The following is a 243793-nucleotide window of genomic DNA, read 5'->3' as shown; positions in this document are numbered from 1 at the left end:
ATTATTAATATCCGATTTAAAAAAATTTTTTTTTTTAATCCAAAAAATAAGCCTTTACGTTAATTAAGCAGATCAATACGAGCCAATTTGGTCCCTATGAATATATTCAAATTTTTAAAATTGTAGAAGATAATTTGGAAGTACTTTCTCGACGCGCAATGGATCCCCTTAATTCTTCTTCCAAGCATGACTGGCAGGACTAAGTCAGACCACACCCATTTGCTTGCAGCGCAGCCAATCAGTGTGTCTGATCATATTCTCCCACTATTTTCCACATGCGCGAGCACTAGCCATTCTCTATGTCCAAGGGGTTCATGGTCGAAGGGGTAACGAGTCCAAGCCAGTCCAAGGTGACCTTCACTATAGTAGCGTTGCTATTAACCCTGGCCTCACAACGCCCCTCGGTACAAACCACTGCACGCCGTTTGATTGAAATTGTGATTAAGTCTGAAAAAGCTGAAAATTCAAGTTTAGATCTTGTTCGAAAATCAAAAGCAAAAATGGACCGTCGATCTATTATCAATCCAGAGTGGGACTTTCAGAACATAGGAATTGGTGGCTTAGATAAGGAATTGAACATTATATTCAGAAGAGCAATTGCTTCCCGATTTCTCCCCTTCGAAGTCCTAACGCAGCTTGGTATGAAACACACGAGAGGAATATTATTATATGGTCCACCTGGTACTGGTAAAACTTTAATCGCCCGAAAAATCTGTTCTATTTTAAATACTGTCAGAAAACCGATCATTGTTGATAGTCATGAAATGTTATATGAAAATATTGAAAAGACCCTGGCTCACATTAGAAGATTATTCGCCGATGCAGAGGAAGAGGAGAAAAGAGTAAGCAATTTTTAAAAAAAATTTTTGTTTATTTAATACTCTGAAAACGAAGTTAATTTTTCGTATAATAGATCTGTGTTAAGAGTAAAAATACTTTCAGATGGGCCCTAAGAGTGGATTGTATATTATCATTCTCGAAAATATTGACGCATTATGTAAACCGAGAGGTAGTGTTGTTGGAAACACTGAAATACATGATGCAGTTATTAATCAGCTACTTTGTAAACTTGATGGTGTAGAACAGCTGAATAATATTCTTGTCATTGGTACGACTAATAGAAGAGATATGATTGATGAAGCTTTACTCAGGCCGGGAATATTGGAGGTAATTAATACAATTTACACAATCCTATTTATTTGTATCATTTATTAATAATTAACAATGTTTTTAAAAGGTTCAAATGGAAATTAATTTGCCCGACGAAAATGGAAGACTCCAAATATTACAAATACATACAGCCACCATGAGAGAAAATGATAATCTCTCATCTGATGTTGATTTAAGGGAGTTGGCAGAAAAGACGAAAAATTTTACTGGCGCCGAATTGGAAGATTTGGTTAGAGCGGCACAAAGTACTACAATATTTCGTCTTATGAAAATTTCCAATACAGTTGCAGAATTGGATTCAGCTGCAACGGAAACATCGATGGTTTCAAGAAATGACTTCTTAGATGCCTTAAGCAATGATATTAATCCAGTGCGTACTCTTTTTCACTTTTTACATACATATCTATATAATTATAGAAAAAAATTAACATTGTCTTATATTAGTAAAGATTCTTGTAGTAGAATATGCATTTATTGAAAATGATTTACACAGGCATTCGGCTGTAGCTCAAAAAAGTTAGACCAGTTATTGACAGATGGGATCATTATTTGGGGTCCACCTATTAAGAATATCCTGTCAAGCGTCAATCCGATTGTTGAAATGATTCGTTCCTCGAGTGATTCACGTTGTGCAGTCGTACTTCTGGAAGGTACACCTAAAACTGGAAAAACTGCACTTGCTGCTCATATAGCCAAAACTTCAAACTTTCCCTTCATTAAAGTTTGCACACCTGAGGACATGGTTGGCTTTACCGAATCTGCAAAATGCGAAGCGATAAAAAAAGTGAGCTCCTCTTAATTTTATATATCCTTGACTATCAATGTATTATAATATTAATCTGTCGAAGAACATTATTAACGAATAATTAAATATTCTAGATATTCAATGATGCATATTACTTTGAGCTCAGCTGCATTTTGTTTGACGATATAGAGAATTTGTTAGATTATAATCCGATTGGTCCTAGTAACTCGAATTTAATCTTACAAGCATTTAAATTTTTATTGAGAAAACAGCCACCATGTGGCCGTAAATTATTAATACTCTGTACAACCAGCAACAGGTAAAACATATTTTTCTGCTTCTTTTTCTTGGCCCGATTTTCGAAGATTCTCTTTAAACTTTTCATGAATTTTATTTTACAGAAAAGTGTTGGACGAGATGGACATGTTATCAGCATTTACAATTGAAATTTATGTGCCAGAGATTTTCCAGGCTGATTACATCATACGCGTGTGCGAAGAAGTTAATTTACTCCGAAACAGCGAGTTACCGTTACTGCAGGCGAAACTAAATGAATGGCAACGGTGAGTTGAATTTGATATTTTTCATGAAATCATGTATATAATTTATTTTATGAATTCTCCACTTGTTTCAGAACTTATAGTATTGGCATAAAAACATTGTTGCACTTGACGCATTTAGTCAAGTCAGTAGAGCATAATGAACGACTACAGATGTTCCTTTCCAAATTATAGGAACATAAACCAGAAATGCTTAATTTGTTACAACTAAACGGAGCAACCTTTATTCTCAAATTGAAAAGCCAGCTGCTGGCCCACAGTGAATGCTTGACCAGAAAATTTTTGTTGAAACACTTTGGCCATTTGATCTGTGTGTGTTTCACAAGGCTCCAATGTCGATCTGTATTTCGAATAACCATAAGTCCTAATATCCTATTGAAAAAACATTTATTTGTTTACCTTACCATCTTTTTTGCAGAAAGTCAGTTTCTACAACGATGATACATAAAGCCTATTTACGTAGATACAGAGTAAATCCCACCATTCCACATGGTACCTTATTGGTACCGACATCCGAGTGGCCCAAGTGTCCGACTGTCCGGTCTGGCCGTCACACTCAGACCTCAGTCAGTGAAGCCATGTTGATTCTCGAAACTTTCTGTGTCTCTTAAATGCTGCTTTTACCCAAAAACTCGAAGCAAATCAAAATATTTTTCCTAAATTAGTTTTTAATTATTGTAAAATGCTGACATTTATTCATTAATTTATTTGATTTGGTAATAAATACAAAAAATGCGTTCTTATAATAACAAATAATGAATCGAGGTATAATAAACTCAATGTTTTTGTATTAATCTGCTAACAAATGTATTTTTTTATTTTTTATTGAGTCCAATAAGATAATGGTTATCAAAAAAAAGATCCTTGTAATGAAAAAAAATGAAATAATTTTAAACTCCGCCAAGACTCGAACCCGAGCCCGCCGCATGAGAAATGGCAACCTTGTCGCCTGCGCTACAGCGTTGACTTCATATGACAAAAGCAAAACAGCCTTTTAAACATTGACTACAATTCTTTCATTAACTCGTCATAAACGATCAAGAATTAGCTGCAATAATAAATAAATTTACCTACACAGCATCATTGCACTAAATTTATTATGATTTTAATTTGAAGCCTACATTTTGCATGAAGATACGATAATTTAATGGTATTCATAGAGTACTTTAAATACAAAGCTTCAATCATATGCTCTATTGTCAAAAATTAATTATATAATATTGTCTCCAGGGTCTCGACCAGTCTCGACGACATAGTCGAGAAAGCGAACAAGCGTGACTCGCGGCTTAAGTACCTCACACTCCTCACAGGCAAAATTTTACCAGCGAGAAAGTCGCTACGCGAGCCAGCCACCTGACGGCGAAGTACCGAACTATGAGGTGGAAGAGAGACAGAGCTAGAGTGAGTCGACCCGAGAGTGACTGGCTGCGGGCGCTGCGGCTGCGGCGGGCGGCCTGCGCCTGCACCGCCACCGCCTGCACCGGCTCACCAGCTGCAGGAACTGCACTCTGCAGTCCGCACTGCCCACGGTGAAAGTTTATTAAATTTGATTTGTTTAAGGGGGAAATGGAAAGGCAATTGCAAATGTTGAACCAGTTTTGCAATAAAGAAAAATAAGAAGTAACGGAAAGCAGTTAGTTATGGTTCCAAAAGATACAACCGGTGGCAACATAGGCCATAATGTTCATAGCCTCGAACAAATTGATATCTGTTGAATACTCTACACGTACTGTTTATATCAGTTTAACGATAACAGTTTCGTATTACGAAGACGGTAGAGAAAACAAAAATTGCACAAGTCGTCAACCAGTTTAGTATTATAACGTAAAAAGCAGTACACGTGCGGTCAAATCTATTTACTGTTTCATCACAGCTCGACAGAGGAAGAATAAGAACTAAGATGCTCTCCTTGAAAAATATTTTTTCCACCAATACTTCTTATTTCAAAAAACTGCATACTTCTCAAATCTTGTAAGTTTAAATCTAGGTTTTCTTTATAAGTTTTATACCAATTAGCTTAATAAGAATTGTTACTTTTGAATTGAAACAAGTAGAACCTTTGAATTTTCTCAGGAACAGTGCAATTTTGATCGATGGTAAGAAAATAGCAGAAGAAATAAAAAAAGAGCTCAAACAAAATGTTGATACTTGGATTAACAATGGGTATAAAAAGCCTAAATTGGTGGCAATACTTGTTGGGAATGATCCTTCAAGTAAAGTTTATGTTAAAAATAAAATGAATGCTGCTAAATTTATAGGTAAAGTATTGTTTTGAAGCTATATTAATATTTATAATTTGATTTTGTCATTTTATCTGTTTCATTTTACTACACTTATTAGGGATTGAAAGTAATACTATCTCTATGGATGACGAAATAACTCAAGCACAGTTAATTCAGCAAATAGTTCAGCTGAACGAAGATCCTTCAGTAGATGGAATTTTGGTTCAGTTGCCTTTACCTAAGGGAATTGAGCAAAGAGAAATCTGTGAAGCTATAATACCAGAAAAGGATGTTGATGGTTTTCATTCAACAAACATTGGAAATCTTACTCTAAACAATTCTAGTATTATTCCAGCTACTGCACTGGCTGTGGTAGAATTAATAAAAAGAATACATTTTGATACTATTGGGAAAAACGCAGTGATCATTGGACGGTCAAAACATGTTGGTCTACCAATAGCTTTGTTGCTTCATGCTGACAGCAAAGGTAAAAAATTTTAATTTTTAATTGACCATTGCATACTTACTAAAGATAATTTTTAATTTTCTGTTATTATAGGAGAAAGTGGAGCTTTAGATATGACCACAACAATTTGTCATAGGTACACACCTAAGTCAGAGTTAGTTAGATTTACAAAATCAGCTGACTTGATAGTGTCGGCAGCAGGAAGAGAACATTTGATTACACAAGAAATGGTTAAACCAGGAGCTTGCATCATTGATGTAGCAATTATTCAAAAAGATTTACAAAATAGTAAGAAGAAATTAGTGGGTGATGTTGATTTTGAAAGTGTTAAAGAAGTTGCTGGATTTATTACACCAGTTCCAGGTGGAGTTGGCCCAATGACTGTTGCTATGTTAATGAAAAATACTGTGAATGCTGCAAAACGGCGAGCAGCTAATGTCAGAGCCAAAGTATTCATGAGCAATTGATAGGAGTGTAGCTATATAAAATCTTTATCTTGCAAAATATATTTTGCACCAGCTTTTTTAATAAAAACTGTTCTTTTACAGCCGTAATCATAGTTGCGAATCGAATTCGACTGGAGAAACTACACTTTGTGGTCATTATAAAGCCTACACTATTCGAACCAACTCAAATAAAGCCGAGCTTGAGTTGAGTTCAATTCACACGTTTTTGAGTATCAAAATTAGGTTGTTTTACGCTATCATTATAGTATTATTTAGTAATGTTAACAGTTTAATTAAGTGTAAGTAAAGAATGTAATGTTTTAACAAACATGTATTTTTATTTTTGAAATTATAAAAAAAAATCACAATCCTTAAGTTTTCACTGCTAACATAAATATATTTTTTTATAAAAATAATTATATTAAAAATAAATAAAATTTCAAATTAATAAGGATGTTAGCCAGTCGTCGCTTATATCATCAGGTACGGTTGGTACAGTACTTAAAAAGTCATTCAATAATGAATCAATATTTAAATTAGTACTACAATTATTAGTATCTATAGAGTTTATGGAATTTGAAACACTACTAATTGTTAAATGAATATCAGATTGAATAGGCTCCAATGACTCTTCCGTTTTAACCGTAGACTCTTCCTTTTTAACCACAGGTTCTTCCTTTTTAACCATAGACTCTTCTTTTATAACCACAGGCTCTTCTTTTTTGATCACAAGCTCTTCTTTTTTAACCAAATGCTCTGTATTATCTACTACTAATTTAACTGGAGACTCAGTTGGTTCAAATTTCTCTTCCTTCTTAATTTTTATGTGAGGAGCAAAGTAATCAGTAGAATTTGTTGCAGGTGATTCAACATTTTTAGTTTTAATTACATCTTTCTTAGATAACATCATTTGTTGCTTAATAGCACTGAAACTAAATTTTTCATACTTCATACATTCCATACTTCTATGTAATGTGGTTTTATCAGAAAGTTTTCGTTTTTTCTTTCTTACTACTGATGTATTTTCTAGTTGTGAAGGTTTAGAAACTATATTTACATCTTGTGCCTGATAAGCTACGGTAATTGGAGGTAAACCATCTATTTGAATTGTTTCCTTTTTTATATCAGGAGTACTAAATGGAAAGGTGACTGCATTTTGTGATAATTCAAGACATTGATTATCCAAAACTTTAACAAAATTATTTTCATTAATTGATTTATCTTCCTTTTTTTCATCAGAACTGACAAAAACAGGATAATTTGTGCAGCTTACTGTACTTAAAAGACCAGACTCAAAAGTCCCATTACTGCTTACTACATCTGTATCTAAGATTGTTACTGAGTTGTTTAATTGCTCAGAGATTGGATTTTCCTCAAAAATACTATTAAAAATACTATCCTCACTTAAAGATGTTAAATTGTCAATATTTTCTTGAACTTGAATATCTATATTTTCACATTCTTTCAACTTTTCTTGAGGTAGAGTCAAATGACTGATTCTGCTGCTTTCAATATTGATGTCTTGTAATTCATCATGTTTTTTTGTCTGGACATCTTGTGCTTTATAATTATTCCAATAGCAAGACCAGGTTTCACCAACGACTCTTGGTATAAATGTACAGTCTCTATATCCAAATGGCCACAGACACTAATTACAGAAATAATAGAAAAAATGCAAACAAATACAATATAAATAAAATGGTTATTTCAATACAAAAATAATAACTTACAGTTGCTGATTCACACGCCCATACAGCTTCTTGAAAATTTATTTGTATTGCTTTTATTTTGCACTTTAAGCCATTGTTTAAACAAATTGGGCAATGAGTTGGTATTCTCCCATACATGCTGTACACAAAAGGAAAATTGCGGTTATGTACCTCGTGGTATACGGCAAGCCGGGTGCCCGGAATTTAAAATACATATATATTAGAATATTATTTATATTATTTATTGGCAGCAAATACCTTATGTTTGATGTAGTCGTTTAGGAGACATTTATACAATATCAGTATTATAATATTTTACGCTTTACATTTTATATTTACAACAAACCAGTATACTCGTAACTTATTATAATCGTTTAAACCCCTGCATAAAAAAAGACAAAAAATAAATGTGCCAACTGCCAGTAGGTAGCAATAAAATAATTATTTACAGACTACCAGCAGATAAATTTTACCAATGGATGGTAAACTGGCCCTTCCATTATTTATTATAGTCTAGTTATGATAATATAGAGTATGGGCAAAGGTTATATTTTTACCCATGGAGGTACATACGAAGTGGTATGTTCGAACTCTACAGACGCGTTCCACTTAAGGCCCAAAACGATCATATTACAATAGTTCATGTGACAGGTATTATACATTGTGAGCGTTTTTGGCCTTAAGTGGAAAATGTCCTAAAATTGGGCACTCAACTCAGTGAGTGTTCATTGAACACTACACACTTACATTTGATTGACGAAATTCAATTTACGGAGCGGTTGTGAATTTGAATGCAACCTAATGACGGCTAATGAGCCTGACTTTAACTTAAAGCTACAATTGTTTGCAAAAGTCTCTGCTTCCCAATAATCCCAGTTTTATATGCTGCGGGAAAATTGATTCGGTTATCTTTCAGCTAACTTCACTCCGCCCGCGTACTACATACATTTTCTCTACTACTCATATCACACTGTAGTACATACTACCACAAAAACGACGATTTCAATTCATTCCCTCAATTTCCTACAGTGTATATAATGTACAAATTTGGTGCAAATAAGAAAGCGGCTAAATCAAACTCACGCTTTGCGTCATTTATATGTCTTTAATAATTTCGAGTTTTTTATAATGCTATGAGTTAATTTAACATATTACCAATATAAATTTAGCAAGCTTTTTAATTATTAATCAGAGATAAGGGTACACCGAGTTGCACTCATGCTTTTTTAAATAATTAAAAACTATACAGTTTTGACGTCATATCCGGATCATGGGAGCATATGTGCCCGTGTGTGGAGACTAGAGAGTAGAGAGAAAATTTACTTCGGTCAATTTTTTGTCTGTTACCCCTTGCCCTGCACCCCCTTTCAAATCATTATCAAAAAAACGTTCGAATACAATTTTTGCGACCATCACAACACATAAATTGTGAAAGCGAGCGTATCTTCCTTTCTATTGTTAGCCATTGACCGTATTCGCATTTCACAAGCAGTATCTCAAATAACCGGTCTTCGACTTCCTTTTTCCGTAGCAGGATACAATGGCGTCTGGTGTAAGTGAATTTAATTGAAATTTTCAGCATTAAACATCGACACGATAGCTTGAAACTATTGAAATATGAAACGTTAAATACGAATTTTGAGTAACAATATATCTAATAAAATGCACATTTTTTTCAGACACTTTACACGTATCCGGGAAATTTCAGAGCCTACAAGGCGCTGATAGCAGCCCAATATTCTGGCGCTCAGATAAAAGTAGCCGAAGATTTTGTCTTTGGTGAAACTAACAAAACCGAGGCTTTTCTCAAAAAGTTTCCACTGGGAAAAGTGAGTAAATTTGTCATAGTAATAATTATTTTACACTCCTTTATGTACCATTTATAAATTAAAGTTAGTGCCAGCTGGCATGAGTTTTGTACGGTAAAATATTAGTTTTGCCATAAATGATTTATTTCTATAAATTTTAATAGAAATGTTTGTTGAATTTCTGATAGTTGATTAAAGAAGTATTGACTTTTATAGGTTCCAAGCTTTGAGACGATAGATGGAAAATGTATCACAGAAAGCAATGCTATCGCATATTATGGTACTATTTTGGTTTAAATTAATATAAAGAGAATTTCAGTGATTAAATAGGGTAACAATAATTTTTGCAGTTGCCAATGAACAGCTTAGAGGAAAAACTGACTTAGAACGTGCAGAAATTATCCAATGGCTAGGATTTGCAGACTCTGAGATATTACCAGCAAGCTGTGCTTGGGTTTTTCCTCTATTCGGAATTATGCCATACAAGAAGCAAGTAAGGAAATTATCATTTTGTTCAAGCTGCATGTTCTCCTTCAAAGGCAATGAAGGTGTTCTAAAAACCTTTTTTTGTAACAATAGGAGATACAGAAATGTTACAGCTATGTTGATCCTATATGCATACGTGTATATAGAGTCATATAGTTGTAATACATATTTCAGTTAAAACAATAAAAAACTTGCATTTGACAGTTACAGTACATCATACTGAAAAAAAATAAATTATATTTTCTAGACTCTTGAACATGCCAAGGATGATGTCGATAAGGCATTAGCTGCTCTTAATACTCATTTACTTACAAAAACCTACTTGGTAGGGGAAAGAATAACCTTGGCTGACATCAGTGTAGCTATGACTTTACTACATTTGTATCAATATGTTTTGGAGCCTAGCCTACGCAAACCATACCAGAATGTTAACCGCTGGTTCCAAACTGTTATTCATCAGCCTGAATCTATTGCTGTACTAGGGGCTTTCAAATTAGCTGATAAGACCCTCGAATACGACCCTAAGAAATTTGTAGAGACTCAGGGCAAAGTGAGTTTCTCTTGTTCTACTTATAAGAATCCATATATTCACAAAAGAATAACACTTTTTTGTACAGTCTTCAAAGAAAGAGAAGAAGGAAAAAGAGCAGAAAAAAGAAGCAAAAGAATCAAAGAAAGAGCCAAAAGAACCAAAAGAAGAGGAGCTTGATCCAGCAGAAGCTGCACTAGCAGCAGAGCCTAAAACATCAAATCCATTTGACAGTCTACCAAAAGGTACTTTCGACCTTGACGATTTTAAACGATGCTACTCCAATGAAGATGAGTCAAAGTCTATCCCATATTTCTGGCAAAAATTCGACCCTAAACATTACAGCATTTGGTTTGGGGAATACAAATATAATAATGAATTAACAAAGGTGTTAAGATATATATTTATGAAAAAATACAATTATAATAGAAGGATCAATAATCTTATGATTTGTTTAAACTTATTTTAGGTATTTATGTCTTGTAATCTTATTAGTGGGATGTATCAACGGTTAGATAAAATGAGAAAGCAAGCATTTGCTAGCGCTTGTTTATTTGGAACCGACAATGACAGTACCATTAGCGGTATTTGGGTCTGGCGTGGTCAAGAACTTGCCTTCACAGTGAGTATGCCATTATTTAGAAAAATACAACAAGAATGACTTTGATACATGTCATTAATTGCAATTTGCAGTTATCCCCTGACTGGCAAGTGGACTACGAATCCTACAATTGGACAAAGCTGGATCCTGAGAAAGAGGAAACTAAGAAATTGGTTCAACAATATCTTAGTTGGACTGGTACTGATAAAGAGGGACGGAAATTCAATCAAGGAAAAATCTTCAAATAAGATCGTGGATTAAAATAAAATTTTATTATAAAAGGAAAAATAAAGACAAAGTCATGTAATGTCAAACATCAATGAAAAAGTCTTAATACACCTTGAATCAATGAAGATACTTATAGGTTCCAATTTTATTTTTGCTTTTACTGGTACAATTTCACCATTAATATTAAATGTCACACAGTCTCATGTTATTGTAATGCTTTTTTTTTTAACTTAATTTAGTAAACATAATTAAAATAATGCAAGAATTTATTTAGGAGAGTTATTGATAAAAACTTTGCAGTATTTTTTTAAAACATAAAAGTTACTTTTCCAAACCTAAAATCCCTTTTCTAATAGCCAATTTTTCACAAGATTAACATGATCTCCTCTAAATTTAATTGTGGATGCAGGTTCATTAATTTGACTGCCAATTACTCTTTGCCTATTCTGTTCGATATGAACTTTTAATTCTGCTTCTAAAGCCCAAATATCTCCCTCTATTCTACTAATTCTGGTAACTCTTTTATATCCTCTAAAACCTATATATAAATGAACAGGAAGCATGTGATTTTTAGTCCGTCTGATGAAATACGGATAATCATTTGGAGAAGCTGAAAAAAATATAAACATACTGAAAACACTGTCCTTTCCAATAATCAAGTTGCAACAGCTATACGACAAACATTAGAAATTATAGTACCTGTAGGCGGTACCCATCCTGATGGTAAATTTAACTTATCCATCGGTGGCTCAGCTATAATCTTTGGTCTCAACGTCCATTCGACATATTTCCATTCATTTGGATCTTTTGATATTTCGCATTCTGGATATTTAAGTGTATTCGAATATTGTGGTGAAGCATTAAATCTGGCATTTCTCTTTTGGACCTAATTAAATGTAAGTATTATTAAAATAATTCAAACAGTTTAGTCCTCTTAAATGATATTTGATTAAAATAGGAAAGATAACCATAATAGGTGGGTATAGAGAAAAATGTATGTAATGCCCTTTAATGCTGAGTTTTCATAGGAAGAGTGAAAGAGGGGGGAAAGAAAAAGTACAGAGAGGTAAAAGGGATTAAAAAAGCTAAAAGAAAATTCCGAAATAAATTATATGAAAGAAATTAGAAGAATAAAAGAAATAAGGAGACAAAAAATAATAAGATTCGAAAGTAAAGAAAAGAATTTGCAGGCGACACGTGTGGCAAGCCCTTTAATGTTAATATTTTATGAGAGAGAGAACGAAAGAGATAGACAGATAGATAAATAGATAGGTAGAGGAAGAAAAAGAGAATAAGAGGGGGAGAGAGAGAGAGGGAGAGAGAGTAAAGAAGGTAGTCAGCCGAGAGCAGAAGGGATTATTCAAAGGTAGGAAGAACGAAAGTAATAAAGCTAAAAGGGTGCTACCTGGCAAGCTATTGTCAGAGCGCTGCTTGCAGGATCGGTCTTTGTAAAACCGTGAAGAATCCCTGTCGAAAGTGCGGAGCGTGCGAAAATTGGACGAAGGGCGGCCATTTTGCGTTCGGTAAATAAGGGTCGGTGTCCGCCATTGGTGCGCACGGGCGCGTCTTCCTTCGCGTACTCGCGCGTCCGATCGAGTTCTCTCGACGAGCAACACGGCTCCTCGGTGATTTTTTCCTCGAGTAGAAAGAGTTTGCTTGTAAGCCTTTGCAAATAAGTCAAAGAGTACGTTGGGCGTAGTTCAAGGGGACTCCGTGGCAAAATATAAGGAGCAACGCGAGGGGTCAGTTATCGCGAACAGTTTATAGGATTAGGAAAAGTGCCGCGTTGTTGAATGGTATTAGCGAGGAGTTTTCCGCCTGAAGAAAGAGTCACGGAAGGGTGGTTTCCGGTCGGTTAGAGAGCCGGGGCATCATACTTTCTGGTCAATCATAAAATCGAGCCTGAGACTGGCCGGGGGTGGGTTAAAAATCGGGGTGAATACGATCGGGGTAATCTCGCGCATATCAGTCATAATGGTATATTAGCCTGAACGGACTATGGACCTGGGAGAGGTCGCGTGCTCTACCGTCAGGTGGCGGTAGTCGGAAAACAGTAGGACAGCGTATAGACACCCTACAACGGGACTGTGTTTTTCACGAGACTGTTTTTCGCGTTTTCCCATCGAAATCGCGGTTCTTGGAGGGAATTTTTTGGCTCAGAGGTAAGTACATCAAGCCTGCAAAGTTTTAGATGCATAATTTTCGGCCTTATCCCTACCGCTGGACCGAACTAAACCACCAAAGTTTCCAATCGACTGCAACCTTTTGTTTATTCGTGGCTACTTTTTCGCGATGATTTCTAGCGTGATTTTCGATACTTGCTCATGGCCAACCGGCCGATTTTCCTGCTCCAGAGTTACAATGCTGTCTCTACTTGCTGGTGGGACAGAAATTTCTGGCCTCATTTTGGTCATTTGGCCGTTATCGGCCAAAATATTCCGGAGACGTTCTTTTTACCGAAAAGAGGCGCTCGATCCGTGTTCGTGTAAATGCAAAGTTTGTCACGTAATTTTTCTGACCGCCAGGGCCGCATCTATCAACCCCACTACTCGACCTGCCGTTCACCTACTTGTGGATACCATGAATTCTGCAGTTTTTCCCATTCGGTGCCCAGGAAATTTGCTTCTTGAAACGCTGCTTTCTTTCCAAAACTCATATTACTTGCCTTTTTACGTTAAGCGTGCTAGTGTAGCTTCTATTGGCCAACACTTGTATTCACAATTCACACTCTACTTACTTATATGTATACATACATGCATATATATGTCTTCATTTGCAAATATTCATTAGGTATACATGTTTTACATGGGAAGGGATAATTTTTGGCAGACTTCTCTTTTGCTGTTACAATTTACACATTTTTTTTCTTGAAGTAAATTTCTTCTCACGTACCTTACAAATTTTTTTATTCCTCATGGGTAGTAATATTGAAATATTTTAGGAATAACTTTCCTATTGCTTTTATTGCATGCTTTTTATTGCTATTATAAGATTATCAAGCTAATTTGCTTTTCCTCGAAAGAATTGTAGTTTTATGTCAAATTTTAGGAGCCCAATGTGGGTGGAAGTGAGATGGCATCCAGGGAAAAGAAACCCTTAGTGCCTTCAAAATCCAAGCAAAAGGCGAATAATGACTCTGGCTTGCCATCTAACGAAACTAAGACTAAAAAAGGCAAGGCACTGACATTTTTAAAGAATCAACAAGTCGCACATGAAATATTGGAAGCAGTAGCTACAGGCAGTCAGCTTCCTCCAAAGTTAGAAGCTAGTTTGCCACGTAAAAGAGCTCTTAAAAACCTTAAGCACAAACAGAAGATAAAAACTAAAAGAGGGAATATTATTGCATCTAAGATTAAAATTAAGAAGGAAGTACCAAATAAGAATATACGAAGATACAATTCTGAGCTTAAGAAAAGTGTTCAGACAAGAAAAATAAAGCAGTCTATCGAAACAGGCGAAAAAGGTGCCGATATTAATGTAAAGCTTTTGGAAAATCAGAGTAACAGTACAGAAAGCGAAATAAAGGAAGCTGACATTAACAAAGGAGCTAAGAATAGCCTAAGGACCAAGAAGACCAAGACTGCATCCAAAAATTTAGGGGATTCAGGAAGCGACGATATTCAGGACTTGGAGACTACAACCGACAGTACTACTAAAGTTAGTCCTGCTAAAGTCAGTCCAAAACTTGGAAAGAAGGGGAAGCCTACTTTGTCGATCATTGATACAGCTTCCAAGTGTGCCAAATCACCCAAAGTCTCGACAGATAGGAAGATCAACATCAGTGCCTTTCGATACAAGCTGGTACCAAAAGGTAGAAGAACCAGTGGCAAAGAAGGAGACTGTATCGAAGGCTCAACCGAACATAACGATTCCATTGACAAAACAATCGATGAAGTTATAGCATCGATGTTGACTCAAAACTTAGAGGGGAAACTAACAAGAAGCAGGAAAATGCTAATCGGTGATAATCTGATAAGTGATGTGGAGATAAAGAAGGAGGTAGAAACAGAGGAACCAGAAGCTACCTCCGACGGGGAATCATCTATGGATGCAGAACAAAAATCCAGAAGTAAAGTGAATAAAGTCAGAAAGAAAGGCATTGTCCCTTTCATCGACAAGATTCTACGCAATGGTAAGCAAAGAAAGTGTGATCAAAATCCTGATAGTTTACGCTTAGATTCTGCAGGATTGGCCATGGATGTGGAATCCTCCTCATCGGAATCCAATGGCAATGAAACCCAAGTGCCTGTGGTTAAAAGTCCTGATGAAGCATGTTCAGTGAAAACAGAGATGCCAAAGATTAGTGAAGATGACAACGAGGGTGTAGCAGTAGTAGAGTACAATAATAACAGTGGCCAGGACGAAATGGTAGTGGGAAAAGTGGGTCCAACTTTGAGGTCAAAGACAAAAGCTCGTAGCACCGAGAATGACTCAAAAAATTTTACATACGAGATTGGTCATATCGGTGAGGTGTGGCTATCTAAGAAAAACGTGGACGAGGACGAGAAGAAATTGAACAAGACCAACAGCTCGGAGCAGATTAGGAAGGACGTTATCATATCAAAATTGGTCGACAGACCAAAAGGAAGGAGAAGCAGTCTAAACATAGACATGAAGAAGACCGTTAGCTCGTTCTACTCATCCGACAAATCAGACTCTAATCCCAAGTCTCAAATCGATCAAATGATAGAGAATATTAAGTTAACCATTGCCAAATCCATCGAGAGTAAGATTTTTGGGCCGGAGAAGGCTTTGGGAATTGGGAAGAGCTTCGAGGTGCCCAAAATCGAGGAGGTAATCGCCCCGTTGAGCACGGATTCACAGAAGCTCGGCCTGGAGGAGACGGGGGAGGAGGATAAGCCCAACGTATCTAAAATCGAGATTAAATCAGATAGCACGGACAATTCAGTACCCAAGGTAGCCGATACTGCCAAAGAAATTGAGAAACTAGTCATGGGCGACATTGAATTAGCTGATACACAATCGCAGAATATCCAGGAGAGCGAGATGGAAGGCATAGAGGAGGAGGAGAACGAGGAGGAGGTGGAGGAAGAGGACGAAAAGAGACTCGGCGAGTCCCAGGAGAACGTGGCCGAGGAGTGCGCGAAGAACACCGACGTCGGTGTCGAGGAGGAGGAGGAAGAGTCACCGATGGACGTGGTGGTCGAATCTGGAACGACCAGCAGCAATTCCGAAACCTGTAGCAACAATAATAACAGCAGTAACACCCTGGACCGCTTTAACTCTTCGGGTTCCTGCGCCGGCGACGAGGAGACTCCTCCCCGTAGGCCCTCGGATGCTCGAGGACCGTCCAAGAGTCCCGTGGAGGAAGTCAACGAGAACGATGACGGTATCTTCCAGGACTCACCAGGATCCGAAGGAAAGCCCCAGAGGAAGTCCTCCTCCCCTGCGGAAGGAAAGGAGAATCATCATGGTCATCATCGGGTGGAGTCAGGCGAGCAGAGTAGCGTGATCGAAGAGACCGAGGATTCCGAAACGTTGGAAAGTATATCACGCGAGGTAGAGAGATTGGTGGCCGAGAATAACAGGGAGAATCCGTCTGCTGCTGGCGACTCGACTAAGAAGAAACACGAAGGTCACGAGGACTCGGATGTCTCGATGAAGGATGAAACGGAGGATCCGAACGCCGATACTGAAATGTCCCTAGTCAACGACCGTCCCAGCAAGAGGATGGCCGAGGGGGGCGTTAACGAGAAATTAGCAAACTCGCGAAACTCTGAGACCCTTGGTAACAGCGAAACCAAGGATTGTGCCAAGAAAGAGGGAACCAGTTGTAAGTTGGGTGTTGAAGGCTGTGATGCGGGTCCCGATGATTCTAGCCAGTTTTTAGTTTCCGAAGATTCGAATAAATCTGTACCGCTGGAGAAGGAGAGCAGAGACAGAGCGAACCTCGAGCGAGATTCCAATGTTAAGAAGATGGACGACGAGGCGATGGAAGATGACTGCGAGGCTGACAAGTCCATAGTTTCTAGGGAAACGTCGAGCGATGGGAATGTTAAAGCTAGTATGGCTGGTGATAACGTTAACGAGGTTTATTTGGAGAGCAAAGCCAGTGAGGATCTACGTATCGATGGTAAGAACAAGCCGAACGACGAGGAGGACTCCAGTGAGTCGTCCAACAGTAGTACCATTGGTACTAAAATATTGGAGACTCCCGAGGATAAAGAGCGAAAGGAGTCTATTTTACGGTTGCTGGGATTGGAGTCTTTGGAGAAAGCTGCGGAGAGATTGAATCATCAAAAAGCAAGAAAGGAACAGCAAGGCTCCGCGGTTTCCAGCGGGACCTTGAAGACCGTTATCAGGGTGCAGAAGGAGAAGGACAAGAAACGATCACGGTCCCCGCTGAAAATGGTCCTGAAACAAGGCAAGGGAGACGGTGAAGGCGACGCGCCAGAGTTTTACACCATACAGAAGGAGGTAAGAGAACGTTAATCTTTGGTAGGATAATTAAACTCAGCTTAATTATGTTTTTTTATCTTATATTTTTAACGATTCCCCCCAAGGGACTATTCTTAATTTCTTTTCTTTTTTTCAGTTTGGAACCAGTGGTTTGGGAGATAGCAGCTCTGGTGCGAACCGAAAGTTCACTACTAACCACAGACACTCTTGCGGTAATCCCCTGGTTGTGGGAATAACTACTTTAATCACTCCTTCTCCCTCGATGCTTTATTAAAACCAATAATACACACACTTCACACGAAAAGTTATTCTCTTACTCATGTATAGAAAGCATCGCTGATCAATTCTACCTGATCAAAAGATCTGACTTTTGCATTTCTTTTTGAGCAAATTAGCAAATTTTATTCTAATCATCTTTATTGCCCAGAAAAAGCCACCTGTTGCACAGCGATCTTTTCGTAAAGTTTATTTGAACGAACGTAATTTTTTAACACAGCATGCGCCTTTATTTATATGGTTCTTTGAATAATTCATTATTCAAATTATCCTGATAACATTGAAACATATAGTTATATGATGAGCTTAAGATGATAAAAAAAAAAAATCCCTTTCTTTTTTCCATCACGAAACAGAGGAGGACAATGAAGAAGCATCGTCGAAAGATCGTCAATCACTCGTTATACCAGAAAAATCATCGTCTTTTTCCATCCATCCGGAACGGCTGTGCGCTGATGTATGTTGCTACTGTTTTGGTAAATTTGGTTGCTTGGACACTCCCATGCACTTGGCACAAATGAAATCTGATGAGAGGCGCAAAAAGATTTTGGCAATCGAGAGACACTTGACGAAAGATTCGTGTCTTTGCGACGCCTGTTATCGTCATGTGTATAGAAAGGTGCGAACATTTTGTATTAAACTTTTGGAGAACTGTGGGGGACAATGTTGGACAAGATGCAATTGCAATTACAATTAAGACAACTTTTTTTCAATTAACATAAATTCAAATTGTAAAAACTTAATTTCAAACACTTGTAAACTCTGTATATGTTAATTGTAAAATTACATAAAAATAGTATTGTAGCTTTAAATTTATTTAAATATCAAACTACAATAACCGAAATTTTCTTGCACGTTGAATTACATTTTGTCCAACACTGGTACTGGGTAAATAAATTTCTCTTAGTAGAAAATTGTATCATATATAATCGATAAATTCACAAACTATTACGTATCCTTGGAATGTTGAGTTTGATGATATTAAATCTTACGGATTTATTTTTAGAATCAGAGAATAAAAATTGCAAACTCCTTTGGGAGTACAGTACGATTACAGTTTTATAATATAATCTTGTTGAACTGTTAAATATCATTGAATTATTGTTCCTAGGCCAATTTAAGTCCTACAAATATGCAACCTAAACCACAAAAACAGCATCGGCAACTAATGGTTTCCAAGTGTTCGGTTCGAGAGTGTAGGGATGCGGCTAGGCATCATGTTAAGCGAAGGTGGTTGCTTAAGATTAAGCAGGGCCTCCAAATTCACGTGAGTAGTGTATGTAACGCTTTCTGTGACTTCTCATTTCGACTCTACAATTGTCCCTATATTCAATCATAACCGAAATTTACAGATTGACATAGATTGGGAGTCGAGTCAACACACGTCCATGTCGTTCTGCGTTAGTCATTACTCACAAATTGAAAGATTTCTCACTTGTGCACTGTGCACAAGGAGATTGGCAAGGAATCATACTCATCAGCTGGCTAGTACGGAAACGGACGAGTTGAATGATCGATTGAACCAACAGGGTATCCCAGTTTTGTTGGCCGCTGGAACTTTTGTTTGCAAACTTTGTCGTTACTTTACTCAGCTACAACTCAAGTACAAGGACGTCGAAAATATGAGCGTGAATCACAAGAGCTTCTTCAAAAGCTATCGTAAACGGTAAATCGAACGAATAAATTTTCTGCGATATGGGAAATGTGCTTAATGTTTTTTATCGTGTTTTATCCTGAATTTCGTAGGATCCTTCACTATCACGACATTGAAGTGGAAGAGAACGAGGAGGACGATTGTCAGAGCCAATTGTCGAGGGACAAGGATAAGCGGAAAAAGACAAAGGTTCCCTCGACAAAAACCAGCAATCCGAAATCTCCAGAGACGACAAATTCAAATTCGGAAAAGTCAACGCCAGAGCCGACAAGTAAGAACGAAATCAGCGAGACGGAGATTGAACGTAGCTCTAAAGCCACTACAGACATGAGTGCGTCAACGGAGGTCCAATTCGTGGGCCTTGAAAGCACAGTGGAAAAGCTGAAGAAGAGAAGACTGCTCGACATTCAGGATTACATGACAAATAACTCGGGCAGCGACGCTTCTAACGAGGTGGTTGAAATACTTGCAATGGACAAAGAAGTGACCTTAACTAGACTGCCAAAGAGGCCCAGAACGAATAACGATATAACGCCGGTAGTTCAGCGATTGGGTGCTAATCCTTCGATCAGTGTTCGCACACTTTTCCCAGGCGAGGAAGAAATGAATCTACACGCTAATGTAGAATTTACCAATGTTCGAGAGATCACTCCGCAGGGCTGGGAGAAGTGTGCGACGATGATCCAGTACGATCGCGATACTAAAATGTTGTGGCAAGAACTGCAGAGGCCTTACGGAAACCAGAGTTCATTTCTTAGGCATTTAATACTGTTGGAAAAATACTACAGATCGGGCGATTTGATTTTGGCTCCCAACGCTTCGAGGAACGCCATCAATTATTCGACATCGGTTCAAAACAGATTGATCTCCTACGAAGGTCCCGAGAAGATGGATGAGCCGATCATAGAACCGATCAGCGAATATAATAATTCTAGACGATTGAGCGGAGGTTACGTTATGGAACGTGACAGATTGTCGCTGCCAAGCACGAGTTCAATGAAGGGTACGTCACAGCCAAAATCGAATCCTCCGAAGGTATTGAAATTAAATTCTGGAGTATCGATCATTAAGAAACCACCACCTAGCCTGCAAAGACTGAATTTACCGTCGACCAGCTCGGCAAACGCTGCCGCGAAACGTAAAGATGGCCAGAAATTTAGTTCCACTGTTGGAAGCGGTGGTGGCAGCAGTAGTGGCGGTAGTGGTGGTGGTAAAGTATTTCAACTCAGCGAGCCTGAATTTAAGCGATTGCAGAATTTGAAGAAGCAGAAACAAATGCTGAACGACAAGTCTTCCGCGGGTAGTCCCGGAAGTAATATGTCATCCATTGTTGCGAACTCAATGTCAGCCTCGTCACAACAGAGTTTGAAAAACTCCACGCAATACCAGAAAGCTCAGCTAGCCGCGCAAACCCAATTTCAAAAGCATCTGAGGATGCAACAGGAAATGTTGAATCGACAGTCGAGAGGCGATTTCGAACCTCTGATTTGCGATATTAGAGCACTGGCTAACGAGAATAGCCCCACGCAAAACCTGTTGCACAATTTAAATTTGCCAAAGTCCATACAAGTGACGACCAAGCCATCATCGAATCCCGTTCCGATTCTGCCAAAAATTCCAAAATCCCTCACGGTGATCCCACAGACGGTGACGAGACCAGAAAAATGAATTTTCGGGGACAACCTAGTTTGAATAATACTTCTCAAATGTTGGAATGAACTACTGCGAATGCAGAAAGAAAAGGGGATAAACGAAGAAAACGAAGGAGCCGTTTGGGAAAGAGCACTTGTTAAGCCTGGTAAATGATCCGTAAAAACATAATCTTCCTTGATGAAACAAGAGTTATGTAGATAAAAGGAAAGAGAGTAGTAAGCCCAGCCTGCCTTAATCTCGTGTGAAGAAGGTACACGCGTCGAATTGCGACTCTTCGATAAAAGTGTACGATCATCTTTTGTTCTTGATTTAAGGTGATACAAAGACTAAAATCTTATATATAAAGTATATATATATATATACATACATATATATATATATATATATATATATATATATTTGCATTATTAATGCAAACTATAGATAGAAAAGAATAATCATGCGAACCGGAGATACTTGAACTCTACCTTATTAGGCATTAGCAACCAAAGCTTCGAGAAGTCGCACGCGTTTTTGCATAGCGTGAAATCCCAAGAAATGTGCCTTAAGTGACACGAACAGAGTTAGTTTTTATTAACGTAGTATATATATATACTTATATACCTATACATACTCATGTATATCTATATGTATATGCAAACACAAGCATAAAGCTGACTCGTGATCACTTAAACGGATTCACTTTCTTTTTTACAAGAATTCATTAAATCTCACGAATGAAAGCATGGAGGATGAGTGCATAAAACGGTTTGACTCGAATTATGTTAATTGGTCATCTCACTTATCGTTTCGTTTCCGATCTTGGAAGTAGTAGAAGCCTATCTATATTTTCGATGAGAGTAAATGGTGTTCCTCAGGCTCCGAAGGACAAAATCTTACTGCGGTATAGCTGAAGGCACGCGCGTGCTCGCAGTGGAATTACCAGGGGAGTTTATAAGCTGAAAGTTCTCTTTTTGTCGAGAAAAAGCTACTTTCTTTATCCACTGTACGCCCTCTTCAGAGTGGAAAATTGTATATTATATTGTATTGTTGGCCCGGCCCTCTTTTATCGAAGTGCGCAACGAACACATTGTAATTGTCGCGCCTCGAACAAAAAGATAAGGTTTGAGACGTGATGAGTATATTAAGTAGCCGTAGGTACATTTATGCGTTGAGCTTATTTATTACGTTACTACACTATTGCATTGTACATAACGGATATTAATTCTAGTTAGTAATTTGATTTATCTGGTAACGGACGATGACTACCGTCACGATTCGATAACTACGTAAATGCGGGATCTTTTTAAACAAAAAAAAACTAAAAAAAATAACAAGGAAAAACGTAATGGACTATGGCTGCTCCTTTTTTTCTTAAAAAAAAAAGAACATGCAGGAAAACACTTTCTTCTCCTGCACCTTGCTATACTACCACTATCTTTCTCCGCTTCGTTAGTTCATAGTCGTTTTTTTTTTGCTCTATTTGAAACATACACGCGTGCGCCAGGATGCGTTGATTTATGGGAATTTTTTGGTGTCCTTTCCTTAAAGGCCTCGATTTTACGAGCACAAGCGATGGGAAGCTCAAGAGTACATATTTTTCTACGATTTACCTTCTTGTCGGACGTTAATTTCCATTGGATTAAAATCGAGATACTATTGTACAGGAAGCGGTTATAGCGAAATGTTAAGTGATAAATGATGCCTTAAAGAAGACACGATTAATGATGTTGCGATTATTCAATGTAAATAATGTGGAAAACGTAAAAGAGAAACACAGGGAGAAATTAAGCTTGTCAGAACCGATAAAATGTAAGTAAACCGTAGGTGTAATCGGGAAATGTATTTTTTTATCAGGATTGTTGAAATTTGTTGTTTCTCTCAGAATCGATTGACAAAATCGAAAGGAACGTATGTTAAAAATTGATCTTGTTTCATAATGTGGAATGGCGTGTTTTTTGTTGCAACATGAGACAAAATTTATAACGATGTAAGGAAAGGAAGAGAGATGTTTAAGGCGTAATGGCGAGGGAGAGCAATTTATCAGAGAATGTTAAAAAGTGACTCGAACAAGACAAGTGCCAGGCTTGTCGTGAAATTCTATTACAAGTTGAACTGTCCGAGTACGCGTGTATTATATTTTTGGCTGACTGTATACGGACTGATTCCACTGAACACACTTATTCCGTCTTCGAGAATCACTATCTAGACGGGTCTTTTATTATTTATTACTGACCGTACTCGCGTGTTACTATCTATCAGGCACATTCATACATTTTTTTGTTTAATTTTTTTTTTGTATATTACTCAGTGTTTAACGATATTTTATTTTGTAACTTTATATAATAATTAATTAAGCAGCAGCGATGTGAGTGAGCTATAAATGTGAGTTCAATCGTGAGAACTTCTCATATTCGATTCGACTGTGCATTTAATATATTTATATATATTATATATATCAAGTTAAAAGATTTATTTTGCAATAATCTTATACAAGGCCTGTTTTAGTTGCTTCTATATTTTGCACTTAAAAAAATGGTATATTATTTAATCTCGAATTATATACACTTTTAATGAAAAGTACACAAAGTTTAGGTATCGAAAACAGACCTGTGGTTAGTACGCATAGGAGATTTAAAAAGCAAAAAGTGAAAAAACATTTAATCTATATATTAATTTAAATTTTGTATAAATTGTGGATGTAACGAAAGTTTCAAAATGACAAATCGAGGCCTTTGGATGCTAGTGTTTTTCGCAACAATTCGCAATGGGGAGCAATGTAAAATCGATTGTAAAAAAGAAGGAAACGGAGAAGGGGAGACGAATGAATGGTTTAAAACTCCTACTCACAAGTCGGCGCCGAGAGTTGGAAACGAATGAAATGTGTCAGCACTGGTGTGTATATGGATAAATATATGCGCGTTTCGATGATGTTCTGATTATTGTACGTATGCATATATAAATGTATATATATATATATATATACATTATATGGAAAAAGGACGAATCAATCACGCTGAGCATTGCGCACATATAAATATACGTATACATGTGTGTGTGTGTGCATAAATAGCGAGTCAGGTTTGGAACACATAAAATCACTTAACGCCTTATACCGCACGGCACGTAAAGAGTGCGCCGTACGACAAGGCACACACAGCTCTATGGCACTCTTTACGCGTCGCGTTGTGCGGACGTAAGACGTTACGCGATTTAATGTGCGGCAAGCCTAAAAAATCTTTGGTACTGGCAAGGTACTCGACGGTATGTTATTAATATAAATGCTCTATTTTAATAAGGATATTTTTGATATATCTATATAAATATAAAGCAGAAAGTATATATATATATATGTCGAATTTGAGCGAAATACGAGCAATGGTTTCTCGTTTACGAATCATCAGGATTGTTGATGATGAGCGAAAAAAGCTGTGCGAGGTGTAAAATCGCCAACCGAGATTCGACCGTTGCTGCTGGAGATAGCGCGCACCGTTCGATTCGAAACAGAGCAAGAAATGTAAAATTGGAGAAATTTTAGATTGCGAAACGAAAGCTTCTCCCAACGATCGCTGCGCGTTTGCTCCGTGATAAGTGCAAAAAGTGATAACGAGATAAGGAGAGCGAGAGAGAGAGAGAGAGAAATATGTGTGAAGTGGTGCGAGACGATACAACAAAAAACACTGCGTTTAAGTTTTAAGAATTCTATTTTTCTGCGAATAAACAAAAGAATGTAAAGTATATTCTGAATAACGCGCGATACCGATAGACGACGATTGACGCGCTCAATAGGAATTATCAGGGGAGACCCGGTTGAAGGAAGGGAAGAATGAGATGAGACGAAGAAGGAAAATTGTAGTGGCACTCGCGCGCGCATACGACGACTAATGTTAATTTCGCAACATTGTAACGCGACGTGCCACGTGCACTCGCAAACTCCATCAACAGTAAAATTGAGCAAAATTTTGCTCCACACATTTTAATTCAACTCTGAATTTTAGTTCGATCAAACGTCCTTGGAGTTTACGAGCAACCACGAATGTAGAGTGGGAAAAGAACTTGTGATTGTAACATCGCGACTTCGTTTTTTGGCATGATTTCATTTTATCCTTTTTGGACGCGATAGTTTTTAGAAGCATGCTCAAACGTCCCTTCCTGAATCGACGCAGGTTGGCTATTTCGTAGCGAGCCTGTCGAACAATGTGGAAAAGATTGTCCGCGAAATTAACGAAAGTTTATGGAGGTTGAGCTTGTTGAAGGACGCAGAATCGTTAAGCGAAATTATGCAGACAAAGCAATAATTAGGGCAAAAACAAAGTTGCGCGAAAACGCTGTGTATTCAGAGCATGTGACAAAGGTTTTTCGTTGTATGATGATCCAAACTGCAAGACCCGAGGCACCGTTTGTAGTACTAGAGTTTTATAATGTTTCTAGAGTTTTACCAGATAAAGGAGGATACTTAATTGTTAATCGATCAGCACTGCCGTAGCTTTCAACTTTTGACATGTTTACTCTAAATTTTCATTACCGAGTTTAAGACATACGATTGTGTCGTTATTGATCATTTTATTTCCATAATCTTTAACCATTGAAGACTTTGTAATTAACTATATACTTTGAATCAAATATTTATTTCGTGCGATAGATATATTATAGCTTGCATGTTCGGTAATGAAAATTGTCCATAAAATTATTGTTTCGAATAATAATAATATGATATACGAGACAGGAAGAACATTTTCAATAATAACTTTTTTCGATAAACTAATGTGATTCTCTGAAGCAAGATTTTTAAAATTAAGAAATATTCGAAGCGATTGCAATACATAGTTAACGCATTAATACACGATTTGCTACGTATAGATGAAATAATAAATTATACAAATTGTTACCTGGTGACTGTACAAGCGCCGCTTACGTTTGGAATGTTGCACTTTGTTCACTCTTACTTAAAAATTATTCACTAACGTTATATACTTAATAATTATGCTACGATATAGCTAAATCAAAAATATTGAGAAAAAAAATCAAATTCTTTTTTAGTAATAAGAAATCGCGTAATGATTATAACAAAGCTAATAATTTGTAGCTGCAACTTTATGCAAGTCAAAATTAGATTAAATTGAATGAAGTATCAAAAATACGTTACTTAATAACAGCAAAAAGACCGCGTAGATTTAACTAGTTAAACGAATGATAACAATAAACATCTATCGTTGACTCAGTGAAGCCAGTCTGTGTCTAAACGGAGATCCCCACTTTGCCTCCAAGCTCGTACAACTGTACGGGCTTGGGGGTCAGAGTGGGGGTTCTGCCAAGACACAGTCTGGCTTCACCGATTCGGTGTTTTTCGTAATACGCGCGAGTTCATAAACAAACCTCTCTTAAAGGACGATTCTGGGCCCTGTCGTAACAATCGTTAGACCCAGTGTTACTTGAAATTCTTTTTTATTTTCAAACAGATAAAGATAATGAAATTGTAACCTAAATTTTTATTTTCTCTTGAAACTGAATTGGGGGAATCAAGTCTAACGTATACGCGATAAAAAGGTGGAATTTAGCTAAAATTTCTATGTAAAGATTTATTTAACAAAATGTTCTCGATTATATAGAGAGCTAACGGTATGCACGGGTCATGCAAATGGAGATGTTTAACAATTACGTCATTGAAATGACTGCAACATTTCGCATGTCTTTTTATTTGAGAAAAAGAAAAAGAATTTTAGCGTCAGCAACATTATCGTTTTCTACATACAGCATTATGATTGCTTGCGTTTGGGCTCATACATGTTTACGAATATTATGTTATTTAAATTAATATTAACACACGTTAATACTATTATGATAACCTTTTGTTTATTTAGTTTTAAACTCTACTAGTTACTATTATTAGTTCTTCATCCTCTGTATATATTCGCAACATTATAATATTAAAAAAAAAATAAAAGACTTAAAAAAACAATAAATAGGAAGATCGATGTTATTTCACCGAAATCCTTTGGTTTACCATTAAATACCGTTGGAAGTATTTGGAAGGTAAGACTGGAGAGGAGAAGGAAATAATGTTATACTTGATATTTGTATATATTTTTTTTGTTTATTTGCAATTTGTTCAATATAATTGGTAACTGATGTTGTATAACTAATTCTAAAAACCTAAACAACGTACGAAACTTTATACATAGCTAGTTGCCTTAATGAAGCTAAGACGGATATTTACAAAAACGGCTTTGGGCCACTCATTACAATTTTTCGTTTCATTTCAATTCGATGCTAATTATTGAAAATTGGCGTGATTCTTGCCATCTAACCAACGAGTGCCTCTCTCCCTTATTGAATTGCGATTCGACACTCGAAGTAGGATTGTTATTTTCATATAGCCTTATGATTCGCACGATACCTAATGCAATTTTTATTACAAACCGCTGATTTCTTTTCGACAAGCAATAGCGCGCGTGTCATCCTCTCCCTTGAGAGTTGTGCGATTGTTTTATTACCAAGAGAAATTACCATTTAAGTACAATATACAATTTCATTATATTTTATTTTCAATTTTTGTCAACGAACATATAAAAATCTCTGAATGTATAATATTTGCCCCCTAACTCGATAATATAAGGCTTTCAACGAACGAATTGCAATGAGAATGCAAAGGCTATACGAAAGAGTAGAATGATAACGCTTGCGAAAGGACCAATATTTTATCAAGTAGTACGTCTTATCAGCCGCTCGAATACGTGCATATGCAGCAAATATCAAACGTATGTGAACTGTTTCGCATGATTGATAAAAAAACAATACAACAAAAAATAAAAAGACTTGGCGTGGCGGTGCAGAGAAAAGCAATTGTTTTTCCGTGGATCGATTTTCTCTTTTGCACACGGTTTCCTTATCGTTCGTTACAATTTTGAATTCGCAAACACGCTTCAAGTCGCAGCATAACAGTCGACGAAAAACAAATTGAATGAGAATATAATGTTCATTGGTCACATTATTTATTTGTCAAAAAGAAAACGAGTGATAACAAGAAAGAAAAACTATTGCACCGAACATAATAAAAACGGAGTTACCGAAGTATCGCAGAGCTATCGGTAAATGCATCGCTTAAAAAAACAGATCGGAACGAAAAACATAATTCAATCTCTCTTCTTTCATAAAGTTTCGACGAACGAAATTGAACTAAAACTGTCGTATTAACAAAGCACAAATCAATCTCGTCAAATTGTAATAACAATGTAAAAATAAATTGAGTGTTTCCTTTTAACAAATAATCGTATACGTAATAAATACGCCAACTCATCTCCACTCCGTATTGCTAATTTAAAGTTGATGAACGCTGTGATGAAATACCTTTCGCAAGATACACATTGCAATACAAACCGCGTATAAAAAAGAAATGGAGCTTTCACGATTAGACGCGAATAAATAGAAGCCCGTGAAATACAGTATATGCATATACTATTTATGTATGTATATATATTTTGGTATTTATAGAAAATTATCGAAGATTCATAAATAAAAGAAAAGTCTAGGAGAGAATGAAACTTTGTTATCGATTTTGTTCACTCGAGATTAGATTTACCCTTTAAATATATTATAATCAAAATCAGAGCCGAGTTATAATTTCATTAAGTTTCATGAATAACAATGTGGTGTAGCGGTACTTTTCCAAGGAAGCCACCCCGTGCATTAGTATATATATATACATATATACACAAGTATGTACATACATACACCGATTACGGTAATATTACCAGCTAGTTAAATATTTTGTCGAATTAATAAAGATCAACCAAAGAGAATTCAAAAGAGAAAGAAGAAAAAAGAAAACTGAAGAACATAAAAGAGCTAAGGCCTATCGTGGCGTAGTAATATTTCTATTGCTTATATAGAGTTTACCGCTTTATTATTATGAATATTCGTGTGGCTAGCCTACCTATTCGAACAGGCGCCAAAACTTGCAACAGAATTTATCATTTTAAATTCCGTTTCTTTGTTTTTTTTCCTCATTCTATATAAACCCCTCGGTCCCATACTGGCGCTACCGTCGCATTTACCTTTTACAATTCACATTATGCCCTAATTATATTTACACAATATATGTACAATCGTGTTTATCTGTGTGCGCGCGTGTCAATCCATGTTAGCATAGCTTTATATTCTTTAATAGTGTATACACATATACATTTAGGGGCTTATGAAACTATTCTACGCGGAGAATAGTTGTTTCTTTCGCAAATAACTTATAGAGTGTAAAAGCTATGTAAGAATTTAGATTCTTCAGTCCTTGATGGTTCTTGTTTGTATATCTCTTTTTAATGTCAATTGATCTAGCTTTCTCAAAAGGAACGATGAAACATGCTCTGCGACAGCTGCTCATGCTTTAATGTAATTTCACGAGTGGAAAACCTCATTGGCCAGCATCTATTTTTGTGTTTAGAGGAAAGGTCGCTCAGTAATAATCGAGTTAATTTATAGTCTATAGTCTCCGGTCACACATAGCTAAACGCGCGTTCGTTCTTCTATTTCCTGGAGAATCTTCTATCGCTCCTCTTCTTGCAAAAAGATCATTTGGGTTACCAGCGATCTAACGCACGTCGTCAGACTTTTCATCATGATTTTTATTGCCACTGCACTCTTTACGTAAATCCACTTGTAGAATATCTCTATGGTACCGTTGGAAAGTCGGATTACTAAAAATGAAGAATCTCTCCCTCATCAACATTTCTTGGCTCTAGTCTCTTTTTCTACATTCTCTAATAAGAGCCAATTTTTGGTCCAATCAACATTTGGAGGATCCAGAACGATGACGATGATGATATTGGCTTAAGAGTTTGTTTATTATCTAGCATTTTTGGTCCTTCGTTAAACGTCCAACAATAGTGTGGACCCGACAGATTCTCTCATATTCTGTTCGCAGAAGCCCCTCGAACCTACTTTAGCGATAGAAGCACGATGCAGTTGAATCAATTGTAAAAGAATTAAGAAGAAGGTTACAATCGAATGCCCCAATGGGGTAACGCAACACGATATCCGAGGAACTAACAGTTGTATATTGGTCAACGACTTTTCCACTTGTTGAGAAGGCATGGTGTGCTGGTGTGGCATTGAAAGCTTCTCGATATATATATATATATATATATATATATATATATATATATATATATATATATATATATATGGGGCACGCAAAGCACGGAGCTAGTTGACCGTGAAATATCAAAGCGCTTTCCGTCACACGTCTGTGACCCGTTGAAAGACAACCCTGAAGAGTGGTACCAAGAGCAATAAGAAAGACTTCTATCGGCTCTCGTGCTTTGCGACCCTCATGAAACAGAAAAATTCGCTAAAGTTTGAGTCAGCGACCGAGAGCATCTTCGAGACAAGCATTGGCTCGACGTTGACGCTGGTCCCCTACTCTAGGTCTCCAGTCCTGGTACCAGGCTGTGAAAGGTTTGAATATCGTGGAAGGCTCTCCCACAGCTCTGGTTGTTGTTCCTTTCGAATTTGGCTAGATCAAAGTGGTCCTCGAAGTTTTGCAGCTCCACCAATCGTTCCTCGAGGGTCTTCGCGGAGTCCGCGAACCTTGCAAAGTCGCAGATCCTGTCGGCGTCGCAGCCGACCGCATCGGCCACTTCCATCATGTCCGTCGTCGATCTCGAGATCTCGTCGAGGTCGGAGACGAAGAAACTGCTGGTCGATGCCACGCCGTTGACGGTGCTGCCCGACGTCGTGCTCGAGGACGTCCTCTCGCTGGCGATCGAGATGCTTCCGGAACTCAAGCGGTCCTCGAAGTACATCCTCTCCGTTTCTGTGTCTTGCGCTTCGTCGATTTGCGACAACAATCTCGGGGTTGGTGGAAGAATGTAGAAGTTGCTGAAGACGTCGTCCTGCAGGTCTAGGTCGTCGTGCCTCTGTCGTTTCGGGGACACTCCGTCGTTCCTCGAGTCCTTGCTGAGTCTACGAAAAATAATTTCATTAATTTCTCGAGTTTATTTCAATTATTATCAATAAATAATTTAATCCTATATATATAATCAGACTTATACAGAGTGTTTCTTTAACGATATTATAAACTACATTATCAAGAATTTTAATACAATTTTAAAACAGATTGTTCATCAATTCTTCAATTTAACAATTTATTCTCTTTCGACTTATCGTGAATTCGGAGACCTGCATTGGTTGCATACTGAGTGTATCTCTATCTTGTTATTATTAATATGAAAGCAGAGGATAGAGATATTCTCAGTGCTCACTAGTGCAGGTACTCGAATTCGCGATTAGTATTTTTTTCACTTTAACCAATCTCCTTCGTTAAATTTAACATAAAATTAATTAAAACTCAGTAATATAATCACTCGTTAATTCTTTTTGTCTTAAAAACATATCTATATACGCTATCCTTAAAAATTCATTCTTTATATAAAATTATAGCTTTTTTCAGGTACTTGAGATTATTTTTCAAATAATTTATCATTTACAAGTGGACAATTTTAAAACACAGATTCTTTAGAAATTCTTCAATTTAGCATTTTTCTCTATTCGATTTAGTATTTTTTCACTTTAACCAATCTCCTTCGTTAAATTTAACATAAAATTAAGTAAGACTCAGTAATACGATCACTCGTTAATTTTTTTGTTCTAACAACATATATATGCTATTCTTATATAAAAAATAAATACTTTATACAAAATCGTAGTTTTTTTTACAGCCACTTGAGACTATCTCCCAGATGCTTTATCATCCACAACTAGCTCCAAAATTGGCTCTTCTTTCGTATTTGCGTGTCAACGACCTCAACGTACCTCTTTCTCGAAGCATCGTCGTCACCGGTTACGATAAGGTTGCTGACGTCGTTTTCCTTCACATCATCGTCGAGGTAATTGATTATCGGTAGGCTGTAGCTCTTCGTCTTCTCATCTCGATTCTCCTTCTGCAGCCTCTTCACTGCATTGTTGATGAGTACCGATCTGCAGAGACTGGATTCCGGATCTTCGATCCTGCGGAGTTTGCGAGCCGAGATTTTCAGAAATCGTCGGCGCTCCTCGCCAGCGCGATACTTGGGGGAAAACATCGTTGGTCTGCGTGCCACCTCCAATCTCATCTTAGTAGCGTCTGCAAGAAGAGGAATTTATTAAAATCTTGTTTTAACCTCGAGCAAAAAATTCAATTTGCTGAAGCAAACTTTTTTTTTATAAAATATATATATACAAAGTGTGATATATATGATATAATTATAAAAAATATTAAATTTTCCTGCAGGAATTTTCTCAAACTTTTTACTATATAAATTTAGGATGAATCTTACAAAAATTGCCAATTTTTTGAAAATACTTATGGTGATTGGTTAATTCACTGCAAATTGGCAATCTTATATAATAAAATTTAATTTTACAGATTTTTGTAGGATTCAACTTAGAGGAAAATATCTTTGCAAATTTTTCCTAAATATTAGTTATAGTGCGTTTTGAAAATAGTGAATAACAAAAAAATAAATTTTGAAAAAATTAGACATATATATACAGTACAATTCACGAGTCTCTCGTAACAAATATTGACATATATACGTAGGAAGAAGAAGTGGAAGAGGGTGGGGGATGGAATCTTCGTGGTTTGCATAATTAAATCAAAAATTCACATCGTTAAAAGCGCGAGGGTGAGTTATCTCCCCTGCGAAGGTATTAAAAACAGCTGTAAAGCAGAAAGGATGAGCTGGCGAGAGAGAGTGATAAATCGAGTAGAGCGCATCGAGAGGATTCATTGATTTTTATTCGCGTCACTCGCATAGAGACTCTCCTCTCTATTTAGCCATTGTGCAACGCGATTAAAAAGCGAGAATTCCAACAACGAATTATCCATTTCCACCCTTGGAGCGAATAATTCACCTATGAATATTTTTCAAGACCTCAGCATCGAGGAGTTGAGTTTCGGAGGGGGGGGGGCTGAGAGAGAGAGAGAGAGAGAGAGAGAGAGAGAGAGATTTAATAAAAACTTTTAATTATGCATAATGAATGAAAATGAAAGATTTCCATGGGATTAACTCTTGCTAAGATTGACTGTGCGTTGCGACATCCGGTTAATATTAGCGCGCATGCCCATCCCCCCCCCTCTAACCAGAGTTTCTCAATAATCTCAGCCGCGATTGGTAAATAAGGATTGGTCGCAGAGACTCGATTATAAAAAAAAACTTTTCTCTTTACTCATTTATCGACAAAAATTAAAAATGGAGACTTTTATTTATTAATACCGCGAAAAATCACGCGGAAAGATTTTCGAATTCCTGAGAACGATCTAGTAACACAAAAGAGGGGGGGGGGGAAGTAGGTCAGTCGGAGAGTCATTCGTAAATTTTCATCGGAGCGTGGGGCATCGAAGAATCGAGGATCGATTGGGAAAGTAAGAGTGAACGAGCGGCGTGGAATTAGCAGGGATTTATTTTGACCGGGGGGGGGGGGGGGCACGGAAGTAGGGGAAGGGAGGTCGGAAACGGGTCCACCGGTTAAGGTTTACAATTAGCTCGTTAGTTAGCTGACCGTATTAAAGTGGCTCGTTCTCGCACACACGAAAATAGATGCGCGGCCCTCGACCCTCCGGCGCACGGGCAATTCTCTTTCCTTTTCCTTTTCATAAACGAGCCGTCGTGTCGTGCCCCCCCCCCCCCCCCTCCATTGCCAAAGTGTGCTTCCACTTTTACTTCCGCCTCTCGACTTTTACTTTTCCTTCGACACTCGAAAAAACTGGTCCAAGCCAATAATTATTCGAAATGATTGCGATTTTTGGAAATTGATCCTTGAATTTGGGGGGGGGGGGGGGTCCTTTGGGGAATTTTTGAGAAAATACTTTATTGTTCTAGGGGAATCGCAGGACTTTCGGAATTTCCGACAGGATTAATTGAACTTGAGCGATCGATGGAACGGGATAGGAGTTTTAGACGTGGTTATAGAAAGGGGGGGGGTATATATAAACCGTGTAATATCGAAAGTTGTCGAGTTAAGAGCACGCGCTGGGCTGGGCCCCAAGGCCCCGAGTAGTCTGCAGTCTATAGACTCGCTCGAGTAATTACCAAGGTACGCGGCTAAGCGCATTAGTATTGGTTAGGGGGGGTGGGAAGAGAGAGAAAGAGCAAAAGAGGAGCCCGCTCGCTAGCTGCACAGCAGTAGCGTCGGTGAATGCAAGGTACACGAGACTCGCGGCAGGTTAGGTAACTCTTGCCGTTTTTTCCTTAACGGAGAAAGTTAGTCTAGGCCACCTATAACCTATAAAACCGTGGCTCGTGCACCGACTGAGACCAAGAACGATCTACCTGTCCCTGATTGGTCCAAAATTTCGCTGTTGGATCGACGAATTAAAATTTAGCCTGCGATGGACAATTGTTTCCCACTCACGAAATAAAAAATCATTGCGGAATAACGAGAAAAGAGAGAAATTTGGAAGGAACCAAAATGGCGGAGCAGAGTGTCTTCGGGCAATTAACGGGACGGCGCGGCCTCGAGAGAAAATTAGATCCTGGAAGGATAAAGTTCCGTGGTTCTGGAGGAAGTAAAACACGAGAGAATTTTACGCCGATGATGAGGATCGGGAGGGGGGGGGGGGGGTTATTTTTTTTAAGGGGATGATGAAAAAGAAGCGGGACCATGGCACGTGGTTCGTTGTTTATGCGGGAAACAAAGGCGAGGAACGAGTTGATTGTGATGGTGGAAAATGGAAAATGTTGGGGGTGGGGGTGTAGGGGGGGGGGGGGTAGTGGTGGAGAGCGTAAAAAGCGAGTCGTACGACCGCTCTCCGCGGGGGCCTTGAAAGGAATGCGCGCGCGCGGCCACAAAAAGAAATCGTCTTTTGCGCTTATAAATAACCCTCGGACGCTGAACTGGCGCCCCTTGCCCCGCGCGGCTATTTTTTTCCATCCCTCTCTACCCCCCCCCCCCCCCTCTACCCTGATGCATCATCACGAATTTTATCTCGATCCGCGAATTCACGTTGCAAGGAATTATATAGTTGACTCATTACGAGCCTTATCTCGTCCAGTTGCCGCTTGTTTGATAAACACTGCGCGAAAGCTATCGCAGTTCGATTCCAAAGAGTTTCGAGAGATCGCGAGAATCGAAACTGGACTCTCGCCTGTTGATTTCCCGACAATGCAACGAATTGTTCGGAAATCGCCAGTTATCGCATTCCGAAGGATCGATGAACGTTCGCGGGAGTCGAAAGAGAACGTTTAGCGAGAGTGCGACAGGACTAACTAGTGATATACTATATATAGAACAATGCACAAAAATTGTTTGGGTGGTTCAGATTTTTCGCTTTGAATTTTTTGTTTAGCAAACACTTGTTTCTTGAGTCCGGTAAATGAGCATTTACTACAAGTACATTGGCAAGGACACGGGATACAAGATTTTGGAAGGACTAAGTAGACGCCATTTTATTCACGTGTCGTAAAATGCACAAAAATTGTTTATTTGGCATCGATTGAATTAGTCGATTTAGTTTTCTTGCTTTGGATTCTTTCCTTATCGAACGTTTGTCTCTCTCGTCCTGTAAACGATCATTTACCACAAAGTGCGTCAGCAAGGACACGATTCTGGAAGGACAAAGTATACGACATTTTATTCGCGAGCCTCCGAAGCAAGGTTCTTTCCAGTAAAATGTACGCGTCGCTATATATATATATGCAACTATAGTTTTCCACTCGTTGGCTTTTATTACGCGACTTTATGGCGTTTACCGACGAATCGCGCCTCTCCTTCTTGTCACCAAGGAGAGGCTGGGATATAAAAAAAATGAGGAAACTCTTTGGGTCAACAATGAGATTATAGAAAAATTTCTGCTTCAACGAATGTAAAACGGTGATTGGGAGTTGACTAATCGAGCTGCTAACGGTGGGGAGAAAGAGAAATCGTTGATTGTCTTGCATCTCCATCTACCGGAGGATCGCGGTAACCTCGCGCCGCGATCAGTCTCTTGCCCACTGTTCTGTCTCGCTGCTACTACCAACTACCACACTACTACTTTTCCTGCAATCTACATGTGGGACGCGGTACCGTTCCGTATCGCAAGGCCCGTTATGCATCAATTTCACCGGCTAATTTAGCTCGATTCTTCAACCCTTGCTTAATACGCGCAGCTATGGAAGATGTTTTGAAAGATTTCTCGGAAAGCTATAAGAAAATCCTGCGTAAACGAACTGTGTTTACTGTTGACACTGCTACTTGGAACTCTGCATTGTGTCGAATGTAGCGAGGAATGAAGGGGGGGGGGGGGGCGAGAGAGTATTCTCGGCCAGTTTAGAGAGTGTACTGAGATTTCTCTCTCTCTCTCTCTCTCTTTCTGTCTCTCTTAACTGGTGTACACTTGCACGACTCTCGTTAAATAGGCCGTGACCATTCGGACGGCTTTCTCCCGCAGCGAGGACTCTGAAAAGATCCTTCCTATTTCGCTAATCCACTCGTGGATCATCCGCGAGAAAACTTCTCTCACCGTTCGAAATTTCCCGATAAGCTTTTTAACGTACTATCAGCGAGCGAAAAAAGTGACGGTAAATGTTGGGACGGTCGAGATAAAAGTTCTCGCTTAGCAGGGTATAAAAGCTCCTAGCGCTTTTTTGTCGAGCAGAGGAGAGGAGACTGACAGAGATTCGAGTAAATTTGAACGTTTAAGCGGGAAAAGTTTAGTCTTTCGCGATTGTTTTCGAGCCTTGATAAAGGACGAGCGAAGAGTAGTCGAATGATTCTGGAGACGATCGGTCGATGAAGACTCGTGCTTCGCGAAGGGGAGGAGGGGGGAAAAACTGACGGACGCGAGCGAATGCGACATAAAGCCGCATCAATACACGGCAATCACGCTAAGAGCAGATGTTACTCCCTTTCTTTCGCCCCCCCCCTCCCTACTCTTCCCCACTTCGCCATTCCCACTCCGCTCACCGCTGACGGCATCAAATCCATTCCCACTACTTTGCGAGCGCACGCTCTGCGACTCGGTGACTCCCGTCGGCGCTCGTGCGACTTCGGCCGTCCCCGGTCGCCCCACTCCCTGCTCCGTCAAACTTGTGTATACACACTCTACGCTCTCCCCACTATCTCGCGCTCCTCCTTCGCATGAAAACCGATTCGCTTCCAACTGGGAGCTCGCGCGTCCTCTTCATCAAAATCACTTGTACCGATAATACTGATTATATCCCCGCGTGTTTTCCGGATCCCCCGTACTGTCCCCGCATAACTCGCAGCCCGTCGAATCGTTTCGAGGCGCGAGGACGCACGAACCTATAAACATAACCTTACTTCGATATCGAAAACAAACGACGCAGTGAGACTTTTTCACAACGCGCATGCGCAGAAGCGTGCAAATACCAAAAGGAGCAGTTGAGAGAAGCACGGTTGGGGAAATTCATTCGTGTACGCGTTAGCCGAGTTCGCTTTGTACGATATTCTACGGTTGTATATAGCACAGGGCAGGGCAAACGTGCACTCGAATCAATTTCCTACAGTGTATAAGGAGCGAGCGAGGATATCCGTGAGAGTAGCGCGTGCGTGAGTGCGTTCGTGTTTGAGTACGGCTTGGTGGGAAGGAAGTAACAGAGGGAATCACGAGTATTCACGAGACAAAAACCGGTTGAGAGGAGAGTCTTGTATTTATGTATATACGTTCGGTAGGAGAGAGGAGGAGAGTGGGGGGCGATGGAGCGATGCGTGACGTCACGCGTTCCACCAGCTGGTCGAACGCCGGATCTCGGCACGCGCCCCCCTCGATACGTCCTCGCTCTCCCTCCCTCTCTCTCACTCTCTTGCTCTCTGAATCTCAGCTGCTTCCACCACACACACACACACACACACAGAAACACACGAGCAGAGATACGCTCTTGCAAAAGGAATTCATTGGCTTCCATCAGTTTACGGAGAAATGCATATTGATCCGCATTGCACTGTGTTTGTAAGCTAGTTGTCGAGGAACGGATAGACGGAGAGAGGGAGAGAGAGAGTAATCGATTAATCAAGCAAATTTTTCCCTGAAAAACGATTAGTGCTCGTGGAAAATCCGTGCCGAGTAGCGAGCAACACTCGTAAAGGCATAACAGACATTGTATCCCTGATCAATAAGATTTGTTTACTTTAGGTAATGTTTTTTTTCCCCCAAGAGCCGTACGTTCAGCGTCGCAATATTTTTATCTCGCTCTTTGTGTTTATATTGATAAACGCGAAATGGTATTATCGTGCATTGAGCTTGGGACAGTTTTATTCGTCCCGGAATGCCGCTCTATCCTCCTTCTTCGTACTTCAATTATTAACGCCAACGAACGAGCGTTTCGCGGAGTCTTACTCATAGAACGATTCTCCGTAATTCCGATACTTCTTCGAACACAATTTCGCCCGAGATCCTCCGGTATCCGCGAATCCTAAATTTAACGCGGCTTGGAATGAAACTGATGCGGGGGGGGGGGGGGGTACCTTGCGGATCCGTTGAATACCAACTAATGCGAGAGAAAGAGAGTGATGCACGTGTGACAAAAGAGGAGAGGGGAGGAATTTACGAAGGGTTGCACGGAAAACGTTGCATTTGCGTTATAATTTCCGGGACGAATTTTATCAGTGTTCGTACGCAGACTAGTGTAAATTCCGAAGGTTTGAAAACAAATAAACGGAATATCGATTGGTTGGAGGGAGGGGGCGTGGTAAGGGAGGGGTAAAAGTCGAGAGTCAAAGAAGAGAGAGAGAGAGAGAGAGAGAGAGAGAGAGGGAGAGTATATAAGTGATGCCCCTTGTTTCTAAGCGATATAATCGGCGCGCAATTTAAGCGACGTCAAGTACAAACTTCTTAGCCAAGTTCTCGATAAAATCGTCCAAGCGAGATAATGAGCGATTGCACCGAGCACGACTTTTTCAGGCATAACAAACAGCGTATGTTTATGTGCTCACCGTCGACGGGGAGGAGCCAATGGGAGAAAAGTTCGTTGGGCTAATATCGAGTCTAAATTTCATACCCGGAATATATATACAATATCCGACCTCGGACTAAAATTGACCCTCGCGCAAAGTCGCGATTCACCGTTGTACAAACATCGCTCCTATTCAAAACATTGTCAACGTAGCCTAAAAACGAGTGGCTGGATCGGGCGCTGCTTCCACTTAAAAAAGGTAAACAAATACAGTTCGCTCGAAGATGGAACGAAACTCTTGACGATCACCGGAATTTCTCCGCGCGGATTTACCGAGAACTCTCATCCGGCGAATAACAGAGGAATCTACGGTCCACGAATGCGGTTTCCGCGAAACAAACGCATTAGGGATTTTTATACCTGGACGATGTACACATAGTACACATTATATATATATATATATATATACGTACTAGTAACGCGGGAACGTAAATATATCGATACAGAGCGAGATCTCGTTCCTCCTAGATCAGAACCGCAGATATCCGTAATCGTTTCTGATTCGACGCTGGGAAAACAACTCCTCGCCGGTTCCGATCGAAATTGGCCTATCAGCGGGGACGAAAAAAGCGGAAGGTTGGAGATGGAGGAAAAAACGAGCAACAACGTCCAGTTCCCGATGGATATCCAGTAAACCGTAAATTATTAAACTACGATTGAGTAATAATCTCCATTGCAGGTACGTAAGCTATGAGCGCAGGGAGGGGGGGGGGGGGGGGTGATAAGACTGCTGGAATCTTGTGACGTCAACGTTAGCGGAATTGCACCAAGAGGCAATGTGCAATCGCAATGCGCGTAAAGCCCTCATGTAGTATACCGACAGCGACCGTAATTATTATGATCTAACTACGATGGTGATGTATGTTTCTACGGTCCCTACATTCCCCACGTTCATCGTGAAATTGTACCGCATACGACAATTGCCTGCATGACTCGGTACATACCGGATATACACACACATACATATACACACGGTATAAAATATAAGAAAACAAAAAAAGCGCAAAATAATACAAGTTGAAATTGCGCAATGACGTCGTTCGAGTGTTTTTTTGGTAGATTTTGGGGTGAAGTAGAAGAGTGGAGAGAGATGAAGGGGGGGGGGGGGATGCAAAGTAACGCGTATCGTGCATTCACCGACTTTCTCCTTAGAGCACGTAAGGCCAGCTCTTCTGGGTAGGTGCGCTATTTCCATCGGCGGATTCACCATGAAATGAGATCAGTGCGCTAAATTTACGACTCCCCCCCCCCCCCCCTCTCCTCTTGCCCACTGGATTCTGGAGGAACGCGTAAAGCAGCAACCCTGGAGACAAGCGTGTACCACGAACACTCAAAAATAGCTTTCTTAGTCGTCACACTTCGATCCAAAACTATTTTTTTTTTCTATTTACCCCTGGCCCATTCGAGTACGTCTCGCGAGCGAGGCGTTCGTAATCAAAGATAATATTTCAGCGCGACATTTTCAGCTGTGGTCGTGGGGAAGGGTCATGGATTGGGTCGATTTGTAGAGGGGAGGCGGACGAGACTACAAGCGACGCTACGACAAGTTTAAGTTCAGCAACGAGGGTATATTACGTAATCAAGTGTAAGATTGTTTGGTGACATTGACGAATCGTCGATTCGACCGCGTCTCCATCCGTCATAGAAACACTCGACGCTGTTCCGCGTAAAACGCGCGCGCCGAATAACTAAATCTATTCAATCGTGTCCAATGTTTTCTTCCACCTCGTATACTCCTAGAGTTCTCTTTCCAGGAATATCAACAGAGTCGAGGGATCTTTAGCACGATTAGCCGTACATACCGATGGGAATTCCTGGTAAACTTTGAACCCCGAGATTCTCCTCGACGTCATTTTTCCAACTTTGGCCACTCTAAGACGACTCGCGCGATGACGAGGAGGAAGCGGAGCTTGGGTAAATATCAACGCGCGTTTTGCCAGTGTTTGCCAAGAAATGACGCACGTATCGATAATCTCTATTGATAAACACACACGTACGGCACATTGTAGCGTTTTGCAAGTCGTCATACGCTTATTTCTATAAGAGAATCTTTCACCGCGTAGCGCGAGCATTTTATTTCGTCAAGCTTTCACGATGCTCGACTTCGATCACTTTTTTTAGCGTAAACAAGCTGGAACTTGTTTTGTTTTGTACCAGAGAGTTTTCGTCCTCCAACGACAATAAACAAGACATAAAAATACCTGAAAAAAATCCAGTGGAAGCTAACGTAATTCCGAAAAAGGAAGCTTAAGGCGGGCTGTTATTAACAGTATCTTTAAGAACGATTACCTCTCAATCGCGATTTTAGCAGCGTTAAATACACACACGTGCGTGTTATTGTATGTTTTTTTAACACGAACATAAAAATGAGCCACGTATTTCTACCTTCAACCTACAAACGTATATATATATATACTAATTAAACTATTTTACCTCTATAGTACAATACATATAAACTAAAAAAAAGTAAAAAATTAAATTAAAAATTCTTCAGTGTTTAATTAATGAATAAAAAAGATTTTGTTAAAGTTTGATGGAATTAAGGCGATAAGAGGAAGCGTTGATAATGATGATAAAGCAAATGAATGTATATTTCGCATGGCGAGGTAAGCTCGTGTGGCATGTGATTTTATTTAGCGGGAGGGAACTGGCGCTGCCCTCGAGAAGCTTCATAACGTAAAATAGGCAGGCTCGATGACTCGCATGGCAGTGAGCCAACTAATTCATTTGCCGACGATCTTATTTAGCGGAGTGAAAAACACGAGTGATCCCGGAACGTTTCGCGCGCAGCATCCTCTCTTCGCAGAACCGACGCGAGTAATATATTAATCGTCGGAGTTCAATTATGAACGAGGGAAAACCGCTCGATTGTTCATAATTAAGAGAGATTCCCCGTTTAACGCTATGCGTACGCATGAATATTTTGCAGGAATCGGATAACGATCCTATTAATGTTTCCTGATAGCGTTAAACCGTAAGTCGAACTTTTCCTGGAACTTTAGAAATTTTCCAGGAATTATCCATAAAATCGACAAGCGAGCTTTCTTGGAAACGAATACCGATATTTTTAAGCGGGTTTTTGTGTAAGGTAGTCCTCCGGTCACTGGCGTCGGACCCTGCGAGAACGCGTCACGATTTAAGATTGTCGCGCTAATTTGTTTATTTTCCTCTGGGTGCCTTTTAACGATATACTATTAGCTATATATATATATGTGTGTGTGTGTGTGTGTGTGTGTGTGTGTAACGATACTGTTTAAAAGCTCCCACTCCTCAGAGTTATTCCCATAAAACAGGACGCAATCTTTTAATATCCACGCGAAGGTTATTGAAAGCGCATAATCCGTAAAATTTTCCAAAGCTCCATTGAACAAGTTTAATCCAGCTTGCCGCGGCTTGAGATTTCGTCGCGCGGCTTCCTTTCAAGAGAGCATCGACGAGGATTTTCGTCGTTTTACAGGGGAATATCGATCGGCGACCGTGACATTTATGAAAATCCTGTGGTAAACGTTATCGTCGAGTACGACGGCTATCTAGAGCCTCTGCGCTAGAGCTAAGCTTTGCGTGTTTAGAGACTGCGAAAATATTTTTCTATCAACGAGCAAAGTGTGTTCTGCCGTGCCACGAATAATGCGCTGCTAATAAACAGAAACAGCGGATCGCTGCTGAGTCTTTCGAAGAAAGACTAAACCTTCTGAGAATAAGGGAAAAATAACAACAAACGCGGAGTGTTTACTTTTTGAATCTCTTTCGAGCGAAGTACTAGGAATCGATGTAAGAAAAAGTCCCCCCTCCACCCTATACAGCTTTGTTATGATTTTTCTTGCTACCTTTAATATTAGAGAGAGAAAAAACTTGAGCAATTGGAGATGCGTATGCTTGTAGCCAAAACAATGAGCTTGGAGCTTCCAGGTACCATACAGCAATTTGTAAACACGAGGGAAATAAATATAAGAGATGAGCGTTAAAAATGGTCATTCGAAAGACTTTACACGTTCTAAGAAGGAGAAGAGAAACATAACAACAAACAAGCGTTTGCTTTTTGAATCCCTTTCGATATTACTATTAAAGTAATACTAATCGATGTAAGAAAAAAGTGCCTCCTCCTTCTACAACTGTTACATTTTTCCTTCCACTTTCAATACAACAGAGAAAAAAATCCGAATTAATTGGAGATGCGTATACTTGTAGCCAAAATAATGAGCTTGAAGCTTCCAGGTACCGCGGAACGATTAGTAAACACGAGGGAGATTAGCGTTAAAAATAGTGATTCGAAAGACTTTACACGTTCTAAGAAGAAAGAGAAAAACAACAAACAAGAAGCGTTTACACTCTTTGAGTCTCTTTCGATATTCCTAATAAAGTAGTACGAATCGATGTAAGAAAAAGTGCCCCCCCCCCCCCCCCCCTGTATAGTTGTTACATTTTTTCTCACCACTTTCAATATAACAGAGAAAAAACCTAAAAAGTAATCCAAGATGCGTATACTTGTATCCAAAACAATGAGATTGAGCTTCCATGTGCCACTATACTACATCGATTCGTAAACGCGAGAGAGACAAATGCGAGAGATAAGCGTTAAAAATGGCGATTATTTCGAGATTATTATTATCTAGCTGAATCGATCGTTGCTTTAATTCGCTAGTTAGCTCGCTTTCGGTGACGGCAGCTACGACGCCGTTCGCGTTGGCCAGACTCCAAGCAACTCCTAACAATCACCTTGACGACAAGACTTTCTAGAACTTGTGATGATGACGAAGCAGCGTTATTTTTTTTTCTCCCAACCGTGAGTCGATTAGAAGCTTTAGCTTTGCCACTCGTATTCTCGTTTATCACTCACGTAGAGATACAAAATTCTGTGTATCGAGAACAAAAAAAAATCATCAGAATCAAAGTGAATTTGAGGACAGCAAAAAATGATCCACGGTGATCGCGATTCTTCGATAAATTTTCCTACGTGTATACAAGAATACACTATCGCGTGCTACGGTAAAGGGGGGGGGGGAGGGGGAGTGGGATGGCGTTGGTAGAGGGGAGACGTCGCAGACTGGCGCAGAGCGTACGCTCGCTGTCTCTTCTAGGTTGAAGACTACTTCGAACGGCCCACTTTCTTTACTTTCACGCTCCTCCTGCGCGCGCTCCTACCTCCTGCGACTCGATTCCCAAGAAACTCTATTAATTTCTAATACAGCCCACCTTATTCCTTCTCCGTCGTCGTCTAATTTCTCAGATTAAAAAAAACACAGTATCACGTCGTAATTAATTTTATAATTGAGAACGGGACGAGCTTTGATCCGTGCGTAAAATCGCCGGGAGTTATCTACCGTACACGGTCGCTGCTGCACAAAGTAGCTGAGCCAACGAACGAGGGAGAAACCGCTGTGTACGATTTACCATGGCGGGGGGGGGGGGGGGGGGTGACGAAGCAAAGCAAACCAACGGAAAGTTATCCGTAGCGATAAACTTGTTGAAATTATTCCTCGGGGCCAGTGCTGCGCCACAGCCTATCTCAATCGTATTAATTATGCGCTCAGCGCCAAATACACTTCCGAAAACACGATTAAGAGCCTGGACTGCTAATCTCGCCACGACTGATAATCACATTTTTTCCTTTCCAACTTTTTATCGCTTATCGAGGCAAACACCTTTCGCGGTTCACGAGTGGTTGGAACGGAAAGAGTATAGTGTTTCTGTCAGTTTTTCAAAAGAGTTTCTCACATGGATCTTCTTAAGCATTCTAATATATATATATGAGGTGCCCTATCGTCGATAGGAAAATTTTCCGCGATAATTGAGAGGAAATTTTGAGACAAAGAGAAATTTATCGCAAGAGAATTTACGCGTTATAAGAGATCGCTGCTGGTGAAACGATGCTCGTGGAGGAAAAGGAAGGAGAGTGGCTCTACCGAGAGACGTACGCGTGGCATTTGGATCGCCCGTAGGCGTTAATTGAACGCCCACAAGACTTTGCGCGCGACATTTAAATGGCCCCGGGCTTTATCGAGCGGCTATTCGAGAAATAACCGACCTCTTGCTCTATTATTCTTCCCTATCGATAATGTATCGAGCACGTGTAACGCAGGCTCCTATGTATGCTCAAAATTCATTATTTTAATCGCGAAAACCGTAAAATTGTTCGAGGTAATCCAAGACGGTCTCTATCGATCCCTAATTCGCTCATCCTTAAACCACGTAGTAGATTTATCGCGTCGATATCTATCCGTAATTTTAGGGTAATTTTGCATCGTGTAAAGAGTGCACTGAGTCGACGAGACTAAATCTTATATTTCCTTTGAGAACTTGGAAAAAATTACGTTTTGAGAATTTTTTGATAAAACGTCTGTTTATAAATAAATAAGAATTAAAGGTAAAGGTGTATGCGTTAAAAGTTTGATGAAAAATAGACAATATTTGTATAAATATGCAATGTTTGCGTAAATAAACAATTTTGTGAGTAGTCTTTGTGGCTCTATCGATTCATAATTCTCTCATCCTTAAACCACGTTGCAGATTTATCGCGTCGATATCTATCCGTAAATTTAGGGTAATTTTATATCGGGTAAAGAGTCTACTGAGTCTGCAAGACTGCCTTAAATTTCTTTACAAGATTTGTTAACTCTTGCAAAAAATTACGTTTTAAGAAATTTTTGATAAGGCTTTTTTTATAAATATATAAGAATTAAAGAAAAAAAGGTGTATGTGTTAAAACTATGATAAAAATATGCAATGTTTGCGTAAATAAGCAATTTCGTAATTCTAGTAGTCTTTGTGGGTACAAGGAAGATAAACTACAAATAAAATAGTGAAATTATTATATTGCAAGATTCGAGGGGAATTATGAATTTATATCGTCATCTAAAACCTCGCGTTATCTTATCTGACTTCTCCATATGACATATATAGTGATACACTTATGACTTCCGAGAGGTAAAACTAAATAATTTTTGTATCCGCATAATTTTAAGAGATATCAATTTAATGGATAGAAACCCTTTAAATTAGTATGTATTTTTACACGAAAATACTTTCTACGACAAAAAATTGTTTTTATTTAAAAAAAACGTATACTAGTGAATTTTTAAGCTAAATTTGGGAATAATTTGAGAAATGTATCTCTTCATGTATTATAATATTAATTATGAATAAAATTGTTTGAATTCCTGAGACACGTGACTTCTGAGAGGTAAAACTTAAGAATTTGTGTATCTGCATAATTTTAAGAGATATCGATTTAATGGATAGGACCCATTTGAAACTATTATCTATTTACACGAAAATACTTTCTACGAAAAAAAATTATTTGCATTTAAAAAAATCTATACAAGCAAATTTTTGTAGATAAACTTGTAAAAAATTTTAGAATCATCTCTTTTAACATACTATAATATTAATTATGAGAAGAAAAGGTTTGAATTCCACGTTAAAGAGGACAGGTAGATAAACAGAGAGCTGTGGAGAGATGAAGGGAGGTGATTTTGAAAGGAAATTGATATCTATCGGTGAAACGCAACGATAGAATATCCCAGGACACGCGGATATCCGGCTTAGCTCGTCGAGGAGTATCTTAGCACGTGTTGGTAGAGCGAGAAATGCTCGTCGATGAAACGAACGGTCGTTGTCAGCAGCGTGAAAGAGAATACTCGTTGTAATGACTATCCGAGCGTTTCGTACGAGCACACACTAGCTCACCAATACAGGCCAATCTACGAGAGAAGAAGGAAAACTGTTATATAAATATATATATATATATATGATAGGACAAGACAATTTTTAGCTTCGAGTGATTTTTATTAAAAAGCTGATGCGAGATTTGCTCTACTTGGGAAAAACGGTGCGATCCCTGCTAAAGTGTGGATTTTTAATACACGCACATGTTTACATTTAAAAAGGATTATTTGACCGCCAAATGGTAGCTTTAGTGTTAATTGTGACGAGACTTAATTGGAATAATCAAAAGCAACGTGTAATGACATCCAACCGCTTTTGTGGAAATACTTTGCTCACCAACATAGGCCAATTTACAGGAAAATAAGAAAAGTTGTTATAATGTGGTTAAAATTAAAAACATCATTGCTGTTACAACCTCTATATTGTAATTTGTATTAAAACGCCGATGTAAGATTTGCTCCACTATTAAGAAAAACGGAGCAAACCTTTCTAAAGTTATCAATTGTGACGCAATTTATCTGCGATAATCAAAAGCAAGTCGTAATGACAATTCGAATGCTTTGTGCAAACACTTTGCACACCAATATAGACCAATCTATAGTAAAATAAGAAAAGTTATTATAATGTGGTTAAAATTAAAAACATCATTGCTGTTACACCCTGTATATTGTAATTTGTATTAAAACGCCGATGTAAGATTTGCTCCACTATTAAGAAAAACGGAGCAAACCTTCCTAAAGTTATTACTTGTGACAAAATTTATATGTGACAGTCAAAAGCAAGTCGTAATGACAATTCGAACGCTTTGAGCACAAACCTACTTTGCACACCAACGCAGGCCAATTTACAGGAAAATAAGAAAAGTTGTTATAATGTGGTTAAAATTAAAAACATCATTGCTGTTACACCTTGTATATTGTGATTTGTATATTAAAAGTCTGACGTGAGATTTGCTGCACTATTAAAAAAAAAAACGGTGCAAAAACCTTCCTAAAGTTATCAATTGTGACGAAATTTATCTGCGATAATCAAAAGCAACTCGTAATGACGATCCAACCGCTCCGTACAAGCACACACTGATCCAGAGCCACGTGTAACATATCAATGAAAAAAACTCGCGACAAAAGAACAAGAATTCTATTTTTTATACCAATTTTATTGCTGCAAATCTTTTACAAGATTCAATTAACTCCAGAAGAATGCTTTGATCATTGCTAAAATTAGTCGGCGAGTCGCATCTGCGATAATTAATGATAATGAGTTATAGTTAGTGTATATATATATAAGAGCAAGGGGGGGGGGGAGGGACGGAGTAGAAGAGAGGATAGTGGCAAAAACTATAAAGTGCGAGGAGCAGTAATCGTAATAAGAAGCAAGCGAGCTCGCGCGATATCCGGCTTACTTTCGTTGCGCCGTAAGATAATTGATGGAGGTGGTGGAGGAATGAGAGAGGAAGAGGGGAGGGGGTGGGGAGTAAGCTTAGCGCGAGACATCCCCACAATATCCGGCTTGGCTTACTTTCGTCACGCGGCTACGGTCTCTCCGACTCCGCCGCGAGTAATACGCCAGGCCTCAGCCCCGGTGGTGAAACGGACTGTCAGCGCGAAACAGAATATTCGACTCTGGTTCTTCTACCGACGCTTATCCGAGCGAATGTTGGAAGCTTATCGGGGAAAAGACGAGGTTTCCCCGAAAAACAAGTCTTTTGTGCAAAAGAGTCACTACGTAGAAATTATTGGATAAATATTATTCCGGTTAAAAGAGTTTCTTAGAAAAACGAAATAATTCTTTGAATTATTTGTAAACAAAGGCTAGAAGGCTCGACGCTGATTCTCCTATCGACGCTTGTCCGAGAAAAGACGAGGTTTCCCCGAAACACAAGCCTTGTGTGTAAAAAAGCAACTACATAGAGATTACAGCACAAATATTATTCTGGTTAAAATTGTATTGTTAAGATAGTTTCTTAGAAAAACAAAATAATCTTTCGAGTTATTTATAAAAAAAGGTTATGAGAGAAGATATTGAACTATACAATGTTTTGAAACGATCAACAACTAAGTATAATGCAAAGTTTTTAAGTAGAAAAAATCAGAAACGTCAGACTTTCTATTTAAACTACTAATAAATTTAATACCCCAAGTTTTTCATTAAATAAAGCTGCATAATAATTACATTGTTTCTCAATCATAGAATCGCGAGACAAAAGAGTATTATAAACTCCGTGTGCAAACTTGAATTAATAAACACTGATACACAGAGAGAGAGAGAGAGAGAGAGAAGAGAAAAACAAAACTAGAGAAATGAAAGAAAAAAAAAATAAAACACGTAGGAATGACTAACAGTGATGGCAAATGTTATTGGATTGCGTCGTGGCTGAAAACGCGACGGAATATTAAGTCGAGACTGCTGCGATGATGGCAACAACGTCCAACGGCCAATGGCGTAACGCAAAGCGTAAAATAATGTCGATTGAATCGGGCGAGCAAAGAGGGAGACGAGAGATAACGTCGAATCTCTTTCCGAGTAAAAAGCTGAAAGGCCCCTAACCATTTCTGCGAACGTACGAAAAACAAAAACATCGAGTCGAACCGTGTCAGAGGGATACTCGACGAATCTCCGAGCATTTGAAATTTTCACGCTGAAAAATATTATCTCGCAAGGTCGCTTCGATAGCGACAGGTGTAAAAAAAACTCCAATTAACGCGTGGGATAATTAAACGACTGATTTCTCGAATATTTTTGCGTGGGTATCGATGTTGAATTGTGCAATCGATTTAGGAGAAGGGGTAAAGAAAGAAGCGGTAGGAAAGAATATATATATATATACTCTATCAATCTTATATTATCTACAAAATGCTTATCGAGCGTCGAGCTAATATGTAGAGATACGAGTCTGAGTTGTTGGGTATAGAGAGTTGGGGAGGGGGTAAAAATGGGGGGGGGGGGGGGGAGACTGTACTCTTTGGCGGTGGATCGCAACTTGTTACGCGCGAGACAGAATTAACGCGGTGCTCGGTGTGCACGGTCAAAAGTGGGGCATAAATGTTTACGGGTCAGGGAATATGGGGTTTACCGATCGACGATCAATGGCGGTTCGCGTAACGCGAAAATACACTGTTGGCCACCCCGACACGGCTTCACCCCTCGTATTAGCGCGGCAGCTTCACGGGGATCAATTTCGTGAGGAGCGAGAGCACAATAATAGCGTATGATACAGGGAGTACAGTGGTAGGAAGAGACGACGGTAGAGGGAGAGCGGGAGTGGTGGTGGGGGTAGCACCGCAGCGCGCATGCGCCGATGCGCCACGGACGGAGATAACTCGCTAAAAATACAATCGCGCGCACCACTCCCCTCCCCGCCCAAACGGTCCTACTCATTCACGTAAAAAGTAGCGCATTTACACGATTCGAGTGGAATCGCGAAGCACCGAAAATGTACTTAGGCTCCAGCGATCAAATTGGCTTAAGGCGTCCAAGTGGCGAATTTCTTTATCCGCGAGATCACGGTGGATGGGAACTTATTTTGCCGAGGAACTTTCGGGAGGTGAAAGGTCATAGGGAAAACAGTGACGACGATTTCGGTTAGCGAGACGAACGGGTTCCAAGATGCTTTAAGGGGATGTCGGAGCTGCAACCTGTGTATGTAACACAGCGAATCGCACGATTAAGAAAGAAAGAGAGCAAGGAAAGCTCGCGTATCGGAGAAGGCGGTTGTGTGCACGACCGAGTGCGTCATCACTCGCGGGAAAAAGAAATGTGGAAGGAACAAAAGTGCACTTTGTACCTACCGCGAAATGGAATCGCTGCGGGGAATCTCGTTAATGCTCTCCGAGCGTAAAGCGAGTGACTCGTCGAGGCTACCTCAAACTTTACCATCGCGAATCCCCCCCCCCCCCCTCCCTTCGTTGCGCATCATTTTTATCGCGATAACATCGAGAAAGCACGATGCTACGTAACGCAGGAGGGTCAAAAGTTGATGGAAAAAATGAGATAAATGGGTATGCGAAGGAATGTTGGTGCAGGAGTGTACCGAAAGAAAGGCAAAAATTTATTGGAGGGGGGGGGGGGGGGTGGAGTAGTAATATCAAGAGAGAGAGAGAGAGAGAGAGACTAGAAAATCGATATCGGCAACGAGCAATCCGCTTAATGGCACTCGACGAAGCGACATAAGCGACTGGACGCGATAAATCCGAGTCGCTGTTTAGATATGCTAGCGCCAGCTATATATCGAACTGCGGAATCTATACTAATCTGTGTCGAGAAACTATTGAACGCGCGCGAGAGTTCGGCTGGAGGACGACTGTGTGTGCGTGTGTACGGTATACGCTATAAACTATAAGCAGTGCAGCGATGGACGCACAAAGTTCTCTCGTTTCTCGTTGAGAGAAAGCAAGCAGTTTGTTTCGACTCGCTACAAACACGAGGAGTGAGTGACTTAACGGTGCGAGCCCCCCTCCATCCCCCTCCCCCCCACCACACCACGTTTAACGCTGCGTCGATCGATCGATCGATAACTTCATTGCCACGTAACTTTGATTTCTAGCGATCCGCCTAACCCACGCGTTACCCTATCCGCGACTTCATTAAGGGATTTATAGGGCGCGATGCTGCGTCGTTGGTGTGGTGGAGCCCTTAATAAAGTCACGCGTTGCCCATAATAATAAAGCTGCGAGCTCTGCTCCGGTATTCTAATGGAATAACGATATCGCGGTCATTACGAGGCATAAACTGTACGAGTGATGCTTCGATGACGTATTTCAATGGGAAGACGAGGATCGTGTGTATTTTATATACAAACGCACACACTCGCGTAGGCGTCGGGGAGCAACAGTGGTAGGCAATATATATATATATATATATACACACAATTTACCAATCCGCTTTCGTCCTTTCCCTTCGCGTCAACCAGAGTCGCGCGTGTGCCGTGTGTATAGCGTAGAATCGTCCCGATTACGCTATCCCCTTAATGCGCTGCGTGTCGTATATACATCTATACCGCACTATATATATATATATGTACATCGTTGTTCTTGGCCGTCGGATCGTCGGTCGAGTAGAGCGATCGTAGGAGGGAGGCTGATGTATAAGAGAAGATGGAAGAAAAAGGTGGCACAGAGTGCTTATGTTTATATATATATATATTTATAGAGGGTCTTTGTATGCGTGGAAGGAGAGAGAAGCGCGCGCGAAGAGATGGGGGGGGGGGGGGGGAAGGTGGAGAGAGATGGGAGAGGCGGTCGGTAGCGTACGTGGTCGGAGGTTGCTCAACTTGACATCGGTCCGCAGTGACGTCACCAAAAAATCGACTCGACTTACCACGAATCGAGCCGCCTCTGCCTGCCCCGCTGATCCGCGATCGTCTCTTTTTCTGCTTCTCACTGCTCCTTTGCGACAGATCGGTATCTGGATCCCCAATGTCCGAGAGAACGACGCTGAAAACTTGTGCTATCACTCGGTACTGTCCAACACTATCGAGCGATCGATTTATCCCGAAGGCGACGGTAGCAACAATATCGTGTATTAACCGATGTAGCAGCAGCACATTTCTTTGTTCCTCCTCCTCCTCCTTCCTGCTCGCTCGGCAAACTTGTATATTATACACACCGCGGACGTACGCTACATTCGCGAGGATACCTTTTATAACGGAACGTCAGTTAATCGGTTCACGTTAGACGTCCGTCCGAGCTACTCACACGCGCACAGATATCGCTACCGTAGCGTGGTAGAAACGGATGTGTGCGGCACGGAGGAGCAAAAAAGCACCGAGTACACAACAACACCTTTTCAAATTGCACAGTGAAATAAAACCAACAAAAAAGAAAACAGAGTCGTAGAAAGCACCGATCTCTTCCACGAAGAGATTGTAAACACTATCTATTAATCCACAGTTGCGTATATCGATGTTTGCGAGAGTCGAACCAGAAATAGTGCAATCGAACGTTGGTCGTTTTAGCACCAGAGAGACACGGCAGGTTCGGTGAACGATCGGGCTCGACTCGCTTCTGTCCGATGATGAGAGTTCGAAGACTGTAGTTGGCGCGTTCAAGGGGGGGGGGGGGAGTAAGAGAGTGGGGCAAAGGTTTACAAGGCAGGATAGCTCGAGGGAGAGATAAAGAGAAGCACGGTTGGGGGTGTGGGAGAAAAAGAGTAAGGACGAGTCGGGAAGGACGGACGGAAGGAAGAAGGAGAGAGAGATAGAGTTATTATAACAAGGTGGATGGAGAAAACACTAAATCCAATTGGAAGCTACGAAGTATCTCGAGTACGATACGCACGCGAGTAAGTCTCGAGCACGACTGACGATCGGAACTGGAGTCGGGCTCGAGCGAGCGCTGGCGCGTATACGGCGATGCCGAAAGCCGACGTCGGCCGAGCGTCTGGCGCGAAGATAGCCGAGTCAATCCCTCGGTACCGCTACGACACGAGTTCGGAGTTCGGACCCGTTTCGGCTCCCCCCCACTCCTTCGCGATGTACCGGTTCGCTCTTACCAATTGTCGCTGTCCTTCTCCTCCCTTCCCCCCCTCCCCAACTCACTCTCCTTTACTCTAGCTACGTATACACCACTATATATATATATACACACATTATATCTCCCTCTCTAGTCGTCCCACTCCACCTGCCTACCACGCGCGACCCTCCACCCCGCGCTCACCGATCCTCGTCCATCGACACGTAGCCTCCCTCCCCCCTCCACCTTCTCCCTCGACGTTCACCACCACCTCATCCTCCTCTCCGCAACTACCATCAGCCTCTTCCTCTATTCGCACTCCAACCTCCACTGTACTATATATACAATATTACTCGTGCAAGCGCGAGCGCAACCTCATAGCTTATGCATATATATACACACACGCCCTTTCGTCCTTACAGTCTCCATTTTTCCCAATATTCTCCCTATTTCCTATTTTAATTAACTCGTTAATTATGACGAAGCGTTCTCCGCTCGTGTTTCGATACGCTCGCGGCTCCGACGGCCTTTCGTAACCTCGATTCTTCTTCACGCACACTCGTCGCTTTACGGAGATGTAAACGTGTTGTTACCGTGGATCTCTCTTTCTATATATATATATATATATATATATATATATATATATCGCAGTACAGACTTTAATATTTGATTTACTCTGGACTCGCTACTGATGGGGCTTTCAAAGTTTCAAGAAGCACTGGAATATGCTTATCCGTCGGTTTGTTCATTATCTAAAACCTTGCTGGTTAGATAAAGAAACTGGTTTCCAAGCTTTGGCCACGCACGAAAATTCTATACGTGTGTGGAGTTGTGTGTGTATAAAGTGTAAATATGAATGAACTTGATTTTCAATATCGACTAGATAACATTGATGTTCTCTTTTGCTTAATATAAATATATATATATATATATGTATGGTGTATCTGTATATCGCATTGGCGCGGTAAATAAAGCACTTTCTTGCCGCTCAGCGAAAACCGAACCATTCGTCATTGGAATTTAAAGTGACGCGACGCGCGACAAAATATTTATTACGATCCGACAGCGAGTTCCTGCCACTCTTTTGTTGCAAATCGTTTTTTATACTTAATCGAGCTTTATAATAATAATAATAACCTTGTTTCGATGACACTGGTCTCTTAATATCGTTCTTAACAACATTTTTATAAGTGATAAAAATAGTGTTTTTAATAATAAAAAAAATCATTGGAGGGGGGGGGGGGGATTCAAAGTGACGCGACGCGTGACGAAATATTTATTACGATTCAACAGCTAGTTCCTGGCACTCCTTTTTTGCAAATCGTTTTTTATACTTAATCGAGCTTTATAATAATAATAACAAACTTTCCTCGATAACACTGGTCTCTCCCCCCCCTCTCACTCTTTTAATATGGTTCTTAACAAAAAACATTAAAATTGATAAAAATAATTGAATTTTTAATAATAAAAAAAATCTGCAATCGTATCACCATAACTTATCCTTAAACTGTACTTTATAACTCGTAAAGCGAGGTTTAATCCAGTTAATAGTAGGGCTAACCAGAGTCGTGCGAAAATAAACAGTGCTAGTGATAACTCGTATTTGTACTTGATAGCGTGAATCTATAAATTGTGCAAATGAAAATTCAGTAGATAATGCGAACAGTGCGTTTGTTCGAGTGACATAAAAAAAAGCTTCGATTACACATTTGATGATTTTTTACTGGAGCACCAATGAGGAGGGGGGGAATAACCCAAACACGTTACATAGTCTCGTGTCCATCCAAATACACACACACATATACTCCCGACGAATCAAGATTGGAAAAACTGAGACAAGCCTAAGTTTGGATTCAGCGAGCAACAGCAAAGATTCCTCGATCAACTTAATAATACTTTCTTATAACCGTATCAGACTCTGGCTTCGTGCGTATAATACTATTCGACTACTCGTCCAACTTTACTGCAACGTGGGGGGGGGGGGGGGGGGCTAACGAGATAGTTCCTCGTAACTTTACAAACGACGCCGGGTAAAGCGTAATTTTATTATCGAAAGGATATCGCTGGGCCAACTTTTGTAAAATTTCGTGTCTCGAAAAAATACTTTGAAAATGATTTTATTTTTTTTACAAACTTTTTCTTCGTTTTAGGGTGAAATTATACCTTCACTGAAATTTTATTTCCAAGTCGTTTGGAACAGGATGTATTTTCGTGTTGTACTTAAAAAATGCGAGATTGAGAAGCGGCTATTTATAATAAAGGGGGGGGGGGTATGACGAAAATGGTTACAGGTTTAAAGAGACGAGGGAGGGGGGCTGAGATTGAGAGTGTGCGTGAGAGAGAGAGAGAGAGCTCTCGGCGCAACAGGCGTTTAGCCATTCGACGATGCGTGCGACTCGTCGTGCGTTCCGCAATCGTTGGTCGCGCGCGACCTTAAAATTCATTGGTCGACTTTCGTGCGACCCGCCCCCGCATCCACGTTCCACTCGAGAAGCCTCGATGCGATTAATTCGATGCAATCGCCGGTCTCTTTCCACGAGCGAAGACAAAGATCTAGGGACGCTGATGAATTTTTCTCACGGACTGTACTTCTATTAGGATAATAATAATAACAATATAGACCGAGTCTCAGTGTGACACTAGCGTTGCTGAAGAGGAAATAAACGCGATGCTGAAGAGTGTGCTGTGCGTGTAACGAGAGGGGGATCGGTGTTTGCTTGTGTTGAGGATGGATGCTGTATATATATATATATATATATATATATATATATAGGTAGAAGCGTGGAGAAACAGGTATACAAAGAGGGGAATTGCGGAAAGCCAAAGGAAAGGTGCACCAGAGTGTACAGGAAGGGTCTCTGTGTATATCGACATTCTTCTGTTCACTGGTGCTGCATAAAATGCAACTAATAATTTACCATGTAATAAATATCCAATTAAAATAATCCATTCGTGCTTCTAATATATGTTACGTAAATTGTATTTATCGACAAGTTCCGGCTAGACGCGCGGATTTAGCGGCGAAAGGAGATTGAGTGGATTTTGGAGTCACTTCCGGTTGTCGAGCATAGGCTGAAAGAGAGTTTTAAAAAATAGCGAGCGGAGCGTGGTGTAGAAAAAAACCTTAAGGGGGGGGGGGGGGTGAGCTGGCACGCGCGTGGATTCTGGAGAAGCGTCCCTTTAAAAGAGTGGCAAGATGGCTGACACGGTGACTAGGATAACGTGGTTGTTCAATTTTGAGGCGAGGAGATACGCAGGTTCCGTTTCGAAGAATACGAGTACAGTTACGACGCTAGTTCCGAGTGATTTCCCCCTTTCCCCCCTCCAAATAATTTTTGAAGCCACTTCCGGTTGTCGAGCATAGGCTGAAAGTGAGTTTTGAAAAATAGCGAGCGGAAAGCGTCGTAAAAGAGGCTAAAAATTGGTAGAGAAAAAGCCTTAAGGGGGGGGGCTGAGCTGGCACGCGTGCGAACTCTAGCGGAGCGTCCCTTTAAAAGAGTGGCAAGATGGCTACGAGAATATGCGTAGGATAACGTAGTTGTTTAAATTTGTGGCCAGAATATACCCTTGTTTCGCTGCGACACGAGTTCCTTGTGATTTTCCCTTTACCCCCCCCCCCCCCTTCTGTGAACAGCTTTTGGGGTCACTTCCGGTGGTCGTGTATACACTAAACAAGAGTTCAGAAAAATGGCAGCGATCGTAGAGCGTCGTAGAGGCTAAAAATTGGTAGAAAAAAAACCTTAAGGGGGGGGGCTAAGCTGGCACGCGTGCGAACTCTAGCGGAGCGTCCCTTTAAAAGAGTGCAAGATGGCTACACGAGACGGTGCCTAGGATAACGTGGTTATTCAATTTTGTGGCGAGGAGATACGCGCGTTCCGCTGCGAAGAAAACGAGTACCGCTACGACACGAGTTCCGAGTGATCCCCCCCCCTTCTCCCTCCCCCTCCGAGCAGCTTATCCGTCTCCTTCCTCGCAACTCCCCCCCCCCCCCTCAAACACCAGCCGTCGTTGTCACTTCCCACTGCCAGCTGTTTATCCGTCCATCCACCGTTTTCCAACTCCCCCCCACCACCACCACACTCACACAGACGCTCGTACACGCGCCGAGTCAAAGCGAAGCCTAACCTCTCCGTCACCGTGCACCACAACGTCCTTCGCCAGCTCCGCACTTTTTTCCACCTCGCTCGAGGCTGCGTCCAAACTTGCCAGTAATTCCATTTTTTTTGCACGCTCCATCGCTTCGAGATCGCCTTAATTCTCTCGTTACGATTCGGACGGAGCTCCACTCGATTCCGTATCGGCACCGAAGAGCGGACGCTTCTTCGGACAAACGTGCAGCGTGATCCGCTTTACCCATGTTGGTGCGTGTACATATTTGCGCGGTGGAACGCGGCACGCGTACACACCGTACCGGGAGCGTAACATCGTAACGGGTGTCATAATCTCGTTGGCGGTGCAATCGAGAATTATACGATGTGCGAACTCATAATTGCCGGAAAGCTCTTGGCAAATAACGATTTAATCGCCGAATCATTTTCTTTGTCCATCCAAATCGCTTTCCCATTAGCTCGTTTAGATTCGAGAGATATCGTCTTTGATGTTGGATGTATATATATATGTATATGTATGTGGGAAGGTGTATGATACATCTAGGTATACTGGGTATTTTTACAGTTCCTTTGTTACCCGTTGTTTAATTGCGCAAGGAAAATGGATTTTAGTCCGGCAGAACGGCGATCCACGGCTGGTACTGACAAACCAACGCTGATTTTACAGCGGTTCTCTGTGCAACGAGTCTCTCCTTTCTCCATAACAGTTTCGTACAATCTTCGGTGCAGCGGATATTTTAACTTAGGCTATCTATAAGTTTGCTATATATATATATATAGGTGTTTGTTTATGCAAATACAAATATACAATTAATTTACGATGAATCCAAGTGGAAAATTGTACAGATTTAGTGGTTTATCGATGCTCGATGATTAAAAAGGGTAAAGAGCAACGTGAATTTTTCTCGAGTCACAAGATACAGCGATTTTCTGTAACGAGTTTCCTTTCTCCATAAGAGTTTTCCACTGTCTTAGGTACAGTAAATATTTTAACGTAGGCTTCCTATAATTTTGCTATATATATACAGGTGCTTATTAACACAAATATAAATATATAATTAGTTTACGACGAACCCAAGTGGAAAATCGTACAGATTTAGTGGCTTGTCTGTGTTCGATGGTTAAAACGGGTAAAGGGTAGCGTGAATTTTTCTCGAGTCACAAAAGGAGGACCCTCCGAATTTCAAAGGTCCCGCCCCGCCTGCTTAACCCCTTTAACCCTCCGGTAATCTCGCCCGATCCCACGGAGACGTAGTCAAAGGCCAATGTTCCGGCACGGACACCGATGCACAACCATAACACGAACTACACGCACATATATATATATATATATATATATATATATAGTGCATCCGAGATGGGAAAGGAGCCTCCTGCCACTTTGCGCGCGCTGCGTCTACACTTGTAACTAACTCGTTTAACCAGCGTTTTTCAAGCAATCCGCTTCAACTCGTGGAATATTGCGATAGTAGAAAAAGTTCTATTGAAATTTATGAAAAAACGGGAATTATCGTTAATCCGTGATAAAGGTCATAGGGTTAGGATTTAAAAGGTGGATGATGAAGGGGTGGGGGTAAATGGTAGAGAGAAATTTATAAGGGTGGGGGGGGGGGGGGTATTCACAGAGGCTTCATGGAAGAGAGGATGAGTGGAGAAACGCTAAAGAGCGTTATCATGCTCGTTGACGGTGGGCACGCTCCACACGCATAGAGGTGAATGGTGGGGGTCAGGGAAGGTGCTAGGCGAGTCGAGCGCAAGAGGGAGAGAGTGGCTTGCCGCGTGCTTGGCCTCGTTTGGATAGTTGAAAAAGAACTGACGCGTTTTCCTGCTTCTCTCTGGTGCATAAGAAAAAGGGCAAAGGGTGCGAGGAGTAGGACCAGGGTGTTTTGGTACCGAAAGTGTACTAATAGTGCACCTTGTAGTAGATAAATATTGATATATATGTGAGAAATGTGCAATTGTCTTCTATATATATATATATAGTATAATGAAAGAAGACAAATGGAACTCGGTCGTTTGGATAGTTGAAAAAGAATTGACTCGTTTTTCTGCTTCGTTTTGGTGCATAAGAAAAGGACAGGGGATGTGAGGAGTAGGACCAGTATGCTTAGTTACCAAAAGTGTACTAACAGTGCATCCCACAAAAAATACTGATGTACATATGACATTAGAAATGCAATCATTACGATAGAAACAGAACTCGGTCGAAACTCCGAGAACAATTTTTCCACAAAATATAAAGGCTAGATCAAGTCTGGATACTCGTATGTTAAAAATGTGAATGTGCGATGCTCAAAATAAACTTCTAATCTATGATAAAATTACATCAACAGCATCCTATACCAAAACACCAATGTGTTTTACGTACAAACAGGGTTGGTTTTGTCTTCTGCTTACTCGAATCATATATATATATATATATACATACAGTAAAAAGGAAGGAGAGAAAAGGACAGGGCGATTTACAGAGTTTCGTTCCTCTCCTTTTCGTGCCTCGTGTCCGTTCAATTACGAGACAGGCCGGAGTCGGAGTACAACGCTCTCGGGGAAGCGTGCAAAACATCATGGCTACGAAACGAGTCCTGCCTCTCTCTCTTCTCTTCGCGATACAAAACTGCGTCTCTCATCCTCCCCCTCCCCCCTCCTCTTTATCTCCAGCGAAGAGAAGCAGCAGCGGCAAGTTTACTCGTTTGCTCCTCCAGAGACAGAGAGAGAGAGAGAGAGAGAGAGAGAGAGAGAGAACAGCGTACATTTACGCTCTGCCATCGGAAAGCGCGCGGAGTCCCAGGCTACACCGGGTACTACCATCAGCCCGGAGCGAGAGAGTGTGCGAGAAAATTCTGTTTCTCAAGGACGTTGCCGGAGGAGACCGAGGAGAGCCGTGTTATCCGTCCCGGCGTAATATCGCGCACCGCCACCGCTTTTACCATGAAGAGACTCGCAGAGGCCGAAGACCCATCCGCGAGCCTCTTCTTGCAGATACCTCGGAAGTCGGTGACGATACTGTGTGTGCCCCCTAGCTACTTTGTGTGCAGGCTTCCTCGTCCGCGTGTTTGCCTACCTGAACCCAACGAGCCTCCTGCTCGCAACTTGCCTCGAAGAGCTACCGGATCATCCTTTCAATTTCTTTTGTAACTCACGGGCCTTTCGGCTGTAGTCTTCCGATTGCTGCACCATGCTAAAGTTAGACTTTGTTGTATAGTCATTTTTTGCTCGTTTTGAGGTAGTGGTTGATATTCGATGATTCTCAGGGTTTTGTGTATGTCATTTTTAGTTCATTTTGAGGTAGTGGTTGATATTCGATGATTTTCAGGGTTTTATGTATTCCTATTTATACTTCAGGGTCTTCTTTTGAACCTCTTAATGGAGCGTTGCTGATGTTGGATCGGTTGTTAACGTTGAATTTTTTGAATAGATACCGAGGATGTTCTGTGGATATTCTGTGAATATCTCTGCATATTTAAGGGATTTTTAATATGTATTCAGATCTTTTTTCCACGACCTTCAGTGTTTTATTCAGTTTAACAATTGCAGCTTCTTCGTCTCTTCAACATCTGACGCATATCTTGTTATTTACTCAGGATCATCCGTATAATTGTTCATCGTTGATTTATTGATTTAATCTTATAATTGACGTTACTCCGACTCTTAGGACGTAGATTTGGATTTGAAGAATTTTAAAACTGGTACTCGAATTTGTCGGATGATTGAACGTGGTATTTTGCGAGTCTCTTCTTGCAGATAGTTTCTCATTGGTGACCATACTGCATAGCTACTTTGCGCTTCCTTGTCTGCGTGTTTGCCTACCTGCCTACCTGCATCCTTCTCCTCCCAGCCAACTAGCCTCAACGAGCTACCGGATCATCCTTTCAACATCCTCTGTACCTTCCTTGCCTTTTGGCTGTAATCTCCCGATGGCTACACTGTGCAGTCCCTTCAACTTTATGCCAAACTCATTTCTAATATACCTTGAAGAAGCAGTTGATATGTAACGATCATTAGGTTTTCATGTGTTCCTGTTTTCAGAAAATTGTTTTTGAATTTTCAACGAGCTTCCGGATCATCCTTTCAACATCCTCTGTACCTTCCTTGCCTTTTGGCTGTAATCTCCCGATGGCTACACTGTGCACTCCCTTCAACTTTATGCCAAACTCATTTCTAATATACCTTGAAGAAGTAGTTGATATATAACGATTATTAGGTTTTTATACGTTCCCGTTTGCAGAAACTTGTTTCTGAACTTATTTTTGAGCTTCTTAATGAAACGTTGCTGACGTTAGTGAGTTTCAACGTTGAGTTTTTTAAGTAGATACTGAGGATGTTCCGTGGATATTCCGAGGATATTCTGTGAATATCTCTGCATATTTAAGAGATTTTTAATATTTAATCAGATATTTTTTTCACGTTTTTCAGTATTTTATTCAGTTTTGACAATAGTCGCCTCTTCGTCTCTTCAACATCTGGTGCAAATCTTCTTATTTAGTCAAGATCATCAATATAATTGTTCATCGTTGATTCGTTGACGTTACTCTGATTCTTGGGACGTAGATTTAGATTTGAAGAATGGTAAAACTGGTATCCTGAATTTGTAGGATGACGGAGCGTGGTATTTTGCGAGGCTCGCCATTGGAAATCGTTGAAGCGGCCAAAAGCTGGCTGGCTGGCTTGGCGCGTGCGTGCGTTCGGTTCTTTGCTTGTATTGTACGTGTAGGTGTTTTGGCGCGGATTGTAGTCCTCGGACAGAGAAAGTGATGTAGAAATAGTATTATTGTTATTATACAAAGGTTTGCACTTTGAAATTTTTTAAATAAATATACTATAAAATATAGAATTTAAGGAATGTTTTTTTTTATAAATTGCAATAAATGGATTTTAGTGGTTAAATAAATCTAATAATTATTATACAATTGAAATGATAAAAAATCCATAATTTCTGAATCACTCCAATTTTATAATTACTTACAAATATGTAACATTTTTCCTGTTTCTATCACATCTTTCTCCTTTTTAACAATTTATTTTTCTATACGCGTACTTCTCTCTCATATTACCTTCACACATGTACAAATTACACTAAAGTTAAATTTTATTTTGCATGGAAGATATAGCTCACATAAGCTGATAAGTTTAGATTTTTTAAATTGTAATACTTAAATATTTGATTTAGCTAACTACTTCCAGGGAAGTTTCTTTTAGAGAGGTCATTCGTCTATGTATATATGTGTGTGTGTGTGTGTATAGTGGAGGTAAGTTGGTTCGGTTTAAAGGCCGATCTGCCATGATGCGGGAGAGGGAAAATATCGAGCCAGCTGGAGAGTAATGGGGTAGCAACAAGAGGGATGGGAGGGGGTGAGCTAAAAGAGAGAGAGAGAGAGAGAGAGAGAGTAGGAGAGCGAGCAACAGGAACGAGAGGAAAATGGGTGAAGACGGCTAGTGGTGCAGTATGGTAACCTCAAAGCAAATTCCTGGCAAAAGCCGAACTGACCCGAGCCAGCCCGACTGGACTTGGCTCCCCCCCCCCCCCCCCCCCGGCTTCTGGCAACAGAGGCATTCGCCTCCGGACCATTCACAATTCTTCCTTTCCTCTACCTGACAGTCTTTTGTCTCCTCAACATTGTAAAAACACTCTCTAACCTCTCTAAGAATCCTGTAAACACTTTTAATAGCTCCATGATACTCTCGCTCATTCTCTTATAAACAGAGAGTAACAGAGAATAAATGCTGTAGATTCCAGATAATTACGAGTCATAAATAAATCTTCAAAGGAATCACTAACACATGCGAATCACGATTAATCGAATTATAATTTATCATTTTAGGAATTGTAGGAGTTTGGTTTGTTAAATTTTAATGGGGTATTCTGTGTAATAATCATGATTCAGTTGTATATATGCACGTAAATTTTTGGATAATTAGAGGAAAAAATAAACAGTCGAGTGTTTATAAAATTAAGATGAAATATTCAGGAATAGTCAGGATTTTGTGACTTTTTCTGTAAATTTTGTAATTCTTTGCTCGTACTTTAATTAATTCAATTATCAAATTGTACAATAAATCCCAAGTTCACTCGACTCAAGAATGACGAAAAAAGCAAAGAAAGCAGTGCCATCATTGCAACAAGATTCGTGAATTCCAAAATAAGCCACAAAGTGAAAACAAAATTATTTAACGTTCTATAAATTTTGCAAATCTTCATCATCCTATTTCTAATAAACTCCACTCAACATTACCAAACTGCAACAATAAATCTCAACTTCGCTCTACTCAAGAATCACGAAGAAAGCAAAGAAAGCAGTGCCATCATTGCAACAAAATTCGTAAATTCCAAAATAAGCCACAAAGTGAAAGAAAAATTTTTCAATAATAACAACTAAAAAAAAAAAAAAAAAAAAAAGACGAACATCTCTACAGAAGCATATATCTACTCCACTGTACTAAATAATCTTCCCCGAAGAGATTCTCTCGTCTAGAAGGCGAAAGGCTATGATGCTACATGTAGGCTCTATAGCTATATATATATATATTGTTATAAGTACGGTGTCCCGTAGTTTGTCCTGCTTCCGCAAGCTCGTGCCTTTCAGCTCCCGTCTTCGTTCATCTGCCAGGCTGAGAGAACTGGTTTGAAGGTGGGGGTTGCGGCAGGAGAGGCTTTTGTTCTGCTTCGTCTACCGCTACGCTGCGTTCTGCTCTCTCTTACACACACACACACACACAAACTCCTTTCCCAGTTCAAAGTTGCGTTGCGTCGTGTTGCGCTCTTTTACGTACGCACTGATCGTCACGTAGCCCACTACTCTCCTCCACTATACTCGTTTGCACTCACACTAACCAATAAGGACAGAGCGAGCCCTTCACCCTTGCAGTAGCAACGCGTTCCTCGTTCCTCGCCGTAAGATCGCCAATCCATACACGTCCAGGTTTCGTTCTCCCCTCTAGCCAACTATACGATCGATTCTCATCGAATCTCCAAATTCTCACCGCCCTTCGTCCTTCGCCCTTCGCCCTTCACCCTTTTTTGTCAAACGCATTATTTACCCTCCCATATACAAGGCTCCTCCCGTTCTCTCATCGACCGGACACCACCATCCGAATCCTACCGACATCCTTATTGCCCGCCTAAAAGACTCACCCCCCCCCCCTTTCCCTTTGCCCTTCTCGCCCCCCCCCCCGATCTTCTTTCCAGCACCAACTTTCATCCTACTCGAAACAACTTTACTCCCCCGCGACAATTTTCGGTCGGGACGCACGCTTCGTTGCGTTGATCCGGTATTTCTGCATCGGTGATTATTAATACTTGTTGGGGGAAGATTAATGTTTGTTAAAGGCGAAGAGAAAGATTGAGACAATTTTTTGATTGAATTTAATAATTCGAGTGGTTAATTGTGTATATGAAGAGATTTTTTACAAGGTTGTGGGTCTGGAGATTCTTCGGTGATCCTCGATGATCTCTCTTTCTCTTTTGCGATTTATCGTAGTACTAGAAGTACCGTTATTAGAGAGAGAGAGAGAGAGAGAGAGAGAGAGAGAGAGAATATTTACTTATTAAAGATAAGAAAATTTGTAAATTAAACAAAACAATTCGAGTGATCAATTATATACAAAGAGGTTTTTTAGAAAGAGAAAGTATAACTCTGGAGATTCTTGACCGATCCTCGAAGATCTTGTGCATTTTACTCTAGCCTTAGAAGTACCGTTATTAGAGAGAGAGAGAAAGAAAAAGAAGATTAATACTTATCAAAGGCAAAAATAAAGATTACAAAATTTGTAAATTAAACAAAACAATTCAAGTGATTAATTATAAACACAGACATTTTTTAGAAAGAGAAAGTATAATTTTGGAGATTCTTGAACGATCCTCGATAGATCTTATGCATGCAATTTACCCTAGTCCTAGAAGTACCGTTATTAGAGAGAGAAAGAACGAGCGAGAGAGAGAGGAGAAACGAAAGGGGATGGTGGATTCTCGTTGCAATCGATTCTTTCTCATTTCCAGGGAGAATTTTTTTTTACTATCCACCAGAGCAGCGAACTAGACCAATGCCCATATAATCCAAGGATCGCGATGCGCATGCACACGATTATACACGAGGATCGATCCCAAAATCAGTTCGATCTTCCTCGATCCATCGATACCCACCACACCAACAATTTTCATTAAAAAAAAAAAAAAAATAGATCTCGACGCAACTTTATTCCGAGAACCGCTTGTTTCATTAAACACATTATTCCCACTGAAGAATATTATGTTATCGATTCTTCAAGGGAGACTAGTCTCTCTCTCTATTTTCCACACAATAAAACCATATTCCTTTTTCTCGAACGGGTCACGTGAATCTCTAATGGCTCTCGCCAAGCTAAATACGATTTTTCACCGATACGATGCAGCAGGTTATAATTGCAGCTACTCGAAACGAAATAAAGTCAATCGGAGAGTTATATCGATGAGAGACTTTCAAAGTATCGCGTATATGTATATATCGAGCGAAAGCTGTGGGACCAGAGTGGGGGAAAAAAAAGGGAAAAAAAGAGGCTCGATTGGAGTTTGCACATAAGGGTTTCAACGTTCCCCCTTTCCTTCGCCACTGTCTCCAACTAAAGAGACAAAGAACGAGTCCTTTTTCGCTGCGTTCACTTTGATAATAATTACGACTCTATATATATATATATAGAGAGAGAGAGAGAGAGCGAGAGTTTTGCGTCTGGCAGGAGAAAAATAAAGACAGAATTACACGTTAAAAATTCGAGAAGTGATGTGGTGATGGAAAAAGTGTATTTTAGAGTCTAGGATACGAGTATATGTGTGTATAGTTATGGGAGTATTGGTGTTGCTAGATTTATTCTTGTTTAAATGGACACGCGAAGGATGCTTATTTCCTCGTCACTGATCAAATTTATTATTTTATAGGAATGTGCGAGGATTCATTTTTTTAATTGGAATATTTTGTTTTATTATATTATTTATGCTAGACGATTTATGTACTTGCTGCCTTTTTTTACAGGCGAAGCTTGCTTTTTGTGAGATATATATAGTTGTGGGAGTATTGATGTTACTATATATATATAGCTCTATTCTTATTTAAATGGACAGGCGAAGGATGCTTCGTTCCACGTCACTGACAAAATTCATCATTTTACAGGATCATGCGAGGAATCATTTTTCTAATTGCAATATTTTATTTTACTATATTATTTACGCTAGACGATTTATGTACTTGCCGCCTTTTTTTACAGGCGAAACTTGCTTTTTGTGGGAGTAATGATGTTACTATATATATAGAGCTCTATTCTTATTTAAATGGACACGCGAAGGATGCTTCGTTCCACGTCACTGACAAAATTCATCATTTTACAGGATCATGCGAGGAATCATTTTTCTAATTGCAATATTTTATTTTACTATATTATTTACGCTAGACGATGTAATGCACTTGCCGCCTTTTTTTACAAGCGAAGCTTATTTTTTGTGGTATTCATCATTTTTCTAATTGCAATATTTTATTTTACTATATTATTTACGCTAGACGATGTAATGCACTTGCCGCCTTTTTTCACAGTCGAAGCTTGTTTTCTGCTGGATCCATCATGCATGATTTTACAGGATCGTTGGAGGAATAATTGAATTCCTCGTGATTAGCGTCGAGCTGCAGGCCTATTCCTAGTAGCGAGTCAATTCGACGCGAGGAAAATCGCGAGTTTCTACTTATTGGCACGGGCAGGTGTTTGCTATATGTTTGCGTGTATTGTGTAAGTGTAAAAAAGCTCGATTGGTATATGGCAGCAGAGCGAAACGCCTCTTTATCGATTCACCCCGATACATGCCACAATGCTAGGAAGATCGGGTTTCCGAGGATCGAACCCTCCGACTTCGTGCTACGAGCACCCAAGTCCTATGCAAATAAACTCCTAAACTCCTATATATATATATATATATATATATGTATGTATATTCTCACGCTTCCTAACGTGCGCAAACAAAGGACAGATTTTTGAGAAAATTGTATCATTCCTCGAGACATATTCTTCTTCAGGGTAATGATGATGTTGCGAGGTGAGTAAGCAAAAAATTTGATGATTTTTACAGGATTTTTGCGAAAATTTTGTCATTTTTTTAGATATCCTTCTTCAGGGTAATGATGATGTTGCGAGTAGAATAAACAAAAAATTTAATGACTTTTACAGGAGTTTACGAAAATCGTATAATTGTTTGAGACATTCTTTTTCATGGCAATGATGATGTTACATTTAAGGTGAATAAGTAAAAGTTTTGATGATTCTTACAACATTTTTGCGAAAATTTTATAATTTTTTTATACATTCTTCTTCAGGGTAATGATGATGTTGCGAGGTGAATAAACAAAAGCTTTGATAATTCTTACAGGAATTTTACAAAAATTGTATAATTTTTTGGGACATTATTTTCAGGATAATGATGTTGTAAGTTGAATAACCAAAAGATTTGATGATTTTTGGGAAAATTGCATCACATCTTACAACATTCATTATCAAGGTAACGATGCTCCACGTTGCAACTCGAATAAGCAAAAGCATCGATCATTTTTCCAAAATGATATTAATATATATATACTAACTGCTGCTCGAATCACCAAATGAACAAACAGGTGCGTAACGATCACAGCAAATGAACGGATTAGCTAAGTAACGCTACTGTTTGCCAGGATCCGATCATACATCAGGATAAAATTAGTTAAACTCAAGGAAAATCGATATCTAATTTCTGTCTTTTATTTCGCTACGCTACTCCGTTATGTTTCCCTTCATTTCGGCTAATTGAAATTTTATGATTAACGAAGAAACGGTGGATATTCTATTTTTTCCAACGAGAAGAATGCTTTTTTATTTTAATCAAATTACTGGCGATTCTTTTTCAGTATCCCCCCCCCCCCCTCCTCTCTCTCTCTCTCTCTCTCTCTCTCTCTCTCTCTTTCTTTATTACAGGGTTGTTATTGGATTAAACCAGGAACGACGAAGACACCACCGTTACACCGGTGCTGAGATCTGTGACGTCACTGGTACCATTTAGAAAAGTGGTAAAAATGGTTAAATGATTGATCCGGCGAGTAGGTCGAAGGACACGGAAGACTAAAAGTCCACAGGTAATTACTTCGCAGACTTTGGCCTCTCTCTTCGTCAACGACCTACCCTTCCAAGGTTGGATGGTTTTGGACAAGCTTCGCGAAGGGTTAAGGGGGGAGGAGGTTGAGGGGCTGCAGGTTAGCATCGCGTAGGGGAGCAGGAAAAGGCATAAAAGAAAATGGTTCTCCTCCTTCTGCACTCTATATACATATATATGATATACAAAACCCCAAGTTTACAATTATATTGAAAAAACTCATCGAAAGAATTTTCCACTCGGATGAGAAAGTTGCGAGAGCTGGATGACGTTGGGACAGCGAGCGATCATGGAGTCATGAAGACGGGAACGGGGTAAACGATGATGGTGCGAAGGGTCTGGGAATTAGAGAAGTAAAAAGGGAGGGGGGGGGGGGGGGGAGAAGTCGGTGGTGGTGGTGGCCAATGAATGGCAAAGTGACTGCGCCAGACCAAGGGCCAATAAAGCGCGCGAGGAAGCTACAACGCACGGCCATTTCGTTCTACTTTTACCACCTACGCTTTCTCTCTCTCTCTCTCTCCTTCGTTCCCGTACTCCAGCATGAATTTCAGAATTGTTTTCCCCCTGCGAACCACATTCGCCCCCTCCCCCCCTTTCTTTCTTCCATCAACGAAACTCGCGCGTCTCTCGCAACGCGAAAAAAAGCCACAATACCATGCAGTCCCGTGATACTCCTCGACAAACGTATTACGCACCGTTTAAAGTCCAAAGCCAGGAGAAAACAGCGGCGGAAAGGTAAACGAAATTAGATTTACCATCTCGCGCTGGAATCATTTTCCTGAACTATTGTTTCATTGGTAAAGAGACCCAGCTTTCTCTCTCTGTCTCTGTTTGTTATAAAACAATTTTTTGTGAAATAATCTTCAACCGATTCAAAATATGAAATTTCACGAACGTCGATCGTTATCGAGCACTTTCAAGATTGAAAGCTGAAGTGATTCTGTATACTGACCGTCTCATTGGAAAAAAGTTCCAACCTTCTTTCTCTCTCTTTCTCTGTTTATTATAAAACAATTCTTTTTGTGGAATAATTTCAAACGGATGGCAGAATTTGGAATGTCACGAGTGTCGATCATCATTGAGCACACTTTCGAGATTGAAACCTGAAGAGATCCTATACCAATGGTCGATCCAACGATGCAATTGTTTATGGTGGTACGTGGGTGGGGTAAAACGTGATTTTCTAGGAAATTTCAACACGAGCGTTTCGATAGAATGGGATGTGAGCGTAGAAAGTCTCGACGAGACGCCGAGACACTTTAACGTCAGTTTCTCGAACGGTGAAAACAGGCCGAGCAGGAATATCGAAATGGCGTTAACAGTCCAGCTAGGTGGAATCGGAATTCTTCTGGATTTAGAGGTTTTAAAGGAAGGTACTCACGGTGGAGCAAAGAAATCGTTTTAAAAATATTGTTGTATTTTCTTAATAATGAAAATGGAGAATTCAAGCAGTCTTTGATTAATATTGGCTAATAATAATTAGGACTCGAGTGGCATTAATTGTCCACTTTGGTGTCTAGAATCAGAATTTTGCTGATTTCAGAGGTTTTATGGGAAGATACTGACAGTAGACCAAAGAAATCGTTTAAAAAAAATTGTTGTATTTTGTTAATAATGAAGATGAAGAATTTAAGCAGTCCCTTGATAAATATCAATTATAATAATTAGCAATGGAGTAGTGTTAACAGTCCAGTTTAGTAAAATTGGAATTCTGTTATTTTCTTATGTCCTAAGGGACTATGCACGTGGTGAAGCAAATAAATCGTTTAAAAAATTGTCCCACATATGCAATAACGATGCTAAAGAATTAAAATAGCCCATTTTGATACACAAACTCAGAATTCAGCTGATTTAAAAAATATTAAGAGACGAAACTCGCGTGATTGAATAAATAATGTCATAAATCACATTCTCCATAACCAATAAAACAATGCTGACGAACAAACACACTCTCACGATGACCACCAAAAAACAATAATTATAAAAACACCGTTAATCCTAATTTTCGAAAAATACCAAAAAATAAAAGTCAAAAAAAAAAAGAAAATCGTCAGTTTTCTTTGGTAAAAGAACAGGGACACACGGACGGACGGAGGCTTATGAATAATTCGAAAGATTATCAGCGAGGCATTGGTGTCTATTTTGCTGAAATGAAGAGTATGCAAATTGGATGGGGGTTTGCTGGCGTGGCTAACAAGAAGTGCTGCCGCCGGAAGTAAACGTATTACCAATATCGAAAGTGTCTGGAAAAGGGGGATGAATGGGGTAAGGAGGGGGGGGGGGGGGGATCATTGTAGAGAGGAGAGTTTAGAATAAATCTCGGGGCTGCGAGCGGTGTGTAATAGACTGCAAGATTTATTCGGCGCTGTTACCCCCTCCCACTACCCCCCCCCCCCCCACTTCCCCGTCCTAGAGGGATCCCAAACTCCCAATGAGCCTGCGTCGCGCGGCACGTAGTCGAGAGAGAGTCCCGCGGGACGCGCGGGACGAAAATCGATCGGGACGTCCCATTAGCCGGTCAACAGGATGTTCCCTAAAACCGATTAATACGATAACAAAACGGCCCGTGAGCACTCGAAATTAATCGCGTCGAGTTCTCTCTCTCTCTCTCTCGAGCTCTCGAGCTGTAGAAATTTACTTGGAGCTCTAATAGAGAATTTAAAAGATTAAATATACTATAACTCTCTCTCTCTCTCAAAAAAAAAAAAACAAAAACAAAAATTAACTCGAAGCTCTAATAAAATTCAAAAAACAAACATTTCGCGAGAATCTTTTCCTTGGAATACAAAATATATAATTAAAAATTGCATATATATATATAGCACACAGAATAAATATATTTTTATATTTAGCGCAGTCCTTCACAAAAAATACTATACAATCCCACTAAATCCCCCGATGACTCTTCGTCCCGTAACATCGGGACTGATCATTGGACATCGACCTTGAGAAAGGAGAAAAGTGGAAGAACGCTGGATTATTTCGGTGGCTGACGAGGACGAGGGGGGGGGGGGGGGGGGGGGGGCGAGGAAGGGTACACGCGCGAGTTAAGGAAAGGCTTCCTCGTTGCAACGTTATTCGGCCAATGCGATTATTCGGGAGCGTGGTGTAAAACAGGCTCGTTATCGGCGTCCAGGACGACAATGGTGGCGCGACAGCCGACAGCTTTTCGCAGTTTAGCCGCGCTTCCCCACACACACACACACGCGCGCGCCGGGCCGGCCGGCGGTCGCCACGGACCCCCCCCCCCCCCCAACCATCCACCCGACACTACCACCCACCCCCCCACTCATCCACCTTCACCGACGACGCCACCGGAAAGATCGATCCGCGCAGCAAGCAACCAACCAAGCAACCAAGCCAGTCGCCGACTTACCAAATTTTCCACTTTTTTCCAATGGAACCCATCATCGAGGCTGTTCCTACATTTTTATTCTGCAATTTCTGCAGTTTTTGTGCGAATTTTCTTAGCGATACGCGGTTTGAATTAGAATTTGTTGATCGAGGATTCTTAAGGTGATAATAAGAAATGAATTGAGAGAAAGAGAAAGAGAAAGAGAAAGATTTCAGCTTTTTGGAAAAACAAGAAAACTAATTTGATTTAAAGGGTCCGCGCAGAAAGCAACCAAGCCAGTCACCGACTTACCAAATTTTTCACTTTTTTCCAATGGAACCCATCATCGAGGCTGTTCCTACATTTTATTCTGCAATTCTTGTACTGTTTTGTGCGAATTTTCTTAGCGATACGCGGTTTGAATTAGAATTTGTTGATCGAGGATTCTTGAGGTGATAATAAGAAATGAATTGAGAGAGAGAGAGAGAGAAAACTAATTTGATTTGAAGGGTCCGGCAGCAAGCAACTAAGCCAGTCACCGACTTACCAAATTTTCCACTTTTTTCCAATGGAACCCATCATCGAGGCCTTCCTACATTTTATTCTGCAATTTCTGCAGTTTTGTGCGAATTTTCTTAGCGATGCGTGGTTAGAATTAGAATTTGTTGATCGAGGATTCAAGGTGATAATAAGAGGCAAATAGAGAAAAAGAGGATATTTAAAGAGAAAGATTTCAGCTTTTTGGAAAAACAAGAAAACTAATTTGATTTGAAGGGTCCGGCAGCAAGCAACCAAGCCAGTCACTGATTTACCAAATTCTCCACTTTTTCACAATAAAACTCAACATTCAGGACCTTTCTACCTTTTACTCTCCAAAACTTTCACTATTACTCATACTTCTACAGAAATAAAAATAAAATTTCTGACTTAAAAATTCTTTACCATTAATAAATAATATAAGAATCAATTAGAAAGAGAGAGAAAATATTTTCAAAGAGAGATTAGAGTCTTTTGAAAGAGTAAGAAAACTCTGATTTGTGGAAGGTGGAAAAAGACAAGTGTTAAAATTCAGTACAACAATCAACCAAACCAGTTACTGATTTACCAAATTCTCCACTTTTTCACAATAAAACTCAACATTCAGGACCTTCCTACCTTTTACTCTCCAAAACTTTCACTACTACTCATACTTCTACAGAATTAAAAATAAAATCTCTGACCTAAAAATTCTTTACCATTAATAAATAATTTAAGAACCAATTAGAAAGAGAGAGAGAGAGAGAGAATATTCTGAAAGAGAGATTAGAGTTTTTTGAAAGAGCAAGAAAACTCTAATTTGATTTGTGGAAGATGGAAAAAGACTGAGCGTGGTCGGAGGGTCCGCGCGTAGGCGTTCCGCGCGTAATTCGGAAGGTTACGCGCGCTCACCCTGACCTAACCCAAGCTGGCCTATCGGCTGAGAGGCCACGAGAGAGCCAGTACGATTCGAGATCCGAGCCGAGCGCTACAGCGGGGAAACCCCTTCGCAGGCCCGACGACCGATACGCAGCACAGAGACCTCTCTCTCTCTCTCTCTCTCTCTCTTAGTCCTCTCCTCCGGTCGGGAGCCACCACCAAACGGCCAGGTCATTTCGCCAACGGAGAAAACCTAACGGTTCCCGAGATTATTAGAGCGCACCACGAAACTACTCCATACAGGTCCTTTAAAAGACAAATCAATTTCTTTATGCTTGCTCTTTCCTACGAGTTTATTTAAATGGATAGAAAAATTGTTATTGAAATAAGAATGATACATTTAATAAACTGCTCCATAGAGGTTTTTTAAGAGACAAATCAATTTCTTTCTGCTTCCTCTTTCTTACGAGCTTATTTAAATGGGTAGAGAAATTATTATTGAAGTAAAAATTATAGAATTAATAAACTGTTCCATGGAGGTCTTTCAAGAAACCAATCAATTTCTTTCTGTTTCCTCTTTCTTACGGGTTTATTTAAATGGATAGAAAGATTATTATCGAAGTAAAAATTGTGAATTTAATAAATTACTCCATAGAGGTCCTTTAATAAACAAGTCAATTTCTTTCTGCTTCATCCTTTTAAAAGTATTTAAATGGATAAACAAATTATTGATGCTATACGAGCAAAAATGGTGTATTTAATATTGATGTTTATTGGCATTATGATATGTTTCTTTATTCCAGTGTGTATGTGTTTTGTGTAGGTCGCACACATACACACACGTATTTTAATTTTATCAAGTACGTGATTTATCAAAATATTTTACATAGAAACAAAAATCAAGAAAAATTCTGTATTTTTTTTTTGTATTTAATATTGACGCTCATTGAAGTTAAACTATGTTTTTTCATCGAAGTGTACATATATATATTGTTCAGGTAACGCAGGTCAGTTTTATCACGTACGTGCTTTCTTGAAATAAATATAAACAAAAAAATTAATAGAAATTCTATAATTAATTTTGTTGTACTTTTTATCCTCATTGGAGTTACCACATTGTTTTTTCATCGATGTATATATATATATATATATATATATATATATATATATATATATATATACATTATTCAGGAAGCATAGATCAATTTAATTAAATACGTATTTTACTGAAATAATTAAAATATAAACAAAATATTCAAGAGAAATTCTATAAATAATTTTTGTGTACTCTTGATACTGATTCGAGTTACAACTATATTTTTCCATCCACATATACATACATATACATATAACTCAGGTAATACAGATCAAGTTTGAAATATCAGTTCAGTCTGCCACATAAACTTGTCTTTTTCTCTTGATAAACACTCTGCAGTCTTTCCTTGGAACTGTACAGTTTTTGTTTACGATTACTGCTAATAGGGCATTTGACCTTTGTGCCGGGGTAGATTGAGAAAAATAGGAATGGGATAGGTTGCTTGTAAATCGCAAAGTATATTGTTCAACAATGAAATCTAGTGCAATAGTTGCGATTGGTCGAGCGGTTTACGCCTTATTGTTACGAGCTTACGTAACGATTCCGTATTAGCCTTAGCTGGGAACAGTGACAGTGGCAGTTACACACCATCGACACAGAATCGAATACCGTAAACTCTTACAATTTTCACGTGCTGACTGAGCCAAGCCTCGTTCTCTGTTATTCGACGATATAGGAGGGAAAAATTTTTGAATTGTTTTTAATGTAAAAATTACACGAAAAATTACTCTTTTATATCGACGTGGCTCCACTGAAAAAATACGTTTAATTTTACAAAGTTGGTATGCGTGTAATGGTAATAAAAGTCGTTACGTGTTGTAATTGTATTTTTGTAGTCATTTTGAGCAAAAAAAATTTAATTTATACAGCTTCAGCATTTATGTGATTCGAACTTGGCACTTGATGACTATCCACTCGATTAATTGTTAATTCTTTGCAGCAGATTTGAGTTTATTTTTGTTTTCTAATTGATATTTTTTGTATTTCATAATCACGCCATAATGCATAGCAGGTTTATATATGTATATATAATTGCTATTTTTTTTAATCTTGCATTAGAAATTTTGGTTACAAATTTTAAAGTACTCTACTGTGCTATTCAGTAAAATTATAATAATAATAACACATTTATTAATATCCACATTGTGCTGTATATAAAAAATTATTACTGAAATGTGAAAAAGTCACAAAAACGCAACAAAAAGTTTCCTAAAATATTTTCTCTTTTTACACAATACAAATATTGTTTTGACCTCACTGACTTGCTATTATACCAAAATGTTATTTAAATAAAAAAAAAACACTATACCTAGTCCTCTTATTGAGAACTTTCGAAAACTCGTCTTTTGACAGTTTCGTTATTCAAAATTGCGTTGCAAGACTGTCTGTCTTATCAATTACTTTAAAAGGCTGAGATAGCGCGGTTAATTGTTTATGAGCAATTAAAAAGATTATCATCGGTTGCTAAATAAATTATACAGTAAAACTTATATGTGTGTGTGGTTGCTGGATGTGAAACGATTGTAATTAACAGAAATTAAGAGAGTTAGGTTTTGTGTGGAAACAATAAATGTTTGTAGTAAGGTAATATTGATGCACATATTCACATATATGTGTATATACATATACAGTAGAACCATTGGACTCACCAAGTGTATATACAGAGCATGGATATGGACCTTGCAGGATTTTACGATTGGTCGACGATTTACTACTCGCAACGTTGAGATGTTTGCTTTTAGAGGGATTGATTACCTCTTCAAGGTCGATCGATAGTTATTAAAATGGTCAATTATTTCGCATTAGTGTCGGATAGCCACACACACATACACTAGCCGGCATTTCAGGAGCCTTCCATTTATCGATCAAAGCTAAAAGAACGTGTAAGGAGTAGCTAAAGTTGCGTTTCTATTGTCGCTGAGGTAAAAAAGGTAACAAAGAAGAGATACGAGGAAGAAGTAGCCAAATTTGCGTTTTTGTTGTTGCTGAGGCAAAAAAAGCAACAAAGTTAAAAAGACACGTAGAAGGAATAACCAAAGCTGCATTTCTGTTATTGCTCAAGAAAAAGAAGTGTCAAAGCTGCGTTTCTGCTGTTGCCAAGGTAAAAGAATTAACAAAGTTGCGTTTTTCTTGTTGCTGCGGCAAAACGAGCAACAAAGTTACAAAAAAACACGTAAAAGGAGAGTAGCCAAAGTTGCGTTTCTGTTGTTGCCGAGGCAAAAGAAGTGAAAGTCAATCTTGGACGCGTTGTTGTTACAAAAGCATAATGGCAGCGTTGGCCCATCCGACGATCAATTGTTTCTAACAAAATGATAGATTCCATCTATCCACTGTTCTATCATTAGAAGGCTGCTTACGCAATCCGTTCGAATTACGCTCTGATCGAGCGTGCTGCGCTACACTCTTGCCGGTTAAGCTAATGTTCAATTACGTATTCCTCTCCGTAAAATAGTAAAATTCGTTGGGTAAACCGTTCTGTGTACACAATTGCCCTGCTGTTCGATTAAACAGTACATATTTCCCTGGAAAAGAAACTTTGCCAGAGCTTATGCTATATATATATAATATTGCGAGGTATTAGAAAATATAGAATTAAAAAACAAATAAACGAGTGTAATTTTATGAAAAATTTATTTTCAAATGTAGGGGAGACCGGGAACAATTGTAACATTCAAATTTGTGGCTCCGTCCATTAATGAAATTTAAAATCGTTCAGTACCTTTCTTGAAAACTACAAGACGCTGTAGTTGAAATAGTTTAGGACCGCCAATGCTAAGCTACTGTTCGTGGAAATGAGAAAATCAGTTTTAGGCACTCTTGTGTAATTATTTCACTTGCTCTTTAACTCTGAATTGCTGAAATACTATTATGTAAATATTAAAATTCAATACATGACTGAAATCGTCATTTCTTTGAGTAAATGTTTCAACGTCGAACGATTTTTAAATATGAAATTATCTTGGCTAAATTTTACTATGTAGTAATTTGGAGCGTGTGGGGTCAATTGTAACAAGTAAACCGATGTCGATTGTACCATGCTAATTGAATAGGAAAATCATAGATGTTTCTATCGCGTCTTCAATAACTCATTACATATTGCAATAAACATCGTTCCGATCAAGTAAATGTTCAAATGTTACAAGAAATAAAAATAATTTTCATAAAAAAAATTTTATTTTTATAAAACAGTCAATAGTGGTTATTTTGATTTTTTACAAGTAAATTTCATTGTATCGTGCATGTTAACCTTTAGATAACATACTCAGTTTATTGAAGTATCTTCAACTACTTTTTTATCCATGCACTATGGGAATTACGCACATTTTACAATTGAAAATCGGTGTGTTACAATTGACCCCTGTGTGGTGTCGATTGTAACAAATTGCACGTGGTACTATATTCATTGTTTGCGCATGGATTAATTAAAATATCACTTCAATAAAAATATATATTTGCATTCTAGACATACGTAGTAAGTATTACAATTTTTTTGAGATTTTTAACACTACTGGGATCTTTGGAAAAAAATGAGATTCACTTTTTGTTACAATTGTCCCCGGTCTCCCCTATATTATATTAAAAAGAGTTTTTGTAATATTTGCATATCATTGTTATTCATGATTATTTGCAGTTATTTTAAAAGATATATTTAAAAAATATTATATTGTGATAAAAATTGCGTGCTGTTCGATATTTCCCAGGAAAAAAAACATTGCCAGAGCTTATACTATATACAATATTGCGATGTATTTGAAATATTAGAAAATACAACATTGAAAAATAAAGAAATAATTGTAATTCTACCAACAATTTAGTTCGAAATTTATATTATATCAAAGAAAGTTTTTGTAATATCTATTTATTATTACCATTTATGATCAATTTTTGAACCATTGTGAAAAGTATATTTAAAAAATGTTAGACTGATAAAAATTGCTTTTTAAATTTTATTTTATTATTTGCATATGGCTGTTGACTAAATTATTAGTTAATCAGCAGTATTTAATTATTGCTTTGCCAAATTGGAATAAGAGATATAGGATCAATACAAAATGGCAGGAAATCTTAAAATTTTATTTTATAATTTGCAAATGACTGTTCCGTAAATGATCAATTAACCAACAGTATTTAATTACTTCTTTGCCAAGTCGGAATAAAAGATATAAAATTAATCAAAAATGGCAGAAAATCTCAAAATTAGATTTTACAATTTAAAAATAGTTGTTCGCTAAATTAATAGTTAATTAGAAGTATTTGATAGTTGCTTCGAAAAATCATTATAAGAGACACGCGATTAATAAAAATTAGCATAAAATCTGAAAATTTGATTTCACAATTTATAAATGGCTACTCACTGAATTATTAGTTAATTAGAAGTATTTAATAGCTGCTTTGAAAAATCATAATAAAAGACACGCGATCAATGGAAGATGGCAGAAAGAAGAAGCGTTAGAACTTTTGAGACACTTGGTTACAAAGGGTAATCTTGCGTCGACGAGTGCCACTCGTACTATTTATTTTCAGTGGCAGCATGGTTATTTTTAAACAGCTTCGGTCACCCTCGAATTCACGTTTCTTCGAACACCATTCGACGTATCGAATCCTTTCTAATCGCGTTGTACTTTTGTCTCGATGGTTCCCAAAAATTTTTACAAAAATTACCATTATTTATTACTTTATACAAATTTTCCAACTCTTGGGACACCGACCAAAAAACTTATTAATAAACACGTGAGAAAGAAACCTTTGTAACCTGGTCTCGACAAAGCTCGTGCAAAAATATCATAATCATGTAATGGAGAAATTGTTGCAATTATTAATTGCTACTTTTCTTGATTACGAACGATAATGAATTAGAGTTGCGTGGCGTGACCGAAATAATGGCACGACGAGTAGCCCGGCCGTCTCACGGATTCAGATCAATATTAGAGTGAACGGAGAAAAGGTGGATGTTAAAGTGGATGTAGTGGAATTTTCTCGGATAATAGAACAATTTTTCTTTCTTACTACACTGGGTATATTTTCGAATAAAGAAAAAGGGAAGAGGAGGAAGAGCCTAGAGTTAAGTATGGTTTTTATCGAGCATTTTTTTGGAAAATAAATCAAATTGTTGTTATGAAATTGTGTTAATTGTACGTTTCGTCAGCTGCTGAAGAGTTCATTTGGAATCATGAATATTCATTTGTAAAATGTTTAAATTTTTTATGATAAAATTGTACATTTTTTATGCTTGTAGTGTAATTTGGAAAGTAGTCATAGTCATTTGAGAACACTAAGATAGAATATAGGAAGCAACGAAGAAAAAATAGAAGAGCAACTATAGGTGTTTACACAGAATCTACTCTGACCTTATCCATAAACGTTAACTTCCAGAACATCCAGGATGTCCCCGAAGCTCAACAACGATTTGTCAAACGGTTTCTTCGACTAACCTCCTTCCCATCAGCACGAGCCACCTCAGTCTCGATTTACAGCTCGACAAAAATCTTCGACTGGATGAAAAGTTTGATAAAAATGCATCTATACACTATATTAATTTGTTAATGAAGAAATAGAATATAGAGAAGAGTGAAGACAAAATAGAGAGGAGGAACTATATATATATATATATATATATATATATAGGTTTTTACATACAATCTACTTTGACCTTCTCCATAAACGTTAACTTTGAGAACATCAAGAATACTTCCAGGATGTCCCCCAAGTTCATTCTCGATTGACAGGTTTACCAAATTCTTCGAACTGGATGAAAAGTTTGGTGAAAACGCATGTATACACTATATTAATCTGTTAATGAAAAAATAGAATATAGAGAAGTGCAATGAAAAAATGGAGGAACTACTGTAGGTGTTTACACACAATCTACTCTCACTTTCTCCATAAACGTCAACTTTCAGAACATCCAAGATGTCCCTCAACCTCAACAACGATTTACCAAACAATTCAATCAACAAACCCCCTCCCAAACCTTCGATTCCACCTTCCCATCAACACAAACCACCTTAGTCTCGATTTACAGCTCGACAAAAATTTTCGAACTGGATAAAAATGATCTGTTAATAAAGAAATAAAGTTTTACACACAATTTACCCTGACCTTCTCCATAAACGTCAACTTCCAGAACATCCAAGATGTCCTTCAACCTCAACAACGATTCACCAAACAATTCAATCAACAAACCCCCTCCCAAACCTTCTACTCCACCTCCCCATCAACACGAACCACCTTAGTCCCAATTTACAACTCGACAAAAACCTTCAAACTGAACGAAAAGTTTGATGAAAAAGCACGTATGCTATATCGGTCCGTTAATAAAAAAATAAAGTATATATAGAGAGGAGTCAAGAAAAAATAGAGGAACAGCTATAGATGTTTACACACACACATACACACAATCAACTCTGACCTTCACCGTAAACGTCAACTTTTAGAACATCCAAGATGTCCCTCAACAACGATTCACCAAACAATTCAATCAACAAACCCCCTCCCAAACCTTCTACTCCACCTCCCCATCAACACGAACCACCTTAGTCCCAATTTACAACTCGACAAAAACCTTCAAACTGAACGAAAAGTTTGATGAAAACGCACGTATGCTATATCGGTCCGTTAATGAAAAAACTTTTTCAAAGCTGCAAACGTTCGCTTCAGCTGGAAACATTAGATCCAGTCAAGTTCCAACGAGTGCACCCTGCAACGAGCACTAAAAACATGTAATTCTCACAACGGAATTGTTCGTCCTTGAAAGACTCGATTCTTCGAGATAGGAGAGTTTCATCGAAAAAAAAAATAGCTCGTTTGTAAGTATGTAGGTGAAAAAAGGAGGGAATCCGCGAGGAGCAGCTGTCCAAATAAGCGTGGTGGAGCGTTGGTAGCAGCATGGCCACCTGACACGAATCAACAACACGATTATTGCGATGATTTCGTCCTGCAGGACTCTGTCCGTTTTTTGCCAATCTCCATGTGGTATTCGTGCAAAGGATCCTCTCTTATATATGTTTATATGTACATGTATGTGTGTGCTACACTATCGAATACCGAGAAGGCGAGCACCTGCATCGAGACTGTAGAAAAACACAGACGACTAAATTGTAGCAAGGCGACCCATTGAAAAGTTTGCAGCATAATGGAAGATGAAGAGACTCGACGATGATGAAAATCGAAGGAGAATCGACCAACGGTTCCTACGTTTGGATATATATGTGTGTGTGTGTGTACTCCTGTGTGGCTGGAGAATCCTGGGAAATATATATTCGAAGAAACGTATGGTTATACGCGTGTTTCTTTGTTGACTAAAATCGAGCAGAAAATTGGCAGAAAAGCAGATGGTGTCGCAGAAGGGTTCCTGCACACTTGATGTAATAAGTTCCTGCTTCTTTAAAATGATAGAAATTCGACCCTTTCCCTTTTCTAACGTCTATTTATTTTTATTCATTTTTTATCATTCCCGTTAACTTGATATAATAAGTTCCTTCTTCTTCAAAATAATAGAAATTCAACCCTTTCCTCTTTTTAACTTCTTGTCTTTATTCATTTTTTGTAATTCCTGTACACACTTAATGTAAAAATGATAGAAATTCGACCCTTTCCCTTTTTTAACGTCTTTTTGTTTTTATTCGTAATTTATCATTTCTGGTTTTTGGTAGAAATTTCTTGTACTTGATGCGATTAGTTCCTTCTTTTTCAAAATGATAGAAATTCAACCCTTTCCTTATTTTAACTCGTTTTTACTCACTTTTCTAATTCCTATACACTTAATGTAGTAAGTTCCTCCTTCTTTCAAATAAAAAAAACTCAATCCTTTCCCTTTTTCCACCTCTCCTTGTTTCCATTAATTCTTTACAACTCCTGTTTTTAAACAGAAAATTATTAACTTCTTAAAAGAGTTTCCAATGTTCGTAAATTGCAAGTTTGTTTTCTTCTAATAACTATTTTTTATCGTATATCTCATATCTCTTATTAGTTTTCCTATATCCTTGTGTGTGTCTGCCTACCTCGTCATAGTTGAGTTTTTCTGCGTCACTCAATATGGTCGTCACTACAATTAGTAAGTTGCTTGTTTCTCAACTGATAGCAGCTATATCAATTCCCTTTCTAACTGTATATATATATATATATATATATATATATCTTTGTCCCTTTCTCTCTCTCTTCTACCCACTTCCTCCGATTCGTCATAATTTGCTTTTCAGCGAACGTCACTCGATGGTCTCTCGGTGGCCTCACTAGGTCTCAAGACAATGAAAACAATGCACCAGCTGATGAGTAATCCTTATAACGCGTGAACCCACCTCGGGTAACTCACAACCGTGACCGAGATCCTTCATAGCTCTTCGTATACAAATATTTACTTCAGCGACATTTCAATTTCAAGTTTCTCCAATGCCCATGCTCAGCAACATAATTTTTAACACGTGTAATCACAAAAAAAACATTAAAATGAAAAAGCCACTTTGTGCATCAATTTATTCCACAAAATTTCAACAAATTAATTTTACAGCCATTCCACGATAAACAATCCTTATCAGTAAATTTGTATTAAATTTCTAGTAAACAAAATTGCATAAATATAAAAAAATTCAACCAAATTCAATTTTTAAAATAATATATATATATATATCAATTTTCTTAGTACTCAACAAAATTAAGTTGCAATTTTAATAAATCAAATCGAAGACACTCTTCGATTCCAACAACGAGATAAGATAATCCAGTGGAAAGAATGCGGGAGATCAACGATTAAGAAATATTTTATTAACGAAGAAGAGTTTTCAAGGCCACGAGTGATCAGTTTATCATTGACAAAAATGGTTTTTCCTCCAAAGCATAAAATAATCTTGCAAGACTCGAGAAGGAAAGTGCAGTGGCGAGCCCCACGGTCAAACGTAACGTAAAGATATTTTCCATCTCTCTCGCTCTTTAGTTCCCTTGCTCGTGTTGTCTCTCTCTCTCTCTCTCTCTCTCTCTCTCTCTTCTTAGTCATACACGAGCCTACTTGCCTCAGCTGAAAGAATTCGAGCCCAAGTACGGTAAACTATGCTATATGGACACAGACCTCGAAGCCGAAGAAAAATCACCTCCGAGCCAATCGACGACGAATCTTAACGATTTTTCCAAGATCAGCGAGCTTCGAGTAATAACATTCGTTCTACCGGAACACGCGCGATAATAAAAAACATAAATCTTGGCGTAAACATTCGTTCCTGCTCAACCCTCGATGCTTTTTCTGCATTTTAGAATTTTTTTATCAAACGACTAGAATTAATTTAGTATTTTTTTTTTGGAGTTTGTACGTTAAATGTGAAAAAAAGTTAAATATTTTGAGTATATAAAGGTTTTTTGAAAAGAGTCAATAATTGTAAAACTTTGAAATTTTAGGAATACAATAAAATATTCTAATCTAACCTCTCTTTTTCTTCCTATTTTTTTATTAAATGTAAATAAAAAAGTGAAAAAGCTTCAAGTACAGAGATTTAAAAGAAAGAAATTGCAAAATTGAAAAAATTTGAAATTCTATAAATAGAACAAGCTACTCTAACTTAGTATTTCTTTTTCTTTCTATTTTTTTCTTATTTACACACAAACCAAAAAAAAAGTGAAAATGCTCCAAGTACAGATTCCTTCCAATCAATCCTAAAAAATTGAAAAAAATTGAAATTCTACAAACACATTAAGTTACTCTGATCAACTATTCTGATTTTGTCTATTAAAATCCATTCTGAGTGAACTATGACCGTTAGATAGCTTTTTAATAAACATTACACAAAAATCATATTTATAACTATGACTTATAAATTAATAAACTTAAACGAAAACAGAGTGATCCATCTGATAAACAGAAGAGCTCCAAAGCTTATCTCTTATCAGCAAAGTTACGTATTATTATAAATATAATTTACAACGACTAAAAATATAGTAAAATTCTGGACCTCGGTTTATTAATATACCAAACTCCACCTTGTATCCATTCGTCGTACGATTGCTGTAAACCGTCCTTATCTCGAGAAATAAAAAAGCCAATCTGTTTTGTTAAAGCAGCCGTTATAGAAGAGTCAGCTGATAATAATTGAAAAGCAGACGGATTCTTTCTTCCCCCATTACGTAACTCTCGTTCACATATATTACAGCACATTGGTGTAGATCCCAATGGGAAAGGAATCATTCAATTTTACGGATTTATCAGGCTCGATTAAAGCGTTTTAGCAGCTGTTGAATAAACTTATCGACTCTTCAGCAAAATTACAACAAAGAAAATCAATCGGAGCGTTACAAATGTGGATGATTATAAGATTCAATTTCTGCAATTTGTGTGTGATACTGTTGATCAGGTACTGAAGGATTGCAAAAAAAAATGATCCAAAGACAATGAAGCAACATTTTCCCATTTTTAATTCAATTTTATGAATTTTTAAAGCGTTTTAGTAGCTTTTGGATAAATCTTTCGACTCTTCAGCAAAATTACAACAAAGAAAATGAATCGAAGCAATAATGTGGACGACTATAATCAAACCTCGATTCCTCCACTCTTCGTGTAATATTGTTGATCAGGTAATGAAAAATTGCAAACGAAAAAAATGATCGAAAGACGATGGAGCAAGAATTTCCCATTTTTTCGAATAGCAAAAATGGTTGATAAAAGAGGCAGCGAGGAGTAGAAGGGGAACCTTGCACAATCCGATGATAGGAGCATTCAACTCTCGATAAGATAAGGTTCACGATTATCGTGACCTTCTTGGAAAACTAATAACGTATAACCAAATTCAATGAAGCGAGTCGATAAGGTGGAAACAAGGCTAAATAGAAGTTAGTGCGTGTGTGTGTGCGTGTGTTTAGCACACTTAAAATATACTTTGTACTGGCTCGAGAGAGAATCGAATCTGGCTTCGCTATTCTTATCTGTTTGCCAATGGAAAATCTGGCTATGCCAACTAACCTCTGACAGCAGATTCGTCATAAACGCATCGTTAATTATGCGATAAGCTACCTCTCACTGGTGTTTCTGTGTGGTTGTACATTAGGAGAGAGCATTGGTTAAATCTATGGAGAATTATAATTTTGTCGTGCGAGGGACTAAGAATGATCCTTCTGTGTTTCTATTGGACAGAATTTTGTTTGTTTAAAGTTTGTTGAGCTTTTTAAGTGGGAGAATATTTTTCTCAAAATTAAAATAAAAGTGATTAGTTGCATTATTAATTATGCGTAAGCTACCTCACACTGGTATTTCTATCTGGTTGTACATTAGGAGAGAGCAATGGTTAAATCTATGGGGAATTATAATTTTGTCGTGCGAGGGATTAAGAATGATCCTTCTCTGCGTCTTTTAAGAGGGATTGTTTCTATTGGACAGAATTTTGTTTGCTTAAAGTTTGTTGATCCTTTTAAGTGGCTGAATATTTTTTTCAAGATTGAAATAAAAGTGATTAGTCGCATTGTTAATTGTGGGATAAGCTATCTCTCACTGTTATTTCTATGTGATTGTATAATAGGAGAGAATATTGGTTGAATCTATGGGAAATAATAATTGTGTCGTAAAGGTCCCAAGAATGATCCTTCTATATACATCCCTCGAAAGAGTCCATCTCTCTTGGCCAGAAATTCTTTTGCTCAAAATTTATTGATCCTTCTACGTGGCAAAACGAATATCATTGGTTAAATCAACGAAAAAACAACATTAATATCCTGCAGGGTCCCAAGAATGATCCTTCCACGTCTCTCGAAAGAATCAGTCCCTCTGAACACAAAATTTGTCTGCTCAAAGTCTCTTGATCCTTCTATGTGGCAAAACGAATATCATTGGTTAAATCAACGAAAAAACAACATTAATATCCTGTAGAGTCCCAAGAATGATCCTTCCACGTCTCTCGAAAGAATCAGTCCCTCTGAACACAAAATTTGTCTGCTCAAAGTCTGTTGATCCTTCTACGTGGCTAAACGAATATTTTCCTCCGGATCGAGATAAAAGCGATTAGTCGGATCGTTAAATAACTTTTACGCGAAAAAAGCACGCGCAGGAGAGTGTAATCGGTTTAAATAATCAAAAGCGTACGGCTGGTAACGAGTCATTGTAACTGGTGTGCTGAAAAATAAATGAAAAACCGAACAATCAGGTTGAACAATCCTCGAGCCACGAGTGGTTCGTTGGGGGTATGAGGGAGGGTGGGGGGTGGACCAGAGGATAGCGTCAACGCCAGATCATCGTAACACACACACACAGTTCCATACGTGTATCAGTGCGCATGTTTGTTTGCACGCTCCACAGACAAAACTTTTTAATAATACGTGTCACGAAATTTTGTCGAAGCTTCGCGCGACCAACGCGCCTTCGAATAACGCTAGACCGTGTCCGCTGTGTTATTTAACGTCACAGCCACGAATAATCCACGTTTTTATGGCATGAATTAATTACGCGATAAGAGTTTTATGATGTACGGTTTCGATATTTTTGGCCAAGCTGGATTCATTGAGAGGTGAAGGAAGAGGTTGGAAATGGTGGAATTTTGCTTCTTTGGGTGATCCTTAAGGGGGTTGAGAAGCATATAAAGATATAGAAATAAATGAAGAAAATGAGGGAAAAAAGATAAATGAAGGAAGCGAAGATACGAGGAACGAGAGAGTGACGTGGGGGCTGAAGAATATACGTGGCATGTAACATATATATATATAAAAGAAACAAATGAAGAAATCCTTAAGGGGGTTGAGAAGCATATATATAGAAATAAATGAAGAGAAAGATGGAAAAGAGGTGAATGAAGGAAACGAAGATACGAGGAACGAGAGAGTGACGTGGGGGCTGAAGAATATACGTAATGTGTAACATATATATAGAGAGAGAAATAAATGAAGAAAGGAAGAAGAGAAAAGGGAAGATAAATGAAGGGTGGAAGGGAGGAAGCTAGGGATAGGGACGAGTAATGCGAGGGCGACGAGGAGTCGGTGCTCGATATTCGGAATGCTCTCCAAAAGGATCCAAAAGCCGACAGCCTCGGGCTTGCCAATGGGATGGGATGGGAGACGTTGGATAACGTGGCGTGGCGTGGTATGCTTCGGTCGATTCTCCAGTCTCTTTCGCAGTGTTGGAATATATAGGTTGTGCCGCTAGCTTGCGCGCGGCACGCGCGTCCCTTTTCACGCATGCGCGTCTCTATCTTCAACCCCCCCCCCCCCTACTACCCCCAATATTGCCCTAGCGAAGCCTCTTCTCCCTTTCGAGGATTAAGAGTTACTCATACTACGTCTAATCTGACCTACAACCTTCTCGTCGTCGATATAATCGACGCACACTCACCTACCCCCCACTCCATTTCTACCATTCGGTTAACGATCCTCTTAAATTTTTTTATTTGTGGTTTTTGTAAAGATAATTTCTATTATCGTCGATATTGTTTTTGTGTACCGTACGTGGATTCTTGTTAAATATTTTGTGAATATTGTGGATATTCGGTGGAATTGTTTTGTTTTTTTTTATTTTTGTGCTAATAATTTCATAATGGACTTAATAGGATAATGGGAACGATAGGAATGTCTAGGACGTTTCGACAACATCTTTCTAGATCACTTTCATTTTATTTGACTTATGACCTTCGTTATAATCGATAAACATACACTTACCCCCTCCTCGTTTCTCTCATTAGCACAACGATCCTCTTAAATTTCATTATTCGTGTTTTTTAAAGATAATTTCTACTATTCTCGATATTATTTTTATATATATCGTACGTTGATTTTTGTTAAATATTTTATAAATATTGTAGATATTTAGTGGAATTGTTTTTATATTATATTTTATTAATTTTTGTGCCAACACAATCTCATAATGAACTTAATAGGACAATGGGAACGACAGGAATGTCTAGGACGTTCCAACAACATCTTTCTAGATCACTTTCATTTCATTCGACCTACAACCTTCGTTACAATCGATAAAAACACTTACCCCCTCCCCTTTTCTCTAATTCGCACAACGATCCCCTTAAGGCCAAAGCTATTCAACGGTATCAAATCCACACGTTTAACATAAATACACCTGTAAAAAAATTGTCTGGCTACACTCTGTATCTAAATCTCTCCATTCATCACTTTTAAAAACAATTTCAACCATTCCCTATCCCAAATATTATCCCAGCGTGGTGCCACGCCGGTGATAATGAAATATTTTAAAATCATCGCGGATCCCTCACCGAATTCAATTCACTTATTTCCCAATTTACTCATCAGCAGTATCATAAAGGACCACGGGTAAGATAACGGGAACGATGGGAATCTCTCGGACGTTCCAACACCATATTCCCAGACCACTTTCGTTCAATCTGACCCACAATCTCTCCAGTGCGTATGATCGATACACAAACACAGCTCGAGGACTCCCTTAACGAAGACCCCTCGTCACGATTTTCCTCTTCTCGATCACGCGACGAAAAAAATGTCTGCTTCAGGTCGTTGAGTAATCGGACCTCCAAAAATTGATAGCCACGTTTCTTCTCGATAGATACGACATCGCCTTAAGCTTACACGTTCCCGAGCCTGATACACACATATACACACACACACACTACATACTTCCCTCTTTCTTCTCGTACCACGACGAAATTCCAGCCAACATTTTTCTCCCAGACCTCGGCGAACTAGAATACATTCCTCGCTTTCAAAATTATCCTCCCATGGATTTGACACTCGTTCTCGTCCCAACCTTGAGCCACATTCGAACCTTCGGAAATTTTCCGGATAAAAAATGATTCCGACCACTCTTCAGCGTTGATCCTCTCATTATTCTCTCTCTTAATTTCGCGAGGAAAGCTCCTCGAGGTTTCTTCCCAAGCAAAACTTTTTCCATCTCTTTTTCTTTATTGGATAATTCGAGGAGTCTCGGTATCGATTAAAGGCGAACCGACTAATGGTTGGCTCCTCGACGTAATGAATGAATTAGTTTCATGGCTCTCCTTGTAAAATGTAGAGTCAACATTCTTCGCTCGCCAGCCTGGATCGCATTAATTGCTCGAGTTAAATAACTGCTATCTTTTCATGGGTAAATAAATCAAATGGAACGATCGGAGCTGGCCCCGCGTGCCACCCACGTATATATGCTAGGCAATTCAAATAACTCCATGTGTGTGTGTGTGTGTGTGTGTGTGTTTGACCAAAACTCTATTGGTTCAGGCATTAGAAATACTGACAAAAAATTGAGACCTTTACGAAAATAGAGAAGAGGGTCGGGACACCAACGGTTTTCTCAGTCTTTCAGTGTCTTCATCCAGTCAGAAATAATTATGTAAGAGTAACTATATATGCTACTTTCTAGATACTTTCGTTAAAAATGTTGAACTTGGAGACTTGGGTTTTATCGAATGAGAATTTGTTTCAAAAAATTACAAAGAAAAACAGTGCTTTTTATTAATTATAAGACTATTATAAAATTGTATTATAAAAAGAATAAATCTAGAGAAAAAAATAGGATCTTATTATTGATTATAGAGCAAAAGTAAAGAGTTGATTTAAGATAGTGAAGAATTTATAAGCTTTGATGTCAACTTTAAAAAAAAATGATAGTAAAACTTAAAAAAGGATCTGAGTATTATCTCAGCCTGTTCCCTGCTCCCCTGTCTGTTGCTGTAGCCAGAAATAATTACGTAAAAGTAACTATATATACTACTTTCTAGGCACTTTCGTCAAAAATTCTGAACTTGGCTACTTGGTTTTATCGAATGAGAATTTGTCTCAAAAAATAACAAAGAAGAATAAGTTCTTCATCAATTCTACAATAATTAAAATTCTACTATAAAAAAGTAAACCCAGAGAAAAAAACATGACCTTATTACACATTATGAAAAAAACAAAGAGTTGATTCAAAATACTGAAGAATTCAAAAACTGTGACACAGATTTAAAAAAATACGCCACCAAACTTAAAACAGAATCAGAACACTCTCAACACGTCTCCTACAGCAACCACAAACAATTACATAACAACAACCATATACACTACTTTCTACACACTTTCCTCAAAAACCCTGAACCTAGAACCTCAATTTACCAACCAAAAATAAATTCCAAAAACTTACAACCAAAACATTCCTCACCAATATTCCTACAAGAATCCTAAAAAATAAATCCAAACAAAAAAAGATCTCCCAATTAAAAACAAAAAAACCAAAATTTGGCTAAAAACACTACAGAATTCCCAAACTCTTCGTATCGACCTAAAAAACCTAATACCAAACCTAAAAACAGGATCACAGCATTGTCAACCTGTCCCAGCTCCCATGACACCTGTGTGACGTCACACGCAAGGAAACAGCTGGTCGCTTCTTTCTTACCTGCCGGTTCCCCCCTGCCCCCTCGTATCCTGTGCCGGGCGTTCTGTCCCTGGCCGTACAGTGTACACTTTGCCATGCCTCGTACCATATTAGTTGCTCTGCTCTGCTGTATACCCCCCCCCCTACTTTCTCTCTCTCTCTCTCGCACAATCTGCCACGTTCTTTCTCCAGCCCCCCCCCCCCCCCCACATTTCAACAAGCGCGCATGTGGAAACACTTCACGGTTTCACGTAAAAGCTGCACGTACCTACGACTCGCAGCATACCACGACAAAACGAGGCACGCCGTGTCACACACTACACAGTGCAGCAGTCGATTCGTTCTTTTCTTTTCTTTCTCCTCTTCCTTCGTCCGGTTCCTGATCCCTCGGATATTTCACGTTTCATCAACCGTTCGTTTAAAAACCTCTCTAATATATATATATATATATTGTAATAGAGGGTGAGCTAGTTAACACGCCTTAAGGTACAGACGTAAGAAAATATCTCGTTAACTATATATATGACGTCAGTTTTTTGCACAGGACCTTTTCCACTCTTTCTATATATATATATATATATTTGCATTCGAGATGGTTTTATGCAACAAATTGATATTCCATGGAGTTTTACGCGGATAAATGAATTTTTATTGCGTTTTAGCCCTGGGGAGTCTTAACTGTATCACTATATATATATATATATATATATAGTATACTTTGCTTGTAATGCACGATAGAAATTATTACCAATACGTAGAGCTATCGATCGTTATTGAATCGATCTTTACTGGCCAGAGACCAGATTATTTTATTTGCTCAGTTTTCTATTTCGATTAATTTATTAATTATGTGTATATATGTATATGTGTGTGTTTAATATGGAGAGAGGGTACACCACATTAACGGACCACCACACAAGGCCCTTTACTGTTCGGCCTCACCTGCTCTTTCTCTATCGGTGTAAAGTATTTTACGCGGCATAAAACACCAGCTTTAATACCGTTGCCATTTTCCAGTAGTCGATAAACAGCTGAATGGGCCACCCCCCCCCCCCCCCCCCCCCGCTCCGCCCTACCAACTGTAGTCGAGCGTCGTAGGGTTTTTGCAAAAATCCAGTTGCTCGTCCTTTTTCGGTGTTCTTCGTTGTAATAGGTGCGTGGATGGTGCTGGAGGATATATTTATTTTGAGAATTATAAATTTTGTAAAATAAAGGGGGGAGGGGAGGGATCGAAGCAAATTTTCCATAACCAGCGATAAACCATTAATAATAATATTGTAGAATATTTTGGCTTAGGAATAAAAATAACGTTTGGATCGTGATAGAAAGTTTTTTTATTATTTTCATGCTCATCCTTTAATTTTTGTTGTTTTTCATTTATATTCATGCGTGGGGGGGGGGGGGGGGGGAAGAGGGGTGCTAATCTATTTATTTCAAGTATTATAATTTTTATAAAACGAGAAGGGGGAAGGGGGGGGGGGTGGAAGAAAATTTTCCATAGACGTTAATAGGTCATCGATAATAAAATTATACTTTTTTTTTGTTTATGACTAAAAATCACTTTTGGCTCATGACAGAACGTTCTCATTTTTTCCATGCCCATCCGGCAGTCTTTGTTGTCCTTCATTCTCATTTCCCATCGCGTTCTCGGTCAGCTCGCTCGGTTTCTCCGCTGTCTTTGTCGGTTCAACACCCCCCCCCCCCTCCCTCTTCATCATCATCCCTCTCACTCCTACAACATTTTAATACAATCAACGCTCTTTCCAGCGGTTCTCCCAGACCCACTCGGTCTCAACCACACTTCTCACCACTCCTCGGCTCATCCAACATCGCCCAGAACGCTTTGTCGCGCTTCATCCACCCCGAAATCTGTGTATAATCCATCGACAGCCTCGTACCTCGTGAAAAAGAGGCCAGCCTACGATACATCTACCAAACAATCGTTTATAAACACGAAATTGCGCAACTCACACACACACACACACACATATATATAGAACACCCATGACGTATCTTCCTTGTCTCCTCTCTTATCGAGGAAATCTATTTTTATACGCGCTCTGTATCTGCGCGTCATTGGTGCGCCCAGAAAAGATCTAGAGAGAGAGAGGCTCGAGGTCGAGCAAAAAAGTGTGGACATTCGTCCAAAACTTAACGCAAACACAAGAAGTCGATTCTACAGGTAAATGAAATTTTGAGAGATTTTTTGGAATCGACAAAGCACGTGATTCATAGTCTTAAGCTCGTCACTGAGCAATGTTGACACAGAGTGGCTAAAGAGGAATAAATAAGCAAGCGTGGGGAGATATGGTCGATGACGTCGTTGTTGTCCAAGTGCGAAAGAGAAATTGAGTGTTTTGGGATGACGGAAAAAGACTATACATAAAAATATATATATCAAAGAGCTAGAAAAATATTTCCAGTAAACGATCCCCAACACGAAATAGTCGATTCTACACATAAATAAAAATTCGAGAAATTTCCAAGTCTCGCCAAAGCACGTGATTCGCAATCTTAAGCCCATCACCGAGCAATGTTGATACAGAATGGCCAAAGAACAACGAGAATATCCAAGCACGGAGTGATACGGTCGATGACGTCGTCGTAGTCCAAGCGCGAGAGAGAAAAATTGAATATTTTTAGGGGGAAGAATAAAGACTACACACACACATATATATATATATACACATTAATCGTGGAGCAGGAAAGAGGGTTTCCAGTAAATGGCCGCCAAAGTGAGCCAGCAGTGAATATCGGAACGCAACCACCGGCTCGATTCTCGACTCTTCCTGCAGTTTCACTCCTACCATCGTTGGCCTTCTCTCTCTCTCCCACACACACACACTCTGGCCAATGCTCCCTCTCCCTCTCTCTCGCACGCGAGCTCTCTCACCTCTCTCCCTCGATCGCTGTCCCTGCACTCCGCTCGCTCACTCCCCCCCCCCCCCCCTCCTCCTCCCTCTCTTCCTTCCACCCCCTCTCGCCAGTTTTGCAGCTTCTTTCACGGCATCCGAGTCATAGCCCCTTTAACCTCTGAGCTTCTCCTCTGCACTACCAACTCCTCCATCTCTCTCCAACTATATATGTATATCTATCCATCTCTCACCCCATTCAACCCCCCCCCCCCCCCTATACTGCTTCTTCTACTTTTCGTTCCATCCACAGCAAGGACCCTATCGCGACCAAATCATTCTGCTCTGAGCACCAATTTTCTACTCTCTCTCTCTCTCTCTCTCTCTCTCTCTATACTACTACTATTACCTTGAACTCCCAAACCACCTCATCATTCCTCACACACTGCGAAATTTTTGTGCACAAATGTGATTTTATTAAATAACTCATAAATTTGTATATGTAGATGTAAATGTGTTTATGTTTGTATTTAGGAAGATGTTTCCTTAATCGTTCCATCCACAGCAAGGATCTTAGCGACCAGATCATTCTGGTCTGAGCACCAATTTTCTACTCTCTCTTTCTTTTTTTCTTTCTCCCTTTACTACTACTACTACTACCACTACCTTGAACTCCCAAACCATCTCATCATTCCTCAAACACTGGACTCATCCAGAAAGACTGCGAAATTTTTGTGCACAAATGTGATTTTATTAAATAACTCATAAATTTGTATATATAGATGTAAATGTGTTTATGTTTGTATTTAGGAAGAAGTTCCCTTAATCGCGTTCAAAACACAGCAAGGACCCTATCGCGACCAAATCATTCTGCTCTGAGCACCAATTTTCTACTCTCTCTCTCTCTCCTACTCCCCCCTTGAACACCAAAACCTTCTAAAAATTCCTCAAACACTCGTCTCATCCACAAAATACTGCAAAATTATCGAACCCAAATTCAATTTTCCCAAATAACTCATAAATTTGTATATATAGATATAAATTTGTTTGTATTTAGGAAGAAATTTTCTTAATCGTTCCCACCACAGAAAGGACCTTATCGCGACCAAATAATTCTGCTCTGAGCACTAATTCTCTCTCTCTCTCTCTCTCCCCTACTTACCCTTGGACACCCAAACCTTCTAAAAATTCCTCAAACACTCGTCTCATCCACAAAATACTGCAAAATTACCGAACCCAAACTCAATTTTCCCAAATAACTCATAAATTTCTATATACATATATTTATGTTTGTATTTAGAAAAAAATTCCCTAAAGAGGAAGTCGTCTGAATCGTCCGCAAAGTAGCAAGTTTTTTCTGGGATGTCCACGAGAGAGACGGAAGGTTTTTTCCGCTGTATTTTGAGTTTCACGCGCATCGTCGCCTCGTCCCGGAGAAGAGAAATGTTGCTCCTCGCTGAAGAGAATTTCCACGGTACTTCGACATGGACGAGCGCATAAAAGTACATTTAGATTTATGACCGCTCTAAGTATTTTTTTTCCCCCTCCCCTCTCCCTCTCGTGTTTCTCTCCTTTTTTCCAGCTACCCTACCAGCCGCGATGATTTATAATATTGCTCGCAGCGCGCTGCTTAAATCGACGAGATGTAAAAATGTCGAAATTCATCCAGTGTTCATTCGAAATGGAGGGTGTTGATATAACCGAATAATTTCATTCAGAATCGACCGCAGTGTTGATTATAATAACCAAAATTTCGAAATTCATCCAGTGTTCGTTCGAAATGGAGGAAGTTGATATATCCGAATAATTTCATCAAAAACCGATCGCAATGTTGATTATAACAACAAAAATTTCGAAATTCATTCAGTGTTCATTAAAAATGGAGGATGTTGATATATTCGAATAATTCCACTCAAAACCAATCGCAGTGTTGATGATTACCGACCAAAATCTCGACAGACCATAGACATACAAATGCTGTTTAATCTCGTAACTATAAAAGATATCAATTTTTACTATAAGACCTTTCCAAATCGTCTTTTAATTAACTTTCAAAAAGATCTAATAGCAAAAATTGCTATCTCTTATAATTACGACGTCAAACAGCATTTTATATCCAAGATCTGATCCGTTTTAACCGTCTAACCCTGTACATATATATATATATCACTAATTCTTAATTCGATTATTATCGCAAGATCAGATTTCTCGCAACCCCCACCCCTATTTCACAGAATCAAGTAGGGCTGGGGGGGGGGGGGGATACATTAGAAGCGATGGAGGAATGCGAGAGATCGTTGAACAATTTCCGTGCGGATCGTTCGCTCCTTCCAACTCCCCCCCCCCCCCCCTAACTCCATTCTCACCCTCGCCAGTCGATCGTCCCTCGTCGTCAGGATTTTAAAGGATGCTCGAGCGTTGCCAGTCGATCTTTATTGCCAAGCAGGCAGACTCCGGCCTGACTCGGACTTGGTCATTCGAAATCACGTAAAGATACGGATAAAGGCGAGCGAGTGTTGTGTATATATATATACACACAAACAAGAGGATCGTTGGTATTCGTGCTCGTAAACGGGACGCCCGCGCCGGGTCAGAATGTGTGCGAGAGAAAGAGAGAGACAGTGCTCTCTCTCTCTCTCTCTCTTGGCTACCACAGAAAAGCCTTTCGAGGAATCATCGGTAGGACACCTTTAAACCTGAGGATCCTTCGTCCTTGAGACGCTAGACGACCGGACAAAGTACGACGAATGAACTCTGACTGGCTTCGGCGCCGGTTCTCTCTCCTCTCTCGATTTCTTCCTTTTATCCCCCCCTCTATATTCCACACACACACTACCTCGAACACAGCACGGTGGCTCCTGGTCGAGCAACGCGTCGATAATCAAAGAGATTTTCTAGATAATCCATCGTGTAAATTCAATATCCCCCCTCCCTCTCTGTGTTTTATTTACACTCGTGTAATCGATACCATCGCACTATGAATTATACATCGTGCTTCGTTTAAAAACTGTCAATGACTGCACGAGTTCCTCAATGTTCTCCAATATATATATATATATATATATAGAATGTTTGTATCGATTCGTTAACGGGATAGGTTATTACTTGCCACACACATACAGGGAACGTTGTAAAATTTGCTAAATGCTGTAAGCCACCACTATATATATATATATATATATATATACATTGTATGTGTGTGTGTGCTCACAGAGTGCACCGATAGAGCGAGTAGTGGCTGTAACACGGGTGCTTCAATTAAGTGTAGCGAACGCAGAGGAGAGAGACGAAGAGACGAGGAAGGAACGCTGTGCATAGGGGTAACTAAACAAAGAGGCTTTCCGAGCTCTTACTCTACCCCCACCACTACATTTTTCGTAGAGAACGTGGTTCGAACGATCTGTATAGACACTGGCAGTGCCTGTGTATCCGGAGTAAGAGTTTTCTGTCTGCCTCTGGCCCCCTGTCACCCCCCCCCCCCCCTCCATGATTTTCTCCAATCAGATTTGTAAGGCCCACTCGAGTGTATTTACGTTTTCGAAATAAATCTGTTTCTTTGAGATCCTCTAGGTCCTTTGCTAGTACAGATTTGTAGAAATAAAATTAGTGCTTTTAATTTTTCAGATTTTTTTAAACAATGTTGCTTCGTTGGTAACAGTTTGAGAATTCGGAAAGAAACGTGAGAAACGTTGATAGACGTATATATAGCACTCTTGCTTTGCTCGCAACACAATTCGGTAATTTAAGAGAGATATACGAGGAGCTGGAAAGAAATATCGAGTGGAACAATGAAATTCAACGATTATCACTGGCAAGTAGGACGAGGTGCGAGCAGGCTAACGCAAGATAGCCGAGGCTCGTTGGTGAACGTGGTTCGTAAGTGTTACGAGGAGCAGAAGTGGGGGGGGGGGGGGGGGGGGGGGGGGGAGAAAGTAATTTACATAAACGTAGTCAGTTGGATATAGTTGCAATTTGCTTGGAATATTAGACGCGTGTTGGCCGAATATCCGACGGGGGAAAACTGGAGAACCAGGAGGGGGAGGTGTAGAAAGGGGGGGGGGGGGGGGGTACGGGAGAGAAAGAAGAGTGTCGGAAAGAGGGAGACGAAAGTACGGTGCGTTTACAAACGTGCACACTGCACGTAAGGATGAAGCCGTTCCAAAACCTCCACATACACACACACACACACACACAGGGATACCCAAAGGGGTTGTCCTGAGACATAGCAAAGAGGCCAAACATCGATAATTTGTTCCATGCGTTTAAACAAAACTATACTCCATATAAAATCACAAGAAAGCCTCCTTATACATATATATATATATATGCTCTAAACATCGACGCAAATAGATGGAACTCTCACGAGAGCAATCACTCGTTAAGGCGATCGTTATTCTCCGCGTTAACGCTCATCGATCGCACGGAGGATCCAACGCGGATCAGAGCGATACCGGATTGAATTAAATGGCTGGGAAGAGGGGAAAAAATATTGATTCTTCCTATGACGAGGGGGAGGGGGGGGGGGGGGTACCAGTGTCTCGAGCGTTTCATTTCTGCGAGTATCCGGGAAACTCGATGAAAGGGGGGGGGGCAAAATATATAAACGAAGAATATAAAAAGTCGTGGCTGGTCGCTTATCTCAGAAATGTGCCACATGTTATTCCCGACGTTGCATCTCGTCCCGTGCACGTGGCTCGATCCTTCTCCCTCCAGCTCGACTCTACTCCCTCGGGCTTTGCCAGTGTACGAGTAAGCAAGCAGGGTCGCGCGAGTGTACGAACGTGTGTTGCGTTCTCCGCGATCTTTTGTCGTTTCCTTCTCTTCTGTTCCGGCCAACTGCCGCAGCTCCCCCCCCCCCCTAGTCCTGTACAGCTCGCAGTGTCTCTCCGTCACTCCTCGACGCTCGCAGTCCTGCTCGCTTTTGCCTGTGTGTGTGTTACGCTTCCACCAGCTTTCCTTGCCTCCCGTATTCGTTCAGTCTTCGACCCGTGCCTCCTTGTTGCACCGATCCACCGAGGTTTCTCTCCCCTCGATAGTGCAACGCGCTCCTGCCGCGCGCACCCCCCCCCCCCCCCCCGCTTCTTTCCTAAACTTGGTTCCCCCCTTCCCCCCCCCCTCCTTACCGAGAGAACTCATTTCCCAGACGACCAAAAATTTTCACAGCTCGGGAGAGAAAATAGTCCTCGTTGGGTCTCTTAACATCGACTTTTCTCAATCACCCTGTACATGGCCACGCCCACCATGCGCAGTAGCCTACCGCGCACGTGACACGTGCGCAAAGGATGGAGAGAGAAAGAGCGTGCGTAAATATGTCGGAAACACAGCTTTTTACCTGTACAGGCGAGTTTGTCGAGCACCTGCGTGTGTTTTGCGCAGGTATACGTGCAGGGTCGGCTTTCCTCGTGATGGTAAGGATTCGTATTTGGATTTTGCGCGCATGGCTGAGCAGTGTGTATAAGATATCTGCGGATACACGCTATCAACTGCAGCGGCGCACACGTGCGTTGCAGTGGGTGGGAAGTGAGCGAGTAAACTTGTGTGTGTGTGTGAAATTGTGCAGACTGTACCGTTGGAGTTTCGTCGACGCACGTCGTTCGCGGGGACAAAGCACTCGTTCCTGAGGCCTGCCCCCCTCCCTCCCCCCCCTCTCTGTCCCCTTATGCGAATCCCCCTTCAACAACCTCCACTGTTGCTGCCGATGCTTGCTTACCGTTCTCGCTCTGCTTGCCTTCGCACTTGCTTCCCTTACCGTTTTCATACCGTATGCTTGATTCATACACTATATATATATATATGTTTATTTATTTCTCCCAACCCCCCCCCTTCCCCCCTCTTACGTCACAATTACAAAATTCTGCATAATTTCAAATAACTCAACGAGTTTATCTTATTATTTCATTACATTAACCACACAAAAAATGCTTGGATTGTTATGGAAATTGTCCAAGGTCATGTAAAATTCAGACGCGTAATAAGTACTTGCGCGATTTGCGGATTACTTATTAAATACCACTCTCGAGATTACGATGCCGGGTTGCCGGCTCAGCTGCTTCCCTCTCCCCCCCCCCCCCCTCTCCCTCTTTGTCTTTCTCTTGGTTCATACGTAAAAGGAGACGCATGCGAAAAGCAAGCTTAAGTTCACCCGGGGGAGGTAAAGAGTGCTCTCGATACTATTCGCGTGCCAACTGAACTCGGGTCTATGTCTCGGTATCCCCCCCCCCCTCTTTTGCTCCCCCTCCACCTTTTTACGCCTGTATCCGTCGCACGGGATACCCAGAAACTGCTACGAGCACCGAATTGTTTCTTTTGCCCCACGAAGCCACTTAAATCCATCCGGTTTAAACAGCTTCGTTTGTCAACAATACAGTCCATCGTTCCAATTATTTTCAGATAACTCAACGTTGTCGTTCATCACGCTAACGCGTTTGTTTCGATCCAGAGGAAAGGTTTTTATGCGTGTTTAAGAATTCTGAGCGTATTTTTCTCGCTGAGAAATTAAAACCTTTGAGAAATGTTGTAAGATAAAGCGTACAACGTTTTCAAGATGTTCAGTGGAACACTCTTCAACAACACTGTATCATCAACCGAAATTGTTGAATTTTGTTATTCGGAAACGCCATTGGATAATTTTTAAAAAATCGATGGAAAGTGGAAACAAATAAATCATCTACTTTCCCCAACACATAATCAACATTTAAAAAAAAAAGAACAATAAAAATACTGCCACAAAATTGTCCTGCAAATACCCCATCATAAAATCGACGAGTCGAGTCAGCATAGCAGAGCAGCTAATGTATACCAACAACATCGATGGAAAGAGCGAGCGAGAAAACATCGTAACGCGTAAAAAACAATAACAGAGAAATTGTAAACAAAGCAGAGGCTGCTGAAGAACGGGACAAAAATCAAAACAAAAGAATATAGTATATAATACAAAAAAAGAAGTTACAGGAATTTAAGAGAATAATGACGTAGTGCCGAAGAAATGCAGCCAAAGAAAGAAGTGGGGGGCGAGAGATTAAGAGGGCGAGAGAGAGAAAGAGAATCGCGCGAGCCGAGCGCGTAACGCGCCAGCACGAGCGCCGAGTTTCCTCGGCACGTGAACAAACTGGTTATATATCTCCTCTTAGCATCTGTCACTCTATACACAGCAGCAGCACCGACCAACCAAACGGATTTAAGATAGTCTATAGCGTTAGCGTAGCCTGCGTAGCTCTCCGCGCATGCGCAGTCGATGCTGAGTCGATCCTCGCTCGGCTACTTACCCCCCCCCCCCCCCTTCCACCTCTCTCACTCTACGCTACAACGGCTCATTCCGCCACTAGGAAATCTATTACCGAGCGTTTCGTTTATACACGTGTCTGCGATCTGTCGTTAACGTGTAAAATCGAGCCATTAGTGTCGGACGTTGAGCTTATCGCTCAAAACATCGGGCTGTTGACTGCGCGAGCGAGTCTATCGATACGAATAAAACAAATTCCTCTTAATTTAGATCCTCGTCCTGCGACGCTCTTAAGGTTCCTAGCGTGGCCAGCACTTTTTATCTATTGTAGCGCGTGCTTCGAGTACCCGAAGGAATGCTCGATTTTTAACGATTCTCACCATTTATGCCCCCTCTTAATTCAGGTATATTGTGATTGAACTAATCGCTCAGTCTCATAATATCAGACTTAACCGTGCAAGCGAGTCTATCGATACGAATAAAGCAAATTCCTCTTAATTTAGCTCATCGTCCTGTGACGCTCTTAAGCTCTCCCCCCCCCCCCCCCCCAAGACTTTATACTCTATCGTAACGCGTGCTTCGAGTACCCGAAGGAATGCTCGATTTTTAACGATTCTCCCTATTTATCCCTCCTCTTAATTCAGGAATACTGTGACTGAGCTCATCGCTCAAAGTCTCAAAACATCAGATTGCTCATCCCCCATCTTAATTCAGTAATACTGAGATTAATTTATTCAACTTGCAGCATTCTAATCACGAGGCAAACTCGACCATCGATATTCGACGAAGAAAATAAACAATATTTTTTTATCGAGGATTTTGTAGTTTAAGGGGGGGGGGGATTTTATTGTTTAGAGGAGGGATTGCTGCATGGGTAAGAGGTTGGATGGGGACCGGATAAAGGAATGAGGAAGAGGAGACTGGTTCGAGTTGTATTTACTATATATATGTGTGTGTGTAAATAACGTGGTAAGGCGAACCGTTAATAAACAAGATCTTTGGTATAAATTGACCAAGTGGCCAGGTTGAGATTTTACACGTTGGGAGCTCGATGGTATTAAATTTGCGATTATTGGTTGATTTGATAGATAATATTTTTAAGAGGGGGGGGGGGGGTAGTAGACCGAGAAAACTCGCGTTTCATCGACGACTCGCCATTCCCCGCCCTTTCCCACGCCAACGGAGGAACAAAGGGCTTTCTCCAATGTTGTTATTAATTTCAAGGTCAACCAAGGTCAAATGTTTTGCCGCCTACAGAACAGCCACTGCTCGATAACGGTTGAGATCAAGAGGAATTATTTTTTTTTTTTTCAAGATCAATCTTAAAGTTGCTCGAGTTATTTTTAACGAGAACGCTTGTAACGTAAATATTCCCCGTTTAGAGCCGAGCGGTAAGCTCGCGTTCATTTGCATATGCATGGTTTTCGCGGCCTCAGCCAACTCGACGAAATTTCACAGAAATTACCAGTCTCTTTTCTCACGATCATTATCCACTGGAGAGTCGCGATACGAATTGTGGTTTTATGTCTCGCAATACACTCGATCGGTTCGACCAGCCCTGAAGAGTTTTCCTCGAGTTTATATATGTATTTCTGTGATAATAACGAATTTTGTTAATTGGTTGATAAAAAATATTAGGAGGACTAAAATTGCTGTGTAAGTTACATGGTAGCGCGTGGCTGTATGTATTTGTGCCACTGAGACTTTACTGTGCTTCTTGATTGCAGCTTGATATCTCGCAACCTGTTAGATCGGTTGGACCAACCCTGAGGAGTGTTCCTCAAGTTTACATATATATTCATCAACAATGCATTTCGTTAATTGGTTAATTATACAAATTGCAACTTGATATCTCATAATCCACAATACATTAATCAGCAGGGTCAACCCTGAGGAGTGTTCACCAAGTATATATAAATACATACATATATATATTTCTATGATAACAAATTTTATTAATCAGTTAATAAAAAATTGCAACTCTTGACATTTCACAATTCACATCCACCAGATCAGTATTATCAACGCTACAGACCGTTCCTCAAGTTTCTACACATATATATATATATATAACAACAACTAATTCCATTTATTGGTTATAAAACGCTGTTTCCAGTACAGAAAAATTTCCATACAGAAACGTCCTTAGGTTCCTGACGTAACAACAACGACACTCGAACAAAGGAATCATTTCGGCAAACCATTCTTCTCACGATCATTAAATAGCTGAAGAGAGGAGAAACATTCAGCTTGACATCGTGGATTAGCGAGAAGCTCCAGTCGGAAGTGCAATCTCGCGAGATTTACCTTCTCTTTCCTAGGAAAATCCCGTTTGGTGCCTAACCACATGGATTCTCGCTAGTCCTCTTATCACCTATATATATATATATATATATATATAAAACAAACCTTTGACAAATGGACCAATAAAAACCATAAATAATTTTCTAAACCAAAAAACACAATAAGCAAAAACAGTTTCTTCAGCATATTTTCAGGACCGAGAAATTGGTGAGTTCCGCTCAATGCCAGGTCGCGCTCGCGCGCACCTTCACAATTCATTTCCCAACCGGTGAGTTGCCCGACATTCTTATCCTATCTCCACGTTGGCCTCCCTGTTCCTCCTCCTCTTGACCGTTTCTTCTCTTCTCTCTCTCTCTCTCTCTCTCTTCATCATACCCCCCCCCCCTCTCAACGCCCTGTGAACTCGCTTTTATGTACAGTTAGACCTCTCGGTTTCTCGCTCTGCTATGATGAGGCTAACGCCACGCAATCCCACACTCCGGAGAAACTCAAAATGTCTCTTGTTTCATCAACTGCAACCACAAACCTGTATATCCAGTACATCCGCGTATACCGATTATTTTCTACATTCTGTGTACAGGGTTATGAAAACCTGAAGTAAGTTATTTGGAGAGATGATTTTTTTTTGTTTAATTAGGATTATGAAGGATTTATTCGAGTAAGGATGTAGGTGTGGTTTTTGGTAGTTTTTGGGTGGCGATTTTTGGGATGTCCGAAACTCTTCAGGATCGAGTAAATGTGGAATTTTAGAGTTTTGTGTGGAAAAGCGCATGGATTTCATTGGAAAAGTTTCTCCAAGGGTTAAAATATATTTATATACCTTTATTCTACTACCTGAAGCAAACTTATTTAGCACAATTCATTTTCCTGCCTAATCAGCAGGTCTAAGAATGATTCATCCAAGTAAGGATCGCTACAATTTTTCCCAGTGTTCACAGGTCGATGTTTCTAACGTACAAAACTCCTCGCAATTAAACAAATACAAAATTGTTAAATTTGCATTTTTAACTACTTGTTCTCTTCAGGTACAAAATTTTGCACTTTGATATACCGAAGCAACTCGAATGTAATTCGAAAAGTTTCTCCAAGGGTTAAGAGATATTTGTGTATATATATATATATATATAGAATGGAAAAAGTGGACTCTGTTGCAGCGATAAGGGCATCCCTGTTACTTAACCGCGCCCAGATTCGTTGCGATAAATGAAAGTTCCACTAGTATAGACGTAGTTATTCCGAACAGGTCGCAGCGTTACGACTCTGCGGAGACTTCCAACTTATTCTTTCGCACAGCCAGTTTTCTAAAAGAGATTACGATTCTCGAGTATCGGGCCGAAATAAACCTCCAGTCTCTTAGGAAGAGCGTCTTATAATTGTTAACTCGACAAATTTCCCTTTAGACAGAAATTTCTCTAAAAACTTGCGATATCAGCAGGGTGCAAGTTTCGTCGAAGAAATCATTTCTTGCGTTGCAGTAATTGGAGTCTTTGAAAGTGGAAGTGGGAAGGATTAAGAGAGAGGGAGGGGGGGGGGGGGAGAGAATATATAAGAATAGAAGAAACTTGTCTATGAATGTTCCATCGAAAGCGTAGGATTCGTGAGATTTCTCGAGAACGAGTCGAAGGAGGAGGAAAAAGGGCAAAAAGAAATGTGCTATTGGATCGTATTAGCATGCGAGCTAGGAAATCCGTGTTTTCGCCTTTTTAAACAGCTTTTATCGTGTTTTATCGTACAGAGTCATTGTTTATAGTATTTATGCAGCTGGGAGCAATCCAGCCGGTTTGGAAATCCAACTTCCTATTCCACAAAGCGAAATCGGATGAAAAGTTTATCCTCCTACGGTGTAACATCCAATCGAAGACATTGGGGGACTGGGTGTTGAATTAATTTTTATCAAATATTAACAGTTTTGATGAATTACAATTTATTTACAATTTTTTAGTAAAAAAAAACTAAATTGATGGAAATTTTGTGTAGGATTCGAAAGGGGGACAGGGGGTAATCGTCGAGCGATTGGATAGAAATTATGAAATGGTAAACAGATAATTTTAAGGAGTAGGTACGTAGTGGAAATGCGAGTGGAGAATCTTTGGATGCACCGTGAGTTTTCCTTTAATACGTTCGAGCAGAACAGAAGAAGATGGCTGCGCGATAAAGGCAATGGCATATCGAGATGTTTTTCTTATGAATGGAAAAAAACATTCGTTGATTAAATTCCACAGAATTTGTATGACAAATGTAAAAGTTTGAGATTTTAGGAGAAAAAAAAAAATTTTTTTTTTTAGGAATACTATAATTTTACAGTGAAATACGAGTGAAGAATCTTTGGATGCACCGTGAGTTTTCCTTTAATACGTTCGAGCAGAACAGAAGAAGATGGCTGCGCGATAAACGCAATGGCATATCGAGTACAGTGGCGTAGGGTTGCATGCAGAGTGGATTAAGCAACGAGAGATGCATCGTCGATTAATCGACCGCGACACGCAAACCTTACCAACTAATACACGTCCATCGCATTAGTCGTATATATACATATATATAAACAAGTGTAGCTACGACCTTTGGCGAAATGCACAAAAACTTGGTGAATCTTTTGACCATTTGATTATTATCTTTTTCGTAGGTTTGGAATCAAGGTGTTTTTTAAACAATGAAAAGTGCGTCGTCGATTAATAGACCGCGACTCGCAACCTTTGCACACTAACACGCGTCCATCAAAAGCTGCGAGCTTTGATGAAATGCACAAACTTATTGTCTTCTTTGTCCATTCAGTTATTCTTGAACTATTCTCTTCTTCGTAGCTTTGAAATTAAGGTGATTTTTAAACAACGAGAGATGCATCGTCGATCAATGATCGCGACACGCAACCTTTACAAACTAATACATGTCCATCGCATTAATCGTATATATATATATATAGAAACATGCGTAACTGCAACCTTTGACGAGAAATGCACAAACTTAGCGAATCCTCTGACAATTTGGTTACTCTCTTTTTCCTACGTTAAGAATTAAGGTGTTTTCATCGTAAACGGTTGATACTCCGACACACACTCGATTTATGACGCAAAGCCTCGGAAGGTCGAGCCGCTCTTTATTGGATCGTCGCGCACGACCCTGAAGAGCTACGCAGCTCGCACTCGGTACACGAAAATTTCCCCTTTACCTCGCTGTGACCTCACTTGGCCTTACTCTTGGACGTTCCTCCAAATTAGACTCTTATAGAGTCAGGTTTTTCCTAACCCCCCCCCCCCCCTCCCCCCACTTTTCATCTTACACAATTCTTATACAAAAATTTGTTAACCCATTATAAAGCGGAAAATCTCTAGGTTTATTCTTTTCATTTAGAAAATCTAACAAAAATTCGTTAATTCGCTTTAACCTAGAAAATTTCTTGGTTTATCCTTTCATTAAAAAGATTTAAAACAAAAATTTATTAATTCACTTTTAACCTACAAAATTTCTTGGTTTATCCTTTCGTTAAGAAAATTTAATACAAATTCATTAATCCATTATAAACAAGAAAGCCCCTTGGTTTATTATTTTCATTTAGAAAATTCAACAAAATTCATTAATTCACTTTAACCTACAAAATTTCTTGATTTATTATTTTCATTAAAAAAAAATTCGACAAAATTCGTTAATTCACTTTAACCTACAAAATTTTTTCGTTTATCCTTTCATTAAGAAAATTCAACAAAAATTGTTAATCCATCATAACCCAGAAAATCTCCAGGTTTATTCATTTCATTTAGAAAACTCAACAGTCTTATCTCCCCTCTTCTTCCTTCCAACATTTCTCCTCTCTCTTCGGTCATTATTTACCTATTATACAGGATAATTACGAGTCGTAAAAATCTTATCTGATCGCCCATAGGAAGGCGAGTAATCTCGAGGTGCTCGTCATCGAGGAAAGAGTGCACCGGTGGAAATATAATCGAATGATTTTCAGCAAGCTCTTCGGGTCGATCGATTTCAGCTTACACGCGTTCCTTGGTATTGTCAGTGTAAAAGTTGACGGTTGCACCATCGAGCTATCTGGCTTTCACTTTCACAAAAACGTCACCGTCCCGTTTGTGCTCATCGAAACACCGATTTGCCTTCTCAGTCCTCGTGGTAAAAGAACGTTGTCAATGATTTCTCTGGAATATCATCATTGTTGAAGTGGAAATAATTGATGATCCTATATAGATGATGTTTTTCCCATTTTTTGGAAAAGTAGAAATAATTGATGATCTATATACATGGATGTTTTTCCCATTTTTTGGAAAAGTGGAAATAATTGGTGATTCTATATACATGGATGTTTTTCCCTTTTTTTGGAAAAGTGGAAATAATTGATGATCTATAACATGGATGTTTTTCCATTTTTTGGAAAAAGTGGAAATTTTTTAAAAATTCTGCAATTAAGTCATTTTTTTTTAATTTTTATCATCAGTGGTCATTAATAATTTAATGAATGAATGTAGGAAGCGAGTAGGAGGAACTTTATTACTTATGATGATTCTTGACCTTGAGAAATTTTATTGAAATTTGTTGTCGAAACGTTGATTCAAATATATAATGAATTTCAATGAGTATTTATTTAAATTAATTAGTTTTAATTAATAAATTAAACTTGATTACTGTTTCAATCATTTATTTATTAAACTAAATAAACATCTCGATAAACGTGCATAATTCTAACAATATTTTTTGGAATTAATTTTCTTCCCAGTGCAAACTTGATTTATTTACTTACTCATAAACGAAAATTAAAAAATTTCAAAAGTACGCTGTAAATCATAAGAGTTTTACGTCAACTCCAATAACTATGTAAATTTGTTAGTCGTGCAATGTACAAATTTTGAGACGCGTTGCTTTCCATATAAATTCCAACGAGTATCACTCTGAAAAGTTATTGTTAGATTAGAATACGTTGGAAAGTGTGTTAAAATGAATGGAATAAAATTTTCAGAGTCCCACTGTTAGAATCTCTCTCTCTCTCTCTCTCTCTCTATATATATATATATATATATATATATATAGCTCACCGACTGCAATAACGACGCAACTCAAAAATATACAAATTTGAGTGAGCCCTGTCCAACGACTATATCTAATATATCGTACTATTATATCGATAACTTTTTACAATAACAGCGCAACGCAATTTTTTACATCTCGTGATATTGAGACATTGGTTCGCCGACAAAATTCTAAAAAAAGATTCCCGAAAGACAAAATTCCGAAAAAACAAATGCCAAAATAATTAATAATAATTTTTTTGACTTTTGTCTTTCGGGATTTTGTCGGCGAACCTAAGACATTACAATGGTAGCTTCTCTATCAGGTAAAATCGTTAGAGAGGGTTTTCTCAAATTGTTGAATTTTTTAGTTGTGTCGTTATTGCAGTCGTTGAGCGATATATATATGTCATATGAGAATATATAAGAAGTTCCAGTGAGATACGTCACGATATAATTACAATTATTGCAGTGCACAGGAAAAGGGTAGCGGGGTGGGGGGGGGGGGGGATGAGTGGAGAGGGTGATAATAAATGGTGGTATAATTATTTGAGCGAAGAATCTTGGTTTCGCTGCTCGCTCGAGTCGAGCAATCGCGCGCGCGTGCTTCGACCTAAAAACCCACTTTCCTATACCGAATTAAAAGCGAAATCACGGAGAGCGCCGAGCGAGTCGCGGGAGGTCAGAAACGCTCGCGAAGCGAATATCTACTTTGTTCGATGAGAACTGAGAACTGGTGACTGTGATGGAGGTGTGACAACGTTATCCTGAAGAACTCTAAGAGAAAACGACCTTATCCTATATCGAATTAAAAGCGAAATCATGAAGAGCGTCGAATACACATGACGAAAGGTCAGAAACACTCGGGAAAAATATATCCACTCTGTTCTTCCAGGACTATGATCCTTATAATAATAATGATATCCTGAAGAACTCTAAGAGAAAACGACCTTATCCTATATTGAATTAAAAGCGAAATCATGAAGAGCGTCGAATACACATGACGAAAGGTCAGAAACAATCGGGAAAAATATATCCACTCTGTTCTTCCAGGACTATGATCCTTATAATAATAATGATATCCTGAAGAACTCTAAGAGAAAACGATCTTATCCTATATCGAATTAAAAGCATCGAATGCACAACATCATGGAGGGTCAGAAACGTTCACCAACCAAATATCCACTCTGCTCTTCCAGGACTATGATCCTAACAACAATAATAACATCCACACAGTCAAAAAACGTAATCCCGAAGAACCCTGAAGAAAAACGACCTGAAAAAAGCCAACAAGTAAATCTATGTCGAGCAAACGCCTGGAATCGAGAGCGAAAGTAAACAAAGCAACTACCGAGACTCGTTCGCACGAAGTTCTTATCAGAGTCTTTGGAGAAAAACAATTATAATCGACTTAAGAAACCTTTAATCGGAATTGTTGTTTTCCAACGGATCATCGGAGATTCTCTCGAAATTAACGAAAGAATTTCGAGTTATATACGTTTAACGAGGATATTAATATAACGGAACCTTGAACCATCACATTCCTGCAGAAATAGTAGCCTAATCGTTACGAGACACTTCGTGGACGAAACTGTACCTGAGGAAATCGTTGCAACTATAATAATAATAATAATATATAATTCTCTAAAATTATAATTTTTTCCAGCAAAAATCTCGCTTTACACACATATATATATATATATATATATATGGTTCTCCATCCCCACTCTTCCTCTTCATGAACCTCGTTTCTTCGAGCCACGCGTGTTATCGCGTAGACCTTGACTCGACTATGAACCGAAATTAATTTTCATTACAACGTTGATAGAATGAAACGTACTTTACAGGGAATTATTGCCAAGTCGACGATCAAACGAATGATAAAATCGAGATATTCGATTGATAAGATACCAGATTTTGCAAGGTGTGGGTTTGGGACGATTTTGATGCTGGTTTTTAGGGAACTGAGTGTAAAATATGTTTGATTGTGTTGAAGGGATTGGATGATGGGTATATGGGTGAGAAATTTTTTAATTCCTGCAGAATTCTTCATTTTTATTTTTTTCTGGATTTGGGAGGATTGTTGGAATTTTGTGTGTAAAGTGGACAATCGTAATGGGAAAGTGATGAATAAGGTTAGGAACCGAGTGTGTTTTTTGTGTGGATTTATTGAAAATGAAAGGAACGAGCATCGAGGTTCTTAGAATATTGGAGAAAGCGATAAATAGAGTGAGAAACGCGGTCGAAAGCTGTGCAGAGGCTATCCAGTTTTTGGACTTGAAACTCTTCGGGAAATTTAATTTTTTCGTTGATTTTGACCTTGAAGTTCCGGTATTTGAATACTCGAGAAACTTTATTCGAATAGTTACCGAAGTAACGTAAGGTAAACTGTATCTACTTTTGTGGAATAAAATTATAAAAATAACAAAGGGGATTTTGAAAATAAAAGATTATTGTAGATTTTTTTTCTAATGTATAGTAAATATAATCTACTTTTATCAACTAAAATTATAAAAATAACAAAAAGGAATTTTAAAAATTAAAAATCATTGCAGAATTTTCTCCAGTATATAGCAAACTAAATCTATACTTTCATGGACTAAAATTATAAAAAATAAAAAAATCATTGCAGATTTTTTCTCCAACGTACAGTAAACTAAATTTACTTTAATGAACTAAAATTATAAAAAATCATTATAGATTATTCTCGAACGTACAGGAAACATAATCTGTTTTCATGGGCTAAAATTATAAAAAAGAATTTAAAAAATAAAACAGCAAATGATTCTTCAGGATCCTCGCAATATAATTCGTATTTCAATTGGCTGATCGAGTCTCGCGAGTCGCAGCTTCCCACTCTTTCCCGAGGCAGAGAGACGCGTAGCTTGTTGATAATTTCCTGTACGGACGAATTCTCAGCTGATTCGTGGCTGACGAAAGTGCCGCAAGTCCCCCCCCCCCCTACTTTGGTATTTACACCTCGTACGAGGAGAAGTGGATAAAGAAAGAGCACAGTAAGATAGGAGGGGGGGGGGGGGGGGGGGTCGGAAAACGATCGTTACCGAAGCCTCGCGATAACACACGAACGAACAGTCGATGAATGCCGGCGGCGCGAGGTCGAATCAGCGACGACTACGTCGACGTCGACGACGCGAAAACGACTCGACCGACGACCTTGACTCCTTTCGACTCTGTTGTTCTTTGGACTCTGGGATCAACAGGGGCCAGAGAGGCAAGAGACTGGCTTATACCGATATCACGCGATATTCCGTATCAATGCCAACGCCTTATCACCCTCGTTCCTAATGTTTGTCTCTGCATCAATATGGTCAAAGACAGAGAAATGTTAAAACTCGATCATGTACTCTTGAAGCTTCCCCAATTTGCTCAGGATGAAGAGACTAAAGATATAATTTCTAATTATTTCAATTATACCGATACCACGCGATATTCCGTATCAATGCCAACGCCTTATCACCCTCGTTCCTAATGTTTGTCTCTGCATCAATATGGCCAAAGACAGAGAAATGTTAAAACTCGTCCATGTCCTCTTGAGCTTCCCCGATTTGCCAAAGAGGACATTCTTGGATGAGACTAAAGATGTAGTTTTTAATTATTTCGATATCACGTGATATCTCGTATCAATGCCAACGTCTTATCACAATAATTCCTAATGTTACACAGCATCAATATGGTAAAAGACAGAAAATATAAAACCTCGTCCACATCCTCCTGGATCTTCCCTAATTTGCTCAGGATAAAGGGACCAAAGACGTAGTTTCTAATTATTACTTCGATACAAGGGAAAATCCAGTGTTCGTGTATATAGAAATTGATTTCTCGCTAAAAGATGATCAGCTTTAGCCTTGAACCCAGCCAGACAGTCGCCAAGGACGTACGACTTTCGCAGGAATACATCAAGATGCAAATCAGTGTTGATATTGGAAAATGAGGGATATTGTCTCGATCGGGAAGAAATTGCGTTATATTCTCGATTCTCGAAATCAAACTTGATCCTATCGATCTATTCTGTCTTATTCCAACTTCCAGCCACTATTTTTCAAATCAACTTTTCTCCCGCGATCTCTCTCCGTACTTTTATACCGAAAATCTATATTTATTTATGTATTCGTGGACTCTGCGTTCTCTCTCTCTCCCTCTATCTTTGTCTCTCTCTCTCTCTCTCTCTCTCTCTCTCCCGCTCTACCTGCTTTTCTTTATCGACGACACAGCAGGTACAGCACTTTACCTGGAAATTTCCAGTGGGAAATATTTCTTTTCTTCCTCGCGACATACCGAAATATGCTTCTTCTTCCTTGCGAGCCTGTACTTTCCAATTTTTTCTCGCTAATTGTCACTGACGTATGTCGCTTTCTTGACACGGTCATTTAATTATAACGGCGATGCGACCCCGCGTGGAAAGGCGAATATAACTGTGATTTAAAGCTATGCGAGAGTCCAGCTTTAATTTGTATTTTTTTTTTTTTTCTTTTATAAGTAAGAAATGTAAAGTCTGTTAGTTTTGGGAATCATTATTGCAATGATTTTTACGACGAAACCTCGTAGATTTTCCAGTTCTATCTATATTTTTCATCTAGGTATTTAATTTGTTTTTCTATTATACGTGACAAATATAATTTATATTAGTTTTGTGGAAATCATTATTACAATGATTTTGATGACGGAACCTCGCACATTTCGAGCTCCACATCTGTCACTATTTTTCCTTCTACGTTTATATACTATAGGAAGCTTCGTAATCGCGATGATTGCCGAGGTTTTACGATGGTTCGCGATGGTGCAAGCGATGCTTGGACTCTCGCCGCTCGCGTCACTTTGACTCATTCTCCACTAGACTCTGCTTCGCTCGCTTTATTCCATTCTACTCTGCTCTACTACTACTACTACACAATTACGTTTGGCTGCATCCATCCGAACTATGCCTCCGATATGCGACCAAGCACGCATGCACGCGGCCATTTACAGTAATTTCGTTTACCTACGTGGCTGCATCGACGATTCCACGATTTTCACACAGTGCGAGGTTGTAACGATCGACGTGAAAAAACTTGAAAGATTCCGAGGTGAAAGTTCAACCTCGATTGTATCTCTCGTTGAAAAACCACTCTTTCTCGTATTTATTTGCGTCTTTTCGACAACGGTTAGTCTGAACCATGTAAACTGGACTAATTAACGAGAGACAATCGATGATCGAGGAAAAAATGATCTATTCTGCAACAATTAAAATTTTGTTGCATGAAAATTCTTTTCAACAACAGTCACCGAATCATACTAAGCAAATATAGATAATATCTCTCGCTGAAAAACCACTCTTTCTCGTATTTATATGCGTCTTTTCGACAACCGTTAGTCTGAACCATGCAAACAGAACTAATTAACGAGAGACGATCGATGATCGAGGAAAAAATGATCTATTCTTCAACAATTAAAATTTGATTGGATCAACATTTTTTTTAACAACAGAGTCACCGAATCATACTAAGCAAATATAGATAATATCTCTCGCTGAAAAACAACTCTACCTCGTATATTAGCGTCCTTTCGACAACAGTCAGTCTGAACCATGTAAACAAAACAAAACAAACCAGCAAGAAACAATGAATGATCGACGAAAAAATGATGAATTCTTCAACAATAAAAATATCGCAGCACAAAAATTCTTTTCAACGTCAAAATCCAAGCCATACCGAGAAAAGAACGTAAACGAAACAAGAGCGACCCATTCTTCGAGAGCCGCTCGAGTATTTCTTCGAATCGGGCAATGTTTACATCGATGACGTCACCGATTTATCAGACGCCAGCGAGACCCAGCTCGATAAACATCACCGGAGATTCGTACGAGAGAAATATAGTACGTGTTGAGACGGCGAACGTCGAGAGAGTCGCTAAGTAGGAAATAACGAATGGACGCAATAAGAAGCGAGCATAAATTGCAAGGGACAGCAAGGAGGAACGTCGAGGGCAACGGCGACGGAGCGCGCTGCGACGTTTACAAAACAAGTCGATCGGTCGACCATCGGGAGCCTCGCGCTAAACCTAAAGAGGGGGGAGAGAGGATTCCGATACAGCGCGATTACCAGACCGTTTTAATCTCGTCTATGCTCTTTTCAGCTTTGTCCGGCCGGTCGCCGTTCACCCGGAGGCGTCGTCGAGAAACCGTGCGTGGACGTGTTTATAAGCGAGTTTGTGTACACGGAGAAGCTCCCAGTGGAGAAGGAGAAGGAGGAAGGTTGGTTGTGCGAAGTTTCGCGAGGTTCCCGCGCCAGGGCGTCTCGATCGATGAGCTTCGCTATGGGAGAGTGTGGGGGGGGGGGGGGGGGGTACTGAACACGCTGGTATGCGTCGGCGAGCGAGGATACGGTAGCTAACGTCATCCCCCCCCCCCCCTCCACCTTCTTCTCGCTACCAAGCAATAGGTACTACTCTCGGTTAGCAGACAGATCGAATACATAGCAGCCGCGAGAGTTTTTGACGCGCTTGTTGCTTCGCGACCGAGGCGTTCGCTCGATGACGTAGTTTTACGGTGACGCAATCGAGGCGTCTAGCGTGATCCGGTGCACGCGTCACGGTGTTCTAACGAGTAGAATTTTTTGATGAATCTTTGTTGATGACGTGGTCGTTGGGATGGGGAGTTAGGGGAGCGCGGAGTAAATAGATTGGACGTGGCGTTGATTTTATTGTTCAGCGTTTGTTTTTGGTGGTAAGAAAATTTAGGCGCTGGGATCTTGGCGAAGGCTCGATGGTTGGGAAGCGAATCGATTTGAGAAAATTGAGATTTGGATGGAGAGACGCTGAGAAATCGTGTTGAATCGATTATATATATATAGTAGAATTCTTTTCTCGAAAGTATCGTCTACTTGATCAACGTGCCTCGAGTGGATTCGACATCGCGTTAATTTTACTGTTCGGGGTTGTATTTGGTGGTGAGAAACTTTTAGAGGCGCCGAGTCGAAAAGTCCGAAGGTTAGGTGCCAGGGAATAAGCGCATCGATCCAACAGGCTTAGAGATTTTTATGTAGGGAGCTAAGGAATCCACTTAAATCAACTATATATACATATATATATCAGCGTTATTTTCTTGCGAGTATCATCAACTTCATCAACGCATCTCGAGTGGATTCGACATCGTGTTAATTTTAATAATCGAATTAATTCAACGGAACAAAAATTCGGATAAAAAACGATAAGGAATCCACTTAAATCAATTATATACATATATATATATATATATATATCAGCATTATTTTCTGACGAGTATCATCAACTTGATCAACGCGTCTCGAGTGGAACGGGGAAGAAAGATTCGAAGAGAGATTGTGGGGTAATACATAGGCGAGTATCCGTCCTATTGGGGGATGCTATGTTGATGTCCCTCGCCACTCGCCACTCGCGGTCCTATCCATTGAGATGCGCGGGATTAGAGGGCTCTATTCGGGTTACCGCGCCATTGACCCAACTTCGGAACGCAGTCGGGCCTGGGAGCCCTCTCCTTTTCATTAATCCTTTCGGAGCATGTCTCGATCATCTTTCGCCTTAACCACATGCTTCATTTACCCCCCCCCCCCCCCCCCTCCACTACAGTATACACGACACAATTTATTTTACACCTCGCACATTTTTACCTAAAAAATTATTTTTTTCACAAACCTCCTCAAACATTTACAGAATTTTCCTCTTTAAATTATTCTTCAACAATATATACTATATGTATAAATTTCTGTTTTTGGATTACAAGGAAAATTGAAGAAAAATATAAACCTGAATTTTTTAAGAACGTTTCAATTAGTTTTCTCGGTTATAGAGTTTTGGCCGGAGGTTTTGGAGAGTCGTCGGGCCATCTGGTGGTGGTCGACTGTATCGATCGACTGGAATTCGCGAGCCTATCCACCCAACTCATTTTAAACGCTTTGTTCGCCACTCTATCCTCTCACCCGCTCCGCACTATTTTCCATCGTAAAGCTTGAGATTCGGTAAATGGTATATCGAGTTACCATACCGCGTGCAACGATCGATGCAAAAATTCCGTTGGTTACTTTAAAGAAACGCTGACATTATATATATAGGGGAGAGGCGGGCAAAATGGTGTACTTAATGTTTGAAATAAAATTGTTAAAAAACCTGAAACTTTGTAATTTGGAAAATAAGGGAATATCATTGTAACATTATTAACTGTTTATTAATAACATTGGAACATATAAAAAAATAAATATATTCTTATATATTGCAGAAAAAATCAAAGAATGCAATTTATCCCGTTATGCCCGTCGCTTAGGGCAAATTGGGGTAGTATGATTAAATCATGAAAATCTCATGAGCAATGTTTACATATTAGCTTTACTTCATCATCTTCATCATCTACACCTGCACATGAATTGTGAGCCCATTTGTGACAACTAGAACAACTTATCCATCCCTCTGTGGATTTTGAATAAAGGTGTTTGCAATACAAGCATTCAGCGTCACTGACTTCATCTTCTGAATTTGAATTTTCTTTTTTAGTTTTTCCCACTTTAAATTTCTGAATTGTGCGCGTTTGTTTTTGACCATCTACTATCTTTAGTTTTCTTTAATTTCACCTTGGTAAAGTTTCTTTTTTCTTCAGCTGCTAGTACCCCATTTTGCCCTAAATAGCCGATTTTTGGATTATGACTTATTTCTTTTATTAGATGTAATTTTTTTTTAACATATGGCAAAATAGTATTTAGTAATTATCTACCTTTAGTTTGTAATAATATTTTTCAATGATAAATTGGTTTATTAGTACTTACGTTGAATTTAATATACGCAGTGATATTAGAACTGTGAGTACAGTAAACAGACGTGTGCCAAGGACAGCGATTGTCTTATAACTGTCGATTTCGGCCTTATTGCATAGGTTTCATATACGCGTGTATACTATAATTTCGTAAATATTATGTACATAAAGCTACTTGTGTAGAAATAAAGTAGGGTACCCCGTTTTGTCCGTCTTTCCCCTATATATATAGCAAAATGACAGCGTTGAAGAAAAAATCGAAGCAACAGTTTAAATATCCATTAACAATTTTCTCAAAATTTATAAAAAACTAAATTATGCAAAGGTGAAGACGAGTTCGATCTTGACGAGTCTCGATAAAATTCCTTCGTGTTTATTTTTTTTCTGCTATCCTGACACGTACGACGGATGGGTTGAGGTGGTTACGTCGAGAAATCAGCATGTAGGAGCGAAAGTATCTTGTCTATGCCAGCTGCACGCAACCTACATTAACCGCGTGCTTCCTCAACGACACGCCGGTTACCACTGGATCGTGAGAACACCGATACTTTGCTGTTTAATCCCCCCCCCCCCCCCTTCAACCTTATTTTCAACATCCTGCTTCCGATTCCCCTTATAATTAAACCACACAAAGATACCTTGGAAATATCAGTGAGTGGACGCTATTGAGATGAGGAATATCATCTACACCATATTTGTTGATTTTAGGAAATAAGAAGCTGAAGGATCCACTTAAATTCGACAAATATATATATATATATAACACACATTGTGCTCCGAACAAAATGAAAGCAGCAGTAAAAACAGATTCAACGATTTCGTGAGAATACCGATGCTTTGCTGTTTAATCCCCCACCCCCCCCTCCAACCTTATTTTCCCCATTTTTTTCTCGTTTTTCTGTGTACAATTAAACCACACAAAGATACCTTGAAAATATCAATTAGTGGACATTATTGTGATGAGGAATATCATCTACACCATATTTGTTTATATTACGAAATAAGAAGCTGAAGGATCCACTTAAATTCGACAAATATATATATATATATATATATATATATATATATAACACACGCATTGGTCTCGATGAAACGGAAGCAGCGTTAAAAACAGAGCCAACGATTTTAGCAGATTATATATTTGCGGTAGTGGGAACGCTACGAAATGCACGCTAGAATTAACAAAGTTGTCAAAGATTTTCTGGTCGCGTGCAGGCGTGCGTGAAATTGTGATTTCATCGCGCACTCCGAATCGTACGTGCTGCGCGATCCGCGCTATCTAATTACGTACTTGATATCGCGCATTTAATTAGTTAAACCGAACCGAGGATATCTCTGAAAATAGCCGAAATTTTGTCGAGAAATACGCGAGGTAAAATAGGCACGACTTTCGACCTTGAAATTGTCATCAGTTTTTGTAATATGGGAAGAAGTGGTTAGTGGAAAAATTGGGCTTGTTTTTGGTAAGAAAAAACTAAAGCTGATTTCGTCTACCCGGAAATAAGCAAATTGACACACTTCATATCGGGTATTTAATTAGTTGAAATTTTGTCAAGAAGTACACGAAGTAAAGTAGGCACGATTTTCGACCTTGAAATTGTCATCAGTTTTTGTAATATTGAAATACGATTTTGGAACTTAAAATTGCCATCAGTTTTTGTAATATGGAAAAGAGTGACCAGTGGAAAAATTGGGCTTATTTTTGGTAAGAAAAAACCAAACCTGATTTAGTCCTCCCAAAAATAAGTAAATTGAGAGATTTTGACTCTTCAAGGTAGAAGAAGTCTCTTCCATGATTATTTCAACAAAATCAGCGATATCATTGGACAAACGTCGGTAATAACCAACCTTCGGTTTGCGTTGAAACTTCGCAATTGACTCTCCTATCGAACACACACACACACATACACCCAGTGTCTATATACATACACCAAACAGATGTTTAATTCCATCGCGATACACACGGATTCGATAATAATTACGTAATACCCATTACGATTAATTTGCTTCTCAAATCCAGAGTATACCGAGAAAAAAGTAACGTCATTGATTTATTCATTGAATTCGATTACCTCTCCAAATAATCTCGAGAAACGGATTAAAATGGAAAAGTCTTAAGACGTCGAGCATACTTAAGGGCATTGATTAGTGGGAAAAATGTGATATAATATTTTATTGATTCTTCCATGAACTTTTACGAGATTACAGCAAGAATAACGCATACCGTAGTTTCTTCAGGGTCTGTTAGAGATTGAGATTGTACACTGGGATAAGGGTTAGTTAGATGTTAGAATTAAGGGGGGGGGGGAGAAAGATGAGAGTCAAGTAGGAGTAAAATTCGTAGTGGAGCCTAGTGCGGTCGTGGAGAGGGGGAGGGGGTGGGGGGTGGGGTTCGTCAAGGCCAGTTTGTCAAGTGTCGGATGGTTTCTGGTCGCGTGCCGGCCTCTGCGTGTAATCGTGATTTCATCGCGTCGCGCACGTCGCATTACGCGATATCCCAGGCCAGGCCAGGCCAGGTTAGGTCAGGGGAGGGGTGGTGGTGGGGGAAGGAGTGTGAGAGGCCGAGCCGTGCCAGAGCGAGAGAATCGCGTCTTACCAACTGCGCCCCCCCCCCCTCCCCACTCCATTTACCATGACAAACACAACCATGCTTCCGCTCGCTCGCTACCATACTCTCGGGCTACAAAGGCGCGCGCGCGCGCGCATACGTATGTGTGTGTGTGTGTGTGTCCCATGTAACCGGTGCATAATCGATATCGCCGTGCCCAAATGCCTTATAACATGGGTTATTGATTCGCAATTCCACCCCCGCGACTTCCCACCGTGTACGTGCATAATAATAATAAACGTTGCATCCTCCACTCATCAGGCAAACGCCAATGTCGCTCGCCAATCGATACGTCTTTGCCCCCTCCTTCCCACGTTTGCCTACTCGTATTTATATATTTATGTGTTAAGTTGATCCGAGGTATTGCGAGATTTGTATTGGAATGTGATATAGAAAAAATTGTTGTTTTATTTTTTTGGAATAGTGTTCATTCTGTTGCGCGATGGGAGGGATGATTGTTGTATTTGCTTTCTTTTCCACGTTTGTCTATTCGTATTTATATATTTATGTGTTAAGTTGATCCGAGGTATTGCGAGATTTGTATTGGAATGTTATATAGAAAAAATTGTTGTTTTATTTTTTTGGAATAGTGTTCATTTTGTTGCGCGAAGGGAGGGACGATTGTTGTATATGATTTCATTCCACGTTTGCCGACTCGTATTTATATATTTATGTGTTAAGTTGATCCGAGGTATTGCGAGATTTGTATTGGAATGTGATATAGAAAAAATTGTTGTTTTATTTTTTTGGAATAGTGTTCATTCTGTTGCGCGATGGGAGGGATGATTGTTGTATTTGCTTTCTTTTCCACGTTTGTCTATTCGTATTTATATATTTATGTGTTAAGTTGATCCGAGGTATTGCGAGATTTGTATTGGAATGTTATATAGAAAAAATTGTTGTTTTATTTTTTTGGAATAGTGTTCATTTTGTTGCGCGAAGGGAGGGATGATTGTTGTATATGATTTCATTCCACGTTTGCCGACTCGTATTTATATATTTATGTGTTAAGTTGATCCGAGGTATTGCGGGATTTGTATTGGAATGTGATATAGAAAAAATTGTTGTTTTATTTTTTTGGAATAGTGTTCATTCTGTTGCGCGATGGGAGGGATGATTGTTGTATTTGCTTTCTTTTCCACGTTTGTCTATTCGTATTTATATATTTATGTGTTAAGTTGATCCGAGGTATTGCGAGATTTGTATTGGAATGTTATATAGAAAAAATTGTTGTTTTATTTTTTTGGAATAGTGTTCATTTTGTTGCGCGAAGGGAGGGATGATTGTTATATATGATTTCTTTTCCACGTTTGTCTACTCGTATTTATATGTTTATGTGTTAAGTTCATCCAAGGTATTGCGAGATTTTTATTGGAATGTGATATAGAAAAAATTGTTGTATTATTTTGGATTAGTGTTGATCTGGTTGCGCGACGAGACGGACGTTGCTTTTCTATGCCTTCCATATACCTAGTATTATTTATATATATATTAACCTTTAATCCAAAAAATTGTTGTATTACTATTTTGGAATAATGTTCATCTGGTCACGCGACGAGAATCTTTGCTTTTCCACGATATTTTACGCAGCTGATTTCCTTCGTGAATCGCACAAAACTGTTGTCCGTATATCTCGGTGAAAATAGTACGAGTTCCCCTTTGTCGGGCGATAACACGGTTCTCCGGATACGCACTTTCGAACGGGCTACGAATGGTAACAAGGTCGTTACGGAGCAATAGCGCCTTGCTTACAACAATACATCGCGAGTACGCATTTTACTCCTTTCCGATTAAACATATATATATATATATATATATATAAATTTCTTGAAACTGTGAAAATTTCGCAATTCAAAATCCGACGAAAATTCACAAAAAATCCAATTTTTCATTTGTGTCCCGAAGAAATTATATCTGCGTTGATAATCAACCTATATACATATATATAACAACGTAAAATCGAGCGTTGAAGAAAAGAAACGAAAAATACTCCGGTGAATTTTCTCCTTGTATCTCAAAGCTATTGTTAAACCGAGATAGTCGTACATAATCTCGTGGTGGCTGTGTACAAACGCAGTTGCTTAGAAAGTACGTTGGAAACGAATCCAAGTACAAATTCGCTTAAATACAGAGTGGCTGTGATGGATCCAGGAGCGAGCAACGACCACGTGGAAGGAGACTGAGAAAACTCGGGTTAAAATAGGCGTCGAGACTCGAGGAAACAACGCAACGAGCCTTCGATATACGTCGAGACTTCGCGTGATGTAAATCTGACGTTTGACGTTTACGATCTCGATGAATCGTCGTCGCACACCTACTGAGTTAATCGTGAACGATTGGACTGTTCGAACGATAAACGGGTTTATCCTGAAGATAGACAATTCGGTATGATAATAATGATGATGATGATGATGAGGGATCAGTTTTTGCAAGCAATTTTGGAGTAAATAGATTTTGGATTTTTTTTATAAATGTTGAAGAGTTGTTTTAAGAAAAATTTATTTAAAAAGGGGGAGGGAGAATAGAGCAATTTCAGAGTGTATAGATTTTGGATTTTTTTTATAAATATTGAAGATTTGTTTTAAGAAAAATTTATTTTGAAAGGGGGGAGGCGATAATAGAGCAATTTCAGAGTGAATATATTTTGGATTTTTTTTATAAATGTTGAAGAGTTGTTTTAAGAAACATTTATTTAAGAAAGGGGAGGGATAATAGAGCGATTTCAGAGTGAATAAATTTAGGATTTTTTTATATTAATGTTGAAGAGTGGTTTTAAGAAAAGTTTAACACTAAAACTACCATTCGACGTTAAAACGACCATTTTTAAATGTAAACACGCTTGTATAAAAAATCCTCCGTACGTTTAGTGTTAAAAAAAGGGGGAGGGATAAAAGAGCAAGAGTTGTCAGTATAGAAGTAGAGTCAGTTGGTACGACGATCGAAAGTGTTTGGTGTTTCGTCGTGGCGAACCAGCTACGACCTTCAGCGATCTGTCCTCGACTTCTTTTACGGAGAGAGAGAGAGAGGGACACGCGCAGTTCCGGTATTGGAACTGCGATCCGACGTCACGAGATAATAATTACTCGCGAGCCATTATCGATTTATCTTAACCGAATTTTGAAATCAAAATATTTCTCATTTTTATGTACTGATATTAATCCCTTTAATTTATTTTATTGATTCACTCGACGTGAAATTGGGTTCTGCAAAAGGAACTCGAGTGTATTTTAAGTTAATCAGTGGAAGACTTGGCAGAAGCTGCTCTTTTACGGATAATTTCTACCAAAACGTAATCACTTATTATATATATATATATATATATATATATATATATATAGGGAAAGTCTCGTGATTGTGTATTGGCATTTCTGATCACCAATTCAAACAATTAGATTGAATAAAACAAGAGATGGATCCAAAATGGATAAAATAATACAGGATTCCTCGAAAGAGAAAAAAGTGTACAACGCAGTAGCGATTGTACTCGCGAGGTATTTCATTGGAAGTGGAACTGACGCGATTACGTTGACTTTTTTCAAAAGAGAAAGTTTATGGACTGACAGTATAAAGAAAGAAAAGCAGGTGTGGAAGGGGTAGGGGGTACCGCGACTGAGGTATACTCCGTGGCTAGAAAATTGGGACATTTGCAAGAGAGTGACAGCCGAGCGCGGTAAACGAGCGAACAATGCATAAAACTCAACTATTAGCTTCAAGGCTTTTCCTGCTCTCCGGCTTACGCCAACTATGATTATGTGCACTGAACCAATACGTTTAATATCCTCCATTTGCGTTATATAATTGTGTCATAATATTTGTATCGTCAAGATATGCCTCGCCTGTAGTCTCTCTCTCTCTCTCTCCTTAGGAACTAGAATGAAGCAAGAGACAAGAAAAAAGAGGCTGAAAAGATTAAAAAACATTTTCTGAATTTAATACAAGTAGCAGTATATTTTACAAATGAGAATGATCGTTAATTCGTGAAAAATACTGGTTAAAGATTTCCAAGCAAAATTTAACAAGGTACACATGCGAATTATAGTCTATAAACACGCAAGAGACCAAAGCGAATGAAGCAAATAGTTGAGCAGTCAAATGAAGAAACCATAAATAATACCAAGAAGAGTTCAATAGCACGCGTGTGTCAAGTATATAGAAGAAAACTGGGTTGTTTACAAATAATACTGTCTTATACTGCAAGGAGAATCGATATACTGGTAGGAATACACGGAATTATGGTTGAAAACAAAAGAAACGGATTCGTGGAACCAAAATAAAACTATAAGAGACACTGTGAGAAATAGCGAAGACCCTCGACGAAGAAAAACAAGATGACAAGGTTAAGTTTGTTTATTTAGTTGTAGTTTCGATACATAATACAGATTTTTATTTCTCGCGTGTATCAAACTGACACTGCAAACAGAATGTAAACAAAGTAGGCTCGCGAGTAGGTAGTCCATTGTTATTGTTTGGGATTTTGAGAAGCGACTCGATAGGGGGGCAGGGGGGAGCCGCTGTGTTTTTCTGGCTGTTGACTTGGGCAAGAAAAAGCGGGTGGTAGGAGGGGGGAGGATCGTAGCGAAGTAAGTCACACTGACAATGAATAGTTATTGCGTATTCCTTAAGCGGAATGGCCTAGGCTGAAAACAGCCTTGCGGCTCTACTTTCTATTGCGTCATGAGAGGATGAGGCCTTCGCGAAGCTGCTCGTTTAACGTTTCCCCGTCGCTGTTGAATCGCTCGGCTGCTAGCTAGCTCCGGCTGATACTGCCAACGTGATTCTAGCTTCCACTTGCCGCTGCCTGCTTCCTTCGTAAGTAGGGCAAATCGCGATTTCGTGCTGCGATCGTTCTATTCGACCGTAATCCATCTGCATACTTGCTTTCGAACAAACAGTCTCGTCCAAGAGTTACGATTCCTCTAGTATTTATATTTCAATCTTTATATTTAATTTTAGAAAATCTTCAAGAATTTTGTAAACACAAATTTCTCTACGAAGAATCAATTTTCTCGTTGAACAGTGTTTAAGAGTGGTATGAAATCGTTTTTGCGAATCTATAGCTTCAAATCGTTTTACAGGTTATTAGGAAAATAATATTGGAGGGACCTCGAGACTCGCGAGTCTCTCCTTCAGATATACACAACGCGCGCAATGTTTTTGTTTACATTACTCGAAGCACCAAACGTTCGGTCAGTAATACTAGATGGAACTCGTAATTCATCCACTCGATCAATTTGCTTCTTTCACGTTCATTTTCGCTTTTTTTTTTCTTTTTCTACGTCATATGGAATAACTGCGGATTGTTATCAGAGATTCGTGCCAAGTTTCGGCGGTACTTGCCTCGTGGCTGTGTGATTCTTTCGTTAAAGATAATTGGAGGGAGTTACGGGAATACAGTAGTCTGTGTGACTGGAGGACTAAAAAGGGGGAGAGAAAGTTCATCGACCACGTCATTTGCCCATCAAACGGTTCAGAAACGTATCGCTCGCGACGCCTGCTGTTCCCTCCACCCTCCATCAACAAACAATGCACTCTCTTGTGGAACATACGAGTCTCTCTTGGAGACTCTTTCTTATCAAACGATTCTTTCGTCGAGTCTATCTTTCTCTTGGCATTATCGACGAAAAAGCAGAGGGCGTCAGGATACGTTTCATTCATGGTTCATCCAATCATTAAGTGTACCATGCAATTTGGCAAATTGCAGAAATTAGACATTTCTTATCTATGACATTCTGAAGGATCTCGGCTTAGAAATTTACAAGCGTGTGAACCACACATATACTTTATATTAATTATTATATTATAATATTAAAAAGAGATAGAATTTTCAAAAAAATACACTATTTTGTGAAACTTGCGAATCTTTCTTGGAGACTCTTTCTTATCAAACGGTCCTTTCGTCGAGTCTATCTTTCCTTTGACATTATCGATGAAAAAGTAGAGGGCGCCAGGACACGTTTCATTCATAGTTCATCCAAGTGTTAATTGTACCATACAATTTGAGAAAATTAAGGAATTTCTTATCAACGATACTCGCATGGATTTTCCTTCTTTAAAACTTTATATAAGCATAAACCATATGCCTTGTTTTAATTACTGTAATTATTATTATTATGTTATAGTATTAACGAGAGAGATAGAATTTTCAAAACAAACTTCCGGTTTTTTATGTAAAAAATGCAAAGGGTCAAATGGCTAGTTTTAAACGAGCCTAGCTAAAAAGGAAGGAACGAGTGACCGAACGTACGCAGGTAGTCTGTTTTTGCGGAAAGATTAAACTTTAACGCGTGCTAAATCCGCGAACACGCGCGGTTTTCCGTCAACTGCTGAAACAACAGGATCAACCACGAGGTTAACATCGTTCGAATTGAAGAAAATATTGCGTACATTTTGCGCGGCTTCGATTATTGTTTACTCGTTCCAAGCTTCGACAATATTTTTATAGAAATTCTGATCGATCAACGCTCGATCCGTTAATAATGCACGGAAAATCGATATATCAGTGACTCGCCTCTTGTCTAATCGCGAAAATTCAAGCAGCCCCGGGCACGCGTTAAGTGCTTGATTAAACGCTAAATATTTCATACTCCATGAATTTCAGCGAAACAGCGTTGCTTTATCTGCCGCGTGCAAGGTGCAACCAAATCGACCGAATTTGTAAACGACCAAATTTTCAAATCGTTTGCTAAAGATTTCTCCCATTTCTCTTTTTTGTAAAATTTTTAAAACTTGATTTCGAGAAAAATTTGTTTGAAAAGTCTCGAGTTTTATTAAAGCACGATTAAAATTTTTGTTTTAGTTTAAATCGATTAAGATGTACGGGCCCCTCGTAGAGCACCCTAAAAATACGCCCTTGGCTAGCAGTACCCACGACAAAAATCCAGCAGAATTTTTGTTTAACCAAAAAAATAATTCCTGTAATCTGTCTCAACATCGAATCTCACTAAAATAGTTAGCGAGACTGTAACGAATCAGTCGTAAATATCAGTAGCAACCAAATCTATTGTGAGAACGGCATACGTGCCTTATAACGCGGAGTATATAATATCTTTTCGCAGCTCATTCTGGTGCATTGGTTTTAACCGCAGCGCACGTAATAGTAAAACAAAGTACAAACGAACGAGAAAGTACGAGCCCCTCGAAGAGCACCCTAAAAATACGGCCTTGATCAGCAGCACCCGTGACAAAAATCCAGCAGAATTTTCGTTCAACCGAACTAATAATTCCTGGAATCAGTCTCAACGTCGAATCCCACTAAAATGATTAACGAATCAGTCGTAAATATCAGTAGAAAGCAAATCTATTGCAAGAACAGCATACGTACCTTATAACACGGAGCATATAATATCTTTTCGCAGCTCATACTGGTGCATTGGTTTTAACTGCAGCGCGCGTAATGGTAATACAAAGTGAGGTGGTATGATAGCAGGCGCACGCGATACAAGCAAACAACAGAAGGATGCACGAGAGTCCGGATAGAGGTGGCTGTAAAGGTGCGTGCGTGTGTGTTGGTATGCGCGTGCTCCGAGAGTTCGAACACATGTCCGGGACTCGACGGAGAAAAGGGTGGGGGGAAAAGAGGAGAGAGCTCCTCTTTTGGTACGTGCTGCTGTGTGGGTGTTATGACGTAGAAAGAGAGAGAGAGAGAGAGAGAGAGAGGGTTTATGCACTGGCACAACCAAGTTCACCTTTGAGGCAGAGAGAAGTATATGTAATATGCATCCGCAAAGTTGGCGCCGTGAAAGCACATGTACGTGCCTACGTGGGGGGCATCGAGGGGCCCAGCGCGCAAGCCTCATCAAGAAAGGAGCTTCGCCTTCATGCATAGCCAACACCTATTGCTCTATTACGCTATCTTCCATCAAACATACTCGCTTCCACCTCTCACCCCCCCCCCCTCCCCCTCTTCCTCATCAAACTTACACGCCTTTGCCCCATTGCTCTTTCAATTTAATCTATATATTCAAAGAGAGAATTTCCAAAGAAGCTTGCAATTTTCCAAACACAAAACCACGCTTGTAACAAAAATATGTTACACTAATACACTCTCAGTCCAATTCCTGTAACTGCTCGCTATAGCCGCAATTACACGCAACTCGATTAAACATTTAGGTGGAAAGAGAGCGAAATCAAAGTTTATCAGGAAAATCCTCTCTATTCGATATTTCATCCATTATTAAAAATAATTCAATCGTGTAATTAAAATTCAGGGGAACGACAATTGGTCAAGCCAGACGTATAAATTGTAAATATTTCAGAGGATTTCTCTCACTTTCCTCGATAATCATTATAACAAAAAATTTTTAATACTATTTTCTAGTTTCACTTCGTGCCAATTCTTGGGATTTTGTGTTTTTTTTTCGTTTTCATCTGCCTCTTATCTCGGGGTAAGGGAGCTTGTTAATAATAATTCCTTTTACAATAGGAATATCAACATTTATAAACGTCCAGTTAAATTATCAAGCCAACGCGGTCGATTACCTCCGTATACACAATGCTGGTCCTCGCACATATATATGTCATGCGTGTATACCGTGTGTGTTTACACGTACGATTCCAACATATTCAAAGGTGATCGTGCGCAATGTCGTCGCTTCGCTCACCACTACAGCACAGTTTTATGCATCAAGGGTAAAGAAACCTTGGAAAAATTACCTTTGGATAACCAGGGAGGATTGCAGCGATATAATTTGACTAACCTCTTATATATATATATATATGTATATCAATACAAAAATTGCATCCTCGTGATAATCCAAGGAGAATACACGAAAATAAATCAAGATGCCAGTATTTAGCAAAATATAATTTTCAAAAGTGATCGTGTGCATTGTTGTCACTTTGCTCACCACTACAACACAGTTTTATGCATCACGTGTAAAAAAAACTTAACCAGGGATGAGAGAGAGAGACAGAGATTGCAGCAATATAATTTGACAATTTTCATATATATACAGGGTGAGGCACTTAAGCCGCCCCAGAATACAAATGCCGAAAGAGGTGTATCTCTTTAACTATAACAGATATTCAATTTTTCCATAGGACATTTTCGAAGCTTCCTGTTATTTGCTTTCAGAAAGGTTCTATGCAAAAAATGAATATCTTTTATAGGTGAAGAGATACGCGCCTTTCTGCATCCATATTCTGGGGCGGCTTAAGTGCCTCACCCTGTACATATGTATATCAATACAAAAATTGCATCCTCGTGATAATCCAAGAAGAGCAAACGAAAACAAATCAAGGTGCCACTATTCGACAAAAAACCAAAAGGTCAAGGTGGGTGTTACGCGTACGAGTTTGAGGGATAAACTCGACGAGACGAGGCTCCGTCTCTCCAAGGGCTGGGTTTCGGCCCCGTGGAACACGAGATAATTAGCAGAAGGAGGCTATCGTATAACGTTTCTCGCTGGTTCGACTAACAGGTGGATGGAGCATGGTCGAGCGTGATATTGTTCTTCTCGCAAATATTTATGTGCAGCATGTGCTTCCCCTCGCGACAGGTGCGAATCTCGTTCGAACCGCGTAACGCGCAAAACCCACACCGTGCGTGCCCGTGCCACCATCACCACTGAGGGGGGGGGGGGGGGGGTTACGGACCTATAATTCAGACATCTCACAGTTGTCCCCTCTGAGATCTCCGCATCATCGATTTTCCGTGCACCGAAAGACTCGAGAGAAAACAACGCGTTTCCACCACTTTGATACGTAGAATTAATAACGTTATATATATATATATATATACTCTCCCTATGTAGGTTCCTCACCATTGCCCCTCGATACTTTAAAGCAATACGAATTAATTTCCAGATTAAAAGCACCGAGTGATAAATCTGCGCGCTAAGCCGAATTTAAACTTCCGCTCAAGTTTCGAACACCACGTAGAAACGACGGAGTCAGAATTGTCTATATATACAAAACATAACCTCACTTTATTTCGGTGAATGGAAAAATTATGAATTTGTTAAATTTGAATATTACGAAAGGTTTGGGTAGAGCGAATTATAATAATTAGTGCAAACATTGTTAATATCGATGTGAAATTAAACCTGATTTTCGGGGAAAAGAAAGTCGAGCGAGAGATTGAAAAGTTATTAATTCAGGGTTGTTTGAAATATTGAAAGATGCAAACGGATCGTCCGAGAGGGTCGTGACAAGAGAATTAAGAGTGTTCTATGGTATACGGAAGGTTAGGTTAGTCGAGCAGAGAGAGAAGCAGTATAAATTTAGTCGGAGAGAAGAATCCCATTTACAATAAACGGTTCAACAGGGTCAATTGAAAATTGGAAACGTACAAACCTGACGAGGCAACTAAAAGCGATCGGGAGAATTTGAATCGACGTTTGGTGGGTGGTGGAGGGGGTTGTGTAAACGTATATACAGGTAAACGCAAAGGTATGTATGTAGGGCGTTGAATATGCGATGATAACAGCGGGCGTCCATTCCTTGCTCAGTTAGGGTAGTCATGGCGCGGAGAGTGAGGTTGGTAGTGGGGGAAAGCAGCAGGGACGCCAGTGGAGATGGTTTGGCGCGCGAGCCACGAGAGAGCAGCTGCGACGCGACGCGAAGCCAGCAGTGAATGCAAGATTGTGGGTATTTGGGATCCCCACCACCGCCCTCCCAGACGCTCATCAAGATAGAACACGCTGGGCGTGGTGGGGGGACCGAATACCCACGATTCTGCTTCGCTCGACGCTCACCGGTGGCGCGCGCCGCGGCGTGCCAGTCGCGCATGCGCACAACCGAACCAGTAGCCAAACGGCCGAAACGCTGAACACAACGCACGGGCCTGCTGCCTCGCACGACGACCGAAGCCGGAGAGGAGAAACCAGAAAGAGAGAGAAGAAAAATTGCGAAGGTCGTGCGCTCACCCTCTGGAGAGCAGGTGCCACCTCTTGTTCACCGAGGCCACTGCCTCTCTATCTCGCTCGACGTTGCTATACTCTCCCGTTAATTCGCCACCTACTTGTTTCCATCGACCGAGCGAAAGAATTCAACTTTCGATGTTATTCTTGTAGAATTTTTAATGATGGAGAGATTTTGAATAGTGTGGTGAGAAATTTAATAATCTTCGACATTTTTCACCAACTTCTTTTCCGTGGAACGACTGACGCAAGCCAAACAAGCTAACCTAGCCTAAAGAATAAATCGATGGGGAGAGGGGGGGGGGGGGAGACCGAAAAAGGATTATCCAAACGGACTAGCCGCTGATTTATGTGGTAAATCACGCACGGCTGGGTCAAAGTGGGGTTATTCTTTCAATACGGTGGGGCTTGGTGATAAAAGTGATGCTATGCAAACGGATTTCTTCTTCTTACTCTCTCTCTCTCTCTCTCTCTCTCTCTCTCTCTCTCTCTGCATCGAGCCACAAACCGTTGCCACAAGCGAGTACAAACTTGGACCATTGGCGAGCCTAGCTAAGCCCTGCTGGAACGCGGAACGCGAAACGTTTGAATTACCCCCTTAGCCACCGCATAGCTCATCTTCCCGATACTACTCTATTTCATCTATTTGGATATATGTATCTTACTATTCGATGTAACGGATTAAACAGATTTTTTCTTTTATATTGTAATTTTTTATTGAATCTTCTGAAATGTTTATAGATGCTCTGAATGGATAATGTGATTTCTAATTTTAAAAGAATGCTACTGGATTTGAAGTCACCAGGATACAAGGTAGGGTCGTCTAGTGCCAAGTAGTTAAATTTAAGTGCAAGTGTGAATGAGAGGTAGAGCATACGTTTATTAAGACACCAGGCTATTAAAACCATTCAAAAGGCTAGATAAATTATTAAATGTCAAAATTTAAATCGTAACTATTCTAAAAAAGGAATAATCTTATTAAGACTAGCCTTTTTAATTTTCAGCCCCCACTTTGTTTCATTAAATACTTTGGTCTTTTGTCTCGTTTAATAAATCAGTAGAAAAAGTTGTTGGAAATAAAGAATTATCACTGTAACGACCAGTTTCGGTTGGTAAAATTTAATACTGAGAATGTAGTCTTAAGAAACTTAAAAAAATTAATCTCTTTCTTCACAAGTCCAAAACTTGACAATATTGCATTAAAAGGAACGATAACTCTTAACGCTTTCAGGACGAGACTGGTCGAAATATCGATCAGCTCAGTCACTTTGGCGACTCCACGTAAGACATTCGTTAAATTTATGGTTAAATTTCGCAACAAAGAGATCGATATCAATGGAAAATAATCCGTGTTAAACAAAATAAAGAAACATTCAATTGGAACCATGCATTAATATAAATAAATATTAAAAAAACTACCAAACTCTCAAGTGTAAATCCTGGTGTGTGTGTGTGTAATGGAATATTGCGAGGTTTCGTAGAGTGACGCATAGATTCAAAGTGGTATTTTTGGACGGCTGGAAATAGTGCGATTAAAACCATAATTCTGTCAGTTGAGAGAAACGAGTAAAAAACAAATACGTGTCGTCAACTCGTTTGGAAAGCACAACTACTTGCGTCACTTTCACGTAGACGAAAGAAGATAGTCAATGCCGCGTCAAACGTTGTAACGCCAAGTAAATTTTAACAATGTTATACGTGTAATATCGCATGATTGATAACACTGATATCAACTGGCGTCACGAATGTTGCTATAAATATTTGTGAGGCGAACGTTTACAATAGTTGACGATAGTCGAGTGAATAGTGAGGTGAAATGGAAGGAGAAGCGTAGTTTTTTGCACTTTTCAAGAAAAAAGCTACGGTATCCCCTTAAGGTTATGCCATTTGGTCGACTTAAAAAAATATGTTTTTTTTACGAATTTCCAATGTTTACCATTTTAAAAATATTATCTAAAAATTTCAGAAACATCGAAGTAGTTCTATTACGTAAACATAATTAATGCCTAATTGAAAAAGTAAACTAAGAGATACTATAAATTATTTATATTTTTAGCCATTAAATGGAAAAATATGTATATTTTGTAAATGGTTATATTTAAGGCGAATTATTTAAAACAAAATATAAATAAATACTTACTTAATCTGGCTAAATTTTTAAATATAAAATACTACTTTAATTTTTTTCATTACTCGCGCTATATTTTCCTGCGTAAACAAAAACGTTCAAAATTGTGGCTCGCGGTAAGTTGTAATAGCCTTAGTTCGCGGAGATGCTTACAGCACAAATCTAATGAAGAAGAATGGGCGCAATGCGTAATTTGATAAGCGTGGGCACATGTAAAGCATGCGAGTGAAAACAATTTTTCATTTTTCTGCATTAATTGTAATTCAAACAATTTTATCATAGATTTAATTATTTTTGTTTTATTTTACTATCAACATTTAACACTACTTGTGCGTTTACTTTGTTTCCGTCAATTAATAAAGGAAAATGATATAGAACAAAGTATTTCTACGTGTTGTAGTTCTTGTAAATTATCTCTTACAACTTGCCTAAAATATAGTGGAGTAAATTGTAATAGTCGACTAGTTTTGTAAAACTACTTTGTTTACTGAGACGAATAAAAATTGTAAGTAAATTTATAATTATACACATTCTTCGAAAAACGTTACAATCTACCTCAAGTTCCGCTAATATCTTGTTTGTTTATATTTACATGGAACACCGATTGCGTTCTTTATTTCATTACCCATAATATGTATATATAAGCAATTTCGGTCGGAGAGATCTTATGACTGATGTTTTCCTGCAGAGGACGCCACAAGAGTGTATGATAATATTAATATTTGAAAATACGAAATCATCATTGCTTATATATGCATAGGAAATTTTATTTGGGTTGTCTGGACTCGTAATATAATTTAAGCGCAAAGAATAATACTCAAGATTATATACATACCGTGAATGCTGGTGTTATATCGAGTGTCAAACAGTAAACTTTAACAATCTAAGTATTTCAATCGTTTGGTATTACGATATCTGACCCTACTTATGTCTGTGTGTGTGTGTGTGTGTGCTATTTACAATTTTATTACACTTCAATACACTATTCCGTGCAATCCATTCAAAATCTCATATGGTTCACTAGACTGTAGTAATAAGAGGGTTCGCTCTGGAAATAACGCCTTTGCTTGGTATTTATTAATAAAACTCTTAACTCCGTCATTTAACGCCAATCTCATGACGTTCTTGCTTCAATGACGTATTAATTCGTTCATTAATTATTAGTTATTTCAGTATTTTCATAGATAATTAAGCTTTAAAATGATCACACGGCCTCGTGTATAAACAGTGGCTATTAGTAGCTTCAATTTTTCCATAACGTACCTCTTATTCCGGTAGTTTGCTATGTTTACATTTACGAACGTTTATGGGCATGGAACAAAACAATAATTGCACAGTAGCAAAAAAATACTACGTTGCCTATCAATGATAACCGTGATATTCGAAGAGAAAATTACCGTAATGAAAATAAGATTTTGTATTTCATGCACAGGCCAAATTCTTTCAACACGAATGTATAGAGATTAACTAACGTATGTGAAATGAAGCAAATTGATATTTTTCATGATTTAATGTTTCAGTGAATTTTAGTAGATTTGAATATTGTAAGTCCATGCAACTAAATAATTACATTTTATGTACTCACGATCGATGAACGCAGAAAAAGTTGCCTTGAAACCGCTTGAAACCTCGTACATTGTCAGCTTGTTAGGACTTCCAGGTTTATTTGAAGGTTATTTTGTAACAGCCCAATTGGAAAGTTTGGCACACATGTTTCACGACTTATTGCACATTGATGATAAGTATTTTTACCTAATTCACTTTTTATTAAATTTCGTTAGTAGAAGTATCATCTGTTACTAAGTAATTAACATCTCTTACCTCTGCGATTACCAAGCCAAACTTCTCTTCAAACTTTTATCCTGACGCGATGGCGGCAGCACTTACTGGCAAATTGGCGGGAAGATTGGTACGCAAATCGCAGCAGAGAATACGCAAAATACCGACGTTACCGATCGACAACTCTGCGCGCGTATACCGACCAGAGGGAAAACTCTGATCAAGATGGCGGAGAAGAGGAAAGGTTTGATGCGTTTGGACATACAGGCAAGATGGCGCTGAATACCGCTTCTAGTTCCCGCGAGAGTGCGCGAGAGAATACAGACTGGTACAGACAGACCAACAGGAAACTGTTAAAACTGTATGGTGTATTACTAGTGTACACTATTGCTCAATAATCTTGCGTCAGGCGAGGGGCAGTGGGGATAAGAGAGGCAAGGGGTTATCTAGGGAATTCTAGTGGACACCGTCAAATTTTTGATCGGCTATCCCTTTGACGTCAAAAGAGCTGTCAAAAGCTAAATTAATCTGTATTTTGAAGAAATACAGAAACATAAATATTTTTAAAAAACAAATAAGAAGAAAGAAAGAAAGGATTTTAATAAATATATAAAGAAAAAATATCAGATGAGTATTAGTTAATAGGAAATGTTAAAGTAATTGTTAATTATTAAGAAAATATACTTTGTGGTTTTTTTATTTCTGTTACAGGTTAAATGCGTTTTCTGATGAGCTTAAATTACAGAAAAGAAATATATATAGACCAATAAATAAAAAAGGACTAATTTATGAAGCATTTCTGTGTGGACCAGTCATTTCAATAATTATGATGTAATGTTCTAATAGTGAATGTGTAAGCGTTTGGTGTATATACACAAAGAAATTTTATTATAAATTAATAATTATATATAATAATGTGTTGATTCTTATTACTATAAATTAAAGCTAGTTCAATTAAAATATTCTTTTTCTTTCCTCCTTATCTGAATTCTATACATACATAGTAATTACATATTCTCGTAGAATCTATTCTTTAAACTAATTAAATTGTAACTATTTGGAATGTGCAAGTCATAACTATTTGCTTCAATGATATTTATTATTCATTGTAAGAGAAATTGCATAGAGCCTCTGCAAATTTCTTATTAATATGTCACATCCTTCTACATATTATCTTTTATGACATTTATATGCCTCCTTTGCACTATTTTCTTCTAGTCTATAACATATAAAAATAATTTTACAATCATTAATTATTACACGCAGATCTGATGATTCTGCTGATCTCTAATTAATTTTATAAATATTGAAATCATTGATAAACCATTGTCTAGTTAAATTTGAAAAATAGGCATTTGAATGATGTTATTTAAATTTGGTATCTCTTTTGTGAGATATGTTCTCATAGTACTTGGGAAGATAAAGTTCTTTAGAAGGTATGTGTATACTAATGAGTTCATTTTGCTTTCAGCTTCGAATAGTTTTTCAACTACGTGTTTGGATATACATTTTGAATATAGAATATATTTATTTTGTTACTCCTATTATAATGTTGACAGAATTGGTAGTAAGATATATCAATCATCTGAAAATAATAGAATATATATATGGCGACTAGATAAATTAAGGATTTAAGACAGATAATTCTCAACAACAAATAGGAGTAACAAAATAAGTATTGTATATTAGGAATGGATATCCAAATATGTAGTTGGAAAATTATTTGAAGCTGAAAACAAGATTAACTCAGCAGTATACATGAATGTATTGGAGGACAATATCCTGTCAAATGTAAAGAAAAGATATCATGTAGATGAAGTACCAAACATTACATTTAAGTACAATAAATTAAGTGAAGTGTCTAGATTCTTCAAATTTAATAGAGCAATAGCTTACCTATCATCCTCACATTGATAGAATCAATTAGACAGCAGAATAAGCATACTTCAGCGTATTTGAAAATATCTAGAGAAATATTGGTATATGTTGAAAACTAAAAGAAGAAGGAACAAACAAGGCAAATAAATGTCACACAAGATGTGAAAGAATGTGACAGATCAATAAGAAATTTGAAGAGTCTTTATGCAATTTGTCTCGCATTGAATAATACAAATAATTGAAGCAAATAGTTATGACTTGCACATTTCAAATAGTTGCAATTTAATTAGTTTAAAGGATAGATTCTATGAGAATATCTAATTACTATGTATGTATAGAATTTGGATAAGGAAGAAAGAGAACGAGTATTTTAATTGAACTAGCTTTAATTTATAGTAATAGGAATCAACACATTATTATATATAATTATTAATTTATAATAGAATTTCTTTGTGTATATACACCAAACGCTTTCACAATCACTATTATAACATAATTAAACCATAATTATTGAAATAACTGGTCCACACAGAAATGCTTCATAAATTAGTCCTTTTTTATTCATTGGTCTATATATATTTCTTTGCTGTAATTTAAACTCATCAGAAACAGCATTTAACCTGTAACATATATAAAAAAACCACAAAGTATATTTTCTTAATAATTTATAATTACTTTAACATTTCCTATTAACTAATACTCATCTGATATTTTTTCTTTATATATTTATTAAAATCCTTTCTTTCTTTCCTTTTATTCGTTTTTTAAAAATATTTATCTTTCTGTATTTCTTCAAAATACAGGTTAATTTAGGTTTTGACAGCTCTTTTGACGTCAAAGGGATAGCCGATCTAAAATTTGACGGTGTCCACTAGAATTCCCTAGATAACCCCTTGACCCTCTTATCCCCACTGCCCCTCGCCTGACGCAAGATTATTGAGCAATAGTGTACTGGGATTAGTGGGATTCAGGCTGCCTTCACATGCGGTGTAAGATATGTTACGGCGTATGTAATACGCCAGCACCCAGCAGTATGCTTGCGTATTATCGCGAAAATGATTTGATTGGTTAATACGTTTTAGCGTAAGTTACGTTTACGCACCTTACACCGCATGTGAAAGCAGCCTCAAGACTGGTCTTACATGTCTCAATTAATTATGCTGTAATAAATGTCACGCGGAATATATGTAGAGTATTTCGTATGATATATTTTATGTTAAATATAATATAGCATAATTAATTGAGACCTGTAAGACCGAGCAGTGGGATTCTGTAATTTCCCAGCGACGATTGTCGAACTTCACAGATTTCACTGCCACTCGTACGTCGGTACTCGGTACTGGGCTGGGTTAGAATTAGCGTTCCATTAATAGAAATATTCAGATTCGGACTTCAACGGTGTTCAACAATTTCTATCAGTTTCTATTGGTGGAACGCTAACCCCAACCCAGCTTAAATCCCCTCGGCCCTCGATGGAAACATAGTCAATTGACATTAAAATATTTATCTTTTATTCACACAAGGATCCTTCTTCCAGATTCTTTCTATATTTCCATCCTGAGAGGTCCCAACTTCCAAGTAACATTATTATATCTCTTAGAGTTACACTGAAAAATTCATTTTTACATTCTGATCCTGGGGTATCACAAGTGCCTTATCATATAAATTTTTAGATCAACACATTGAAATTACCTGAAAATTATATTTTTTAACTGTAAAATAAAGTACATAAATAACACGAAGCATGACCATTATAGTGTTGTGTTTGTTTGCTTTTTTCCCCCTTTTTTATATACAAATAATAAGAATTTGTTGAATTTATTAAGCGTTTGTTACATCAATTAAATTCGTCTTCAAAGTTTATCAACGTTACAATTGAGGGATAGGTGCAAGCACAATATAAAACGTATTGTCTGTGAAATATGTAAATTAATACTAATTGTTCCTCTTTTGAAGAAAAAGACTCGACGAAATTAGCACGTTATTTTTCATCGGAATTCACGGGATTATCGTAAGAAACATTCAACGACTGCACACGTTTGACAAATTTGGAAAAAGTTGAAAAAATCCACGTACACCCAACCTCTCACATTTCAACAATATTCCATAAATTTTTACAATTTATTTGTTTCTATAGTACTAAATGCTCTTTTCGTTAACGGTAACGCATATTTAACTTGATACTTGATTTTTTTCTTCTTGCTAGTTACAAATCGATCGTGCTTTAAAAAACTATTCTCGACAATGGTATCAATTTTCGTAACGTCAAACTTACGATGCGTTTTTTGCATTTTATTTATAATATTGTAAGGCTGTCAAAGACTGATGGGAAATCTCGTTTAAAGCGATCCTTCGCATTCCCAAAGTTCTTATAGTCAAGTGAATAAAGCTGTTTGCATAGATTCTACTGCATTAGAGCCAAACTTACACATTATCACAGCCTAGCTAGTGTAATATTCATTTATATAAGGAACGTGTTTACATAAAAATTTTAACTACACCTTATCATATCTGTTTTTGGTAGCCAGCTCTTAGACTATTACACGCTCATCATCTCGGTCTTCGTTTTAAATAATTGTTAAGCTGAAATTTAAAAGTCTTGTTTCTAGTGCAGTTGCACTCGCGAAGATATAGGCGACACGGTTCGGCCATTTTCGATCGAACGCACAGACAAGGAGAATTTTAGGTGTAATTGCTGATTTATTGCATCGATGTTGTTCTTGATAATAGAAAGGCAGAGACTATTTACTAAAATACTTCGATTATTAATATTTCAGAAGAATTTATGCAGGCTGCGTACGATATATTTTAAAAAATAAGTCTTATTGATCGATAATGCAGATTTTCTATTATGATATTGGAAGATATAAGTCTTGATAAAAATCAAATATATTTTTCTCAACAATTTACAACAAGCATTGTGATTATCCTATCGTGTAATAAATCATTCGCAAATAAAGGCATTAGAAAAAATAGAAATTAGTATCATTTAATTAGTGGGCTAATTATTCCTACAAAAAATAATTTGATCAATTAGGAAAGTAGCTTTGAATAGCCTAAATGTTTACAGCCATATGACAAAAGCATTACAATTTTTACACATCCCTATTAGCGTTATTAAATTATTCGAGAAACGATTGTAGAAGCTATTTTGCAAATCAGTCAGTGTAAGTTCATTGTATTGCTTTATACAAAGCGTATCCTAATATGACTTGCTTAAGCAAATAAAGGAGATTACTTAAGATTTCTTACGAGAACATAATTTGCATCTAACATAAATACTAGTCATAACTATTGACAAGATAAACAGTCTCGTATAAAATACATTACAATTTTAACTTTAAATAAGTTATGTTTAATGTAATGGTTTTTACCATAAGCATTTGCCTGCAATGTCTTTTATAATATTATTGTAATGCACTATAAAAATTCATCTTTTCTCGATATATAAGAGTGCAGAAAACGTTTGATCAAAAATTGCTGTTAACATGTCTTAAATTTTCCATTTAACGAGCCTCTTGTTAGTCTTATCCAATACACGTTCATCGTTTTCTATTCTCAAGAATGAGAACTGAATGATGCAATTTTGTCTATAAATAAATAAACATTTTCAGTAAATTAATATCTTCTCATGTTATTATTACAGATTCAGTTTTTACCTCACCATACGCTACTTAATAAACCATGTAGTAGCAACGTGTTTTTATTTATAATTCCTCATCTATTTCCATTTGCTCAATATGTTCCTTTTTACCAGTGTCATCTTCAATTTTCTCTACTTGTTCAATATGCTCTGTTACACCTTATTAACAAAATGAGAAAATAAAGAGCACACAATCTAATTTAAAATCTCAATAATTATTTAACTTACTGTCAGCATTGTTTGAGCTTTTTTCTGCGTTATGTTCTTCTAATTCATTTGGTCTTTCTACTACTTCGATGTCAGAATCTAAACCAATCAAATCAATTTGGAATGCTTAATTGTTTTTGTTTAATTATACAAAAGAAATTACTTTACCAGTATCGGAAGGACTCGGCGTATCGTGTACTGTAGACGTTAAATCAGTTATTTCTGTTATAGTCGGTCCTATAAAATATTTTTATTTGAAAAAAATTAAATTATAATTTTCCCTTGTGTGAAACATATTAATGGCACATACCAGTATGTTCTTCCTCCTCGTTTTCTTTGTTTTTCTCTTTATAATTTTTATCCTCCTGTAATATATGAGGTGAATCTATAAGAGAGTCAATAGACAAAGTTGCACCAGTTGGGGAAGTTATATTTCCCAATTGTAATTTTGGAGCGCTTGGTTTTTGTTTTTTTGCAGCATTCCAGAAATTGCAGTTCCAACATCTAAATGCTGAAGAGTAAGTTTAAAAGTTAATGAAATACTGAAAGTATTATAAAAAAATATTTTAAAAATAGTAATTTACACAGATATTCAAATTCTTCTTTAAGGGCCATTCCGTTATGGGATCCACATTGGCAGCAGATTAGAGCATAGCGATTGGAAGGACCATCTCCAACAAGATAATCTACCAAACGATCCATAAAGCTTCTTTGTTGCGGAATTATTGGACGCGGCAGTGCTTTACCTAAAGCAGAACGTTTCACCTTTATTTTTAAAACAGCAATTACAAATCTTATTTAATCACATACCTGTATGATAAGGAGTATTCGGAAGTGGTGTTAAAGCGGATGTCGGTATTCTGTTGATATTCAGAGGTGTTACACCAATTGATGGTGTAGCTGATACTCGACTAATAGGACTCAGAACTCTTCTCCTTAATTCTGCTGAGGCTGTCATGCTGGATAAGTTTATCTGTGGATTAGAAATTCTTTGTGGTGTCTCTCCTATTACTGCTACTCCAGGAGTTTTTTGTACCGGTGGAGATAACTAAAAAAAAGTGATTTCATTATTTTATTTTGTAACACATAATATATTGGTCAACTTACTGGAGTCATTTTCAATTGATCAGGAGCAAACTTCAATAAGATTTCCTTTGCCTTTTTATAAGTTTCAGTTTCTGTAACTTGTTCTAAAATCTTTTTTTTCTCTTGTTGCATTGTAGATAATTTTGTTTCATTCTGAGTTAGTTTGCGCTTATAATACCATGAGACTAATTTTTTTGTCAATAATATCCTGCATTGTAAAATGTAAATTTAATAAAATCTACTGAGTTACTATAAATATGAATATAAAAGAATACTTACAAAATAGGGAAGATTAATAAAGGAACAATATAAAATATCTGATCATACAATGATGCAGGAAAAAAGTAAAAGTAGAAAATAAGTGCTGTCATAATATAAAGTATGACACTATATATGACCAATCTTCCAATGACCTTTTTTTGTCTCTGCTCCGTTGTTTGTCCATATTTTTCAATTTCTTTAATTTTCTGTAATGTAAAGCTGCCCAATTAAAATAAGTTGAGATATCGATTCTATTTTATAAAAATTTCTCTTACCAGTTCCAAATCTTCTAAAATTTCAATAGTTGTTTTCTTTTTCTGAAAGAATATAATATACCATTTCAATATTCTACATGAAGTAAACATTATTTATATTTAATGTGCACAGACAACCGTAGGACTCTTAATACAATAAGAATCCCATTATTCAATGATAATTTTCTGTTCCCACGATATTCTACCGATGAATACATTAAGAATCAAATTTTGATTTATCATTCAATGATATTCACTTATGTCATTGACTAAATTTTATTTTTCATTAAATTTAACAATAATTAGCAATGCGTAATTACAGTAACAGATATTATTTGCAGAGCTCTATTATTTATTTCACATTTTAAAGAGCTGAATATTAATTTCTAACCTCTAAATATGAAATTATCAAAACTTGTGGTTAGTCGACGAGACATATTCTAAAAATATTGAGAAAAGAACACAGCTGGGTCCACACCCTACTTTTAATAGGATTAAAAATATTTCACTAACTGATAAGACACTTAAAAATTTGTCACCAAAAATATAGCAAAAAAAGGTTGTGATATTTTTGAGAAAGTTTATTAAATACTTATAAAAAAATTAATAGTATTACTCACACGAAAACGGGATATTATGCTTCCCATATTGACAGGATTTAATATACAATGACTGATGATATCTCTCGGTAAACAGACTGTTTAAAATCACCGGCACGTATACAACGAAGTCGCGGCCTGTTCATAAGTTTCCTGTGCTTGGCGTGGGGGATAAAGTTGGCTCGTGACTCTTGAATGGTAGACCGTTATAATTTCAAAATTCTTCTTGCTGAGTAACCTGACAATCGGCCGTACGTCCAATTTTAAATACCTTTGCGTTTTCATGGATATTTATAGACGACCTTGCCACAAACACTCTATTGACTCTGCCCCGACATTTAAAGTCATGCGTGAACAAAAATATTCTTAAATAGGGCGTTAAGAAAAAAGAAAAAACCATACAGCAATCACTCTACAAGATCACATAAAGTGCAATGGGTGCAACCAGGTGCAACCATGAACAATACATATACAAACCGGATATTGATACATATTTTATTCCTTTGTGTATGTATATATTAACCAATACTAACTATAAGGCTAAGGCATTGGTGAAAAATACAAAAAATGCCTTGCATCAGTATGCGCTAGCGCTCTTCAAACAATACTTTCCAATGACGGCAGTGCGAAACTATTGTAAATATTGCAAAACTTCATATTTATCTCTCATATTAAACAGAAATAATTTAGCAACTGAAATGCAATGATGTTATAAAATATAAATCTTATTCATTTACAATAAAAATTATAAAGGTTTAAAAATTATCTGTGTAAATAAATGTCTCTTTAACTTTAATTCCCTTAAGAAAATTCAGGCGTTATGCAAAAAAGGCAGAGAATTTATTGTTCCAGTGTATTCGAATGACCTTGATTTTTGTTTATATTTTTTGTCCCCTATATTTCAATAATATTCAACTTAAAAGTTTGCTGATTATACATGGGCTTTTATGGGATGCGGTCAAGCATAATCGATTGGCATAAAGTGCAATGTTGTAAAAATATAAAGCGATAAATAAAAAACTATTGAACTTATTATTTAGAATCTACAGAAGCTATACGCGAAATCTCAGATTGATGGTTAATCAAAAAAATTTTCAAGTTATTCAGTAAGATGTAAAGAAAACGTCGAGTTTATTGGACCCGCGAGATGGTGCGCGATTTGAAGGGACGCCCCTGTTCCTTGCCCCGTCAAAGATACAATTGAACCTCCTTAAATACTTATCAATCGTTTCTTAATATGCTAACTGTCATGGGAGTCACCAGTGACCGGTAGATCCATAAAGATTACATTGTAAGAAATTTAACGCAACAGCCAATGTATTAAAAATATACGAAATTGCTTTAAATTTTCGTTTAAAGCGTATCCTGCTTTAAAAAATAGTATAACACTAATAATTGAAAACTACAAGCCATATAAACTTCACCGTTCTCGCGTAAGCAAGTTGCAATATTTTCTTCCTTATTGACACTTCGTTTTGCACTCATTAATTTTAATTTATCGACAGTGAATTGGATAACGTTCATTGCTGGTTTTGTTCTGAGATAATACATGCCTGTCTTTAATCCCTGTAATCATTATGTTCAATAAAGTAATCGGAAAGAGTATAATAAAATTTGTATAAAGAAAATTAAAACAAAATACTAAAACTCTTAGTGTCAGTTAATATTTTTTTTACCATTTTCCATCCATAGAAATGCTTTTGGTATAGCCATGTATACATGCAATAATTGGGATTGATCGACGAATGATCTGCGATCCACTGCCATTTTAAGGATGATTTTTTGAAGGTTTCCACGTCCACACTGTTTTATAAAGAGCTTTAAGATTATCCAGTATACGTTCTGTATTTTGTACCAAGTTGTTATTAACAATTATTTCAATTTTCATATCTTCGTCCCATACATCTAATTGGGTGAGATCCTTTAAAAAATGTTGGTTAAAAACTTGAAAATCCCCAAACAGTACTCGCCTAACGTAAACATTGATATTACTAGTGTACGGTTTGATCCGCTCGATAAATGATGGATTCCTTTAAATTTGAGCAGTGGACTTGAATAAACGTAGTCGGCAGTTGGCATTGGAGCGATTAACAGAGATTGTCTTGACTGTTACCTCTTCCCACAAATCAGTCAATGTAACATTTCACATGTCGTATTGTAATATCTGCAAATATTACCGATTATAAATCTCGTCGTTTTATAGATTAAAAAAACCAAAAGAAAATAAATTATATTATTCAAACACGCTCCTTTACTAACTCGACTGCCTTTGTAAGAATTATAAGGACCCTTTTTCTTTGAAACTTCACAAATCATCTCTAAAGCACCGTAGTAAAGCGTTTCGAAAATCTGAATATTAAGTGTCTGAGCTTCCTCGTTTCTTAATCGATATCTCATCAATAAAAATGCATTGGCTAATCTTTGAATTCCACAATTCCTGGGAACAATTTATCATATATAGATTAATTTTTCACAGAAGGTATCGATTAATATTGTAAATTTTAAAAGTTCACCGATAGGTCTATGTCTTATATTCGATTTTTTTTGCTTCACTGATAGGATAATAATTAATATCAATAATCTCTATTTAAATTATTTTTTTTTGCTACCACTTTGGTGATCATTTAAAATTTTTCAAAATCAAATATTCTTTTCTCGCTATCGACGAACATGTTTACTGTGACCGATGTCAAATTGCAAACTGCTACTTCATCGGGATTGGAATATTGTACAATTTTGGTGCAAAAATTGCTTCATTTTATTCTAACAATATTTTGATGGTTAGTTTTACGATTTCAATGATCCTTGTACAGCATGTAAAGAGTTCCAGTTTCAACCTGTGACTTAAGAATAACTGTCCACGGATTCTCGCCTGCACTTGACGTTTAAGCCGTTTTTTGCTTTCATACCTAAGGAATTGAGAAAACATGTTTCAACAGTCTAAAATATTATCAATAACTTTGTACAATTAGTGAGATTAATTTACTGAATGTAGAGTTTTCCAAATTGGTCATCTCATATATCAGTGAGGCCAGGAGATTTATGGGGATACATTAAAGTCCATAAACCATCATCAAGAACTCGCTGCATAAATAAATCAGGAATCCATAATGCATAAAATAGTTTTTGTGCATGGTTTTCTTTTCCTGTATTTTTTTAGTTCTAAAAATTCAAATATTTCAACATGCTATAGTTCCAGGTAAGTGACGAATGCTCCAGTACTTCTATTTCTTCCTTGGTCTGCATAGTAGGCAAGGCTATTAAATACTCTAAGCATTGAAACAATACCAATGAATTCTCCAAAAGTACCAGCAATAAGAGCATCTCTGTCCCGAATACAATGTATATTTAATCCAATTCCTCCTGCAGATTTACTAATGAGGGAACATCTATCATTGTTCCTGTTTATTCCTTCCATACTATCTTTGATTATTGTTAAAAGAAAACAGCTGTAATGATTGATTTTTTAATCATTTAAGCTACTTCAAACTATGTAATATTAAATATTTTATGAAAAATATAATACCTAGACATTTGTTGTCTACTTATATAGGCAAGAAAGAGTTGGGGAAGTATGACTGAAATATTTTTGTGACAGAAGATCATGTTTCAATGGCCTTATCAATATTTTCCTCGCAGATTGCAATTGCAGCTCTCATAAACATATGCTGAGGTCTTTCAACGATTCTTTCCCATCAATTTTGAGCAAATAATTTCTCTCCACTGATTTAAAACCAAAATAATTGTATTTAAAGTCTCTGTCATATATAAGAAAAGAGTTCCATTTTTCTGCATTGTTTTGTATAATATTATAATACTTGGCATTAATTGCTGGCTTAGGTTGATTTGTGTAAATATTTTTTACATTATATAAATCCGATATAACTTCTAATAAATAATAAAAAAAAGCACTTTTATTATAAATTTCAAGTTAAGATCTATATGGAAATTTTATAAAGATCTCAATGTCATACCACTAAAGGACATTTTTGTTTCTTTGTGCAAATTAGAAATTATGATTCTGGCACCTAATATAGCATATAATCCAGATGTTTAGTAGTCATGATAGCTGCTGTCTCTGCTGCAAGATTATCCAACTCTATTGTTGTTACACCAAAATATAATTCATTAATTACATGTAATGTAATGGCAAACTAAAAAAAAACAAAGATATAATTATATTGAACAGATTTAAATAATTTATTTTGTTAAATTTTAGCATTTATATTGGTTAATAGCTTAGACACAGTGGATAAAAACAAATAAACTTACAGGATCTACATAATTTATATTTAAATTGTAACATAATTTTTAAATCTTTGAAGTAATTTTGTCGAAATGAACCTTCTCGCCTTTCGTCCGTCTGAAAATAATGCTAAATGTTCGAATGCTTTTGGTACTGTATTAACAAACACAAAAATCGAAATTCCTAAAAGGAGTCTGGTACACTTGTAAACAATACATTTATAAAACCTGTTATTTATCTCGCTTCAATACGTAAATTTTTCTGTTCCACACATTTTTTAATTGTTAAAAATTAATTTAGAACGAAATAAATTGCCTCATAATAACGGATCGTCTAATCTAACTTGACAGTTGACACAGTGGACACTGGTGACTGAACTGCACTGAACTATTGGAAATTTGGAATTACGTCAATGACGATGACGGTAGCGACGGCACGTCAGGCACGTGGTAAACCGTCAGCCAAATAACCAATCAATAGGCGGTATCAATAAACGGAACTTAAGCTTAGTATTGTCTTGATTAAAATTAATTTTTTCACTCTTACCTTCAATAGCCAATTAATGTTTAACTCAGATTTCGTCTTAAGTATTTGTTAAACTAATATTCGGCCTTTGTTTCTTTAGTTTAGTTTATTAATGCTGTCCAGTGAAAAATCGAGATAGATCGCTGATCGAGAGCATCGATGCAGGAGTCTCGAAATTCGAATCATCTGTACCACAGACTGCTGTAGGTAGACATTGTAGTGACTGTGTGTTGTGAGTTGAGACTGTACTACCAGGACCAGGTGGGAGTGGGAGGGAGCAGGTGAGAGGTGTGGGAGTACTGCGGGAGTGGTGGCCGGTGGGACAGATGAGAAAGAGAGGAGGAAGACGAGTTGAGTGACTGCTGCTGCCATCTATTTTTTATACTTCAGCTTTATCCTGTTAGATGTCAGCACAGTTCGGATTTGGTTTTCTTCCCGCCTGATCTTGGGCCTTGGCGTGCGTTATTTAAAATTGTTTCATCGTCAACAGAAGTTGCAGGCGTTGCGAGTAGCAGACAAAATTAAAAGTTATTAATATTGTACAGCGTTGGAAATTGATTCGTCAACCTTTTACAATTAATTTCACTCCATAGACTGTGCGAAATTCACTCATATAACACAAAGACGACAATTCAATTCCGCACAGTGTACTATTGTGATAAACGGTAGGAACTTATTTACAATAGGTATAATAATAAAGTGCTCTCTACAATTTGTTAGATTGATAAATCTGACTAGCTTCTTGGGGAAATGGTGGAGGTAGCAGTTTTTAGAAAATAAGTCTGAATAAAATGTCTGGAATAAGGTGAGTTGAATTAAATGATAGTTCATCGGAAGATATAAATTGACATAGATCCGTTTGGGTATTCCAAATGTTTCCTCTTTCAGTCCCATGGGTTTGCTTGTGGAATGCTCATGGATGGAAAATCTTTCGACAGTCGGGAGCAAGTGGGACAATTTGATTCGATAAGAAATCGGAGAATGAGGGAAAGGAAAGGAAGAGGCAACTTGGCCAAGCCCCGAGTGTTCATTTCTAATTCCGGTGGTGGGGTTTTAGAAGTTAGGGGATCACGAGAGGGGTAAGGGAATCGTGGGGGTGGACAACGAGCGTCCAGAGAGTAATCGAGCCAAGAAATTTCGAGGCATGATCCCCCTCTGATTCGTTTTACACCGGTCGTTCCCTCGAATTAGGACGAAATAAGAAAGAATTTCCTGAACTCGTTAAAGCCTGCTCTCTCCTTTACCTCCCCGTGGAAATCCAATCTACCCACCGATAACCATTTCTTCCTCTGGTTTTATACATTTACAAAAACAATGTACCTCAATTTTTTTATAGAGTGTGCATTCACTTCAATTATAGTTCAGTGTCTATAACTGTATTTCTAGTATTTACGTCTACAATGGTAATATTGAGAAGAGTAGCATATTTTTTCTGTTGAGTAATAATGACAAAAAGAGAAAGAGAATTTATTAGAGCTTAACTAGGTAATGCCTGATGTAAGCAATGATTTCTGCATTCAGCCATTGAGGAAAGGGCTGAAGTCAAATAAATTATCCGAATTTAACCTGTCGTCGCTGGGGATTACTAACCCGTGACATCATTGAACTTACAATGGACACGCTCTCTATTTACAATAGCATAATCCATACCTGCTGTCGGTCAGTAAATAAAAATAGAATTGCCAAGGGGTTCGGTGTTCACTGCCCCTCATCGAATTAACTCAGTCCATAAAAACCCTTTCTACCCCCGTCTCATAACTCCCGTTTATTAATCGCGCATATCACAAGCTTCGCGATTAAAGTAACAATAACAATCTGGTTGGTATACTTGACTCTCACAGATTTTTCATTAAAGTTTCTCGCTGATTAAATCTCATTTATAATAATTCTGTTTTGTTTTTTCAGTAAACGACAGAATCGTTGCACAAATACACACACACACACAGTATATTTATATGACTGTGTTGAAAACAAAGAAAAAGTTTTGTCCATAATTTACTCTTCAGATTTCAGAATATGATTAATTATTTGTTTTAGAAGCGTGAAATCAATCCATAAAAGTCCTGCAGCGTTAATTTCACTTGGTTGTAAGTTGCTGGGGTGCGAAAAAAGTCAAGGAGGGTAGGAGGTGTCGAGGATTAGCATGGGATAGCAAGTGAACGTGTTGGGCCAACAAGGCGAGGCAAATATTTGTGTAGGGTGTCCCATGGGCCAAGCATCATCAAACTCCAATGACAAAATACGTTTAGAACCATCTTGACATCGACCCTCCTCGATCCCCCCCCCCCCCCCCCTATCTATATCAGTCCATCGCGTCCCTACAAAATTGTTGGGCGTACCGAACGCATTTTCATCCTACTAATTCATCAATCTTTTTTTTCAGATGATGTTTCGATCCCACGTTAATCCCAGTGTAAACATTTGGCGATTTCGGTGAAAGCGATGCAGAGAGTCTGTTGACATTGTGGATGCCTACTACGCAGAGCCGTTAGTCAAAATATTGACAAGTTTTTTCTTACTTCCACGAATCGCCAGCGTGTACGGTTACTGCGTTACAGTTCACAGTGTATCATTATTATTGTTCTGCGAATCGCAAAGGAGACAATGCTTTTCTTCGATGTTTTGCTTATTTTAGTCGAGCAAAACTCTGGGCAGGCGCGTTTTCAGATAGGATGGCGCCTGCCTCATGCAACCTTTTAGCCCGCAAAGTATCGACCGGACATCTTTGTGTCTCTTACCCCCAGTCATCCCTCCGACTACCCCCAAACCACCCCTCACCCTCCGACAGCCATTGAACTTCCTCCATCCCTCCAGCAACCCCTAAACTTCCTTCAGCAACCCCTCGCTTCACCACCTTCCATGGAAATCTCACCAAATTCATAATCCTGATAATAGACGAATAATCTAGCAAATTATCACGAATTGTTTCGCCTTGAAATCTCGCATTTATCAATGCAAGAGGTAAGAGTTTGAAAAAAGGAAAGCGAGGCATAAGTTTTGCCAAAAATATGCCCCATCTTTAAAATATATTCTATACTATCCAACTTTACTTTTTTATGTTAAGCTCTACGTTATTACAGTAGTTTGACGTTAAAATATTATTAACCGTTGGGTTAACTGCGTAACATAAAAGCTACAAGCGAATCGTCGGATTTCCAGCTAACTACGAGCGTCCTCAGATTCAGCGGGGATCATAACCGAATCTCTTGGCTTATTGCACCTGCTCTCTCACACCTCTCAACACTCACGTACGTATACATACACGTAGAATCCAACGCAAATCATTATCATAGGTGTACCCCCACCTTGTTTCCCAGCTCTCCAGTCAAAATTACTTCTTCCAATACACTTTCTAGTATCTCACGAATTTTCCAAGAAATTCATCATCGACTTTTATACTGACAAATCATTTAATATTAATTTTCAAATATCTCTACAACAACAAAAAATTTATTGTACATAAATTTAATCCACCAGCAAGGATTCTTTTCGAGTTCCACTTTTTGATAATAAACCCAACTTCTTTCCATAACTTTAAGCGTCTCAGAAAATTTCCAATAATTCTTAAAAACTTTGAAAAAGAATTCTATATTTATTGTCATAAAATGGGGTTCTAAAAATGTTTAAAAAAATTTTTTCGTACTTTCTGAGGAAGAATAGAAATTTATTCTTAGAAAAGAATTAAGATTTTTTCGTTGAAACCAAAAATTAACTAGATATTTTTTTTAGGAAGCGAGGAGATGTCCGATTCGTGAAAAGTCGAGCTTCGGAGGACTGGATGAATTTTGCAGTGGACTGTACTTTGATAAGGCGAGACGCGCGCAAGCGTGTTTCTATTGGCTGGCGAGGATTATCGGTGTGGGTGGATGGGGACGAGTGGAAAAGGCCGGAATGGGCCATGCATATATGCTGCTCTTGGTACCCCTACTCTTTGTACCTCTCTCTGTCTCTCTTTATTTGTATGTTCTTCTCTCTCTCCCCCCTCCTCATCCCCGTCCCTCCATCCGTCTTTATCCTCCTCGCTGAAATCTCTACGCGTCGGTGTCCCATCGCACACCTTCCACATCCCCCCTCTATCTATACGTGTATACAAGAAAATGTTGCCACCTAACTCGAGATTAGCACCAGGGCCGCTTCTATCTTACAAAATTCTATCCCCACCTCCTTCATTTCCCTTGTGAAAATCAGTTACATAATTTAATTACTCTTCACTTTCCAAGTTTACCATTTTTTCAACTCAATTCTCTCCATGACCTTGCCTAACTCGGTCCTAATTTCAGGAAATCTCGCTGTATCCGGCCTCTCATTGAAGAAGGTGCGTCCCTGCAAGACCCTCGGCGGCCATGTTACATCGTGGAGGGAGAAACTGGCGAAGCCTGGCCGACTAATAAGTTTCATCCCCCGCGTAGTGAGCACCAATTATGAACTCGCTCCGGCCATAATTAAAAAATGTAATTTCACCGCTGGAGATTCTCCATCTTCGCGTTAACCATGAACCCAGCCATAACCGGAAGCTGCGGCCCCGGAAACTGATTGCACCGTTTTCCAGCTGCCCCCTCCAGCACGCCGCACCGTTTTCCAAGCAGCCATAATCGCGCGCATCATTCCACAGCTTTTTCCACCATCGGTCATCTGGCCTGCCATCAAACATTCTGCACCACTCGCCCCATTCGCACTCAATTACGCAAAAACCAGCAGCGTCGATTATCATTGGCAAAAAGTCATCCCTAACTGCACCCAGATGCGTTTTCAGGATTGAAAAACCTCTCGCAATTTCCATTCCATTATTTTGCCATTTCACCAGGGAACCGAGCATTCTGCTTTAATGGAGCTTTCAAATTTTAATCGCTAATTGGCCGTCCTACGATTTTGTAAATGTCAGCCACTGACTGATTGTAAAGCTATCGAAGGTACGTGGGAGTTCCTTGTTTGACCTTTGCGACAATTATTCAGTGCGAGGAGAAAAGGTGGGCCTGAACTGCGAGTATCGATAATTGTGCACGTTCAAAGATTTTAACTAGACTCGTTTAACCAAATTTATATCTTGCTTTGCCATCATCTCATCTTTTCCACTTTTTCCTCAGGATCGTCAATCGGATCGGAATTAGAACATATTAGTCACCAAATTCGAGAAGGAAAGGTGGGCCTTAACTGCAAGTATCGAGAGTTGTAGAAAACCAACGATTTTCACTAGAGTAGTCCAACCAAATTTACATCCTGCTTTGCCTCCATCTCATCTTTTCCACTTTTTCCTCAGGAACATCATTCCGACCGGAATTAGAACATATTAGTCACGAACCGCACTCGAGGACCAAAATTAAAGGACACCGACTCTGCTCTCAAGCACAGCGTGACTCTTTGGCTTCCTGCTTCCGGCACTTGGCCCTTTTTCGGCGGTGAAAACTTTCACTCGAATGGACAAAAAAGCAAAGCCATAAAGGAGAAGAGAGTATTAATCCTGTACAGACGGTCTCCTTCCGAAATTGTTGTGCCTTGGAAAATTTGGAGGAATCCTCGATAATCGTGAAAAGCTTGAAACAATCGTCGAATGGGTTTTTCATAATTATACGTTTTTCCTCTATCTCTCTCTTCCCTTCATCTTAAGGTAAAAAGCAAAGCTATGAAAAAGGAGAACAGAGCATTAATCCTGTACAGATGGACTCCTTCCAAAATCGTTGTGCTTTGGAAAATCCTGAGGAATCCTCACTAATCGTGAAAGGCTCGAAACAATCGTCGAGTGGGTTCTTTTATAATTATACGTATTCTCTCTCTCTCTCTCTCTCTCTTTCTCTTCCTCTCTATTCCTTCATCTTGATGTAAACAGTAAAGCAATAAAAAAGGAGAAGAGAGTATTAACCCTGTACAGTCAGACTCCTTTCAAAATCTTTGTGCTTTCGAAAATCCTGAGGAATCCTCGTTAATCGTGAAAAACTCGAAACAATCGTCAAGTAGATTCTCTTAAATTTACACATCTCTCTCTCTCTCTCTTTCTCTCACTTCATCTTGATATAAAAAGCAAAGATTCATATTTTACAACTAAATCATATTTCCCCCACCGTCTCGCGTGGGTGAAAAAAAGCTTTTAAAATCTAGCAGTTGATGGGACTAGCGTTAAAAGTGAAAGAGCTTCCGAAGATAGTTTATGAACACGATCCCTGAGATAAGTAGTCGATTCGCTGCTTCTCATCGTAGGTTGTAAAGTGAAAAGCGTTCATTCGTCATTCATCGCAACCGGGTGTGCAGCGTGTATACACCATCCAATTCCCCCTCTCATAAAATTTCCCTTTTGGTAACTGTGGGGTGAGTGTAGGAAATTAGTTTCTGGTATTTGTTAAATACCTTCGTATTTACATTTAAAGCGAAGCGCCGGCGCCTGTAATATTGGCCTGGCGCTCTTATTGCAGTTGCTTCCTGTAGTAGTCACGTGGTTCCCCCACCATGACTCCGTCTCTCTTTCTCCTGCTCTTTCACCCCCCCCCCCCCCCTCTCTGCACACTGTATACAAAACCAATTAACACCGGCTCTCGAAAGGCCCGCAATGGCCGACTGCGAATCGTAACACCACCGTCGACCAAAATTCTCTCTGTTACAAGATTTTTATGACTATGGAATAATCTAGTTTCATCAGTATGACGCTTTTGCTCGATCGAGCCAATCCTCCAAATTGAATAGTTTTTTGTCATTGCAGGTCGTAACGCGAGAGATACAACGTTTGTCGAGAGAGCGTGTGATCTTTTCAAGTACATTCACACGCTGCTACCAGGGCTCCTCTCTTTTTCCTCATCGTGGTCGCTGTTGAATGCTGCTCCTCCTCGATAAGACTCGGATGGTCCTTGTCGGTGTTTGCCTCAATGACGCTTTTTCACCAATCGTCCCGCTGCTGAAATCATAAGAGGCAAAGTGGATGCCACAAAAACTCACCGGGTGCATCTCCAAACGGAAGCTGTAAACTATCCAATAAGCAAATGAATCTACCACTCGTTTACGATTTTAATTATCTTTAAAAGTTCTCTGGTATTTGATTTTTTAAACTATTGATTGATGGATTGAATAATTTTGTTATTGAAATTTTTGAAAATGATTTTAATTGCTTTTATTTTTTTTTTAGGAATAGTGTATGTAATTTTTATTGAGATGAATCTAGTGGCTGGTAGATTTGAGTCTCAGAGAGACAAAGGGACAGAGAGGAAGAGAGAGAGAAAATGGTTTACAGTTACTTGTATAACGACGTGCAATATATACATAAAACCATTATAGCCAGTCGTGGTTTAAGTACCGTGGCCAGTATAACAATACCTGCAGTTATAACAATCCGAAACTTTCAAAAATTCGTGATGTCTTCCTTCAATTACCAGCGCTGTATCCCAAAAGCCTTACCAGGTTTACGCGATGTCCTAAGATCCCAAGTCTTTATTGACTGTGTTTATTCTGTTGTCCTTCAGCTTCCCTGCATCTTGGTGCTTCACCATATTTTTTGAAAGTTATTTGGGCAACCGGAAAATAAACTCATTTAATATTAAAAATATACTATATCGGTTTATTTTTTTAATCCTCTATGGGTGAAATTTTTTCTTAGATATTTAAACATTTATACAATTTTATAATTATAAAATTACAGTAACTTAAAATGTCACTAATGTTTTAATTAATTATCGCAAAAACATTTTTATGTAATTAAGACCTAGAGTCATTTTCCAAAAAAAAGCTTAAAAAACTAACAATATTTTATACAATTTTTATAAATTACGTGACTATAAAATTACGCTAATTTGTAGAGGATACAAATAATTTTTATATTGTCTTTGTTTAACGCTGTTAATTCGATTATAAAAATGTGGTATGGTTTCCAAAACACCCAGCGTTTCGTCAGGTACATCCTCTTCGGTAATAATTGTATTAAACGGTTTCGAATTTTAATCCTTTGTTTGTCCAAAAGGATTAGTCGAAAACCCCTTGTTCGGACCATTAACCCAAATGACTCGCATCCCCCCCCCCCCCCCATTGAATTCCTATTTAATTATTTATTATCCTTGGCGAAATCTTTTCGACCTAATATAAAACACCCTCGCGTAGGTATACAACCGTTAATCTGTATTGTTAACTGATTTATAAGGTTAATTTACCTTCGACTCATAAACAAAGCCATTAAAATTGTGTTCGAACTAATCGCATAAAGATTTCCAGTTACGTTCGTTTTTGTTTTCAGGCTACATTGTATTTTGAGCCAAGGGTTAATTAAGAAACAATGAAAGCGTGCCTACACCTGAGAATTTTGCCTCGAAAGGATATATACCGAGGCTCGAGCATCCAAATTTATGCAGAACCATTAACGAAACCGTGCTTTTCAGTAAATATATATACAAATATGATTCATTAAAGAGGCAAGCCTCAAAGATTCGTGAAAACTTTTACAATAAAGGTATATACAAGCCATTTATTTTGAAATAGTATAAGTTACTTTTTCAAAAAAATTAAATTAATAATGATTACAATTTAACGGTATCTCTATACCCTTAAATGCCTTGATTTAAAAAATAAGCGACTTATTCAACTTTGAAAACAAAAGCTTCATACGATTACTATTATTTAAAAAATTATTACATCAATTCTAACGCTTTTTTTCTTTTCAGATAAAAGTTAATCGTTGGTTTATACACGCGTTATCCCTTATTCGTTCCGAGATTATGTTTTTACTGAGCGTTCGGGGCTGAAATGGATGTGGATTGTCGGGGATACTGTGCGAGTATAGATTTTGCATAAAGCCACGTTACATCTAGCGCACAGCTATATTAAGCGCTTAATCAAACCGTTTAATCAGCGGCATGATTGCGACCGCATCTGCGCTTGCTGTTCGCGCCAATTACACCTCTCTACTAACATTACCACCCCATATTTCTCCCCACTCCACGACCACCCTCGTCCAATCCTTTCCAAAACTACCGTACAGTCACCTCCAAACGTCAAAAACCCTCGTTTTGGTATAAAAATATTTATCAACAATTTGCACACGCGAAATTAATTTTTTCTCGCTTTTCTCATCACACACACACACACACTCAGGATAGAGTCGTATAATTAATAGGATTGTTCCTTCGATATTTTCCTCTGACTCGGATTTATACAAAGCTTTGAAAGTGGCTTGCAATAAAATTTTTCACAAGGCACTAAGTTTTTACCGTTTGGCCAATAAAAAGCAAGCGTTTTACCGCGTTCAATAATTTTTTCTTTAATTCTCGCATAACGACGTTAGAGTTATTGGAAGGGTTGCTGGAAAGGGTTGAGAGTGGGGAACGCGTCGAAGGGGTTGCTTTCTTCCATAATTATCTGGGAGCTTCGGACTGTTTATTGCGGAGTATCGTAAACTGGCGTTTTGACGATTCTCGGTTTTCGACTGGTGAGCGGCTTTATTGGTCGAGAGAAAAAAATGGGTAGGCTGGAAAAAAACTCCGGTATCCCAGGGGATGGAAAAAAGGGTTGACACCGGCAGTCTTTACAACATAATCTCTAGTTTTTGTACGTTCAAATCTGTTTGCGAAGGAAATTTGGCGTTAACTGCTGCTTCCTTCGACTTTACGACATTCGACTTTTCCAATTTTTCCAATCCCACACCGTCCCATTCATCATTTTTACATCCCACTGACTTAATCCTTAATTATTTCTACTTTGTTGAATCTTCCCTCGTTGACTCTCTTAACAAGTTTTGTATTTTTCAGGGAATGGTATTATTTTAGAAATATTATTTTTTTTAAATCAAAATTTGCAATCTTTGATCCACTGTGCCTATATAGGTATTTGCGATGAAAGTGTTATTCTTTGGTGTAAAAATAGTTAATAGGTAGATTTTCAGGTATGTATATATATATGTAGAGTTGTGAAAAAGCTGCTACAGTTTTGTGCAACCATGACTTTTTGAGTATATTTGGCGTTAATTGCTGCTTCCTTCGACTTTTCCCATTTTTCCAACGTTACCACCCTATTCATCATTTTTACACCTCACTGATTTAATCCTTAATTATTTCTACATTGGTGAATCTTCCCTCATTTACTCTATTAACAAGTTTTGTATTTTTCAGGGAAATGATATTACTTTGGAGATATTTTTTTTAAATCAAAATTCGCAATCTTTGCTCCACTGTATCTATGAGATGAAATTGTTATTTTTCGGTGTGAAAATAGTGGACAGGTAGATTTTCAGGTATATATATATAGAGTTATGAAAAAGCTGCTACAGTTTTGTGCAACCGTGGCTTTTTATTCGTCAGATATGATTTACAGCGTTGCTGTGTATACAGCAAAGGACGTAAAAATATAGCTGACCAATTATGGTGCATCGTTGGGTAGCTCTGATTTTTCCAAAGAGGCCCCATTTTTCTGAGTTGTGAAAAAAGGAAGGAAGGAAAGGAAAGAAAAGCGGAAAAAGAGAGTGACTAGCCGTTGCTCCAGATTAGACGGTCAACGGGCAAATTTTACGGTTCGTTATTACAACTTGGCAGTAAAGCAGTGCAAAAGTCTGTTTTGAACGGTGAAAAAAATCTGGATCCCGCAATATAAGGCACGTATAAACAAATCTCAGAGTGAAATACAGCTGTACCGGTACCGTTTTGCTCCAGTTTTGGTTTACCGTTCAGTGCTGTTTTAAGGGCACTTGCGTAAAACGACCCTCCAGGCCCTAAAAACGTTTGCATAACAGGCCCAATTCAATTTTCCATAGTTCGACGCTGACGTGGACTCGCTGAAAATTTTTATGGACTACCGAAGACTAGATATTCGACGTCTCTGCTATATTGTCCCTGATGAGGTCCAGTGCTAATGGAAGGTGAGGTCAAACTGCAAAGAAACAAAGAAACAAAGAAAAAAACATGTAACTGATTCAAATCTCTCATCTTTTAATCAGGGTAAAATTTGAAGTAAATAGGAAATACTTCATTTGCAATATTAGAAAGGAAACAAATGAATAGTGAATCAAATTTTCTTTGGATTTATCTACAATGGCCCCAATACTAATGAAGGATGACAAAATAAAACTGCAAGGAAACAAAGAAAAAATATCTAATTGATTAAAATCTCTAATCTTTTAATTAGGGTAAAATTTGAAGTAAATAGGAAATATTTCATTTGCAATATTAGATGAGGAAACAAATGAATAGTGAATTATATTTTCTTCGGATTTATCCACAATGGCTCCAATACTAATAAAGGATAAGGTAGAACTGCAAAAAAATTTTAACTGTCTCAAATCTTTCATCTTTTAATCAGGTTAAAATTAAAACTAAATAGAAAATTTTTCATCTGCAATATTACAAGAGAAAAGGAATGAATAATGAATGAATTTTACATCTTTTAGGATTTATCCACAATGACTCCATAATACTAATAAAAGGTGAGGTAAAACTGCAAAGAAACAAAGAAAAAAATGCAACTGCTTCAAATCTCTCATCTTTTAATCAGGTTAAAATTTAAACTAAATAGGAAATTTTTCATCTGCAGTATTACAAGAGAAAACGAATGAACAGTAAACTGGCTTTTCTTGGGATTTTTATTGAGGCGGGGATGCGGGATATTGGTAAAAATTGGAGCTCTAAATCAGTGTTAATCAGCCAATGGGATGAAAGATTACCCTCGGAGCGTGGCGCGAATCAAATTGCCACTTGCTGGTGGGGTGCACGGTGACGACAGGGAGGGGGTGGCGAGGGAAAAAAGGAAGGTAGTTTTCCCCGGAGAGAGGCGCGGGCTTGTCGCATGGCTCGTAAACATCGAAACGGCGAGGCGGTGTCCTGCAAAAATTATTAGCAATCTCTGATCCAATTTGAGAGAGCGAGAGAGATAGGGCTGGAAAACCAGTAGGTGTACCGAGGGGGACTGAATGAAAGAGTAAACTAACAACGTAGTGGAAACAGGGGGGCAGGGGGTGATCCTAGAAATTCATTCTCCATACCTGGATTCATCGGAAATTTCGGCATTGATTTATTGTACGAGCGAATCCATGCACGTCTATCTGCATTAATTGATCGTGAACCAATAAAGGGTAAAAATATAGCAGGCTAAGATAAAGGGCTAAAGGTGCTGGACAAACCATCGTAGTTAATGTACTTATAGGCAATATTATACTCATCCGTAGTACCTTTGCCAAGCAGGCATCTAATGTTTACCAGGCCTATAGTGGAATCCATCCTCCCCACTCTTTCTCTTTTAAACCTTCCCCCACCACTTTCCATGCTCCCATCATACCCATAATGCCATCTCGCGTCATCTTAGAGCGTGAAAACCACTGCAATCTAACGAACTCACCATTCTCTGATTTTCTCTTACGACTCTCTCAATCGATTATCAATAATAATATAGTTATACTATATATACGTGAACGTTTTCAGGGTTCGAGCAGATTATCCCAAGGGAATGATTGGGAGAACTACCTGGATGTTGACGAGACCCAGTAACCATAAGCGGGGATAATCTTGTATTTCACCTGCTCACAATGCTTCTACCACGATAAGAGGATATAAATGTCAAAACAAACGTATTCCTAATGACACCAAGCTTATATTCTTTAATCCTAATTGACTTAATTATCGTCGTCATCATTGTTGTTGTCGTCATTAGTTGGATCGTCTTACTGGATTAAAACTCTCTTGTTTTGCTGATTGTAAAGTGAAAGGAAAAAAAACTGAAGAGATCAGTTGGTAAATGGATATTTTGATTTAAGAAATAATTGATGTAAGACAAAATGAGATGGAGAGTAAGGTGGAGGGGATGAAAGATGGCAGGAGAGAAAGAGAGAAAGAGAGCAAGAGAGAGCAAGAGAGAGCAAGAGAGAGAGAGAGAGAGAGAGGTGGGGAGAGCGAGGGAAATATTTTCGCAAGAAGGGTGGTGGTTTTGCGAGAGGGGTGAATATCGTAAGGAATTTATATGACTGAATAACGAGAGATAATTCTCGGGCAATCAGTGAGATCTATAACGCGGGCGTGTGCCAGCGTTGGCGACGATCGCCTGCCTGTAAAAGCCATCCCAACTACCCCAATCTGAAATCTCAACCCTACGTTTTGAAGACACGGAGGGTAGTTATTTGAAAGTAGGCGGGAGCCGAAAAACTCCTGGCCAATGGGACAGCGTCACGGGGGCGTCGACCAATCACGAGGCTCGGCGTTCCACCTCCTACCAGTCCATTTCTGCTTGCTATAAATTCAGCAGTTCTTCTGGAAAACTGCCTAGTCCTCTCCCGTTGTTAGTCTCAGCTTATTATGACAAGCTTCATCGCAAGTGTTTAACCTCTGGGTTTCCAGTGTTTACCTAGCCTGGCTAACGTATTAACGTACTCTTCTGGTCCTCCTCTACACTTTCGTGGGGCTTTTTTTTCGTAAACTAAAAAACGAGTGATCAAAAAATAAGTGAAAAGACAAATTTGTGAATTACGAGACACTCCAGTGAGTTATGAAGATGCTGAGTTATCAGAATAATCTCATTGGTGAAACGCCGAGAGATCAGAGGGAGGAGGAAACAATCGTTGATGATTTGGTGCCATCGCGTTACACTTTGACACCCCAGTCGTCACCTGCGGAATTACCGAATACTCCGGAAAAAGGTAGGTGTAAACTCTAAGTTGAAAACTCGGGTTTTCTTATTAATTTTTAACCAGTTTCCCTTTATTCCTATCAAATCACCCAATATACCTGACAACCCAACGATCGAACGGTATCTTCCGAACCTTCAGGAAAAACCTTTCCGTACTTTATTGCGGTAATTATTTTACTGTCTATCAATCATTCGTTTCTGGAAATTATTCACAGTTTGATTTTACAACATTTGGGATAGCGTCGCCACGCTTGCCAAACGGTTCTCTCTTGTTTCTAATTTCTAAAAATAGAAAAGTATGTAACCAATACAATTTTTCGAACGAACTATCTCTTGCGTATAATTTTTTATTTGATATTTTTTCAATCATCGTGATTCAGGGTGAAGAATTGCCGCCGCGTGTACGGAGATGAGTAGTTTTTGTTCCGAGAAAAAAGGATAACTGAGTGTAAACACTGACAATCGCTCGATTGTTTACATTTCACAAACACGTTAATTTGAAATTTTGATTCACGTTACACAATCGCGGACGGTAAAACATATTTTTACAAGAATTGGTGAGAATTTTCCAAACTTGTCCAGTTGTTCTCTGTTTACAAGTCAGCTTTCCGGACATTTGCACGGTAAAATCAAAGCAAGAGGCGACAAAGCGTGTCTCACATTGCCATTTTCCGTTGGCTTTTCGCTTTCGAGCCGCAATGGACCACCCGTTGACGCGTTTCTTTGCTCGCAACCGACGAGAGCAAGCCGAAAAGCTCTGCTTTGGTCCCTGTCGACGGTTCTTCTCCTCTCGATTATCGTGCAACGTGAAAAGAGCCGGTTCACTCCTCTCATTCACATTTTTCCCCTTTTCAACCGATTCACTCTGCACTCGCTAAATTACATCGGAGCCATATTGAACTTTTCTCCTTTGTTCGTAGATGTCTCTCCAATGAAACCAGAAGCCAAATCGACGATCCTGCCATCTTTGGAGACAAATATCAGGAGGTACAGAACCGCGTTCACGCGGGAACAGCTTTTGAGGTTGGAGGAAGAATTTAGCAAAGAAAATTACGTGAGCAGACCGAGAAGAAACGAATTGGCCCTCCAATTGCAATTACCGGAAGCCACTATCAAGGTAATCGTCGTATACACAATTGACAAACGCTGCTGAGAATTATCGAGGGATCTCATCATCGAGTGTTATTTTCTGTGACCGAATTGACGACTAATGAGAACATCGCTATATAACGACGGTGGCCTTTCGATGATCGTGTCGGGATAAAAATTTTCATATTGGATTTCGCGCGACTCGCTAAATATTCAATATATATAGTGGCTGAGCAAACACAAGTGGAATCGGTAAACAATAATTATTCGATTCGAGTAGCACCGTAGCGCGCTGGGAAAGCTTTTCGAGCCATTAGCACCTTCGTCAGCGGGGTTAATAGCTCTGCGTTCTCCACGTGTCTAATTACTGAAATTAATACCCCCCCTCCCGTTCTTTCGGTAAAACCATAAAAGCCGCACGTCTCGATCCCAAGAGCCGGTGTGTGTCTCTTATTATTATTTTACAATTGTCGAGTGGACCGGTCCTTATTTTTGGAATCCATGATTCTTTTATGATTTCACTCTGGGTCGGGAGTCATTGGCCAATCAGCGTCGTCGTCTCCTAACGCTATATATCCATACACATATATAGTACTAGGCTCAACAGTTCCGTTTGTAAATCTTTGATCCAACGCCGCGCGGTCCGGTTCGCTCAACGCTAAACGTTTTGATTAGCACCGTAGGAACCTTCGTAGCTTCTGGTTTTTCCCTTGAAAATTTCTCACTGCTCGTTCTCACGTGGATCGCTCGGTTTCGTCATTGGCTTTCTCTCTCGGCATCCTTCGTTAAACATCGAGATCCCTCGGTGAATCCCAGCGGCACAGCGTCTCCTCTCCGTCGGTGGCTTTTATGGCTCGGTAATTAAGGAAGCATCCCGAGAATGGTTTTGGATTACGCGTGTACTAAATTTTGTATCATTATTGCAGGTGTGGTTTCAAAATCGGAGGATGAAGGATAAGCGGCAGAGGATGGCGGTGCCTTGGACATACGCCCTGTACACACCCCCAGCGATAGCCGCTGGGTTGTTAGCGGCTGCAACGGCACTACCACCCCCACACCCTTACCACACACAGACGTCCGCACACCTGGCGGCGTATTACGCCCGCTACTCGCCGTACCCGACGGCGGCGTCGATGCACCGGCCTCCGCACCATCCGCAGCCGACGGTAGCCGCTTCCTACCCCTCGACGACGCACCAACACGCGCACCAACACCCACACTTCTTCCAGTCTCACTCCCTCCTCTCCGGGCTGAGTCCCCTCCCCCCCGCACCCCCGAGCCTCCACCTACCCCCGTTGGGCGTGCCCACGAGCATCCCCAGCGCCACGACCCCCTATCACGCCACCACCTCCCCCCACCTACCTCCCCAACGCAGATCCTCCCCACCCTCCCACCTCCCCCCCGAACTCAGCCCGGGACACTCGGACGCATCCAGCGACTGCGACTGCGTCACCAGCACCCTCAACTCTCAGTCCGCTCACCATCATCACCACCAGATCAACGCTAGGTACCACGAGAAGAGCGACTCTCCCTCTCCCGTACCCTCCCTCCACCCCAAGTTCCCCAATGGTCTCCTCGTCAACGACCTTCCTTCCCAAATCGAGGCCATCAGGAACATCCACAACGCTTACACCACAGCTGCAGTCACCACCAGTCAATCGACCGTCATCCAGAGCACCAAGATCGACCCACCGAAACTCTTTCAACCTTACAAAAGCGACATCCCCGAGAGGGTCTAATCGCAAAACTCGAGAACCTCCTGAACGAACGGGCGGATCCGTCGTTGATTCGCTCTACTTGCACGAGTCTACCAGTTGTAATTCGCTCTTCGCAATTTGTACATAAAATTACGAAGGTACATTGTACCTTCTACCAACGATGAATATTATTTCGATGGAATAATCCAATTCTTGGTTCATTGTTGATCAATGATGAATGAATCGTGAATTATTGAGGTTGAAGATTTTAGCTTAATCGAGTGTACTCTTTCGTAAAGACCGACATTGTGCTAGAGATTAATAAGTGTTAGAAGAATTGTAAATATAGAAGAGTGAGTGAAATGTTAATCGTGTCACATTGATAAGCGTATTGTAAACATTTGTAAATAGAAATTCATGTGATGTGTACAGAGTCTTACTTTTAAATTAGTCTGTAAATAATTTAGAATCGCTGTGCGACTTTTAACCTCGCTATATCTTTCTTGTACTTACTGGAAACAGACTCGAATTTCTTCCATTAGGTTGCAAAAAGGATCTAAATTCTTGTATGAATAAGCGCTCGAAACCTTCTCGTTCAACTTGCAATATTTAAAAATCTCTTAGGTTATTTATTATTATTAGTACTATATAAATATTCGCGATTGTAAGTAGCGATTCTTCGCAGTTCGGGGATTTATATTTATTATAAGTGTTTCACTTTGGCATTTACGAGAGAGAGATATATATATATATAAACACATATATATATATAAATACATATATATATGAAAATGAATCGATTTTATTTAAAACAAATTGCATAGTTTTCTATATACACCCATCACTCTAGCTTAAGCGATTCCTTCGGAAAATTGTATTTTTCATCTCCATTGTATAAGATTTTTTGTTATATCTTTGGAAACTGTCTATTAGACATATTCTATCAGTTAAAATTTGTTACTGGTGCGTTGAGAAAGTGGAATAGCAGCAGTGATGCCAGGTTGCAGGCTCTTTGACCCCCCACTCTGACTCCTAAACCCATAGAGTTATATGCATTCGGAGGTCGGAGTGGGGGGTCTGGGCGCCCGCGATCTGACATCACTGGATACCAGAGTTATCGAAAGCGATTGGACCTAACCAAGGGATTCTTCGACTCATCAGCCTAGGTCTTTCGGTTCCTCGATATTTACGACGGGCAATTCTCAGGGACTGCTCGGTTAGCTCTGCTACCTTTTAACTACCACCAACGCGAGATCATGCCGCATCAACCGACAGGAAGAAGCCTTCTTCACGCCTTCCAACTCGAATCGCCGGAAAACTTCCTCCATTGGGAACCCAATCAACCCCTGCCCAGGGCCTTAAATCATATTTCGTTTATTACGCAAAACTCTCCATGCAATTCTCCGTTCAACGACCATTACCTAATTTATGACGTCACGCCGAACAATCTCACCGGATCCACTCTTCCTCCAACTCTCACTTCGATTCATCTTCTTTTATCGTTAATTTTTTGTAAAAAAATTGTTATTCATTCTTCCGATGATTTTATAATTTATGACATCAGTCGTTCAATTTAATCGTGTTACACTCTTTTTTCAAATCGTCAGCTTGATCAAATATTTTTTTGTCGTTAATTTCTTAAAAAAAAATGCAAAAGAATTCCTTTTTTTTTACGATTTATAATTTATGACGTCAGTGGCTCTCAAAATCATCGCACTCTCGAATATTTATTCACCGCATGCACACTGTTATCGTTAAATTCTAAAAAAAAATTTTCATCAAGAATTGCTTAATGTATGACGTCAGCGGACCCCCACCCCCCTCATCAAAAACTTTCTCGAATTCTCGCTCTGACCCAGTGTCCACGCTCTTTTATCGTTAATTTCTTAGAAAAAAAGTTCCTCAGCTTAAGAGGATCATAGGGAGCTTGATTATTGTTACGAGGCTGTGGATAAATCTCGGAGCGTTGCTGCTGGAGAAAAGTGCTTTTAAATGAAACTGGAGTTTACCCGTTGCTTTATTCGGGATTTATTGCTTGATTTCATTTGGGCATTTAAGGCGCGGCGGAATAATAGTGCGTGTGTGTGTGTAACGGGCAATAATGCGGTTAACCCGAATGGGGGCGAGGACCCATTACAAGTTCCTTCACTTTATTGCTCCACGCGATTGGCATTTCCGCCTAATCCAGGATCAGACGCTTCTCTCTATCCTCCAAGATATAACCAATAGTCTTTCGATTTTCCTATATTTTTCTTACTCCTCATTTCCCAACTCCTCTCGAGCCGCTAGGTCCTGTATATTTTTTAAAAGAGTCTGTTAATTTTATTGTATTATTTTTATTAATTTTAATTTTCAAATTTGTGCTCTAGCGTTTTTGAGTACTGTATTATATATAAACAAGTACCTGATTTTCTTATATTATTTTTATTTGTTTTCAATTTCAATCTCTCTCGCATCCCTATACAACACCCCCCCCCCCCTCATTAGCAAACTAAATTTTGCCGTAACATTACTTTTACTTTTATTACAGAAGCAATTCTTCGACCACCGCCAACTATATATATATTTATATATCATACGATTAGCCCACCAAAGTCGCACATTTGTCAAAGCAACCGAGGGTAAAAAATAAAAACAGCCGAAGCTCGTAAAAAGAGCCTCCAACGCTAGTTGGTCACGAAGGTGTAAAAAAATCATCGAAAAACTTCGGTCAAAAGTCGTTTTCGTCCAGGTCAAGGTGCCATAATGTGAAATATTATATTCGAGTATTGTGCGACCATCGTAAGTTTTACCTCCGGAGCTTGTAAAACGTTGTAGCTTCGCTCCATCAGCGATATTTCCAACCAACACATTTTCCAGTCGTTCAGCAATTTTTCCTCAATTTTACTACTGCATGATTCTGTATTCAAAGCTGCTTCCGGTTTCCCTAACATAGTCTGCCATCTGCAATCTCCCAACCAATTATATTTTACCTCGCGCATGGTCGAAACGTGACGCGATTTTCTGCACGATGATTCAGGAATCTCGTGGCTTTTGTCTCTACTGGACAAAACTGTTTTCATAGCTGAGCGAGCATTGACCTCTTCCACTACTAATTCTCCCTTATCTCGGATACTTAATCACGCTGCGCCCTCGAACAGCGATTAACATAATTTATACGTCCAACAACGAGACTCATCCAGTATCCAACAACAATTCGTCAAGGAATTTCAAAATAAATCCAGTGGAATTGAGGCTTTTCGGTCAGACGTCTAAAAGATATCTAAAAGTTATCTAAAAGATTCTTTATCTTTTATTCAGGGGAATTAATAGGTAAGAGCGCAAGGTAAGAAGAGTTTCTAGGAATCCAAAGGCTTTATTTTACTTTCGAGTTGAGGTTAGATTCTGGGTTCGATTGAGACTTCGAACAAAGTAAGAGAATGGCAGGTTTTCATGTTCGGGGATGCTAAAAATGCGAGGATCAAAGCGTGAACGAGTTTATCGTCAATTGTGACGAAATGTTGACAGGTTTTGGTCACGTTTGCATGGACCGCCCGTAGTCGGGGGTACGCGGGAAGTTAAAAGCGTAGTTAGTGAAAAAGCGTACGTTGGGCCGGCCAGTGCACCCTGGGAGGTCACCCGGGGGCACGCATCCTTTTGACGGCTGCCCGGCAGATTTCACGGACCGTCAAAACACGTTGAAAAAAAGAGTCTCTCTGGACGACGTAATACGGAATTTGCCACCGCAGCTATTTGTCCCCCCCCCCCCCTCTCTCCCCCATGGAGAGGCACTCTTGTTTTCCTCACCCCCTTTACCAACCAATACCAAAACAGCTTCACGCACACCGAGCTAAATCCATTTTACCCAATTTCCTTCCGGATAATCAAATTTTTCACAGATCCTGTTCTTCTTGCTTCTCTGAAAAAATATTTTCCCCCTTTAACGCGCGATGACCGAAAATTTCCTCTTAAATTTCGTCCTGAAACACTGCCAAGATCCACGATAATTCTCGAGCTCCAAAGTGGAGAGGTTGCAGCTGGTGCGAGAAAAAAAAAGAGAGAGAGATTCAGGGTTTTAGTTTCGAGGGATGGGGACCCTACACGGGGGATGATTCTTCTATCGAGGGTATAAATTGGATATTAATATTTCATAAACTCCTATATCCGTAGGGCGCAGGTCTACCGGAGTCGATGTAGCTATTCTTTCATCTCACAAATCTATTTACTACATTATTTCTTTTACCACTCGTGTAGTGTAATTGACGCCACTGATTTATCATTATTATATTCTTAGTTTTATAATACTACTTTTTTTTAATTTTTAGGTATACTTTGTATACGTGCTGAGGAAAGATAAAGAATGTTTTGCATTTGGTCGTTTGGGAGGCATGATTTGTGATAAATAATAATAATGACTCTTTGGTTATTTTCTTAGGTACATTTGTATCTGTATTGAGGAAACAAAGGAAAATTGGAAAAATGAAGAACGTTTCGCATTTGGTCGTTTAGGGGGGATGATTTAATATTATGGAAAAAATTTCGTGATAAATAATAACAAAAATTCCATGATTATTTTTTTTTAAATACAATTATATTTATATTAAAAGAAAATATAAAGGAAAATTGAAAAGCTGAGGAAGATATTGAATTTGGTCGTTTAGAGGGGAATGATTTAGCAGGAAGGAAGAAAGTTGTTGATAAACAATAACAATAATTCGCTGATTATTTTTGTTAAATACAATTATATTTGTATCGAGGAAACACGAAGGAAAATTGGAAAGCTGAGGAAAATTTTGCATTTTGTCGCTCACGAGGGATGATTCAGCAGGATGGAAGAAAGTTGTTGATAAATAATAACAATAATTCGCTCATTATTTTTTTTAAATACAATTATATGTATATATTGAGAAAACATAAAGGAAAATTGGAAAGCTTAGGAAGATTTTGCAATTTGTCGCTTAGGAGAGATGTTTTAGTAGGAAGGAAGAAAGTTGTTGATAAATAATAACAATAATTCGCTGATTATTTTTTTTAAATACAATTATATTTGTATTGAGGAAACACGATGGAAAATTGGAAAGCTAAGGAAGATTTTGCATTTTGTCGCTTAGGAGGGATGATTTAGCAGGAAGGAAGAAAGTTGGTGGTAGATGATAGCGATAATTCCCCGAAGCATGAACGACGAGTAGTTTTGTGCTTTTGCTTCGAAGAGGAGGGAGAGGGCGAGGAAGTTTCTGTTTTGGAATACCTGGTGATGCGTGACGGGGGTCCGGCACAATATTTGGGTGAAGGCGACTCTGTGGCTAATTGAAAAGTCAAAACTGCCGGTCGCTGGTCACCGTAGACCCGAGTGGATCGCGTTAGCCGTGAAAGCGTGGAGGCGTTGCACTCCGCACGACGTCCCGTGGTGTCCCTTTCAAATCCTACGGGACCCCGTGCACATACACACCCTATACCAAAATTCATCCTGACTCTATCGTTATCGACTCCCCGACAAATCTCTCAATTTCCACCAATTTTCACCCCCACTCTTGCTTCCCCTATTTTTCTTTTTAACAACTCCAAATCTTCTGGTTTAAGGTGTATTGATCATAATTAGGAAAATGTGGATGATGAGAAGAAAATTGTATTTTTACCTGATATTTTAAATTTCACTAGATCATTTTTTTTTTCAGAGTTCCTGAATAATATTCTTATACTGATTCGATCGTTATTAACTCTTGAAGAAATCTCTCAATTTCCACCAACTTTCACTCCCACTCTTGATTCTTCTGTTTTTCTTTTTAACAACTCCAAATCTTCAGGTTTAAGGTATTATTGATCATAATTAGGAAAATGTGGACGATGAGAAGAAAACTCATTTTTTTTACCTGATTTTTCCAATTTGCCTGCATTACTTTTCTTCAGGGTTCCTGAACAATATTCATCCTGATTTAATCATTATCGACTCTCCGACTTTCGATAAGTCTCCCAATTTCCACCAGGTTTCACCCCCACTCTCGTCCTTTTTTTTCTATTTAGCAATTCCAAATTTTCTCTCAATTTTCACCAAAAAAAGCTACAAATATGTATATAGAACACTAAAAAGAAAATCGTCATTTTTCCTGATTTTTCCAATTTTCCTAGATCACTCCTCTTCTTCAGCATTGCTAATCAAAATTCTACAATCCTTTACTTTACAGAGTGACCAACGGGGCCCCGAATTTTACCTTCCAGCGTCAGAACGATTTTACTGCCATCACCGTTAAAGCTGGTTAATCCTTTCGTCATTTTTTTTTCCTTAGTTTTTCACCCTTTTTTTGGTGAACCGAAACCTTTCTCGCGAGTTTTTCTAGCGGTTTTTCTACCGTTTTTTCGCACCATCTCGGCGGGACGAGAGTCCAATCTGTGTGACCCAGAAAAAAAATAGTACTGCTGAAAATTCTAAGCCGAAGTGAAAGATTTTCCCTGGCATTTTTCCGGCTGCGTGAAAATTCGTCGCGTCTGCTTTTTCGCGGCCGAGGCCCAAAAATTCTTCGAGTTTTTTCTGCCTTCGGTAACTCCCGTACTTTCTCAGGTAAACATCATGATAGACTTTTGGAAAATTTTGGAGAAAGCAAAGTTTTCCTGCAGCTTTTTATTGTACGAACCACGCAAAAAATTATACTGCTCTCTGTGTTTCGTTTATGAACAATTTTCTCTCTCTTTCTCTCTTTCTCTCGTTCTCTTCCTTTCTACATGAAGTAATAGACTTCTAGAAAATACAAAAAAAATATACAATTCTCTGTACTTTGTCCATTACTAGTAATTTTCTATAATTCCTCTGATATGAGAGACTTAAAGAAAATATAAAATATAAATAGAATTTTATTGCTTATTTCTACGAAAAATGATACAATTCTTTGTAATTTGTTTATTGTCAATAATTTTCTTTTTTTCCTAAATTGATAAACTTCCAAAAATTATAAAAAAAAAACATAATTTTGCTACAAATTTTGTTGCAATTTCCCACAAAAAATTATAAAATTCTCTATAATTTTATTATTATATATATAATAAATTTCCCCTCGCCGATCTTGAGAGAGAAGAATACGAGAGAGGAAAATATGCAGGGAGAGAATGAATCGTCAAGAGATAAGGAGAACCTGCTCTTCGAGATATTCGCTGTACACCCTTAATACGGTGACCCATCGAATCAATTTGACGCGCGCGACCAATCGCTTTCGGTGATCTCTGCTACACGACAATATTTTCCCTCCTAAACGACTGGTCGTGGCGAATTCTCGGTCGCTCCCAATAAATCCAAGAGCCGATAAATAATCTCCATTAACAACCGTGAGCCGTCGAATTCTTCGATATCGACGACTGATCACTATTCTCTTCGCTAACACGAGCTTCGTACGCCCCTTCGATTATCGTGGGAATTCTCTTCTCTCTATTCCTATACCCCCTCCCCCCCCCCCTCCAAATGAATAAGATACACGAGAAATCAGCCAAATACGGTTCACCGTTCCGTTATGACTTTTCAATTCGAGCAATGATCCCACAATCCCATCAATTGAAGAATCCTTGATTTGTTTGGAAGAAAAATTCACCCTGTTATAAATTTATCTATATAGTACGATCGAAAAACTAACTGTATATACTAGATAATATCTTTATTGCACTTTATCCTTGTCAATGATTCGTTTATGAAAAAATCACGTGACTTGTAAAACTGTAATAATTATTTAAACTCAGAAAAATTTTTGTAAATAGTAAATATTTTTAGTTAGAAAAATTATACAACTTTTTATTGACATATTTAATGATTTATTATAAAAATTAAATTATTCGTGATGCATTATATCAATAAATTTTATTTATAATTTTAATGAAAAATTTCTATATTTTGCAGAATTTTTCTGAGAATAGCCTGGTTTATATGTTGATGGTAGTTCGATATTAAGAATATTGTCGAAGCAATACTCCAGTTTAGAAACTTTGGTGAACCCACCTGACTATCGTTTATTTGTTTGGAAGGAAAATTCATCCAGTTATAAATTTATCTTTACTACGATCGAAAAAATAACTGTACTATAAAATATCTTTATTGCAGTTTATCCTTTTCAATAATCCGTTTTCGAGAAAAATACGTAGGCTTGTAAAATTATAATAATTAGTTATACTTGGAATAATTTTGCAAACAATAAATTTTTTTTAAGAAAATTACAAAATTTATTGATATAATGAATAAATTATTATAATAATTAAATAATCTATGATGTATTAAATCAATAAATTTTAATATTTGTTATAACGAAAAATGTTTATAATTTGTAGAATTTTTTTTAAAGTAGCCTGGTTTATTTATTAATGGTAATTCGGTATTACAAATATTTACAAAACCAAATTCGAATGTAGAAAACTTGGCCAACCCACCTGACCCATCGTTTCTTTGTTTGGAAGGACAATTCGTCCAGTTATAAATTTATGTGCATTATACGATCGAAAAGCTAACTGTACTATATAATACCTTTATTACACTTTATCCTCATCAATGATCCATTTGCGGGAAAATCACGTGCTTTATAAAACTATAATTACAGAGGCAATATAAACATACACAGGACGTTCTGCGAACTTACCCCAAATTTTTTCCCATCGTTATTAGCATTTCTCGATTATCTTTAATGATCATTAGAAACGTTCAAATAATTAGATACTCTGGTTTATTTGCTGGTCGTAATCCAGGCCACTACAGCAACGATTGCGAAACAATACTTTAATGTAGAAAACTCGAAGAATCTTCGTAGAATACCACGTTGGGGAAGAACGTTTGGTGGCTTCTTCGATGACTGGTCATAAATAATTATTTGTACCTTGGCTAAAACTCCCACTGAACGATCGGTTTATGCGTTTATGCATTTATTTTCTCTTGTCCTTTCCCGCCTTGGGATCCGCAAATTTGCGGCATCATTGCTACCCGCTAATACTCATTCAAGGTCACCGCTTATGACCCTGATTCAAGGTCAACGAGTTTTCACGCGTAACTTAAACGTGCAGTCTGGGCGCAAAAACTACTATATTATACATTAAAAATTGTTAAAACGAGTTGGTACGACGATTCTCGCGAGGTTCTCTTCTAGATCGAGTTCAATTATTTGATGTCATACGGCAGGAATTCCAACCCCCCACTCTGATTCAATGATGCTATACCGTGAGATTTCCGTACTCCCACTTAGGCTCCTATGCGTTTATAAGTATACGGAATGAGAGCTATGGTGGGGGTCGAAAAATCCCACGATCTGTCATCACAGCTTCGACTACCCTTTCTATTATGTAATACACAGGTAACGAGGGTCAGAGTGGGGTTACAAAAATCCCACCGTCTGACATCACTTTTCCGACTGAAGATTTTCTTGAAATGTCGAGGAATCCAGTGTTTGGGGAGGGGGGGGGAGGAAGAAAAGGACCCAGGAACGGTAGACACGCCGTAAATCTTGGGATGGTTTTATTTTGGTTTATTATCCGTATGAATTGGTTTTACCGTAATATTACCTAGAGGACCATGCGAAACGGAACGGAACTAAAGGACCCGAAGCAGCCACCACATTTTTCCACTCTCGCTCCTTCTTCTCATTCTCTTTCCATGCCACCCCATTGGCCTGATACTGTACCCACCGCCAGCGCTCTTTCGCAACGTTTCGGTACAACTTGATTAGTTTACGACCTACGCCAAGCAAAGTCATCACTCTGCTTCCTCGTCAGCTTTTAAACTTTGCCTTCCTCCCCGACAAGCTAATAAGAGTTAAGTTCGATTATTATTGCGTCTAACTTGGGCTGTACCCTTGCATGCAGCTCTCTAACGATCCCTTCTTGCTATATATATATATATATATATTTCTCTTCAAGAATTAAACTCCTGGCTTTGTACGTAAAAAATGAAAGATTTAACCATTAAGAAAGATTAGTAGTATTGTATACGAACTGAGCCAAGACTCTTTTGCAAAGTCTAAAAAAAATGTAATTAATACATATTTCTGTTCCAAGCACAGTATTCACACAAAAAAAATTGTCAGCCATGCTTCAAAATTTTAAAAAATAATTTAAAACTTTTTCTTAGTTTATTTTGTTTACTTTGCAGTTTCTTATAAAATTTTTTTTCTTCTCCGGAAAATTAATAAAAATCGAATTTGATTTTTAATATATATATATATATATATATATATATATATATATATATATCTTAAAAACCTTCTAAATATACATCGACTCCATCTTTTCTTCGTGGTTGTTTCTGTTTTGAAAGATGAAGCTCGTGCCTTTGCGGAGGTGGAGCTTGGTGCATGGAAAAAGTCGTGGGAGATTTGACGATTAAAAGCTCATAGAGACGGGTATAAATATAATTGGCAGTAAATCGTGGGTAATCGAATGAATCTCCTTAGTTGGCGTGTAAAACGGAGATCCCATCAAGACGCGAAGCTAGCGGGGCGTAAAAGCTGGTGTAAAGGGCCGAGCTGGCAGGGGTGAGCCGGCTAATAAAGGTCAGAGTAGTTGTACACCTCAAGCCTTGGCCAACTTAATTCGTAATTCTATCAAGGAAGACCTGATTCATTATCCAATATCGGACCACATAAATCCAGTCAACCTCAAATAAATTATCATCCCGTTTCCTCGTCACCTTTCGAAAATACTCGAATAACAACCCAAATTTTCATCACCTTCCTCCAGTAAGAACAGCGATAGTTGTTTTATAAACTAAGAATTTTTCCAAGTTTCTTTACCTCAATTTTCAGTGTTTTATTCCATGAGTAAACATTTGGTGAATTGAGGAAAAATTCAAGTTGTTCTAATTTTGTTGTTATTCATTTATGAAATATCATTTTATTTTGCAGGGTTCATTGAACTTTAAAGAATATTTCGTAGAAGATTTATCTCAGGTTTGATCGTTTAATTAAAAATCAAACCTCTGGGTGGTTTGAAAGAAAAATTCAAGTTGCATTAAACTTGCAAATATCATTTATGAAATATCATTTTATTTTGCAGGATTTATTGAACTTTAAAGAATATTTCGTAGTAGATTTATCTCAGATTTGATCGTTTAATTAAAAATTAAACGTCTCACTGATTTTGGGGAAAATCCAAGTTGCTCTAGGTTTTTGATGATTATTTTGGAAATATCATTTAATTTTTCAGAGTTCATTTAACTTCAAAGAATATTTTACAGTAGATTTATTTCAAGATTGATCGTTTAATTCGAAATAAGACGTCCCGTTGATTTGTGGGGAAAATCAAATTGATCAAAAAGTTTTCGATACTGATATTTGAAATATCACTTTATTTCCCATGAATCATTAAATCGAAAAAATATTTAAAAATAAATTTACCTTAAATCAAATAACTAACTTCAAAAATAAAATCTTTAACACAGTAATTCATTAAAAAATCACAAGTTACTCATAATTTCCAACAATGATTTCTGAAATTCACATGAATCATTAAATCTCAAAAAAATATTTTAAGACCCATTTACTATAAACCAAAATCCTAGCTTCAAAAATAAAATCTCCAACACCGTGATCCATTAAAAAATTAGTTACTCAAAATTTCCAATAATGATTTTCGAAATATCACTTTATTTCCCATGAATCATTAAACCCCAAAAAAATATTTCAACATCCATTTACCATAAACCAAAACACTATCGCTTCAAAAATAAAATCTCCAACACAGTGATCCATTAAAAAATCAGTTACTCAAAATTTCCAACAATGATTTTCGAAATATCACTTTATTTCCCATGAATCTCCGGACCGCAAAGAATACAACGACGGAGGGAGGGTTGGTCAGGGCAGAATCGACGTTCGACCTTGGAGGTTGGTTTGCCACCTCGCTACTCGAATTCCTGGAGCGGGGCCTGTGCCGCATTGGTTCCAGTTATAAATAACGTAAAGGAGCATTCTTACTGCCCCCCCCCCCCCTCTCAGCTTCTACTTTTCCGCGAGAACGTAGTAAACCGTCATAGTTCCCGGTCCACGCTTTGACCTTGAAGCCAGATTTTCATTTTTCCACTGGCAATAAGCTCGAACCGTGCATTTTCGTTCGCTCATCGCGTTATGACTCCCTTAAGGAGATTTAGAAGCGACGTGTATCCGGATTGATAGATATAAACGATCCAACTACGCGATTGAGACTCGATGAAATTAGATGGAAAAAGGGGGGTAGGTGCTTGAAAGTTAGGGGGGGGGGGAATAAACAGAGAGAGAGGGGGAGAGAGGAAAGTTGCTGCTGTAGTGGGCGAGTACCTAATAGAGGGTTTATTATTTTATGGAGCTACCTTATGGCTTTGTGTACATAACTCTCGCATCTTTTCACTGCCAGCCTCTCCTGTCATTATCCGTCGTCCGTAAATCATCGAAAATTTGAACGCACCGCACGGTAGCCCTCCCTGGTGCAAATCAGCCATTTCAGCCCTCTTTCGCTTTTCTGTACTCCTTAATATTCTTTCGCGTTTTCTTACTTCGCTACGTCCGTTCAAATCTAATGAAACTCTCTAATTTTTCCCTTTTAATTTAAAATTCACTGATTTTTTAATTTTTATAAAAATATAAATCTGTAGTTCTGTTAGTAACCACGTTTTCCTATACACAAACTCAAAGTCTACAAAAATGTTCAAATTTTGCATCAAATTTAAAAATTTACTGATTTCTTAATTTTATTAAAAAATTAATTTTGCAATTTTTTTTAGTAACCACATTTTCCTAGAAATCAACTCAAAGTCCACTAAAATTTTCAAAATTTTCCTTCAAATTTAAAACTCACTAGTGTATTTAATTACAAAATCGATTCTGTTGTTCTATCAGAAATTTTGTACAATCGTTAAACCCTCGAGTATTTATAATTTCTTTAATTTACTTTTCCCTCATTCCACGTTAATATTTCATCGTTGTATTTTCACTGGTTTGCTTCAGGAGTGATAATTCGACTCGAAGCCTTCCTCAAGGTGTATATAACACAACTAATCGATCCAATTTTAGCCAAGGAAAACTTGTAAAACGGCAGGGTCAGTTTTGTCGGTAATTGGGAGTTATTTGTTTATTAGCCCGGTCTAAATTCAAGCCGAGCGGGTAAAGCGAGGAAGCTAACGGCTGCAGTGAGAAACTCGTAATTTTACCTGAGAGCATCTATGATCGAGCAGTAAGCACCGAGATGAGTTAGAAAGTTCCTGACTGAAGCACCAGGTAGTTATGCCCATGACGTTTTTAAACTTCCCCTTATGCATCTGGCAAACACAGACAAAAATCTCTCCAAAATTTCATCGTCATATATATTTTTCTCTTAAAAATTAATTTCTTCAATAACGTCTTTTAAAAATCTGCTAATTCTTTGAATTCAAACATTATTATTTTAGGCTTCAGAAAACTCTTCATTCTCTTAACTGAGTTTACAGATATTTTTCTCTTTATCTCTAAAAATTGTATACATATTGTTTTCTTAAAAATTAATTTCTTCAAGAACGTCATTTAACACCCTGCTAATTCTTTAATTCCAAATATTATTATCCTAGACTTTGGGAAACTCTTCATTCTGCCAGTTGAGTTTACAGATATTTTTCCCTTTATCTCTAAAAATTTTCCAGTTTTTCCTATAGAGTGTAAAGGTAGTTACATGAATTTTCCAAGTGTAGTATTCGAAAGAAAAGCAGGTAGGAGGTGCAGACTCGATTAAGAAGCTAATGACAGGTGGATGATTCGACAGAAATTTCGACCAATAAAAATTCAGTAGCAGGAAGCAGCAGCCAGTGACAAAGCTGAAAGAGAAAGGGCAGTAAACGCTTCGTGGCCCCTGTCGATGTATTTATGCTTCAATAAAACTTTCTTTTTCTCCTTTTTCTTCTTCCTGCTGTTCCTCTTCAACTTCCTACTCCCCCTCCTGCTCATTATTCTGCTTTCGGTCAAGGACGAGCAAAAGTGGTGTCAGCAGGTCAAACCGGAAGAAAACCCCAGGAAGACCTGCCAAACCATCCCCATAGCTTCATGAAAACTCTTTCGACAACAATTTTCTTCAAAATTTTCCAAAAATTCTTTCTTGCTAATTTTCCATGTATCATTCCTGTTATTTCAATTTATATCCATGAAATTATTCACCTGAAATATAAAACATAATTTTATATAGGAAGAAAATAGTATTTTTGAAAGTAACCAGGAAAATGAAGATGAAGAGGATGATGAGGAGAATAAAGACTTTTTTGTGTATGGAGGGGGGGGGGGGAGGGGTGAAAATGTGTCAGGGTTGTAATCGGTTTTAATGGTGTCGGAGGAGAGAGGAGTGATGAAGGTAAGGGGGATGGGAGGGTGAATGGAGAAAATAAAAGGAGAAAAGAGAGGAGAGAAGAAAAGAAAAGATGCTTCCGAACTGCAGCGCGTGCCACTCCGCAGGGTGCCTGCTAAATATTTTCGATGTCAGTTAGCCCTCCCGGGTCCATCGGGAGACAAACTGACACGAGATTTATGCCCCAGACGACCCACTTATTCAACTTTCATCCCTACCAACCTCTATCCAACGAACACGTCCAGAGAAATTTTTACCATAAATTATTTCCTTCTCTTCTTCATCCTCATCCTCCCTCCTCTTTTCCAGCACCTCTTCACCTAAAACAACAATATTTGAACGTTGATCGGGTTTTAATATTTTCACCCTTCTTCCAATAGTTTTGGCATTCGTAATTGTATCTTTGCCACTTAGAATAGTTGTTAATTGGTTTATTTTATAACATACTTTTACTAGGATGTTGTTATGTTAGATACGTGTGTGTGCTTATTGGAGATTGGAATAGATGGAAGCATGAAAATTGTTCAGACAATTTTTTTTCAAGTGGAGTATCCAGTTCTTCCTCATCAGTTGAAGCAATCATCTAGAAAATTTCACATTTTCATTTTTTTGTTAATAATTCTATCATTCTTATTATTGCCTCTTGGCTACTTGGAATGGTTATTAATTATTTTTCATTTTTAGTATACTGTTAAATATGTCTTTACTATTAGACACGTGTGTGTATACTGGAGAGTGGAAGAGGTGGAAGCATGGAAATTGTTTGTTGAAACAATTATTTTAGTTCCTCTTCATCAACTAAAGCAGCAATCTGAAAAAATTGACTAATTTCAAAATTTTCATTCTACTCTTAATAATTGTACAATTCATAATTACCTCCTTACTACTTTTTTATTAATTATTTTTTATTTTCAGTATATTGTTAGATATATGTATACCATCAGACACGTGTGTGTATACTGAAGACTGGAAGAGGTGGAAGCATGGAAATTGTTTGTTGGGACACTTGTTTTCTAAGGGGAGGATTGAGTCCCGCCTTAGGAGAGTTCTCGTTGACAAAATAGTGTCCGTGAAAGTCACAACAAACACCGCCGGGGTTCCGAAGCTTTCCTCGGGGTTGAAAGAAGACGCAGGAGGTCCGGGACTCTTCACGGATTAGTTCGTCACTCGTCTTTTTCTCCTTTCTTTCTTTCTTGTCTGCTCCGAAGACGATATGCCAAAATATTGAACGTGATGCCTATCAAGGTTGAGCAGCGCTTTTCAATTTTCCTCCAGTTGGTCCTAGCTTTCATTTCCCGCGCAAGAAACAAGGTCACTGGGCCTCCGACCTTCGATGGATCGTCCTTGAGACGCTAGCTAAGGTCGATGATCTACCGTGAAAATTGTCAAATCCTGCAAACGAAACGAAGGCAATTAGAGAGGGGTTAAAAAAATGAAGAAAATTCGAAGCTTTCGAATATTGACCGCCATATTGGATAGGAGGCGAAGAAACGGAGAGCAAAGACTACGTATACCAAAATAATTGACAACTTTGAGGTCGAAGAGGTTATTAACCTCCGCCATATTGAATCGTCCTCGAGAGCAAAAAGAGTAATCAAACCAAAAAAATTAGCACAAAACTTAAGAACGTTCGAATATTGGCCGCCATATTGGATAAAGTTTAAAGAAATCAAGAGCAAAGACTATATATATATATATATATATAATAAAAAACTGGTAACAAAACACTCGCGATTATCTTGTGCCATTTTGAATCGTCCTTGAGGAAGGTGATTTGTAGTGCATATATATAAGAAACGAAGAGAGCGTAGAAAAAGACTGAGGATTGGTGGTGTAAAGGGGAAGAGGAGAGAGGAGGGGGGATGAACGATAGTCTAAAAGATGAAGTTGAGTAGTAGGAATAGAGGGCGGGAGGGGGGAGGGGAGGGGAGGGGGGAGGGTGGTTTGGCCGGCGGCGCCTTGCCGGAGATCCCGATGAGGTAGTGCTCGCTCCTTATTTATGGGGAAGCGCGATAATAGTAGGGATGATTTGGCTCCCTCCCTTAAGCCGCGACCCGGGCGTCTCCATGACGACGGCGCTGGGGCCGATATTGGTCCGAGGCCAGCAGCTATCGATAATAGGAAAGATAAGGGCTGCCGTTCCTCTCTCTCTCTCCCTCTCTCTCTTCCTCCTCTTCCCACATCTGGAACGTTTTATCCAAGGAAAATGGCGACTCGGAGCCACGACACCCTCCATCGCGCATTCACCATCTGTATTCCTCCCATTCTTCTCTATTTATCTAAATGTATACGTAGTGCACGTAGTAAGTATACTGGCGCCCGAGTTATATAGCTCCCCCCCCCCCCCCGCCACTTTCAGCGAAGAAAAATACTCCAGAAATCTCTATTCTGATCCAATGATTATGTCTCGATTCGAAATGCCCAGCGGAGATAAACGCCCAACGAGAATGAAAATTATTTGCCAAGGAAATCTTCCTATTATATCTGATCCTCGTATGCTACTTCTTTCGTGAAACGACGATGGAAAATAATGGAAGATTTCAAGGCTTATTTTTATTGGACATATGTATATATATATATATATACATACGTCGAGGATAAAGTTTTGTTTTGCAACGGTGAGGTTAAGTAAGGGGGGAGGGGGTTGATTAAACGACAAGAGGGGAGGGCAATTAGGGTCTAATAAATCGAGCGGACGTTAATTCGTTATAGGTCGAAGACAAGTTAAGCCAGCTCCGGAGGCTTTCAGCAATGAGAGAGATCGGAATGGGAAACCGAGAGAAAGAGAGAGAGAGAGAGAGAGCCAGACGTGGATCGTCCGCAAACTCGCCTAATTGGCTTTGAACGCCGCCACCTGCGCCAACTCTACAACCACTGCCCCCCCCCCCCCCCCCCTAAGACGATCAACTTCCCAAGGTTAAGCCCTCAAAGCTACCCCGAACCCATCAATTATCGAGAAAAAATCGTCTGTTTACTGCTGCGTCTCGATGCATGTCTCAAAAATGAACTGAAAACATAATTTATTTTTCATTAGCTATACGTACAATAATATTTAGTTTTTTTTTTCAATTCTATATATTTATTTTTCAGAGGAATTTTATTGGAAATTGGAACTAAAAGTATTTTGTTTGTTGACGATCGAATTAATGGAAGAGTTTTAATCTGATGAGAATAATTCATAATTGTGAACGTGTAAGAGTGGACTGAGGATGGTTTGTTACTTGAAGAATTTTTAGGAGTAACTGTACGAGTTGCGTTGGTATACGAGGATTAATTGTTTGAAAGAAATAAAAGTTAGGAAATGTCAAATGGTGACTACGCGGAGGATTTTTGTGTGATCATGGTATATTTATATATTATCGGAGGATTTTCAGTCAGCGAGGATCGTAGGGGAATCTTTGGACGGCTGGTGGGTCCAGGTGGTCCGCACTGGCAATTAAACGTATAAACGACGGAAATTAGCCACAAGAATTGGCTTGGCTTCAATAGATTCGCGGCCATCACGGCCATTTAACACGATGACATCCCATTTACCACCCGCGCAAGCCAAAGACCTACACACACCCCTCACCCTTGTAAAGCCCTGGAACCCATATGTTAGCACGCACCACCCTGCTAATTCTCCCTTCAACGCTAAATCCCAACATCTCAAAATTCGTCTCTCAATCTATTCGATACACGTCACATTGATCCACCCACAAATCTCCTTTATTTAAACATCTCAGCTTTATCACCGTTTTCATCCCCAACAGTTCTTCCCTGTTTCATTCATCTTGTAAATATACATTAAAATCTTTATAGTTCAATTTTCTATTATACCTGTCAATTATCCGAAAACAAAATTGATTATGTGTGGTTTATTGATAGAATTATATTTCTTATATATAAATTTACATTTATCTGTGGCTGTAAATGATGTGGAATACTCGAAGATAGAGTTCTTCGATGAAACTTTGCTTTCCTAACCTGATATTTCACTTAGCAGTATTATAGGATGGGAAAGTAGTTATTTCCTGGTGGATGGATATAACAGATTACACCCACGTATTGTGTAGCATTAGCTACACGGCTACACCTGGAAAATCTTCTGCATCCATATGTTGGCACGTGTTCTTGCTAATCCTCCACACTTTTCACGTGACTGAGCATATCCCTATAATAAGAAAAGCCAAAGCCATTCTGAAAAATGATTTCCCTCATTTATCGTATTGTCAAATTGATTTCCAGTCAAGTGGAAACAAAATATTAGTTGCGCCACTTCGATAATAGGATTAAATTGTACACTTAAAATATTAATTATATTTTGCACATTTTCTCAATTTTGTAAGTAAAAAATTTTCACCAAAAATGAGATATAACGCCATCTATTTGAGAAGTAGAGAACGTATACAACGTTTCATTCAGTCGATAAGACAGATAATAACCGACGACATAGGTAACCACAATAATACCTAAGCCATCTATCAACCAATCAGAACCGACTAAACCATTTTAAATAGAATGATTGGACCAATAGTGACTCAGTTTGAGGGGTTTGAGCCTCGAAGTGTAAAGTGTTATTGTTGATCAAATAACCTCAAAATGTCATATATTGTTTTTAAATTGATTCTTATAACGCTTACAACATAAATTGATTATTAAATTTTACAAGGCCTTATCAGCTATGATTTAATTTGCTTACTACTTTGTCATAGTGCAGAAATTAAGAATATAAATATTAACCGCACAATCTAGAAATTAAGGTTAGTAACAAAAATTTTGCTTTCATTTGTAGTCATTTATGATAATTATTTTTTGATTAGTTCATTAATGATGTCCCCCGAGCCCTCTCAAGAGCCGATTGAGGAGAATCTCAGTGCTCCAAATCTCACAGATACAAGGATGACTAATGATTCTGATAGCGAAGATGAGGATGCTGGTATGGCAGGATATATTCCACTATCTCAAATACCTACAGATAGTGACCTTATACTGGGAGACGAAGAAGTAAGCTGCTCCCTTTTGTTTCCTTTCCATCATGATTTTAACCAAATTTTGTCAAATTGCTTTTAGGAGGAAGAATGGACAGCAGGAAGCACGAATCAGGCAATGGAAGATTTATCGATTGATTCACATCAGGTTTTACTAATTTGAAAACTTTTGAGATTCCTATAAGTAACCGCATAATAATTAACTGATATTTTAGGAATATTCATCGGAAACAATCGAAGTCTGGTCTACTACAAGTCCCTGCTCTGATATAAACTTAGATGCTGAGAAAATTAATCAAGTTAAATCAATGATGGCTGCTTTCACATTACCAACAACTGCTATTCCTGAATGGGCAAATGCTGTATCTGAGGAGCAGTGGAAAGAACAGCTTATGGGTAGGATAAAAGAAATACAAAATAAAGATAAATGAGTAGATTTAATTGTTGGTATTATCTTGAATAAAGAATATCAAGTCAAGATCTTAATTTAAAACTTATTCAGAACATGCTTAAAATTATTCCACAAAATCAAACAAATGTTCCACTATGTTTCATAGGTACATATTATTATATGTGTAAATTTTGAGGATATGTGATATGTTATGTTACAAATTATAGGTAAAAGAATTATATATTTTACCATGAGTTTATTCTAATAAAATGTATTATGAATATTTATGTATCTTAATGTTTAATTTGTAAATGTTATAATACCTGCTTATTTTTTTTAGATATTTCAAATCTTTATCCAAATGGCAATTGTCATATTTTAAAATGGTTAAGGTTTAGAAATGATTATTCACAGCATACTCAAATGCACTCATACCAACATTAACACATTTCTTATAATTCAAGTTCTGATTTAATGGCAGCTGCTTTAGTTGGGTTTAATTTCATTCTTAACGTCGCAACATCATCTTCTATTCTTATTAATTTCCGGAATTTCTGGAAAAAAGTCAGAATTGGCAGTAAATTAAAACTGATAAACTGTACAAATCTGGAATAATACCTCTGAGGTAGTTCCAGGTGTGACACACCAGATATAGATCATGTACCCTGGAATACACATCATTGAAGAGAGACCAGCTAGCCATCCTAATACATGGCTCCACCAAGGATACTCATACGACAAATATTTCACAGGAACAAATTTTATTATGTTGAACGTAAAGACACCCTGATAAAAAGAAGTATTTTCAGATGACACAAATTTCTTCAAAAGTAATTTTTAAATCTTACCACACAAATGGCAGGAGTAGTGACCATCCAACATATTTTCCACCAGAAACAAGGATAGTAGCCTATCATATCGCGGATTCCATCATAATATCTGTTTACACCAAATGCCCAGGATATGGCAATGCATTCGAAAAACATTAAAAACAATAGGCAAAATCCACTAACTGCATACGAGTCTAAAAGCTGGAATACGTACATTCCTCCCTAAAAATTAATAATAATTTGTCATTATGGAATAATTGTCATTTCAACTGAATTGTGTATAATTACAATACTCACATCAGTTACACATGTTAGACCAACTAGGTAAGACAGAAAACATACAACTGCTATAAAAACTTCTTTTCTTTTTCTAAGAAGATGAGGCCACTCATCAACGGCCGCTGTTATGAAACCCTCCACAGTGCAAAACTGAAAGAACAAAATGTAATTAATATCTTTCTCTTAATTTAGATTCACAATGAAAGAATGGCGATCAGGTTTACTTGGCTATCTAAACCAATTAAGATAAGCATGAAGAAAAATAGACAAGCCCATATCGATGCTCCAGGCAATTGTAGGACAGCGGAAGGATACACCAAAAATGCTAAACCAGGACCTGGACAAAACTTGTACATTAATATCCAAGTCAAAATCATTAAATGAATATAATGAACACATCGTCGATTTACCAGATGCAGCGACATCAGCTACTGGTTTCTGCTGCTCATGAGCCATGAAACCAACCACTGAGAAAATTACAACTCCACTAAGCATACTGGTGCATGAATTAACCGTACAGACAATTAATGCATCCCTGAAACAGAGAAAGCAAAATATTACTTTACGTAAACCAGAAATTCTCCAGTGAGAAATCACACACTTGTAAACATTATTATTAAATTTATTGTAACTTCCAAGGGCCACTAGTGCTCCAAGACCGAGTGCGTAGGAAAAGAATATTTGAGTTACTGCATCTATCCACACCTAGGATAACAAAATGATTGCATCAGAGGAGTGTAAGAATATTTATGGAGTCACACATATAAACATAAGATTTACCTCAGGATCTCCAAGTTTGGATAAATTTGGTGTGGCGTAATATCTTAGTCCTTCCATAGCACCTGGCAATGTCAAACCTCGGATCAGCAAAACTGCTAGCAAGGCGTATGGAAACAAAGAAGTAAAGTAGACGACCTGCAGTAATTGACAAAGTTTAAAGAGAGAATGTTTCCATCGATGAGGATTTTACAGGGAAGAAACGAGGACGTACTTTTCCCGTCCATTTGACGCCTTTCCAAATGCAAAAATAGCACATTATCCAGACAATGGCGAGTGTTCCAGCCAATTCCCATCGTATTCCACCAACCTCTTCTATTCCAGACGAGATCTGAAGGGTTCGTCGTCTGAAAATACCCAAGAGGGATTAAAAATAAGATAAAGAGGCGTTATTATCGAATTTTATGGACTCACTCCCAAAATTCTTTAACGGGATCCTTGAGGAGTGCATGGCTTAAATTGCCAATGGAAGTTGCACAGATAGTGTCGTATTCTTCTGGCCAACAAACGGCACTTAACCGCTCTACCGGGGTAATGCAATAACGGGAATTCCATGGATTGTCGCACGATCTCCAAGGCACATCTTCGGGATAATTCGTGACATTAATGGACCAATCGAAACAGAGGAAAATGGAAATTTTGGTAAAATGACTAACCGGTTCTTAAGGAGACCAAAAAGTAAAACAGAGCCCATGCTAAAATTATAATGTAATATACGTTTGTCCAGCAAGAAAGGACGCAGGTGGCGTATCCGATTCCTAAAAAAAAAACACAAATTTAGATTTTGTTAATAAGTACCAAACAATGCTCGATTAAACGACGGTACAACTCATGATCGAATTGCAGAAATTTAGAAAGTTGCTTCAGCAAACTGAGAAGCGAAAAGTTTTATTGATAATTGAGGGTCGCACGAAGCGATAAAACTTATATTGTAGGGTTTTAGTCGAAGGTATATAAAATTATATAATCATGGACCTTTAAAGATTGGTGCTATTTGAAAGACACCGAGACCGCCTATAGTCATCATCTGTCCTAATGACAATTCCATGAGGAACATCGGTACCCCTGCAAGAGCCAGGGCAATAAAGTACGGTACCATAAATGCACCGCCTCCATTTTTGTAACAAAGATAAGGAAATCTCCATAAATTGCCTAGGCCTATAGCCAGTCCGATGACCGACAGGATAAACTCCAACTGAAATATAAAAAAACATTTATTAGAAAAACCTTAAAGAACAAAATTAATTGACAAAAATTATGGTTTTCAGGAAAACTCACTTTGCTGTTCCACGTGCCCCGATCAGGCAGGGCTTTGGCTGGTTTAATGGCGACCGATTGCAGACATTGAATAGCCTCGAATCTAAAGTCTGGTTCCTTGCCATCATTCGAGGTCTTCAACGGGGGCTCCTGGAAGAGTGCTTTCAACTCCTGCACTGGACTAACTGGCTCCTGTGATAGAGGACTGGTTGATCTGTCTACCTTAGTCCGCCCACCGGTACCACTTGAAGGCATTATTCTCTATGAAGCAGGTACCACCAAATTTCACCTCATCCTACAAGTCCAGTCCCTTCAGCATCTGCAACTCATCAATCGATGCTTTTACAGGACCCGATTTGAATCTCGGTGAGATTGCTTCCTCCAATAGGACAATATCGGATCTTCCAAAGTCTTGCAACAACGTGCGGACATCGTTGCTGGATTATCAGCATTGATGATGATGGATGACGGACAATGAGCCACTTCCGGGATTCACAGCGTCTGACAATCGTCGTTCCCATCAGTCAGCCTTGTCCTATTTTAATCGCAGCGACACTGTAAAAACTTGATGGAAGAAAGCATCCATCGCTTATCATGCTGGATATAAAAATGAGGACCGAACTGTGGTTCAGCGATTCTTGCCAATTTGGTCAAAATGCCGGACCGCGATTGAGTCTCGAGCAAACTGTTTCGCTCCCATTCTGATGAGCTGTATCGTACGACAATCCTGTCTCGGTAATCATTCAATCTTGGTTTTGCATAATGATTCGCATATGCGGTTATACCACAATCTGCTTACGCGTCGTGTTAGCCGAGTAGACGCGTGCAAGTAGTAATAGGCGCATTGAGCAGACATCATCCGCATAACGAGAGTTCACAAAAAAATTGTCGTTGCTTCCACATATCGCACGATTCATGTAAAATATTCTTAAAGGAAAGAACAATGTCTGTTGACTCTTGTCAGGTGGTATATATAGATTTTTAGCGAACGGTCGATCTTCCAATTTTGTTAAATTATATTTTTAATTGTTGTTAAAATATGTCATGCATTTTGCAGGAGATACGTACTTGTGCTGTGTTGCTGAACGGCATTTGATCAATCGAACTGTCAATCTGCTGTTTCAAATTTTGGTCAAAGCGTGGACTCGGAAGAGACGCGTGTGCGTCAAACAGTGACAAACGGAGTTCAGAAACGGATAGTGCCGAGATTTCTACTGTACCCTCCAGATTTACCCCACAATGGCGCTGGGTCCCCCCAAGTGCTGACACGCACCTATCGTTTCATTCAACAAATTAGTGCTACAGTGTCATTCTATATTTAGGTTGTTCTATATAAATAGAGAGAGACGGAGAAGGCCTCAAGCACACTGATAACCGATTAGTGACAGGGAAATCTTCTCTTTTGCTGGTCAAAATATAAAAAACTAAATCTACTAATTTTTCATGAAAACTACAAACTAAAGGAAGGAAATTTTGTTATTTTTAAATGGAAGAAAGTTATTGTCTCCAGGAAACCCTTTTGTTAAGATTTTTATGGCATATTTTCTGAAGCTACAATATAATTTGATTCTAAGTTTGTCATTTAATTGTTTGTCAGTCACAGTTGAGGCTTCCTTTGCGATTAAATGAAACGTTTGTTTTTTTACACAAGGAATTTTTTTATGATGGTATTAGATAAAGGGCAACATGGCGCAAGCGTCAGTTCGAAGGGAATTATATGGGAGAAGACAGGGGAGAGGGAGGAGGGGTTGCTGAATAAGGAGAATTAAATTATTTTATTAAAATGACGCAAGCCGGATGCGAGCCATGAAATAATAAAAACAGGAAACATTTTGGAACCGTTTGTGCTTTCCGGATACGACACATGCTATCTTAATACAGTAGTCTTTTTCTTTCACACTCTATATGAGAAATTTGCAATTATAATTCTAATTTTAGAAATAATGAAATTATGAAACGTCTCTGAAGCAAGCAAGTTGTCTAGCATTAAAAATCTCTGTGAAATTGTAGTTGTAGTTTCTAAGCATTTTTATGAAAGGTTTTGTAAATAATTAAAAACAAAGCTAGGTACACGTTTTTTCTTATATTTAAAATGGATTAATCACAAATGTATATTGGTGCTACCATACAATAATTATTTAATTTTAATTAGCTTAAATATTAATCAATTGTTTATTTAAAATATATGAGATACAAAACTATTTAGTTTAAAACATAGCATTGGTTAAAAATATTACAACACATCAATAATTAAACACTGCAAGATAAGGGAGCATAATCCTTGTCGTCTGAGAAGGTTAAAATATATTGGTCCTTGTGTCCTTATTGGTAGTTCGGTTCGTGCTTTCTCGTATAGTCCAGCTTCGAAGTAGCGACGTATTTAATTTGACACTGAAGTCGCTAAAAAATTTATCCATTTAATTTAAGAATTATTCTTAAGAACTCGTTAAACTTATTTAATTATCACGTTTAATTGCAAAGCATTCACTACAGATTTAGTTCTGAGGTAAAACATTTCAGTCCTTAATACCTATAATTATTATTTTCAATAAGGCAATTGAATTTAAGAGTATAATATAATTTATGTAAAAGGGTATAAAAGATAAAATACTAAAACTCCTTAGTATCAGTTAATATTAGTTTTTACAATATTTCATCCATAGAAATGCATAGAAGCAAGTTCTTCATAGTTGCTATAGCCATATCGTTGATCGGTTGCAATAACGACACAGTTCAAAAATATATAAATTTGAGTTAAACCTCTGTAAAAATCTTATTTCATTAAATAAAGCTGGTGCAAAGATAACTCTAATTTTCGGTCAGCAACAAATGTGCCACTTTTTGGTAAAACGCATGGGTGAATAAAAAAATATTAATTATTTGTTTAAATTACACCGTTTTCATGCCATTAGATCATATGCCGTTGAAATAAGCTATAAAGTACTAATTATTTGTATAATCTAATTCAGTTATGTGAAATGAATAATTCTGGAATCTTTGTTGTATCATTATTGTAGCCAGTGAGCAATTTGTACTTTCAATCAGAATCAGAGATGCCAATTCCTGCACTTTCACACAATCAACGCACATTGACTTATTTTACGTAGTTGTATGTTTATGATGCGTGCATGTGCTCTCCCCCACCTTCGACTCATTGGCTGTAAAAGTGCAAAACCTGACATCACAAGCTTCAAGTGTTAAGAGGATCCACGATCGAGACAACTAGAATAAGGAAATTAGGAATGTTCACTTAAAAGCTCATCTCAGAGGGCGCCAGGGTCACTGACCCCTGTCATGGCGACGTTTCAAACGCATACAGGGTGTATAAATGCACATAAATGTGGGCGTGTGTAGTACATGAGTATATATGTGTAGTGCGGTCTTTTTAAATTTTGACTTTGCATTATATTAATATGGAGAAAGCAGAATATTATGGAATGTTAACAGTTCAGAAATTAAAAATTTTATTACGTGAAAGAAATGCTTCTGTAAAAGGAAAAAAAAGGAATTAGTCGACAGGTTATTTACAACAATACAAAACTCTTCAATATTTGAAAAATCATTTATTTTTATTACAATTATAATACTATAGATCTGGAAATAATTTCAGATTATTATATTATGATAAAAATAATAATTTTGGATTTGAGCCTATTGAAGATGAGAAAGAGTGTATTATTCACACGCCACAATCCCAAACATATAAGGATATTAATGCTTCCTAGTCCTGTACCAGCATTCACTGAAAAACATTTAAAAACCTTTTTGGAGAAGTTCGTTTATATATTGTATTTCTTTATTTAATGAATAGTTTACCAAAATATTTACTAACACATTTTTCAGATTTTACAAAAATATTGGTCCAGCTAGAGCATTATATGAAAATGGATATTTAACTTGTACCCGCACTACACGGCGTGTGGATAGACACGCCACGGTCACCACGCCGCATATCTATCTATACGGTTAGAAAAAACTCGAAGTGGAAATCCTCGTTCCCCATTTCTATATACATAGGTAGGTTTATACCTACCTATATATTTACTTGTGTATGACGATCGACACGCCGCAATACTTAACCATCGAGACCGGATAAAGTATTGTATCTTTTGGAAGGCAAAAAATTGTTACATACACGTAATTAAGTTTGCATATCGGTAAGTACACTTAACCTGCGGTACGAGGATCTCCATTTCGTGTTTTTGGCTTTTACTATTCGTCAGGCATGCGGTGTGTCTCTTCACTGCTCTTCACGCACTGTGGCACCTTAATGCAGACCTAAGTGACCTAACTGGTGTGTGTGTGTGGCTCAAGCGTGAAGCGGTCACGCCAGTCACTCAATTCAACATAAGCGCGCGCACTCTTCTGCTTAACCTAGCGCGATCATAGGGATCTTACCTAGCTACTCAATAGACCACGGTTATTATATGTATTATATACTTATTATTTTTGAATATTTTATATAAAAAGTCAATGAAATTGTTTTGTAATGTAGTATATTTTTAAGTATTAATTGATATATACACTGCTGGTCAAAATTTTAAAACCACTTCACAAAGTTGGTTCAAAATCAGTCACTTCTTTAAATGCGCATAACTTCGTAATGAGGAAGGATACAATAAACTTCAAAAACCCGTTAAAAAGCTGATAAAATTCTACATATAGTAGAGTTAGCTCAATGCACGGAAAACGTGTAGTTATCGAATTACAATTAAATAAAAATGCTGCTAAATTAAAAATTTTTATTTTTTCGTTACGTTAATTCAACTTGTTGTAGCACTTGCAATAATTATGGTAATTATATGAAACTTTGGTGAAATAAAGTTCAAAGTTTCAGCTATAATTTGAGCCATCACTCGTCACGATATTCATTGTATTTCCTTATTTTCATAACTTTTTTCAAAGTAATGTCGAGAACAATTTTTGACCATAAAACAACTGCCCAAACATTTGAAACAATTTCAGATTGAAGAATCCGTCGGTTTTAAACGACCTATTCTACTTGTTTCATATTGCACTTTTATTCAGTTAAAAGAAATATGATAACTGCAGTAAATCTTAGAATTAATAAAATAGATTTGGTTAATCAGTACTCTACTTTTGTTGATTTAATTTAAAAATTAATGGTGTTTTATGTTAATTGAATAAAAGTGCAATATGAAACAAGTAGAATAGGTCGTTTAAAACCGACGGATTCTTCAATCTGAAATTGTTTCAAATGCTTGGACAGTTGTTTTTTGGTCAAAAATTGTTCTCGACATTACTCTGAAAAAAGTTATGAAAATAAGGAAATACAATGAATATCGTGACGAGTGATGGCTCAAATTATAGGTGAAACTTTGAACTTTATGTCATCAAAGTTTCACATAATTACCATAATTATTGCAAGTGCTACAACAAGTTGAATTGACGTAACGAAAAAATAAAAATTTTAAATTTAGCAGCATTTTTATTTAATTGTAATTCGATAACTACACGTTTTCCGTGCATTGCGCTAATTCCACTATATGTAGAATGTTATCAGCTTTCTAACAGTTTTTTTGAATTTTATTGTATCTTTCCTCATTACGAAGTTATGCACGTTTAAGGGGATGCATTGAGCGACTCAAACACTCATTCAAGTTTATCTTCCAAACTATTAGGAATATAAAGTTTTTTGTAAAGATTAAATTTACTCTGTTGACTGTACTGAAGCGCGCTACAAACTCGGTTTCTTAAAATTATATAAAAAAATTTCATAAAAATTATAAAAACTTGTAATTTTGTTGGTCATAACAACATTCAAAATTAGGCCTTGTAGCGCGCTAAAGAAAAGTTCTATGAGTAATTTGAAACCAAGAAGAAACAAACATACCTACAAATGTGGAAGATTTTTTTGAAAAACTAAATTAGCTATTGAAAGACAAGTTTTACACTGTTTTACCGACGGAGAAGTTTCACAGTGCGTTAGACAAGGACAGGCCTATTACTATTAGCTCTCTCGCTTTAGAAGGGGTACCCACTGTCTTCCCACCATTCCCCGCTAAACAAACCAACTCTCCTATACACAGCAAGATAGCTGGCTAACGCTGCCTGTCGGTGTGATTCCGTAGCGCAATGCAAGAATAAATCATTATTTCTAAGTTTTAGGGTTAGGTTTTAACAAAACCGACCTTTTACCGCCCTTCCATATCATTTCAAGAGGCTACAGTAAAATTTTCAAAGTATTTTGTCATCTACAAGTCTCAAAAAACTTGAATTAGTCGACGAAAGCGTGACTCGTAGCAGCCGACGCTGATGCGCTACACAACTTAGCGATCACCGTCGGCTGCTACGAGTCACGCTTTTGTCAACTAATTCAAGTTTTTTGAGACTTGTAGATGACAAAATACTTTGAAAATTTTACTGTAGCCTCTTGAAATGATATGGAAGGGCGGTAAAAGGTCGGTTTTTTGAAAACCTAACCCTAGAACTTAGAAATAATGATTTATTCTTGCATTGCGCTACGGAATCACACCGACAGGCAGCGTTAGCCAGCTATCTTGCTGTGTGTAGGAGAGTTGGTTTGTTTAGCGGGGAATGGTGGGAAGAGAGTGGGTACCCCTTCTAAAGCGAGAGAGCTAATAGTAATAGGCCTGTCCTTGTCTAACGCACTGTGAAACTTCTCCGTCGGTAAAACAGTGTAAAACTTGTCTTTCAATAGCTAATTTACAAAAAAATCTTCCACATTTTTAGGTGTTTTTGTTTCTTCTTGGTTTCAAATTAGTCATAGAACTTTTCTTTAGCGCGCTACAAGGCCTAATTTTGAATATTGTTATGACCAACAAAATTACAAGTATTTATAATTTTTATGAAATTTTTTTTTATAATTTTGAGAAACCGAGTTTTTAGCGCGGTTCAGTACAGTCAAAAGAATAAATTTAATCTCTACAAAAAAGTACATATTCCTAACAGTTTGGATGATAAACTTGAATAAGGGTTTGAGTCGCTCAATGCATCCCCTTAAAGAAGTGACTGATTTTTAACCAAACTTCTCAAGTGGTCTTAAACTTTTGACCGGCAGGTATATCTAAGAAAATTAATGTAAACTTAAAGAATTATTATTTATATAGATAATGTTTAAAGCTTTTTATAACAACCTAAATTATAAATAAATGAAATTTTTTATTTTATTGCATTCTTTCGTTCTGCTTTCTTAATTATTTCAGAGCATTTAATATAGGAAATGAATTTGAATATTATCAATGTTTTGCATTATTATTTTTAATGATTTCGCATTGTGTGCCGCTGTTGGAAAATGGTTTAGAGATTGATGGTCTTTATAAAGTCTTTTCTCCGCAATAACAAAATTGGTCTCAATGATGTAAAAATTAATGGACTTTTGGTCATAATGACGTCATTGGTAGGATCAATTTTATTATTTGGATTGTATTTTGCAAGAGATGCAAAGGAATCCTCAAGAATGATACAAATCAATTATATTACTGACTTCGACTAATTAATTATTCCCTTTGATATTTAAATTAAATATCAAGAGCAATAAGTGATCGAATTATGACTAAAAACAGTCACCGATACCGCGAGAGGATTTTGTTATTTACAAACAAAGAAATGTCATCATACTTATCATTCAAGAAATTCTTATTTATGCTTTGATTGTGTAACTTCTGAAGTTACACAAATAATTTTTGTGTGTGTTTATCATTCAGTTATTTATTATTGAGAGTGATAATTATCTTTGTGATTAAATATATAAAAGGTATGATTTTTACACAAAGCATTTTTGTATGTTCGTTTCAGATAAAGAGCGACATAACATAATACATACGTACAACCACATACGAATCAATTTCCTACGTACATATACTGTTGTGTGTATACTGATAGCACAATAATTCTATAGACATTCGTAGGATATGCTGGAATTTTCTATTGAGAATAATCAGGAAAGCTAATTCATAGAATATTGGACGAATATTCGTTTTCGAACCTTCATGTATTTCCTTTCATTTCATATCTTCTTTTGTATAGGGACTGTGCATACCAACCACAGGAAAGTGAGATGAGAATGTACATACGTATATTGGTGTATGTATGTGCATACTATCAGCACAAACAATCGCTCAATTTTCACAGTTTTGGGGTACCAATTTATTTATATGTATATATACACAGAGTTACACATTGACACTTCGCTATCATTGTATTTGTTGTAGGCTTCCCTATATTCACAAATGAACATTTGCATTTCGCATTTTCAATTTACATGTCATGTCCAAGTTCCGCTTGATGGCGCTGTGATTGCAATTGAATTTGAATTAAAGATCACGTGGTCTGTGGAGGCAAGTTTGGATTTGTTTAATAATAAATTACAGGATGGTTTAATCATAATAATAATCGCAGGTGCAATATTAAACATTTTTAAATTCATCATTTTTTTTTTGTTTCCTTTTATTGCACACTTTTTATTAATAAACATATTTTGGTGACACGAGCTTGTCTGCATAATGATAATGGGCCGTACTCATAGACGTGACTCGAAATCGAGTCGAATTTTTATACTATAGATTACGTTACATATACTATATATTTTAAGCATACATTTTTTATTAAGAAAACTTTAAATTTTATTATTTAAAGTATTTTTAATCTGAAATATATCTTTAACTCGCGTTTTCCGTCTTGAGTTACTGTCTACTAATGATAAGGGGCCCTAAAACGTGAATGGATTGGAGAAACGTCATCTTAAGCCCTCTATTACCAACATTACGGAACGAAAAACGAGGGACAATTGTCCAGCGTTATTTTTTGTCTGATTTCAAAGTTTTTGGGTTTGCTAGAATCGTTCGGACTCGCATCTTATCATAAAACAATCGTATTTTTCAAAAACTGAAAAAAAAAATAAAATTGTTTAAAAATTTTAAAATCAGTCTTTTTTATGGCAAGGTGCGAGTCTGAACGATTCTAACAAACCCAAAAACATTGAAATCGGACAAAAAATAACGCTGGAAAATTGTTCCTCGATGTTCGTTCCGTAATGTTGGTAATAGAGGGCTTCAGTATGTACTACATACATACATACAACATACATACTTCAGTAGGGCAATTCTGTAAACCGACAAATTTTGTTATCGTTAAGCAGAAATTAACGATAATTATCGGTATACTACGTGCAATGATAAATGTATACATATTTTCGGTCCGACTGGGACCGAAAATTTTCGTTAAAGTTACAAAATACGGGGTCAGGTTAGGCGAAAACGCTTACAAAATATATAATATGTGTCACATGAACTATTATACTATGAACGTTTAAGTGGAAGCCCCATCCCATTGGCCATTTGTACCGATTTTTAGGCTAATTGGCAAGCTCCCACTTTCTCTCGTTCCACACGTGGAGGTTGCAAAATATTTTTAAAAACACGTTTAAAATTTACAATGTCTGAAATACATTTAAAAAGACTAGAAGATAGGGCAGATCGTGCGGTAATTAATTTTTGTTACTCTGTCAATATTTGTAAACAATTTACAAAGCTAAACAGTTATGCAAGATAGGTTATAAACATGTTAATTTTCTAGGAGGAAGAGATTAAAAACTTAAAAGAAAATCTGGAGTCATTACAGCAGAAGTTGACAACAACCTCGTCTTCCAATCAGCTTGATGTAAATAAAGATGAATTTTTGAAGTTACAAGAAGAAAATGTCAAACTAAAACATAGAATTGCTATTCTTATCAGGGTATTTTTATTAATTTTTTTTTAAACATTATGCGAGGTGCTCGATTTTTTGTGCAAGGCTTGAGCGCGAGAAGCACCAATTTTACGCACTCATTTTAAATGCGTGCGTAAATTGATGCTTCTGCACGCAAGCCTTGCTTGAAAAATCGAGCTCCTCACATATTGTTTCAAAAAGGTTTCTTTAACTCGTGTGGTAGAAAAAAACATGCTTCTCGCACTAGTTGCAAAATGTACTATTTTAATGCTTCTCCCAGAATTAATTAAATTTATTTTAGACGGTTGAAAATGAAAGGGCAATGAATTTAACCGATAGTACTGGCTGTGCTTCTTTAAATGCAAATAATATCACAGCCCTTACAGGTAACAAAATAAAGATGGCGAATCTATGTGAAGCAATAACTGAGGCTCTCTCAAAAGCTATTAAAGCAGCCTATCCAATGCTGGAAGATCCTCCAGTTTTAATAAGCATAGCAAGTAACCCAAAATATGGAGATTATCAATGTACTAGCTCCATGCCCATTGCAAAACAGCTTGGTATTAAAGGTTAGGTTATATTACAAAAAATGTTGTTGATATTATTTGATATATAATTAGGTTTTATTAAAATTAATATAATCCTAACTACTTTTAGGAATAAAAGAAAAACCTCTTGATATTGCCAATAAGATATTAGCAAATGTACCCTCGTTACCTTTAATCGACCATTTAGATGTAGCAGGGCCTGGATATATAAACATATTTTTGAAAAAAGATTTTATATGTAACATGCTACAAGAAATATTAAAGCTGGGTAGTATTCCTCCTCCTCATGTAAAAAAATTGAGGGTTATTGTAGATTTTTCTAGTCCCAACATAGCTAAGGAAATGCATGTTGGTCATTTAAGGTCTACAATTATAGGTGATAGTATTTCTAAACTTTTGGAATACTTGGGACATGATGTAGTTAGACTTAATCATGTCGGAGATTGGGGTACTCAATTTGGAATGCTGATTGCTCACCTTCAAGAGGAATTCCCTAATTATTTAACGGTATCACCTCCAATTGAAAACTTGCAGGTGATTTATTTATTTATTATAAATGTTTGCTAGAATTAATATTTGAAAACATTAAAAATATTAAAATTTATTTACAGACCTTTTATAAGCAGTCAAAAGTAAGATTTGATTCTGATGAAGAATTTAAGAAACGAGCATATAACTGTGTAGTTAAATTACAAGCTTTTGATCCTGATATGGTGAAAGGATGGCAGTTAATATGTGATGTTTCACGAAAAGGTAGTATTTAAATATCAATAAAACTTTACTTGTAATATTAATATTTCTAATTTTATACACAGAATTTCAAAATTTATATGAGAGATTGGACATTACATTAACCGAAAGAGGGGAATCATTTTACCAAACAAGGATGGAAGCATTATTGAAGGAACTTGAGGAGGGAGGTTATCTAGAATTAGATGAGGGTAGAAAAATAATGTGGCCAGAAAATTCTGGAGTTGGAATTCCTTTAACAATCCAAAAATCTGACGGCGGCTTCACATATGATACCTCCGATTTAGCAGCACTTAAACAACGTATTGTAGAGGAAAAAGCTGATTGGGTATTTCTTTAAACACTAAATTATTTTGTTAGTGACAAAACAAATTACCAGTAAAGTAATGATTGTCTATATTTGCACAGCTAATATATGTAACAGATGCAGGACAGGCTCTACACTTTAAAACAATAGAAAAATGTGGACGAAAAATTGGAATTCTTACCGACTCCCATAGGTTTAGCCACGTCACTTTTGGAGTAGTTCTAGGAGAGGATAAAAAGAAATTTAAAACAAGGTCTAGCGATACAGTTAAGCTTAATGATTTGCTTGATGAAGGTAAAGATACAAAAACGATAATTAAGTCAACTTTCTTTAAAACGTTCTTATTTTACTTTTATTTTTGTGTCTAGGATTGAAACGTGCATTGCAAAAACTCAAGGACAAAGAACGAGATAAAGTATTAAGTCCTGAAGACATCAAAGCTGCATCTGAATCAATAGCTTATGGCTGTATCAAATATGCTGATTTATCTCATAATAGAAATCATGATTATGTGTTTTCCTTTGATAAAATGCTGGAGGACAAGGGAAATACTGCAGTTTATCTGTTATATGCATTAGTACGTATTCGTTCTATTGCTAGAACTGCAAAAGTATCAGAAGAACAATTGCAAGAATCTATAAAGAATTCAACAATTTGTTTGAAACATGAAAAGGAGTGGAAATTGGCTAAAGCAATATTAAAATATCCTGAGGTATTATTAAAGATTACTAATGACTTGTATTTACATAGTCTCTGTGAATATTGTTATGAAATAGCATGCGCATTCATGGAATTTTATGACAGTTGTTACTGTGTTGAAAAAAATGAGAATGGTGAAATAGTAAAAATTAATATAGACCGCATATTGCTGTCAGAAATTACTGCTATTGTATTGGAAAAATGCTTCTCAATACTAGGTCTTAAACCAGTAAAACGAATGTAAACAAAAAATAAAATAATCTTGCCAGAAACTATAGTTGTTTTTTTATAATCTTTGTATAAATAATATCATACAGTTATCAATAATTTATAATAAATAGATTGATTTGATGAGTACAGATTTATAACTTGAAAAAATACATTGTTCTTCTTACCCTTTGAAAATAGAATTTGGTTTACTAGTTTTAATATTTATATATTTTACAGCAAAAAAATATGTTTTGAAAATACTGCTAATTCTAAAGTACAATAACGACTTTTTACATCACAAATACATAAATTATACATCAATTGCCACTAAAATTTTCTCATCATTAATTGTTGTTTTTCGTGTTTCTGTTAATCATTTGTATTACCATGCCTAATGTTAGACATGCAATGGCAGCTCCTTGTGCGTACACTCTGTATTGCATAATATATAGACTCAAAGGTATGTTACCCCTTTTTTTATAATTCTGATAACCAAATATGCTTACCCCTGTTAACATAAGTAAACCTGCATAGAGAGAGTTTAAATTAAATTTTATTACAAGAGTTAATATAAAGAAATTATTTATAAAATATACACACCAGCAGGAATATAGGGATTCTTCTTTGACCTATTTATGAAGCCTGTAATAAATCCTTTATCATCTTCCTCTGATATATAATGTTTAATGTCGCCCATTTTTCATTAAAAAATTAGGATAATTCTGTAATTGCAAATGAAAGTTAAATAATTACCTTTTTTTTAATTGTTTACTTTTAACAAATGATTGATCCAGCATTTTTAAAGGTATATTACATCATAGATGTTTCATCATTTCTTGCAAGTATTACAAAATTTCTTTTATTGATTAAAAAAGTCTCTTTTCAATTAATTTTTAATCAAGAGTATATGTAATGATTGTATATCTATAGAAGAAAGAACAATTAACAATAGTTAATTGTTAATAAATAAATCGATTAAAAATAGTCAGGCAGATTCAAGGTTACGGTCAAGAAACGTAATGCATTCGTTACCATCCACATCAATAATCTATATATATTATTTTACATTAAATTCTTAACTGTCGTCTTTAAAAATGTTATACAATTATTTCACAATAATTAGTAAATACTTTACGATTCTTACCTAAATTTGCTTTTATCCTGAACAAAAATAATTTCAGATTTTTTGAGGATTCGGATATAGTTGGACTTGCACGCTCAGAATATTATCACTAATTTTACACGTGCTTTTAACAATACAAAGTATTACCCTTATTCGTATAGTTAATATCTGTAAAACACCATATAAACATGTATTTATATATTTTGTTTAAACAATATAATAAATTAATGTTAAATTCCTCTACATATTTATATATATAAATTATTTAATTATCAATGATTAAAACTTAGCAACAAGATCTGCACATTATCAAAAAAGAATATTAAATGAAATTTTAAAGAGCTAATACAATCACGGTTATAACAAATTTAATAATATAAATTGTACTTTGAATCAATCCGCAAAGGAGAAAGAATTATGAAATGATTGTGACGGAAAATCACTAACTAACTGTACTGTAGTCACTGTAGCCACTGTAGGTAACTATTGTCAGTTGTGTGCGTGCCTGGTGACAGTATAGTCTTGCGGGGTGAGTTGAGCAGAGTGTATGTATAGCGTAACTATAGCGTATGTTGTGTAATTGTGTAGGCGTAAAAAAACACATACATATACATACCTTCTATTCTTGGTTTTATGCATAGAAATAGTAGTACCTGGTATCACTGTCAGGTGGTGCTAAAAAACGATCCAGCCTAACCTAATCTTAGATTACAAAAGAGAGCAGTAGCGCTACTCGTGACATTTTCTAGAAGCATGAACATCATCCCCATCCCATCCCATCAAACATCGAATCGAGTATCCTTGTATGTATTGTATTCGAGTGCGATTTCAGAATGGCGACTGTCTTTACTTAGGAGAGTACTTATTCCCGCTCAGAAATAGTACGATAAAAGCGTGCTCTGGAAAAGTTTTGTGTAATTTTCGTCGTAGGTTGACTGAAAATGATAATAGAGAATCCAGATCAATTCAAAGCGTGGCTCACGGCCGTTTTGGAACCGCTGTAAGTAGGCCAGCTTGACCGAATCTCCTTTGGATTGTATGTGTATGCATTTAATATTGTAAATGGCCGTACATGTGCTACGATTTACTCCTTCGTCAAAATTATTTCGCAATTATTCGCTGAGCCTCCATTGGCTAAAGACCAGCATATGGCCCTTTTCTAACCTCCCGCGGCGCAATTTCATATTTGTATCTCCCTCGCTCACAGTCTAATATTAGGAGTAAACCAGATAATTAATGAGGATCTCGTCGTGTCTTTTTTTCCTCGCATTCGAAATTCTTTAACGATATTTTCTCGCTTTTTCAAAATTCTAATCACCAATTTAGGTTGCACGACTATGCAATTAAGTATTAGACATTTTATCAATAGATGAAATCTCAGAAATTTTTCAATGTATCCTTCTAGTCTGTTGATGTTTACGGGTTTGATATAAACCAGTGAAAAAATATTTATCCTTTCTAAATTGCTCTTTCACAGGTTACTTAGTGCCATACTTTTCCATTGAATATGAGTAATTTGATTAATTATGTCTATAATTTTAATGATACCGTAGCTCAAATACATAGCCATCTTCAATCAATGTATACATTTTAATTGTGAGATTTAAGTTCACTATTAAGAAAATATAAGTTTTATATTTGGGGCTCAAAATGTATTTTAATGGTATTTTAATGGCCAGTCTTAAATTTTGGGCTCTTTCTGTAGTTGCGATGCAGATCCCGCAGCATTGGCGAAATATGTATATGCATTGGTTAAAAAAGATAAAACCTTGGAAGAGCTACGAGGTGGTATGGTAGAGCAGCTTGATGTATTTTTACAGAATGGTATGTTTTACTCAATTTTGACAGAAAAAAAATGTTTTTTATATATTATTTAATTTGACATATGGAATTGCAGAGACCAAAAACTTTGTGGAGCTTCTGTTCAAAACATTAGAGACTCAAGAGTATGTATTGCCTCCTCCTAAAGCTGAACCAGATGGTGGTGGAACCCCACCTGGAGTGAATCCACCACCTCCTATAGTAGCTGTGGAAAAAGTTATAGAGACCACTATTCCTGTAGTAAATCTCCCAGTGAATCCTGTCCCACCTCTGCAGATTAATGGTTCTGCACCAGGTGCTATTGGAAAGAGAGAAGCTAGGAAGTCAGACTCTGAAAAACATGATAAGCAAAAAGACAAACGTTCACGAAGTCGGTAAGTGAATGAACTTGTAGTAAAGAAACAAATAATTGCATATTTTGGAGATATATATTTGACACAAACTTTTAACTAGCAGTGGCAGAATGAGATCTAGGACCAGGTCGCGTTCTCGCTCTTGGGAAAGGGACAGACGTAGGTCTAGGAGTAGAGAACATCTGCGACGTGATAGGGAACGCGATAGAAGTAGACTTTGGAGAAACGAATCTCCACCAATTAATAGTAGACGACATGAAAGAAGGTACTTCCCATTCTCTTTAATAGAACAATATTTTATATGTCTCAAAAATATCTGGATGATTTGATCAATTTTCTTGTTTTATTTGCTCAATGAAATTTAATAAATAATTTTAGGCGCACTAGAAGTCGCAGTACTTCGCCTATTCGTCCAAGATTACGAGATAATCCGGATAATCGTGACCATAGAGCTCGTTTTCGAAACCGGTCACCGACACCAAATAGATCCAGATCTCGTTCTAGATCGATGGATCGGAAAAAGATCGATAGGTCTGACAGGATGGATATTGGAAGGACAGAACGTCTCGATGCTAGCCCTGGTGGTGGCACTCCAACTCAAGATAGCAACCACGGCGACGTAGATATGAGATTGTCCACTACTAGTCAATCGATTCAAAGTGTCGTAGCAGTTGCTTCTTCTATTGCAAATAATCAAACTGGTCCTTTCCAACCAAAGAGACGGTGTAGAGATTTTGATGGTATTTTTCTTTTTAATCACATTCCTTTCATTCTATTGTCGGTATCGTTTGATAGTTTCATTCGTTCAATCTCAATTATAGAAAAGGGATTCTGTATGCGAGGTGATCTTTGCCCATATGATCATGGTGCTGATCCAGTGGTATTAGAGGATGTGGCACTTAGTCGGGTTTTGAACTTTGGTCCACATAGTACTCAAACACCAGGGACTGTACCAGTTACAGCAGTACCAGAACCCCCTACCGGACCTAATGGCAATGCTCCACCGCCACATCTCCCACTTGCGAGTTTACCACCGCCCCATCTCAGAAATCAACATCACTCTAATATGGGTAAATACCAGGTTTTATGAAGTTCATTCGAGCAATTTTAGTTCTTGTTTTTTTTAATAACTTGAGTTGGTTAGATGCTTTTGCAGAATACAACCCAGATGCACCTAGCATGGAACCTCGGATGCCATGGGGCAGACATCCACCATCTGGTCCTGGTATTTACGGGAGAGGCCAGCGTGAATTAATCAGTGTGCCAGTGATCCCCCACACAAACTCCTCGGATTTAACGCATACTCAAAGCAATCCCCTCAAACGCAAACAGGCGTTTGACTTTAATCGGCTCGGTCCCAAGCAACGAGTTGTTCATAATCCCGCGAATTGCTCTTTAGAACTGAAAAAAGTTCCTCAAGGTCAAAACAATATAACTCAACTGAATAATCATTTTTCGAAGTTCGGTAAAATTGTAAATATTCAAGTTAATTTCGGAGGTGATCCCGAGGCTGCATTAGTCACTTTCCAATTACCATCCGAAGCTAAGGCTGCTTATAGAAGTACGGAGGCTGTGTTGAACAATAGGTTTATTAAAGTATTCTGGCATAATAATATCAACAATAACGCGGCTGCCGGGGCCATAGAAAATGTACCACCAGGTAAATTCATTCTTATGAAATTAAATATCAATTGTTGCTTGAAATAATTGATGACGATGATGATTTTTGATTTTCTTAATTGTATTTTATTTCCTTAGGTGTTCGCCCATCGGTAAAAGAGAGATTGGGCGCTGCAGTGTCCGTAGCAACAAAGCCCGAAGAATCCGAGTACGTACCTACGCGCCGATCAACGGAGGATCAAGTTGCGCCTAATGTAGCTCCTGCTTCGCCTAAAGCTGCAGCGGGTCCGACCAAGGAAGACAAAGTGTTAGCGATCAAGAAGAATCAAGAGATGCTGGCTGCTAAAGAGACTCTAAAGAAGAAACAGGAAGAAAAACGTAAAGAGGCTTTGAAATTAACGGCTGATTTGCGAAAAAGAAAACAGGAACTGCTAGATAAGCACTTGATTGAAATTCGAAGATTAATCGAAAGGGCAGAAAAGTATCCCGAGCATAAAGATGCGATCATGGAAACGATAAAAAATATTCAACAATCCATCGATAATTTGAGGAAAGATCTGTCGTCAAATGGCCAAGCCCCGGGAAGTAAAAATCAAGCAAAGTCTCGGGAGCAAGCACAGAAAGAGATTTTGGATGCTGAATTGGATTTGATTACCGCTCAACAAGAAGGTCAAGATTCCGGGGAGCTGCAAAAGAGACTGAATGAGCTGCGAGCGCAGGCTGCTGCTTTGGGCTTGAGTGCCAATCCTGCGATTACTCGAAGTCCTAGAGCCAGCAGAACTGTACGAGGTAGTCATGTTTTGTCATACAGAGGTCGTGGAAGAGGTAGCTTTGCGCACGTTTCTGTTGATCATCGACCCACTAGTCTCTTAATCTCTGGTTATGAAACTGAGGAAAAAACAGAAGTATTGGCACATTTTCAAGTAAGTATCATATATATATCATTATTCTTCATAACATTGAAACTTTTCATTTACTCCTTTGTGTCTTTAATTAGCAATTTGGCGAGATAGTGAACCAGATGGAAGACGACGCTACGCCTTCAATTGTCATTAATTATAAATCGCGAAAAGAAGCAGAAGTCGCGTTAGTCAAAGGTCGTACATTTCAGGATAGACTTTTGTCTATTACTTGGGTCTCGGGGCATCATCTTCATCGGGGTGGAAGCAGTAGCAACGCAAACGTTTCTGCGCAACTTGCCAGTCGTTCTGAACAACCTTCTAATAACGACGATGAAATTGATTTGGAGGTAAAATCTTGAATTTGGTTAATATATATAAAGGATCCCTTCAATCGAATATATCAAAAAGACGTTATTACACTTACTGTGATATTTATAGGGAACGGCTGAGGCACTTTTATTGGAAGAAAATGAGGAAGAGGAAGATGAAGATGGGGAATCGCGAAGCTGGCGACGATAGCAGCGTCAGCTTCGCTTATGACGTCAATTTCCTGTCATCTACGATAATAGCATCTCTCTTCGGGCAAATAATTTTCTGTCCGATAATTTCACTACCATTGCATTGCGTTTCGATGCATTAAATGCCATGATAAAAAAGAAGAAATCAGACTTCAAGCGGATTAGCGTTATCATGAGTGTTATTCTATTTGTTAATACTATTAAATTTATTCAATGCGCATTTTATTAGTATATATTGTACTACATCTCGTTGCGCATCATGAATAGAAGAAACTAATATACAAGTTTCCAAGAAACAAACCAAAATTATCCCATTATTTGTAGAATAAAATCGCTATGTTTTTTAAGGGACATCTTATTCCGTATTTGAAACCTTCTTTTTTTCAAGACGTTGGTATTGCGTCAATTTATTGTTTTGTCGTAAATTAAGACTTGACTGTGTATTCAAAATAGAAATAAGTAGAAGCTTGTAATTTCCAAAAGTTTTACAATCGAAAGTGAAAAACTATATTTATAAAATGTATAATACAAATAGTTTATTATATAATTCTTTGATATGATGATAGGCGTATGACGCTTAATGTAGCATAAATTGATTTTTTTTACGTTCATCTAATACGCTATTAAAACACTGTTCCTCTAATGATGTACAGATAAATATGTATACTTCAGTCTCTTTTTTTAAAGTGTGTCAATAGGCAGTTTGATAATTAGTATAAAGTATTTCATATATAATTTGCATAGTATATTGTTTTTAGAGTTAAAGTAATATATAATTGTTAAACTTCAGATATTTGAGTTAGCCAGAAGGTAAGTATTTTGTCGATAATTAAAAAAATGTTATTGTAACAAATTTGTGTTTCAATGCCTTTGGCTTATTCGCTACACAAATCAATAAAATTACTTCATACTTTTTGGAAATAATTTTGGCTCCACTTTTTTATAATTGCTTTCAATATAGTTTCTATATTGAATCAGCAAATAAGAAAAGAACTCAACTTTATTGATCTGTATTAATATTTTATTTGTCTATTTGGAAGAAACGTATACAAACGAATCTTAAATATTAAGACTTACAATCTACTGTCTCCAGGTCTGTTAAAATGTTATTTGAAACATTTTGTTTTTCTACATTTGAACTGCTGAAGCTCCGTATAGGAGCCAGGAAACAAGCCAGGAGACTACCCAGTAATAGCTGCGTTACTGGTAGTATTAATAAGGGAAGAATTATAATTGGTCCATGTGCATAGCCATGGTAGGTACCTCGTATCGCCCACCCGCTGAGTCCAACCGATTTATGGGTACTAGTAAATAGTGCCGCCAATAAAATATTTCTAGGTAACCATCCAGAACAAAGCATCCAACAAATGTATGTAATCAATATTTGACCTATTAAAGCTAAAATAATTTATAGTAAAATTGAAATTTTTAAAAATTAATACGACATATACTATTTGATTTTTTGTACCTATTAAAATGCAGAACAGAATATCAACAGCTTCCAAAGGAAATGCATCTATTGTAATAGCATCACAGAACCAGTGGTACGCAGTGAACAATAACAGCCCTTGAGAAAACCACTTGGTTTTTAATTTTAAGCTCATAATGTCAAAAGATATAGAAATTTGTACTAAAAGACCAATTATAAATGGAATTATAGTACTGTAAATTGTTTCTATAATGTTAGTCCCAATTAGAGGTGGCATTGGTCCTATCTGAAAAAGCAATATCAGCTTTTAGTGGGTTAATTAGATAAAAAAATACATTAGGTGTAAATTTATATATTTTACCAATATATAAAGTAAGAATGGGGACAATAGTAATCCTACAAAATAGGATACTAAAAATGTAACAATGCTTGTTGGTAGATCTGCCTCTGTCATTTGGCTTAAAACAAACCCAGTGCAAAATTGTGGTGGCATACAGAATAACACCTAAAATAAATTAAAAAATAAATTAGAAAAAATAACAAAAACTGTAATAGTAGAAATTATATCATATACAATTCTAATAATTTCATGCAGAATAATTTACCTAGAGTACTATCGCATCAAGTGGAGATGAGCTGTACTGCAGAATATAAAATACTAAGTGCACGAAGCTCTTTATGCTACATCATGCAAGCAGATAAAATTATTGAATGAAATAATTGAAAATACACATGTCAAGTATTTACTTCCATTCCTTTAAGTAGCCATATATTGATTTTCATATATGTTAGAAGGTATGCAGCTAATTTTGCCAAGACTGGCATTAAACCATACATAAAAATTATTACAAACAATAACAACTGTCTGTTTTTCAGGACGGAATATAAAGATTTAAAGCTGCAGGAAATTCCTGCTCCAAAATAAGTAAATGGTACTGCTACATACCAAATAATGAATTGGCTTTTTATAAAACCTGTAGTATAAAATTACGGATAAATATGACTTTCATTTGTATTTAAAAAATATAAGTAGACTAATAAAATTATACCATTTGAGCTTCCTAATTTAGGTGCCAATGATGCTATAATGACACACAGTACCATTAATAAGAAAAAACCGTAATGACTAGCAATTGACATCGTTTTCGTTGATTGTATCATTGGAATAAATTAGAATTTGAGCCAGATCTTTTGTATTCAATAATTATTTCACATATGATTTTAACTTCTCTTTTTTATTAGAGTTTCGACGACTTTCTCAGAAACTTTTTTCGTAATTTAATTCTTCTCGTCTATATTCTCCAAGATAATAAATAATATAGACATGGAATAGAGCGTCCATGATAAATAAGAAGGAAGCCAAGAAAATGTAGATTTTCGCTCATGTATGGCGTTCTTAAACGCATCAAAAAATTTTGTTATTGAGTTTTTAAACACGTGTTTGTCATATGATACATCACGCAAGCGGCACTGTCAGTGAGGTCTGCATGCTGAGTAATTAATCTCGAGTATTGATAAGTCCAAAGGGTCCAAAGACAGGAAATGGAAATACAATGTCTGAGATTGCAATAATCTCTACTAGTAAAGTACAATTCTATAATAGAGAGTTCAGACCAGACTGTCCAGAATTTAATCCAAGCAGAGGCCAGAGTTTGCCACTTGTCAGAGATCCTAGGTTTTATATTTTAACAGTCAATGCACTTAACCGCACATTCAATTCACGTATCCCACGTATATGTACTATGTCATATGTGCTGTACCGCCGACCGCGCCGACCGCGTGTGTATGTGTATGTGCTTCCCTCCACGATTGTGCTGTAAAAAGAACAGAATTCAAGACTCATTCAACTCATTCAAGCAGAATCTGCAGAAATCTAGATACTAGAATATCTAGCATCAGCATCTTTTCTCTCTCTCTACTGATTCTGCTCTGTGCTGTCCAGTTGAGTCTTCAGTGCTAATTTAAACCAGTTTAAACTCTGATTTAAATATCCATATTGTTTATGTTGCTTATGTCTATGTATGTCAAAAACAAAGATTGGGCAAATAGGTACTACCAAATATTACATAACCTGAACCCAACACAGTGAACAAAAAAAAAGAAAACAATGATCAAAGGCCGGGTGATATTATTTTTCAGTTATGAATGATGTAATAGTTTCGAGATTCATTTAGTGGTAATTGTATGCCTATATATTTTATTTTTTATTATTAATTTTATTAGGCAGTGCTAAGATTTCACATGATATATTTTTTTTCAGTTATATTATTGAATCTGATAAAAAATTTAAGTTGATTGATATTTGTTTACAAACAATATTTTTGAAACTGGTTTTTTCAACATTGTAACTTTTACTAGCCTAATTACTAATTTGTATATAATATATCATATAGTGGTTTAGGTAAATAATCACTGCACAAGACTTGCACCCGTTCCTTCTTAGACACTGGTGTATATTTCTTCATAGGAAAGGTTTTTAATACTCCATCTGTAAGAGCTCTAGTGACTGGGGTCAAATCTGCGTCAGGTCCTTGGGTATATTTTTCAAGAGCAAGCATTTCTTTTTGAAATAATTCTTGGCCATATTCCTTGCGTGTATGAGGATCCAATTGCATCCACAATTCCCTAGCTTGCTCTAATAATGAGTCGTTATCCTTTAACCATGCATTCCCAGAAATATATTCTCCAGTTTCCACAATGACAACTTCAACTCCCCATCTGCGCATTTCTAATCTTAAGCAGGTTCCCCAAGCTTCAACTGCAGCCTTTAAATAAAATGACAATAATTTACATTTATTAAATAATTAAATTGTTATCCATCATTACATAATTCACCTTTACAGCACAATATATTCCTCTAACTGGGCTTGGAATACGTGCTAACAGACTACTAACTAATACAACTCTTCCTTTTGATCTTCTTATTAATGGTAAAAATATCTATGTGAAAGAAATATAAATTGTATAAAGATAAGATGAGAAGCACTTTTAATTGAATTACCTGAGTTAATCTTGCAACTCCAATAAAATTAGTATCTATACTTCTCCTTAAAACAGATGTAGGCACCCATTCACATTCACCTAAGGTTACCCAAGCTGAAGCATGTACCAGTGCCCACAATCCTAAAAAGAATTATTTTTAATTACCTAATAACTTTCAATGAAAAACAGAGAAAAAGAAAACCTGGTGCTCCATTGGGTAAATTTTCATTAATGTAGAGAAAAGTCGAATGAATGTCTCTCTCATTAGTAATATCCAATTGTAGTGCATGTAATCTTCCAGAAGCAGTTTTTTTTAAGTTTTGTACTATTTCTTCGTTTTCATGTTTATTAGTAAAACCAGCAAAGACTGTAAAACCCTGTAATTGGTTTTTTTAATTTTAAAACAAGGTAGTTAATATTAGATTATTTACTAATACCAATTCATCCAATTGCTTAGCTAAAGATAATCCAACTCTAGTGTCACATCCAGTAATAAGTACAGCTTTTCCAGCAGCTGTTACCTAAATGAAATGACAATATCAGTGAAAGTTTGATAACTTACAAATAATTCAAGACTCCGCAATTAATTAAGCCTCGCACTTAGAGACTAAAGGTCAAAGGTCTTGAATATTTTCTATTTCAAGTATTTGTTTCCAATTTAAAAATCTTTAAATTTTTTGAGTAAAGGACTCTGCATAATAGAAAAAAAAGGAATGTAATACTATGCATATGAATATCATTGCTTGATGATAATTTGTTCTACAAGTTAGACTGATGATATTCTTTTATTTAGTATTCTGACCTTTATGTTTTTCATTATGAGGAGTCTTTAAAATTTGCTAACTTTAATGCTAGGATCCGGATTATAAATAAATTAAGTTATAAACTGTTGTACATCTATTTGTGTTATCAGTTATCACTTCTCATTTGTAGATGTCTTTCTTTTCTTTGTTATAAGAAAGTACTCACCTTTAAATTGTGGTAAAATAATGTTATCCCTATGGAAATGGCCAGCAATAACAGAAAAAGAGCAAAACTAGATGTTTGTGAAATACCCAATGTATTTAATATAATTGCCAGAATCACAGCAGCTGCATGTGAAAAAGCAATAGGTAATATGCACCTTTCTGCCAGTTCCCATGTCTGACTGTCATCTGGTTCCTTCTTTAAATTAATAGCTGGCATTTTTTATCTTTTAGATTTATCAAATTATACCAAATTTTAATATTTCCATTCGAATTTAGCTTGTGGCTCAGCTAGGAGCCTCAACTGGACTAAGTCTGAGCTAACTTTAAACTTAAACAGTGTCTAGTCTTGTTGGTCTAAATATAACTACAGTGCTACCTCTTAAATTTTCAGATCCTTCTAAAGGTCATTGATTATCAAAAATACACATTTAATTAGTCATCAATTATTTTTATTTAAACATTGGAGTTTTCCTAAATTTTCAGTATGATGATGCAAAATTATAATAAATATTCACATCTTAACTAAGCTTCAAGCTAATAAAATTCATTAGGATATTTTTAATATCTGTTTATGCAGAATTAGGGAGTTTCTAAATGAGAAGTTATTCTTGCAGTTAGAGAGGAGAAACAAATTTTAGAGTGGGGTAGGTTATTGATTTCTGTCTGGGGTGCCATGTTGGGAGGGTTTGCTACTAAGGGTGTCTCTTGGCTGTATATACGGAGCAGTCTACTAAGAGTATAAATAGGAGGGGTAGTTGCACCATTGACCCAGTGTTGAGTTGACATACAGTCAGTTCAGTCACTTAGAATCCTTACACCGTATAACACACATCTGCCCATTTTTTATGAGTGCATGTGAATTGATAATACCATTATACAAATTTTGAAGAACCAACCAATTCCAATACAATCCAAGGACACTGCCCTTTCTTACTTTGCTCCAATCACATAAACTTTTTTACCTAAAATAACACCACCCGTTTAGTGCTTTAGTATTGCTAATACACACTTGTCTATGAGAAAGACAAGAAATGTCAGAATAATCAGATTATTTTAAAAATAAATCATTATTGAGAATAAATAAAATTTCTGATAAATATATCAGATATAGTTATTGGTGATCTGAAAATATAGAAAAAATTGTTGGTGATACCTTTATTTTTGGTTCTTTAAGCATTATGTCTGAGGCTGCAGGGATAATTCAAGGATTAGGAAATCCTTATAAAATAGTAGATCATACAAGAGAAAAAAGGAAGGGAATCACTGCTTCGTCTCTTAAAGAATTGACAAATGTAGCCAGAAATCGCTTGGCACTTCCTATTGATGCTGATCTTACAATAGTCCTTGAGCAAGATGGTAAATATAAAGAAAATTTTTAAACTGTATAACATTGAAAATAAAAATTTGTATCAGGCACTGAAGTTGATGATGAAGAATATTTTGCCACTTTGGAAAGAAACACTAGTTTAATGATACTACATGGTGATCAAAAGTGGATGGCTGTGGGCAGTGGAAAAACAACATCTAGATACATAGTAGTAGATGATGTTGATAGTCAGGATGGTGGAGCACGAGGAGACGAAGTTAGAAGACAACGACCTCCGTTGGAGCTGGTTTCATCCTTGCATGGTGATCCTTCACACATTTCTTTACTTGGAGGCAATGATTTGGAGCTCCTGAGCGACATGGATCCAGACAGTTTAGCCGACATCGTACATGATAGGTTTGTTATCTAGCCAAAGAATTATACTTTTGCTAATACAAATAGCGAAGAGCTATAAATAGAGCGCATTACAATTAAATAATGATTACCTAATTAGAAAATTAATACTGCCAGTTATTATTAATATTGGAAATGATAAGGAACTTTGTATAAGAGCTAACACCATTATTGGATTTCAGGATGTTCCTGGAGCAGCTAAAGGAGGCATCTGGCAGATTTTTAGCAGAGAAAAGGCAAGCACAGGAGTCAATGGCTCTTCTTCAGATGTATGCAACTGGAGGTGAGATGGAGAGAGCGTAGGCCATGTGGGGGGTGGGCGCCCTCACATTGGCCAATATGTATCGAATACGACGTCGAATCTTCTATAAAGGTCGCCAGTTGCAACAAACTCTGATCCTTTTTTGGAATTGAGCCCATCCTTCATTTATTGATTATTGCAGACAGTCTGCACCAAATCCATATTCAAACAATATAAAATCCTAAAAACTTGTCTAAAAACCTAAAGATATAAAGGCGTCTGATGAACATTGTTGATAATACCTGCAAGTATCACGCGAATCATCTACATACTTTGTCTCATCGAGGGATGTTATATCTATTAAGAGAACTTCAAGTTCTACGCAAATTTGTGAAATCTACATTTCCCAAAGATGAAACATTAAAAAGATACTTGATGATATGTATCTGAACAGCTTTTAAAGTAGCTGCCAGATTGTATTGTTGCCGTGTAAAGAAATTAATTGAGATTTTTTTTTTATTTAGAGACTCTGTTCCAGTAGAGCATTAAAAATATTTACTAAGTTTTATCAAATTATATTTATGTGGCGTATGGAATTGTTTTTATCGCAGATTAAAAACTATATACGTATAAAGTAAATATACCAAATATATTTAATAGAAAGGATACAGAAAATATCATGGATATATTGTATTGTCAAAGAAAGTATTCCGTCACGATGTTGCCATATCAGTATTAAATTACCTAATGTGCTGTTTACTTTTTTTTAACGTTTTGAATGTACGTATACGTTGCAGAAACGTTTAGTTCAACGAAGATCGATGGAATATTTAAGACTGAATTTATAGAAAAAATGATTGCATCCCCATTGAAATCATCAATTCACTATACACTAGTATTAGCGATGAAAGGAATTACTAATGATATCAGATCTTTGATACCAGAGACAACTGTGCATTTGATACAAAGAAAACAACTTGCAGAAAAAAAAGAAAAATAAATCATTTTCCTTTCATAAGAAAAAGTATGTAATTAATAAAAGATATGCTTGATCTCTATAAGAACAATGAAATATTACAAAATCGTGACGTTCTTTGATATAATCTATGCATCGGTATAATTAAATATGGTATATGCATTAAAAATTTGTGCAATAAACTTTTAAATTTGTCGCTTGGCAAAATAAGATGCAACGACCACTTTAAGCTGTTATATATAATTAGTAATAAGCAGGTGAATTAATGAAAATTATGTTAGATACAACTTAGTTTATATTAGATTGAAATTAATATTATATTGCGTATGCTTAAAGTTTTAAAGTATCCTATTAGTAAATAATAATTGAGATATTGACTAGAACTGCCAATTATAAACAGAATCAATTACTGCTCAATAATGCTCCTTGGAGAATTTTAATTAGTAGTCTTTGATGTTATAAACAAACTTTATAATATTGTGTTACAAACTAATTTTTAAAAAATAAGATAGATAATCTAAATTTTAATTGAATGCAAGAAGCCGGCATCCACAATTTGATGTAGAGTATTCGATACTTCTTTAAATCGATTGGATGCTATCCGCAATTGACAGACAGCCTCTTGTATAGTCAGTTCACTTTTTAATAGTTGTTTGTGGGCAGCTGATAGTTCCTGAACACCAACAGCGATTGTTCCTTCACACAAATGTAAGACATCTCTGCCTAAAGCTTCATTGCATTCATCTGTTCAAGTAAAAAATAATCAAGTAATAAAGAGAATTGAATTCAGCAGAAAACTTATGAAATTACAGTACTAATAGTTTTCTGCATAATAATAATGTAATCTTCTCTAGTAATAGTAAAATGTAATGTATTAATATATAATTAATAAATTATGAAGCTAATAAACATCTTGTATTTCTTACTAAATTTTCATCTTTAAAGTAGACAAAATACTTGCATAGTTTTTTGTGCAATAAACTATTATATTTAATTGAACTCTTTTTGGATTTTGGGACTCTGACATCAGTGTAAGGAGCACATGCCATAGCATCTATCGCTCCACTCATACTACTTAAACTTGTTCCATCTGTAAATAAAATAAACAATTTTTTCTCCATACTGCAAAATAGGTATTATAGTAAAAACTACACCATCATCTGATTCTGGTGCTTCTCCAGAAATAATTGTGCCACATAATTTAGCTGTTTGTACAGAAGGAAATCCGACATTCTAGAAGCATGAAAACAATGATCAAATTATTTGTTTTTGAAAGTAGCTACAAGATATTACAGTGGTTATGCTCATAGTGTCATCATCAGATTCTGGAGCTTCCCCAGGCACAACAACAGCTTTTAAATCCATAACACCGATTGCAAAAAAATTCCAATGCAATTAACAATGACGTATAAAATAAACAATTCTTTTTTTAAAAGATTGAAGCTAGATCTATCATTTTTGTTATAAAAGCAATTCTAGAAACTGTTTTTAACGACTGAGAGGCAGAGTTGCCAGAAATGGCCTTTTTTGCAACAGAAACAGTTGAACAGGGAGGGCAAGCACACAAAGTCGTAAGCCCCTATGAGTGTGAAGTGGCTACTGCGCCAGTCAAGAGGAGAAGGTAGGGGATACTCACACTACTTTAGGCCATATCCGTGTGATCAGCATTCTGCTGAGCACTGCTGAGGAGCAGTGAAGTCGACTGAAGCCAGATCTTGCCTCTCTGTGTACCTTAAATGTTGCGTTTACCCAACAAGTTGAAGCAAATAAAAATCCTTTTCCTAAATTAGTTTTTAATTATTATAAAATGCTTATATGTAGCCATTAATTTAGTGGATTTAGTAATAAATGCAACAAATGCGTTCTTATAATAATAAATAAGCAGTTGAGGTATAGTAAACTTAATGTTTTTATATTAAACTGCTAATAAATGCATTTTTTTATTTAATACTTAGTCCAATAAGTTAATGGTTATTAAAAAAAAAATCCCAGTGTAATGAAAAAAAATTTTTTTAAATTAAGCTTCGCCAAGACTCGAACACGAGCCCGCCGTGTGACAAACGGCAACCTTAGGGTGAGATTCACCAAGTCCGGCTTGAAGGCTAGCCGGGCTAATATGGTATACTTTCGGGCTAAAGTAGTATAGTTACCGTTACATGAGCTGTATGAGTTTAGCCCGGCTAGCCCCAAGCCGGACTTGGTAAATCTCACCCTTACCGTCTGCGCAATACGGCTCATTTGTTATACCAGAAGCAAAACAGCCTTTTAAAGACTGACTACAATTCTTTCATTAACTCGTCATAAACGATCAAGAATTAGCTGCAATATTAAATGCACTTATCACCACAGCATTATTGCACTAAATTTATTATGTTTTTAATTTGAAGCACCGTTGCGTGCCTTTATTGAAACGCACCCATATGTATATGTATACATACATACATACATATTCATGTACATATCTGTTGTGATTAATTTCACAACCGAAAAAGAAGATTATATTTCACCTCAAATAACGGTATTCTTACTAAGTTTAACTGTTTCTTCATATAAAAGCATTCATACTTTCTTTGACAAATACGAAATACAATTGATTTCTGTTCTAAAAGAAAGCTTGACCCTTTGGTATACCAATAAACCTCTTTGTGCTGAAAAGGCAATTAAAATTATGGGTATTACCTATTTCATGTTGTACCGATTCGTAGAATCTATTGTCTATTGTAAATCCCCCTCCCTTCGCAGAATTTTAGAGAACCACGCATAACGTGATTGGATATTCAAAAATTTGTGGTTGCATTATTGGCCAACAAGACGAAGAAATCTCCACCCACACTTCCCAAACTTTAAAGGACCTACTATATATATTGGATTGTACAGACACTCCGGCTGCTATTATTTTCTATAGTTTAACGGCGACTAGTTTGAGTTTTGCTGTGCGTTACATTTTTGAAGAAGAGATTTTTTTCGAGTGTTATATCCACATCAAGTGAATTAAAATCCTCACAAATCTACGGAGATTAAGGCCTTAGAAGTTCTGTGTTATGAAATTGTAAGACGATACTCTGATTTTTCGAGCCTGGTCCAGAAGTTTCAAAGATTTTAACACTGAGCCAGTGAATTATTGTTTTTATACAAAATATAGTGTTTCTTTGTTAAAAACTTCCGCGTCTCACTGCTGCATGCACCCTTAGTAATAACGGAAATGGCAAATAATCTGACATTAACGGATTTACCAATTGAAATAATTCAATATATTTTGAAGGATAAAAATATTTCATGGAATGATAAGGTGAATCTCTCAAAAACGTGCAAAAAGTTAAACATTATTATTGAAGGAGAAAATTTTAAGTGGGAGAAAAAGTTTTTTACAATGTAAGTAGTATTCAAATAGTTTATAATAGAATTGTTATAATGCATGAATATAACCATGTTTAACCCGTACACTACAGATGACTAAACGTTTTCTTATAAACATATCTTTTAGTTGTCCGATTGATTAAAAGACGTCTAAAAGAAGTCTTTATGTCACTTGCTGCTGTATGGGAAATAAAAAAATTCAAACAAGAATTTCTTTTATATATTAATTTAATTCTATATTTTCTATATAAATTTGTTTCTCAATATCAAATTATTGAGCATATTCGTTAAAGATGTAAATAATAATTTTAACAATATTTAATTAGGAGCGTTCTTAATCTTATTTTTTGGATAATGACCGAATCTTCCTTTTTACAGATGTCCCTGTATGAAAATATCTTACGAGACCTATTGCAATAATGGTGGTAATCCGATTGTATGTTGGAAAGAATGTGTACAATGCTACCAGGAATTTTATAAGCTGTACTTTGAGCATATAAAACGGGTAAGCTTTAATTAAGTAACTTTTACGAACAAAGTGCCTTTTAAATCTTAAAAAATACATTATTTTGATCGACACTTCTGGTAAAATTAGATGATTTGGTGCACCTTCGATAGTATGTACACTCCGGGAAATATATTCTGTCCAACTTATAACCAAATGTTTTAAAAGGCCGTACTTCAATAGCGGTCAACACTTTTCCATATCACGCTAGTTACCTGGTCTAGCACCGAGTCCCGAGCAATAAACCGAGAACAATCGAAGAACCCTAATATACCTGATACTCTAATTACTAATCCAAAATTACAATTTTTATATTTTTAATCAAACAGATTTGAAATTATTATGAATACATTGATTGTATTTTTAACATGAAAATGAATCCAAACACAACGTTATTCGGACTATTATTTCTGTATTAGTTATATCTTGCATCTCTCATTTTACTAAAATCTGTTAAAAATCAGATTTATTTTATTCCAATATGTCTATAAATAATCCAAATAAGCATCAATTAACCCGTAGCAGAATCATACTAAAAAAATTGAAATGTTTAATTTTATGAGATGATTAACCTTTTTCTTTTTGAAGATAGTATTTTAAAATATTTAAATTTATTTGTCAATTATATCTTAAACTAAAATTTATATTTGTTAATTTTTTAATAATATGTTTATGTCCTTTCCAATATTTTGGAGATATTTTAACTTAACGCACAACGAAGATATATAGTAAAATTGAATTGTTATTAGAATTTATAGATAATAAAGCAGCAACTTCAAGGTATAACTAAAAGAAATAATTATTCGATTAATGTCGTATTTGGTCTCATTTTCATGTTAAAAATACAAGGAATGTATTCATAATAATTTCAAATATGTTTGATTAAAAATACAAAAATAGTAATTTTATATTAGTGATTAGAGTATCATGGTTATTAGGGTTCTTCGATTATTCTCGGTTTATTCCTCGGGATTCGGTGCTAGACCAGGTAACCAGCGTGATGTGGAAAAGTGTTGACCGCTATTGAAGTACGACCTTTTAAAACATTTGGTTATAAGTTGGACAGAATATACTATCCCAGAGTGTACACAGTAGGAAATTGAATCGTGCAGTGGTTCGGCTAACTTCACTCTGTACTTTAACATGGAAAATGATATACAAGACTATAGTTGAAACCACATACGATTCAATTTCCCACTGTGTACACAGATTTAATATCTTCTTTATGTGTTTATTCAATTTTTTTACTTCAAAAAATATTTCTATATTCAGGTGAAAAACTCTGATGGTTCTTATCCGCCTTCCGAAGCAAGGCTATCAAAAGAGAAAATAAGAAAATTTGAAGATTTGACCGATACCAATCGCGGTGCATCGCCTTTTGGATTTCAAATCGTCTTTGATCAACTTGAAAAATTGAAAAATCCTAAAAATTCTCATTCTATGTAAGTTTAATAATAATCAATAATAGTTATTTCAATTTGAAACCATTCTCTTTTAAAAGTTATGTTCACTAACAATAACTTTTTGTGTTAAATATTATAGTACCTAATACAGAACACATCGTCTTAACATTTAATTTTTATCATCTTTTAGACGATTGGATAATTGAAAGATGACTTTAACCTTCGAGCGGGCGCGCTGTGTAATTCTCTTGAGCGGGCACATGTTGTAAATTTTACGTCATTTGTTTTCTCCATGTAAATGGTATTTTTTTTATATAAATGTTAGGGACACATACGATGCGTTTGTTTTTTATAGAGACAGTGACCTTTGAATAGCTCGAAGTACGATGCTCGCGACTAAGAGGTAAAAGTTGTGGAAACGATAAAGTGCATTCGTCGATTCGTCGTAAATTTTACGACAGTGCTTCCGCTGAAAGGTTAATCTTTAGACCGCCAGGGTTTTGACGACTTTTTCCCCCGTTGAAAGTCCGGCCCAACAATATATTTCTTGGGGTCGATCTTAACAATAAGTTTCGATCCTATGTATATAGCGTCTTATACAGGATTTTCTGTCGGTCTAGAGGTTAAATCGATTTTTACTCATTTGTGCAATATATACGAAATGATTTCATATTTTCTATATATGTTGTGCTCATCATTGAAGCATTACCGATTTTAAAATTCTGTGTTAAATTTATTCAAAGACGTGAATCTTTTATATTGATTACAGCGAAGAACGACATCGAATTACACAATTGCAGCGTTACATTATGGATGGCTACGTAGTAACAGCATGGAAAAGCTTCTATAAACTACCTCCATTAAAGCAAACCATGGAAGAATGTGGATTGCTGGCATTACAATTATTTTATGCGAACGAAAGTTTGCAGTTCTATAACCTGCGAAAGAAATTTGACTTACTTATAGAGGAAACAACATATAGATTGATGGAATCATGGCCGAAAATTCCATCATTTCCCTCGATTAGAGGATACATGAATATTTTTAAGAAGAATGTAATTGGTGACAATCACTGGTATGACATCAACATTATGAGAGTCTCGGAGGAAATGTTCGACATTTCGTTGAGAAAAATTGGTTATATGTTCCACCGAGCTGATTTCAACCCCTTAGAAATAGCTATAATGTACGAAGGAGCCGCAAAAAGATTGGGAGTGTGTTGTACAAAAAATATAAGTAAGCTTATTCTCAATGAGAAAAAGAAACGTATTAAATCTCGTCATTTTCGTTATTGGTATCGTCTTTTTCTTTCTGCTATAAAGGTAAGTTTCAATAATAACAGTTAAAAAGAATTTGTAGATAAAAAAAATTCTTTTTGTTACAGGATTTACCTAAACGTAAGGCTTCTTTAATAAAGGATATTCAACGTGTTATGGGTACAGAAAGTTTTGATACCAGACACCAGTTTTTCCTGGAACAAATTAATCTTATAGAAATCCCTGATAATGTGGATGACTTTTTACAAATAGCTAAGTTATATGTAATTCTAAAAACAGTTTATTGGTCTGTAAGATCATTGCATCCAGAATGGCAATACCTTTTGAGGTTCGACGACATAATAAATGAAATTGATATATGGTTGACTTCTTGGGACTATACGCCCTCTTATTTAAATTATAACTTATATTAATGGTATAGGTTTGGAGGATTCAGCTCTTATTAAGAAATATATTTTTGAAATATATTATAACATATGTTTTATTAATAAATAATGTTACCTTATCAAAAATTTATTTAATCTTTATTTAACACTATTCACATGAAATTTAACATATCCAAATAACATTTTGAGTGCAGATTGGCGTAATCAGATTAGTAGCAGATATAAATGCATTTGACTTGGTATTTGCCGTTAGAACCCGCACATACTATCCTTTCAGCAGAATGGCGCCAAAAACAAAGTGGAATCCGTCCACATAACCTGAGCGCAGACTTACAGCAGATTTACGACAGAGTCTGCAGTACAGACTCTGTTAGCAGATTGTAAACAAAAACAAAGTAGAATCTGCTATTCAATGTATGCATGATCTTTAAATGGCTTTAATTTCCCACATGGCCTTTTCTGCATTTGCAAATTCTCATCAGAATTCTGTTACAAAATTTTCTTAACAAATAGGCGTGAGGTTGATTGTAGTATCTGATATTTTCAATTCTGCTTGATGTTTGTATTCACAACCATATTCTATTTTGCTAATAGAATCTTCCCAGATAGCCTTATCCGATTGTGCAAAAGTAAACGAAATTCTGCTACAAAATCCACTCAGCAAAATGACACCATATTGGAAACAGAACCTGACTTGTCAGTTTCTGCTAACAGATTAACAACAATATGATATCGCTTTATGCGGCAGAACCTACAGTACATTTGTAGCAGAAACGCAAGTGAACCTGCAGCAGATTTACAGCAGGAACGCAATAGACTCTGCGGCAGAGCCTGCAGCAGATTTGCAGCAGAAACACAGCAGAATCTGCGTACTTGATTTAAATGTCTTACGCCGTGTGACGCATGCACAGAACGATAAACTTAACGGCATGTGTTAGTACAATGTAGTCACTAGGTGGTGCTGGTGCATCGTTTAAAATTTTATGAATTTTATTACAAATAAAATAGGTTCATTAAACAATTATAAAAATAAAATGAATTTATGTATTCTTCAAATAATAGATTTTTATTTTATACTAATATTCCTTCACACATATTATTTAAATGATACTATATAATATTATATATTCATATGAGAGTACTTTATATCTAGCGATTATTCGAGTTTAAAACATGCAAATTAGGAATATTTGTTCATAATTTTTACTTTCTTTTCTTTCTTTAGTTACTCGTCATACCATTGTTTCTGTCTATTTTGAACAATCTTGTCTTACATCATTTAAAACTTTTGAATGGTTTTGATACTTTCTTATCTGATAGGTTCTCAGGTATACATTGTAAATTATACATATTATTATTTAACTTTATGGAAAATCAAAACGTTATTTTTAAGGACCGATAATAGTTCTTTTGATTTCAAATTTATCAAAAAGAATTTGTGTTATATATGTATTATTAATATGAATGTGTATTCCTGTAAATATTTTATAATGTAAGAAAAAATAATTCTGGTAACAAAGATTGAAATGAAACGCTTTAAATTAAAATAAAATGTTTTTATTGAATTTTCAAGAAAATTAGCCATAACTAGATTTAAATAACAATTTAAAACCATTTAAAGGGCGCACATACACCGCGTAACAATTACTGCTTTATTTTTGTTTTGAATCTGCTGTCAGAGCCTGTACTGCAGACCCTGTCGCAAATCTGTTATAAATTTGCGCCTAGGTTATGTTTACAGATTCCGTTTTGTTTTTGGCGCCATTCTGCTAGAAGGCTAGTATGTGCCAGTTCTGACAGCAAACACCAAGTCAAATGTTTCTATAGTTGATAGCAATCTGACAACAAAATTTGAGCATTTCTGTTGGCAATTTGCTAGCAATCTGCGCACAAAATGTTATCTGGAAACTTACTCAGAATCGTTAACTCGAAAAAATTTACTAAAATCCAAAGAAAGAAATAAAAATATTACGATGAGCTCGTAAATCATGTACAATTCAATACAGGAGATTTTTACGTATATGTATTAATATTAAAATTACATATAAGAACAATTATTGAATGATCGATTAGTGTCGCATATTTGACATACGTTTTCTTATTTAAATTTTTAGGGGTGAGCCTGATTCATGTAGATAATCTGACCATTCTCCTAAATATTCCAAATCGTAGGGAATGAATTGAGTACTATTGTGTACATTGTAGTCCAGGAATATAATTTTTTGTTTCGTAAAAAGATTGTATTAGGCGTTTTATAACGGGATAATTTTTGGATGGGCATCAGGATAACGGGAAAAATGTTTACAGTTAGTTTGTGGGCAGGGAAATTTGTTTAAATAATTAAAGAAAGTGTGAAAAACAGATTTTTTAGTTAAAATTCTGAAACCACTGTTGCTGGGAAAATTTTAAAATTATACAGTTATAGGTACAGCAAATATTTACAAAACAAAACTACTTATGTTAAAATACATCAATTAGTTTTGTTGTAAAAAAATAAAAACTACTAAGTTTGGCTATTTTTTCAATGTTAAATAACTAATAATAAGTTATTATGTTAAATGATCACAAATGCAGCTCAAAATGAAGATTTCTGTGCCCTTTAAAAGTTGTATAAAGTATTCTTTTTAATTTCTTTTAGTTAATAAATACTTGCATTTGTTGTTAAAAAAGGCCTTTATTAAATTTTAATTTCCCCATCAGAGGAGCATTTTGGAGTATTTTGAGAATACATTCTCTTCATGAAAAGTTATGCTGTAACATGCCATTATACGAAAAAAGAATAGATTTCAAACCAGTAAATAATTTTCAAATGGGCTTAAAAATCATGCAATATAACAAAATAATTCTTAACTGACTAAACTTTGTAAGCCAATCAAAACATATATCATTCAATTCCTTGAATTTTTCTGCTAATTTTAAGTTGTCAAAAATTAATTTACAATGCTCCGGAGCATAGATCATTTTTTCCACCATAGGCATTGTGTCTTTGTATATGAATAGCTTTTAACTCTTTTCACAGGTAATCTGCATTGATATATATACAGTGGATCAAAAAAGTATTCCTACAGCTCTGCTTTTATCAATAAACGTCCATAAATAATGCATGAAATTAATCGTAAGAAAAAGTGATTTTAGAGCGACGATTTTACTAGTTGATGCATTTCAATGTTCTTCAAAAATATTTTTCTTTTTGCTGTCTGAAGTTTTTTATGGATCTTGACCCCTCCCGCCTTTTAAAAATGGCTTATTATTTCTAATATACTATAACCGTTATTAGAGGAACGCTTTCTAAATCTCTTTCTTTCTCTTTTATATAAGGTAATTCGTATCTGTGTATCATATTGTACAGTAATGCTATCCATGCAAAATATCTAAAATTACGAGTGGGTTAAAATAAACAACTTTTTAGAGCTGAAAATAATGTAGAAGAAACACTGAATATTTCAGTGATATATTAAATAAATTAAAAAGTTGACAGATCTAACATCCCTTACTGTCTAGCCCTAGTGATGTAACTGCTATGAAAGTGTGTATAGTTAAAAAATAAAATATTTTGATATGGAAATAATGAAAATAAAAGGTACAATAAATCTTTCAATTTTTACGTGTTAATTATTCAGTTATGTTTAAATTTCTTGCAAAATTCGTTCTTTTATAAGATTAGCCATTTAAAACCTAAAGATAAACGCATTTAGGATTATAAGAATAAATATTAAACATGAAACATTCAAAAACTCTCATCTTTCTTTAATAAACTGTAAAACGTAATTTTGTACATTATATAAATCATCAAATTATTATAATAAAAATCAAGTATATTTTTCGCATGCTATAATAAATTTTAAACTTACCCACAAAATTAATGAATAGCTAAGCTGCAAATTATATGTTTCAATTTTTTAAATTCGATCTCACTGAATGGAACGTTCTCTCATTCGAAAAGTTATCGAAAAGTTTCCCAGTTAGAAAAGCCATTACATGATCGAAAATGAAATTTTGTAAAAATTTAACAGCAAATATTATAATCAACCACCCGAATTCCATCTTTCTCCTAACTTGGAAATCTTAGCTCCATCATGTACCGAATTGTTGCTTCGGTACAAGAGAAAAGTAAAAAATAAATGAACTGATATAATAGATAGTGTAATAATGCTTTTAGACTCAATTTGAGAAACAATCATCGTTTTCAGTGAATTAACATTTATCCACGAATAGAACGTTATTAAATTCACAATTTAGATATTTTAATATAATTCTATATACATAAAAGCTTCATGGATTTACATATTTTGGATTTCTCTTAGCCCATGAACCACACTTATGACCGAACTATAACACTGAATCGACATTTCTTCGTTCCTGAAGAACGATACCAAGTGGACTGACTGGACTGAGCTACTCCTGAGTACTGACTGAAGTGTGAGGACTCTGAGCTACTCTGAAGTCTGAGGTCTGTACTCTGAAATGTGTATCTTTACCCCTTCTTATTTCCTGTTTTTTGTGCCTAGTCTACACGCAGTGTCTATAGATACATATACGTTCCACGTATAATCAATCGTCTATAGCCAAGCGTTACTTTAGAATTCTTTTTGCTGAAATTATTTGATCCGAAAGCTAATGAAACCTTAAGGTTTTTACACTTCTTTGTATATAATAATAATAATAGCCTTTAGAGCGATGCTAAAACACTGTCCTCGCGCTTCTATGTGATCAAATATTCTTTTAGTAGTTATATTTCAGCACAATGGAAAGGATGGGATTTTTATAAAGATATTGCTAGGTTTTATAATTTTTTAATAATGTTAGAGGTAGCAGAGATTCGGACAATCGACTATATAATTATTAAGGAAGACACATTGATACTTTTTAAGCAACTACCAGTACAGAGTTGTCAGAAGTTTTTTTGTTACCTGAACGTTACAATGGACATCTTTGATAGTTCCTATTATAAAGTACAAAAAACACTTCTTACTTTATGTGGCGCGTGGCCCTATCGAGTCAATAATTGCAAGTCTTTCTTCCTACGGGGGATCCTTTTGAACGAAATCTTCTTCTTCTTTTTTTTACCCCAGGTGCAGTTTTTTATAACAAACTGTGGAGTAATTAAGGAGTATGAACAGTGTAAACATTAAAATTTTTGACGATTTTGTAAATCTTATAAAAACAAATCGGTTTGATTGATTCACCTAAACTTTTGTATACATTTTTAGTACAGTAGCCAGTATAGATTATTATTTTTTTCTTTTTTGATTCATTTTTGCGCAACGGTCTGTTGAAAATGACACATCTTTAATTTTGCTTCAGTGGCGTTGACAACAATTCATGAAAATGGATCAGCTAAGGTCAGAAAACGAAAAAGTTTTTAAAGTATGTATTATTAGCTATAGTTGGACCTAGGGGAATTTCAAAATATTGTTTTGAAAAAAAATAGCGAATATTTGAAAATAAAAATCACAATTTTCATAAATTTTTAAATAGAAAATTGTTTATATTAAAAAGAAAAAAAAATAAAACATAAAAACTGCTACGTCCAACTGAAAAGGAACATTTTCTCTACGAAATTTATTTTGAGTTAAGTTGCTAGGACAAATATTTTTCTCGTTTTCATGTTAACGAGGTCAAAAAACCTGATTCGAGTAAACAGCATTTAAAATTTGAATTTCGTATATATACAACGTACTCTTGCTTGTATGCGAAGAGTTTAATTATGTTCGTTAATGTTCGAATTTTGGCTTGAAATTTGAGATACATATTCCTTAGAGAGAGAGAGAGCGAGAGTATATTAATAATTCATAAAAAAAAAATTATTTTTTTTTAAATTTTACTGTTCATACCCCTCAATTTAAGCAGTAACTGCCAATATTTCTCTTTAACAAAAATATTACTTGTCAGTAGTTGATAAATATTCAAAAAAATGTAAACTCTTTCGATGAATTTATGGAATGCTTACCACTATTCTCCGGATCAATTATTTGTTTTTGCAAAGGATGTTCCTTATATTTCAATGACGTAAGAATTTTAATGCTCTACTAATTTCATTTGTTTCAATATTTTAATAATTATCAATCCATCGAAAAACTATTGGAACAGATAAAAATACTGTTGGAAGGCTTAAAAGAGGACTGGGAATATTGTGAACACTCTGAAGCTGAATTGGCGATCATCAAAGAGTACGCGGAGATAAGCAAACTAATAACGGTTATACTTGCCAGTGAGTTTGTCTTCCAACATCCGAAATTCGAGGTGGTCCACAAATCCTCAAGCATCATGTTCGCAGGCTCTATGCAGTTGCTGGTGGCAAGTTATGCCATCTCTTCTTGCATGTCACCAGTGTTGGATTTGGTTTTACCTTTGAACGAATCCAGACCACGTACAGCAATATTGCCAGGTGATTTGTATATTCATACGGAGGACCATTTTTTCCTCGTCCTTTCTATCGAATGGTATGGCTTGGCAGCCATTGGTTATTACGCAAGCACGTTTGATTCTTTGTACATAACGCTTATGCTTCATACCTGTGCAATGTTCGACGTCTTAAGGTAAGGAAACCTAATTACGAAGCGATGATTGGAATGTGTGGTTTATATTTCAAGGGAGAAAGGAAAGCAAGGGTAATGAAAATTATTTTCAGTAAAAAATTGGAGGTTCTAAAAAGCAGTGATTTTGATAATAAAAAGTATAAACTGATACAAGGTAATGCGGTATTAGTATCGAAAGATGAAAGGATTCATTTGTATTTGACCGAATGCGTTAAATTACATTTAAGATGCATCAAGTAAGTTTGATTTTTATCACCATTTCTTCGCTTTCTCTCTCAATCTCTCACCTATTATTTTATAAGATACGCAGAATGCTTGAACTCCAAATTTAGTATATCTTTCATTCCTGATCTATTTTTGGGAGTTTTAGTAGCAAGTGCATCAGCTTATAAGGTTTGTCATCTACGTATAGTATAAAATTTACATATTTATCAATTTTTCTTCCATGTACAATATAGTTCGTCACTAGCATTAACGATTTTGATCAACTATTGCAACATGGAATTGTATATTTAACTCAAACATTGAGAATTTTTGCCTCTGGTATTATGGGTCAACTGTTGAGTGATCATAGTATTTACGTTAATTATGCTGCGTAAGTTTTATTTTTAGGAGATGCCACACACACACACACACACACACACACAGTATCAGTAGCGATTAAAAATAAAAAATTCATCGTTAAACTATCGAGTATTTATTTCAGTTTCCAAAATTTGGAAAACGATCGATTAACTAATTGCTGATTGTTCTAGCAGGGATAGTAATTAAAGCCTGGTTATACATTTTAAATATCTAAATTCTGATGATTTGTGTTATATTGTTTTACGTGATTAAATAAAATATTAACCTAAAATAAACAAAACAAAATACTGCAGAAAACAATTTTATTTAAATTTATATTTATACAAACTTTTCAAACTGTTTATTATAGCTTTCCATACAGCACACTCTTGACTAAAAGTTGTCTTATAGGCATCTTTTAGTCATCCAATTGACTAAAAGACACCTAAAAGATGTCTTTAAGCCACTATAGGTGCTCTATGGGTTTATTTATTCAAGATCGTTACTGATGCTCTCTAAACGTGTCCTTTGTTTTTGTTTTCAACTAGTTGATATAATAATGCGATTTTAGTTGCAATAATCAATGGTATGAGTTACCAGAAAAATCTAAAAGACTACTCTTAATACTTATGATGAGAAGTTTCAAGCCTTCGCAGTTTGTTGTTGCTAAGATGTTTAAACTGAATATAGATCTCTTCAGCAAGGTAATATATGATAATTATTTTTAAATAAATACGTTCTTTATAGAAAACATTTTACAATTAATATCTTGTGTCTTTTTTTCAGATAACACGTACTTGCCTGTCATATTGCACGGTAATGTTGTCTATCCAAAACAGTTGAAATAACGAGCGTAATGAAGTTGTAGCAGTTTATTAACAGTTTAATGTAGTAATTAGTCTACATTACATATATAGAAGTGTGAACAATGTTGTTTTAAAGTAAAGTGAAAAATTGTTGGATGAATTTTTTTATATCTGTGTATCGAAAGAAATCTAAATAAAAAACATTATGAATTACACTCTTATAGTAAATTTTGAAATTCTTCGGTTATTCTCAAAAACAAGAATAAATTTGAATCATTTTCAAATAACGTTTCCGGAAAAAAATAAATTACATTGAAAAGAATGATTTATTTAAATTCTTTTATTCGACTTCAATTGTAGTACATTCTTTGTGCACACAAAAAAATATGCATTCACATTCACGTAGCTTATCAGTGAATTAACATTATACATACCGTTACCGTATGGTTGAGGATGTATGTACGGTGCACTATAGGCTAACTGAACTTAACTAATGAAGCCACAACTGTCAAATGATTTTTCTTTATCCTTTCTTTCCTGATCTGTAATCCACCACTCTACAGGCAGTATGTAAAATTACGTATCTGTTCCATACACAATCAATCATCTATAGGTAGGTAAAAGTTTTACTATATAAATATTTTCGTTAAAATCATTCACATTGAGTGTTATCAACGTGTCCCGATTTGGCCAGTTTTATTTGCTTTATAAATATCACTTTCGAGTTGGATCTGTAAATTTTTAATATTTTTGTCTGATTAAAAATATTTCTTTGGGAGGCACTAACCACCCAGATAACATTTTGTGTGCAGATTGGCAGCAGATTGCTAACAAAAGTGCTCAAATGTTGTTGTCAGATTGCCATCAAGTATAGAAACATTTGACTTGGTATTTGCCGTCAGAACCAGCACATACTAGTCTTCTAGCAGAATGGCGCCAAAAACAAAACGGAATCTGTATACATAACCTGAGCGCAGATTTATAGCAGATTTGCGACAGAGTCTGCAGTACAGGCTCTGACAGCAGATTCAAAACAAAAACAAAGCAGGATTTGTTACTCTATGTACGCTCTTTAAAATGTTACCCAATAAAACCAAAAATGTTGAATCAACGTAATTTCTTAACGCGTTATCTATAGTTGAAACAACGTGCCCTATGTCGCCAAAATCCACGTTTCTATCAACGGTTGATTTAACGTTTACACAACGGTTAATTTAACGTTTCTGTCCGCTTGAAAAAATTTTAGGATGAATAAATTGAATCGCGTGAATAATTTAACACTTAAATTTGCATTAAAATCACAAAATATTATAAGTTATCATTATACAATCAATTTTTACTAAAAAAAAAAAGAAAAAATATTAGGAGATGGCTGGACGCGAACCTGCGTGCAGCAGGTTTTTCCTCCTACACGTAATCTATATGAATTAATTGTCTTTATATTGATTTCTATCAATCATCGAATCTTACACACTATAATAATCTGCATCCTAGAAGCACAGCGGACGATCCTTCGAGTCTCCTTTCTCCTGGAATTGGCTACAAATCGTAAAATAGCTGAAAGAATTTCTAACATGGCGCGCACCTTAACCACTAAGCTACGTTAGCATATGATATATCGTTACAATTTTGATGAATATGCAACTGTTATTGAAAATCACCTTACATTATTTTTTATTTCGAATTAAATCCTAAAAATCTTTGTTGTTAAATATTTTTATAAATTACAATTTTTTAATCATTTGAATAAATATTACTAAAAACAATATTTGAACTGTTTCCTTGACATAATTTCAGTTCACGAAGAAAACGTTGTGCTAACATCATTTAATCGTTGCATCTATAGAAAAAATCAATATTTAAAATACATTAGAAAGATTCCATCAATTCTACCGTTTCATATTAGTTGTGGAGAAAAACGTTGCTTCATCAACGGAAGTTAAACGTTATTTCTCTTGGAGAATACAACGTATGTTTAAAAAATGTTAGAAAGATGCCTTGTTTTCAACCGTTTCGAATTGGTTATGGGTAAATACGTTGTTCCCTCAACGTCAATTAAACGTTATTTCTTCTGGATATTTATCATTATATGTTTAAAAATTTTCAGATATTATAATTAATACAATTTTAAACGATGTACCACCTAGTGGCTTTAATGTTGTTCTAAAAGACGGCGTCATGTTTATCGTTCTGCGCATGCGTCATACGGCGTAAGACATTTAAATCAAGTACGCAGAGTCTGCTGTGTTTCTGCTGCAAATCTGCTGCAGGCTCTGCCGCAGAGTCTACTGCGTTCCTGCTGTAAATCTGCTGCAGGTTCACTTGCGTTTCTGCTACAAATGTACTGCAGGTTCTGCCGCATAAAGCGATATCATATTGTTGTTAATCTGTTAGCAGAAACTGACAAGTCAGGTTCTGTTTCAAATATGGTGTCATTTTGCTGACTAGATTTTGTAGCAGAATTTCGTTTAGTTTTGCACAATCGGATAAGGCTATCTGGGCAGTAAATGAGAGAGAGAGGGAGAGAGAGAGGGGTAATTGCAGATTTATATGCTTTTAATAATGGTAACAACAGCAGGCTTTCAGACAATCTAACAAAATCAGTAATAGAAATTCGGAGAAATAAATTCTGTTCAACGTATAAAAAACTCATTTAAAGGACTGTACTTCGATCAATAGGGGTCAGCACTTTTCCACATCACGCTGTCTAGTCCAGTCTAGTCTACCTGGTCTACCACCGAGTCTTCAGCAATGAACCTATAGCAATAAAGCGAGGAAAATCAAGATTGTACTACACTGGCCATGTTCCAGAATTCACTGCCAGTTTAGATCCTATAATTTTATTTAATAGAAGTATGATTTTAAAAAGAATTACTCAACAGTTCTGCAACTGTTGTCTCTACTGAATGCAACCATTGAAAGAAGACAGAAGGATATTTGCAGTAGTAGTTACATACTGGGCAGTATGTATTGGCAGTGAATTCTGGAACACGGCTACTATAGCTGAACTGCTGAACAACACATTTGATGAGAGCCGCTGAAAATCCAACCCGCTACAAAATGCAGCAATCGCTGAGGCAGCGGTTATGCGTTTGTAAACAGCCATTAACGGGAATCCGTATACCGACATTACAGAGCGAAAACTATTTCGTATGCAGCGTCGTTATTTGTTGACGGATTGTAAAGTTATTAAAGGTTTTTGGAAATGCCAGAAGCTTATCTACTAAGTTACATTAGGAAAATTAACAAAAAATGATAAAAAATTTTTGTTTAAATAAATATATTAACATTATTGAGAAACAACAATTAAATCGCAAAATTCCCCAACGTACTTTACTAGATAATGTTCATACGTTTCCAAAAAGTCCACATAAATGCAAATCCGTCAAGAAATGACGATGCTGCATGCGAAATAAATAATGGAAGAATTTCGTGTTCAGTGAGTTTGCTTCACGCAGTAACCACATGGTGGCGTCGACCAGCGTACTACACTACGAGAAATCCCCAATTTGATAGGTGTTGACGTCATCGATTTTAGTTCCTTCTTCTTGCTTGTCCTGTTATAGATGACGCTAAAGTCAGTGGTACCACAAACAACATGGAGTTTGCAGGCCCTGTATTAAATTATCATCGAAAAAGAATAAATACTGATAATGGTAAATTATTAAAAAATGATCATTTTTTAGTAGAGGCTAAATAACTACTAGATTTAGTTCTTATACTAACAAATACTAATTGTAAATATTATAACAACTATTTCACTTAACCTCAATCAAGATTTCACATAATGTAAATATTAATGGAGCTCAGTTTACTCTCTAAAACTGTTTTATTGTAATAAAATGTCTTCGCTTTATACTTATTTATGATGAACAATTGATTTTATTTACAGTTTTACTGTTTAGCTAGTGAAAATTAGACTTTGTTTCTCAAATTCTCTGCTACAAATATAGTTATTTTTCATTAAAGGTGAAGGGGTTTTAGAAAAAATTGCTAGATATTATGTTACACTTGAGGAAGAAAGTGACGACTCAAGTAAATTGGATGACGATGCAGAGTCAGTGCACAGTTGGCAAGATAAAGAAACTGGTAATATATAATAGAAAAAAATATATTTATTATCTAATATGTTAATTTAATATAAATAGATTATGATTTTATTTCATTATCACTGCTTTTAAATTATTTGATTATTGAAATTTGTAGAGTATGTCCGAGATACCTCTGATTCTTCATCACATACTCCTGTATCTGATAGTGACAGTGATTTAGTTGAAATTGAGTATGAAGCAGCTTCCTTATCAGAAAGAGAAGATCCTTTTCCAGATGGATCTACTTCAGAACCAGAAGTAAATAATTTTCTTTTCCACTTAATAAAATAATTATTACCTATATGAGAGTATAAAAGCTTGAATAAATTTATTGAAAAATTAATAGCTATAAATGAGTATTAAAACTTTCAGGAAATAATAATGGATGTGATAGAAATGGAAATGATTTGTGATTCTGATCTTAATTTGGCTGATGATAGTAATGATTCAATAACATCTGTTGATAGTGAAATTGGGAGGGCAGATTATTGGACATGTGTTATATGCAAGACAAACAAAAAAAATTCACTCTTTCGATACTGTGAAAAGTGTTATCAGGTAAAATTGTTACTATTTGAAATTATAAGTAGCAAATATCCTCTTATTTCTTTGATAGCTTAATTCCACACTTAATATAGATTAGGAAGAACTTTTTTCCTCCTCGTCCAAAGGGGAAAAGAAGACGTCTCTTAGAAAAATCTTTTAACAAAAGTATACATAATGAAAAAATTCAAGAACTGATTGACATAGATTCTGGTTTGACCTTAAGTCAAGGAAGTGAATCTTCTGCAACATTGTTGAATTTTTGTGCAGATCCAAGTAACGTAGATAATACAACTTCAAAGATTTTGCCAGCTCCCAATGAAAATACACCTTCATGCTCTACCAATGACAAGTGTGAACTTCCTCAAATTATGCAAAAAAATTCATGCTTGGAGTCTTCTAATAAAGAATCAAAGGAGCATTTTCATGTAAATAAACAAATTTGTACAAAGTTGAACAGTGAAACTGATAGGAAGAAAGATTTAAACTCTAGTAATGAGTCAAGTTTGTGTCTTATTTGTACTCTAAACCCTAAAAATGGAGCTTTTGTACATGGCAATATTATTCACATTTGTTGCTGTTATCACTGTGCAGTAAAAATTTGGAGAAAAAACAGTTATTGCCCAATATGTAATCGAAAAATTACAAAAGTATTGAAAGCTTTCTATAGTTAAAAAATTTAAATTTATGAATTTGGTAACGATGCATTTTTATAGATTCAAATATATGAAGATATAGTACACATAAAAATTATGATTTACAGGAAAAATGGTTAAATAATTATTTTGCAAAATGCTTAATTTTGTGAAGCTGTTATAAAAAGTATGTATATAAGGTTGACTGATTGTATAATTAATAAATTGTTTAATATAATTTGTAGCTTGTTATATTTTTTATATTATGATTAATCTTTACATGGATCCTTTGTTAAGAAATTAAAACTGAAAGTGTGTGAGTTTCATTCCTTTCTATGAATTGGACATAACTAAATTAATAATAAATAAATTTCCAAATATATTTCTAAATAAATTATAAGTCAATTACAATTTACATCTAAGAGAGAGAGAGTTCAGTCACGTCAGGATAATCGAACTGTAAAGATCAGAACTTATTTTCGAATATATGTATACAATTACTACTAAAGCTAGCTTTAGTTTCCTCTTAATTTGAGAATAGACTATTCTATGCTAGAGTCAGCTAGAGATTAAAATAGCATATTCAGGGCTCACAAAGTTCACTTGAAACTGGAGTGTGGGTGAAATCACTGGCGAATGGCGATGATGGAGATGATCGCACATCTAACTGTAGAGTACTTTTGGTTATGTCTATCTCATGTCAGAATTTCTTTGCACATTACCCGCCAAACTTTATCTATTTATGTGTAGAAAATAACTGGGAAAATGGAAGAAACTTTCTGAACCCAGTAGCATAAAATGATCAAAATACAAAAATAAGACTGGAGTTTCGAAAGAGCTTTGATATATTGAAAAATCTAACCCATTTCGTCAAGCACTTGAATTTTAAATAAAAAAATACATTGATTTTAAAAATCTTTTAGGATGATTAATTATAGTATAAAACATATACAGTAAAATTGTTTGAGAAATTAATTCTAGTAGGAAATTTAATTTCATTAAATATAATATGTCACAAAATTTGGAAAAAGTAAAAATTTACTGTGCTCTTCTCGTCTACTAAACCGCTTTATATATTTCTAGTACAGAGCAACAACAAGTATACAAATATTGCTTTTACTTAAATTTTACAAAACATTTTTTCGGCAGAGAAATGAATTTTCTATTAGAATCATTATTTTATGATTCTTTTGCCTCGAGTATTTCTGAAGAATTTGGAACTATAATTAACATTCCTAATGTTCTTTAAAATCTATACAATTGTCCATTTAAAATTGAATTGCAGGCGAAACGGGTTAGAGTTGGCTGACAAATTAATGCTTTTGGGATTTTCTTTATAAATAAAACTTTTGAAAAGTGAAAGTTATAAAATTTCGATATGATTAATGGACATTCCACCGTGATTGTATTTTAATATTTTTACTAGTTTCAAATGGTTTAACACACATTAACAAATGTGATCAAAAGAATGTTATAGAAAACTTTTAGGTATGTATAACTCGAAAATATTTAGCTACAGGAGTTCTAAATTATAATACCAGAAGTTTAGCTTTTCAAACTAATATAATTCCAATAAAATTATCAACTTTTCAGACAAACAAAAACAAAACAACGCATTTAACAAAATTCCCATTGTTATATACCTTTTTTTCTGTATAAATATTTAAAAGCTGCTACTATTAAATGTTATATACCGAAGATTCTGTTAAATTGGGAAATTACACACTACACCACATTTTAAAGTTGACGAATATCTCTCGATTACAGCCAGGCGCGACGAGCTATAATTGTCAGTGGATTTTTATAGAATGTATAGAGAGTAAACATGCATAATAAAATAAATTACACAGAAACGTGTTAGATTTTTAGCACTTTATTACAATTCTGTACAAAGTGTAAATTTTATGGAAACCTTCAAGAAGATGGAATTACCATTTTTCAGCTGGAGCACCTCCCCAGTTTTGAGTAGTTGCAGCTGGAGCGCTTGCGGACCAGTCTTCGTTAGTCTAAAAATAAATATTTTCTTAAATCGTTCAGTACTTTAAGTTGAGAAATGAAATATTTGATTTATAAAACATTTACCTGAGCAGACCAGTCAGTGTTGGGTGGGAAAGTAGCTGCTGCAGGTACAGCTGTAGGCATTGTAATTGGTGCTGGAGCAGCAACATCATCTGCCCAACTCTCTGTAACAGTAGCAGTGGCATCTGCTTCATTTCCCCAGCTAGATTCTGGAGCAGCAACAGGCTCAACTGGTCCCGTAAATTCTTTAACTGGAGCAATTTCCTTTACAGCTTGTTCTTCCTTCTCAGCCTATCAAACAGAGTAATTATATATTATTTCGCGCAAATACTAGAGACTTATCAATTCCCTGAAATTAAAATTATATCAGCAAAGATTAAGCCAATTTAAATCAACAGATAATATTTCTGTATACATTTATCATCATAGAAAATAAAGCTATAAATATATACCATGAAAATTTAAACCACGACACTGAAGGGATAATGTGTAGCCGCGCAAATATAAATAAAATGATCTGAACATCACAAAAATTAACGATAATTAGCGTTTATGATTCGCATCTGTGCTACTTTACATTTTCATTTCATGGTCACTGTGTTGACATGCATTTTCCTTTTAAGCAGTATATTTCTGACAAAGTATTGAACTTACAATATTAAAGAAAATACTTACTTCTTCTGGGTCTCTCTGGAAGAATAAATCAACTACAACTTCCCACTTTGTTTCCCTAGGAATAGATCCCCTCAAACGAAGGACTTCCCTAGCCAAAAGCCACCACATAAGACCAACGCTGTGTGCACCCTTGTTGTTGCATGGGATGGCAACATCAACAAAACGAAGAGGTGAGTCAGTATTGCAGAAAGCAATAACTGGAATGTTGACATAGCTAGCTTCTGTAATTGGCTGATGATCGTTAGCTGGATCAGTAACAATGAGTAACCTGGGCTCTCGGAAGGCAGCCTAAAATGATGTCTAGTTGTCTTATACAAATCCAGGAAATGTAAAGTAAATTTTTTACAATGCTATATCAGAAAAGATTAAGCCATAAAAAAATCAACAGATATTTATTCAGTTATAGATATCATCAAAATCAGCTGAAAAAATAAAAAAGAAGTTATATGTTTATAACTTAGCATTAAACACCTGAATTTGATTGGTAAATGCTCCAGGAGTGAACCGTCCAGCAATGGGCGTTGCTCCGGTATGGGCAGCAAATTTAAGGACAGCACGCTGACCTGCTGAGCGGAAGCTGATGACAAATACTTCACTCGGATGTTCAATTGCAACAATTGCACGTGCAGCAAGGAGCAGCTTCTCCCAGGTGTGACGAAGGTTTATAATATTAACACCTTCAAATTTGCCTCAGTTAATGTAACGAAATAAATTTTTTTTAGGAATCAGCTTACCGTCTACTCTTTTCTTGTAAACATATTGCTCCATTTGGAAGTTAACATTATCAGCACCTATGTGAGTGCTTGCAGCCAACATTTTAGTGACATCATCTTCTTTAAGGGCCAATACGTCTAAACCTCCCGACATCTTGACGTTGTAATTGAGTTACGAGACAACCTATAGATGAGAAAGAATAAAATAAACACATGGTAACATAGCCTTAAAACCAAATTGCCGAATACCTAATTTTTTGTTTTTAATTGAAAATATTCTATAAATTATTAGCAATAGAGAACTAGTTTTATAATAAGTATTATACATTATGAACATTATTGTCATTTTCTTATTATACTTTCAAAAAGTATTGATCAGGAATAGCCACGTGTTTCGGCGTCTTTTAAATATAATATATTGAAACTCTAATAGAAGTTTCTATATCTAATTTTTATTTTTTGTAGCAAGTAAGATTGACATATGCTAAAAACATATAGTTTTCAAAAAAGAAAACACGCAATTTCTTTTAAATAACAATGATTATAAGTTGAATCTTACGTTGTACAATGCCACAAGGAGAATTCCAATAGGAAAGGAAGTGCACATGCTTGGATGGAATTTACATCAGCTTTGATGTTGATGAAATTCATTACTGCTAAAACATATTTTATTATATTACAATTTGAATATACCCTACATACTAAAATATATTTATAATAAAATAATCTATAAATATTCTAAAGCTTCTTTTTACTTTTCATTGTTAATTTATATAATATATCGTATATAAATTATAAAGCGGAAGTAGTAGTTAAGTTGGTAGGGCAAATTGCACAAAATTTAAATTTTCTCCAAAAACTAATGTGATAGCTTCTTAAAACTAAATTTAAGTAACCTAATGAAAAATATTATAAATATATGTATTGTATGTTTTAGACATTGCTGTTGATATGATAACAAAGTATTATTGAAATTACTTTGTTTTTTTTGTTTTAATTGTAAAAAATTTTTATTTTATAATTTAACAAATTATTGTAAATGAGTAGAAAAAATTTGAAAATTTAACTATTGTATTTATATAATAATTCTATAATTTTAAAATATAGAGTAATTCAATTAATTTCCTTTAAACTTTTATACATCATAACATTGCAACCTAACCTAAAATTATGTGATTATACACGTTCTGTTTAAGCATTTACAAGCATAAACGTTTACGTAAAATGATATGAAAAATGTACCCAGCAAATCATAAGACTATTTTTGTGTTAGACCATACACCTTATTTTGCTATTTCAACGGAAAGTCCATTAGAATTTGATTTTTTAAAAAGTAGGGGCCAAAATTTAATTCCCCTTGCTCCAGTTTGTAAGTCATTATGGACAACCAGTGTAGAAGCATCCTTAGAATATTGTAGAATAGTTTGGGATCTTTTTCCTACTGGAAAACTGGTAAATTGTTTATTACAAATATGTTAATATTTATAATAATTTCTGCTAACAATACTTTCATATTTTGACAGATTAGATTTGTGGTGACTGATCGTGCTGCTTATGTATTAAACTCATGGAGCCCCTTGCAACAGAATTTAAATCATGTAATCAGTTTTGTTTCTATCCTTACTGGGGACTGGTGTCATAAGCCTTGATTAAGCTGGATTAAATTAATCATACTACATTCTATGTAATATCTAGTAAAGCATCATTAACTTAATCAAGGCTTGAGACATCAGACCTAAGAGACATATATTTAATCTATAATTGGTTGTATATTGTTACTAGATAATGAATGGTACTGCTATTCTTGGAGTACCAAGAAAGAATCAAGAGCCTGGAGAAGATAATTCTGTTATACATGGATTAAGAGTTGCTATAGAAACTCTGAATGAATGCTCAGAAATTCAACATGAAAAAAGAACAGCATTAAATAATAGCAATAAGCTTATAAATAGAGGAAGAGTGATATGTATTACTAGTGCTCGAGATAATAGTAACATGAAAAATTTAGAAAATATTTTTTTAAATGAATTAGCTCAAGAGAATAAAGCTGCACTTGCCTCGGACCAGTAAGTATTTATTTATACAGAGTATGGACAAATACTGAAAACCTATTATTCTTTTAGTTTGATACCAATTGATCATTGCCATTTAGTGATTTTAAATATATGTCCGAATAATATAGAATCCCAAGTTACTAGTCAAGGTCCAAGAGATGTAAGTATTATAGTAAGATATGAGCTTTTTTAAAACAGAAAATCATTTTATTTACTTTTTAGGTATCCCCATTGCTGACTGTTGAAATACATTCTTTAAAAGCTCCAGCATTACACTCAAAGTTATCACATTTAATATTATCACATTATGACTTAGCTAGCACAACGGTTACAGGAATACCAATGAAAGAAGAACAAAATGCTAGTTCTTCTGCCAATTATGATGTTGAAATTTTTCATTCTTCAGCAGCACACTCGGCTATTTTAAAAGGTAAATATTGATAATATTTTTAAAACTGCTTCCTTTAAAACGTTATAAATAATGAATTATTTTTCTTGTAGGAAATCCACAAGATTCAGCTTTAATAAAAACATTTAGAAGATTCGAGGAAGGATCAGAATATGAAACTGTAACTTTGAAATGGTGTACGCCACGGGGTTGTAGTGCTTCGGAAATGCAAAATTGTACAGCAATGCATAGAATTACACCTGTGGACGTTAATAGCCGACCATCTTCTTGCTTAATCAATTTTCTGCTTAATGGCAGATCGGTAATGCTGGAAATGGCACGTAAAAGTGGTGGGAAGACAATATCTCATTTATTGGCAGCCCATGGCGGAGAAATTTTTATACACACTTTGTCTACTGCTAGAAGTGTTTTGGAAGATCCACCGTCAATTAGCGAAGGATGTGGTGGTCGTGTAACGGATTACAGAATAACGGTATTTCTTTAAATTAAAAGAATGCTTAAGTGTTAGTAAAACGTATTGAATTCAATCTGACTTAATATTGTTCTTTATGTTTAGGATTTTGGAACTTTAATGCGAAATAATATGTTGGTTCCTTTAAAACGTTTGCCTAGCAGTGATGGCGAAAGTTCGATTGAAAAAATGAGGTCTAGGCTGGAAAGACATACAAAATATTGGCCTATCACCATTTCTAGTACTTTAATGTTTAACTTAAGACAGGTGATATATATTATACTCATTATGAAATTAATCTAAAAATAGAAGTTAATAATCCTTTTACTTTTCACAGTTGATTGATCCTTTACCTGAGATAATGGTAAAAGAAGAAATATCGATGGATGAAGTTATAAAATGTAAGCAAATCATTTTCAATCTTTTGCAATTGGAGGTGAAACACGAAGCTTTACCATTGCCAAGCCTTGGAGGTGGCCGGGGTGGTAAAAGTGGTGTACGACGTGAGGAGCATTATCGTCTTTTGTGGCAGGAACTAGAAACGTTTCTAAAATGTCATGCTAACAATTCACCAAAACATTTGACTGTGCTTGAATGTCTCCGTGATGTTAAAAGCAAGGATGACAAGGATAAAGTTGAATTGGATCAAGCTATACGTGAACTCGATGGGTAATGATCCTGTTTAAATAACTTTTTATGAATATGCAGTGTTCGATCTGTGCCAGTCAATCCGCAAGTCGTAGATAGAGAAGGAAATTCTAATGCTAAGACTTACATAAAACTTTAGCATATAAATTTTAATTCGTAGGTTTAAAAACTATTAAGGATTACATTTATTCTATAATTAAATGATTCTATTAATTAACGGTTTGTGCCGAACGCCTGATCTATTAGAAGTTTTAATTTGCAGACTAATTGTTCTTAAGAACTTCTTAATCCTGGAATATATATATTTAAAAATTGTATAGAGATTATACTTATAGAATCATTTAATATCTTTGATATGTTTGACTCAAACTGCGGATTTCATATAAACATTCGTATATTTCAGTATCAGTAATAGTTTAAATTTTTACTATTCTTCATAATATTTCAATGCTTTCTCTTTGCAATAGGCTGGGAAAGGACGATGGCGCTTCCAGAGCTAGTGTAATCAGAGCAACAACAGACTCACCAATGTCACCACCATCAACTACATCAGTACCACTTGGAAAGCAGGTAGCAAAAGCTGCGCCTAAAAGTTTATTAGATATTTGGCTGCAGAGGAGTTCACCAAAAGAAAAGAAACCGGACTTTCATGGCAGAATAAACAGCGACGGCCCAAAAGCCAAACTTTATGCAAATTTGAAAGAACCTGGTCGAGAGCCAAGAGAAACCATGATAGATGGATAAAGAAGGTAGACGGTTAATAAAAAACTGTAAATATTAGTCTATAACCAACTTTCATAAAATCGTATATATATATATATATATATATATTAATCTGTAAATTACATTCACCAATTACTGTGAAACCCTTAATGCAGATAATTTCTTATTAAATTGTCTTTATAAAAACTAACTTTACAGATCCATTGAATTTTAAATCAATACAAAAACACGACATAAAACCTATGTCTAAACAGAGGCACAAAAAGAATGGTGAAAATAAGGTTTTATTACATCACTCGTACAATAATAATAGCCTTGAGCAGGAGCACTTCAAGTTATAATAGGATAAGAATGACAAGATTTATATTTGCCTCTACGTCATAACAGAGAAGTATCGCTGCATCTGCGAGTGGACAAATGTGCTTCAAGTTGATAAAGAGTTGTCCAAAGAGACAGAAGGAGAAGAAAGAGCGTTGAAAGGTGGCAGTTGTAAGGAGGAAGAGGGAAAAGAGTGATATGCTTGTGGATGAGAAAGAGAAAGAAGGAGGATAAAGATACAGTTGTAATGAGTGAAGGATAAAGAGAGGCTGCTGTCAGAGGGGGTAATGGAGGAGGCGCACCTGCAGAGTCTGAGGATGCGGAGGAGCGGAGCGGGGAAAAGGGGATGCAGGGGGGGGGGGTCTGGAAAGTGTATCAGTGTTACGTCGAAAGCGATCCCCCGGCCTTCATCCCACGCCGTTTTATAGCCCGACACGTCTGCCGGGTGTCTGAGCAACCGCGATACGTTGACCTCCATTGAAACTATAGTATCTCGGCTGGCAGGACTGACGGACGGACAGCCCCCCGCGACCCGCCGCGGGTGGAATGTGGAATGCCGCCACTAATCGATGGAAGGAAGGAGGAATGAGGAAGGAGGAGGGTATACTGCACATAATATAATGCGAGCACGAGCCGGGAAAAGAGACGGCTGCGTCACGAAAGAGGAGGAACACACGCCAAGGCGAACATGGGAAGGAGAGAGAGGGGGGGGGGGGAGGGGGTGGACCAGGGGAGTACAAGTGTGTGACGTAACGGTTCATTCATCCCGAGACAGACGATATCCCGGTCAATGGTATACATACACACGACTCTGCGTGTTTCTGCATGTGTTCCTACAACGTTTTACCAACGCGCATCAACTCTCCTATCGCTCGCCCTCTCTCTCTCTCTCTCTCTCTTATTCTCTCTCATTCTCAACATGTCTCACTGTGTGGATATATATATATATATATGTATGTATATGGTCAGTGGTGTGCGTTGGTGCACGTGCCTCTAGGTCTCACTCTATCTCTCTGTTACACTGCCCCTCCCACTCCCTCCCCCCCCCCTTCCGTCATCACCACCTCAATAGGGGAAATCTACCTCCATTGCTGCCTCTACCTTTGCTGTTACCCCTCTAAATTTCTCTTTCTCTATTTCTTCGCTTCTCTTTAAATGCATTTAATGAGCAGCACGTGCACGTGCTCGATATCCATTCCACCGTTGTAACTATCTTCGAAGCCAAAGGCGAAGGCGAAATTTGTGCATTTCTTATAAACGACTCAGCCTTCCATTGTAGTTTACGTATTGAACGCGTTGTTTTACCTACTCGTTCTGACTGTACTTTCTGTTTAGCATTATAAACACATATGTACATAAGAATTAGGAGATATGAATGAAGGAAGCGTTTGGTAGGAAAGAACTATCTTAATGCACGAGGACAAAAATAAATTGCTAAAGAGGCAGTAGCATATGTATAATAAATAGCTCGTTATGGCTGATTCATGGAATTAGATTACTTATTCCACTTAATAAGGAAATCTCGTCAATCGAGGCATCTTTGATTAAAATATGCTTCTAATCTAAGCTCAACATTCAGTGTTTGATTAAATTTATATCTTGAAATACTGAATGAAATTTCAGTGGACTTTATTGTACATGTATACAAGAGATTATATACTGTGATTCAAATTTAAATAGTATTTTCTATTACAAAATTATCATGTTTTTAAAACTGAATCAATTGTTAAATTCCTAACTTTATCACAGCATTAACAAATGATGGAGTAATTGTTTATCATTGTTTATTATAACATTTATTTTCAAAAAAATATTAAAATGAAAAGAAGAAAAGTCAGTTTATTGACGTATAAAAATTTTAGCTTAATTCGAATTGACAAGTCCAGCAGTTTGTCATTCAATGGCTGTAAAATGATAAGAACAAAACGTATTTTTGTAAAAAATATGAGGTAATAGAGGGAGATAAATAATAACAAATGTTTGACTTTTGTAATTTTTCTATCTTTTACTCTTCATGCAATCATATTGTTGGTCAATCTCACAATGCACCTTCGTTTTCCGCACTCCTGAGGAAAGTTCAATTATTTTACAGCAAAAATACAGTCACAATCTTATTCATTTGTGTCTTTATGATACGTGTATGTATACCTTTCCACTTGTCCTCTAAATGCAAAAAATTCAATTCTGGCATTTTTTACGAAATATTTCTTCTCCTCACTCCTTACTAGAATTCAATTATTTTTGCAGCAAAAATACAATCACAATCTTTTTAACATGTATTTTTATAATACGTATATGTTTCCCCTCCACTTCTTTTGCTTTAAAAATGTTCAATTCTGCATCACTACTTTTAGGGGCCTAACAGTCCCCCCCCCCTTCAGTACTCATAGAGACACTCCACTACTGGGGTGATTGATAAGTACGAATCTCCCCATTTATTTCCTCCAGACTCGAAACACTACGCTTACAGGAAATTCCTGAAAATTCTTCTTGACGAGAGATTTACGAATTTAATGGTAAAATTATTGATCAGTGACAGTGCCTATGTCATGCAAGCGGTAGACGCGAAGACTCCGTTTATAATTTATCCCGTCTATCTACGCTAAATATCGATCCTGACAACGGGTCATTGAACTATCATAAGAGGCAATAATATGATATCTGTTTACCAAATATGCTCACAAGTTTGATCAATCCAATTATTTGTAAACAAAAGATCCCACTGAACAAGACCTATGGACAATATAAAAAATTAATTAACCATTAAAAAAAAAAATCAAAACTCACCTCTAAACTTCCTAAACTTCAACATTTTAAGCCTATCAAAGAATTATTTAGAAATAGTACAGTAAGAAACTTTTGTCCATAAAGATTATTGTAAAATTTTTTAAAACAACCTTCCAAATACTGAGTAAATTTTGAGGTTATACGTAAAAGAGCAATAGTTATAAGGAATATTCCTTGGATAATAATGGAAATCTGGTGAAGGACTATTTGGTGTTTTAATAAGGATTATTGTACGAGTAGAAATTTTTCCTTTGAGTCAGGCAGGAAGAGGATGATGAGGATGAGGAGGAAAAGGCTCTGCGTCTCTAGAGGCTCTGG

The 243793-nt window shown here is 37.2% G+C and overlaps 23 protein-coding genes and 2 long non-coding RNA genes across 40 annotated transcripts; 14 read left to right on the top strand and 11 right to left on the bottom strand.

Annotated features, from left to right (window-relative positions):
- The first annotated feature begins 314 nt into the window (after positions 1-314).
- On the top strand, positions 315-2649 carry LOC136779519 (vesicle-fusing ATPase 2-like). Its single transcript, XM_066737141.1, has 7 exons — positions 315-842; positions 943-1167; positions 1238-1540; positions 1664-1954; positions 2050-2234; positions 2317-2478; positions 2550-2649. Exons 1-7 carry the CDS (start codon positions 315-317, stop codon positions 2647-2649), a joined length of 1794 nt encoding a protein of 597 aa, XP_066593238.1.
- A 1242-nt stretch (positions 2650-3891) lies between these two features.
- Positions 3892-5928, top strand: Nmdmc (NAD-dependent methylenetetrahydrofolate dehydrogenase). 5 transcript variants are annotated; one of them, XM_066737532.1, is made up of 6 exons: positions 3892-4446; positions 4549-4733; positions 4816-5184; positions 5257-5451; positions 5521-5637; positions 5712-5928. In XM_066737532.1, exons 1-5 carry the CDS (start codon positions 4376-4378, stop codon positions 5628-5630), a joined length of 930 nt encoding a protein of 309 aa, XP_066593629.1. In that variant the 5' UTR covers positions 3892-4375; the 3' UTR covers positions 5631-5637; positions 5712-5928. The 5 variants fall into 5 exon arrangements, with proteins under 5 accessions (XP_066593629.1, XP_066593630.1, XP_066593628.1 ...); XM_066737533.1 differs by having other exon boundaries at positions 5527-5926; XM_066737531.1 differs by having other exon boundaries at positions 5521-5926.
- Positions 5929-6047: 119 nt separating this feature from the next.
- Positions 6048-7726, bottom strand: LOC136779760 (uncharacterized). The gene is made up of 3 exons (XM_066737526.1): positions 7577-7726; positions 7340-7457; positions 6048-7257 (listed from the first exon to the last, which is right to left on the bottom strand). Exons 2-3 carry the CDS (start codon positions 7454-7456, stop codon positions 6049-6051), a joined length of 1326 nt encoding a protein of 441 aa, XP_066593623.1. The 5' UTR covers position 7457; positions 7577-7726; the 3' UTR covers position 6048.
- Positions 7727-8596: 870 nt separating this feature from the next.
- On the top strand, positions 8597-11056 carry eEF1gamma (elongation factor 1-gamma). Its single transcript, XM_066737528.1, has 8 exons — positions 8597-8870; positions 8998-9147; positions 9343-9406; positions 9477-9619; positions 9860-10162; positions 10230-10529; positions 10611-10763; positions 10835-11056. The coding sequence occupies exons 1-8, from the start codon at positions 8859-8861 to the stop codon at positions 10988-10990; spliced, it is 1281 nt and encodes a 426-aa protein (XP_066593625.1). The 5' UTR covers positions 8597-8858; the 3' UTR covers positions 10991-11056.
- Positions 10993-12657, bottom strand: mRpL49 (mitochondrial ribosomal protein L49). 2 transcript variants are annotated; one of them, XM_066737534.1, is made up of 3 exons: positions 12376-12657; positions 11670-11856; positions 10993-11580 (listed from the first exon to the last, which is right to left on the bottom strand). In XM_066737534.1, exons 1-3 carry the CDS (start codon positions 12481-12483, stop codon positions 11306-11308), a joined length of 570 nt encoding a protein of 189 aa, XP_066593631.1. In that variant the 5' UTR covers positions 12484-12657; the 3' UTR covers positions 10993-11305. The 2 variants fall into 2 exon arrangements, with proteins under 2 accessions (XP_066593631.1, XP_066593632.1); XM_066737535.1 differs by lacking the exon at positions 12376-12657 and adding an exon at positions 11939-12255.
- A 172-nt stretch (positions 12658-12829) lies between these two features.
- east (enhanced adult sensory threshold) lies at positions 12830-22437 on the top strand. Of its 3 annotated transcripts, XM_066737523.1 has the most exons (7): positions 12830-13132; positions 14019-17408; positions 17527-17602; positions 18023-18285; positions 18778-18942; positions 19019-19332; positions 19413-22437. In XM_066737523.1, the coding sequence occupies exons 2-7, from the start codon at positions 14043-14045 to the stop codon at positions 20986-20988; spliced, it is 5760 nt and encodes a 1919-aa protein (XP_066593620.1). In that variant the 5' UTR covers positions 12830-13132; positions 14019-14042; the 3' UTR covers positions 20989-22437. The 3 variants fall into 3 exon arrangements, with proteins under 3 accessions (XP_066593620.1, XP_066593622.1, XP_066593621.1); XM_066737525.1 differs by lacking the exon at positions 12830-13132 and having other exon boundaries at positions 14013-17408; positions 18778-18933; XM_066737524.1 differs by lacking the exon at positions 12830-13132 and having other exon boundaries at positions 14013-17408.
- A 4589-nt stretch (positions 22438-27026) lies between these two features.
- LOC136779622 (uncharacterized) lies at positions 27027-133860 on the bottom strand. Of its 2 annotated transcripts, none has more exons than XM_066737309.1 (3): positions 133693-133860; positions 31759-32068; positions 27027-30909 (listed from the first exon to the last, which is right to left on the bottom strand). In XM_066737309.1, the coding sequence occupies exons 1-3, from the start codon at positions 133742-133744 to the stop codon at positions 30369-30371; spliced, it is 903 nt and encodes a 300-aa protein (XP_066593406.1). In that variant the 5' UTR covers positions 133745-133860; the 3' UTR covers positions 27027-30368. The 2 variants fall into 2 exon arrangements, with proteins under 2 accessions (XP_066593406.1, XP_066593407.1); XM_066737310.1 differs by lacking the exon at positions 133693-133860 and adding an exon at positions 51861-52940.
- A 4775-nt stretch (positions 133861-138635) lies between these two features.
- On the bottom strand, positions 138636-146536 carry Lnpk (zinc-ribbon metal-binding protein lunapark). The gene is made up of 18 exons (XM_066737303.1): positions 146087-146536; positions 145789-145968; positions 145341-145702; positions 144801-145263; positions 144485-144723; positions 143807-144251; positions 143491-143735; positions 141836-143380; positions 141237-141278; positions 140980-141167; positions 140722-140908; positions 140425-140662; positions 140199-140360; positions 139925-140125; positions 139783-139851; positions 139636-139713; positions 139424-139566; positions 138636-139354 (listed from the first exon to the last, which is right to left on the bottom strand). Exons 8-17 carry the CDS (start codon positions 141860-141862, stop codon positions 139472-139474), a joined length of 1287 nt encoding a protein of 428 aa, XP_066593400.1. The 5' UTR covers positions 141863-143380; positions 143491-143735; positions 143807-144251; positions 144485-144723; positions 144801-145263; positions 145341-145702; positions 145789-145968; positions 146087-146536; the 3' UTR covers positions 138636-139354; positions 139424-139471.
- LOC136779518 (ribonucleoside-diphosphate reductase large subunit-like) lies at positions 143958-147198 on the bottom strand. The gene is made up of 15 exons (XM_066737140.1): positions 147153-147198; positions 146778-146957; positions 146531-146606; positions 146404-146447; positions 146159-146213; positions 146087-146091; positions 145951-145968; positions 145789-145842; positions 145478-145702; positions 145341-145392; positions 145037-145263; positions 144867-144960; positions 144583-144723; positions 144074-144251; positions 143958-143978 (listed from the first exon to the last, which is right to left on the bottom strand). The coding sequence occupies exons 1-15, from the start codon at positions 147196-147198 to the stop codon at positions 143958-143960; spliced, it is 1416 nt and encodes a 471-aa protein (XP_066593237.1).
- A 12500-nt stretch (positions 147199-159698) lies between these two features.
- Positions 159699-163747, top strand: eve (even skipped). The gene is made up of 3 exons (XM_066737085.1): positions 159699-160164; positions 161075-161271; positions 162170-163747. Exons 1-3 carry the CDS (start codon positions 160014-160016, stop codon positions 162980-162982), a joined length of 1161 nt encoding a protein of 386 aa, XP_066593182.1. The 5' UTR covers positions 159699-160013; the 3' UTR covers positions 162983-163747.
- An 18002-nt stretch (positions 163748-181749) lies between these two features.
- LOC136779541 (male-enhanced antigen 1) lies at positions 181750-182789 on the top strand. The gene is made up of 4 exons (XM_066737167.1): positions 181750-181953; positions 182014-182197; positions 182264-182329; positions 182397-182789. The coding sequence occupies exons 2-4, from the start codon at positions 182021-182023 to the stop codon at positions 182610-182612; spliced, it is 459 nt and encodes a 152-aa protein (XP_066593264.1). The 5' UTR covers positions 181750-181953; positions 182014-182020; the 3' UTR covers positions 182613-182789.
- A 182-nt stretch (positions 182790-182971) lies between these two features.
- Positions 182972-186920, bottom strand: LOC136779540 (sodium- and chloride-dependent GABA transporter 1-like). Its single transcript, XM_066737166.1, has 14 exons — positions 186784-186920; positions 185737-186034; positions 185434-185653; positions 185115-185216; positions 184873-185041; positions 184673-184805; positions 184462-184596; positions 184283-184386; positions 184092-184216; positions 183906-184018; positions 183700-183831; positions 183421-183624; positions 183191-183358; positions 182972-183126 (listed from the first exon to the last, which is right to left on the bottom strand). Exons 2-14 carry the CDS (start codon positions 185968-185970, stop codon positions 183025-183027), a joined length of 1941 nt encoding a protein of 646 aa, XP_066593263.1. The 5' UTR covers positions 185971-186034; positions 186784-186920; the 3' UTR covers positions 182972-183024.
- LOC136779543 (uncharacterized) lies at positions 185866-186911 on the top strand. The gene is made up of 3 exons (XR_010823598.1): positions 185866-185987; positions 186064-186450; positions 186773-186911. It is a non-coding gene; the product is annotated as an uncharacterized lncRNA (long non-coding RNA).
- A 7813-nt stretch (positions 186921-194733) lies between the features above and the next one.
- ArgRS (arginine--tRNA ligase-like protein) lies at positions 194734-197954 on the top strand. Of its 2 annotated transcripts, XM_066737164.1 has the most exons (8): positions 194734-195180; positions 195274-195432; positions 195707-195974; positions 196063-196487; positions 196565-196706; positions 196769-197031; positions 197112-197304; positions 197379-197954. In XM_066737164.1, exons 1-8 carry the CDS (start codon positions 195133-195135, stop codon positions 197951-197953), a joined length of 2073 nt encoding a protein of 690 aa, XP_066593261.1. In that variant the 5' UTR covers positions 194734-195132; the 3' UTR covers position 197954. The 2 variants fall into 2 exon arrangements, with proteins under 2 accessions (XP_066593261.1, XP_066593262.1); XM_066737165.1 differs by lacking the exon at positions 194734-195180 and having other exon boundaries at positions 195275-195357; positions 195792-195974.
- A 23-nt stretch (positions 197955-197977) lies between these two features.
- LOC136779542 (uncharacterized) lies at positions 197978-198641 on the bottom strand. The gene is made up of 3 exons (XR_010823597.1): positions 198520-198641; positions 198426-198445; positions 197978-198351 (listed from the first exon to the last, which is right to left on the bottom strand). It is a non-coding gene; the product is annotated as an uncharacterized lncRNA (long non-coding RNA).
- A 1166-nt stretch (positions 198642-199807) lies between these two features.
- On the top strand, positions 199808-205069 carry swm (Zinc finger protein swm). Of its 4 annotated transcripts, none has more exons than XM_066737006.1 (10): positions 199808-200042; positions 200748-200866; positions 200940-201237; positions 201317-201481; positions 201595-201956; positions 202038-202286; positions 202373-202876; positions 202975-203759; positions 203834-204085; positions 204177-205069. In XM_066737006.1, exons 1-10 carry the CDS (start codon positions 199984-199986, stop codon positions 204255-204257), a joined length of 2874 nt encoding a protein of 957 aa, XP_066593103.1. In that variant the 5' UTR covers positions 199808-199983; the 3' UTR covers positions 204258-205069. The 4 variants fall into 4 exon arrangements, with proteins under 4 accessions (XP_066593103.1, XP_066593101.1, XP_066593104.1 ...); XM_066737004.1 differs by having other exon boundaries at positions 202361-202876; positions 204177-205068; XM_066737007.1 differs by having other exon boundaries at positions 201320-201481; positions 204177-205067.
- Positions 205070-205196: 127 nt separating this feature from the next.
- LOC136779422 (sodium/bile acid cotransporter 7-like) lies at positions 205197-207222 on the bottom strand. 2 transcript variants are annotated; one of them, XM_066737011.1, is made up of 5 exons: positions 206735-207222; positions 206433-206659; positions 206047-206190; positions 205725-205971; positions 205197-205654 (listed from the first exon to the last, which is right to left on the bottom strand). In XM_066737011.1, the coding sequence occupies exons 1-5, from the start codon at positions 206844-206846 to the stop codon at positions 205323-205325; spliced, it is 1062 nt and encodes a 353-aa protein (XP_066593108.1). In that variant the 5' UTR covers positions 206847-207222; the 3' UTR covers positions 205197-205322. The 2 variants fall into 2 exon arrangements, with proteins under 2 accessions (XP_066593108.1, XP_066593109.1); XM_066737012.1 differs by having other exon boundaries at positions 205197-205645.
- A 1-nt stretch (position 207223) lies between these two features.
- Positions 207224-212071, top strand: LOC136779423 (DNA fragmentation factor subunit alpha-like). Its single transcript, XM_066737013.1, has 4 exons — positions 207224-207626; positions 210810-210991; positions 211049-211358; positions 211538-212071. Exons 1-4 carry the CDS (start codon positions 207421-207423, stop codon positions 211656-211658), a joined length of 819 nt encoding a protein of 272 aa, XP_066593110.1. The 5' UTR covers positions 207224-207420; the 3' UTR covers positions 211659-212071.
- Positions 207881-210808, bottom strand: LOC136779421 (D-beta-hydroxybutyrate dehydrogenase, mitochondrial). 2 transcript variants are annotated; one of them, XM_066737010.1, is made up of 7 exons: positions 209791-210808; positions 209637-209665; positions 209105-209188; positions 208870-209044; positions 208687-208808; positions 208521-208625; positions 207881-208450 (listed from the first exon to the last, which is right to left on the bottom strand). In XM_066737010.1, the coding sequence occupies exons 1-7, from the start codon at positions 209819-209821 to the stop codon at positions 208052-208054; spliced, it is 945 nt and encodes a 314-aa protein (XP_066593107.1). In that variant the 5' UTR covers positions 209822-210808; the 3' UTR covers positions 207881-208051. The 2 variants fall into 2 exon arrangements, with proteins under 2 accessions (XP_066593107.1, XP_066593106.1); XM_066737009.1 differs by having other exon boundaries at positions 209637-210807.
- A 155-nt stretch (positions 212072-212226) lies between the features above and the next one.
- On the bottom strand, positions 212227-214114 carry Blos3 (Biogenesis of lysosome-related organelles complex 1, subunit 3). Its single transcript, XM_066737014.1, has 4 exons — positions 213866-214114; positions 213727-213805; positions 213534-213662; positions 212227-213316 (listed from the first exon to the last, which is right to left on the bottom strand). The coding sequence occupies exons 1-4, from the start codon at positions 213935-213937 to the stop codon at positions 213090-213092; spliced, it is 507 nt and encodes a 168-aa protein (XP_066593111.1). The 5' UTR covers positions 213938-214114; the 3' UTR covers positions 212227-213089.
- A 4121-nt stretch (positions 214115-218235) lies between these two features.
- Positions 218236-220438, top strand: LOC136779517 (uncharacterized). Its single transcript, XM_066737138.1, has 5 exons — positions 218236-218240; positions 218607-219159; positions 219222-219442; positions 220095-220196; positions 220249-220438. Exons 2-5 carry the CDS (start codon positions 218647-218649, stop codon positions 220436-220438), a joined length of 1026 nt encoding a protein of 341 aa, XP_066593235.1. The 5' UTR covers positions 218236-218240; positions 218607-218646.
- Positions 220439-224403: 3965 nt separating this feature from the next.
- Positions 224404-227543, top strand: LOC136779645 (odorant receptor 47a-like). 2 transcript variants are annotated; one of them, XM_066737341.1, is made up of 9 exons: positions 224404-224572; positions 225396-225509; positions 225591-225711; positions 225778-226039; positions 226132-226275; positions 226342-226432; positions 226498-226634; positions 227175-227307; positions 227390-227543. In XM_066737341.1, exons 1-9 carry the CDS (start codon positions 224423-224425, stop codon positions 227444-227446), a joined length of 1209 nt encoding a protein of 402 aa, XP_066593438.1. In that variant the 5' UTR covers positions 224404-224422; the 3' UTR covers positions 227447-227543. The 2 variants fall into 2 exon arrangements, with proteins under 2 accessions (XP_066593438.1, XP_066593437.1); XM_066737340.1 differs by having other exon boundaries at positions 225591-226039.
- A 3412-nt stretch (positions 227544-230955) lies between these two features.
- Positions 230956-232890, top strand: LOC136779573 (E3 ubiquitin-protein ligase Mdm2-like). Its single transcript, XM_066737215.1, has 5 exons — positions 230956-231065; positions 231379-231498; positions 231616-231758; positions 231873-232058; positions 232139-232890. The coding sequence occupies exons 1-5, from the start codon at positions 231008-231010 to the stop codon at positions 232715-232717; spliced, it is 1086 nt and encodes a 361-aa protein (XP_066593312.1). The 5' UTR covers positions 230956-231007; the 3' UTR covers positions 232718-232890.
- A 1645-nt stretch (positions 232891-234535) lies between these two features.
- Positions 234536-236732, bottom strand: sta (stubarista 40S ribosomal protein SA). Its single transcript, XM_066737026.1, has 6 exons — positions 236645-236732; positions 236107-236269; positions 235844-236049; positions 235373-235660; positions 234761-234988; positions 234536-234684 (listed from the first exon to the last, which is right to left on the bottom strand). Exons 2-6 carry the CDS (start codon positions 236237-236239, stop codon positions 234607-234609), a joined length of 933 nt encoding a protein of 310 aa, XP_066593123.1. The 5' UTR covers positions 236240-236269; positions 236645-236732; the 3' UTR covers positions 234536-234606.
- Positions 236733-237275: 543 nt separating this feature from the next.
- On the top strand, positions 237276-241010 carry asun (integrator complex subunit 13 asun). Its single transcript, XM_066737003.1, has 10 exons — positions 237276-237537; positions 237609-237683; positions 237868-238151; positions 238209-238299; positions 238362-238569; positions 238641-239020; positions 239105-239266; positions 239337-239668; positions 240115-240396; positions 240569-241010. The coding sequence occupies exons 1-9, from the start codon at positions 237322-237324 to the stop codon at positions 240389-240391; spliced, it is 2025 nt and encodes a 674-aa protein (XP_066593100.1). The 5' UTR covers positions 237276-237321; the 3' UTR covers positions 240392-240396; positions 240569-241010.
- The last annotated feature ends 2783 nt before the right edge of the window (positions 241011-243793 follow it).

This window comes from Prorops nasuta, unplaced genomic scaffold (genome assembly GCF_024137725.1).
Source record: "Prorops nasuta isolate Cenicafe-Biocafe unplaced genomic scaffold, Cenicafe_Pnas_1.2 PNAS00017, whole genome shotgun sequence".
NCBI lineage: Eukaryota > Metazoa > Arthropoda > Insecta > Hymenoptera > Bethylidae > Prorops > Prorops nasuta.
This window is presented reverse-complemented; position numbering and strand designations above follow the sequence as displayed.

What these genes read in the sequence shown, in the direction of transcription:
- asun (XM_066737003.1), top strand. Translation starts at nt 237,322, where the DNA reads ATGTACCCAGCAAATCATAAGACTATTTTTGTGTTAGACCATACACCT. An exon ending in TGCAACAGAATTTAAATCAT is followed by an intron (nt 237,684 to 237,867) that starts GTAATCAGTTTT and finishes TATTGTTACTAG; the next exon opens with ATAATGAATGGTACTGCTAT. An exon ending in TAACGGATTACAGAATAACG is followed by an intron (nt 239,021 to 239,104) that starts GTATTTCTTTAA and finishes CTTTATGTTTAG; the next exon opens with GATTTTGGAACTTTAATGCG.
- LOC136779422 (XM_066737011.1), bottom strand. Translation starts at nt 206,846, where the DNA reads ATGATACAATCAACGAAAACGATGTCAATTGCTAGTCATTACGGTTTT. An exon ending in TAAATTAGGAAGCTCAAATG is followed by an intron (nt 206,660 to 206,734) that starts GTATAATTTTAT and finishes TTTATACTACAG; the next exon opens with GTTTTATAAAAAGCCAATTC. An exon ending in GGCTACTTAAAGGAATGGAA is followed by an intron (nt 206,191 to 206,432) that starts GTAAATACTTGA and finishes AATTTATTTTAG; the next exon opens with GTGTTATTCTGTATGCCACC.
- LOC136779645 (XM_066737340.1), top strand. Translation starts at nt 224,423, where the DNA reads ATGGACATCTTTGATAGTTCCTATTATAAAGTACAAAAAACACTTCTT. An exon ending in ATTTACGTTAATTATGCTGC is followed by an intron (nt 226,635 to 227,174) that starts GTAAGTTTTATT and finishes ATGCGATTTTAG; the next exon opens with TTGCAATAATCAATGGTATG. An exon ending in ATATAGATCTCTTCAGCAAG is followed by an intron (nt 227,308 to 227,389) that starts GTAATATATGAT and finishes TCTTTTTTTCAG; the next exon opens with ATAACACGTACTTGCCTGTC.
- LOC136779541 (XM_066737167.1), top strand. Translation starts at nt 182,021, where the DNA reads ATGATGTCCCCCGAGCCCTCTCAAGAGCCGATTGAGGAGAATCTCAGT. An exon ending in TTATACTGGGAGACGAAGAA is followed by an intron (nt 182,198 to 182,263) that starts GTAAGCTGCTCC and finishes AATTGCTTTTAG; the next exon opens with GAGGAAGAATGGACAGCAGG. An exon ending in TATCGATTGATTCACATCAG is followed by an intron (nt 182,330 to 182,396) that starts GTTTTACTAATT and finishes CTGATATTTTAG; the next exon opens with GAATATTCATCGGAAACAAT.
- LOC136779760 (XM_066737526.1), bottom strand. Translation starts at nt 7,456, where the DNA reads ATGTATGGGAGAATACCAACTCATTGCCCAATTTGTTTAAACAATGGC. An exon ending in GGGCGTGTGAATCAGCAACT is followed by an intron (nt 7,258 to 7,339) that starts GTAAGTTATTAT and finishes TTCTGTAATTAG; the next exon opens with TGTCTGTGGCCATTTGGATA.
- LOC136779540 (XM_066737166.1), bottom strand. Translation starts at nt 185,970, where the DNA reads ATGCCTTCAAGTGGTACCGGTGGGCGGACTAAGGTAGACAGATCAACC. An exon ending in AATAGCACCAATCTTTAAAG is followed by an intron (nt 185,217 to 185,433) that starts GTCCATGATTAT and finishes TTTTTTTTTTAG; the next exon opens with GAATCGGATACGCCACCTGC. An exon ending in CACCTGGAACTACCTCAGAG is followed by an intron (nt 183,127 to 183,190) that starts GTATTATTCCAG and finishes ACTTTTTTCCAG; the next exon opens with AAATTCCGGAAATTAATAAG.
- LOC136779519 (XM_066737141.1), top strand. Translation starts at nt 315, where the DNA reads ATGGTCGAAGGGGTAACGAGTCCAAGCCAGTCCAAGGTGACCTTCACT. An exon ending in TAAGCAATGATATTAATCCA is followed by an intron (nt 1,541 to 1,663) that starts GTGCGTACTCTT and finishes TGATTTACACAG; the next exon opens with GCATTCGGCTGTAGCTCAAA. An exon ending in AATGCGAAGCGATAAAAAAA is followed by an intron (nt 1,955 to 2,049) that starts GTGAGCTCCTCT and finishes TAAATATTCTAG; the next exon opens with ATATTCAATGATGCATATTA.
- LOC136779573 (XM_066737215.1), top strand. Translation starts at nt 231,008, where the DNA reads ATGGAGTTTGCAGGCCCTGTATTAAATTATCATCGAAAAAGAATAAAT. An exon ending in AAGAATAAATACTGATAATG is followed by an intron (nt 231,066 to 231,378) that starts GTAAATTATTAA and finishes TTTTCATTAAAG; the next exon opens with GTGAAGGGGTTTTAGAAAAA. An exon ending in GATCTACTTCAGAACCAGAA is followed by an intron (nt 231,759 to 231,872) that starts GTAAATAATTTT and finishes TAAAACTTTCAG; the next exon opens with GAAATAATAATGGATGTGAT.
- Nmdmc (XM_066737530.1), top strand. Translation starts at nt 4,376, where the DNA reads ATGCTCTCCTTGAAAAATATTTTTTCCACCAATACTTCTTATTTCAAA. An exon ending in GAATGCTGCTAAATTTATAG is followed by an intron (nt 4,734 to 4,815) that starts GTAAAGTATTGT and finishes TACACTTATTAG; the next exon opens with GGATTGAAAGTAATACTATC. An exon ending in GCTTCATGCTGACAGCAAAG is followed by an intron (nt 5,185 to 5,256) that starts GTAAAAAATTTT and finishes CTGTTATTATAG; the next exon opens with GAGAAAGTGGAGCTTTAGAT.
- LOC136779517 (XM_066737138.1), top strand. Translation starts at nt 218,647, where the DNA reads ATGGATGGCTACGTAGTAACAGCATGGAAAAGCTTCTATAAACTACCT. An exon ending in GAATGGCAATACCTTTTGAG is followed by an intron (nt 219,443 to 220,094) that starts GTTCGACGACAT and finishes TTTTGCTAATAG; the next exon opens with AATCTTCCCAGATAGCCTTA. An exon ending in TTGGAAACAGAACCTGACTT is followed by an intron (nt 220,197 to 220,248) that starts GTCAGTTTCTGC and finishes TTTATGCGGCAG; the next exon opens with AACCTACAGTACATTTGTAG.
- east (XM_066737523.1), top strand. Translation starts at nt 14,043, where the DNA reads ATGGCATCCAGGGAAAAGAAACCCTTAGTGCCTTCAAAATCCAAGCAA. An exon ending in TTTACACCATACAGAAGGAG is followed by an intron (nt 17,409 to 17,526) that starts GTAAGAGAACGT and finishes TCTTTTTTTCAG; the next exon opens with TTTGGAACCAGTGGTTTGGG. An exon ending in TCCAAATTCACGTGAGTAGT is followed by an intron (nt 18,943 to 19,018) that starts GTATGTAACGCT and finishes CGAAATTTACAG; the next exon opens with ATTGACATAGATTGGGAGTC.
- LOC136779622 (XM_066737309.1), bottom strand. Translation starts at nt 133,744, where the DNA reads ATGTACGAGGTTTCAAGCGGTTTCAAGGCAACTTTTTCTGCGTTCATC. An exon ending in TTTTTCTGCGTTCATCGATC is followed by an intron (nt 32,069 to 133,692) that starts GTGAGTACATAA and finishes CTCTTCTTGCAG; the next exon opens with ACGCTACTAAGATGAGATTG. An exon ending in GACGATGCTTCGAGAAAGAG is followed by an intron (nt 30,910 to 31,758) that starts GTACGTTGAGGT and finishes TATTTTTCGTAG; the next exon opens with ACTCAGCAAGGACTCGAGGA.
- Blos3 (XM_066737014.1), bottom strand. Translation starts at nt 213,937, where the DNA reads ATGGATTTAAAAGCTGTTGTTGTGCCTGGGGAAGCTCCAGAATCTGAT. An exon ending in AGCACCAGAATCAGATGATG is followed by an intron (nt 213,663 to 213,726) that starts GTGTAGTTTTTA and finishes TTTTATTTACAG; the next exon opens with ATGGAACAAGTTTAAGTAGT. An exon ending in TTTATTGCACAAAAAACTAT is followed by an intron (nt 213,317 to 213,533) that starts GCAAGTATTTTG and finishes TTACTTGAACAG; the next exon opens with ATGAATGCAATGAAGCTTTA.
- swm (XM_066737004.1), top strand. Translation starts at nt 199,984, where the DNA reads ATGATAATAGAGAATCCAGATCAATTCAAAGCGTGGCTCACGGCCGTT. An exon ending in CATAGAAAATGTACCACCAG is followed by an intron (nt 202,877 to 202,974) that starts GTAAATTCATTC and finishes TTATTTCCTTAG; the next exon opens with GTGTTCGCCCATCGGTAAAA. An exon ending in AAGTATTGGCACATTTTCAA is followed by an intron (nt 203,760 to 203,833) that starts GTAAGTATCATA and finishes GTCTTTAATTAG; the next exon opens with CAATTTGGCGAGATAGTGAA.
- LOC136779421 (XM_066737009.1), bottom strand. Translation starts at nt 209,852, where the DNA reads ATGCCAGCTATTAATTTAAAGAAGGAACCAGATGACAGTCAGACATGG. An exon ending in TATTTTACCACAATTTAAAG is followed by an intron (nt 209,189 to 209,636) that starts GTGAGTACTTTC and finishes CATTTCATTTAG; the next exon opens with GTAACAGCTGCTGGAAAAGC. An exon ending in GAGTTGCAAGATTAACTCAG is followed by an intron (nt 208,626 to 208,686) that starts GTAATTCAATTA and finishes TCTTTCACATAG; the next exon opens with ATATTTTTACCATTAATAAG.
- LOC136779518 (XM_066737140.1), bottom strand. Translation starts at nt 147,198, where the DNA reads ATGAGTGAATTTCGCACAGTCTATGGAGTGAAATTAATTGTAAAAG. An exon ending in AGACCAAGGAAGAAATAGAA is followed by an intron (nt 144,961 to 145,036) that starts GTACTGGAGCAT and finishes AAAAAAATACAG; the next exon opens with GAAAAGAAAACCATGCACAA. An exon ending in GATGGTTTATGGACTTTAAT is followed by an intron (nt 144,724 to 144,866) that starts GTATCCCCATAA and finishes TCAATTCCTTAG; the next exon opens with GTATGAAAGCAAAAAACGGC.
- LOC136779423 (XM_066737013.1), top strand. Translation starts at nt 207,421, where the DNA reads ATGTACTATGTCATATGTGCTGTACCGCCGACCGCGCCGACCGCGTGT. An exon ending in ATTCTGCTCTGTGCTGTCCA is followed by an intron (nt 207,627 to 210,809) that starts GTTGAGTCTTCA and finishes TGGTTCTTTAAG; the next exon opens with CATTATGTCTGAGGCTGCAG. An exon ending in GCCGACATCGTACATGATAG is followed by an intron (nt 211,359 to 211,537) that starts GTTTGTTATCTA and finishes ATTGGATTTCAG; the next exon opens with GATGTTCCTGGAGCAGCTAA.
- sta (XM_066737026.1), bottom strand. Translation starts at nt 236,239, where the DNA reads ATGTCGGGAGGTTTAGACGTATTGGCCCTTAAAGAAGATGATGTCACT. An exon ending in TCCAGAGAGACCCAGAAGAA is followed by an intron (nt 234,989 to 235,372) that starts GTAAGTATTTTC and finishes TCTGTTTGATAG; the next exon opens with GCTGAGAAGGAAGAACAAGC. An exon ending in ACACTGACTGGTCTGCTCAG is followed by an intron (nt 234,685 to 234,760) that starts GTAAATGTTTTA and finishes ATTTATTTTTAG; the next exon opens with ACTAACGAAGACTGGTCCGC.
- mRpL49 (XM_066737534.1), bottom strand. Translation starts at nt 12,483, where the DNA reads ATGGCCGCCCTTCGTCCAATTTTCGCACGCTCCGCACTTTCGACAGGG. An exon ending in CTCTGACAATAGCTTGCCAG is followed by an intron (nt 11,857 to 12,375) that starts GTAGCACCCTTT and finishes ACATTTAATTAG; the next exon opens with GTCCAAAAGAGAAATGCCAG. An exon ending in AGGATGGGTACCGCCTACAG is followed by an intron (nt 11,581 to 11,669) that starts GTACTATAATTT and finishes TATTTTTTTCAG; the next exon opens with CTTCTCCAAATGATTATCCG.
- Lnpk (XM_066737303.1), bottom strand. Translation starts at nt 141,862, where the DNA reads ATGGGAAGCATAATATCCCGTTTTCGT. An exon ending in GCATAATATCCCGTTTTCGT is followed by an intron (nt 141,279 to 141,835) that starts GTGAGTAATACT and finishes ATATTCTTTCAG; the next exon opens with AAAAAGAAAACAACTATTGA. An exon ending in ATCAATTGAAAATGACTCCA is followed by an intron (nt 140,663 to 140,721) that starts GTAAGTTGACCA and finishes ACTTTTTTTTAG; the next exon opens with TTATCTCCACCGGTACAAAA.
- ArgRS (XM_066737164.1), top strand. Translation starts at nt 195,133, where the DNA reads ATGTCTGAAATACATTTAAAAAGACTAGAAGATAGGGCAGATCGTGCG. An exon ending in AAAACAGCTTGGTATTAAAG is followed by an intron (nt 195,975 to 196,062) that starts GTTAGGTTATAT and finishes AACTACTTTTAG; the next exon opens with GAATAAAAGAAAAACCTCTT. An exon ending in ATGTGATGTTTCACGAAAAG is followed by an intron (nt 196,707 to 196,768) that starts GTAGTATTTAAA and finishes TTTTATACACAG; the next exon opens with AATTTCAAAATTTATATGAG.
- eve (XM_066737085.1), top strand. Translation starts at nt 160,014, where the DNA reads ATGAAGATGCTGAGTTATCAGAATAATCTCATTGGTGAAACGCCGAGA. An exon ending in ACCGAATACTCCGGAAAAAG is followed by an intron (nt 160,165 to 161,074) that starts GTAGGTGTAAAC and finishes CTTTGTTCGTAG; the next exon opens with ATGTCTCTCCAATGAAACCA. An exon ending in TACCGGAAGCCACTATCAAG is followed by an intron (nt 161,272 to 162,169) that starts GTAATCGTCGTA and finishes TCATTATTGCAG; the next exon opens with GTGTGGTTTCAAAATCGGAG.
- eEF1gamma (XM_066737528.1), top strand. An exon ending in TTATGCCATACAAGAAGCAA is followed by an intron (nt 9,620 to 9,859) that starts GTAAGGAAATTA and finishes TATATTTTCTAG; the next exon opens with ACTCTTGAACATGCCAAGGA. An exon ending in TTGTAGAGACTCAGGGCAAA is followed by an intron (nt 10,163 to 10,229) that starts GTGAGTTTCTCT and finishes TTTTTTGTACAG; the next exon opens with TCTTCAAAGAAAGAGAAGAA.